At 36.4% G+C, this 288,358-nt stretch overlaps 1 protein-coding gene across 2 annotated transcripts; it reads right to left on the bottom strand.

Moving 5' to 3' along the window:
* Positions 1 to 51,373: 51,373 nt before the first annotated feature.
* ACTR3B (actin related protein 3B) lies at positions 51,374 to 187,432 on the bottom strand. 2 transcript variants are annotated; one of them, XM_007504647.2, is made up of 12 exons: positions 187,097 to 187,432; positions 147,508 to 147,563; positions 124,195 to 124,319; positions 121,117 to 121,227; positions 116,016 to 116,111; positions 114,999 to 115,106; positions 107,966 to 108,109; positions 97,807 to 97,980; positions 92,551 to 92,643; positions 55,141 to 55,266; positions 53,626 to 53,709; positions 51,374 to 52,279 (listed from the first exon to the last, which is right to left on the bottom strand). In XM_007504647.2, the coding sequence occupies exons 1-12, from the start codon at positions 187,138 to 187,140 to the stop codon at positions 52,184 to 52,186; spliced, it is 1,257 nt and encodes a 418-aa protein (XP_007504709.1). In that variant the 5' UTR covers positions 187,141 to 187,432; the 3' UTR covers positions 51,374 to 52,183. The 2 variants fall into 2 exon arrangements, with proteins under 2 accessions (XP_007504709.1, XP_056655926.1); XM_056799948.1 differs by lacking the exon at positions 187,097 to 187,432 and adding an exon at positions 186,958 to 187,089.
* Between the last annotated feature and the right edge of the window lie 100,926 nt (positions 187,433 to 288,358).

The raw sequence follows: 288,358 nt of genomic DNA, 5'->3' as shown, positions 1-288,358 counted from the left end.
ATAAGGAGAGCCAACGAGAAGGCTAGGCAGAGCAGATCAAAGCAGGCTACAGAAATACAAAAACGAGCTAAGATGAGATATCATATATATGTGATCTGACTGCAAAATAAAGAAACCAGATTCCCCAACCCATTTCAAAAAGCACTTACTAAGTAACGAGCAGGTATAGACTCAATATGCACTTGGCACTGGGAGGTACACACATAGAGCCTAAATAAGACAATAAGCTTCCAGCATAGAAGGAGGCATCAAAGGAGCACAGATTTAAAAAGAAGCTGTCTAGCCCAATCTCTGTTCTTCACAGATGAGGAATCTGAGGTCCAGGGAAATCGTTTCTAGCCTAGGGTCACACAGGGATAAACAACAGAGCCAAGATCTGAAGCCACAGCCATCCAGTAAGTTCCAAATTCAATACTCTTTCCAGTAAACCACACTTCTGTGATATAGACATAAGGAGAATCATTTGTGTAAGGAATTTCCCTGGTCAAGCAATTCCCTCCACCAAATTTTCCTGCAATTTCTAATTTTACAGACTTGCCTAGCAGGCAACTTGGTGGCCCAGTGGAGAAAGCGTTGGATATGGAGTCAAGAACATTCATCTTCCTGAGTTCAAAACTGGCCTCAGACACTTGCTGTGTGACTCTAAGCAAGTCACTTACTTAATCCTATTTGCCTCCGTTTCCTTATCTGTAAAAATGGGCTGGAGAAGGAAATGGCAAGCCACTCTGATATCTTTGTAAATAAATCCCCAGAGTCACAAAGTGGGACACAGCTGAAATGACTGAACAAGAGTTGCCTACAGCATTGAGAGATTAAGTGACTTACCCTGCTGGCATAGTCAGTATATGTCAATGGCAGGACTTGAATCCTCCAAAGTTCAGTTACATCCTATTGCCTCTCACAGGATCACATACTGCCATATAGAGTAGGAATGGGGAGCCAAGCAAAGTGAAATCCTAGAGAAGGATCGCTTCTAAGTAAAGGGTGACTTGAGGAGGCTGCCAGTATTTGATGTGACCATGTCACCTCCTTCCCTCCTCTACCAACTTGTATTTTAAGATCCTTCAAAGAAAGGTCTGTTTCCTTCTGTCTTTGTATCCCTGGTATTTAATACAATGAGGAGCCAGCTGTCAAAGAGCACAGAGTGTCAGGCTTGGAGTCAGGAAGACTCATCTTCATGAGTTCAAATATGACCTCAGGCACTTACTTGCTATGTGACCCTGGGCAAGTCACTTAACCATGTTGGCCTCAGTTTCCTCATCTATAAAATGGGCTGGAGAGAGAAATGGCAAACACTCTAGTGTCTTTGCCAAGAAAACCCCAAATGGGGTAACAAAGATTCAGACACAACTGAATGACTGAACATGTTTAGCACAATGTTGGGACCACAGTAAGTTCCTAATACTGCTCATTGATTGATTAATGTTTAAATTGTACTTTGAGATAGAATTCAAGAGGCTGGCTCAGTCATTGAGACAGTGTGTATGCAAAGGCATGGAAGTAGCCAATGTATTATTGTATGGTCGTAGCTTGTATATTTGCTTCCTTTTCTCTTCTACATGTCACTTCTTATGTAGAAGTGTTTCGCTTACTTTTTTGGAACCTAATCCAATTTATCAGCTTTTCTGAACCTAACTCAAATGAAAAGGTTTTTGTTTTTTTTTTTTTCAACTTTCCATGAATACCTGGTGTGACCTACATCTGAGGCAGCTAAAAAATAATAATAATAATTACATAAAATAGTAAAACACTGAGGAAGAAAGAAGGCCTACCTAATTCATTCACAGCCCCAACCAAAGGTTGTACCCAGAGTTGTGCTAAAGCCAATTCCAATGGGAAATTCAGTTGTTAAATTTTTAGTATAATCATTTACACTGAAGAAATTGGCAGTCTATAAATGAGGGCTTTTTTCACTGTTCTGTTGATTTTCTAGACTTAAGAAAGTGATGGGAAAAGCTTTAATAATGCAGAGGAAACATAAGTGTGTTGTGCTCATATATAGATATGGATATTTTCTACTTTTATTTGTATATACATACACACACACAAACACACATATACATAATTTTGAAATGCTAGTTGTTAAACATTTAACAACACATCCTTGGATTCACCTAAGGGCGAATGGCCAAAATACTGGAATGAAAACACAAAAACAATATAGGCCATCTTATAATAAAATAATGAATTCTGTATTACGGAACATTGGTCTGGGTTAAAGTTGTAAAGCAAGGTTTCCTAAAGGAGGTAGGAATTAAGTGCTATTATATGTCCAAGCAGTATGAAAGAGAAAGAAGGGAAGGAGAAGGAAAAGGAAAAGAAGGAAGAAAAGAAGAAAAGGAATGAAGAAGGAGAAGAAAGAAGAGAAACAACTAACATAATGTATTTTTAGGCTTAAGAAGCATTTTACATACATTATTTCATGTGAATCGTATAACATTCCTGAAAAGTAAAAAATACAGGCACTATACTTCACACACAAGGCAACTGAGAGGTTCTGTGTCATACCCATGCTCACACAGTATCAGGGAGAGGATTTAAACTCATCTCTTCATAGTCCAAGCTCAGCACTCTTTCCACAACCCCCATAAGATGTTCCCAATTACTGGATCACTGAGCGCCAATACACAACAGTCCTAGTTCCAAGAACTTGGCAAATAGTTGTGATTAGAGCAGACAGAGGAAGATGGCAGGGAAGGAAGAGGAGAACCAATCCCCAGGGCTGACACCAAGTGAAGCACAATAGCAATGGTAATTGACAGTGCCCAATCAGGGACTCATTATGAGGATCCCAGGAGAACTATAATGCAAGGGTAACTGAGCAGGGGGCTTTTCAGGTCTGAGGACTACTGAAGCAGCTGGGCTCCCTACTGAAAATCCCAGAAACTTGGCTGGGCTACCCATCCCTCAGATTGATTTCCTGGCAAATGTCTTGAATTTCCTCACCTTCAGGCAGTTTTCTGCTGAGAACCTCTTTTTGGAATCCTCTTCCTGCTGTTCAGTTCATCTGGAATAGATGAAAAGTTCCCAATCAATGAGTCTTACAATGTTTTACTACAATGTTACATTCAGCATACAGCACCATCAGCTCAATCCTCTTTACAGTCTCCATACCAATCCCAGGAGAGAGTTATCATTTAGTCTTTTTTAAAACGCTCTTACCTTCTATTATGGTATCAACTCTAAGACAGATGGCCAAAGGCTAGGCAAACCAGGGTTAAGTGACTTGCCCAGGGTTACCTAGATTTGAAAGCAGGTCCTCCAAACTCCAACCCTCATGCACTGTGCTACCTAGCTTAGTTGCCACCTTATCTTGGCTCTCTTGAAGTAAATTGGAAAGCTGATGGACAGAGAAATAATACTCTCTGTCAGTGTTCTGTGGGATTCATAATGAATATCATTCCAGACACCAGACCCCCCCCCCAGTAGAAATTCCTTTGGACTTCATAACCCTGAGGAAGCAGCTTCCACACTATCCTTACAGCATCAATCAGCTGGCCCTAGATTTAGAGCTGGAGTGGACTTTTAGAGCTTTTCTAACCCAACCCATTCATTTTACAGATAAGGAAAATGAGGCCCATTAAGTGAAGTGACTTTCCTAAAGTCAAACAACTAGTAAATGGCAAAGGCAGGATTTGAACTCAAGTCCTTTGATTCTAAATCCAAATTTTATTCCACTATATTGTACTACTTTACTTTGTATGATCCCAAGTCCCTGTTGGTAATGTTAGTAAGCCCAAAAGAAGTTAGTACATGGTTTTACTTAAGCATATGCTGATATACAAAATATGCATCATACCATTTTCAGGCTACAACACCAGTAATGTGTTATATACAGTATATAATATGCATATGCAAAAAAATACTCAGCTTCAAATTCCAAGGCCTCACAGAAACTCCAAATCATTCTTGAGTTAAAATGACTTTGTTATTCCTTTAGCTACTATTCTTTCATTTGCTCCCTCCTCTTTTACCCTCCTATTCCCTTGCTTTCTTTTCCTTTTATTCCTCCTCTTTCATTTTCCCTTTTCTCTAATTCATTTGTTCAAAAAGCATTAAGTCCTACTAGGTACTCTATTTCCTGCGGGGACACAAATATGGCTTTGAACCCTAATAATCAGCCTTCCTCCTAAATTATGAGAATTAGCAAGGGACTCTAAGAATATGCATATTTAGAAACCTCTAAGGAATAGAGCTGCCACTGCCGCCACCACCACCTCCCACCTGATATCCATTATCTCACCCTCTGAATAAGAAAAGGAAACCAGAGAACCACTGAGGTGCTATTGCTAACCTCTAGACTAATGAGGGAAACTCTTCTGTCATGAAAGGATGTACAGCTCTAATGCGGAGCAATCCAAAGCCTATAAGGATTGAGATGAGAGTGTAGTCCCTCATGCAAACAGAAATTCCTTATAATTAAGAAAGGCAAGAGTTCAGCTCCAGAGGAAGGAAAGTTTTAAGTGTGTGGGGAGGATAAACTTGAGCCTTGAGCTCCATGGGAAGAGAAAGCTATAGGCAAGGCAAAGCAATGACTGGACCACTGAAACTGGTCTTCAAAGTAGAAAATTGAGAAGAAACTGACAGTACTGTCCTGAAATACGCTTCTTCCCCTTCCAAGCCCAGACCATGATGGTAGCAGGTACCAGTTTATGTATGCTTTGTCCCCTTTTCAACAGCATAAAACATTCCAGGGTCCTGAAATACTCTTCCTTCACATAGTTTCACCAAAGTGTGCCTTTCCTACCACAGTCCCATTCTAGTCAAACTAGAAAGGAAATTCTTATACTTCCTCTCCACATATTCTTGATATTCTACTGAAAAAAGAGACAAATGTATCCAGAAAGAGCCCCAATTATCCCTAATGGCCAAGGAAGAGATAGAGATGCCAACAGAGTAATGGCGAACTGGAAAATGATCCAATCCAAAGCAGGAGTCACCTGAGGAAATACTCCCTGGGAGAGATTTGTTCAGAACCCAGGCAAAAGAACCACTCAATCTGGAATGTAAGCAATGCTTTGAAAGGCTTAGTGTGGTACTCTGAGTTGCTATAATTCCTTTCTTGTAAAGTAAAAGGTGCTCATGGATTCTTTCTTTTTAGAAAATCTTCATGTGAAAAAGGGAAAGTGAAATCATGAAACTTGGGTTTGAATCCTGGCTTTGCAACTCACTAATTATATGAACTTGGATAAGTTACTTAGCTTGGTGAATCTCAGTATTCTCATCTCAAAATAAGGGTTTAGCAAAGAGCTGATTTCTGAGCTCCTTTTCATTTCTGAATTGATATAGACTTTGTTTCTAAACTTAAAAGTGTCTTGTTAGCCTAATATTATTTAATTTAATTTAATTCTATAATTTTTTTATGAGCAAGAAGTTCTAGGAGCCTCATCCTTATTATGGCCCTGCCTACAACTCTCTCATCCTTGGGTCAATCCATAAGTGATCAGCTCGGAAATTTCTCCTTGTTGAGCTGAATAAAGACACTGAATGACCCTTCACTGGAGAGATAATTAATAAAATAAGGATAATACAGTGGAGGCTTTTGCTTAGAAATAAATGACAACCCCATGAATCGATAATATATATCTTATGGTCAGCGTGCTTACAAATATCTGTCAATGTCAAAGGCTGTCCTAGAGAGAGATTTTCCCAGATACTTGGATGGGAATTTAATCCAAGTATGATGGGTGCAAAGTAAACCCAGCTCCTCACACCAAGGGTAGCTCTGACCCCAAATTTGTGCCAAGAGCTATGACAAGGTCCCTGATCTTAATGACCTTACAAAGCAGTGTTACAAATAATATCCAATGAAATCATCACAAGCAAAAATGGCAAACATTCAGCTTCAAATTATATAACCAAAATTCCCTAAAATATTCTGTTTAGCTTCACTGTTTAGAAAGGGCATCTTTTCTTTCTCTCTCTGCTGCCACTCTCTTCTTTGATCTTAAATTCCCTTTCCTCCCCCTTCGCTCATCTTCCCTATTATGTATGTATGCCACAGAGAACCATGGTGACCTGCAAGTGGTTTTATTCCCATCGAGATATTATAGTGTTTTATTCCTTTTGAGTTCCTGCAGTTGTATGCTACAAGGGTCTTTGTAATGGGTTTTTGCCCAGGGTATTTTTTGCTGAAATAAAAAGCCAGCCATGTGAAAGTCTGCTGATCCCTTGCCTGTTTATGGATCCCAATGCAATACTAACCTTTCACAAGCTCCCAACCCTGATGCTTCCTTCCACTCGACTTTCTATCCTTTCCTTTCCTTCTCTCCTGTCTAGGTTTGAGACATGCTGCTTAGCTAACTAGAATCAATGGAAGTTGCTGTCCCACTTCTAGAACTAGGCAATCGGTTATGGCCCCAGCAGAGAGATCACTGTATTGGCCAGTTGTGGCTCTGCCACTAATTACCTGTGTAGCATTGGATGAGTCGGGGTCCCTCGGGACCCCAGTTATCTCACCTGCCAAATAAAAGCACTGAACTAGGTGGTCTCTTCCAACTGTCAAATGATGTGACATTTGTTCCGTTTCTAACCAATCACGTTACAAGCCTCCTCTCAATCTAACTGCTGCCTGAAGATGATTGATTGGCTTCTGAAGAAGCCTCTGTCCCTTTAACCGGTCAATAGTTCAAGGAAGAAGAATGAAAAGACCTTGCTAAGCTAAGTCTTTTTTTTTTCCTGCCCAGCAACACAGGTTTGTGATTTAAAAGAGAAGCACTAAATCCAAGTGCTTCTAAATCCTAGCTGTTTCCCTTGAAACTAGATGAAAAACATCCCCAACCCAGACTCTCCTGTGCTCAAAACCAAGGGCAGAGCGCCCTCTAGCTTCCTCTCTTATTACCTGTACCAGCCTCGATAAGCGAAAAGCTGGAACTTTGGGGCTGGCCCTCTGGAGAACTCTGGTCCTCCGGAAATCACAAAAGGACAGCAAGAAGACCACCAACTCTCTGCCCCGAACACGTTGGGGGAGTTATAGAATCGCCAACTGTTAAGACTTGGAAGGAATCTTGGAGACCATCTAGTTTAATGAATGATTTGAATTCATTAGTTACAGGTGAGGAAACTGAAGCCAAAAGCAGGTCGTAGGGCTTGCGTGGCGTGTTTTCCCGCAGCAAACCCCATTGCAGGATCCTCCTTCTTGCATACCACGTCCCTGAATCCTTAGACGCTACCCTGGCGACATGAACATTTACCAAGGCGAACTGGGCACCACATACCAAGAGATCTGGGTCATGTGTTTGCCAGACATCGCCCCTAGGTCATTCCATACAACATATTCTTCAGGACCAGTCGGAATTCTTCGCAGGGCAGGCTGTAGATTTGAAGTAGAATGACAAAGTCATAAGATTTAGAGGAGGGGGCAGAAACCAAAAGTCAGCAAGTATACGGGAGAGGCACAGTGTCCAATGAAGAAAGAAATACATTTTTGTAGGGAAAGGAGGGAAAAGATGTTCCCCAGTTTTCACAGGGGCTCCATATAGTTCAGCTCTCTAATTTCAAGATGAGGAAACTAAGGCAGACAGATGAAATGACTTGCCTGAAATCCTACAGCTAAGATGTAACCCTGAGTTCTCAGACTTCAGATCCAGTATTTTTCCACTTCTGCAGTTCTAATAATGTGTATATTTCATTTCTGTTCTTGAGCACTACAAAAGATTAGTGATGCTACATTTTCTTTCTGTGCACATTCCCTGGGATGTTTCAGAAATGTCAGCTTGGGTTCAATAAGTGCGGGAGCCAATTCCCTTAATGCCTCAGATGTATGAATCTGGTCCTGCTGATATACAGTGCTTCAGACCTAGGAAGAATTCCCTTATCTGCCTTTGGCAATAAGCTCTTCTTGCTAGGTCTTCATTACTTCCTAATTGTCCAAATTTATTTGCTTCATTTTTCTTGTTAGAAGACACTTAAAGAATGAATTCCCCATCTTGGGCATTTTAGGGCTGCCATTAATTTTAAAGACCCTCCTCATTTATTAATCACCCTAATTGTTCATCTTAATATGGCTCCTCCACACAGTATGTCACCCCTGGCTCTCCCCATCCTCTGCTGATACTTTCCAAGTCCTTCATGTGTTTTCTCCCTGAGGAATTATTAGAACATTCACCACTAAGATATATGGGATGACTAAAAGGATAAGCTCTCCAAACAAAGAATTGTGGGGACATAAAAAGCATAGGAAGGCCTTTAAAAACATCACAGTAGTTGGGGTGGAGATGACATGTAGTGAGGGAGTCCTTGTGAAATGAAGGAGTTATATCATTACCAAAGGATCCAGAAAATTGCTCCACTCTGCAGCTCCAGCCCACCTTCTTCTCCACTAACCTCTTGGATATTTTCAAAGTCATTGCTAATTTTTTCCTCTTTTGTTTGGGGAGCTTGATCTCTTAACTATCCACTGTCACTGTAATAGCTAGTTGCCTTGAATAACTTATTCTTTTAGTATACGCATCGCAAAGATGGATGAAGAGCCTCACCTTTACCATGAGACTTGGGCTGCTCTGAAACCAGTCTAAAGAAACTTATAATTATCCCTAATGGAACTTATAACCTTATAATAAGCAATTTCTTCATTTACTAAGTGTCTCCTATATGCAAGGCTGGGATTCAAAGACAAACAAAATAATCTCTGCCATCAAGGAACTCATTTTCCACCAAGGGGTTATGGCACTTGTACAAGTATATTCAAAATAGGATAAAGTTATTTCAAGAGGGGGGAGAGAGCAAGTGCCAACATTTGGGAGGATAAATAACAGACTTGGGAAGAAAGTGCTACCTCAGTTCTATTTTGAAGAGAACTGGGGATTTTATGAGGCAAAACTGAATAGGGAGAACACTCCAAATAGAAGGGGACACCTATACAAAGTCATAGAAGTGAGAGACAGCTAGTCATGTGTAAGTAAATGACTTTATGGCCAATTGACTAGAACAGAGATTACAGAAAGGAAAATAATATGAAATAATTCCGGAAAGGTAGGTGAGAGCCAGAGGAGAGGATGTTTTACATAGGAGATTGATAAATTTGCATTCTACCCCAAAGGCAACAGGAAACATTGATGATGTAGTCATATATCTGTTTTAGAAATATCAGTTTGTCAGCTGAGTGGAGGATTGCTCAGAGAAGCAAAACAATGAAGGCAATGAGGCTAATTAGGAGAGGATTTTTTTTAAAAGACCAAGAAATAGGTGGTGAGAGATGTGAATGGAGGAGAAACCACGAGGGACAAGAGAAAAGGGGATGAATGTGAGAGATGAAATCACATCAATAAGATTTAGCAATTGATAGATGACATGAGGAGAAGAAAAGGGAAGAGTCGATAATGACTACAAAGTTGAGAAATTAGGTAAGTGGAAGAATAGTGGTACCATAAAAAAGGAAAGCATGAAAAATGAATAGTTTGGGGGGAAATCGGATGTCTATTCTGAACATATAGAGTCTGAGATACTTATAGGACATCAAAGTGAAGATGGCCATCAGTACTGTTAAGTCAGGCAGCCAGGTGGCTCAGTGGATAGAATGCCAGGCCTGGAGTCAGGAAGACTCAACTTCCCCAGGTCAAATACAGCCTCAGACAACAAATAGCTGTGTGACTCCAAGCAAGTCACTTAATCCTGTTTGCCTCCGTTTTCTCATCTATAAAATGAGCTGGAGAAGGAAATGGCAAACCACTATAGCGTCTTTGCCAACAGAACTCCAAATGGTGTCGTGAAGAGTTGGCTGCAACTAAACAATGACTAAATAATAACAATAATTGTTAAGTAGTGTCAAATGTTCCCTTGGATTATGTCAATATGTCATATTGAGCTACGAATGCAGTGGTCAGCACAGCTACAGCTACAGAAAATTCCTAGGAAGTACTTTATCCTGAAGTACCTCAGTTTATCCTGGAGAGCAATACAAAATAAACAATGCAATCTATACAAGGTAGGCTACAATGCCATAACTTAGGAAACCTGAATTTAATTGTTTTTTATATTGACTTGGCCATGGAACTGAAGTAGAAGATACTCAAGAGGCCTAAAGGAGCTTTGGTGCAAATCTAGTCTGTTCATCTGTCTATTGACAGCCTTCATTTTAGCATTTCTAGTCAGGAGAGTCTTTCCTTCCCTTGTTGCTGATGGGAGAGAAAGGAGGGCAGGGAAAAAAGAGAGAATGAAGGTTGGTATCCTATATGCACTAATAGTTTAATAAGCTGAAACTAATTGATTTTCCATTAAAGGCCAAAAGGCAACAGTTAGAATGGAAATGGCTTCTCTCACTTATAGCCTGTATGCACAATAATGTATAGATGCAATAAGGAAGTTAATTGGTTTTGTGTGGCTGTTGTTGGGACTGCACAGGGGGAAAAAATTACAGAATCCAATTGCTGCCACTAATTAGAATTTCTCCGGAACACCATTGTTAAAATGGATTGCTCATTTCCCCAGTCATTTTCCAGTATTCCTGGTCAAATTTATACACCTCACCTCTCTCCCGTTAGTCTCCTAATATACCCTTCCATCAAGTCGACATAACACATTCAGCCTTAGTGGTATCCACAGATAGCCAGCACAGGCTGACTAATGGTGGGATGCCGGGATGTATTTCTTCATGCACTGGCGCTTCTTGGGAGCCCTAAGCTTTTTTCAAATCTCAAGTCAAGTCTCTCTTTATCAGAGAATGTTTGCAGACCATTCAGTAGCCTCTCTCTGTCCCCTGGACTCTGAAAGTACAGGGTCCCTTGCTTGAGGAAAAACCATTTGGCTACTGACTGAAATGATCATTTAACTTTTTAAGTGTCTGCTCTGTCTCCATGTCTAGACTATTGTCAGTCTATTCATCAGTAAGTATCTAGCAGGTAGATGGTATATTAGATAGAGAGCTGAGTCTAAAAGCAGACTCATCTTCCTGAGTTCAAATCTGGCCTCAGATACTTACTAGCTGTGTGACTCTGGGGAAGTCACCTAACCCTATTTGCCTCAGTTTTCTCATCTGTAAAATGGGCCAAGAAGGAAATGGAAAACCAATCCAGGATCTTTGCCAAAGCAACCCCAAATGGGGTCACAGAGAATCTGACATGACTCTAAAATAACTAAGCAACAAAATCAATTAAGTATCAGATATTTGCTTGGCCCTTCTAGGTACTAAGGATACAAATGAAATAATCCCTTCTATCAAGGGATTGCATTCTTAATATAAAAGCATGTGCAAAATTAGTAAATAAAAATGTACAAAATAAATGCAAGATAATGGGGGAAAGGCATTAGCACTTGGAGGAATCAGGAAAGACCTCATACTGGGAGTGTTGACTTAGCTGAGTTATGAACGAAACTAGGGATCTCAAGATGTGGAGTTGAGGAAGCAGTACATTCAAGGTATGGAAGACCACTTGGGCAAAGGCATGGAGACTAGAGATGGATATTCATATAGTGGACCCAGTAAAAAAGGACAGTTTGCTAGACTGAAGAATATACAAAATATATAATAATATATAATAAAATATATAAATATATATTATTATATATATAACATTATATATATTATAATATATATTAAAAATATATAATAAAATATATAAAAAGGCCAGAAAGGTAGATTGGAACCAAGTTTTGGAGATAAAGACTGTCTAATACAGTGACAGATGGCTTATTGTTTGAGAAGAGAGAAATTAAGCACCCAATACAAGCTAAGAAAAATGTGCTAAGCATTTTGCAAATATGATTTCATTTTCCCCTAACAGCAATTTTGGAAGGTAGGTGCTGTTATTGTCTCCTTTCTACAGATGAGGAAACTGTGATAAAAAGAGGTTCAGTGCCCAGAGTCACCCAACTAGTAATTGTCCAAGTCTGGATTTGAACTCAGGTCTTCCTGACTTTGACCCTAGGGTTTCATCCATTATACCACCAGATGTTTCCAGTAAAGCTTCCTTATGACAGCGTCCATTGTGTGTGTGTGTGTGTGTGTTTAATCTCTCTTTTTTTTCTCCTCAGCAACAAGAAAAAGAGTCTCCCAAATTTAGAAATGCTAAAAGAAAAAAGAAAGGGGAAAAAGGAATGCTAAAATGAAGGCTGTCAATAGGTAGATGAATGGACTAGACTGGACTTTTAATTTATATACACATACAAAGGGCATACAATCCCCCAATTTTATATATGCAAAGGAGATAACTTCATCTATACAAAGAAGATACAGCTTTGTCGATACAATAAATCCATAGGATCATCCTCCTCCTTCAGAGACACTTCTGAAAATCCAGATCTTGACATCAACATAGCTACTGCACTCTCCAATAGGCATTTTCTCCTCTCTATTAGATTACAAGTTACTTGAGGTAAAGAAATATTTCTTTTTGCTCTGTAGTCCCAGTCCTTAGGCACAGTATGTCATGGAATAAGTCCTTATTAAATGTGTTTTATTCATTCATTTATTAGAGCATGTAAATTAACTTGGGTTGGGGAATTATAGTCCCTCTCCTTATGGCTCCTATCAGATTGTTAACATGCAGAGTTATGCGGGATTAAAATGCATTTATAAATATCTTCAATTTTCCCACATGCTGTTGAAGGTAACCAGAACTGGCCCTCTACAAAAGGGTAGGATGGGCAGAACTAGTTTCCTCAGCTTCTTCTTTATACACATTCCTAACTCCCATTTTGTAATTAATATTCCTCTTCTTTCAAACAATATGTCCTCTTGGTCTCTATCCTACTTCTTCAATCACAACTAATAATAATAAAAATAATAATAGCATTCATATAGTACCTTAATGGTTTGTTAAGTGCTTTATCTTTTTGTTATCTCATTTGATCTTTACAACAATCCTGGAAATTAAATACTATTATTATCTCCATATTACAGATGAGGAAATTGAGAGAGCCATTTATACTTGTCAATCAATATATTCCATATTATGATAAACATATATTCTTATCATAATGTTTGCCTTACCTAAGCTTTCTTCCTTTAAACATTTTCTTCTCAAACTTTGAATGAAATGTTTTGTCCCTTTCTTAAAAAATTCTGTGTATCATCAAGAAACTAAAAAGAATGAGATATGAGGAGGAGTTCTAAAATCATATCACCTTACAAGCTGCCTCTACAAATAAATTTTACTTAGCTTCCTCAACTAAAAAATAAGATTGAATTAGATTGTTGCTGAGAATCCTTTCCATTCTATATGTGTAGATGTAAGCTCTTTATCCTAAAGGTTAAACACAAAAAAGGATGGTGAAAGCAAAGCTAACAACATTTGCAAGATCCAAAAGAAAATATATTAATTGGACACAGATTCTGGAAGAGCTCAAAGAGGATTTCAAAAAGCAGTTAAGAGAGACAGAGGAAAAATGGGGAAGAGAAATTAAAGCGATGTAAGAAGAAATGGGTCAAATGAAAAAGGAGGCTCAAAAGCTGATGGAGGAAAATCATTTCTTAAAAATCAGAAGTGGGCAACTAGAAGCTAATAATTTCATGAGATGTCAAGAAGCAATAAAACTAAAGGTTAAACAGAGTTCAGATTTTGCTAAAATTTGCCCTTCAATCTGTCATTGACCCAAATTCAAGTCCTTATTCTGGACCTATTAACCCTACTTCTGGAAAATGAAGTTATTTCTCCTTTGCCTCTTTCTCCTTTCCTTCTCCTTCTCTTCCTCCATTTCTTTCTCTGAGCTATCACACTACACACTTATACTTTAAACAAGGGGTTAGATAAAGAAATAAAAGGAGATGAAGCTCAGATTAGTCCTTCCACTCATTACTGATAGTTCTGGTGAACAAGTTATGGGAGAGGTGGTTCAAACTAAAAATAAGGGGATTTTCCCCATCATCCATGCTTTCTCTGTTTGCATCCCTTAGTGGTTGAACCAGGGGAAATTTGAATATTGGTGACATGGAAAAACATTCTAATTCTGCTTACTGAGATCAGAGGAAAAGAACAATGAGTACCCATCAGAAAAGCTAGAGGTCATACTTTTAAGCAAAGAGGGCTGGTATATGTGAAATGAAGTTTTATGTAGATACATGTAACAGGGGTAAGTCATAAAAAGAAATAGGGAGTGCACATTAAACCAAACCTGCAAGGTACCATCCAAGAAAGGGAGCAAGACTTTTATTACACACAAGTCCTTGAAGTTATTGACACAGAGAAAAGCTTCAGTAAGAAAGGGAAGGAAGGGAGATGAGAAAAGAGAGAGAAAATGAGATTCTGTTATACTCCACATTCAGCCTTATAGAATAAAGTGAAAAATCCCAAGTAATTCATCTAACACATCCAGGGAAAATTTATATAAAAGACTTGTGCAAAGGGAGCATGGGAGAAAATGGCAAAAAAAAGTAATTTGGAAGGTTTATAGAATATACAAAATAAACTTCTAAGTTTTCAGAGTAGGGATAAGCTAAGGTAAGGCTATTATAGCCCTTTTAACTTAATTCAAATATCACCTCCTCTGGGAAGTCTACCCTGAAGTACAACAAGATTCTCTCAAGATAACTCTTCTTCTATGATACATCTATTGCTCCCCTTCGTATCTCATCATTCCACTATGGTCCTTTTCTGCCCTATCTCTTAACCCAAAGTAGAATAAGTCTCCTTGTCTCTATATACTGTCTCTTCTCCCACAGTGTGGTCCTCTTTCCCCAGTTCAACTCTTTAGCAAATGGTGCTTGGTACTTCTTGAAGGATCCAGTTCTTGAGCAGCTGACCCATGGAGCTATTTCTTCCCTGGATCCCAGAATGCCTCCAGCCTTCTGAGTGATTTTTTAGTAACTTTTCCCCAGAGTTCCACACAAATTCTCTCTTCAGGTAGCTCTGGAAGCCTGCTCAAATGAATCCATTTTCTACATCAGATTAGCTCTGGGTGAGTCAGCCCCATTTTCCTCCTCATTCTCCTAGTTCTAGGTGAGCATGTCAGCACCTCCCACAGAGTTTAGAGGCTCAGAAGGGTACTCCCACTCTTTCTCTTTTTGCCTTTGCATCTCCATTTTCTCCTGAGTCTGCTGGGGTAGATTACACAAATCACTCCAGGCTGGTTCTTGGAGGGGGAGAGGGGACAAAGCCAGGGGTTACTGGCAGTAGTTTCTAAAGTAGGCTGCCTGTAACTCACAAGGGAGAAAGATTACTTCTGGCCAAAAGCAAGATGTTTTTGTCTGGACAGTTATCAATAAGAGGCGAGTTTCTATCTGCTGAAAATGCCACGAGGGAACTTTAAAGCACCTTTAAATTTACAGTATAGAGAAAGGAAATTAAAGTAAAAACACAACAACATGTTACAACTTCAAACACACCCTAATTTATCATCTCTCAAGTAACATTGTGTCAGGACACTGAGTGAAGTTTTGAAATGGATTATAATTCATCAAACATTTACCAATGTGACAAGGAAATCACTTTAAAAGACTGATATATATTAATTTTAAGGTCGCCAAGGAATTCAGCTATGTAATTCCTAAATGAAAACTCATGTCAGCAGTCAACCTTTTATGGAGTTTTTTAATTAAAACAGGAGGAAGAAAAGTATTAGAGAGAAAGAGAGAGAGAGAGAGAGAGAGAGAGAGAGAGAGAGAGAGAGAGAGAGAGAGAGAGAAAGGGGAGAGAAGGGAATAGGGCTTAAATACCCCCTCTGTTTAGGCTGGGCCAAAAGGCCCAAGCCCTTAGATAGCTGAGGCAAAGAAAAGAGATCAGTCCCTATCACTCACATGACCAAAATGGAGAAACAGTCTCAGGGGCCTCCACCTCCAGCCTCCTTCAGAGCAAGTTTCTCAGAGCACAACCTCTCAGAGCAAAACCTCTCGAACCACCACTCAGTCCTCAGACCCTGCTATCTTTAAGGAAACCATCTCAGTTCCCTCCCCTCAGTTCTCACATCTACCAATCACTGTCCATGTCTTCCCTGTGCCAATGGTGGCTCTAGCTTAACCCAGGACCGCCCAGAGGTCTGTGGCTTTGCACATGGCTGTTGAAGGTCATATTCTCAAATAATTAAATTTTGATCTATGCTGCAGCCCTTCCTAAATCCTGTTAGGACTGAGTAGGGTGGAGATTGTAAGTTCCAAGACCTGGTTCTGTCATTCCACGTATCTCTATTGTATCAATTCTAAAATCAATCATGACTCAAAGAACTTCCTGTTCTATGCTTAAGCATAGGTCAAAGCCCTTTCCATTGTTCAGCAAAAGGTTTCTGTCCTAAAGTAATCTTAAGTAGGGAGGAGAAGGACCCTCCCATGCCAAGGGGGTTCACATTCCAATAGACTATCAGTAGGAAATTTTTCAAGTATGAAATTTCCCAATGGTGAAATTTCCAACATTTATAAGTCTAAGAAATTTTAAGGTTTACACTAAATAACTATTTCTTGCATAGCACTGTTTTGGTGGCTGGCAATACCGACACAGAAAGGAAACCACGTCTGCCTACAAGAAGCTACTGTCTATGGGAAATCATCATTCTAAGTCATAGCTATACATAGACAAAAGGCAGGAAAGAAGACTTTCAAAATAACAAAATGACTAAAGATTACCTTTAAAAATAAAAATTCACTGGACAGATTAAGGGAAACGGAACACAAGCCTCCCATTTTTATCATTTTAACCAGCCCATCCAGTCCTTAGAAAGTGGTTACAAATTAGGGTTGGAATTAAAATTACTCATTAAAATGTATAAAATTGATAATCAACACCCTTTTATTTATTTATTTTTCTTACACCCTCACCACACAGAAATCCTTATTTCCTCTGAAAGAAACCTTAAGAGCTACTGCTCAAAGTGGTTTAAATCAAAAGTGTCCAACCACAGCCTCTTGGACCACTGGAATCAAATTCAATTGTATTCAGGAAGTATGTACCAAAATAAATAAAAATGCAATAAAGCATAGATAATATCATATTTGAAAATGAAGTCAATATTCTGATTATGAGAAGCCTTTTATATAGCTTAATGGGCTTCAGTTCTATTCAAATGACAACATTGGTTTAAATCATTTCACTGGACTTTTCACTACTCTAATTCCATTATATTCTCTACATTGTCCCTTAAATGATGGGAAGACACTGCTGAATTCTATTGACCTTCGTGGTTTCAGCTCCTGATTGTCTGTCACTGGGACCCATAGTTATGTCTACAAATGATGGAGGGAATGATAACATTTTGATTGTCTAAAAATACCACCAGAATTTAGAGTTCTATTTTTTAGAACTCCACTTTAACTAAATTTGGGACCAGAGTGTATCACCATGTTCCTTTATAAAGAAGACAGGTGGGCTCAGCTCCTTCTTTCCCACACAATTTATTTTTTCCCTCAGCTCTTTTGTCTTTCTATAAAATATTCAGACTATTCTTGACTTTATGACTAATTCCTTCAAATTCTCACCCCAGTGCTGTGACAACCTCACTCAGTGCACATGAAGAAGTCAAGCAAGGACTTTGCTTGCTTTAGTTACAGTCATGCGCCAAATTATGGATCCTCAACTAAGGGACTCTACTATAAACTCTTCAAATACTATTTCAATAGTATTATGTTTCTCTGCCTCTCATCCAAACTGTTCCTATAATACCAACTCCTCCTATCTATGATGGGGGGTGGCAGCTAGACAGAGAAGTGACTAGATGGTGGGACTTGATGTCAAGAACATTTTTGTTCAAATCCTGCCCTCCATACTTAGTAGCTCTGTGACTCTGAGAAAGTCATTTAACCTTGCCTCAACCATACCTCCTCTGTAAAATGGAGATAATATTAAAGGAGACAGAAGATATAAGGTGCTTTGGAAATCTTACATTGATAGAGACTTTAGCTATTATTGGTAAGTAACTTGTAGGGGGTCATATAGCTAGTAAATGTCTGAGGCTAAATTTGAACTCCAGACCCAGCATTCTATCCACTAACTACTAATGTACCTCCTTCTAATATAGGGATTATGAGGTGTTCAGAGAAGTACCTTTGATATGAGGGCTTGCCTAACCCTCTTTTAGGTTGTTTTCCTCATCTGGTGTCCTCCTGCCCCCAGCTCTCACCTGTGGCTCCAAGAAGCGGTAGCATGCACCTGGTCACACTCCTGTGTGACCTTCTTGACAGACAGACAGACAGACTAAATCGGGTTGAGGATAACTGACAGACCTCAACCTGTCAGTGAATTGTGGAGTGTCCTCCCATCCCATGTGAAAATTTCACCTGGTGGAAGGGACAGATGAAACCAATTTATTCCCACAACTTATTGAAAAAGCTGCTGAAGCAGGCACTGTGGAGTGCTTATGGCTTGGTTAGATGTTGTAGAAGCCAAAGTCATCCACTGAATACTGAGTCATTACCTTGGCCTTGGCTTTTGCCTTGCCACTGGACTTTGATTTCTCAGGAAGAGAGTGAGGACAATACTTTCATCCAACTTTGTCTCACTTACATCCAATTTATGCTCAAGGAAAAGACATCACCCATGATGTCATTTTGGTCCTCTTCGAGTATGAAGGACAACCAGCTACATAACTAGGGATTATTATTATTTTTATATTGCTTTGCCTGATGTTTTCCTAGAATCAATGAGTGATGTTAAGCTATATATATGTTTGTTTATATTATTTATTTATTTTATGTTTATTATATATAATTATACATTTTATATTAAATACATATTAATATACATTATAAATATGTATTTAAATGACAAAGTTCTAAAGAGATAATAAATCTGGAAACTTCAACACAAACATGAAGGTTTGGGGTATTCATTTAATGAGGCACGTTTGGAGAAAGAGGGAGAGAGAGAGGGAGAGAGGAAGAGAGGAAGAGAGAAAGAGAGGAAGGAAGGAAGGAAGGAAGGAAGGAAGGAAGGAAGGAAGGAAGGAAGGAAGGAAGGAAGGAAGGAAGGAAGGAAGGAAGGAAGGAAGGAAGGAAGGAAGGAAGGAAGGAAGGAAGGAAGGAAGGAAGGAAGGAAGGAAAGGAGGGAGCCTGGCTTGCTATCCATTGAGCAACCTAGCTGCCCCAAAAGGAAGGATTTTTAATGCATCTACCAATAATAGTTCTTTTTTTAACCCTTACCTTCCTTTTAGAATCTATATTGTGTATTAGTTCTGAGGCAGAAGAACAATAAAGGGTAGGCAAGGGGGGTTAAGTTTCTTGGCCGAGGTCACACAGCTAGGAAATGTCTGAGACCACATCTGAATCCAGTACCTCTAGGCCAGGCTCTTAATTCACTAAATCAACTAGCTGCCCTTCAATAATATTCTTTTGAAAAGTATAACCATCTAGGCTTAAAAAGTAGGCAAACAGTGCTTAGACCCATTATAAGATCCACAGGTACAGGTGACACAAAAATAAAAAATGAAACAGGCTCTCCCCTCAAAAAGTTTATATTCAATTGGAAATTACTCCTTTATAAGTCACAGCTGTGAGGGTAGGAATATGTGTAAAGGAGGACTTTAAAAATAATAGTGGTAAAAGATTACAGATTGTCTTTCAAAAAATCATGGCCCAGGTCCTTAAAGTTTGGGTTTAATAGCACTACTAGGTCTGTATCCCAAAGAAATTTTTAAAAATGGGAAAGGATCTGCTTGTTCAAAAATATTTATAACTGCTCTTTTTGTGGTGGCAAAGAGTTGGATATTAAAGGGGATGTCCCTCAATTGGGGAATGGCTGAACAAATTGTGGCATATGATGGTGGTGGAATACTGTTGTGCTATAAGAAATGATGAACAGGATGGTTTCAGAAAAGCAGGAAAGACCTACATGAACTGATACAGAGTGAAATAAGCAGAATCTGAAGATCATTATACACAGTGACTGCAATATTGTGGAATGATCAAATGTGATAGACTTTGTTACTATCAGCAATACAGTGATCCAGGACAATTCTGAGGGACTATGACAAAGAAGGTTATCCATTGCCAGAGAAAGAGCTGTTGGAGTAGGAATGAAGATGAAAGCATATGATTTTTCACCTGTTAATTTGAATTTATGATTTGGGGTTTGGGTTTTATAAAATTATTCACTTATGAATGAACAATATGGAAATATGTTTTGTGTGATAATACGTGTATAACCCAGACTGAATTGCTTGCCAGCTCTAGAAGCATGGAGGGAAGGAAGAAGGGAGACAATTTGGATCATATAACTTCAAAAACTTATGTGGAAATTTGTTATTACATGTAGTTGGTAAATAAATAATTTTGTGGATTAGAAATTCTCCATTTAGAAAAATAAAATAAAAGTTTGGATTCAAATGGACCGTGTCTGGTCCTGGTGACCTGATACAAAAAGTCAATCTCTCTTTGGCTTACTGACACCACTCAGAGTACTCCAAACTCTAAATATATCCATGTTATTTGAATGTCTAGGCTTCCCACAAATGTGATAGCGAGGTCTCTCACTCCCACACAAGCCCTTAAAGTACTCTAAATAAAAGCTAGACATGAAGCAGCCTTGATTCCACAGGCACAGAGACAGAGAGACAAGAGAGAGGCAGAGACAGACAGACGGAAACAATAAAAAGCAACAACTCACGGAAACCCATGAATAAATAGTGTAACACATTAAATACTTAATAAATTAGATCCCCAAAGAAGGTAAAAATACTTGGGGACACTGCTTATAGTCTTGCAATCTGAGAGTAATTTATAGCAATAGCAGGTTTTCAAAGTCCAGATCTCTTGTCCCTTTCACCCCTCATGGCCATCACTTTATTCCTTAGGCTGCAGAATAATTTTTCAGTGGTGATATTCTTCCCTCTTCCAGAAGCATCTTCTTGGAGGCCAGTATAATGATTAAACTATTCAAACCCAAGAACTCTGTCTTGAGAATTTTCAACTTGAAATTAACCATCTACAAGCTATCCCTCCTCTGCCTATCCCTATCTACAATCCTCCCTCCTCTGCCATTCCCAGATCATCTTAAGCTAGGAAATCCATTCTCAGGATCTTTACACTTAGTAATCCCTACTTCTGTTATGTGCTTCTGTGGGAACTCTGTTGATTCCCTTACTGCCACCACATCTTAGGGAAGGAAAGTTCATTCTCAGAAAATCTAGTCCTCAGAAAAGGAAACAGAAAAGCAGAATGGAGCTGAGAACTCAAGATCCCTGATCTCCCCTCTCAGACTACTTAGGCAAATGTATACAGTTTGGCATATGACTCTCCTGAAAACTCAGCTGTTCTGGTGAGAGGAACAGAGGGAACCCACAAACAGGGAAATCTCTTCAGCCCTTTTCTGCACCACAGAAAAAGATACAGAATACAAAGAATACATCTTAAAGAGAAAGAAAGCACCCATCATATTGCTTTTAAAATACAACAAAAAGAGGAGCAGTTCCTCCAACAACTATCCCTCCCCTTGTCCCTTAGTTGGCAGCCATATTGTAGAAAGTTCCATTCTCATTAAGCCAAGCAGAGATGTTTTCTCTCAGTAAGGCATCAATGCATACATATATCTATCTTCCATTGAGGAAGATACCTAAAGGTCAAACTGAGGAATGAGACTGAAGGCATGGACCTTTCTTTCTTACCTCTCTCTCCACACCCTTCAAATAGAGGTGAAATTTAGCTCAATGGTAACAAGTTCATTCTTCCAAGGGAAAAGAAAGTCAGTGTCTGAATTCAAATTTAAAGATTCCGTTTTCTTTGAGAATTGTTAGAATCATTCATAAAACTAGCTAAAGTTTGAAAGTGGTGGCCCCTAAGTGGTTTATAAAGTCTCTAAAGTATAGATTTTAATTTAGAAGTTAGTCCTTGGAAATTTGCCCAACCTAAAGACCTGACTGTGGGATGTTACACAGGTATTAACATTTTACATCTTACATTTTTCTTAAAGATTGAAATAATTAGTTTTGACTTGAAGAAGAGAGATACTTGGCAACTTGGTCCTGCCCCACCTCTTCTCTTCTCCCAGCACTTAAAAAGAATACTTTAAAAAACCCTTTCTTAGTAGCAGTTCCAAGGCAGAAGAGTGATAAGGATTAGACGACTGGGGTTAAGTGACTTCCCCCAGAGTCATACATCTAGGAAGTAACTGAGACTACATTTGAACCCAGGATCTCCTGTCTCCCAGCCTGGCTCTATCCACTGAGCCACCAAGCTCTCCCAGAATACTTTTCTTCACTGAAATAACTCAGGGAATCGAGAGCTCTAGTTGACTTTTCTAGAGTTAAAATAGAAAATTCTTTATTTCAACCCTTGTAATTTCAGTGCCTTAGTCAACAGAGTCTAGTGAACATAATTGAACCAGTGTTTGTTGATGGCTGAAGATTTTGAAGGGCCTCAGGGTCACTGTTGTGTGAACATCATTTCATTTCACAGTATTATAGATGTAGAAGGTGTTAGAGGTTGGCCTGACTCCCAGACATGCTCAGAAAAAAAGTGATTGATTTTTTTCTTACAAGTCTATATTAGTTTGTTTTCTTGTGTTGTACTCTTTCTCTAGCCCCACCAAAAAAAAAAAAAATATAGAGTATGGAAAACTGATTAATCAGAGTTCTAGTTTATCTAACTATTTCTATGAAATAATCCAAAAATGATTATTGTGGCTTCAAGAAGCTGTAGTATGTGCAGTGCCCATTCTCTCAACAACAACAATGCTTTAATTTCTATAAAACTGTATTGGCAAATGTGCTAAACCAGGTTGAGGATAACTGACATGCCTCTCAACCCCCTCAGTGAGTTAGAGAGCTATCTACTCCAAGCTCATGAAGACTTCCCCTAGTGGAATGAAAGGATGAGAACAATTTGTTCCAAAGCTCATGAAGGTGAATGAAGCAAGCACTGTGGACCTTAGTTAGGCACCAATGATGCCCAAGTTATTCACTGCATCTTGGGCCATTGCTGTTCTGACTTTTGCCTTGCCACTGGACTTGGGTGACTACAAAAGAGAGGTTGATGTCTTTGTGCAACTCTGACTTACTTAAATCTAACTCACTTGCAAATCAAGACAAAACCCTATGATGTCACTGGTCCTCTTCAAAATGAAGGATAAACAACTTAAAATAATATGTTTATTAGTGAGCATTCTGGAGGGGTAGGAGGAGGGAATATGATTCAATGAATTCAGCCTGAATGTGAAGGAGGCATTGAGGAAATTCTGGTATACTCCACTCTGGGTCAATGGCAAATAGAACTCAGGAGAAAATCCAGGTAGATTTTAATGAGGAGCTTCACTCACTTCATGGCCCAAATCATCTGAGAATGAACAAGGTACCACTACCAGTCACTGAGTGAGAGATTACTCCATGACTTAAGGGCAACCCTCCTAAAAGACCTTGCCCTGGCCAAAAGGGTCAGGGAATCACAGCCCACCTCACACATAAGGGACAAAAGAAAGAAGGAATGTACTACCAAGCCATTCCATATCCTGGGCTATATTTTTATGACATCTCTATGATTCCCAGCTCTGACAAATTAAACGTCTGAGACAGTTGCGGTGCTACAATGACTCTTCTTCAATATTAAGGCTATAACTGTACTTTACTCCAACATCTTTTTTCTTTGGCATTTCCCTCCTTTGCTCTAAGAACTCTGATTCAAAGCTTTGCTTCAAGCTTGTCATGCAGTATTGAGGAATAATTTTTCACAAAAGCACAATGAAATAGGGCACCCCAATCACTTCTAATTGCAAAATAATCACCACCCACCGAAGGCCATCTCAAGAAATTTCATTTTGAAAAAAATGGTTTTCATTTGAAGCCATAATCTGATTAGTCCTATCTTGGTGTGAATGATAGTAAGCATGCTCTCCATGACAATTAGAATAACCACAATGTTAAGATTAAAATTTTTGGAAACTGATAGAGGTAGAAATTAGTTTCTCTCTGCAAGGAGTATTATATTTTTAGAGGTTTATTAAAGGTTAAGGATTTAAAGAAAATACAAGTAAGAAAGGCATGTGCTAGGTGGGCCATGAGGCCCACCCAAATTTCACTCACATCATGAGATGTGTCTATTTGCCAGTGGATACAGGAAGAGAAGAGAACCAAAACCCTTTCCAATCAGGTTAAATACCCCTTCTCAATCTCGGCCCAGGTGAGAATTCAGTGATATTACAAAGCATTCTGGGGAAGTGGAGCAAGGACTTCTGGGGATTGAAGTCCTGGATTCAAGTCTCCATTTTTTACATTTCACCATGTGATCATTTTTGGAAAAAAATAATTTTTCCCCAAAAGGATGATGAAAACATAATCAACTTAAAGATTACAATAATGTGAGAATAAGAGAAAAAAAGAACAAAACCAATAATTGCTGGACGCATTTGACAAAAAGCCAGTTAGGGGGCAGTCCTCTTTGGCATGAAAGTATACATACAAATAAATGTTCAATCAACCACACCCAAAGTTCATTCTTGTGCAGCTTGTGATCTGGAGGCTTCTTCATGGTGTCTTCTCCAACAGTTCAGTTTCTGGATTAAGAGAGGTATCATATTTCTTTACCTAAAATTCTTCTCAAAAGGAATTTAAACTTTGTAATTTAAATAATAATATTTTTTACAACAAATGAAGTTTTGCTAGTTTCTGAACAATTGGACTTTCATAGCGGTAACTATGACTTCTATTTCACCACTAACACATTACTTTCCTTGGAATACACAGGGCAATAGTTTTGTGAGGAAAAGCAAATTAAACTCCTCATTTTATAGAATATATTGATCATATGCTCTCCAAAAAAGAAGAAAGTTGTTTAAGTCTTAAGTAACAACATACTGAACCTCAGCTCTATTTGTTGTGGTACAGCCAAAAAAAAAAATCTTTAATTTCTATAATAATTCCCATAATGTCTGGTCCCTGAAGCTCTATACCTCTTTCCCATTATGTATATAAGGATATGGTTTCACTTTTTAGAATTTTATAACTACAAGTGCTACTTTCTTCATTTTAAGGAACATAAATGAATATCATCGTTGCATCTATGGAAAATGTGTCCTGCCTGCCACATGAGTTTATCAATAAATAAAGCTGGAATAGTGTCTTTCAGGATGAATTTATTACTCTGCCCTATCTGCCCCATGAAATCTGAATGACCATTTCACATTTTCCCAGAGGTAGGGGGAAAACACAAGCCCCTCTCTCACTTGAGAGAACAACACACAGTAATTCTCCTGGCACTTACCAGCTAATTGATGTATTTCCCTCAAGTGTTAATTGTCTCTTGCTTTTTGCCTTCACCACTACAGAAAGCTGAAGCCTCCCCTTCTTTGCCCAATAACAACTTTATTTTTTTATATAATAGATAAAGTGAACAGGTGAACACATAACATCACAAGGAAGACCTTCTTTGTCTCTTTTTTTAGCTGATATCATGTAAAACAAGGAATATTCCACTTTTATACTCTCATCCTCATCAACCAGGTACTGCACCCCAAAATCCTGAAGCTTGGATGTGGAAGTGGGAGTAGGAGATGCCACCGTACTTCCTACCCCACCCCCAATCACTATCCTGGAACCCTTGAAAAGGATGGAATATTTCTAACACATGCATGTCAGACATGGGACTTTTCACTAAATGAAAAAAGAAAGCTGGAAATCCATATTTGCCACCAAAATCTAGAGTACTGTCACATTATCTCCTCAATTGATATACATATTTGGAGGCTCAGTTCTAGTCTTATCTTTACTTAATGAATTTCATTTGGGCAAGTCTTTTTCCCCTGCTTGGTATTGTTACAATGGAAATTTAGGGGAAAAGGGAAAGGTTTGTAGGAAGGGAGAACACACAGTTAAATAAATAAGTTTATTAACAAGGAGGGAATGATGGCGAAGGAAAGGGAATAATGGACCAGCTTACTATTAGCCCCAGATACTAAAACCACTATACTTATTTTCTAAGCTTAACCTTGTCTAAACTAAACTAAAGTTAACTAAGGCTAAGTCCAAACAGGGAGCCCAGATTCTCACACAGAGTCCTTGGTGGATTAGGCAGCAGAAATCCAGTTATTAGAGTCCTTAGAAGCTCCAGGGTAGGGAGAAATTCTCTTCCAAAATCACTGTCCCCCAGAATGAAAGGGGAGCTTCTTCTCAACCCTGCCTTGATGTTATTCTAAGGCAGGCAGCTTGAAAGATGGGTTTGTCCAGGAAAAGTCCCAGAGTCATACCTTCAGTCTTGACCTCCAGCTTCAGACTCACATTTGAAAAACTGTTCTTCCAACAGCTTAGAATTCTGACCCAGCCAGCTCTCATACAGAATCCAGGCTTGTCAATCATTCCTTGCTATCCACTTTGCACCTTCCCTTGCTACAGTATGTACACTGGGCTATCTATCACATTATCATTCATTTGAAGAGGCATTCGCCATTCTCTTTCGGTTAAGGTGAGTTACCTAGTTCCCAATGGAAGAGTTCCTTCATCTGAATTGTTTAGCATATATTCTTCTATGGATGTCATCTTTGTTTTCTGTTTTGATACAATTTGAATAAATGGACTTATTTGTTATTGGTATATTTACTATGGAACTGGTATTTGTGGGAAAAGAGTAAAGTTTTAGATCTAGAGTTTGGAGTGACAAAGAGTCAGATAATAACATTATTATCCGAATATCCTTGGGTAATATCTTTAACCACCCTGAGCTTAAATATTTTCACTTGTTCATAGCACCTTCTTGGGAGTACATGATGGAGAAGCTCTTCATAAACACCTCTCCTCGTCTTCCTCAATTCCAGATTGGGCCCAGATATCCCCTCCTGCTTCCATCCTGACATTTAATTGGCTGCTGCTTGGGGCATATACTAAAGTAGCAATCCCCACCTCTCAGGTGTCCCCTTTTCTGATGGCCTCAGGTTCGAAAGCTTTAGGGATGAGTCTGAGCTTTGGAAGACTGGCTCACTCTTCCCTGTGCTGGGCAAATGGAAGCAAATGGCTTCCTAAGCAAGCCTTTGTGTGAGATGAGACAACTCTTGTTTGTCCCTTCTTTCCTTTACATCTTAGGAGATCTTGAAAAGCTACTAGCATCTTCCTCCTTCCTGGGCATTTATGCAAAAGGGTATTCGCTACCAGAGCTGCATGGAGGTAATAGCAAAAGTTAAATCAGCAGAACAAATAGACAATTGGACAGGGAGGGAGAAAGGGTCACTCACCAAGAAAGAAACCAGTGGAAAGAAAAGAGCCTACTTGGAGTTAATTGGGCTGTTCTCCAGGAAGGTAAAAATGGAAAATAGCTAATGAGCAACCTTGTTACAGACCCAGCAAGCCTCCTGAGCTAGCCTCTTATCTGAGTGTGATATTCTATGACCTTTTATTGCTGCACATTCTCTTCCTGTATGAGATTAAATTTTCTGTTCTCTACCTAATTCACATGTGTATTCTGCAAACTATTTTTTTACTCCCCATCTATCCTTCTTGGAGAAGATCCCTTATGCTAGAGCCAAACATAGATTTGTTCTTCCAAAATCTGTGGAGGAATTGAATTGAAACTCTTAGAATCTAGGTAGCCTACTGAAGAGACAGGAATGAATCTAGGATAAACCAAAAGATCAGGTAAAGGATAGGGGTTGGTGAAAGCTGCCAGCTTCTGTGACCTCAGCCTGATGATACTTAGCTAGACACAGTGCAAAGCAAGGGGGTTAGGTAAGATGGTCTCTGACCTCCCATCCATCTTTAGAGTATGAAAATGGTGGTTCCTGAGGTTAAAAAAAAATATTTTGATGGTATATCACTGGAGTTGTCAGAAAGCTTCTGGAGAAAGATCAGTATTAAGAGAGAGAGAGCTAAGGTTTGAATGGACTAGCCTCTGTCCCCCTCTCACCTCTCCTAAGAAAGGCAGTTGTCAATTACTGCACAAGGTATACTGAGGTTCCCTGAGGAAAGGAGTGGTAAAGAGTTGAAGACCGGTCATCCCCTGTCAACTAAATCCAGGGATGGCCCCAGTTCCTCTGGCACAGCCTCAGCAGGGGATGGTCCTGGTGGCTCTCTGTTGATCTTGGATCATGCACCCCTTCAGATACAATCAGGAGGCTGGGCAAATCTGACTGCTGTTTGTAAGATTTCTTGATGAAGCTATAGTTGGATTGCGTGATGGAAAGTGGGGTTTGGTTTCCCTAATATTTTTTACTAATACAGTTTCTCATCTGGGTAGCAAGGTTTCACAGGCCCACACTTCTCCATCCCGTTTCCCAACTAATAAGCCTACAATTAATATATTATTTATCTATCTATGCTATAGAATCAATAAATAATAAATGGGTGCAAGAAGGCTGGAAGGGCAAGAGAGCTGGGCTGTCTCTGGTGAGTCCACTGCCCCCCCACCTTGGGGTTTGAGGGATCTTCTCCTTGGTTGAGGGATGACTGGAGATAGCAAACAGATGACAGGTTTGTGGAAGAACTTGAATGTGGGAACAAGATATTCTCTGGTGGTCCTTGTTGAAATGTTCAGCCCAGGAACAGATCTTACCAGGTCAAAGATTCAGCTCAAAAGGCCAAGAATTCCCTGTAGAACTTTCTCAGGTCAGTTTCCTTTCCCAGAATCTTTTGTTCTCCAACTGATGCTTTCTCTCCCTCAGCCCTGATGCCAAGTTCCAAAAATCCTCTCATTTTCACCTGATCGTTACAAGAGCTATAATCTATGTAAAGACTAAGAAAAACTTAATTATGAAAATATCTAAATATTTGAATTTTGTGATAGTAATATGTTAACTATGATAGGCAGAAGATGAGTGTTTTGCAATTTTAGGGGCCCAGTCTGGAACTAAGGGCAATTCATCAGATCACTTCCAATTTGGGTACCCAGGGCAGTTAAGTGGTAAAGTTTATAAAACATTGAACCTGGAGTCAGGGAAATCTGAGTTCAAGTCTTGCCTCAAACCCTTATTAGCTTATGTCAGTATCCCTGGACAAATCATTTAACCTTGTTTGCCTCAGTTTCCTCATTTGTAAAATAAACTAAAAAATTTAATGGCAAACCACTCCAGTATCTTTGCCAAAAAAAACAACAAAAAAATAAAAAACACATAACAACATTAAATGAGATCACAGAGAATTGGACTAGAATGAAACAATTCAACAGCAAAATAATAATAATAATAATAATAATAATAATAGCACAACTCCAATGCCCAGAATTAGTTATAACCCTAGTATTGCTTTCCACACATATATTGTTTTATTATATTCAAATCACTTCCTTATAAATTATCCCATTTGATATAACAACTCAATGAGGAAGGCAGAGCCATTGTTACTAGCTCCATATAATACAGCAAATTAAGGGTTAGTGAGCTTAAATGATTAGGTAAGTAGGTGTCACAGTAGATAAGAGTGCCAGACCTGGAGTCTTAAAGACCTAAGTACAAGTCCTGTCTCATACTTATTGTGTGACTCCATGGGCAAATCATGTAACCTCTCCCAGCCTCAGTTATATCATCTGTAAAGTGGAGATAATAATAGCACCTATCTCACAAGATTCTTGTGTCAAATGTATTTGATATTACATCTAATATGTAAGAATAAAATAGTATATATAAAAAGCTTGGAAATATTAAAATGTCATATAAATATTAATATTATTTTCATCATCATCATCCAAGTCACAGAGTTAGTACATGGTGGTACAAGACTAGAACTTCTGACTTCTGGTATAACACACTTTCCATAGAACTACATTGTCCCTCAATTTATGAAAGACTAGAGTCCTGCCAATTATAATTCCAGCCCCTCCTCTGGAGTCTGCAATCAGAAGATTCGCCTTCTCATATAATGGAGAGCCTCTCTCAGCTGATCCCAGCCACTGCACAGATTTTAGCCATAGGCGAAAAGGGACAGAGCCTAGGATAGCTCCTTTTCTGAACCCAGATGATGAGCACCCAGAGATGACAAGTCATGATTGAACTTCAGTGTGGCTATTATCAATGTAGTAGGTAAAAAGAAAAATCCCTCCAGGCAGTCCCACTTCATTCTAATTTATTATTCAAGTGTTAAAGTTTAATGAGTCCATTAAAAAAATTAAAATGTGTTTTTCAGCACATAATTGTTTTCTCCCTTCTAAGAAGACTCATGAATCAATAAATACTGTGGCCTAGATGCCCTATTGTGAATTTATCCATGGGCTTCCTGTCTCACTGTTAGCCTCTGTAGAAGGAATATGGGACTTTTAATAATAGGCATAATTAAGAAAAGATCATCAAGAAATAAGGAAAGTTGTAGAAAAAATTATTTTATTCCTGGTATGAATTAAATATGGATGATGAACTTATTTCATTGTTTTTAATCTCTTAGTTGATATTAACCTAACTGGCATCTTGGTTTGTGTTTTCTTCTTGTGTAAATGTAAAATGTAAGAAAGGGAAACTCTAAGCAAGTTCAGTTTATTAACAATGACATGCACAACTGTTAACAAAGTGGATAATTCTGGAATCCTCAGTAAAGCCAGAAAACCTCACAAGAAGGGAGAAAACCCTTTTATTGTTACTCTGGAAAAGAGAGTGTCTGATAGTTGGGGAAAGAACTTTACAATTGGCTACAGCTGGGGAAAGTGGGTTGTCCTTCAGGTGTCACTGATCACACCTTTTGCTGACAATTAAGAAATATTCGTTGCTTTATGGGATTTCTCTGCCTCTTGCAATCTAGGGTAGGAGTCCTGAACCACCAGATCTGATCTCCATCAAGGCAGGAATCCAACCTCCCCTCCTTTCATAAGAGACAAGGGCAAAAGAAATGCCTGAGATGGGAAAAGGACCTTCAGCTAAAGCTGGTCAGTGTTTACAAACAACAAATAGTTGTCCCAGTTTAACAGGTTAGCAAGATTTCCCAGGTGCCAGCTGCATGTGTGATAGCATCATTCCCTTTCAACCACACTATCAAGTCCATTCAGCCTCAGAGAGAGTACAGTCTTGAGCTTAACTGAGGCAAAATTGGGAATAGGGTCACTTAGAATAGAATCAATTATTAAATGATACAGCACGGTTTTAATTTCCTCATTCTTTAGAAAGTATTTCTGCAAATTGGGTTGCAAATGACATTTGGAGCAACATTTGCCTCTGGGAGACCCTGTTTCCAGGGATAATCTACTGTCTGTTCTCATGTTGGGTATTCTCACTCTAATCTCTTCAACCCTTTAGTTAAATCCCTTTAAGTCTGAGCTCAAGTACCACCTCCTTCAAGAAGCCTTCCCTGATCTTCCCTCCATCACACACACACTCATACCTTAATCATATGGTTTTCACACCTATGTTATATATCTCTGCCCAAAATGTTGGACTAGGATGGTCTCACTTTTGTATTGCATCTCAGTACCTAGCATAGAGAATGGCAAAAAGTAGGTATTTAATATATATCTGCTATTAATGGAAGGAATTTGTGAGCTAGGAGGTATATATGGGCAAACTATAACTAATAAAACAAAGGATTATATAATTTCATTCTCTTACACACTGATAATTTTCTAACTGCGGTTATTTTGTTGTTTACTTGTTTTCAGTCATGTCTGACTCTTTGCTACCTCATTTGAGGTTTTCTTGGCAAAGATACTGGAGTTGTTTGTCATTTCCTTCTCACTTTACAGATGAGGAAACTGAGTCAAACAGGGTTGTGTGACTTGCCCATGGTTACACAGTTTATAAGTGTCTGAGACCAGAGTTGAACTCAGGAAGATGAGTTGTTCTGACTCCAAACCTAGCACTCTATCCATTGTGTCACCTAACTTCTAGCATGTTTATCCATATATGTATGTGTGTGTGTTATCAGCCTAAATCTATTGTTAATCTCCTAAAAGTCAGAGATCAGATCTCACTTGTCTTTGCCTCACTCCAGCATTTGGTAGAGTGAATGCTTAATAAATATGTGTGACATGAATGAATACGCTCTAAATGAGTGGTATAATTAATTGAATATAACACTCAGATTACCCTGGGCATTCCCTCTGAAGCAAGGATAGCAGCTCAGTATTGAAAGACTGAGAAGGGTCTCGGGGTGTGAAGCAGAAGTGAGGAGAAGTGGGAACCAGAGATACTGCTGGGAAAGCAAGCCCAGGTAGGAAAAGGAATGGAGTGTTTGTTCACTGATCCCAGGATGTAGTTGTTATCACACTTCTGCCTGTGAGCAGGAAAGTAAAAGTCAAGGGAAAGGGAACCTGATTGGAGAGACAATTGAAGCTATTTTGCCTTTGAATAAGAAAAAAAAAATTCATTTACCTCCAAATCCTTGCCAAGAATAAGATGGAAATAGCAGGTTCAAGGACAAGGGATCATGACCTTGGATCATCACAGGTCCAGATATTAGTCCATGCAATGGAAAAGATAAGGAGTTTCACCTAATGGCAGAACTATTCCTAATAACCACATTCAGGAAAACTGAGTAAAAAAAAGAAAAAGAAAAACTAGTTCAAGGGCAATAGATCTTTCAAAGGCTGGTGCCATCAAAGCTTCTAGGAGGGTGAAGGATGAAAAGTCTAATATCTAATATCAAAAAGAAGACATTTTGGAGAGATGATCCCTACCAGACTCTATCCAAAAGCCAGAACATTAGGACCTTTAGCAGAATTGTTGAACCTTTAATGAGTATGAGTACCCAGAGGGCAAATTCAAATTGTTGGTGAACCCCCAGATTATCAGAGAGATGAGGGAGAAAGTGCTTGCTTTGGGCTGCTGGACAGAGGGATGAGGCATGCAAAAAGTGCCAGCTGGGAAGAGGGGCAACAGAGCAGCTTCCTAGGTGCCAACTGAACACCTTCTGTGTCTTCTCCAGTAAGGACCTATAGTTATTGATATCTCCAAGAAGAATAAAGAGGGTATCTGTAAGATTCTTCTAACCTGGTGGCTAAGTGTCTAGGTACATAGAAAGCCATACCTAAAGATAGGATTCCTAGGTTAAATCTGGCCCTAAACACTCACTTCCTAGCTGTGTGACCCTGGGCAAATCACTTAAACCCCCATTTCCTGGCCCTTATTATCATTCTTCTGCCTATGAATGAATACTTAGTATTGATTCCAAGACAGACGGTAAGGGTTTTTTAAAAAAATCTTTCTAAGGCAATGTGATGATGTCAGTGGAAGAAATCTGTGTAGGACCAGCCAGTGAAGATGTCTTATGAAAGTTGGAAGTCCAGGAGACTGGTAAATGAATCACTAAAAAGATTAAGAATACACATGCCTTTTCTAAACCACGCTTAACTCAGTAAAAATAGACAGAAAACAGACTATCAGAAAAGAAGATTGTAGGAACAAGATAGGGGAAAAAAGGCATAATGTTAGGATAGAAAGGAGAAATCATAGAAAGATTCAAACTTAATTTTCCTTTACATCTGAAAAGATTAGTAGAACCAGCTTTTATTGCTTTATTTTCTACTTTCCCCTCTGTATTTTAAAACCTTGTCCTTTTCCAAATGGTTGTTGCGATGCAGTTTTAGACATTTTATAAGTATGATCCTTTCTCCAGCAAGAATCACATCAATCGACTTTTAAAAGAAAATATTCTCTCTACATGCTGTTTTGCTCTGTACTATTACCATTTTGTAGATTAACCCATGACTTGCTCATAGTGAGTGACTATTTGCAGATTTGTTAAGAATCACCTAATAAGAAAGCACACGCTGAATAGAAAATACCATGTAGTAATTATAAAATATTACCTGGAGAATTAAGTTTCTGAGCAATAAAGGTGAATATGACTAATTGGTATTTTTCTCCAACATGTTTCATCTTAATTAGGACAGAGGACTGTTCTTGCATTTCTGATTGTACTATCATTTTTCCTAGCCCAGTTAGAGAGTATTTAATATATTTGTTCATTAGGTCTTATGTCCACAATAAATTTAGTGTTATGGGCAATCAAAGCATCATTGCATGATATAATTACAGTGCTCTGGATAAGAGTTTCAAAATGTTTTTGCTACGATACACATAGCTTAAATTCCCTCTAATGGCAAAGATTAATAGCATTATAAACTTTTTGGTTATGAGCCACTCACATCTGGGGTGATTTATAATTTGATGACTTTAAAGATCTGACAACAGTTATGAGATTTTTATAAACAGCATTATTTCTAAGAGGGGGTGTCTTCTATTGTATGGAGATAGCCATGAAACCACTCAAAATGATATGTGCAACAAGTTTAATATGATAGTACCCAAGAAATTGTTAGATTTGTGATATACCTAACTGTAATGGTACATGATTCCCCTGGAGAGGTTAGTGAGTCAATTGCATGGAAATTGCCTCATAAGGACTATGGAATCTTCAAACTCCATTTTTCTTTTCACTTGAAAATAATGGTTATACATCCAATTCAACTCACTTCCATGCACATTTATTACCTGCCTGTTAAGCACAAGGATCTACTAAATAGTGACCATGTAAGGGGCAAAAGGTCTTGAATCTCTTTTATTCTACAGTCTTTGAAAGGGATATTCGACTCAATAGACCAGTGATGGCAAACCTTTTAGAACCTTTGAGACACTGTGTGCTATGCCCCACCCCGCCAAAGACCAAATTCACCCTCCTCCCCACTGGCTTCCTTACCCCAGACAGGGGTAGAAGAAAGGGAGATAATGGCTCAGATGCTCCACTCAGGGGAGGGAGTAAGCACTTCCATTGGGCTACTGGGCAGAGGGGTGAGGAAGCATGGTGGAGGTGGGGAAGGGAGCAGCTCTGCCCGAGTCTCTCTGCCTTTCTAGTAACTAACTCTGGCTAGTGACAGTGCACGTGCCCAAAGAGAGGTCTCTGAGTGTCATCATTGGCACTCATGCCATCAGTTCACCATCCCAGCTATAGACAATAGCTGTTTGCTTTGGGCAATTCCCAAGATGTGAACAAAAGGACTATACTTAACTCAGACCCTTAAGCAATAACACCTTAACTAGCACCAACATAATTCTAAGATTTATATGATACAATTTGAAATTATGCACATAAAGTAACTAAAATGTCCAAACCCTTTGAACCAGAAACTCTAGTTCACTAAGGGAACTATCACTTAGAAGAAAGTTCCCACAGGCTTGCTTCAAAGTATTTATAGCAGCACTTTTTGTGATAGCAAAAGAATTGGTAACAAACTTTATACCCTTCAAGTGGGGAATGGCTAAGTAAATTATAGTATATCAATATAATGGAAAGTGACTGGGCTGTAAGAAATGATGTATATAGTGAATACAGAAAAGCATGGAAAAATCTGTATGAACTGATGCAGAATGAAGTAAGTAGAGCCAAGAAAACAATAAACATAGTAACTACAATAATGCAAAGGGAAAGAAAACTGCAAGTCAAAAAAAACCCCAATAAATTTAACAAAATTATAAAGACCACCACAACTCAAAAGAAGAGATAGAATGAGGTAGGAAGCCCAAAGGTGTTACACCTTGCATATGTTTTCACACTTTTTCAATGGTCTGTTCTGATTTTTTTCTTCTCTAAAAAATGCTATTTGTTATAAGATATAACTCCCTGGGAGAGAGGGAGAGAGATACTTAGGACAATTACTATGATGTGGGAAACAAGATGTCAATCAAAATTTATTTTTTTCAAAAGAATGATGTGACAACTGACCATGAAGTTGGTACTACTGAATCACTGTTTTTGGAGCATGAGCTATGCTTTCTAATAGTAGCACCAGCCTTCTCTGAAAAACACAGATTCATAGCATTTAATAAATGAGACCTCTTTAGTTAATCTAAACCCCTATCTTCATAGGAATATCCTCTATAATATTTCCAACAAGTCATCATGCAGAACTTTGCTGAAGATCTCCGGAGAGGGAGATAATTACTGCTTCCTGAGATAGTCCCTGACACTTTGGGATAGCCCTAATTATTAGAAAGTTTATTCTTTATGTAGCAGAAATCTTTCTCTGTGTAACATGCCTGTATTTTGACCCCTTGTTCTGCTCTATGCTCTATTTCCTCTCCTATATGACAACCTCGATAGGACCTCTCTTTTAATGAATTATCCACCCAAATTTTTTTGAAGGAAAAAAACAGTAAATTAAAGAACCAAGGGGCAGTTAGGGGGTTCAGTGGATTTAGAGCCAAGCCTAGAGACAGGAGGTCCTGAGTTCAAATATGGACTCGAACACTTCCTAGCTGTGTGACCCTGGGCACATTACTTAACCCCAATTGTCTAGGACATTTCCTTATTGATTCCAAGGCAAAATGGAAGGATTTTTTAAAAATTAAAGAACCAAAATGCTCTAGTAGATGGAAATATATTCTCCTTAAAAAGAATTGACCAGCCAAAACATTGTATTGTTGAAATAACTATAGATTTCTTTTTTGTGAATTCTTAGCCTTTTTGTGTCATGGACCCCTCTGGTAGTCTGGTAAAGCTATGACTGTTAAATTCATAAAATAAAATATGTAGGATCAAAAAGGAAACCAATTATATTGATATATGGTAATAAAATAACTATTTTTAAGTTTATTGACCCTTGGTTAAGAATGCCTGGGTTTAAAAGACTTTGTTTTCAGATCCTACTTAATCACACATTATATTTTGTGACCTTCAGTAAGTCATTCAACCATTGAAAGTCATATGTCAAATTTTATAACTGATGATCCAGTTTCAAGATCCTCTTTATGATCAATGGCCCAAATTGAGAAGTGGCCAGCTGGTATAAGGAAAGTGTTGCTAATTGGAATGGCACTCCATACAAGTGAAGTAACTAGACAAGATCTCCTTTTTTAAATGTGGATTTTTTAAATTACTGCTATAGCTACTGCACCTGTATATTTAAAAGATTTCTCATTAAAGGACCCAGGTAAGGTTGATGAGAGCAGATGTTCCATAGTCTCTTAATTCAAACCATGAAGTAATGAGTAAAAAGGGAGATGCTGAAGTTTCCAAAACATAGTTCTTCTTTGACTTTTTGCTATTACTTTCTACTGTGAACAGAAATGATAATGATTTTTCTTTGGACCTCGGCAATAAATAATTAATGAAAATTTAGAGTTACAGATGGTGTTTTGGTACTTTGTAGAAAGATGATAATGAATATAATGGACAGCCATTGCAGTTGCTATGCTTTTCTTTTGGCAATTTTTCATTCCTTTCCTGGGCTCATCATCTAAGATAATGGAGAAAATCTAGTCTATTTATTCTGCTATTCATATCACATTTTAGACCATCTTTTTTCATGATAGAATTCCAATGTATTGAAATTTTATTGCATTTATAAATAAAATTCTCAAAAGACAGAGAAATTAGAAATGCTAGTGGCATATATGGTGCTAATTGGATGTATATTTGCATTGTGCTAATCACTGTGGCATCTAGTTGCTATTTTTAAAGAAAACAGACTACTTCATAGAGCTAATAAAAACAAGGATGGCATGTGATATTGTGCTAAATTGTCTTCCTTTTTTAATAGAAACCATCAATTTTCTTTATTTTGATCCCCACTCTAGTGAATTATATGCCTTTGAAATTTCTCAGTAGATACAATGGATTGCTGCCTTTTATGTTAGCAGTTTGAGTGGCTGTCATATTTGGATAATATCAGGATGAAAAGTTACTTAATGTCATTCAGTTTTAATGTATTTTTGGACCTTTCTGTGCCTTTCTATGTCAGAAGTTTGAAGAATACAGTGAATTATCAATTATTCAGGTTCTTTGGATTATTCAGAGACTATTTTCTTGCCGACTTGCCCTTTGATTATTGCATTGCCCATTAGTGTTCCTACAAAAAGATGATAAGAAAAAGCAAAAGGAGATGACCTTTTAAATGTTTTGATTTTTTTTCTCTTCTTAAGGTCTGGGGAGGGGGGAAAAAAGTTTAGTGTAAAAGACTGACTGTGGATTCATCAATCCAATCAGTCTCATGATTGCTGTTTTTTTCCCATGAGCTGGACCTTGAGTCAGGAAGTCCTAAATTCAAATCTGACCTTAGACACTAGCAATATGAACTTGAGCAAGTCAATTAACCTCCCTTGACTTCAGTCTCCTCATCTGTAAATTGGGGATTGTAAGAATAGCTACCTCATGGAATTGTTGTGAATATAAAATGAAGTAATATTTGTAAAGTGCTCTGCAGACCTAAAAGCACTACATAAAGATGGTGGTCCCCTTGACAATTCAGGAGAGAGAACTGGGGTGGGGTAATGACAGATTATGAGTTCTATCTCAGGCAAGTTAAGTTTGGAACATCCTTGGGACATTGAATTCAAAATATATAATAGTTCATGATGCAGAGCTGGAGTTCAAGATTGAATATATGGATCTGGGAAACATCTGCAAAGAGATGAGACCTGAGTCCATAAGTAATCACTAAGTAAGACAATACAGACATGGTGCTGAATATTGTGGATTAAAAAAAAAGTGCAAAAGACAGTCCCTATTCTCAAGGAGCTCACCATCTAAAAGAAGAGATAACAAGCAAACGAAAATGTACGAACGAATAAACGGGAAAATTTTTAAATGGAAGACAGTAGAATGAAGAGGGGTTGGGAAAAGTGTCCTATAAAAGGTAGACTTTTAGACCATACTCAAAAGAAGCCAGAGAAGCAAATAGGTGACAATTAGGGAAAAGAGCATTCCAAGAACAGGGACAGCCAGAGAAAATGCCTTGAGCTGAGAGATGGAGTGTCTTATTAGTAGAACAACCAGGTGGCCAATGTCACTGGATCAAACAGTATATGTCCAGAGAAAACAGGCTGGAGTAATGGAGTAAAAAGACCAGACAGGTAGGGGGCTAGCTTACAGAGGGATTCGATTATCAAACAGAGAAATTTATATTTGATTCTGGAAGCAATAGGTAGCCACTAGCATTTTTAAGGGAATCTACAGGGTCAGACCTCCATTTGAGGAAATTCATTTTAGTGGCTGAATAATGATGGATTGCTGTGAGAAGAGATGAGGCCAGCAGACCCACCAGCAGGATATGGCAATAGTCCTGGTGTGGAGTGATGCACTTGGGTGGTGGCAGTGTCAAAAGAAGAAAGGAGCTGTATATAAGATATGTCACAAAGTTGAAATCATCAAGCCTTTGCAAAAGATTGGATATGAGGATAGGAGATAGTGAGGAGCCAAGAATAATGAAGAACCTGATAATAAAATAACTAATAGAGAATGAACCTGAGGGACCAGGAAGATGATCTTTCCTTGGACAGTAATGGAGAAATTTGAAGAAGGGATGAGTTTAAAGAGAAACTGAAATTTAAATTTAATTTAAGTTTAAAGAGAAAATGAGAGGACAGCTAGGTAACACAGAGGATGCAGTGCCAGACCTGGAGTCAGGAGGACCTGAGTTCAAATGTGACCTCAAACTCTTCCTAGCTGTATAACCCTGGGCAAGTCACTTAATCCCAATTACCTAGCCCTTGATGATTTTCTGCTTTAGAACAAATACTAAGACAGAAAGTGTTTCAATTTTAAAAAATAATAAATTCAATTAAAAGTCAGTAAATACTTGTAGGATCTTTTTAGAAGGTAATTCTATGTTCAAAAAGAGCTTTTGGAAGTGAAGGGTCTCCTTATAGGAAAAAGGAAAAGACAGAGACAGAAATAGATATGATTAGCTGAGATTTGAGATTCTGATTTTGGAGAATGAAGAGAATTTAGAGATCATCCAGAGCAGGTAGGTGACATAGTGGATAGAATACTAGCTGTGGACTAAAGAAGACCTGAGTTAAAATCTGCCTTCAAACATATTAGCTTTCTCTCCATGGAGAAGTTACTTAACTTGCCTCAGTTTCCTCAAATGTAAAATGGGAATAATAGCACCTCTCCCACAAGGGTTGTTATATGGTGCAAATGAGATTACAAGTGCTTCGTATAGTGTCTGGCATACAATAGGTGCTATGTAAGTATTTAATTCTTTTCCCTTTCCTTTCCTTTCCTTCCCTACTGCTATCCATAGATATCCATAGGAGAAAACATGTACACAACTAACTGTTATAGACTTCTGGATAACATGCTACGAGAAATCAAAAGAGGAAGAAATCACTTTCACTTGGAAAATGAGGGTGGGGCAGTTAGGGAAGGAAGTGGCACCAGAGTTAAACAGATGGTTCAGAAATCCAAACCAGATATAGGAACACTGGGAATAAAAGCATTGAGATGAGAAAGAGTGAGATGTGAAGGGGAATGGAGAGTATCCAGTTTGGCTATAGATTACATGAATAGAAATAGTATGGGATAAGGGATATGGAAGTACAGTTGAGCCAAGTTGCTGAGAGACTTGAACTATAATAATATATAATATAATAAATATAATGAACTATAACACTTATGTAACACTTTAAATTTATGACACCCCTTATATACATTACCTTATTTGATCCCCACAAATATTCAATGAGCTAAAATAAACCCTACAGAGTAGTCACTGAATTGTTGAACCTCAATGAAGGAGGTCACATAACATTGACCAAGGGGTCCACTAAAATTTTATATCATCCAATCATACATGAAACAAAGAAAAATCTCAACTGAGTCACAACAACATCACAAGAATCCTTTATTGTTCCCTGATGAACTATCACAGATGTTCCAAAACATCTGTTCTCTCCTCAAGCCCCTCCATACTACAGCTTCTCTTAACCAATGGTTTCACCTTCTACCTTACTGGGGAAAAAATCTAGGGCATTTGCTCTGTATTTCCTCCATAATTCTGCATTCTGTCCTATGTTCCAGTCTCAAAGGAAATTGTGATCCTTACCTTCAGGGTTAGCCAACCCCTCTTCTTTTGTCTTTGATAGTTTCCTCTTTCATATACTCTACATGCTTTCTTTTTTGATCATCTCTATTATCTCTCTCATCCTTTATGTTTCTTTATCAATTTCTTCTTTCTTATGCCTGCAACGCAGGTAGGTCTTTGCCATCCCCTCTGGCCATTGTCTTATATCTAGAAAAAATAATTTATATTTGATGCTTCTGCTTCCTTATTTCTTACTGATATTCAAGCAATCTGGTTTCTAAGTCCACCATTCAAGTAAAATTATTCTTGGCAATGGTACTGATAATCGTGCTAAAGTTAGTCTTTCTCTCGGACCTCATCTTACTTGAACTTTAGATAGCTTTTCATACTACAAACTATAGTCAAATAGAAACCAGAGCTACTAATTAATACTGATGTATTCCTGTAATCACATATTATCATAGATTTTATTTAAATCCTTACCTTCCTTCTTAGAATCAATATCATGTTTTGGTTCTAAGGCAGAAGAGTGATAAGGGCTAGGCAGTGAGGTTTATGTAATTTGCTCAGGGTCAAACAGCTTGGGAGTGTCTGAGGCAGGATCTGAACCCAGGACCACCTTCTGGCTCTCAATCCATCAAACCCCAGAGCTGCCCCCTGGCATTACATTTCAAATATAATGTTTCTGTTGTATTTTTATTTATTTTTTAAAATATTTCCCAATTATTTTTAAAAATGGTTCCACATCAGGTATTTGACAATTCTGCTGTAAACTACTCTCTCCTCTCTGATACTCTTTAACCCTGTGGCTTCCATCCTACCACTATCTCCTGGGTATCTTTCTTACTACTCTCCCATCTTTGTTGAATTATCATCCATCCCCAGCATCTTAAAATAGAGATGTTCCACAAAACCTGACCCAGAACTTTCTCTTTACACTGTCTCATTAGATAATCTCAACTGCTCTCATGGATTCAATTTTCAACTCTGTACAGGTAACTCCTAAATTTATATATATGTCCTTAATCTCTATTAAGAATTCCAGTCCTTCACCATGAATTGCTTGTTGAACATATCTACCAGACATTCCAATACAAATCCAATGTGACCAAAATGGAATTCATCATCTAAGGCACTTAGGTGATGCAGTGGATAGATCACTGGATATACAATTAGAAAGACTTGAGTTCAAATGTAGCATCAAATACTAAGTTATGTGACCCTTGGCAAGACATTTATCCTCTGCCTCAGTTTCCTCAATTGAAAAATTGGGATAATACTAGCACCTGCCCATAGGTTGTTGTGAAGGTCAACTGAGATAATATTTGTAAAGCACTGAGCAAAGTGCTTTATAAATACAATAGGATTTTAATGTCTATTTCTCTCTCCTCTCTCCTCCCTTTTCCCCTAAACCCACCCATTCTCCATATATCCCTCTTTCTATAGAGGGCTCCACCATCTTTCCTTTGGCTCAGATTCACAGTCATGGAAGCATCCTAAAAATCTTTCTTTTCCTCATCTACCATAACCAATCAATTGCCAAGTCTCATCCAGAATACTTCTCCTATCCATTCTTTTCTCTCAACTCACAAATTTACTACTCTAGTTCGGGCATTTGCCATCTCTCACTTGAACAATTATAATAGCTATTTTACTGGTTTCTCTACTCTTCTAATCAATTCTCCACAGTTATCAAAATAATATTGGTTAGGCAGCAATATGACTGTTGCTCCCTTGCTAAAAATTTCCAGGTTCCCTATTATCTCTAGGAAAAGAAAATATATAATTTCCTCAGTATGACGGAGCTTTCAAGAACCTAACTTGAATCTGTCTTTCCAACCTTATTTCACATTGTTGTCCAACTCTTCCTGACCCAAACATACTTGGGTGATTTGTCATTTCCTTCTCTAACTCATTTTACATATGAGGAAACTGAGGCAAAAGGGTTAAGTAAGTTGCCCAGGGTCATACACCTAACATCTGAAGCCAGATTTGAACTCAGAAAGAGGGATTATCCTCACTCCAGGTCCCACACTCTATCCATTATGCCACCTACCACCTTATTTCACATTACTCCTATGTAAGTATTCTATGCTACAACCCAACAGGATAACTATCTCATGAACTTGACATGCCATCTCCCATTTCTATGACTTTCTTTACACAGGCTGGACTATATCCTATGCCTGAAATATACTCCCTTTTTCTTCAAATAACTTCTTTTAAGACTGAGCTCAGATGCTACCTTCTGCTCCAAGCCTTTTATAATATCATAGTTAGTTTTCTCCTGAAAATTATGTTGTATTGACCTATGTCTGTTACTAGGTACATCCCATCAATAGAACACAAGTTCTCAGGGGAGTGGTAAATTCTGTTTTTTGGTTTTGTATCCCTAGTGCTTATTGTTGAGCCTATCAAATAGTAGACAATAAACATTTGCTGAATTAAATTCCCCTTGCAAGGTATAGATTGTCATCCCTTAATAAAAAGGTTGGTGTACTAGAAAAAAAAAACACTGAATTTGGTGTCCAAAGATCTGTATTTCAAATAAGGATTTTGATCTACTATTTCAGTTACCACCAACAAACTATTTAATCTTTCCAGATTTTAGTTTCTCTACCTTTAAAATTTGGGGGTTTGGGGGACTGTCAAGTTCTTAATTTTATTGTCATATTCAACTGAACAAGTGAGATTAGCATCACTGTCAGCTAGGGTACCATAAAATTATTTTTCCCCTTCAATTTTCATCTTCTAAGTAAATGGCATTGAAGATAAATTTTAGTATTGTAAAATATTCCTCAATTAAGTGGAGAGTTATTTAATAGATAAATATTTTTAATGGGGCTTTCTAGAGGTTTTAAATAAGATATGCACTCAATCACTCTCACGTGCCTCTTTGGCACAACCATATTTTTTACAAATGAGATAAGATAGAGAGATCATAAAGAATGAATTAATCAGGAAGAGGCAAGATAGTGAAGTAGCATGGAAAAGTATGAATGAAATCTACACAGCACAACTCTAGCACAAAGATCCAGAAAATATACCAGACCTAGTGTCAATCAGGTAATCTAAGAAAGCAAAACAGTTATATTTCTAGTTCAGTTCTGCATAGGGAAACAGACCATAGCTCTATGGCTATGAGATATGAAATAAAATAGGTAAACTGAGGAAACTGTTTCTTGTTGCAATGACTGTGCTCTGGCTGGATGTGACTGGATAACTGCTAGAGGGGAACCTGAAACTGCTAGATTATAATGGAGGTAGGAATGAGAGATATTGAAAGATGCTAGTACAGGGCTGCCAAATAGGGGAACCGCTCTGGGGAATGCTCTGTGATTTGCCTATTGATTCCAACTGATGGCTGATAGATCAGTATATCTTTCTAACCTCTCCTCTCTTTCACTCCCTCCCTTCTCCAACCCTCTCCTCCCTGCCTCCCTCACCTCCCAGTTCTTCTTGAAGTCTTTGGCTTCTTCCCTCCCCCCTGAGTGAACTATAAAGATACTCTTTTCTTTTCCTTTTTCAAGTCAAGGGGTTTATTGGGATAACAGGATAGGAAACTGAGGTAAGAGGGATGAGGATGTCCCTAATCTAAAATGAGGGAGAATTTGAGGGTTTGAGAAAGTAGTCCAGTCACAAACTGCGACTATAAGACAGAGAGATGGAGGACAACAGCTGTTTAAGATCTTCCTTTTTTCTTCACAAAGCCAGCTAGGTCTCTCAGCTTAACCCCAGAGAGAAAACAAAGTCCAAAGTCTCTCAGTTTCTCCTGGCCAGCTCAACTCTCAGAGAGAGACAAAGTCATCAGTTTCTCAGTTTTTCCTAGCCAACTCAACTGCGAGAGCCAAAGTCAAAGCCCAGTTTTTGCTTCTTCTCCTCTGTGGCCAGAAACTCCCAACTGCCACTCCTGGGAACATTCCATTTGGAACCTTCTTCTTGATTGATAGACAGGTCCCCAGCCTTGGTTCTTGCATCTTGACTTAAAAGTCCTCTCTCTCTCTCTCTCTCTCTCTCTCTCTCTCTCTCTCTCTCTCTCTCTCTCTCTCTCTCTCCTCTCTCTCTCTCTCTCTCTCTCTCTCTCTCTCTCTCTCTCTCTCTCTCTCTCTCTCTCTCTCTCTCTCTCTCTCTCTCTCTCTCTCTCTCTCTCTCTCTCTCTCTCTCTCTCTCTCTCTCTCTCTCTCTCTCTCTCTCTCTCTCTCTCTCTCTCTCTCTCTCTCTCTCTCTCTCTCTCTCTCTCTCTCTCTCTCTCTCCATGCCTCTACCACAGATATGAGGTCTGACCAATGGTGCACAGTAATGTAGCATTAGATCCTGGATCAGCATTGGCAACGTATTGGCACACATGCCCAGCTGGCACTCAGAGACCTGCTCCATTCCCCATCTTCCCAGCAACCAAGGACATTTATACATGCCCCATCCCTCTGTCTAGCCTCCCAAAGCAAACACTTCTTCCCTCAGCTCTCTCTGGTAATGTGGGGGTTGGGGATATCACAGGCAACTTGAATTTGCCCTCTGGGCATTTGAACTCAAAAACCTTCACCAATACTGTCCTAGAGGAACTAAAAGAGGTCTTAATCTGTATATCAGAACAAGAGGAGATATAGACCCAGAAAAACATATAAGGTATCATGTAGCAAAAACAATTGATCTGGAAAAATAGATTGAGGGTAGATAATTTTAAAAGCCCCGGTCTACCAAAAAGTCACAACCAAAAATGTAGAGTCTAGAAATCATAAAATAAAACTGCCCAGATCTCTTGGAAACCTCAAAATGGAAACTCCCAAAGATATTATAGTCAAAAATCCAGATCTTTCCATTCAAAGAAAAAATACCACAAGCAGCTAGAAAGAAAGAATAAAAGTGCAAAGAGCCACTGTTAGAATCACATCTGATTTTTCAGGCACCTCTATAAAGAATCATAGGGTTTGTCATATTCTAGAAGGCAAAAGATATAAGATTTTGGCCAAGAATAGCACCCAACAAAACTGAATATAATCCTACAGGAGAAAAAAAGGGATTATTAATTAATTAGAGGACTTATAAGTATTCCTAATTAAAAGACAAGAGCTATATAGGAACTTTGAAATATATATATATATATATACAGAGTACACAAGAAATTTTTTAAAAATATAAGAAAGTAATCATAAGGGACTAAACAAACTGTTTATAATCTAATAAAAGGAGATATGTCCATAATGAAGTATCTAAGTATTCCCTCAAATTTTTCTCATTATCAAGGATGAAAGAAAGCTTATTAGATGGATGGAATTGAACAGAGGGTGTAGAATTATGTTATATTTTTATTATCTCAAAAGAAGAATGTAAAAGGTGAAGAATAATACACTACAGAGAAGAGGGATAGGGGAAATTATCTCATAATACTGGGGTCTGTAAGTAAAAGTCTATGAAAACAAGGAGGAAAGGATAGAGAAGGCAGTGGTACTTGAACCTGTGAAATGGAAATCACATTAAAAGACTGATATATATATTAATTTAAGGTCGCCAAGGAATTCAGCTATGTAATTCCTAAATGAAAACTCAAGTCATCAGTCAACCTTTTATGGAGTTTTTAATTACTAACAGGAGGAAGAAAGGTATGAGAGAGAGAGAGAGAGAGAGAGAGAGAGAGAGAGAGAGAGAGAGAGAGAGAGAGAGAGAGAGAGAGAAAGGGGAGAGAAGGGAATGGGGCTTAAATACCCCCTCTGCTTAGGTTGGGCCAAAGGCCCAAGGCCTTGGATAGCCGAGGCAAAGAAAAGAGATCAGTCCCTATCACTCATGTGACCAAAATGGAGAAACAGTCTCAGGGCCTCCACTCCAAGCACTAGGCTCCAACAACCACACTCTCCCTCCACACAGGAAGTCCCAGCCTCCTCAGCTCTCCTCTACCTCACTTCCTGTGTCTCCCCTGTGCCAATGGTGGCTCTAGATTAACCCAGGACTGCCCAGAGGTCTGTCCCCTTTGCATATGTCTGTTGAAGGTCATATTCTCAAATAATTAAATCTTGAGCTTTGCTGCAGCCCTTCCTAAATCCTGTTACCCTGAGTAGGGTGGAGATTGTAGTTTCCAAGACCTGATTCTGTCATTCCAAGTATCTCCATTGTTATTGATCAGGAAATAGCCAAATCCCATCCTCTAAAGAATGGTTTGAACAGGGTTGAGTAGTTTTGAAATTCACAAACCTTATTCTCACCTGAACTAGTCAAAAGAAGGAATACACACAAATAAACAGAGAGCTGAGTACAAAAGTATATTTCACTCAACAGGGAAACAGTAGGGAAAGTGAAGGAAAAGTAGAGAAGAGAAAGGATAGATTAAGGGATAAATTAGTATTAAGCAAAACAAATCGAACTAAAGGGAGTGGATTTAAGATGTAATGGTGGGGAGTAGGAAAGAAAACCATTGGGGTGAATGGAATGTTGAGGATAGACAGTTGCATGAGGCAAGAACGACTGTTGGGAACTGAACAAGGACTTCTGGGAATTTCTCCTGAGGGGGAGGTCTTGAGGGCTGAGACACAGAAGGGAGTGGAAGGAGGAGCTATTTCTTGGGGCTATTCAAGACACCTGTGGTGATTTCTGTCACTGACAGAAATCCTAAAATCGAGTATTCCTGTTTAAAACATCACTGGTTCCTGTCAAGAAACCTAATTTCTTCAAAAACATCCATTTCCATGAACTATTGAGATACTGGACTCTAATTGGTGAGCAATGTTCCCTCTCCTCTATCCTACCTCTCCCCTGGGTACGAGAAAACCTTGTACTTCAGTAATTAGTTTTACTTAGAAAGAGATTTAAAGCAACCAGAATGCCTCTAACCTCGACCCTTTGCCACAATCAACAATTAAATCAAACAAGCAGTCAGATAGCAAATTCAATCTTATTTATTTATTTATATCTAGAGAGTAGAGAGTTGGCAGACTCCATCTTGTTGCCAATTTTCAAGAAGACATGAGAGGGAGGCTTGTAAGCACCCCAAAGCAGTGTATATCTGGATTGAGGTCCCACATACCTCTCCTTGTAGAGAAGACTTCCCCACAGCCCTTGAGGGCCTCTATGGCCAACAAGGAGCAAGTCTTCACTGAGGGGAGATCTCCATTTTGTCTCCCTCAAGTAATTCAAGGACTCTGGGAGGGAGTAGTGAGGGAAGCCATTTTCATCAACCTTTTCCTCACTGCCTTCAACCCTCATTTCTCCATCTAAGGATTAGGGGAGGTGTCTCCCCCTTAAAATTACAAAGAGAAGCTTAAAAGAAGGAAGGATAAGAAACTGTTATTAGGCTCTGGGTAAGGAAAAGAATAGAAACAAATTACAACAATCCTAGAGAATTAGTGTTGAGTTTACTCCTCTTTCACCACTCCCTTCATTTTTCCTAAAGTACATGGATAGTATGGTGAGAAATATATATCTAATCTCTCAATTTTGGATGTGAATGGGATAAATTCACCCATAAAATGGAAGAGAATAGGAGAACAGATTAGAAAGAAGAATTCAACCCTGTACTGGCTGCAAGAAACAGATTTGAAACAGAAGGTAAACAAGGATTAAAATAAGGGGCTAGATCAAAATCTATTATGCTTCATCTGAAGTAAAAAACAAACAACTGGTAACAATCACAACCTCATACAAAGCAACAACAAAAATAAACTTGTGAGAAATAAAAAAGGAAACTATATGTTACTGAAAGTTCACAATAGACAATGAATTAATATCAATTCTAAAGATATATGCACCAAATATCATTACACTTAAGTACTTAAAGAAAAATTTTAATGAGTTACAAGAAGAGATATACAGTAAAACTATAATGCTAGGGAAATCTTAGTTCATCCCCTCTCAACACAAGATAAATTTAAATAAAAGAAGAAAAACTGAATAGAATTTTTAAAAAATTGGATATGCCGAAAGAACTCTAGAGATTAAACATATTTCTTAACCATGCATGACACCTTCAAGAAAACTGATCATGTATTATGGAATAAAAACATCACAGACAAATGCAGAAAAGCAGAAATATTAAACATATCTATATGGACCACAATGCAATAAAAATTATATTCAATGCAGGGATGCTGGAGAAAAAAATGTAAAATCAGAGAATGAATAACTTAATACTAAAAATGAAAGGGTCAAAGAACAAATTGTAATCCACAATTCCATTAAAGATGATGACGGCAATGCAACAACATAAGAAAAATTTAGGATTCAGCCAAAGCAATCCTTATGAGAAAAAATGTATCACTAAACACTTTTATCAATAAAATAGAGAAAAAAATGTATCAATTAATTGGACATGCAACTAAAAAAATTGGGAAAAAACAAATCTGACCCCCTCTCAAATAAGCACCAAAACAGAAATCCAGAAAATCAAAGCAGAGATTAATAAAACTGAAAGCAAAAAAAAACAAACCAACAAACAAAAAAAAACCCACTGAATTAATAAATTAAGCTTATCTTCTGCTCTGGAACCAAACAGTTCCAAGGCAAAGAGTAGTAAGGGCAGTAATGGTAAACCTTTTAGAAACTAAGTGCCCAAACTTCAACCTGCACACCTCATGTGACCCTCTCACCTTACCCCAGATAGGGGTGGGAGCAACTGTTCCCATTGAGCTGCTAGGCAGAAGAGGGGGGTGGTATGTGAGGAATGTCCTCAGGAATGAGAGAGGGGAAAGAGAGCAGTCTCCTCCAGCATGCATGCCATAGGTTCGCCAACACTGGGCTAGGCAATGGGGGTTAAGTGACTTGCCCAGGGTCACATAACTAAGAAGTGTCTGGGGCCAGATTTGAGCCTATGATCTCTCATTTCTAAGCCTGTTTCTCAATCCACTGAGCTACCCAGCTGTCCCCAACTTGATTTTATAAAAAGGAAACCAAATAAATGAAAAAAAAATAAATTCAAAACAATGAATAAAAGAAATTAATAAGAATGATTATTACACACTAATAAAATGGACACTCTAAGTGAAATAGGCAAATGTTTTCAAAAATATAAAATTCCTATACTATCTTAAATCTTATACCTTCACCATGTGCTCTATGGCCCAGTGACACTGGCCTCCTAGCGCCTTCTTAGACAAGATACTCAATCTCCAAACTGGGCATTTGCACTGGCTTATCCTCCAAGTCTGCAATGTTCTCCCTCATTATCTCCTCTTCCTTCTGGTTTCCTTAATTTCCATCAAGTTCTAGCTAAAAACCCAACTCTACAGGAAGTCTTTCCCAACCCACCTTAATTATAATACCTTCTCCTTTCTGGTTAATTCAAATTTATCCTGGATATTTAGCTTTTCTATACTTGTTTTTTTGCATGTTGTCACCCTCTTTAAGCTTTGAGCTATTTGAGAACAGAGACTGTCTTTTCCCTTTTTTGGTGTCCCTAGCACTTAACACAATGACTGGAACAAAGATGACACTTGTTAAAGTTTACTGAATGACTGCAAAGTACTTTGGAAAATTCATCTCATTTGATTCCCACAACAATCCTATATAATGTAAGAAACCAGTTCTATGGAAATACTTATAATTAAAGGGGGGGGGGGGATTTCACAAATCCTAGGTTCTGAATCTACAGTCTAGACTTAGGAAGATGATATTTTTCTAGCACTCTGCCTTGATCAGAACACACCTGAAGAATAACATGATTCTGAACATCACATTTTATAGGGGATGTTGATAGATGGAAAAACATCCTGAAGAGGAAGGTAAAGACTATGAAGTCATGGCAAAGGAGAATCGATTTAAGGAATTAGTGATGATCACAGTGAACTGAAGCAAACTTGGAAGAACTATGAGAGCTGTCCTGAAATATCTGAAGGAAACTAGTGAAAATGAGATTAGATTTATTCTGCTTGGTCCCCCACAGGGCATTTGGAGGAACTATGGGTGGAAGTCACACACACAAAAAAATTTAGACTTGAGATCAAGAAAAACTTTATAACATTTGGAGTAATCCAGAGCTAGAATGAGCTCAGTGGGGTCATAATGGACTCTCCCTCTTTGGAGGCTGTCAAGCAAAGGCTGAATGACCACTTGTTAGGGTTACTGTAGATGAAGAATAGTTGGAACTAGATGGACAATGAGTATCCTTTCAACTCAAATTCTGGAATTTATTATTGCAAATCAGTGAACATTTAAGCACATAGAGTTATTATATTGTGAGACAGAAATAAGTCAAGATGTCTCATTTACAGCAATAAGGAATTTGAGAAGGGGCAAGCTATTAAAAGGGAAAGATTATGAACTAATTTTTTAACCTTTCAGTATTTGATGTTGTTGGGATATCTTTGCTGTTTCCAAATAGTATATGTTCTATTTTTCACACTTAAACCACAAGACCAAATTTTTATAAGGAGGAAAATAGCTATCCTATAAGTTATTAACACATCTAATACAGCAAAAAAGAAAAATTAATATAAATTAAATGACAAAATGAAACAAAACCCAAGTCCATGAAGTTATCAAAAGTTTCACAAATTAACATATTAGCACTCTATTTTAAATTATAAGTATATGTAATATATTAATTGTTATTATAGTCAATGTGATTAATTATATATATAAATTGTTAATTACATTAAATTATATTACTAAATTATCAAATGGTTACTAAAATTGTATAATCATAAAACCTTAGCAGTAAAAGGGAACTGAAAGGTCATCTAGACCAAATTCCTACTCAGTGTAAGAACTTCCTCAACAATATCATGGATACATGGTCAAATATTCCTCAATTATGTGGAATTAGCTTTAGAAAACTTACTACTTAACAAAGCAGCCTATTTCATTTTCAGAAAGCTCCATCTACAACTTAGTAAATAAGTCATTAAGATCTCCACATAGATGAATGTGTCTAAAAAAGACGCATCAGTGAACACACACATACACACCACATTTGTAAAGATGTCAACAGCTTTTATTATAATAGTGCAAGGTAGTATTCATCCACCATGGACCAACACCAAAATGTTGTCTTCTAGAAAATAGCTTCAGAAATTTCAAACAAGAAAATGAAAATAAATATCGGTTATAATAGCTCTCATACAACACTGTTAGGTATTTCAATTTCATATTACTTCAAACAAATCAGAACATTCTCTAGCAAATGTGTGGCAAACATTTTTGTCCAATTTTGTCTTTTTGCCCACAAACACACTGGCACATGCCTTATAATGAAAAACTCTTTAGAATAGAACTCCATTACAGCAATATAGACTCGTGCTTATAACTCATCATCCAGTTGTACCAAATACCATAAAATACAAAATGATATGAAATATAAACATCAATTTGTATTGTAATTTTTATTTACAAAAATAGGATGGGGGAGAAAAGGTTTACATCCCCATTTCCTTTCCAGGGGAGACATTTCCATTATCTCATTTTTTCTTCTAACAATTATTTTAAACAATATTTATGCTTTCTTGGAAAGATGATATTTCCCTTTTAACTAGAAGCCCACATTTAGGAAAGGAGGGACTTCTAGGCTTAAAATAGGACATAAAATGGCTTTTCCTTGAAATGATTCTGGATTGTATGTAGAGCTGATGCTTCATCAATTTTGTGATTCAAGCACTCCCAAAGTTCATGGACATAAACATCTGATCATATCACTATTTACAGCAACTTGTATCTTCTCTGGTTTCAAAGGACACTTCTTGACCTATAAGAGACTACCTGAATTACTTTTTCAAAAGGCAAACACTATGACATAACTCCAAAGACAGGATTGTGACGACAAATGCTAGGGCCATATTCTTCATAGTCCTTCTTGGTATGACAAACTTGAAAGAATTCCGGCTAAGAAAAACAAAAATAAGTTAAAACTTTAGACATGTCAAGAAATAAAGTAAATTACTAAATTAATTGGAAATCCATCAAACTATTTGTTCAGTAACAAATTATTCATATTTCTCCATTTCCCCTTATTTTTAAAAAAACTTTTATTTACATACTTATAAATTTAGAGATTACATACATTTTATCACTTGAGCCTCACATTAATCCTGTATGAAACATAGTGTCAAAATTATTCCCATTTTACAGATAAGGAAACTAAAGCTCAGAGAGGGAAAACTATTTGCCTGGGGTCACACAATTTAAGTGGCAGAGCTGGAACTAGAATCCAGTTCTTATAACTCCAAGTATAATTCCACCGCACTGCCTCTTTAGAATTTTTCACTGTATTATTTTTTAACAGCTTCACTACGTGATGGCTAAAAGGAATAGGAAGGGGGGGGGGCAGCTGAGTAGCTCAGTGGATTGAGAGCCAGGCCTAGAAATGGGAGGTCCTAGGTTCAAATCTGGCCTCAGACACTTCCCAACTGTGTGACCCTGGGCAAGTCACTTAACCCCCACTGCCTACCCGGTACCACTCTTCTGCCTTGGAACCAATACAAATTGATTCCAAGATAGAAGGTAAGGGGTTTAATTTTTTAAAAATCAGTTAATTAAGAGGAATGAAGTGTTATTTCTTATTAATGTTAAACTGCACAAATAAAAAAATGAAATGAAATTTAAAAAACGATTTAGTATCTCTTATGGAAATTTTAAGGATATGTTAAATGCCTCTTATGGGCATCCTAATGGGGTTGACAAGAATTTTTTTTCCATTTTTATGGTAGAAGTAATTGAGGTAAGATGTATTTTAACTTTTCTTAAAAATTAAAAAAAGTGATATCTCTTATTTTTATATTACCCTATTTCTAGTGATTTTTCTATAACTAATAAATATTACCACTCTTCTGCCTTGCAACCAATACACAGTACTGATTCCAAGATGGAAGATAAGTGTTTAAAAAAATAAAATTAAAAAACAAAATTAAAAAAATAAAAGGAATAGAAAGGGAATCTATTCTTCTTGATGTTTACAACTTTAAGTAAAAGAGATGACTCATAAAGTGAATGAAAATAACATGAGATTTTCATCATTAATGAATTTCACCTGTGTTTCCCTTATTCCTAATTAGCAAGGATGTCAAAATCTTACTAAGCTAAGATCATTAATAGTACAATATTCACTTTTATGAATTACAAAGCCAATTGTATAAACATTCATGAACATTTTAGCTGTATACTGACAAAATATATGTAAGATCATAAAATTAACACAGAATTTTTAAAAAATATTTTTCAAATATACTTACAGTTGATGCAAGCATGGAACCTCCAAACCATACAGCATAGCGCTGCATATGGTGTGTTATAACTTGAACTTCCACAGGCTTGGGCTAGAAAATAAAATGTTTTATATTTAGTTCAAGCACTATCAATTATTTTTTATTCCAGTGCTCCATTGACACAAGCTACTTCAGTTTCAACAAAAAAAGTCTCGTCCTTTAGACTATGCTTCCTTTTCCCTATTTCAGGATATAAATTTTCCCTTATAAAATAATGTTTCTCACTCAAATCTGTTTTCAAAGTCTTCCTACTGCCTAACATTGAAAGAATCTAAAGGAACTAAGTATATCTTCCTTAGTGTTGTAAACTGAAGCTCTCTCTCCAAAACACCAACCAACTGAAAATGTAAAAAAAAATTGAATCAACTTCTAATTGAATTGAATGGCTGTGTTAAAATCACAGAGAAGGTCACTGAGGAATACTTGCCCCCAAAGTATCAGAAAAAAAATTAAATTCTAAATGTCATTATTGTCTCCTTCCCATGAATGTCAAGAGTTTTTAATTACTGGTAGCATATTATAGGAAAAACATTGATAAGATGGGTACTACCTAGAGGAGGACAACCAGAACAGTTGAAGAGCATCAAGATCATGCCACAGAAAAGTAATTAAGGAAAGGAAATGGAGATGTTTAGCTTGAGGAGACAAAGCTTAATGAGGCTATGATAATTATCTTTAAATATGGGAAGGGATGGCATTGGAAAGAGATATTAGATTGGGTCTGTTTGGCCTCTGATGAAATTAGGGGAAATGGACAGAAGTTACAAAAAAGCAGCTCAGTATTAGAAATTGGGCTTTTGTATCAAGAAAAACTATCTAATCAGAGCTATCCAAAATGGAATGGGCTGCCTTGGGACTTTGCCTGAGGTCTTCAAAGGAAGGCAGTATAAACATTGCTAGGGCTTGCTAGAAAAAGAATTCTTGTTCAGGTGGGACTGAAGTGGATGACCTCTGAGGTCCCTTCTCACTTGGGGAGGGATTCTGTGACATTATCTCCATGTATTCCTTCAGAAGAACATTCCCTCTAATCAAAATCTCAAACAAAGATACTACAATTTTAAGAAGCATAACTTTTTGAGACACATAACTCCCTGATTATTCTAATTCAATGGGAGTATTTTTAAAGGATATTAAAGAACTGTATATTAAGTGAATCTCCTTAGGATACCAGTCATTATCAATACATAACTGCCCTCCAATAAAAAAAAAAGAATTGCTTTCAAATATGGGTCAGTGACAGCATAAAATTATTGTTGCTGCATCACTTTTTATATCACTCTTAACTGCATATGTGGAATATGTTCAGACAACAAATCTCTGAATGCAATTTCAGTGTGGGTAGGAAAATAATAAAGATTTGTTTTTATTTCACACTACTAAGCCAAGATTTTTCAGCTCCGTGTTATAAGGTAAGAGCCACTTCATTTCCAGTGTAGAGGCCACATTCTACTTATTACACACACAATTCTCATTTTGGACTACCTTTATCCTTCCACCACTGAGTTCCTCACTGAGTTTCAATCTTGCATCCACCACTCTTTTCAAATCTCTCTGTAGTCGGCGTCCAAAGTCTCTGAACATTGTGGATCCTCCTGAAAGAACAACATTCTACAGGGCAAAAAGAAAAGAGCAGAAAATGTCTTTTAAAGTAAAATAAATATCTATTGAAACAAATAAAAATTGCTTTAAAATAGCATTATATGCTTTACTCAAAAAAAATTAACAAAGAACCACTTAATTTCCACAGCATACCTTAAAATTCTATAAAAGAATGTTCATTAAACCACAGTTAATGTTACCAAAATAATTCAAACTAGTTTTATGCCCCCAAAATGTATATATTGTTTATCTTCTGAAGCAACAGGGACAAAGTTTCTTGTAGCCAGGAAGAATTAAATTCAAGTCTACCTCTGACACATACTGGCTCTGTGACCATAGATAAGTCACTTAACTTCTCAGTTAACTGTACAAATGGGCAATTTTCCAAAACTATAAGTTGCAAATAATTTGCCAACCTGCACTAACAGAATTTCCTCATCTGGGAATTCTTAGGCCAGTGAAATCATAGGTATATTCTCTTTCTCCAATTTACTTATAATACTTTCTGGCATTCAAATTAGATAAAAATTCCAAGCTGCTCTTCTGAGCCATATTACACATACTTATAATATCTTTATACTATGACACCAAAACAAAACATAGAAATAGGTATGCAAATCTTTGTAGTCATTTAAAAAATGCATGGCTAAATCTTACCTGTTGGTACTTTACATGCTATTTAAAATAATCACTGAAAAATTCTTTTCCCATAGGAAGCAAGAATTATAATCCCCAAAATAACAACATTAAAGTTCAAATCAGATTCAGATAATGGTGTTCTTCCAAAATCCTATGATAGTATATCATGGAACTGATTTTCCAAGTTCTCCACCATTTCTCATTTCATTACTTTTAAGTTCACTATTCCCCTGAAACAGGAGTTAGCTAATACATTTTCCTGAATATAGATAGCTAACAAACTAACTATGCTAAGCATAAAAATGTATAATATGTACAGTGAGTTGCTCTGGTAGTGATGGAGTCTTGTGAAAAATAAAAACAAAACAAAAAGTAGCAATACTATATATGAAATAAAATGTAATGTATAAAGTTATTTGAGCTCTCTTTTGTTGAACTATGTGCTTATCTTGAATATAGTTTTCTTTAAATAGAGATGAGTGCTGGAAAGTTTTAATTTTTAACATATCTTTTTGCCACTGCCTGTTTCTATGGGTTTTTAAAAAGAATATTTATAAAAGAGAAGTACTGACATTTTTTTGGGGAAAAACCCTACAACTGTATGATAGCTCTTCAACTTAAAACTAAACCATGCATGGTCGAGGATTATTCAAAGCTTTCACAGTTTTCAAGGGTTTCCTGAGTGTCTGCAATGTTTCATATTATAATGGAAATAAAACCAGTGCCAGAAAGCATTTTTGTCAAAACACAGAAAACAAATGGAATTAATTTTTATTTGGTAATCAATTTGAGAGAAAAATATGAAATGAAATGAACACATTTGAAAACTTTTTAAAATTTTTAGATATTTCTAAAAATATCTATACTTATATTTTTCTCAAAAACAAATGACTAGAGGAAGGTCAAAAACATTTTTGAGTAAATCTATAAGATAATGAATATATCTTATCAGAGAGATTAAGAAAGATTAGCACTTTAGTTTTTTAAGTGACTTTTTTTGTTTTTACATCCTCTTTACTTTTGAAATATATCCTTCCTCTCTGCCCTTTCCAAAAAGCAATCACTTGAAATAATAAATTTTAGTTTGCAGGTGGGGGTGAAGGGTAGAGTTTAATAAAACTAGCCAAGACCTCAACTTAATCTGATAGTGCATGCAATTTTCTTCACTACTTCTGGAAAGAAGAGAGGGAAGTACATTTTGGTCACTATAATTTCAAAGTATTGTTTCCTTTTGTTATTTCCATTTATACTCTTATTAGATAAAAATAGAGATGATATATATTGTGTTTTTACTTTACTTTGCATCAGTTTGTATGTCTTCCCATGCTTTTCTGTATTATTTACATTCAAAGTATAATAATATTCCATTACACATATGTACCACAATTCGTTAAATCATTCCCTAATCAATGGTCAGTTACTTTTGTTTCTAGTGCTTTGTTATTACAAAAAACAATGCTATAAAATTTTGGGATATTCTGAACCTTTATGTTTATATTTGACATTTGCAGTTAATATGACTAGCAGTGGGATCAACACATCATAGGATATGGACATTTTAGTCTCTTTGTTATTATAATTCCAAAACCAAATTCCAAAATGCACAGGTCAATTGATTGCTCTACCAACATAAATCAATGACTTTTCACAATCCTTTCAATGATGCTATCAGTCCAACCTTCTGGTCTATATGGTCCTATGACAAGAAAATTTGGACAAAGTATAAAAATTGGAACTAAGAATTCTTCCATTAGTATTTTATTCTAGTAGGCTAGCAACAATCAACTTACCTTCCCCATTTTCCCCCACCATCTCAAAGAGAGATGGTAAGAAAATTAAAATTCTGGGAATCTTTGTTTAGAATAGCTCTAATTACCATTTCCTTTCAACTCTTGAAAAGAATATTTTCACAACATAATTGCTTTTGATAGGAAAATTAAGTTAGTATATACCTACTCTCATAATAAAAAGTACCTCAAATTTTTTGACTTTGTAGTTACAAAGTACTTTATATACATCATTTGACCCTCATAATAATTATATAAATAGAGAATAACTATATCCATTCTATATATAAGGGAAGTAAGGTTTAGAGGATTGGATGACTAGTAAAGGAAGGAGCTTATGTTTGAATCTTTCCATTACCATATCTGGTAGTGCTTACTGCATCGTAGCACAACCTATTAAATGGTACCTTACTAATGTGAAATATTAAATGCACCTAAAAAAGGTTATCCTCTTCTCATGGGAAAATTTAAGATGATATTAATCATTAAGAATATCCTGGAGAAACTAGATATTAATATAATGAGATCAACTCTAGGCATGTTTAATTTAGATATTGATAGTACATATTAGTGAATCTAAAAAATCTAAAGCATTAGCAAAATAGGTATTGGAATGTATACGACACAGCACTGAGGAGGCGGCTACATGGTTGAATAGATAGAGAAATGGACCTAATCAGGAAGACCTGAGTTTAAATCTAGCCTCACACATTTACTAGCTTGGGTAACACTCAAGTCACTTAACTTTTGTCACAGTTTCTTCATCCATAAAATGGGGATAACAATAGCACCTCCCTCCCAAGGCTGTTGCAAGAACAGAATGAGATATTTTTAAACTGCTTTCCAAACCTTAAAACACTATATGAATGCTAACGACTAGAAGTAAATATATAATGTAGATTTTGTTTGTAAGAGCTCACTAAGTAAATCCTGATGAGGTCTTGTTGCTTATTTACTATTATCCATTAATTCATAATAATGCTCTCAAAACCGGTACAATGAAACAGCTAATATGTAGCTTGCTAACATAAAAGTTTTTCCTGTTGAAGGCTTGAACAAATCAAACATTTAAATAAGGCTTAGATAAGTGTGACTATATTTACGTTGGGTCCTTAGCACATTGCCCAATCAAAACCAATTCGGTGTTCCTAAAGAGAACATACACAAGGGTCCTTGTATAAAACACCAAAAGAATCTAAAGAGAGAGAAAAGGGGAGAAGGAAAGAAAAAGGGAGGAAGAGATAGAGAGAACGCCAAACCCTATATGAAAACAATTACAAAGCACTTCACACAAATAAAAATGGTTCTTAAAAAAGTAGAGAAATGCCCATGAGTAGGCCAAGCCAATATGATAAAATGACAATTCTAGCTAAATTACTTTCCTTATTTCATATCATACCAATCAAACTACCAAAGAATTATTTTGTACAGCTAGAAAAAAACAAATTTATCTGTAAGAACAAAAAAGATCAAGAACATCAAAGAAATTAATAAAAAAATGTGAAGGAAGGCAGTCTAGTAGTATCAGATTTTAAACAATATCACAAAGTAGAAATCATCAAAACAATATGTTTCTGGCCAAGAAAAACAGTGGTGAATCAGTGGAATTAATTGGATACATAATACGTAGTAGGGAATCACCACAGTAATCTAATGTTTGATAAACCCAAAGGTCCCAGCTTTGGGGGAAAGACCTCACCATCTGACAAAAAATGCTGGAAAAACTGGAAAGTAGATTGGCAGAAACAGTACACAGACCAACATCACACACTGCATACCAAGACAGTTAAAATGGGTAAATAATTCAGATATAAAGGGCAATATCATAAGTAAATTAAGGGAGCATGGAAAAACTTACCTGTCCTATCTATGAATTAGAGAAGAGTTTCTGACCAAACAAGAAATAGAGAGGTTCACAGGAAATAAAAAAGACAAACTGGATTGTAGGAAATTAAAAATCGTTTGTAGAAATAAAAGAAAAGCAGCCAAAATTACAAGAAAGTGGGAAACTGGGATGGGGGAGGGTAAACTTTTAAAGCAATTTTCTCTGATAAAGGCTTCATTTCTCAAATATATAAGGATCTGAACCAAATTTATAAAATAAAAGCAATTGTCCAATTGATAAATGGTCAAAGGATATGAATGGACAATTTTCAGAAGAATTAAAAGTTATCGAGTCATATAAAAATTCTGTAAGTCATTATTGATTAGAGAAATGCATATTTAAACAACTCCAAGGTACCTCTCCACACCTAATAGATTGGTTCACATGACAAAAAAAAGGAAAACAAATGCTGGAGGGGATGTAGAAAAAATGGGTAAACTAAGGCATTGTTGGTGGAGTTGAGAACTGATCTAACCACTCCAGAGAACCATTTGGTACTATGCCCAAAGGATTATAAAGCCATGCATATCCTTTAACCAAGCAATAGCACTACTAGGTCTATATCACAAAGAGATCAAAGAAAAGAGAAAAGGACCTATATGTTCAAAAATACTTATAGAAGCTCTTTTTTGTGAGAGCAAAGAACTGGAAATTGAGGGGATATCTATCAATTGAAGAATAGTCAAACAAGTTTTATACAATCAAAATGGAGTGCTATTGTCCTATACTTTAAAAAATGATGCAGAAGATAGTTTCCAAAAATGCCTAGGAAGACTTATAAGAACTGATATAAAGTAAAATTAGCAGAACCAGGAAAACACTGTACACACTAACATCAATATTGTAACAATAATGAATGGTCAAATATTAAAGAATTAAGTGCTCTGATCAAGATTATCCCAAAGGTCTCATGATGAAAAATGTTATCCAGTAAAAAGAAAGAATTAATGAACTCTGAATGAAGATTGAAGAATACCTTTTTTACTTTATTTTTCTTGAAAATTTTGCAATATGGCTATTATGGAAATATATTTTTTACCTTCTCAATAGGCAGAGGAGCAAAAAGAGAAAGATAATGTGGAACTCAAAAAAATTTTAAATGAATGTTAAAATCAATTAAAATTGTTTGAAAAACATATAGTGACTTTTGAAGTCAGTAAACATTATTAATTTGATTGATAAGAACATATGAATAAAAGAACAGGAATTTCTAAAGTAGGCTCAAATATCTTCTGTTTTGGACCCTCAATAATTATCAAGAATATACCCATTCTTAATTTTTAAATGTCATTAATACAATTTAGTGAACAAAAATTAATAAATCAAAGTATTAATAATTAATATAATTTTGCCTTATGAAATGGGAAAATATTTTAACAAAAGTGATATAACTTCAATTTTAATCAAAATCTAAAAATTAGTTTTTAATAAATAATAGTCAACAAATAGCAACTATAACTAAATTTCACCAAAAAAAAAATGTGAAACTCCTGAGATAAGTAACAGTAGTGGTGATAAAAAGCTCATCAGGCCACAAGGAGATTAGAAACTTCTAAATCAAACTCAGGTTAGTATGGTTATAAACATTATGGAGTAAATAATTCCCCCTAGCCTTAGTTCTAGAGCTAAAATCTGGGAGAGAAAGAAAGGAAATGAAGTCTGAAAAAAGAGCCATAGTCCCTTACCTTGGTAAGTTCTCTAAACTGACAGACTAGAGGTGAAGGTGGTGAGTGTATCATAATATAATGTAGAGTCATACAGTATTTGTACTAATGGAATTCATCCTATATCCAATGCAGAAAATTCTAGATGTTTCCAAAGAACCAACGTATCAAAAAATAAATATATTTCTTCATTGTGGAAAAAATTTGTAATTCAGGTAATAGTAGAGAAGACAGATTAAAACGGTGAGAGACTAGAAGCTGGGATCCTATATATGTGTTATACACACAATGGGTGCGCAATTAATAACTGTTAATGGTCATGACTTTGTGGTGGTTTTTTTCTTCCTCTATTTAAATAATAAGGCATTCATCAGTATCTTCCTTTTGAATTCCTAATATATAATGTTTGCTAGAATCATAGATCTTAATTATTTGAATACGAATATAATAGTTTAAGAAAAAATTGTAATTGATTATATTGTATCATTTATTGTATAATGGATATTTTATTATTTTGTGCATTTGAAAATATAAATTATTAGGTAAATAATAAATCTATTTCTTGGTCCTCAGTTTCTTCATATGTAACAATAAGACAGCTGGATTATATATCTAAGATACATCCAGTTTTCAAATTCCATAGTTAATTCATTTGTTTTCTTTCTTTCCCTCTCTTCCTTGTTTCATCTCTATTTCTGCAGGGAAGGAAATAACCCACAGAGAGATATTGTATCCAGTTTGAAAACTATCCTAAGAAAATGTTTATTTGCTTTTCTTTATAGAAATAATTCAAGATTAAGCAGCATTAGAATAATGAATTAAGTTCTATAGATACAGATTCATCTTAAAAAGTAAAACTACTGCTTTATCTTGAAATACTATTAGTTCATCTTATACTTAGGAGAAAGACCTGGGGAAAATATATTTGCATTTAATTCCATATCTTTCTTTATGGTTATTTTATATACCAAGGGAGAATATATTTTAAAAGCCTTGAGTAAATAAGAAAAAACAGAAACAAACAAGCCTACGAGGAAAAATCTTATAATTATCAAATAACTTTTCCAACAATCACTGAGTATCATAAAATGTAATTTTAGGCACCATTCAAAATGTCTCTTCCTTAATATATGTAGGAGAAAGAATCTTCCTCAGGGACATATAAATGGGTCAGGGGGAGAAGGGGAGAATTACAAACAAACAGGCAAAGTTGATTCTCCCTTTCCTTCATTCCTTCTTATACCTGGTCACTCCTGCTGTTGTTTAACCAAGAATATAGTTAAAAAATTTTTGAGATGAAAAGCATTCTCTCAACCATGTCATTTTTTCATATGAAATTTGATTATATGATGGCAATAACACTACTTGTCATACTAAAAAATTGTTTGGAGTTAGCACATTTGGGAACCTGTTAAGACTTTGGTGTAGATGGCCACTTCATTTAACATTAACATATCAAGAATAGAATTCTGGCATAAAGGAATAAGACTGAAGCCTAAATATTGATGTCCCTTTCTTCTATGTGAACTCAATTTTGGTTTGAAATTAGAAGAAAAAGAGAAAAATCAGAGAAGTTATTTTTAAATTAAGGTGTTGGGAGTAGCAGGCAATTTGAATGCCTAATCAATCAATTAAAAAGTATTCACTAAGTATAAGTATAAGCTAAATAAAGTTCATAAAAATACAAGGTAGTTAAAGATGGAGGACACTAGCAGTTTGTGGCATCAGTTAGGGTTTTATATAATGGTATTTGAGCTGAATCTTGAGAGGAATGATTCCATGAGGTAGAGGTTAAGAGTGAATGCATTCTAGGTATGGGAGATAGCCAATGCAAAACTATAGACATACTAGATGAAGTGTTACATGTGAGAAGCAGAAATGATGCCAGTTTGGCTGGAATGGGAAGTGTGGACTTGGGCATTTTGTATTATAAGACTAGAAAGGCAGGTTGAGTTAGGGTGAATAGGGCTGTAAAATTTAGAGAAGGTTAAATTTTATACTAGAGGAAGTTTAGAGCCAATGTAGTTTACAGAGTGGGGAAGAGGTATGGACAAATCTGCATTTAAGGAAAATTACTTTGGCAGCTATGTGAAGGATGAATTGGATTTGGAAAGGCTTGAGGCAATAAGAACAATCCATCTAAATTTCTGTAAAATTATAATTTTTATTTCATGTTTTTTATTTTGAATATGATTAGAAGTAGCAAGGGTCCAACCTTATCAAGTAGCTTTTTCATTAGTAAACTATTTAATATTCATCATATACTCAAAGAGTTGTGATTGTGTATATGTGTAAAGAAGAGTAAGAAAAGGGAAGTAACAGAGGAAGAATAAGAGGGAGAGAGAAGGGGGAGGGAGGCAGAGGAAAGGAGAGAGAAAGAGAGACAGAGACAGAGGAGATATTTGTTACTGGTGTATCAGTTTACTTAGTAAATTCCCAGGGTTTGAGCCTAAAAAGTTATTGGTCAGGAATGTTGGATTTCATTTGAAGTGTCACAATTTTAAGAAGGTTACCAGGGAACTGTTTTATCCTGGGAAAGAAAATAATAATGGCAATGAGAATGCTATCTCAAAACATTTGAAGTTCTGCATTTGAGAAAGGGATTAGAATTATTCTATATAGCTCTACAAGATAGAAATAAAAACCAATAGATGATAGAAGCTCTGGTCATATTACTCAACTACTCAAAAATCATCAGTGGCTCCTGATTACCAAACCAAATTAAGCTGAATCTCTTTAGTTTCATAGAAGATTCTATAGTGTATGACTGATCACTTTTTTAGCCTTGCCCCACCACATTTATTTTCACATACTTTACACTACAGTCCATCTGGAGTATTCATTAACCTCAAAATATACTCTGTGATTTTTAACTCCACTTAACTCTAATGCTCTTTTTACCACATTTGCTGTCTCCATACCATATTTATTCTCATTGATATTTTTCTTTCCTGTAAGAAAGAGTTTTTAGTAAACAATAAGCCACAGAAGCATATGAAGCCTGTGAGCAAAATTATACAGGTTATCCAAAAAACTTTAGTGGAGTTTTAAGCTATTAAGGTTTAAAACTTTAGCTATTAAAGCTGAAAAGTGAACTAAGGCTCTTAGGACATTCTGCATCATTTTGTCAAAATAACTCTTCCACCAACTGGGTATCATAAAATAATAATTTTTGGAAACACTCAAAATGTCCCCAAACGTATATTTAGGAGACAAAACCCATTTTCCTGCAAGCTAATAAATAAGCAAAATGGTTCCTCCTCTTCTTTCCTGTTCTCTTTCTTATGTAGTTCATTTCTTCTATAATACTGCTTAGTTAGTGTTTAATCTACTTGACCCAAGATAAGACTTTCCTTTAAGGAATGTTTTCATTATTGGGTTATTTCAGGAATTCTAACCTCCATCAAAACACTTGTAAACACCTTAAAATTTCATCACCCTGTTTGAAAAGGCATAATCAAGATCAATGGCAAACAGCTCACACATTTGCTTTTTCTGTGTTTTAATGTTTCATCTATAAAGACTATTCTGGAATTTCAAGAAAAATAATAGCAGTTTTAAAGATTATTTCTATTAAACAATTTATAAACTAGTTTTCATAAAACAAAACAGATGAGGAATAGCCATTGTTCAGAAGATACAATGCATGCAGATAGCTCAGAAATAAGGAGATATTAAATAAGTAACTTGATCCAACTTCAATAGGATAAGAGCACAGAGAGCTCACAGGACCATAGATTTAGACATTAGAGAAAGAAGGGGATTTTGAAAGTCCCCCAATCCAACTTCCTCATTGTACAAATGAAGAAACCGAAGTCCACCAAAGAGAAATAGCTCACCCAGGGTCAGACAGGTTGTAACTAGTGAACCAGACCTTCTGATTCCACCTCCATCTTTCTTTCTACCATACCATACTAACCCTCCAGAATAAACCAAGAGATGCAAAGCTGCATGAATTAGTTCTAGAGACAAAAGTGATATTTCATATACTGAAATTTGTTATTATTAAATGTAAGATTATCATCTTTCCCTATAGCAGCATCAGAGAAGTATTAGCATGTGTGCTGGGCCAACACAAGGAAAGCTGCTCCATTCTCCCTCTTCCCATCACCAAGGGACATTTTTTGCATGCCCCACTCCTCTGTCCAGCTGCCCAAAGCAAGCACTTTCTCCCTCCTCTTTCTGGGGTAATGCGAGGGCACACTGGCAGCTTGAAGTTGCAGTTTGAGCACATGAACTCAAAAATATTTGTCAGCACTGCCCTATAGCATGTACAGTGGCCACATCCTGGTTATGCCATCTCAGGAGAGAGATAGGTGAAAGGAGTTGAAGGTAAATGATGAGTTAAGGGAATTCCAAGCATATGAAGACAACCCCTGCCAGAATAGGTAGATAAGAAGAATTCATCCAATAGCCTTGAAGGCAGCTAAAGCAGATGCTATGGAATGCTTAAGGGCTTGGTCAGACATCAAAGATCCCACAGTCATCCACTGCATCCTGGGTCACCACCAATTGTTGGGACTTTAGTCTTGCCTTTGGACTTCAGTGACTGGAAGAAAGAGTACAGCTCATCATTTAGTATAGTTCTGCCTCACTTAAACCCAATTCACAAACAAGTCAAGACATTACCCTGTGAGGTCATTAGTTCTCTTCAAAAAAAAAAAAGGATAAGTGGAGCCAAGATGGTGGAGTAGAAGCAGGGAATTTTGAAATCACAATGAGAATCCCCTCCAGCCAATTTTAAAATAATGCTACAAAATGACTACAGGAGTGAAAGAACCAACAAAACAGATTAAATCAACTTTCATGCAGAGAACAACTTGAAAGATAGGCAGAGAGTGTCTGGGGCACTGGGGTGAGAGGGGAGCATGGCCAGCAGTAGGCTATACAGCAAGGTAGAAGGAGCAAGCCAATAGCAAGCCCTCCCCACCGCACATCTATCGTTCCAGGTTCTGAACACGGGCCCAAGTCAACATCCAGACCTTGAGATCCTCCCTTAGCCTACAGCTATCCAACCCAAAGCACACCCCTTAAAATTTTAAGCAAACCTGCAGTGAGGTCTGGAGTCTCAGGCTGGGATACTCTATGCTGTTCAGTCTGATCTATGTGAGTCCAGAGAAAGGTCAAGAGTCCCAGCCCGAGTTTGTAGTGAGGATCTGAATCCCAATCTGGGGCAATCAGAAGACCCAGTGCTAGGCCCCTGATCCCCAACAGGGAAAGTTCCCAGGGTGCTGGTTTATGGGAACCTAGTTGGCCCTTCCCAAAGCTCAAGGCAGAGCCCCGGGGCAGGGAAGTCTATTGTGTGCAGTGTGCCTGACCTGATCCAAGTCCAAAATGAGACCAAAAGCCTAAAGCTAAAATTTGAGCCATCAGTAGTCTGAGGGGGTGATTGAATGAGCAGTGAAAGGTGGCTCTCAGAGCTCTCAGCCCACAGGCCATCATACTACCTTGGAAGAACTGAAACTTGAAGAAACCCCAAAATAAGGCTAAGGGTAGCCTCAAAGAAGTACTGAAGTTTAAGAGAGCAAATAAAATAAAAGTGAAAGTCAAGAAAAGGACTAGGAAAATGAACAAACATGGAAAAAAAAAGATAAAACCTAACCATAGAAAAATTTTATGGTGACAAAGAGCAAGACAGACACAGAAGGGAATAGTGAAAACAAAGCAAAGCTCCAGACAAAATAAAGGATGAACAACAACACATCCTACAAAGTGCTGGCACTAATAGTCCTGTCTCATTTTCATTTCTGTCAGAAGTGCTGGACAAAAGATGAGGTACTCATGATTTCATTACTAATCAGACAGAATGCAATCCTGCCTTTGGTCACTCAGTTCTAAATGCCTTTTTAGGGAAAAAAAATTTTTTTCAGTCAAATACTTCCTTTAAGACTTGGGTCAAAACCAACTTTACCATGAAGACTTCCTATCTACACTGTTCTTTTCCAGTTCTTAAGTTCTACAAAATCTACAATCTTCATTAGGACACTGAACTGTGAGTCAATAACAAAAAAAAATTCACTGAAAACTAAATTAATTCTTAAGAGTGCCAGATTTGTAATCAGAATACCTCGGTTCAAATACTAGCTCCATCATTTACTATATAGATGACCCTGAGCAAATCACTTAGCTTCTCTGTGCCTGGGTTTCTTCATCTGTAAAATGAAATTGAACTATTTGGGGGGGGAAGGGGAAGGGAAGCATAAGACTTCATGGAACAAAGCTCTGTAGGAAATAGATCCTCAATAAAAGACATAGCTCAACTGAAGTTTAGCACATCTCACCTTTTCACTCCAAAGCATATGGCCTCAAGCTCTTTCTCCTACAAAATCACTGATGCAAGCATTTTCTGGGAATCTGGGTTAGATGGTTACATATTGACATACTGATTTATCAGCCAATAGAACACTCTATCTAGATTCGATGAGATAAACCAAATCCTTTACACCAAACTTGTAAATCATTTACCTTCACTGTGTAAGTGGAAACTTGTGCAAAATTCCCAGCTTGCTCCCCCCCCCCCCCCACTGCATATAAACATAGGTGTCACCTTCAATAAAGTGCTTCTGGTTGCTATCAATGCTTTTAGCCTTCTGACACTCAATTGTGTCTGTCATTTTCCTTGACACCTTTTGGGAACCTTGAGTATGTCATAGCCTTGACAGAACTAGATGACCTTTAAAGTTTCTTCTACTTCTAAACCAAAGACTTAGATCATTTTACTAAGCAGGAAAAGGATTCCTATCCTAACCAATTTGTGCCTTGCCCCACTCAAATCAGTCAGAGTTCCAGTTTTAAACAAGAAACAAATTTGTGTCATAAGACCACTGAACTCTATTTTTAAAAATATAGTAAAACATCCTCTAAATGGAACCCCCAAAACTGATTTTTTTCACAGTGAAACTATAAGATACTGAAGAAAGGGATATAACCGTTCTACTTCTTTTCTGTCCCTCTCAACAATAAATATATCATTAACTGAATATTTTCAAATATAAAGAAGACAAAGTCTCTTTATTTCTAAGTTTGAAAACTATCAGAATATAACATGAAAAAATAGGGAGTGGGAAGATCCCAACATACTTTATTCTAAAATTAATTACAGCAGTGAGTTAAGTAATTTTCCATCACATAAAATCTGTACAATCAGTAAAATTTTCAGGTCATAGTACTAAATTTCCTCAGCAATTTTATTAAAAAAATATTTTTAGTATTCAGTGTTAATCCATTCCTCTAATAAATCTACTGAAAATTTTGATTTGAGATCAGAATTCAAAGAACTACTTAACCAGTAAAGCATTTTGCCAGAAAGCATTTATTTAACAAGTTATCAAGTTATATAATTAGAAATTCATCCAATTTATTTTTAAGACATTAAATCCACTCTCATTTGTCACATCAAGTTAAAACTACAGATGTACAGACCCTAAAAAGATTCTTCACTTCAATCAAAAGTATATCAAAAAGTAAGCAAATACTTAAACTGAAATATTATACTACTCAAAAATATGAAGTTTATATAAGCTGTAAAATGAAATTTTAAAAAACAATATATGTAAAAGTGCTTTAAAATTATAAAGAACTCAATAAATGTAAAGTAGTATTATTACTGAAATGATCATGGTAATGAATATGAATATTACTATTTCATGTATATTTCATAGTTATTTTGCTTTCAATTTTATCTTGGAACCATGAATGAAATTCTAATCATTACTCTCAGATTGTCATAATAGGAAATTCCCACACAATTTGACATTATTGACATCTTTGAGAAGTAAAGAGATGAAATAAAGACTGTTAAAATTAACTTTGAGATTTATTGCTACAAAATTTGTACAGGTCCATCTGGCAATGGATATTTCAACAGGGTATGATTATGTTGTTCAACACTTTGATGATAAATATATGCTATTTTTCATAAAATTTGATAATACTAATGATTTACCATCAACTCAGCTTACATTTTACAGCTGTTAGATTTATATTGATTTATCCACTCTCTGAAACCTATTTCAAATTCCCCTTTGACCAAAAAAACACACATATGTAAGACAGCTAGTCCATGCAAAGAAAGCAACCAATAGTTATGGAACACAGCAAAGCTTTATAATTCCCATAGGAAGTAACTGTAAGTGTATAACCTTATTTGCTCAGTTTTATAATCACCTAAGCAGATCAGCCAGAGAAATTATAAGTATGTAATGCTGCTCAAAGACCCACAGAAATTTATAGCAGATAGCAACATCTCCAAATTGCCTAATGGAGGCAGGCCAAGATTCTGAATCCAAAAGCACTGGGAAAAGCAGTGGCCTCCTGGCCCTTTGGCTCTGCTTCCAGTCTGGTACCCACATCCAGAGAGGCAACCCGTAGGAACAGTCACCTGATAGTTGCATTTGTAGGTGCCACTTCAGCAACTACAACTACTAAAGACACCTACACTGTACACACACATACACACAAACAAAAGCTTGATACCAAAGGCCTCGGCACTATCAAATGACTCAGCATCAGAAATAGATATGATTTTATCAGTGGAAATTATTTTAAAGATGATGCATTACCATCTGTTTTGCTTCTGTACCTTAAGGTTCATGGGATCTTTCCATTTGACAGGACTTCCTCTAATGTCCCTCCCATTAGAATGGAGCCCCTTGACAGCAGGGACCTTCACTATTTTTCTATTTATATCCACACTGCTTTGTTTATAGTAAATGATTAATAAATGTTCTTTCATCCACCAATTCTCTCTGTCATAGAAGTGTGAATCTTAAAATTTCTCAAACTTGTGAATGTTAAAAATTCTCAGACTCTACCTTAGAACATTTGGTTAAGACCATTCCCCATTTTAAACGATACAGGTACTTGATCAGGAATGTGAGTACTCTAGCATTACTCCACCCATCCTTAAGCATACTTTAGGGGAAGATAAAGTTGTAAACTCTACTGAACAATGAAAAGTACTTAACTCATACTTATAGTGAGGAAAAAGCCCTTAAGCTAAGTCTATTTTTAGATCTAATACAAAAAGGTGCTAAAGGTCAAATTATAAAAGGTCAAATTAATCACTAAAAGGTCAGGCAACTTGCAGACTTACAAGGGACAAGCTTAACAAAAGAGGTGTGAAGTTTTAGTCTACCCAGAGAAGTTGAGAACTAAAGAAGGTTTGAATTAAGAATGGTCACTCCTGTGAAAATGTCTACTGTGATTGGCAGATGTGAAAACTTAGGGGAGGTGACATTGGAGAAAATTCTCTTTAAAAGGAGGCCAGAAGGCCTCTGAATGAAAATGCAGCCTTGGAAGCTGAAGAGGAGCTTCCTGAGCTAAACTGGAGGCTCTATCTGAACACTTAGAGTTTTGCTTGGAAGGATCTTGTGGTGAGTGATTAAAGACTGACTGATCTCTCTTAAGGCCTAAAGCCTAGGCTGGCCTAGGCTTTTTCCTACTATTCCCTCTTACTCTGTTTCTCTCCCTTTCCTTAATTCCTGTATTTGTAATAATTAAAATCTCCATAAAACCCAGCTGACTTGGGTATTTCATATTTGGGAATTTTTCCCATGGCGACCATTTTATTTTTGATTTAACACAAGACACTGTCTTGAAATCATATTTTCGCAGTCACAGTTTAAGGCAACCACTCTTTTGTATGTAACAGAAGGCACTTATCTGTTGAGTCCTATAAAACTTTATCACTCACTTCTGTGTTTTTGAGTATGTGAGAAACCAGAAAATGAACAGAGTAATAAATTTATTAAGTCTTCTACACTATTAGTAATGCTACTACTTACAGAATTCAGATTCAGAACCCTCTACTTATTAGATTACAATAATGAGGAAGAAAAGTATAGAAAAGAACTGAAAGCTGAAGTGCAAAACTAAATACTTCTTTTATTTTTAAACCCTTACCTTCCATCTTGGAGTCAATACTGTGTATTGGCTCCAAGGCAGAAGAGTGGTAAGGGCTAGGCAATGGGGGTCAAGTGACTTGCCCAGGGTCACACAGCTAGGAAGTGTCTGAGGCCAGATTTGAACCTAGGACCTCCCATCTCTAGGCCTGGCTCTCAATCCACTGAGCTACCCAGCTGTCCCCAAAACTAAATACTTCTTAAATAGAGCTAAATCTATCAAGGAAAAAGAAATATATGTAATAAATAAGAGTTCTGTCATATGGTTGAAAATGAACTTTTTATCAGGCCAAGTACCAATGTCAATACCCAAGTTAACCAAGGATCTGAACTGAACCTTGGAAGCAATTTTTAGCAATATGACAATATAAGAACTAATATTCTTATACTAATAATTCCACTAATAAGGCTGTAACTCTAAAGATATTAACAAAAAGGGGGGGACTTGTCTGTACAAAAATATGCATATCTAAGCTAACGAAAAGAATATAATTCAAATGTCTAATGAATGATATATTAGCATTTTTAGCCATTCCTCAACCAAATGGACCATTATACTATAACAAATTTAAAATATTTAAAATATAGAGAAATAGAGAAAGAATTATAAGAAATAATGTAGACTGAAGAAGAAAAAATCAAAACATAAACCTTATGGGTATATAAAATATCAAAAATAAAGTTTTTTAAAGTACAAAAGATTTTAAATATAAAAAAGTTTTTGTTATTTATGTTCTTTAAACTAATATGTTCTTTAAAACTAATATGTTCTTTAAAACTAATATGTTCTTTAAAAATAAACTATACAGGACTTCCGAGTTAACATGGCTGCAACCTAGATGTGAATTGCTTCCTCTCCCCAGCACCAAACGAAATAGACTACCTCAAAAGAACATAAAAATCACCTTTGGAAGAACAGAGGGACTCTCCAGTACCCCACAGAAACGAAGGTACATGGGGCTTGAACATTTCCACACTATAAGGAGGGGGAAAAGCTTACACAAAAATGTGAACTGAGCCACCCCTCCTACCCACCTCCCCTCCACGAAACCAGAGTAAGGTATCAGGGCCCTCACTGGGACAGCGAGTGAATGAGGAGCGTCTCTGTCTGGTGGGGGGGGGAGGGGGCAACCAGGGTCCTTGGGATCTAAAGACTGCGAGGAAACGACCTCTCAGGGAGGTTTCACGGGAAAATCCTGCACTGAGCAAAGGGGCGGCCATGCTGAGAGGCTGCGCTGAGCAAAGGGGCGGCCGTGCTAAGCATAGGGGCCCACACTCTAAGAAACCTCGGAGGCTGGGAAGAACTAGTCTGAGGCAATCTAAATTCACAGAAAACCCACCCATATCACCCAGACCCCAGACCAAAAAGGAAAGGGGAATAAAACCACCAAAGGGATGGCTCACATGGCCCAAAATCAAGCCTCCAGGAAGAAAGGGAAAAAGGTGATTATTGAAAACTTTTATGGCGGGAGTACCCAAGGAAAAGGAGAGAAAGAGGATGAAACCCAAACAAAATCAAAACATGCCTCACAAAATGGAAATTATCCACAAGCTCTGGAAGAACTCAAATTGGAGCTTATCCAAAAGATGGAAACCTTCTGGAAAGAAAAATGTGAGAAAGAGATCAGCAGTCTGATAGACAAGACTTCACAATTGGAGAAAGAGCTGGAAGCATCTAATAGAAGGGCAGACAAAGCTGAAAAGCAAAACCAGTCCCTAACGACCAGAATTAAGCAACTCAAAGAAAGTGAGATCATAAAACAGCAAGAATCAATAAAGCAAACCCAAAAAATTAATGAATTAGAAAAAAAACACAAAATATCTCACTGAAAAGGTCACAGACCTGGAAAACAGAGGAAGAAGAGACAACATGAGAATTATTGGTCTCCCAAAAAACCAGAGATAAACAAAAACCTCAATGCTATACTACAGGAGATTATAGAAGAAAATTGCCCACATGTTCTGGAGCAAGGGGGCAAAATAGAAATAGAAAGGGTTCATAGAACAGCCTCTATACTAAATCCCCAAAAGACAACCCCCAGGAATGTAATCACCAAATTCAAGAGCTTCCCAGAAAAGGAGAAAAATCCAACAAGAAGGCAAGAAGAGGAGCTTCATATATAGGGGAGCTCCCATAAGGATCACACATGACTTAGCGGCTAACACAATAAGAGACCACAAAGCATGGAACACGATATTTAGAAAGGCAAGAGAGCTGGGTCTCCAACCAAGAATCAAATACCCAGCAAAACTGACTATATACTTCCAGAGGAAAGTATGGGCATTCAACAAAATAGAAGATTTCCAAGCATTTGCTAAGAAAAGACCAGAACTTAGTGGAAAATTTGATATCCAAGCACAGAAAGCAAGAGAAACATGAAAAGGTAATTATGAAATAAAGGGAAAAGGAGATAAATCTTATCTTTTTCTTTAAGTCAAACTCTCTTCTATAAGGGCTACATTTACATCAAATTATATATATTAATATGTGGGGAAAAAGTTTTGTGTAACTCTCAAAAATTGTATGCATCATAAGAGTAGTTAGAAGAATCATGCATAGGGAAAGATTGGGGCATTAAGAAGATTTGGGGAAAGGGGGGGGCAAAGAAAGGAAAACAGAGGGACAGAGGGGGGGAAGCGTCGACAATACTAAAATTTACTTCAAGAAATGGGGGGGGGGGACTAAATAGAATAATCTTTCCCATACAAAGATCCACATGGGAAGGAGAGGGGAAGATCTCTCATATAAGAAGGAGAGGAAGAGAGCGTGAAGTGGTATTACTTAAACCTTACTCTCAGTGAAATCAACTCTGAAAGGGAAAAACATCTAGATCCAGTGGGATCCTGAATTCTATCTTATTCGTTAGGGCAAGAAAGAAAGGGAAATTAAGGAGGGGGAGGAGGGAAGGAGTATAAAAAGGGACGGAAGGAGAGGAGGGAGGGGAAGGGAGCATAAAAAGGGAGGGGCTAGAAAGGGAAGCCTACCAAGGGAGAGGACTAGGGGGACTGACCTAAAGTAAATCACTGGTTCAAAAGGATATAGTTACGGAATGTGAATTTTAAAAGTCTCCATCTTGATCTAGCACCCAAAAATTGTGCACACCCACACTACACGGGCATGCGCTAGTCAATGACAAATCAGAAATAACTAACTGCCCACCTGGGCTGTCCTAAGCCAAGCTAGAGCCAACCATTGGATTTGTGAGACACAGGAAGTGAGGTAGGGAACAGCCTCTGAGATTCGCGGAACTTCCTGTGGGGAGAGCTAGAGAGGAGTTGGTGTGAGGAGCTTGGAGAGAGAGGACGCCCGCAGACAGCTTTCCTTCAGATCGGTCACGTGAGTTAAGGACTGATTCTTTCCACCTGGGCCTTTGGGCCTAAAACTCCCCCTGCCTTGGTCAGAAGTTGAGTAGCCTCTTTCCCTTTTCTCTTCTCTCCTTCTCTCCCTAACCTTTTCCCTACTCCCAGTGTGATTAAACCTCCATAAACCTCATTCTGACTTGAGTGTTTCATTTTAGGAATTTCATAAGTAAATTCCTTGGCGGCCATTGTTAAATATTATATAAATCTTGTAGCCACATTTGTAACCATTACTATATTATAACCTTCTCCCAGAAGCCTTAAATTTCCCCATTACAGTTTGGCTAACCACTACGGGAAAAAAGAACCTTATCAGTCTTCTGATCTCCTTACTATCACCTGGGAGAAATCCCACCCCGGCTACCCCCTCTGGCTCTTGGCCCTGCCTTAGTGCTTGGAAGGTTTCTAGAACCTCAATAAATTTCCTGAATTTTCTTGCCTTTTCAACCCACTTATTGCTCACTCCCTCAGTCCTGTTACCAAATACCTTGGCTTAAAGACACAGCTGCCAGAACAGGTGAGTATAAAACACCTTTTCTCTTTTCCCTTTACCCCTTAAGTTAAATTGGGGTCAACAGGATTTTTTTTCCTTCTCCTCTTTGTCTCTCATTTCCATCTCCTTTTACTTTAAGGAGGTGGCTCAGTAGAGAGAGGCAGGCCAGGCTTACCTAATCAACTAAGCAAGGAGGAACCTCAGGAGAAGGAGCTCTTAGGAGCTCCTAGCCCGCAAAAAACAGCTGAATACAGCTAGGGAGCTAACTTAAAACCCATTTTTTTTTCTGTTTCCTGGCCTTTCTAGTCTTAAAAATTTAAGTGGGCTTTGCTCAAGGAAGATAGCACATGGTCATAGCGGCTTTAGCCTGAGGGCCAAAGAAGATTGCTGGGACCCACCCACATACACTTTGTAAAGAAGGAGAATTTACAATACAATAGGCCCTTAGCCTGTATAGGGTTGTAGACTCAGAGCCACCTATTGTAAAAAGAAAAAGCCTGTGGAAAGTTTGCTGCTTTGCCCTGCTCCCCACTTGCTTTGTGAAATTACAAAATATACATATAAAAATGAGTACTATATCCTTTGACAATTATAAGGCAGCTGAAGAAGTAGGGGCATTGAGGAATGAAGGATACCTCCAAATTTTTATATTAATAGGTACTGTCATTTTTGTACTCCTCAATACTATATTTAGAGATGAAAAAATAAAAAAAATTGAGGATAAAATAAAACAAAATGAGGAGAAAATAAAACAAAATGAGGAGAAAATAAAACAAAATGAGGAGGAAATAAAGCAAAATGAGGATAAAATAGAAAATATTGAGGATAAAATAGAAAATGTTGAGGATAAAATAGAAAAAATTGAGGATACAATAGAAAAAATTGAGGATAAAATAGGAAATATTGAGAATAAAATAGAAAAAATTGAGGATAAAATAGGAAATATTGAGAATAAAATAGGAAATATTGAGGATAAAATGGGAAATATGGAAGATAAAATAGGAAAAATTGAGGATAAAATGCAAGCCCAATTAGAAGATCTAAAAAGTTTCTTACAGGATCAATTGACAAACAACCACTCTACCAGAAATAGACCTGTTTCTGAACCTTTGAATGAGGAAATTTCCTTCCCTGAAATAGAGATGGAAAATACCTTTCCTATAGCCAAGTTAACAGACTGCTTCTCTCGTGTAGTGCAAATCTTGTCTGAATTTAATCCCCAAAACCCTTCCCCGGCAATCCCAGATTCTCATGTTCCTTCTCCTACAGAAAACCAAATTCCAATGCAAGAGAGATCTTGTCCCCCTAGAAAAACCTGTCCTTGTCAAACTGACCCACAGGTGCAAAATCCAACTAGAGGCCTGTTTCCTCTAAGAGAAGTACCTGAAATAGGACGAAATGGGGATGTGGTGACTTTAAGACATAGGATACCGTTTACTCCCCAAGAAATAAATGAATTTACACGAAATATTCCCACATATGAACAAGATCCTTTTCTAGTAACAAAAAAGATGGGAGACATATTTTTTCAGTATAATCCGTCTTACAAGGACGTTGAGAGCTTACTCCAGGCTTTTTTAAGTGAACGTGAAAAAAATAAAATAATTGCTCATGTCAACAAAACCAGGGGGCGTAATGCAGCACATTGGCCATCTCAGGATCCCGAATGGGACTATAACAATCCTGAGGATTATCTACAACTATACCGTTGTAGAGAGGCCATCCTCACGTCCATGAAGGAATGTGCGGACAGTACAGATAAGTGGATGGAACTGGAAAAAATTAAGCAAAAGGAAAACGAAACACCCTCCAGATTTATGGACAGAATTATCGAGTTTGGGGACAGATACTTAGATTGGGACTTAACTAAAGAGAGTAGTATAAGACAAGTTAGAAGAATCTTTGTAAACAATTCTTGCAAAGCAATTAAAAATTATTTCAAAACACAATGCCCAAGATGGTCAGATATGGACCTTGAAGAATTGCGAAAAACAGCTATATATGTTTTAAAGGGAAACGAAGAAAAGGAGAAAGAAAATGATGATGACATGGAGGAAATGAAGAAAAAAATGAGATATTTAATAGATAGGATAACTAAATTAGAAAGTGGGCAGGGTAATGAACCAACGACAATTGCCCCTCTCCAGAAATCCAATTATCAATCCATTACTTGCCACTTCTGTGAGAAGAAGGGCCACAAAATGATGGAATGTAGAACCTTTCTTAAGATGTTTGGAAGGAATACACAGTTTAATAATAGTTTTAGAAATAATAACTATAATGAATATAGAAATAAGAACTTTAGAAACCAGAATTATAGAAATAGGAATTGGGAAATTAATGACAATGCTCAAATTGAAGAAAATTTTAATGATAATACTCAACAATATATGAGAAATGGAGCTCGTCCAAAAATTACTCGAGGTACTAATGACTCTCAGAGAGGTGCCCTTCAGGGGGGTGCCCAAGGAATATCCCAAACACAATGATGGTGCCCGGGGGGGGCTAGGGCACAGGAATCAGAGGATACAACCTTTGATTTCCCGGACCCTGATGTCCTACTACCCGTTGTCCCTATCCACTGCCCTCCCCATACTAATGAACCCCATGTTACCTTAAAGGTGGGTAACACCTATTATGATTGTCTATTAGACACCGGAGCTTCCTGGTCTGTATTGAAGAGAAAACCTGATTTACAATGTTATTCTATTGGCTCAGAGAATGTAATGGGAGTATCAGGAATAACCCAAAGAGTTAAAAGACTTCCTCCTAGAATGGTGTCTGTAGGACCCCTAGAGGTACAACACTCTTTCCTTTTGATGCCTGACTCCCCTTTAAATTTGCTGGGGAGGGACCTTCTATGCAAACTCAGAGCCACAATAACCTGCTCCCCAGATGGCTCATTATCATTAGAAGTACCAGAGGAATCTTTAAAATTACTCCCTGTACTTCTCTCGGAAAACCAGGACGCAAAAGAGCCTTCCATTTTTGAAATACCTAAAGATATACCTGAGTCTCTTTGGGCCACATCTTCTTCTGATGTAGGCTTGCTTAAATCTGCTGTTCCTGTGCAGATAAAAACTAAATCTAGCCCACCTCCTTCTATCCCTCAGTATCCCCTCTCAAAGGAGGCAATTGAGGGTATTACACCAGTTATTAACTCATTAATAGAACAGGGAATAATAATCCCTTGCAAATCTGAATACAACACGCCCATCCTACCAATTAAAAAACCAAAAAAAGGGCCCGATGGCAAGCACATCTATAGATTTATACAGGATCTAAGGGCAGTAAATAATCACGTTATAAAGAGACACTCCGTAGTTTCTAACATACATACTATTATTTCATCTATTCCTAGCACAGCTACATACTTTACAGTAGTAGACTTGTGTTCAGCCTTTTTTTCAATACCAATACATGAAAACTCCAGACATATTTTTGCTTTCACCTGGAAGGGCTCACAATATACCTGGTGTCGGCTGCCACAGGGTTATGTCGAAAGTCCGAGCTTATTTGAGCAAATTTTGAGCCAAGACACAGACAATATAACATTTAAAAATAGCAAATTAATCAAATATGTAGATGATCTACTCTTGGCTTCAACAGATGCAAAAACATGTCAAGAAGATAGCAAACACCTTCTTTTGGAATTGCACAAAAGAGGTCATAAGATCTCGAAGGACAAAGTTCAGTGGTGTCTCCCCAAAGTAGAATATTTGGGGTTCATTCTGACAGCTGGTGCCCGCTCTATTTCTCCCAAGCGAATTGAGAATATTCAAAAATTGAGTGCTCCTACCACAAAAAAACAGTTAAGAGCAATTCTGGGAGCAACAGGGTTTTGCAGACAATGGATTCCTTGTTATGGGGAAATTACTAAACCTCTTATAGCACTAACAAGGGATGTAGTCCCTGAACCCCTCAAATTAGAGCCTGAACACCTGTCAGCTCTATCAGAGCTAAAAAAGGCTATCTTATCTGCCCCTGCTCTAGGCATCCCAAATTACAACAAGCCATTTACTTTATATGTACATGAGAGAAGAGGAGTAGCCTCAGGCGTTTTAACTCAGACTTTGGGACCTTCTCAGCGCCCAATTGCCTATTATTCTGCCCAACTAGACCCAGTAGCAGCAGGAGCACCACCATGCCTTAGAGGAGTAGCTGCTACAGCCTTACTAGTAACAAAAACCGTTGATTTAGTATTGGGATGTCCATTAACAATAATGTGCCCACATGAGATTGAAGCATTATTGGTAAAACATAGAACACAGGCATTCTCGGATCAGAGAATTACAAGGTATGAAATAACCTTATTAAATAGTGAAAATATTACCTTGAAACGCTGTTCAACTCTTAACCCTGCCACCTTGCTTCCAGATTTACCTACTTCAGGAGAACCACTACATAACTGTGAAACATTAGTGTCCATGGCAGAAAAGCCTCGAGATAATCTCTTGGACACTCCCTTAGACAATGCAGATCTGATTTTATTTACCGATGGTTCCTCTTTTATGAGGGATGGCATACGTTACACTGGAGCTGCCGTAGTCTCAGAATTTGCCACTGAATGGTCAGCTTCACTACCTTCTAACATTAGCGCTCAAGGAGCAGAGCTCATAGCTCTGAAACATGCCTGTATAATTGCCAAGGATAAAAAGGCAACAATTTATACGGATTCTAGATATGCTTTTGGCATTTGTCACTCAGTCGGAATGCTATGGCTCCAGAGAGGATTTTTAACCTCAGCTGGAAAATCCATAGCTAATGCAGAAATTATTAATGAAGTTCTTTCTGCTCTCAAACTGCCTAAAGCCCTAGCTGTAGTTCATTGCTCTGCCCATACAGGTGGCTCAGACCCTGTCTCTAGAGGAAATGACCGAGCAGATGCCGCTGCAAAACTAGCAGCCATAGAAGGACCTGGATTAATTTTAACATTAACAACCACTGATAATTTAAATTTATCACTCTCCTATAATGAAAAGGAAGTGGAAAAATGGAAACAAAAATTTAAAGCAAAACAAATTAATGGAGTATGGGTGTCATCTGAAGGAAAACCCCTGCTCCCTAGAAGTTTCTATAACCAAATTTGCCAATCTATTCATAAAAATGGTCATTTTGGTACCCAGGGCATCGTGGACTCTGTTAAGAGAGTATGGATAGCCCCTGGTATAACTACCATAGCCTCTAAAGTGTGTTCATCCTGCCCTACCTGCCAGGCATATAACCAACATGCCTTTCGTGGTAAAGCCTTTGGTGGACGTCCTCTGGCTTACACACCTTTTGAGCACCTGCAGATAGATTTTATAACGATGCCAAAGGCTGGACAATATAAATTTTGTTTGGTCATAGTAGACCAACTGACCAGATGGCCGGAAGCATTTCCTACAGCCCGAGCCACAGCAGCTTTTGTTGCTAAGGTGCTTTTAAAAGAAATTATTCCTCGTTTTGGCCTACCAGCACGTATTGACTCCGATAGAGGGAGTCATTTTACCGATTCTGTCTTAAACCAGATATATTCTTGCTTGGGGATAACTCCCAAATTCCATGTTCCATATCATCCCCAGAGTTCAGGCCAAGTTGAGAGGATGAACAAAGAACTTAAAACTATGATTGGAAAATTATGCACTGAGACCCATTTAAAATGGCCTGAAATTCTCCCTTTGGCCCTATTTTATCTTAGAAGCAGGCCTAGAGGAGACTTACATATTTCACCATTTGAGATGCTTTTTGGACATCCGCCTATACAGGCTAAGCCTTTCTCCCCGGCTTATACATCGTTATTAGGGGGAGATACTACTATTGCTTCCTATATACAGGAATTACAGCACAAACTGCGTGAGCTACATGAATCCGGAGCTGCAGTACAAGCTGGACCACTAGACTTCTCCCTTCACGACCTGAACCCAGGAGACAACGTGTATATTAAGAATTTCAAGCGTACTGGAGCAACTGAACCTTCATGGGAAGGACCATTCCAAATATTGTTAACTACTCCAACATCTATAAAGGTTGGAGAAAAGGACTCTTGGATTCACTGTTCTCATGTAAAGAGAGCATCTTCTGTTGAGACTGATTGACTCTATCCTATACATGCATTGGAGATAACTATACATTGACAAGTGGAACTGTTTTTATTCTGCTTTTGACACATTGAATTCCTAAATTTAATTTTTTTCCTTTTTTCCTTTTTTTCTCTTTTCCTTATTTTATTATTATTATTATTTTTACATTATTTTATTTTTTTCCCTTTTTCTCATTTCTATGTACTTAAGGTACATATGATCAATATTAATTTTTATTCTACAATATTAGTTTAAATATATATATACTTGTTGTTATTATTAATACGCACCCAAACAGCTTTAGACTATGGGAACCTGCCATTTATTGATAATTGTTGTGGGACTATGATTAATGTTTATGTCTGATTCTAGATATGAGATCAAACAAGGAGCACAGATATAACCTGGATAATGCCAAAAGAGCTCACAGGTCTAAAAATCAAAAGACCAATCCAGGTAGGATTAATACATTTCTAAGCCAATACTAAGGACTTGAACCTAGTGTGAGACTCGGGGTTGCGACACTTGACAGACGTTAAGATGTAGGCCTTCCCTGTATCCACACTCTTCGTGAAAATACCTACAGACAAGTACCTAAGGTTGGCTACCATCCTGGCTCCATCCATCCCTGAGAACGAAGGTAAAAATCAGACAAGGGGATAACACTTCCCTAGATATAAAATAAAAATCTGGTCCTCTTTTTTCTCTCCTATAGTATGGCAACTTCCTGTAGCCTGGGCTGCAAATGGGGAAGTAAAATATACTGCATTCTGTCCTACAGACTTGTGGGATTAGAAATTACTTAACTGGACCCTAATACAGAGGCCTGTGGAAAAAAAAATTTTTTTTTATTCTTGCTTTCTCAAATTTTGTATACATAGATTTTTTGATTTTGATACTGATTTTGAATTCTTTAATGTAAATATGCATATATAAAGGGTTATATTTTTTTCCCTTAATTTTTTCCCTTTTTCTTCTTTTGATTTTGATTTTATTTTGATATTGTTTTGTTTTTCTTTTGAATTAACTCACACACCCCCACAACTAAAACTTGAATCCTCAGCTGGACTCAGTGTTTTTTCAACACGTTCTTCAGGGGGGATTGTATTTCATCAAATCCAAGATTTAAATTTTGTTCGAGAGAGAAATCTTCAGAGAAGCTTGCTAACTAACTGAATCCAGAGAATGAACTGTTTGCAGAAAGATATCTAAACCTTTTCACTACAGGAAGATCCAGAATGAACCTTGGGGTGTGGTTGATTGAACATTTTTTTGAATGTACAATCTTATGCCAAAGGGGACTGCCCCCTAATTGGCTTTTGTCAATGCGCCCAGCAAAACATTGCTTTGCTGTCTTTCTCTCTCCTCTATTTCCCCATATTTACAACTATTATAATTTTCCTCTTAGTGGGTAGAAAAAATTTTTGTATACACTTATAGTTAGAAATTTTTGGGGTGCAGTATGCTTATGTTTAGTGATCAATTGGGGAGACTAGTCTCCCAATCATCATCAGGGGGGATTGTGAATTTTAAAAGTCTCCATCTTGGTCTAGCACCCAAAAATTGTGCACACCCACACTACACGGGCATGCGCTAGTCAATGACAAATCAGAAATAACTAACTGCCCACCTGGGCTGTCCTAAGCCAAGCTAGAGCCAACCATTGGATTTGTGAGACACAGGAAGTGAGGTAGGGAACAGCCTCTGAGATTCGCGGAACTTCCTGTGGGGAGAGCTAGAGAGGAGTTGGTGTGAGGAGCTTGGAGAGAGAGGACGCCCGCAGACAGCTTTCCTTCAGATCGGTCACGTGAGTTAAGGACTGATTCTTTCCACCTGGGCCTTTGGGCCTAAAACTCCCCCTGCCTTGGTCAGAAGTTGAGTAGCCTCTTTCCCTTTTCTCTTCTCTCCTTCTCTCCCTAACCTTTTCCCTACTCCCAGTGTGATTAAACCTCCATAAACCTCATTCTGACTTGAGTGTTTCATTTTAGGAATTTCATAAGTAAATTCCTTGGCGGCCATTGTTAAATATTATATAAATCTTGTAGCCACATTTGTAACCATTACTATATTATAACCTTCTCCCAGAAGCCTTAAATTTCCCCATTACAGGAAGAAAGGTCAGAACTCGGGGAAGATATCAAAATGCCAGGGAATCCACAAGTGACAATCATAACTTTGAATGTGAATGTGATGAACTCACCCATAAAACGTAGACAAATAGCATATTGGATTAGAACCCCAAACCCTACTATAGGTTGTCTTCAAGAAACACATATGAGGCAGGTTGATACTCACAAGGTTAGAATTAAAGGATGGAGTAAGATCTTTTGGGCCTCAACTGATAGAAAGAAGGCAGGAGTTGCAATCATGATATCTGACAAAGCCAAGGCACAAATACACCTGATCAAAAGGGATAGGGAAGGTAAATATATTCTGTTAAAAAGGGAATATAGACAATGAGGAAATATCACTAATCAACATGTATGCACCAAATGGTATAGCATCCAAATTTCTAATGGAGAAACAAGGAGAATTAAAGGAGGAAATAGACAGTAAAACCACATTAGTGGGAGACTTGAACCAACCACTATCAAATTTAGATAAATCAAACCAAAAAATAAATAAGAAAGAGGTAAAAGAGGTGAACAAAATCTTAGAAAAATTAGAGTTAATAGACATATGGAGAAAAATAAATAGGGACAAAAAGGAATACACCTTCTTCTCAGCACCACATGGCACATTCACAAAAATAGATCATACACTAGGTCACAGAAACATGGCACTCAAATGCAGAAAAGCAGAAATAATAAATGCAACCTTTTCAGATCATAAAGCAATAAAAATATTGATCGGTAAAGGTACATGGAGAGCCAAATCAAAAATTAATTGGAAATTAAATAATATGATACTCCAAAATCAGTTAGTTAGAGAAGAAATCATAGAAATAATAATTTTGTTGAGGAAAATGACAATGGTGAGACATCCTTTCAAACCTTATGGGATGCAGCCAAGGCAGTACTTAGAGGAAAATTCATATCCCTGAGTGCATATATTAACAAATTAGGGAGGGCAATGAATTGGAAATGCAAATCAAAAAACTTGAAAATGAACAAATTAAAAACCCCCAGAAGAAAACCAAACAAGATCCTAAAAATTAAGGGAGAAATTAATAAAATTGAAAGTGATAGAACTATTGCACTAATAAAAAAGACTAGAAGCTGGTACTTTGAAAAAACAGACAAAATAGACAAAGTACTAGTCAATCTAATTTAAAAAAGGAAAGAAGAAAGGCAAATTAACAGCATCAAGAATGAAAAGGGGGACCTCACCTCCAACTAAGAGGAAATTAAGGCAATCATTAAAAATTACTTTGCCCAACTATATGGCAATAAACATGCCAATCTAGGTGATATGGATGAATATTTACAAAAATATAAATTGCCTAGACTAACAGAAGAAGAAATAGATTTCTTAAATAATCCCATATCAGAAAAAGAAATCCAACAGGCCATCAAAGAACTTCCTAAGAAAAAATCCCCAGGGCCTGATGGATTCACCAGCGAATTCTACCAAACATTCAGAGAACAGTTAATCCCAATACTATACAAACTATTTGACATAATAAGCAAAGAGGGAGTTCTACCAAACTCCTTTTATGACATAAGCATGGTACTGATTCCAAAACCAGGGAGGCCAAAAACAGAGAAAGAAAATTATAGACCAATCTCCCTAATGAATATAGATGCAAAAATCTTAAATAGGATACTAGCAAAAAGACTCCAGCAAGTGATCAGAAGGCTCATCCACCATGATCAAGTAGGATTTATACCAGGGATGCAGGGCTGGTTCAATATTAGGAAAACCATCCACATAATTGACCACATCAACAAGCAAACCAACAAAAATCACATGATTATTTCAATAGATGCAGAAAAAGCCTTTGATAAAATACAACACCCATTCCTATTAAAAACACTAGAAAGCATAGGAATAGAAGGGTCATTCCTAAAAATAATAAACAGTATATATCTAAAACCATCAGCTAATATCATCTGCAATGGGAATAAACTAGATGCATTCCCAATAAGATCAGGAGTGAAACAAGGATGCCCATTAACACCTCTACTATTTGACATTGTACTAGAAACACTAGCAGTAGCAATTAGATAAGAAAAAGAAATTGAAGGCAGTAAAATAGGCAAGGAGGAGACCAAGTTATCACTCTTTGCAGATGACATGATGGTCTACTTAAAGAATCCTAGAGATTCAACCAAAAAGCTAATTGAAATAATCAATATGAATCACATAACTTCAGAAAATTTATGTGGAAATTTGTTATTAAAATAAAAAAAAATTTAAATAAAGTATAGGTCTGACCATGCCAACCCCCAAGACATTCAAAAAACCCTTATTACCAGTCTTCTCCTCCCACCTTTCTAATCTTCCTATTCCTTACTTATTTTTACATACTTTGTGATTCAATGGCACTGACTCTTCTTGGTATTTCTCAAACAAGATATCCCACCTTCCCTCTCTATACCTTTTCACTAGCTGTCACTCAGCCAGACTTGGAGAAAGGAGATCCTGAGTTTGAACTCAGACACTTTCTAGCTGTGGGACCCTGGGCTATGGGACCTTGTCACTTAACCCCAATTGTCTAGCCCTTACTGTTTTTCTGCTTTGGAACTGATACTTAGTATTAATCCTTAGAAGGCAAGGGTTTAAAAAAAAAGAAAGGCAGAAGACAATCCCTGCTCTTTAGGAGCTCTCAGTCTAATGGGTTATATGTACAAATACATAAGATGAAATGGAAATAATCAAAAAAGGAAGATATTAAGGAAGACAGGGAAAGATTTCTTGTAGAAGGTAGAATTTTAGCTGGAACTCGAAAGAAGCCAGAGAAGCCAAAAGGCAGGCCCTATGACAAGCTTGGGAAAACAAAGAAAAGCAAAATCATCCCCAACTTCAAGGAGTTTACATGCTAATGGGAGAGATAACATGTAAGTAAATAAGTACCTATGCAATAGTTAGAGCAGATAGAAGGGAACCGTACATAGGAATGTTCAAGTAACTGGGGAAATTGGGAAGGCCACTGGCAGGTTACAATTGAAATGAATGTTGAGGAAGCCAATGATATCAAGGGGAAGGGATGAGGAAGGAAAGCATTCCAGGAACAATGGATAGGCGGTACAAAAGAAAAAGGAGGAATAAAGGTTGGGGTTTAAGGAACAGCAAGTAGGTTGGTTTCATTGGATTATAAAGTGTGGTGAGGAGAATACTAAAAAGGTAGGAATAGCTTAGTTTGTGTATCTGCTATATGAAGATAATATGTGCTAGCATAATCATACTTTTACTTTTCAAGTATAGTGTAAGGGTTAGTGATAGGAGTTTTACAAAAGTGAAGAGAGCAGTTTGATAAAACATAGTTTAATTTGAGAATAAGTACAGATAAAATAGAAAGGAGGAAAGAGATTATTATTCAAATACCCTAATGACTATACCTAAATGCCTAATACTAACTAAAATTTCTAAAACCCTACATCTAACTGTCTTCTGAGGAAAGGTTCTTCTTGCCTGGCCAGACCAGGCCTATCTAACCTACTCTATCTAAAATTGATTTACTAACTATCTATCTTACACTAATAAATCAACAGCTACCATCCACAAGCTCCTTAAATAAGGTTTTATCCTCCAACTGTCAGTTGTAACTGCCAGTAGCAGACCATTCCCTCAGAGACAGACCTTCTCCTCTCTCAAGATCCAAAGGCAAAAGACATAACTGCCAACTGATTCCTTCCTTATCTTCCTCATCTCCTAGGTAACAGAATCTTCAGCTCTGGCCCACTGGCACCTGCCAGTTCAGCTCCACATTTCTGTTCTCTTGCCTCTTAAAGAGACAGAGGGAGAGATTAAGAAAATCCCTTTAACAATAGTTAAATATAATAAGCATTTCTTGAGCTCCTAATATATGCAGAACTATGTACTAAAAGCTGTGGATATAACATAAATAAGATTTACTTTCAGTAAATTTACAATTAGAAGGGGAAAGAAAGTATTTCCTTAATAGGCATAGCCATCTTTTGGGGGAAGGATGAGAAATCTTTGAATGTAATAGTGTAGTAGTGGGGAATGAGAGATGACAAATAGAAGAAATTCAGGGAAATAGGACAATTTTTATGAACTGATAAAATGAAATGATCACAAAAAATAAAACAATATATCCCCATAACTATAACAATGTAAACAAAAAAATCACTAAGAGGAAATTGGGAAAAAATCAGTTACGATCATAGAAGAAAGTGAAAGTCAGCAAGCATTTATTAAGTGCTTACTTTATGCCAAGCAATGTGCAAAGTGCTAGGGATACAAAGAAAAGCAAAGAAAGTTCCCGCTTTAAAGAAGCTCACAGTCTGAGAGGAGAGGCAATGTGCAAACAATATTTGTAAACACACATATACACACAAGAAAGAAACTAGAAATAATCAAGATAAATAAGGAGCTAGCATTAAGAAAGATCCAGAAAGGCTTCCTGTACAAAGTACGATTTTTGGCTGAGACTCGAAGCCAGGAAAATCAAGAGACAGAGATGTTTAGGGACATCTAGATGGCACAGTAAATAGATCACTGGGCCTGGAATTCTGTCTGTCTATCTATCTGTTTATGTGTCTATCTATCTATCTATCTATCTGTCTGTCTGTCTGTCTGTCTATCCATCTTTCTATCTATATATCTCATATATATGTGCCATGCAAATGATAGCTAATTGTTGTTATCATATGAGGAGGGAGAGCATTCTACCTACATGATAAGATATATGGGTGACAGCTAGTGAAAAGGTATGGAAAGGGAAGGTGGGATATCTTGTTTGAGAAATACCAAGAAGGTCATTGAATCACAGAGTATGCAAAAATAATTAAGGTATAAGAAGACTGGAAAGGTAGGAGGAGAGGACAAGTAATGAGGGGTTTTGAATGTCCAGGGGGTGGGAGTGGAGGCATGGTCAGATTTATTCTTCATTTTTAAACTTTATTTTAATAAGTTTCCACATAAATTTTCTGGAGTTATATGATCCATATTGTCTCCCTCTCTCTTCCTCCCTACTCCTGAAGCTGACAAGCAATTCAATCTGGGTTATACATGTATTATTACACAAAGCATATTTCCATATAATTCATAAACCTCAAAATATATGCTCAAAATAAATAAGTGATAAATCATATGTTTTCATCTACATTCCTACTCTAACAGTTCTTTCTCTAGAGGTGAATAGCATTCTTTTTCACCTGAGCCTCTCTGCCCCTGGCCTTTCTTTTTAATCTCCAATGCTTATTAAGACAATTAAGCAGCAGACACTAAAATTTATTGACTGAATGAGTAACTTAAATGTTTGATAAAAATATAGAATATCAGAAATAGAAGTTCCTGTACTCTCTTCTCATATATTTGACATATATTGTCACAAATAACCTTTTAAATAGGCAAAAGTAAAAAAAGAAACAAAAATTTCAGTGTTACTGAATGTGCCTAACTAGGGCTAAAGGAATATGGTCCTATTATCATCTCTGAGAGTTTATGTATGATATTATAATAGTACCAAAATACATTTCATCAAAAGAGCATAATTCCTAAATTCTAAGAGTTATCATGTAACAGAGGAAGATGGCAATATAAACAAAGTAAAATCATCATCTTTTTGATCCCCCATGTTGCATTCTCCCTGCAAAAAAAAAAAAAGTCAAAGTGAAAACTCATGGCCAGGAATGAAAAGATATAAAAGGATAAGAAACTGGCATCTTGGTTATTACATCTACAAATATTTCTGCATAGCCTTTATAATTAGCCAGAAGCAGAATGGTATTGCAGGGAGAATGCTTATTTTGGAATCTAAAGAGTTGGTTTCAAACTCTGGTTCTTCCACTTATCACCTATATAATCAGATCATCTCTAAGGTCCTTTCAAACTCCAAAGGTTAAGAACTAGGAAAATATTCTTAAGAGAATAAAAATGGTTAAAAATGGATTAAGAAGGCTAAAACAATTTAAACTTTGTTCGGTAAAAACAAAGTTTAAATTGTTTTAGCCTTCTCAGTAAAAGACAGAAATCAGCATGAAGCAAACCCAGAACCTAATAAGAGAAAAAGACACTTCTTTGGCTGGAATGTTTTTAAGACTGAGGCAAGAAAAGAGTGGAAAACAAAAATAAAATGGAAGCTGAAGCTGACTAATAGGCAACTGAACTAAGAGAAAAATGCTTACTGATGAAGTGAGCAATGGCATATTTTTTATAAAGTAGCTCTTCCTATCTTATCCAGGCTGAAAGTGTGGTGGCAATTCATGGGCCTGATTCCATTCCTGATAGATTTTTAACCTTCCTCATTTCCAACCTATGTCAATTCATCCCTACTTAACCCAGTGCCTCTCACTCTTACAGTTCACTTATTGGTGCCAGACTTAGAGCAGACACTTAGCATACTACAGTTCAGAATTCACAGGGTCAAACAATATATCACACAGCCTTCCCAGAATCAGAGATTACCAGTGTGGGCTATCCCTGCTCTTCAAAAGGACAAAAATACTCCAATGCTTTACAAATAGAAGGCACATAATATGTATACTTATTGAAATAGACATTCCATGTGATATAATAAGTCCTTATAGGTGATATTAAGATCATTTAAACCCAAGAACAAAACAATGTGTTGTTCTAAATATAGTATTTTAAGGTTTACAAAGTGTCTTACACATATCTCTTAATTCTCACAAAAATCCTGTGGGGTAGATACTAGATGTATTATTGTTCTATTTTTTCAAAGATAAGAGATCTTAAGTTCTGAGAAGTTATAGGACTTCTTCAAAGTCACCCAGCTAATAAGTGTCAAAGATAAAATTCAAACTCAGATCTCCTCTGAAACTTGCATTCTTTCCACTACACCAATGCTTCCAGGTCATGGTGACTTAGAAGAGTGATTAATGTGTAAATATGCCCTCTGTCTGTTGTTTCTCTATTTGTAAAAGTAGAAATAGTATTCCAATAATAGCTACTTCAAATGGGAAACTGAAAGACTAAGTGAGAAAATTTTTGTATCATAACAATCCTTTGTAATAAAAAGCATTACACAAACCCTGATGGATTAATATGGGGGAAAGAAAAGTAATTCAGGGAATATAATAAAATGTAAACTATACTTCCCATTGTTGTTAAGTTTAGTTTTCTAAAGCACTTGATGATTGGTTAGTATAAAAAGAAATTAATATCTAATAAGGTATAAATGCTTAAAGATAATAGGAATTCAAATAATCACTATGATATTAAATATCAGTTTAACATTAGAGATTCCAGTCTTACTTTGATTCTAGATGCCTCAAATCAGTTTGGCAGACACACAGTGCCATCTACCTTCCATTCAGTACAATTATAACTACTCCACAATTATTTTTAAGTTAAAAGATTCATTGAAAGGTCACTCTTTTTTCCCTAACTTTCCCAATGTCCATGTTCATCAACAATTTAGAACATTCAATTAGAACTCAATCAATAACATATTCAAGAATTGGGAAATAGGACATCAAGAAGTACATTGTCAATGGATCAATCAAGTATTCATGTATGTTAAAGTGAAATAAAATGAACTTTACTAAACATGAAGGAAACAAATATAAGAAATACTCCAGAGGTAAAAATAGATAAGATGTTTTCAAGTTTGGGGGACACAAATAAAAAAGTGAAAAAACCTGATAGTACAAAAAATCAAATTATGATTTATTCCCATTGTATCAGATCTAAATTTATTCATATGACTCTCTACTAAATGGCTTTTTTATTAGTTACATGTTATTTCCTATTATGCCAAGAGCTTTCTGCTTTACACAAGGCAAATAAAATAGCATACTATCACAAGTTTACTTTGGGCCTAAAATCTTCTAATCTTTTCTACCTATTTTCAAACCTCAACTTAAAGTTTATCTTTTTTCATGAAGTTTCGTCAGATTTTGTCTACTTAGCTCTAGTTATTCCAACACCACAGAACAGTTCATTATTACATTTCTGTTGTTTAGTCATTTCAGTCATGCCCAACTCTTTGTAACCGAAATTCCTGGGTTTTCTTAGCAAAGATGCTAACATAGTTTTGTCATTTCCTTTTCCAGCTCATTTTATAGATGAGGAATTGAGACAAAAAGGGGTTAAGTGACTTGCCCAGGATCATATAGCTAGTAAGTGTTTAAGGTCACATTTAAGCTCAAGTCTTCCTGATTCTAGACCCAGTGCGCTATCCACTGCACAACCTAACTTTCTATTATTTCATTACAAACCCTCTCTCTCCTAAAAAAAAAAATAAAATCACACTCTTTAATTGTAAGGGTGGGACTCTACTGATTATCAATTCACTTAAAATTGAGCAGTTACTTTTGGTAATGGTGCTTGCCTGAATCAGTCAAACAAAAAGAGTTTAAACAGGGCCTGTACAGCTCCTTGAATCAATTAAAGCCCATGTGTAAGTCACAACCTATTAAATTTATATAAAAGGAAGAAGCTATTTCAGAATGAAATAGAGATTCTATGGATCTGGATTTAAGAGGATAGAGTAAGCATGACCTTTCAGCACACCTTTGAAAAGCTAAAGACAGACTGAACTATAACAGATAAAAGATCTATCAAGGAGAGACATTGCTCTAAAGGCATGTCAGGACAGAAGGCCTAGGCCAGTGATGATGAATCTTTTAGAAACAGAGTGTCATGCCTGCTCCCCCAGAGAACAAGTGCCACACCCTGCCCTCTCCACCTCCCCCCCACCCACCACTGCCCCTTACCCCAGAAAGGGGAGGGAAGGAGCATTCCTATTGGGCTGCTTGGCAGAAGTGCTGGGGAACTGAGACATGCCCTCAGGTACACAGAGAAGAAAAGGGGAAGAGTTCCACCCTGAGTCCCTTTGGCTTTCTAATAATGAATTCTGGCAGGCGACTCCAGGTATGCCTACAGAGAGGGCTCTGCATGCCCTTTTTGGCACCCATTCCATAAGTTTGCCATCTAAGGAAAATTCTTTGAAAAGGCTGGCATTGTTCCCAATTTTCCTAACAGTGCCTGTCTATCCACAGACATTATTATAATATGATCTGCTATTTTATTTCCCAAACATTTTCAGTAAAATCAATCTTTAAAAAGCCAAGACTTAACTAGAAATTTAAAAATATATCAAAAATAGGCAGAGTACAACCTCTATCTAAACCATTATGAATTTTCCTAACTAGGGCTTCAGAGCAATGGTGACTGAACTTATAACTTTCTATCTAAAATAAACTCCCCGAAGCTGCATTAGATGGAAATCCATATAACTCAGAAAACTAAATCACCTCCTGGGCTTAAAACAAGCTAATTATTGTAACCAGTTATTATATAAGTTTAACAATCATAATGATGTGCAGCATTTATATAGGCAAACAACCTAATAATTTTTGCTTTAAATTTTCTACTATAACCAGCACCTTACCCTAGTCAGTTTTTACCTTATAGAGTGGACGACGAACATCGATGGGGCAGTTCTGAATAACTTCATCAACTACATCTGAAATGGACTCCATGAAATCTGGATTAGCAAACTAAAAAAGGCATATAAGAAAGATTACACATTGTTTCAAAAGAAGAGAAAAGAACAAAAAAATTCTCAGGGAAAGTATTGCACAATGATTTATATTAGAAAGCTAAGATGATCAAATTAAGCCTATTACACATGTAATATTACATATGAACAGTATAAATAAGACATTGGCTTCTTCAAAGGATAAAATGTGTGATTTTAGTAAAGAATTAAGAGAGACAGACCAACAATAAATCATGAATAACTAATGTCACCCTAACAAGAGAAATGAAGACATGTAACTAACCTGAATAGCTAATATTTGTTATAATATTTGTGGAATATTAATATTATGAAACAATTAATCATTAAAACTGTATCCAATGACAGACTAGTACAAAACTAGGTTAAGAGGCTAAGGATTTTTTTTTCCTTTTTAGAGAGAAGCATTTTTAAATAGAAAAGCACTAGTATAATCAAGAGAGGCAGCATGCAGCAAAAAATAGAGTGCTGAAAATGGAGTCAAAAAGACCTGAGTTCAAAATATTATCTCAGAAATGTCCTAGTTGTTTGTCCCTAGATAAATCACAACCTCTCTCAGCCTTAGCTTCCTCGTCTGTAAAATGGAGATCAATTAATCAACAAGCCTAGGCCATTCCCCAATTGATAAATGGTCAAGGGACATGAATAGGCAGTTTTCAGAGGAAGAAATCAAAACTATCAATAGTCATATATAAAAATGTTCTAAAACACCCATAGTTAAGAGAAATGCACTTTAAAGTAACTGAGGTGCTGCCTTATGCCTATCAAATTAATTGAAATAACAGAAATGGAAAATAACAAATGCTAGAGAGGATATAGAAAAACAGATATACTAATACTCTGTTACTGGTGCGGCTGTGAATTGGCCCTATGCATAAAAAGCTAGAAAACTGGACATGAACTTTGATCTAGTAATACCACTACTAGCCCAAAGAAATCAAAGACAAATGGAAACAATTTATAGAAAATATATATTTATAGTATCTCTTTTTTTTTGGTGGCAAAGAATTAAAAATTGAGAGGATACCCATCAGTTGGGGAATGGCTGAACAAGTTGTGGTACATGAATGTGATCGAATACTATTATGCTTTATGAAATAATGAAGGGGATGGTTTCAGAAAAATATGGGAAGATTTATATGAATTGACACAAAGTGAAATGAGCATAACTAAAAATAACCTACACAGTAACAGTATTATTGTATGGATAACCAGCTATGAAAGACTTATTAAGTCTGATCAACAAAATGATCTACCACAGTTACAAAGGACTATGTAAAATGCTACGTACCTCCAAATAGAAAACTGAATAACTCATAGTGAAACATATTTTTTCCTTGTCCTCCAACTCCCCCTGACCCATTCCCAAACATGGTTAATGCAGAAATAATGTTTTGCATGACTTCATATGTGTGAAGGGAACTGTATTTCTTGTCTTTTCAATGAGGAGAGAAGGAGATGAAAGGTGGGAGAGAATTCAGAACTAAAAATAAAATAAAACTGAATTTTTTAAAAAATCAATCAACAAGCTTTATTAAATGCCTACTGTGTTCCAGGCACTATACTAAGTCTAGAGAATAGACACTGGAAACACAAAGACAAAAACAAAACACATAATACCCCAAGGTTCTGATTTGGATCTCGTCTTCTTCCCTCTTTAGCTCTTGGTGATCTTATCAGCTCTCATAGATTCAATGCTCATCTTTATGCAGATCATTCCCAAACCTATATATCCAGCATTTATCTCCTCATTCCCATTCCTGAATATCCAACTGCTTCCTAGATATCTCCAAGTAAATGCCTTATAAATATCTCAAACTCAAAATGTTCAAAACCAAACTCATCATCTTTCCCCCTAAAGAAGTAATGGTAAACCTTTTAGAGACAGAGTGCCAGGCTCCAACCCCACCCCCCAGATTGAGTGCCATGCCCACCCATCCAGAGACAGCATGCTGTTCCCCTTTCTTCACTGCTTGCTGAGTATGCCTCACCTCACTCACCCCACACAGGAGAAGAGGAAAGCACTACCATTGGGCTGCTGGACAAAGGGGTGAGGGGTGTGAAAACATCATCAGGCATGGTAGAGAGGGGGAGAGGGTCAGTTTTGCCTGAGTCCCTCTGCCTTTCTAGTAATAAACTCTGGGACTGGGGTTTTGGGGGTAGGCAGTGGGGAGGAAGGGTGACCAAGTGGCCACAGAGAGTGCTCTACATGCCACCTTTGGCACTCATGCCATAGGTTCACCATCACTGCCCTAAACCCATTTTTCCTCCAAACTTTCCTATTTCTGTTAATACCATTTTTCTAGCCATCCAGGTTCCCAATCTAAGAGTAATCTTCAACTCTTCATTTTCTGTCATGACATCCACTGTCAAATTTTATGAATTCTACCTCTCCACTATCTTTCATATTTCTCTACTAACATCATAATGACCCTAGTTTTCTCCTAACTATTTTAGCAGTCTCCTAATTGGGCCCCAGCTTCCAATATGTCCCTTAACTAATAAACTTTCCATACAGCACTCAATTAACAGTCATAAGATGACAGATTTATAATAGGAAAAGAATAGCTTAACAGCTATCAAATTTATCCCCCTCAATTTATAGATTAGGAAAATGAAACCCAGAGAGGTTAAGTGATTTGCCCAAGGTCACAGGGGCAAAGTGACAAGAACTGGAACTCAAACCCAAGTCTTCTTTGAATCCCTTATCTTTACATTGTACCACAGATCTGACCACACCATCATCCTACTCAAGAAGCTTTTGTGGCTTCCAAATATTTCTTAAATAAATACAAAATGTCATTTAAGGTCCTTATTATCTGGTTCCAGACTACTTTTTCACATACTATTCCCAGTCAAGCCTTCTACACCACCTAAACTGGCCTATATATGGTCTTCTCTATATAGCATCCTATCTCTTGCTCTCATGCCTTTACAAAGCCTGCCTCCAATTGGCTGAAATGTTCTTTCTATCACATCCTGGAGACATTTCTGCTCGAAGACTTACAGTGCTGACTGGTAACTATCTCTCCTGGACCACTATTTGAGGCAAACTTCATCCATGGTTCATTGTACCCCCTACTTACATGTTATCTCCTCCACATCCTTACTAACCTATTTTACCACTGCATTTCTTTTCCTTTGCCCTTCCCCACACACTCCACTCTTATAAAAGCATTAATCATGGGAACAGCTGGGTGGCTCAGTGGATTGAGAGCCATGCCTAAAGATGGGAGATCCTGGGTTCAAATCTGACCTCAGACACTTCCCAGCTGTGTGACCCTGGGCAAGTCACTTGGCCCCCATTGCCTAGCCCTTACCACTCTTCTGCCTTAGAATCAATATTGATTCTAAGATGAAAGGTAATGTTTTAAAAAAAAAAGCATTAACCATAATTGTCAAATCTGCCATTGTTCTTACTTAAGGTGTGTGAATATAATCTCCTATTGCCCCATTTACAATCCTTGTCCCTGATTACAATTCTCTTATGTACTGTTATGTACTGTTTCCCCTATTAGAATGTAAGCTGCTTGAGAGCAAGGACTGTCTCTGCTTTTTTGTATTTATATTTCTAATCTTAAATAAATTAGTGGTCCAAGAAGAAATTAAGTGTCAGATATATTGATAAGGGTTCATGACCAAATAAAAGATAAAAAGGATCACAAAAAATAAAACATACAATTCAGATTCTACAAAACTTAAAAGTTTTTTAACAAATAAAACCAATACTAACTTTCCTTCTAGTTAACACTAAAAGATAAACAAGTAAATGGGTAAAATCTTTGTAGTTACTATGATTTAAGTCTCATTTCTAAGACATATTGGGAACTGAGTTAAATTTATAAGAATGAATCACTGATAAATGTTCAAAGGATATGATTAGGTTCTCTGTTCTTTAATAATGCTGACCTACTTGCAGTTCCTTGAACACATCACTACATCTCCCATCTCCACTGAACTTGGCTATCTTCTATGCCTGAAATGCTCTACGTTTTGCCTTGACCTTCAAGTTTTCCTGGCTTGTCTCAAGACTCAACTCAAACCCTATTTTCTGCCAAAGGCCTTCCCTAGTCAGCCCAGATCCTGGTATCTTGCTATCTCAGACTGCTTTCTCTCTATTCTGTATCTTCTTTTATGTACCGATTTATTTACATGTTACTTCCCTCATTAGAATATAAGCTCTTAGAGGGCAGGGACTGTCTTTGCCTTCCTCTGTATCCCCATTACTTAGCACAGTACCTGGTATATGGTAAGCACTTAATAATTACTTGTTGACAGACTGACTTACTGGACAGGAAAGACCCCAAGCAGAAAGTGGTGTTTTAGCTGAGTCTTGGAGGAAACCAGTGATTCCAAGGGGCAGAAGTGAGGAAGTAAAGCATTCCAGACATGGAGGACAGCTCATGCCAAGGCATGGAAACAGGAAATGGAATATCATTTGTGAGGAACAACAAGAAAGCTAGTTTACCTGGATTGAACAGTACATAGAAGTTTGGAATAATGTATAATAAACTACAAAAGGTAGGATGGGGTCAGATTTTCATAACATGGTTTTAAATGCCATACAGAGGAGTTCATATTTGATTTTAGAATATGGAACCACTGGCATTTGAGAAGGAAGGTGGTGACATAATCACTTCACCCTAGAAAAATTACTTTATGGGTGATATCTGACCTGCTTATCTCACAAAATTACTAAGGATCACACAAAATAATATGTGTGAAAGCATTCTGTAAATTGTAAACTGATTCATGTGCAAAATATGCTTTTAAAAAATAATATCATATAGCCTTTTAAGGCTTATTCAGCTTTTACCCAGAAATCCTATAAAGTGAGTACTATTACCCTTATTTTGTAGGTGAAAAGACAGAGACATAGAAAGGTAAACTTGCCAGAGAATACCCAATTTAGTGCTAGTCAGAACCAGGGTATGAATTTCCTGATTCTTAGAGTAATATTTGCCCCAATATCGGGCATACATGTGATTTTTAAGAGATTTCTGCACATATGAGTAAAGCCAATTTACTAGATAACCAATTCTCTACCTTTAAATGCTTTGTTGAAAACTTTTTTTTCACAGTAGGTGGTGCTATTGCTCCAAATAACACAATCTACAGCTCATTCACAAATAAAATTTCTTACCTCTGGATGAAAGAAAATTTCAGGTCCAAGAAACCTTTCATAACCAACATCTATAATGAATTTCTTCTGGTTGATTGCATTGATGCCTGTGTATTGTTTGATCCATTTACGTGCGTCTACATCATACTTAGCAAATTCTTTAACTATGTCAGGGCAGATATAACAGTATTTCTCCTGCACAAAATATGAAGATCACCAGACATTAAGGCTAACTAAAGTGTATCCCCTTAATCAAAAAATACAGTAGCATTATGCAGCAGCCAAATTTCTGACATTGCAACCTATGACTTAAAAAATAAAAGGCTATATTTATTGCCAGCTATTATATAAGAATATTACACAATATCCTTATAAGGAATATGAAGATATTCCTTACAGCAATTTATCCAACAATCTGATATTCAACCAAAAAACCTTCTGATACTACAAAGTATCCTTTTATTTGTAGCTTAACCCACTGCTTTTTGTAACTTCATTATCATCTCAGTTTTAGCTTACTGCCTCTTCCCATTTTGGAATGCTGACATATAATTTTGATACTTCATTTCAAAGTGTTATTTTGGCTAGTCATCCTATTGTTGCCTCACTTTAGCTCCCCATATAGCAAATGTTCAGATAGCTTGATGTCAGTGATTTTTCATGCAGCAGCACAGCAAGTATTTCTTCCATGATGTAGACTGGCTGGAATCCTATGTTTCTTTGTTGGTGATCTTGTCTGTCCAATGTAGTTCACAGAGGGCACTAATCAAATTATGAGAGGTTGGGTATGACATCTACAGCATAGGTATCTGGGCACCGCCACCCCAAACTTTATATAGACTACAATTTCACACTGCCTTCCAAACCCTCTTGGTCTTCTTAAAAGCCATGATGTCTTCTTGATTATGTTTTCCAATTCTCTGTCAAACAGTCTTTGCAATCAGACAACAAATTACTACAGTAACAGAATTTGGTGACAAGTTTAAAGCTCTACATTCTCAGCAAAAAGAATTGGCCATATACTGTTCCTAGGAATAGGCTGATATATGAATTTGGTCATCTTTAGATTTGGAATTAGTACAATTTCATTTAATTTTACAAAGAAGCATCTATAGTGTTTACCATGCCTTCCTGAGTATGTTATGGACCATCAGAAAAACAGAGAGATCTTAAGATCTTGAGGCATCTTAGCTTACTAAATTAAAAACTTTTTTAAAGTTCCTGAATTATAAACTAGTAGAAATATAGCTTCATAGAGGACTAGTTCCATTTTTACTTTTATGTCTTCAGTGTTTGAATCAAGGTAGGCATTTATTAAATGTCTGTTGACTGAAATTAACTGAATCCTGGTGAATTTCTCATAACATTTCAACTACCAAAAGCCAAAATTAAAATGGTACTATTCAAGGATGGGGCTAAAAACTTTACAAAAATGTATCAACCACCTAAATACACATGTATTTATAAGGTATGTTGTAGTGGGGATTCTGTTTTAGTATAGCTTAGACTAGATGACCACTGAAATCCTTTGCAACTCTAAAATTGTGATTCTAATTTCTAGTTCGATGTGATGGTTACATGAAAAACTTTTGGTGATACTATTTTCCCTCTAAAATATTAAATATGAATCATATGTTTGTTTTTTAAAATCCATATCTTTTGTCTTGGAATCAATACTGTATATTGGTTCCAAGGCAGAAGAGCAGTAAGGACTAGGAAATGGGGATTAAGTGACTTGATATGGGTCACACAGCTAGGAAGTATCTGAGGCCAGAATTGAACCCAGGACATCCCATCTCTCAATCCACTGAGCCACTGAGCTGCCCCTTAATCATGTTTTTAAATATTTATTATGTGGCACTCAGAGATGGGTTAAAAGTTGGCTTAATTTACTTTATTTTGCTTCTAAATTTCCCTGATTCCCGTGTTTCAGATATGTATGTTACTTTGGGGGGGGGGTGTCCTCTTTTTTCCTCTATTACAAGATTCAGAAGGTATAAATAAAAATTTAAACTAAAAACAAAACAAAATGTATGTGCTGTCATCCCAGACACATAACCTAGCATATCCACAGTTTCCTCCTCACACCCAAAAAAACAAACCTTCCTAAATGCCAACATTTATAATCTTTCTTAGTCAATTCTTTCTAATCCGAAAATTTTCCCATGGCAAAATCATTGTTCAGTGAGGGTACAGGTGGGAAATTCAAATTAAAGCACAAGAAAGCAAAACTACAGAATGTTTCCTTTAGGCTAAAATGTTTTCTATGGCTTTCTTTTAAACTACTCCCCCTAGTCAAAATTTAAGGCAAATTAATATTTGATCCATATTTTAAAGTAATGGTGAAAATAAAATTCAAATTAAGCTTTATGTAATTACTCTTCAGTAGTAAAATATGGTGAATTTTCTGTTCAGTGTAAATCTGCTGAATCCAACTGGTTTTGTGGCTGATGGAGAACATGTTGACTTAACCACAGAGGATAAGAACTATCTCATTTTCATACTTGTAATCCATCTACTTAAGCACAATGCCTGCCACTTAATTAATAGGATCTTAAAAAGTCAAGCAACAATAATTTATTATGCAGTTTCTATATGCCAGGCATGTTGCTATGCACTATGGCTACAAAGGCAAAAGTCTTTGCTGTCAAAAAGTTAATAAACAAGAGAAACATGAAAACAACTATGTACAAACAAGATAACTATTTGGAGATAACAAAGAAAGGGATGGTAGTGCCCTTAAGAGGAATAAGGAAACGTTTCTTGAAGAAGGTAAAATTTAATTGGGACTTAGAAGGGAGAGAAGAAAAAAGAATTCTGGGCATATGGGATAACCAGGAAAAAAAAAAGTAGTCAAAAGACAGAGGGTCTAGTTTGAGAAATATAAAAGAAGCCAGAGTCACTGGACAGGAGAAAATGGGAAGAGGTGTAGAGTGTAAGAAGACTGGAAAAATAGAAGGGGACTAATTTATGAAGGACTTTGAACACTAAATAGAGAATTTTTAGTTTGTACCTGGAAGTGATACATAGTGACTTGAATATGTTGAATAGAGGGAGTCATATGGTCAGACCTATACTTCAAAAAAACAAATTTGGCAGCTGAGTGAAAGATGGAATGGAGTAGGGAGGGACTTGAGGCAGAGACCAATCAGCAGAAAACTGTAATAGTCTGGACATGATGAGAGTTAAGACCTGCACCTAAGTGATGGCAATGTCAGGAGAGAAGTGGTATATTCACAATAAATGTGAACTAGTTTTGAAAATTGACTGGATATGAAGGGTGGAAGTGAAGAGTCAAGAATAACACCTGGGATGAGAGTGTAGGTAATTGGGAAAATAGTGGGAAGTTCAGAGGGAAAAAAGGAAGATTTGGGGAGAAAGATAATTATTTCAGTTTTGTAAATTTGACTCTGGTTGTGTGCTGAGTTGTCTAAATAGGTGATAATGAAGTTTGTGGGAGCTGAGGAGATCAAAAAGGGAAATAGTATTGAAAGGAAAAATAGAGCCCAGTAGAGTCCTGGCAGATGGGGATATCAACAGTTAGGGAACATGATCTGGTTAAAGATCCAGCAAAGTAATGGGCAGATAAATGGGAAGAGAACCAAGAGTGAACAATACTGTGAAAATCTAGAGAGAAAAGACTATCAGTGAAAAAAGTAGAATTAGCAGTGACAATAGCTACAAAGAAGTCAGAGATAAAGATTTTTAAAGGTCATTAAATTTGGCAATTAAGAGATCATGAGTAACTGAAGAGAGCATTTTTGATTGAATGATGAGGTCAAAAGAATGGAGAGAGAGAAACAAGAAAAGTGGAGGCACTAATCATAGAAAACTTTCTCAAGGAGCTTAGTTATAAAAGAAACAGACATAAGATGATAGCAAGCAGAGATGGACACATCAAACAGTGCATTTTTAAATAGTGGAAACAAGGGGCATGTAGGTGATTCAGTGGATTATTCCAGAGATAAATATATACATTATATTCTCTGCTCTTTGATTTTGGTAATGGTTTTAGTATTTTAAGTTGATTAAATCAAGGAAGGTGACAGGCAATATATGAGTACCCTATTGCCTATTTCAATTAAGCTCTCTACTCCTGATTTACTAAAACCTTCTTCAAGCACTTTAATTTCAAAAAGTGATTCATTATCCTCTAATGTAGAGAATGTAGTTCATTTCTTTCCCCTTCATGTGCTATACCTTCACCTAACATTTTTATGGAAAAAGCATTTTGCTTACTATTTGGCTCTTTTAAAGTCCTGTATTTAAATCTGGCCTCAGACATTTCCTAGCTGTGTGACCCTTTATTAATCCCAATTGCCTAACCCTTTCTGTAATTCTGCCTTGAAATAAATATTTGGTATCAATTCGTTTTTCAAAAATCCATATTTTCTTTCTTAGAAGCAATACTGTATATTGGTTCCAAAGCAGAAGAGTGGGAAGGGGTAGGCAATGGAGATTAAATTATTTCCCCAGAGACATATAGCTAGGAAGTGTCGAAAGCTAGATTTGAACTGAGGACCTTCCCATCTCTAGATCTGGCTCTTAATCCACTGAGCCACCTAGCTGCCCCTCTTAGGGTCAATTCTAAGAAAGAAGATAAAGGAGAGGGAGAGGGAGGGGAAGGGGAAGGGGAAGGGGAAGGGAAGGAAAGAGAAAAAAGAAAAGAAAAAAGAAAAGGGCAAGAAAATGAGCAAATATCAAAAAAATAAACTTAACATAAAAGTAATTTTGATGACAGAGAAAACCAAAACACAAACTCAGAAGAAGAAATAAAGTCAATGCTGGGGCATCCAAAGCCTCAAATCAAAATATGAACTGCTCTCAAGCCCAAAAAAAATTAATGGAGGTGCATAAAAAAAAGGATTTTAAAAATAAAATAGGAGAGACAAAAGAATAATTAGGAAAGAAATGAAAGTATACAGAAAAATCATGAAAAAAGAGCCGATGGCTTGATAAATGAGATACAAAAAATACTGAAGAATTGAATTTCTTAAGAAAACAGAATGGCCAATTGGTAAAAGACGCCCAAAAATCCATTGAAGAGAAAATTTTCTTAAAAAAGAAGAATTGGCCAAATGGAAAAAGATATACAAAAAAAAATGCACTAAAGAGAAGAACTTCTTAAAAGGCAGAGTTAGCCATGGAAAAAGAGGTACACAAATTCACTGAGGAAAAGAACTCTTTACAAAGCAGAATTGGCCAAATGGAAAAGGAGGTACAAGAACTCACTCTAAGAAAATCATGTCTTAAAAATTGGCCTCAGACACTTCTAGCTGTGTGACCCTGGGCAAGTCACTTAATCCCCATTGTCTAGCCCTTACCACTCTTCTGCCTTAGAACCAATACCCTGTATTGATTCTAAGATGGAAGGTAATATTAGGTTTTTAAAAAAGAAAAGAAAATGTTAGAAACTTTATATGTAGTTGGGAGAATTTTTAAATTTTTTTTCTAAAACAAGAGGTGTAAAAAGATTTCCTTATTACAATGAGATCCCAGTTGTGATTATATAACACAAACCTGTAACATAACAGTAACCATAAATTCGTGATTTCTCTCCAGCTTCATTCAGCAACATGAATAAAAGTGAGGGAAGAAGATAGGAAGAGTAATACAAAGCTAAGGCTTGTCAGAGCAAGATCCACCATAGAACAAGGGACTAAGGGATTCAAGATAAGACTATAGTGTAAAAAAAGTTAACTGGTTCACCAAAAAGTAGTTAGGGTAAGAGAAGACAAGGACAATACCCCAGAAAAAAAGCTGAGAGGCCAAGAAACTGAAGTCATGGCAAGGACAAAGAGGAAGGTTTAGAAGGAAAGGTGGAATGATAAGTGTTATTAGATAAGGGAATTTCAGAGTTCATAAACATGGAAGTAGTGCATTTATGGATAATGACTAGTTCAAGGTTGTGATCATATGTGTATAGCTAAGGTGTGGGGAGAAACGTAGGTCATGGTAAAGGAGTAAATTTAGCAAAGACTGGGGGATATTAGTATGAGTAAGTATGAGTAAGTAAAAGTAAGGAGATAAAGACTGTGAGTCAGGCACTGAACTCTCTGAAAGAAAAGGAGGTTGGGGGAAGTATCCTGGAGATAAGTAGACAGCTACCAGAATTTTGATTGGGTGAGGACTATGGATTGAATGAACCTCAAATGAGAGCTTACTGAGTAATGTGCAAAAGGAAAGTCTAGAAGTGGCAGTGGAGAGCAAAGAATATTCCAACTCCATCTCAGCCAGAGAGTTTAGGGTAATAAAAGTGCAACTAGTACTGAAAAGTATCCACAAAGAACGTATGTCATTGGGATGCAGCTGGGTCTCAGAGTGAGCCAGAAGGCATAAAGATTTAAAATTAAAGCAAGTTTATTACACATTGAGTACACACATTTCAGGGAGAAAAATGAAATAGAGTAAGTACCTGGAGTAGGTTACCACTTCCAGTAAGGACAAGAGACTAGGTTGTGGTGAATGACAATAATAGAGCAGGCAAGGAGTAAGGGATGAATTTAAATTATGACAGCTGGGGATTCAAAACCTCTGTGGTAGGGACAGAATGATAAGGTAGAAGTTTGACAATCATTGAGGAATGAGTTCATAAATTATCAGCATCCCTAGATGTTTGGCCTTTGAATGTGATCCTCTCAGGACATCAGGAATTTCAGGTGAAGAGGACAAGGAGGGGAGGCTGATAGAAAGGCATTTCTCCCCATACTCTTGGCAGGAAAGAGACAGTTTTATTGAGTAATTCCCACCCAGAAAGTTAAAAAGGGTTGACTACATGAAGAAAATGCATCTTTCAGTGCTCTCCCAGAAGTCTACAAAGTGTAAAGTATGTGGTTTCTCCACTGTGTGAGCAGTTAGGAGTGGCATCTGCTCTCTGTTTCCCTAAGATCAATACTACTTACATCAATATTGTTCCTTATTATTCCTCTCTTTTCTCATTTCTTTGTTAACTTTAAAATAACCCTTAGCCAAGACCTTCTGAAAAACTATTGCATAATGCTACCAAATATTCTTCTAGAGTCATAAGACTTTAATCTATATCCCAACTCTCTCACCTCTCTATCTGCAGGTGGATAGCATGTTTCATCATGAGTTTTCTGTGGAACTACAATTGATTACCCTGTACTGAGTTACTAAGACTTGCAAGGTTGTTTTTCTTTAAAGCATTGTTTTATATACATTGTTCTCCTGGTTCTACTCACTTCACTTTATATTAGTTCATACTAGTCTCACCAGTATTTCATCATTTCTTTTGCATAATAGTATTCCATTATATATATATATATATATTATGTATATATATATTTCATAGCTTGTTCAGTCATTCATTCAGTTTCCAATTCTTAGCCCCACAAAAAAAGCAGGCATTAGTATTGTAGAAATACATCTATTTTCTTAACCAGCTATGCCAATCACCATGTTACAATGATAATAAAGAGGTTATTTGTACTAAAGCATTTAACAATAAAAAGTTATCTCAACACAACTGGTATGACTTATGAGGGAAATATAATGCAAAGCTAATTATCCAATTATAAAATTTCAAATTTTTAAATGCTAATGTTTCTTTAGTACATCTCTGCTAGGTCAGGAGAATTTCTCCAGTGGTTACCCAAATATATCTCCCACATCATAGCACTCCCTCTGGGCTACCTCCCTCAAGTATGTCTACTACTCCCGGGTTCAACAGTATGGTCCATGGTTCTATTACATAATAACTCATGATACTCCACCTGTATGCATCCATTAGCAAGCAGCCAGAAGATATAATTAGCAAGAAAATATACAAAATGGCATAGTAAGAATAGTAACTACAAAATATTTCCTCTATACAGCTCACATGTACACTGTCCATGGGAAGAATGGCAACGGAGTACCAAAGCAGTGAAGCACAAATGCAGGAATAATAATTAACTCGTGAATCCAGAACTGCAGGTTCTACAAGTACTTCCTCTCCTCAAGATATCCTCTCTGCAGATGAATTCTGGGTCTTCAAGGCTGCCATTCTCTTCAATCCATAGCCAGCCCCCTACTCTTCTGCCAGAGATTCCATTCCAGAAGGCTGCTGCTTGTCTCTCTGGACACTTGCCTGTCTAGAGTGTGTCTGTTCCCTGATGGATAGTCTCTCCTAATAGTCAAGTATTCCCCTGAAAAGCTACATGGTTGATGGAGGTGGTGTCAGAAGAAAGAAAGTCTTTTCTACCACATGTACCACTGCAGGGGTCTCCTCCACAGGTAGTTCCTTATGTTCACTTCCCCAAAACTGCTGAAAAGTCCTGGGGGGTAGGTATTTTTGTTTGTTCAATGAGGTTGTTCCTTTTAATTATTCCATCAAAGAAAGGTTGCACTTGATAAAGTAAATCTTCAGGTGTTCACATTGATACTTCATTTACTCTATTAGCTAATCTTTGCTTTCTGTGACTCCATAAACTTAGGAGGAATTGGAAAGGGTGATTTAAGTCTTTCATACAACATTCCTGACACTTCTCCAGACACTGTACCATACTTCTGTATTCATCTAATTACCTGTCCTTGCTTCCATCTTTTGTGCTTTTCTTTTAAAATCCAAGCTATGTGGTAAATTCTCTGTTCATTCACTTCAATTTCTTCAGAGGATTATTGTTCCCACACTTCTCTGAAACTTTTTTCTCTTTGTAGCATCACAATTTCATTCTTAATTTCTCATCTCTCCTGGACTGGCTAATGTCAGTAAAATTTTACTGATAATTCTATCTATTCTTCCTAACAATCCTTTCAGATCTGTTCTCCTAAAATGTAAGGGTTAGATTAGACTATGCTCAATTTTCTTCGTCTTTATCACAGATTCTAGAGAAAAGTCATCACTTTCCACTCCCATCCCCAGGTTCCCATAATTTCAACCCAAGCAACCACTTCCTCTCTATTTTCTCAGGAACTCTCCTATTTTCATAAAATTTCAGGAATGTAGTTTGAGAAATTTGGGAAATGCTAAATTACATTTACCCTTCTTCACATATAGTATTTCCAATGGCATCTCATGCTTTTTCCCCATAGATGACCCTACTTTTGCTAAAGGTGATCAACAGATAGTAATACAAATTTCTACCTGAGGATTATTTTCTGTAACATCCACCTGTACTTGTATAATTTCATTTCTAGAATTTTTTGAGGGATCAAAACAAAAGGAACAAAAATTTAAAACTAGGATATGCCAAAATGATAAGGTCCCTTTCAGCTTAAGGTTTCTTATTGGCTCCTCCACTTTTGTTATGAGTGCTAAAAATCTTTAAAGAACTTCCTGTACTTTTAAATGAATGAAATTGTTCTTTAAAACTGTTATTTTTAATTTTTTTAAACTGCCTAAAAATATTGCATCTTTAAAAAGCCAGTTAACTCCTCAAATCTGTCTTATTTAACTATATAAAAAAATCAAACACTGAAATGCCAGTTTTCCAGTTAACTGGGTATTTTGTTTAACTGAGAGTTGACCAAAAAACTCTTCAAATCTTTACTATGACTTTCTAAAATGTCTTGAGTCCATATTCCTTGAGTCTCAGTAATAAAACACTATGAACATAATACATTCTATTTTTTTAATTTTGCAATGCCAGCATTGATTCTTTTTGTAGAAGCCTGGGGATTCAACAGGCATACATCAGGGTAGAATATGTACTGACTCCAGAACTATCCTGAAAATAACAATACTATGTTTAACTAAATCCGTGACATTAGCATTTTTTTTTACATTTGCTTCTTTCCTAGGATAGGGAAAAAGGTAGAGCTTAGGATTCAAAACTCAGACATAGTTCAGAGAAGTTTAAGGCTACTAAATAATGCTATTTCTGCTTTATAGAATCTACTAGTAGTACTATTTCTGCTCCACGGTAGTTTAAGCAGCTTTTTGTGGTATAGCCTGGAACCCTAATTATCATTTAAAAATTGTTCCTATGGAAAATATATTCTGAATTTCAAGCAATGGACTGAGAAATAACTTTTGGAATATAAGCCACTCCTCAATTGGGTACTGCTTGCATTTGGTAATATATATATATGTATATATATGTACATACACACACACATATATATACATATATATATTTAAAAGAGGAGAGGTATTACTTAAAAGGAAAAATTATATTCCCCTCCCCCACCAAAAAACCCTCTCTTATCCCCAAACTGACCCATTTTACATTAATTTTACCTTAATGGCTTTTGCTGTCTCCAGTGATTGCTCAGGAGGAATTCCCACCTCCCTCTCCCTTAGGAGCTGTTGAATGAAATATGTAATATCTCTACCTGCAATAGGGATGTGTTTGATGCAGCTTCCAATTACATAACCTTCTGCCTAGGAGGAAAAGAAAAAGAGCTTGGTAAAAATATTACTTTTACAGTTCTTCTACTCACATTTACTTAATCCACAACCATTTAATCAACTCCCACTATTTGCAAAGCATTATGCTGGATGTCTTAAAACTTACCAAAGAGAAATTGCTTTAAAATTAAAACCTCTAAATGTTTCAATAACATGAGAAACTATAAACAATCTTTCACTATGGGCATTAAAGCAAAAACTACATGAAAAATTCCAATACTTACAAGACATGATATCCAGCAAAATACAAGTTTTCTTCCCACTAAAAGAAAAACTGTTCCATTTATAAAATGTTAATCAAATTGGTTTTTTCACTAAAAAATGTAGATTGATGTAGTTGAGAAGCACTGGATTTGGTAAAAATCCTGGGTTCAAGTCTTAACTAAACTCTTGCTACTTACTTAAATGCTCTGAGATTCAGTTTCTTCTGCTATAAAAATAGAATAGCAATACTTAGATTAACTTAGATTACCTAGTTAATAGGTTGTTTCACGAATCAAATGCAATAAGGTATGTATAGAACTTTGTAAATTATAAATCATATAAATATGAGCAATTATTATTAATAACAAAACTGATCATTATCATTCAGTAACAAGCAAAACCCCAAGTACTAGAGAACAATATGTTTTCTATTTAGGGCAACACAAACCAATGTTACTTTAACCAAAAGCTGTCTGGTCTCATACTTACACAGATTCCCTAGCTTTGCCACAATGTAAATTGCGGCATCCACATAAGAAAATAAAGCATGAGAAAAGGGAAGAAACCAAACATTATGCATCAACAAATGTTACTCACTTCTGCATGTAGGAATTCCAATAGTAACCAATGCTGAGCCCAGAAGAACACTAGCACTCGCAGTATTCCAAAATTAGCCTCAGAAATATCAGAAAATGCAAAGGTAGATCTCTCTAACCAGCCTTCCAGATAAACACTCTCTATTTAAAGCATCTCCACATTACTCTAAAGCAGAGGATCTTAACCTAGGATACACCAATAGCAGATATCAGTTAGAACCTATCAATTTTGATGGGTGGAAAAGGCACCTTTATTTTTGCTAACATTTGGTTTCTTTCGCAATCCTATGTATTTTATTGTATGCATTTAAAACTTTATTATGTGTGAAGAGTCAAGATGGCAGAGTGCAAGCTGGGACCCTACTTAATTTTCCCAACATTCCCCTCCTAACAACTTAAAAAAACCCTTACCTTCCATCTTGGAATCAATACTGTGTAATGGTTCCAAGGCAGAAGAGTAGTAAGGGCTAGGCAATGGGGGTCAAATGACTTGCCCAGGGTCACACAGCTGGGAAGTATCTGAGGCCAGATTTGAACCTAGGACCTCCTATCTCTAGGCCTGGCTCTCCATCCACTGAGCTTCCCAGCTGCCCCCTAACAACTTTTAAATAACACCTCAAATCAAATTTTGGAACAGCAGAGCCAACCAAAGGTCACTGGGGGTGGGGGAAATTTATCCTTCCAAAGACACCTTATGAGGTCCACAGGAGAGATCTATAATACTGGGATAGGTAAAGACCTGGTACACAGCAAAAGCAACAGTGGTAGGCCATAATAGCAGTAGCAGCAGATTCCAGGGCTCTCAGCCCAGAGATAGTAAGAATGTTGAACATATAGTCAGAAAAATATTAAAGGAGACTCTGTAATGGCACTAAGTATACCTGGCACTGATTGGCAACTCTACTGCCCACAAGCAATTCCAGGTCACAGTTATAGGGTGAAGAAGATCACGACACTTGCAGCTGCAGAGGAGCATGATAAAGATGAGAACACAGACTAGCAGTACAGTGACCACACCTCTCCCTGGATGTTACAATATTGATAGTACTGAAAGCAGCAACAGGAAAAAGTCTAAAGCTTGAGACAGTGCTTCATCACTCCCAGGTGAACAGAGTCCAACTTTAATATAAAGTTCAAATCAAGAAACAGGCTGAGAAAATAAGCAAACAACAACAAAAAGAATTTTATCATAAAAGGGCTACTAATATGGGAAGGAAGAACAAAACATAAATTTATAAGACCACAATGTTAAAGCAAAGCCTCAAATCAAAACTGCTGATTGGACCCAAGCCAACAAGAATTCCTAGACAAGTTAAAGAAAGAGATGAGTGGTAGAGGAAAAACTTGGGGAAAATGAGAGTGATACAAGAAAATTATGAAAAGAGAAATAACAGTATGGTTAAGAGACACACAAAAACTAAAGAAAATAACATCTTAAAAATAGAATTTTCCTAATAGTAAAAGAAGCACACAATTCACTGAAGAAAAGAACTTCTTAGAAACCAGAATAAGCCAAACAGGAAAGGATATTTTAAGAAGTTTACTGAAGAAATTAACTTCCTAAAAAGCAGAACTGGCCAAATGGGAAAAAAAGAGATGCAAAAGTTCTCTGAAGAAAATAATGTCTTAAAAATTAGAATTGGGCACATAGAAGCTAAATATTTCAAAACACTTTCAGAAATTTAAAAAAAAATCAAAAGAATGAAAAACAGAGGAAAATGTGAACCATCTCACTGGAAAAACAACTAACCTGAAAAATAGATCCAGGAGAGATAATTGAAGAATTACTGGATTCCCTGAAAGTCATAATGGGGAAAAAAAAGAGCCTACAGATCTTGTTTCAAGAAATTATAAAGGAAAAATACCCACTCTATTAGGTCTAAATAAAAACTGAAGGAGTCTACACATCAATTCCTGAAAGGGATCCTAAAATGAAAACTCCCAAGAGTATTATGTCCAAATTTCAGAGTTCTCAGGTCAAGGAGAAAATAGTGCAAGTAGCCACAAAGAAAAATTCAAATATCATGGAGCCACAGTCAGGATCACCCAAGATTTAGCAGAGTCCACATTAAAGGAACAATGGGATGCTAGAAGGCAAAGGAGCTGGGATTACAACCATAAATATCCTACTCAGCAAAACTGATCATAATCAATTCTTCAAGGGGAAAAATAGATATTTAATGAAATAGAGGACGTTCAAGCATTCCTGAGAAAAAGACCAGAACTATGAAAAAGGGTAAGGGAAAGGTATAATGGGAAAATTTTTCTCACACAAAGAAGGGCTTTTATAATGGAAAAGAAAATAGGGAGTTGGTGGGGGAGGCAGTGCTTGAATCTTGAGAATTGATGTACTAAAATATATAGCAATACACACACACACACACACACACACACACACACATATACGCACACACAAAGTTGGGAATAGAAATCTATCTTACCTAACAAAGAAATAGAGGGAAGGGGATAAATGGGGGATAGATATGAGCATGATAAAAAGAAAGGTGGTAGGAAGCAGTGATCAGAAACAAAGGAGACTTTTAAGGAGGACAGAATAAAAAGAGAAAGAAAAGGATAAAGAAAAGGAATAAGATAAGGGAAATACACAGTAATCATAATTGTGAATATAAATGGGATAAACTAAGCCATAAAACAGAAATGGATAGTGGAAAGGATCAGAAATCAGAATCCAACAATATATTGTGTATGAGAGACACATTTGAAAAATAAAGACATATACAGAGTTAAAATAAGGGGCTAGAATTAGGCTCTATTATGCTTCAAATAAAGTTGAAAAACTCAGGGGTAGCAATCATGATCTCAGACAAAATGAAAGCAGAAAAAGAACTAATTAACAGCTACCTCTAAAAGCTATCTCTATTAGAAATGGAACTATAATTAATCAAGGAAGCTACAAATTGCTGAAAGGTATAATAAAGTACTATAAAATCAAAAACTTTTACTTATGTTTCTCTTAAAAAGGCCTCAGTTCTCAAAGCTGAGTCAAGTTTATTTTTTAAAAGTGCCATTCCCCAATTAAGAAATGAACAAAGGACATGAACAGGAAGTTTTCAAGGAAAAAATCAAAGTTATCTATAATCATATGAAAAAATACTCTAAATTACTATCGATTAAAGAAATACAAAGTAAAACAACCCTTGGGTACTACTTCACATCTATCAATAGATGCTGAAGGGAAAAGGGAATATAAGTACATTAAAGAACTACTAATGAAATTGTGAACTAATCCAACCATTAGGGAGAACAACTTGGAGCAATACTCAACTATACCCAAAGGACTATAAAACTGCATATACCCTTTGATTCAGCAACATCATTTCTAGGTCTGTACCCCAAAGAGATTTAAAAAAGGATCTATATGTACAAAAATATTTATAGTAATTCTTTTTGTGGTGGCAAAGAATTGGAAATAGAGGGGATGCTCATCAATTAAAGAAAGGCTAAACAAGTTGTGCCATATGATTGTAATTAAGTATTACTGTGCTACAAGAAAGTAGAAAAATATGGTAAGATTCTTATGCACAGTTAACAGCAATGTTGTAATAATGATCAACCATGAAAAGACTTGGTCATTCTTTTTTTTTTTTAAATCCTTACCTTCCATCTTAGAATCAGTACTGTGTATTGGTTCCAAGGCAGAAGAGTGGTAAGGGCTAGGCAATGGGGGTCAAGTGACTTGCCCAGGGTCACACAGCTGGGAAGTGTCTGAGGCCAGATTTGAACCTAGGACCTCCCATCTCTAGGCTTGGTTCTCAATCCACTGAGCCACCCAACTGTTCCCTAGGTTTGGTAATTCTGATCAATACAGTGATCCAAGAAAATTCCAAAGGACTTCATGGTGAAAAAAAAATGCTATCAACCCCCAAAAAGAAAACTGATGAAATATAAGTATGAACTGAAGTAAAATTTTTCACATTATTTTGTTTGCCTTTTTTGATATGGGTAACATGGAAATATGTTTTGCATGATTTCACATGTACAACTAATATATTGTTTCCCCTCTCAATGTCTGGGGGAGGTGTGAGAGATAGAGAATGTGGAACTCCAAAAATGAAAAGTATATTAAAATAAACAACAAATTCTAACATTTTTTAAAACCTTGTTTTAATATGGGGTTCACAGACTTCACTAGATTGCTGGAGGGGTTCATGACACAGAAAAGGTGAAGAACCAATGCCCTAGACACTCTGAAGACTTGACACTCTCAGGTAAACACTAAATATAAATGATTCCACAGAATGTTAAAGGATACAGAATGTTAACTTTCTGATCTAAAAACTATTAGTTGTCATGTCTATAACACATTAACAAAGAAATATTTAATGGTAATCAATATTAATGGTTATTTATTTACATAAACATGTGACAACAGGACAAAATAATCATGGCTTTTATTTTATTTGAAAAAATTGTTTTACATTTAAGACCTTGGGAGAAAAAAAAGATATAACACTAAATAAAAAATTCACACCCTTTAAAAAAATGTGTATTTTTCTCTTCTCATGAGGAACCCAGAGAAGGAAATAAAGCAGTAGCACTCAATATCCCCAAGTGTTTTCTATCACCTGCCCCTCTTTTGGCTTTAATAATTCTTTGTAGGCATCATAGGTCAAGAAACCAGAAAAACAGCACAAAACTTGAATTGGCAAAATATGTTATCTTTAAATAGGATTGGGGGCTTTTTGATGGATTTTTGAAACTTCATATCCCAAGTCTACTTACTTAAAGGAATATATGACAAAAACCAAAGCAAATCTAACACTAATTTTATAATACCCACCTTGGGCTAATTAGAGTAACTAAAGTCTTGAGGTCAACTACAGGGATTTCTGTTCCAGTATTTAAGGAAAAAATATCTATCAAAACCACTTGTGATCTGATATAGTATTCTATAATTAGGAAAAATTTAATTCTCTTCCATGTTGCACCCTATATCTAAGAATATTTTATAATATTACATATTATATATACAGGGTCAAGTGGCTTTGACTTTTAATTTCATTGTTTTAAGAAACTATCAGTATTTAAACTCCTTCTAACAAAGTAAATCAGAAATTTCTATGCAATTTAGTCTTACAAGAGTGGACTGGAATCACTGGAAAGACTGTAACATGCCCACAGTACCAAAACCACTCTAGGTCATAGGCTATACTTCAACTAGGGTCTTCCTAACTCCAAGACTAGCTCTCTAACCATCATACAATATTGCCTTCCCTTTTGAATAAAAGTCTTTTTTATTTAGTATTAAAGGAGGGAAAAAATGTAAAGAACCAGGATCCAAAGGAGTTTCCATCAATTAGGAAATAGATGAACAAATTTTGTATATGAATGCAATTACTAACTTCTATGAAAGCACAAAAGATGATTTCAAAGAATCCTGGATACTATGTACTGACAGAGTAAAGTGAAAAGAACTAGAACAAAAAATATAAGGACAACAGTATTTTAAAGGGGAAAAAAAACTTGGGAAAATAACTGAAAGATTTTAAGAACTCTACTCAAAGCAAAAATCACCCAGGTTATATAGAAAATCTACAATGAAGCATATTATCCTTGTTTTGACAGAACAGTGATAAGCTAAAGGTACAGGAAGACAAATATAAATTTTTGAACATACCTACTTTACAGATTCATTCTGCTTAACTGTGCTTATGAGTTAAATATGTTTGGGTTTGTTCTTGTTTTTTATTAGAGAGAAGAAACAGAAAGAGTAGAAATAAGTACAGAAGCACACAGATAAGCAGGTCAGTTTTGAAAGTAATGTGTAATTATTATATACACTTATATTTTTTAAAAGGCAAGTGGTATGGAATGGAAATTCAAAATTTCATATACTATCTTCCTTTGTATGTGAAAAATGTTCTTTCCTTGCTGTTAAAGCTCAGAATTTTTTAAAGAGTACAACTATAAATATAAAAGTGTATTTGAAAAATAAAAAACCTTCACTTTTAAGATGTGGTGGATTTTTCCCCAAATTTCTTCTCTACCCCAATCAAAGAATCTGTCTACCAAGAAACTAAACATAAGAATAATATACCTACCACAGGGATGACATGGGTTACTCCATCCCCACTGTCAATGACTATTCCTGTCAAGGTGCGTTCACCAACCTGCCGAGATGTCCATGATGCTGCTAAAGCTAACACTGCCTAAGAAGATGAAAAGGCAGATTATTAGGAGGGAGGAAAAAGCATACTTATCCTGCTTGTTCCCAAGGTAAATCAATAAGTAGTCTCTCCTGTGAAAGTAACACTATCAAAATCTCTTTCCCTTCCTTACCCTTTATTCCTCAAAAACTCAGAAGTTCAAACTTAGTAAATCATATTCTGATCAACTGCATAAGTATTTAAAATCTAAATGGATCCAGTTTATAGTAAATTATTACAAGCTACAGAATTCTATAATTTGTAAAACTTCCTTCACCACATTCTTTACAAGATAAAATTTATACATAAAAATAGCAAACAAGCTACAAAAAAAATATTTTTTTTCCTCATGCTTTACTAGAGAATCAAAGGTAATCAGGGTCTAATGCCCTAAATTTAAATCAGTTTATCTAAAATACATTCAAAAATATATGCCAACTAGAAAAATGGACTAAAATCTGTCCCCTCCCAACATAAACATAAGTTTACCAGGTCTTAGGATCTCCAGGAAATAGCAAAAAGAAAAATTAAGAGCTATAGAGGCTAAACAAACATAGAAAAAAAATTTTGCTAGCATTTTATACCTCTTATAATTACAATGTCTCTAACAGGGGAGAAAAGGAGCACTTTTGCCTTAGTGCCCCAAACTACATATTTTGCTTTCCTGCATTCACTAAGACAGAGTTGGACAAAGAAAGACACAATGCATCAAAGAACAGATCAGCATAGAAAAATGTTCCAATAACTATAGTTTATGGGGCATAGCACATCTCACACTTTTAATGCTTTACTTGGATCCTGATGGACAGAAAGAAAACCTTCTTACAATAACCCTTTGAAATTCACCATATTTACCAGACTACTAGAGAGCTAAGAAGATTTAAGACAATTAACAACACATTTTTTTTTTACCTGAACTGCAATGTAGAGTCCTGGCACATTAAATGACTCAAACATGATTTCTGCAAGGTATTCTCTATTTTCTGGTGTATTCAGTGGAGGTTCTGTCTGTAAAAGAATCACTTTAATAAGCATTGTATCTATTTTCTCTCAAATCTCCTACAATTAATAAAATTTTAGTGCTATAAGAAACTTTAAGGTGAATTCAACATTTTCTCGATATAAATGAGGAAACTGGAATCCAGAGATATTAAAAAGCTTAATTTATTTATTATATAATCAGGGATTATTGTATAGAAACTAGCTTGAAATCCTAAAGTGCTTCCAGTAAATAAAGTTCCTCATTATTAATAGAATTAATTTATTTCCAGATCACGAGAGAGATGTCCAACCTTATTTAAGCTACATTTTAAAAATTAACAGAGGGGTCTGCTAGGTGGCTCAGTGGACTGAGAGCCAAGCACAGAGACAGAAGGTCCTGGTTTCAAATCTGGCCTCAGATACTTCCTATGTGACCCTGGGCAAGTCACTTAACCCTCAATGCATAGCCCTTACCATTCTTCTGCCTTGGAACCAATACATAGTATTGATTCTAAGGTGGAAGGTAAGGGTTTTAAAAAAAAAAAATAAAAGTTAATACAAATCAGTGACCTAAAAATTCTTAGCCAAACATTATTTAACCTTTAAGATTAATTATATACATAAAATGGCAACAAATTCTGACTATAATGCCTGTAAAATTTGCCCTGATATGCTTGGTAAACGCTTCCTATTTAAAAAATAAAGATAGAAAATTTATTTGTAACAATTTAACTATAGGGTTAAGAGTTAGTATAGAAACTTGGATAAAGCTATTTGAATTTGTTCAGATTAGAGATTTAAATGGCACTAGCAGAAAGTTTTTTCCTTAAATGAGGTTTGTTGTAAAAAGCTTCGGCTAAAATTGTGTTTAATGGAAAATGTTACTGTTTAAATGTTGTTCTGGTATATTAGTAGTTATAGATAGAAAGACTTGTGTATTAGTTTAGGATTATAGGAATTGTTGCCAATTGCATTAGAAATAGTTGTCCAACTGTTTTAGTGTTCTGTTAGTTTGCAAGTTGTAACACTGATAGGAAATATTGATGATTGCTACATTGTTTGGAAATGTGCAAAAGTTTTGTTGTGTTAAAACTGTAATCATTTTGTAAACCCTACCCTTACCTTATTTTCCTTCCTGGGGGAATGTCCAAGATTAGGAACAGTTAAGTTAAGATATAGCATAGCATAGTGGGGGGGGTGGTATTGTTTTGGGGGACTAGACTTTAGAATAATATTTAAAGATAAGTATGAGGGTTCACAAAATTGAACACAGGGAGGCTACACTACCTTCCTGGCTGTCTCAAGGTCTCCCCTCCTATTCTTTTCAAAAAAGTCAGACATATAAGAGTGTGTGTGTGTGTGTGTGTGTGTGTGTGTGTGTGTGTGTGTGTGTAAGAGAGAGAGAGAGAGAGAGAGAGAGAGAGAGAGAGAGAGAGAGAGAGAGAGAGAGAGAGAGAGAGAGAGAGAGAGAGAGAGAGAGAGAGAGAGAGAGAGAGAGAGAGAGAGAGAGAGAGAGAGAGAGAGAGAGAGAGAGAGAGAGAGAGAGATTGGTAACAGAAAAAAGTGACAACAGGAATAACTAGAATCCACAAATAACCCTCATTTTTTCTAGCCCCTGATATAGCTTCAGGTGTGATCATTTAAACTCTGATCACCTAACAAAAGGATCTTCTAGAAAAGGAAATGGCAAACCACTCCAGTATCCTTGCCAAGAAAATCCCATGATTAGCTATAGCCCACGGGGTCACAAAGAATCAGATATAACTGAACAAGTGAACAACATAAAAAAACCATTCATCTGAAAATTATTTTAATGAACTGAAAACTTTAAAATAGTCAAAAGTTTGGTATGGCATAGTATCCAGAAATAGGGAGACGAGTGTCTCATGAAGTACTCTGATATTCTAAGCCCCAATTTTATAAAAGCCAGTAATAAGGTACAGATATATATATGTAAAAGACAGTGGTCAGAATGGTGAAGAGTCTCTCTATCTCATGTCATGAGGACCAACTGGCAGAACTTGAGATGTTTAGCCTAGAAAAGAAAAGAAGAAGCTATCTAACAATTTAGTTTGATTTGGTTTTCTGAAAGTCTCAAGCAGAGGGGATCTTGGGCTTAGTTCTGCTGGGTACCAGGAGGAAAATTAATTGAAATAAGTATACTTTATAGAGACACCCTTTCGATTATTGCAAGGAAAAACTTCCTAACAGAGTATTTCTAACATCTAATGAAAGAACTAAAAGTACTTGGAAGGTAGTGAAAGAGAAAACTATATCCAAAAGGAGATAGCTTAATGGAAGGGATCTAGAGGGACTGGAAATGAAGGGGGGGGGACCCAACTAGGAACCTCCCAGGGCCAGTGAAGCACACCCTTGCAATTAAAAAAAAAAGTTTATTGAAGGTAGGGAAACAATAATTAAAGTACTAAATCTACACAACTATAACTCCCCCCACCAATCTATGCTCCCCCTTGTGGGGTTTGCAATTCTGGTCTTCTCAAGCCCTTCTTATTCACTCTCTGATCTTATCTAGACCCCAAAAGCTATCTGACTACCTATACACTACAGATTGTCTTTAAAAGGCTGAGGATGTAGAACTCACAGATGTACTGAGTCCTTACCCAAAGCCTTGTTGACTTCCTAGGTAAACCCAAAATCCCAGGTGATAAAACCCTTGGGTTTACCTTAAAGTTGTTTCTGACAGGTTGATCTCTGTACTTCAGAAAAAGGCAGGTCTCCTCTGACACAGTTCTCCAACCCAGGAATTCCTAATCTTTCCACAAGATTAGTCTTTTCCCAGGGGATGCCAGAGCGAAGATCCTCCTTACCAGCTCAGAGGAAAGTCAGATCAAGAGAGACTGTCAAACCCAGCAAACTCCCAAGATCCTCCTCTTCTTCCAGAATCTTCTCCCAGGGTTTGTGTCTAAATTCTCCTCCTTTCCTCCTAAAAACAATCTGTGCATTTTCCTCTATCCCTTATCACTTATTCTTATAGTAGAGGGTCAAACCTCATAAGAACTCTTCAACAAAGATTGAATGGGCCCTTCTCAGATATGCAATAGAGGTTCAGGTTCAAATGCTGATTGGACTAGATGGCCTGAGGTCCCTTCCAAGTCTTATTAGATTTTTTTTTTATTCTGTAACCATATAGGATGCCAAAGTACTTTGTTTAAAAAGATGTCTTAAGAAATCAGATTGCAAAGGATATAAACAAGCAATTTTCAGATAAAGAAATCAAAGCCACTAATAGGCATATGAAAAAAGTGTTATAAATCACCCTTGATTAGAGAAATGCAAATTAAAACAACACTGAGGTACCACCTCACACCTATCAGATTAGCCAATATGGCAATAAATAAAAGTGATAAATGGTGGAAGGGGTATGGCAAAATTAGGACAATACTTCATTGTTGGTGGAGTTGTGAACTGATCCAACCATTCTGGAGGACAATTTAGAACTATGCCCAAAGACCTATAAAACTGTGTATATTCTTTGATCCTATACCACTGATTACTATCACGGAATATTTATCCCAAAGAGATAATGAAAAAGGGGAAAGGATCTGTTTGTACAAAAATATTTATAGCAGCAATTTTTGTCACAGCAAAGAATTGGAAATTGAGGGGGTGTCCATCAATTGGAGAATGGCTAAAAGAATTATGATACATGTTGGTGATGGAATATTATTGTGTTATATGAAATAATAAACAAGATCATTTCATAAAAAGCTGGAAAGACCTGCAGGAACTAATGCAAAGTGAAATAATTTGAACTGAGAGAACACTGTACACAATAACAGCAATATTGTATGATGATTATATGTGAAAACATGGCAACTCTTCAGCAAGCAATGATCTGGGCCAATCCTGAAAGGCATGGCAGGGAATGCTGTTCACCATCAGAGGAAAAAAAGCTGTTGTAGTTTTCTTTCACATCAGTATATTTATAGTTTTATTTTGGGATTTTGTTTATGTATGAGTATGTTCTTACAACAATGACCAATATGGAAATACATTTTGCATGATAATAAAAATAACTTTTTTTTAAAAATCAGATTATCCATATAGAAAAATCATTGAAAGTAATATTAAGGTACTGCTACTAGTAGCAATGCAACAAGCCAGGACACTCCTGAAGGACTTATGTGAAAAAATGCTAACAACATTGAGAGAAAGAACTATGGGAGTAGAAATGCAAAAGCAAAACATATGACATCACTTATCACATGTATATATGGGTTTGTGATTTGGGGTTTAGGCTTTAAAAAATCAATCTACATCAAAAATGAATAATTTGGACATAGGTGTCAAGTGATAATATTTGTACAACCCAGTGGAATTGCCTGTTGGCTCTGGGAGGGGAGGGAAGAGGGAAGGAAAAGAAAATGAATCATGTAAACATGGAAAAATATTTTAAAATAAATAAATTTTTTTAATTTAAAAATATGTTAAAGATCAAAAACATAAAAAATTAAAATATTTAATAATTTTCAAAAAAGTAACATTAAAGATAAAGATTTATTAGTTATAGCAAAATCACTAGAAATAGGATAATATAAAATCAAGAGGTATCACTTTTTTAATTTTTAAGAAAAGTGAAAATATATCTTACCACAATTTCTTCTACCATAAAAATGGAAAAATTTCTTGTCAACTCCATTAGGATACCCATACGAGGCATTTAACATATCCTTCAAATTTCCATAAAAGATACTAAATAGTTTTTAAATTTTCATTTTTTCATTTGTGCAGTTTATCATTGATAAAAATAACACTTCATTCCCCTTAATTAATTTATTGATTTATTATTAAAACTCTTACCTTCCATCTTGGAATCAATACTGTGTATTGGTTCCAAGGCAGAAGAGTGGTAAGGGCTAGGCAATAGGGATTAAGTGACTTGCCCAGCATCAAACAGCTGGGAAGTGTCTGAGGGCACATTTTAACCTAGGACCTCCCGTCTCTAGGCCTGGCTCTCAATCCACTGAGCTACCTAGGTGCCCCTTTATTTCCCTTAATTTAAAATGCTCACCATTAAAAAATAATGATCTTCAGGTTCAGCTCGAAGGTATTTAAAAATTACTTGTTCCATGAATCTTTCCATGAGATCCCAATCTTCAATTATACCATGTCTTATTGGCCACTGATGAAAGATAAAACAAAAATGAGCTAAATTTCAGTTCATATTATTGAACAATTTGCCAAAATAATTAATAACATAAAAATATATTTTATGATAAAACCAAATGTCTATTTTTTAGGAGTTAAATTTATAAATGAGAATATGTAAAAATTACCAAAAATAACTTAGCTATACAACCCAATTTATTCTACTTATTTCTATATTCCTCCTCACCTGCCCAGTAGTAACATATTTATTTTATACATTGTCGTGATAACAGAGACTACTAACTACATATATATGTACATATGATAAAATAATGACATAACAGACCTGTCTAAAATACAAGTGCTATTTCTGCCTCCCAATATTACTTTTATTATTTTAAAAACTAAGGATGATACTATACTATATAAAGAATAGGATACATACCATTAGTTAATCAACAAGCATTTATTAAACATTTACCATGTACTAAGGAAACAAATAAATTTTAAAAAAGACAAAAACCCAAAACTTGTCCCTAACCTCAAGGAGGTTATTTACTAATAGAAGTGATAACATATATAGAAACAAGAAACATAAGATAAATGTGTAGGAAGATAAACCAATAAACTAAATCCTTGTCAGGCATCTTAGCTTTTTCTAGGACCCACAAATTGAGTGAGATACTGAAAATTTCAAGATGTAATACAAAAAAATAAATACCATTAAAGGATTATGTGATAAAGCCTATGAAAATATAAAGGAAATCAGGATTATCAATCCTAGAAAGAAATCAAATAAGAGAGTTTAAAATGCCCTCAATTAAAGAAAGTGATAATGAATAGACGGTGATAAAAAATATTTTAGTTCCCCATTATAGGACTATCATAGAACAGAAGTTTAAATAAAATGGTCCATTTTAGACCCTGATATTAAAAAAGGGCTTTAATTTATGAAGAATCAATCAAATAGAATTAGTTACAGTATCGCATGTGTAAACCTCAAATTTCCTTAGACTTATAAATGTTGGAAATTTCACCATTGGGATATTTCATACTTGGAAAATTTCTTACTGATAGTCTATTGGAATGGGAACCCCATTGGCATGGGAGGTTCCTTCTCTTCCCTTCTTAAGATTACTTTAGGACAGAAACCCTTTGCTGAACAATGGAAAGGACTTTGACCTATGCTTAAGCATAGAACAGGAATTTCTTTGAGTCTTGATTGATTTTAGAATTGATACAATGGAGATACTTGGAATAAATCTCCACCCTATTCAGTCCTAATAGGATTGAGTAAGGGCTGCAGCCTAGATCAAAATTTAATTATTCAAATCTCTACCCTACTCAGGTTAACAGGATTTAGAAAGGGCTGTAGCAAAGGAGTAAAGATTTAATCATTTGAAAATATGACCTTCAACAGACATGTGCAAAAGCCAGAAACCTCTGGGCGGTCCTGGGTTAAGCTAGAGCCTCCATTGGCACAGGGAAATTGATGAACAGTGATTGGTAGATGGGAGAACTGAGGGAAGATGGAGAGAGTTGGTCGGTGTGGTTCCTGTGGGCTCTGAGAAGGCTTGCTCTGAAGGAAGCTGAAGGTGGGGGCCTCTGAGACTGTTTCTCCATTTTGGACACGTGAGTAATAGGGACGGATCTCTTTTCTTTGCCCCAGCTATCTAAGGGCTTGGGCCTTTTGGCCCAGCCTAAACAGAAGGGGTATTTAAGCCCTATTCCCTTCTCTCCCTTTTTCTCTCTCTCTATCTCTAATTCCTTTCTTACTCCTATTGTAATTAAACTCCAAAAAAGGCTGACGGCTGACTTGAGTTTTTCATTTAGGAATTACATAGCTGATTCCTTGGCGACCTTAAATTGATATATATCAGTCTTTTAAAGTGATTCCCTTGTTACACATGTCACAGATTGCAAAAACAGCATTAGGGAGTTTCCAGGATTTACCATTTTTAAAAGGTATGGGGATGGCAGCAGAAGATGATTTAGGTATAATGTATTATGGAAATTCCAGACTTGTGAAGGGTTATTTGTCAACAAAATTCTCTTGGCAAGAGAGACTTCCTTCTTTGGAGTTACTGAAAAATGTCTAGGGAAGTAATGCCTAAAAACAGAATCAAGATCACTTGCAGCCCTTTTCAAGCCTCTAATACTGTCATCTTGCAATTATTAGCCATCAGCAAGAAAACTGATCAAACTTCAGATCAAAGAGTATGAATATATAAAACACTATCTACTTCATTTGTAGCAAAAATCCTCCAGGGAAAAATATTCCCAACAAAATTTTAACAAGGAAACAATAGTATATAGAAGAAAACTTGGAAATAAATACATTTTTCTGAGAGGTAATTTTGGTTACTTAATTAAGGCATGAACAGTAACAGTATGATATTTCTTCAAAGCATTAGAATGGTGCATCATTTACACACATATAAAAGTATGTATGTATATATATATATCAGCATATATATATACACAGATTATATATATATATATATGTAAATATATATATATGCAAAGAAGTCTTCCAGAAGATACTACTGTAGTTCAACAATAAAGTCTCGGTTTCTTCATCTGTAAAAAGAGAAGACTGAAATAGATGGTCTCTAATACCCTTTCCAGCTATGAAAAAAAAAATGTATCTGCTAGAAGTCCTGGAAGCCTACAGATAAATCCATCATACATAAAACTTCAGTTGTATCTAGTGGGTTTTTTTTTTCAAATAAAACAAATTTCTTTTATTTATTATTATTATTATTAAAATGATCAATGTTTAACTAACCACATAACTGTGATATAACATGCAGAGTATTACTTCATTATTTTATCTTTAAAGTTATTTTCCACAAGAGATATACATATTTTCCAAAACAATTATAAAAAAACATTCAAATTCCCCCATTAGTGTATCAACCATTCTATGTCTCCCTTTCATTAATGCAGTCAAGAATCAATTGCACATCAGAATTAAGCAAGCTCTTCTTATAAATTTTACCTTTGTAGCATATGTAGGTTTATCTATGGCTTCATCTCCTATGAAAAAATCAAGGTCATCTACTCCCCTCAGTACTCTCCTTTGGGCCTGGTCAACTACTTTTGCAGACTCTCTGATAGCAATACCTTAAAACAAAAGCACAAATATTTCCATCATGAACATAATTCACTTAAATGAATGTGGAAATAAAATGCAATTCTTAAATGCACAGTATATTTTCAATACATTCTACTTTAATCAACATTCCTTTGTCTTTGCCTTCCAACCACTCCATCCTTTAAAAGAAAAATCAGTCAGGAAACATGCTATATAAATGGTTCTTGAAAATCATCTGTTATTTTCAGTAGAGTTCAAAGGGACTAATCCATAAAGTTGCTATTAATATCAATAGGAGATGCACAGCTGAATCTCTCATTATTATTTTGCAAACTTAACTTTAAGACAAGTAAATTAAAAGTCCCAAGGTAATAACACCTCAAGCAAGCTGGAAAATAAAAATACAGAATGTAAAGGGTAACCAAAAAGAAAAAATGTTTGAAAATCATCATCAAATATAAATCTGAGCAAGACCAAAGCAGTATAAGTTTTTAGTGATTTCCAAAGAAAAAATTTCATTTTACTTTTTGTTTTTGTTTTATTTAAACCTTTGTAGATTTTAAAATTAATATTATATTTAATTAGATTTATTTTAAAAGCTAGAGTAAAAAGGGCTCTCTCTTCTCTCCCAACCATGGCTGAGTTAGTACCCTTTTTACTCTAGCTTATTTAATAAATCTTATTAAATGTAATACTTGGAGTATTTTAGATATTATTTTTAAAATCTATATTTGGAGACCATGAAGGGATAGAATTCTCAAAAAAAATATTTTTTTAAGCCTTAGAGAAAAGAATTCTGGGAGATGGAGTCCAAATTTTTCTAATTATACACCTTTATATTCCTTATAATCCATCGTAGAATGGATACTAAGTTATCAGTTCCAAGGCAGAAGAGCATTCAGGGCTAGACAATTATAGTAGTAGTCTCTCGGTAACCAAGAATGATGATTGTATTTGTGTGCTTTCATCTGTGATGTAGATGAGTGTGCACAAAGACACTTGTGTGTGAATTGCTAGACAATTAGGACAGGGTTAAATGCCTTGTCCATAGTCACATAGCTAGGAAGTGTCTGAGGCCAAATTTGAACCCAGGACCTCCTGACTCCAGGCCTGGCTCTCTATCAACTGGGCCACCAGCTGCCAGAACCTCAATTTAAAGAGCAGGCCCAAGCCAGCACTGTTTTCTTTTCTCTCCAGGCTGCACTCAAGACTCAGATTTTCTTTATAATGCACTACTCCATGTTCCTTGACCTCTTCTACATAACCATTTTTACCTCCCTTTTAGAATATCGGCATCCCCCCTTTAGAATATAAGCTCCTTGAGAACAGGCACTGTCATTATTTCTGCTCTTATTTTAATTCCTAGCCCTTAAAAGCAAAATGCTTGGCACATAGTATGCAGTGATTAATGAATTTGCTTGTTGATTTTACTTGAACCTATGGATATGTAGAGGTTTCCCACTAAAAGGAAACTGTAACACTGACAAATTAAGGGATACCACTGGCAAGAGGGTTTTAAGCCACCAATGATCCAAAACAAACCACCTAAAAAGTATTGTACTATATAATACATTGTTATTTATAGTTTCATAATGTTATTTGAAATAAACTATTAACCTCATATATATAACAGTATATAATAACACTAAGTTTCATATCTGGTGTAAAACATATTTACTAATCCAGAGCTTAATTTCATCAAAAAATGTTTTTAAAGGATGTATTTCCCTATTAATTCATGAGCATTATTCTTGAAGGATAATTAACTAAAGTCACAAAAGTGATTATTTTAGGCTGAAATATTCATTTCTACACCTATACTGATCTTACTTAAATGTGATCCTAAAATATATTACAGAATTATACTGCCTTTTCAGTATTCATGATAGAATGCAAAAGCATAGACCTGACTATAACATCCCCTTATTGAAAAATCTTCAGTGGTTCCTTGTTGTCTCTAGGAAAAAAAAAAAACACAAATTCTAAATCTAGCACTTAAAACATGCCAATCTACTTCACTCCTTCATTCCTCTCCAGGCTCCACTCCTGACTCTCCAGACTTCTTTTTTCACCACATACCAGCAGTCTTCTCACAAGAAAATCCCTGGTCTCCTGAAGTAACTTCCCCGTTTGGTATATTACAGGCCCTCTTCAAAAACAAAGGTTGAACAACAATATGGTTACTACTGGAACTTCTATTATAAAGGAAGTACCCAGGACAGCCATTTTCACTCCGAGCTTGACTCCTGACTCTATCAACTTTATCTCTATTCCATACCCCAGCCCATTTCAGTGTCTTATGCCTTGCCTTTCCCCATTTGAATGTAAGCTTTTTAAGTGCAGGGATTACACAATTTTTGTGTACTAATGCTTAACATAGATGCCTTGAACATAAGAAACATTTACTAAATACTGACTTGATTCTACTTTGTTTCATGGCTTTATTTCACACTATTTTCCTTCATACACAAAATATCTCAAACAGTACTACCTCTGATTTGATTTCCTCTTATATTCCTTTACCTCCATACCATTTACAGATGATTTCCCATCCCTGGAATAGCCTTCCTTTTCACCTTTGCCTGCTTAAATTCTCTCCTTTTGAGACTCAGCTCAGGTATCACATGCTCTATGATATCTCTCTCTTCATCCCCCAAATCCTAGATAAAAATAGCTCTCTACTAAAATTTTTCAAGAGCATTTGGTCTTTATCATATTTTATTATATGCCTGTTCCAAAAATTCCTTCCCCATATCCCTCCAATTTGTTTGGTAGAAGATAGTAAGGATTTTTAAAAAATATTTAACTCTCAAAAGTGGCATACTGTTGTTGTTGTTACTGAGTATTTTATCAGTCATGTCCTACTCTCCATGACCACATTTGAGGTTTGGTTGGCAAAAATATTGGAGTGATTTGCCATTTCCTTTTCTAGCTAGTTTTACAGATGAAGTATTGAGGCAAACAGAGTTAAATGACTTGCCCACTGTTGTGAAAAGTTAATAAGTATCTGAGGCCAAATTTGAACTCCCTAAAATGAGTCTTCCTGACTCTAGACTCTTCACTCCAAACACTGGACCATCTAGCTGCCTATCTATTATATAGATAATAAATGTTTTAAATTAAATTAAAATTAAAAAAAGTAAAATTAAATTTAAGTTTAAAAAATAAATTAAATTTAAATTAAATTAAATGGGAATACACTTAATTGGTATAAATAAAATGTGTCAAATTACTTTGTAAATTAAGAGCACCTAAATGAAAAAATAATAAACTAATAATTTTAATTCATCATTACTTTAACAGTCAAGTCACTTCTGGTTTCCTATATTCCAGGGTATTTGATTTGTGCTTGTGGATTTGAGGTTTGTTTGTTTGTTTTTCATATTATCCACTATTTACTCTAATCTAAAGATAAAAATAAAAAAAGAGGATTAGCTTTACACTAAAGATAATATCACAAAGGCTGTAATAGTTAAAGGGATTATAGAAGATAGAAGTAGTACAAGGGATAAGGAAGGTATTGTAACAAGGAATGCATGAGTTGAAGAGATAGAGGGAATATGGATTCTGGTGAGGTAAAAGGAGAGAGATACCACCTGCTGAGAGGCTATCTTTGAAAAATAGGGTTCCCGAGAAATATGCCAACTATGATAGCCTGAGGAGATGTCTTCTCTATTGACTGATGTTGAAGATTCCTCAGAGCAGGTAAGCACAGACCCTTCTGAGGGACAAGCCTCCCCCTAGACCAAGGTCACCCAGCAAGGGTTCGATAAGGACAATTTATGGTTGAATGGCTGTCCTTGGGTTCAGTTCCCTCTATGTCCCCCTGAAATGATAGTACTCTTGTCTGACTGCAGTTTATTTAAATAAAGATGAATTTTAATAACAAGTTTGGATTAGGGAAATATCAGGGAAGAGGAAATCAGAATTCCCTAGATTGGGTTTGAGTCTCTCTCAGCTTTTGAGCTGAGGCTAGGCCTCGCAGGCTGGTGGAGGGTTTCTTTTATTCCTGTCTATGATAAGCTATGCTAATTTTCTTAAGTTCAAAGTCTTTAGTAATAGACAGCAAGAGGAAGAAAAAGTTCTGACCTTCAGAGCTGGTTGAACCTGTCTCTTCGAGCTGACACCCCTAAAGATTGGCCTTAAGTTCAAACTGCTCCTCCCCTTGTTCGATGACATGATCACAGGAATCCAGGTAGAGCACACAGTTGGGAAAGATCCAGAAATAGAGGTACTTCTATCCCAAGACAGGGAGAGAGTGCTCCTTCCAGTGCCAGGGCCAGGAAAAAAGAGAGCCACAAGACTAACTGTCACTCTCCAAGTTTCCCTCCCCCCATCAACTGTCATTCTTGTCGATATCTTCTCTCTAACATTCCAACTGTTGTGTGTTCCACCTGAGTGGCAGAAAGTCCAAAACTTGCTTCAGTTTTCCTTTCCACAAGAGTCAGAATTACTAAAATATATTTCTGTTTGTATTCTCTGCTAGCACAAATTACATCTAAAATTTCCTTACCCCAGCAAAATTATACCTCTAATTAAAAGCTTTTACTGCAGACTCCAGGCAGTTCTAGAGTAGTGCTTTGTAAATGTTCTCTATTACTATTATTTGAGCCAAATAAGATGTTAATTGAATTGTACTTTTAACTATGTATGAAACATTATTCTAAAAAAATTTTTCAAGAACAAAAAAAAACCTGCTGAAATAAATATTATCTTAAATTTCTACTAGTTCCCACTTCATCAAGGCTAACTATCCACTTATAAGGAACAAAATTAAGGGGAAATGAAGACTTCCTAAACAAAAATATTTATCTTGAGGTGACAATGAGAATGAGGACTGGGAAGATGGAAAAAAAAAACTAAAAGTTGCCCAGTATAGTGACTATTTCACTATAGACTCTCAAAGTGAAATATTTCCATATCCTTTAAAACTTAAACTTAAGAGCAGGGAGGTAACAAATAAGGAAGAGCTAAGAATATACTAGTAGAATGGGTGGAAAGAGTTAATTCTAGGAATAAAGTAAAAAAATCTGGGCTGGAAAAAAAGGAGTCAGAAATTGACTTGAGGGTATAAAAAATAAGAGTTATTGAATGAAGACAGAATATTCAAAGTTACAAATTATTGGCTAACCATCATTGAGTGAATAAAAATCAAAAGATCTATCTAAACTGGTTGTTCCATTCACTGAAATAGAGAACTTATGACTGACATCAACTAAACAGAACATAAACTCAAACCTCTCAGCTAGGGGACAGTTTGGTAGAGTAGTTATCTCAATAAGTTTTTTCAGAACTATCTTCACTCCAATTTAAAACAAGTTTTTCAGTACATGGCTCCAATTATGAATATTTATTTACAAATTATATACGTACTTTAATACTATAAATTAAAGATTATAATATACATATATGAAATATAAAGTTAGAAAAGATGATAAAAATAGATAAACAATATTTTAAACTTTATTGTATGGAATTTAAAAGTTAATGTGTTCTGTTTTGAATATGGTAAGTTTGAGATGCCTATGGGACATACAACTCAAGATGTCTAGAATTGTAAGGATAATTTTAGTGTTTTGACTTAAAATCTAAATAAGTGGTAACCATGGGAAATTCCCAAATATGAAAATACCCAAGTCAGCTGGGGATTTAGGGAGATTTTAATTATTAAAGAGAGAAGGAATTGAGGGAAGGAGAGAGAGAGAGACAGAAAGAGAGAATTAATTTAAACTGCTCTGGCTCAGGCTGAGCCAAGCAGTAGTTAAAGGCCTAGGCCAAAGTGGCTTCCCTGACCCTAAGGGAGAGGGAGTCAGTCTTATCACTCACCACAAGACCGTCTCCAAAGCAAGCTCCAGTCCTCCACTGAATCTCCTAAACTGAGTTCAGAATCCAACTCCACTCCGAACTCAATTCAGTTCTGCCCTCAATTGCCTGAACTGAATTCTCCTTTTAAAGAAAATTTTCTCTTATGTCACCTCCCCTAAATTTTCACATCTACCAATCACAGTAGATACTTTTTTCCAGGACTTCCCATTCTTAGTTCTCATCTTTGGTTCTCACCTTCTCTGGTTAGATTATATCTTCTGAGTACCTCTTTGTTAAGCTTGCCTTTTGTAAGTTACTTGACCTTTTTGTGATTAATTTAACCTTTACAGGTACTTAACTCCTTTTTGTATTAGATCTAAAAATAGACCTAACTTAAGGTTCTAGCTTCACTATAAGGTTTGAGTTAAGTACCTTCATTGTTCAAACAGGAGTTTACAACTTTTATCTTCCCCAAAAGTATGTCTAATTAGGGAGGAGTGATTTTAAAAGTTCCCAATACATTCCTGATTCTTGTTAGACCAAGTATCTCCATTGTTACAATAAGGGAATAGCTAAACCAAATCTTCTACAGTACAGTCGGAGTAGTTTTTAAGATTTACAATCTCCCCTGATGATCATTGGGAGATGGTCTCCCCATTGATCATTTAACATAAGCATCTTGTAGTCCTAAAGCACTTCTAACTACAGATGTATACAATATTCAATTTTCTAAGAAGAAATTAGAGTAGTTAGGGAGGAATAGAAAAGAAAGAAAACAAAACCAATGTTTTGCTAGGCCCACTGACAGAAAGCCAAATTAGGGGTTAGTCCTCTTGGCATAAAAGTGTACATTTACAATAAATGTTCAATCAAACGTCACTTCAATCAACCACACCCAAAGTTTGTTCTGGATCTTCTTGATATAGTGCGGGTTTTCTGGCATCTTTCTGCAACAGTTCATTTTCTGGATTTAGGAGTTAGCAAGCTTCTTCCTTGAAGATCTTTTCTCAAACAAAAAAATCAAAAATCTTGGATTTTTATTAAAATACAATCCCCCCCCCCCCCGAAGTGGGTGTTAAAAAACATCCAGTTCAGCTTAGGATGCAATGTTGAGTTATGGGGATGTATAAATCCATTATCAAAAGAAGAGAAAAAAAACATAAGGAAAAAATCAAAATAGGCTCTTATTTGGGTTTAATAAATTTCGAATAGGCCTTTGTATAGGTCCAATTTAAAGCAATTTCTATCCCACAAGTCTGTAGGACAGAATGCAGTAATATTTCACTTACCCATTTGCAGCCAAGACTACAGGAAGTTGCTATACTATAAGAAGGAAAAAAAACTAGAATTCTATTTTGATAGGGAAGCATCATTCCCTGGTCTGATTTTTTTGTCATTCTCAGGGATATAGGGAGTCAGGATGATAGTCAAATTTTGTACTTGTATGAGTACTTCAAAAAGAGTGTAGATACAAGGAAGTCCTACGACTTAACATATGTCAAGTGTCACAACCTCAAGTCTCACATTAGTTTTCCCTGTGTGCTCTTTTTGGCGCTATTCAGGCTAAGTCTGTGCTCCTTGTTTTTTATCCCATTTTCTAGAATCAGACACAAACATCAATCACGGTCCCATAACATTTTATCAATAAATGGCAGGTTCCCACAGTTTAAAGCTTTTGGGTATGCATTGATATTATAGCAAGAATATATGTATATATATATGTGAACATATATATATTTAACTTATATTACTGCAGAAAAAATATTAATTGTATGTACCTTTAGTACAAGAAATGAGAAAAAAGGAAAAAATCAAATATTCTAATCAAAATAAACGAAAAGCAATAAAAAATAAGGGAAAAAGAAAAAAATCAGGAATTCAATGTGTTCTCAAAAAACAGCATCCACTTGATAATGGATTATTATCTCCAATCCATGTGATAGGGTACAGTCAATCAGTCTCAACAGAAGATGCTCTCTTCACATGTAAGCAATGAATCCAAGAGTCCTTTTCTCCAGCCTTTATAAATGTTGGAGTAGTTAACAATATTTGGAATGGTCCTTCCCAGGAAGGCTGAGTTGCTCCAGTATGCTTGAAATTCTTAACATACACTTTTTCTCCTGGGTTCAGGTCATGAAGAGAAAAATCTAGTAGTCCAGCTTGTACTGCAGCTCCAGATTCATGGAGTTCATGCAGTTGGTGCTATAATACCTGTATATAGGAAGCAATAGTAGTATGTCCCCCTAAAAGTAATGTATATGCAGGGGAGAAAGGTTTAGGTCTCCTCTAGGCCTGCTTCTAAGATAAAATAGGGCTAGAGGGAGAATTTCAGGCCATTTTAAATGTGTCTCGGTGCATAATTTACCAATCATAGTTTTAAATTCTTTATTCATTCTTTCCTACTATTTGGAGGGGAGACAAAACTGAAAAAGGTAAATTAATATTAAGAAAATCAATAGAGTCTAATAAGAATCACCTTCATTGTATTTGGGATGTTCCTTGGGCACCCCTCTGAAGGGCACCCCCCGAGGGGCATTAACACCTCAAGTATTTTTTGGATGAGCACCATTTTTTATATATTGTTGTTGGGAATTGTGTTGGGTATTATCATTTTCCTCATTTGGAGCACTGACATTATTTTCCCAATTTCTATTTCTATAATTTTGATTTCTAAAATTTTTATTTCTATTATTATAGTTATTTCTATATTTCTATAGTCATTATAGTTATTTCTATAATTTCTAAAATTGTGGTTTCTATGATCATAATCATAGTCATTTCTATAGTTATTATTTCTAAAGCTGTGGTTTCCATTGTCATTATTATAGTTATTTCTATAATTACACTTCTGTACGCTATTGTTGTTAATGATATAGATAGAACCAGAAAAACAATTATATAACAACAACTTTACAAAGACAAACAACTTTGAAACTCTTAAATTTCTGATTAATTTAATGATTAGTCATAATTCCAGAGGACCAATGAGATGAGTCTCAAAATGGAAGTTTCAATGGCATAAAATTGCAATGATTTAGAATATCCTATATCTTAAGACATGGCCAATGTGGCAATTAGTTTTGCTTGACTATGTTTATTTTTTTAAGAATTTTGTTTTTCTTTTTCCTTTTCCAATTTCCATTTTTTGTTTTAATTGGAGTAGAGTGGAAGGATCAGAATAGAGCAATCAAAAAAAGAAAGGAATACCACCAAAACATTTTAAATACATAGAAGATAGCAGAAGGAAGGCCAGAAGAAGTAATCAAAGACAAGCAGGACAGCTTCAGAAGTTACATGATGAATTTATTATACATTTAAAATTAAAAACAAATTTCACATAATAGATTTGCAGTTACATTCTCTTTTTCTGTTCTATCCTCTATTTCTAAGTATAAATTCCCATTTTATTGGATGTTTGTTAAGTTCAAAATTTTTTAAAATATATTAAATTTTTTTAAAGGCAAAGAAATAAAATGATGTAAGGCCAGCTAAATCTTTTAGTTAAACTTTACAAGGTAACTGTAGTCTGGAGAATTTGCTATGATCAAGGATCTATCTTCTTATTATCTGTAGAAATTCAATTTTATCATATTAAAAGGGATTAAGAAGGTAATTGAAATTGATATTGTAACAACCAACCTCACAATAAATTGATTCATAAACTGAAATGCCAATTTATTAACATAGTAGTAGTCTCTCGGTAACCGAGAATGACAATTGTCTTTGTGCATTTTCATCTGTGGTGTACCCTCATATGGCTTTGAAGTCCAAAGACTGAGGTGCAAAGTTTGTGGCACATGGGGCATGGGTGCCAGTTGTTATGGGAGGTGCGGTTGCGACCTGATGTTGGCATTCATGTGCAGCGGCAAGACATTGAGGTCGTTCGTCTTCAGAGGTGGTGGCAGCATGACTGATGTAGATATGCCAGCTGCTTCTGACAGAGGCAGCAAGTTCTAGTTGCTTTGGTGTAATGCCGGCCCACTTCAACTTTGACTTTAGCTGATCCTTTTATCTTTTCTTTGGTCGACCTTGTTTCCTGAGTCCAGCTGACAGTTCACCATAGAATACCTGTCTTGGTATTCACTGTGGGTCCATGCAGATGATGTGTCCAGACCATCGTAGCTGGGTTTTCAGGACCATTACTTCGATGCTGTTGGAGTTGGCTCTGTAGAGGACTTCCTGGTTGGTGATTCAGTCCTGCCATCGGATTCTCATGATTGACCAGAGAGAGCGTTGATAGAATTGCTCCAGCTGTTTCATGTGCTTCCGGTACAGTGTCCATGTCTTGCAACCATACAGGCATGAGCTGAGAACCACTGCGTTATACACTTTGAGCTTCATTGCAGTGCTTACACCGCTGTGTTGGAGGACTTTGGAGTGCAGCTGCCCAAGTGCCTGGCTGGCCTTTTGGATCTTAGCATTGATCTCATGGTCTAGGGACCCATCGTTGGCGATGGTGCTGCCCAGGTACTTGAAAGTGCTGATGTTAGAAAGCTGCTTGCCGATTGTAATGCACGGCTGGTTAGTTGGCCTCCCTGGTGCAGGTTGGAACAGCACCTCTGTTTTGCTGAGGCTGATAGTCAGGCCAAACAGTTTTGTTGCGGTAGAGAACCTGTCCACAATGGTTTGGAGATGATTTTCTTGGTGGGCCATGAGAGCACAGTCATCTGCGAAGAGAACTTCCAAGCTGAGCCTCTCTGTTGTCTTTGTTTTTGCAGTCAGGCAGCGAAGGTCGAATAGTGAGCCATCCAGTAGGTATTTGATGTAGACGCCCAGGTCTAGATCCATCACAGCATGTCGTAATACTTGGATGAAGTATAGGTTGAATAGTACCAAAGCAAGGACACAGCCTTGTTTCACGCCATTGGAGATGTTGAAGCAATTGGAAGTCTCTCCACCAGATAGGACTTCCCCTGTCATGTCGACATGAAAGAGCTGGATCAGTTTGACGAATTTTGCTGGGCAACCGAGCTTGCTAAGGATCACCCACAATGCGTCCCTGTTTACTGTGTCAAACACCTTCGTCAGGTCTATGAAGACAATGTAGAGACTCAGGTTCTGCTCAAGGCATTTTTCATGCATTTGCCTCACCATGAAGACCATGTCGATGGTGCTGCAATCTGGTCAGAAGCCGCATTGTGATTCAGGCAGGTTCTGCTCTGAAACAGATGATAGGAGTCTGTTGAGTACAACACGGGCAAGGATCTTTCCAGCAGTGGAGAGTAGTGAGATGCCTCTGTAGTTGTTGCAGCAGGCTGCTCGTGCGCCTTTGTTCTTGTATAGGGCTACAATGGAGGCATCTCTGAGTTCTTGGGGCATGTCTTCCTCTTCCCATATGCTGGTCAGCACTATGTGGAATGCCTGGAGCGCCTTTCCCTTTAAGACCTTGTACACCTCGGTTGGGATCCCATCTTTACTGGGTGCCTTACCTGTACTCATTTGTATAATGGCTTTTGGGACTTCCTCTATTGAAGGAGGAACATCAAGTTATTCGATGGTGCGGTTTTGGGGGATCTGGTCAAGGGCGCTTTGGTCAACTGAAGAAGGTAGGTTGAGAAGCTGACTGAAGTGTTCTTTCCACCTGTTGCTGATGCCTTTATTATCTTTTATGAGAGTGTCACAGTCAGAGGATAGCAAGGGGGTGGTGGTGGGTTTTAATGGCCCATAGACAGTTTTAAGGGCACTGAAAAATTGTAGTTTTTCGTATCAGCAAAGCGCTGGATTCCTTCTGCCTTTTTTTCCCACTATCGGTCTTGCATCTTCCTAATCTCACACTGCGTCGTAGCTTGGAGAGACTTGAATCTGTTCCTTTTAGGAGCAGAGTTTGGGTTATTTTGCCATTCCATAAAGGCTTTGTTCTTTTTCTTCAACAGGTCTTCAATAGCAGTGTTGTTCTCATCGAACCAGTTCTGGTGGTTGTGTTGTTTGGGGCCTGGGACTGCTTTTGATGTTTCCATCACCGCGTCTCTGAACTGGTTCCATTTCTCGGTTGGGATTCCAGTGAGTGGTCCCTTGACAGACAGCTTGTCATCCAGGCAGGACTGGAATGTTTGCAGATAAAGTGGATCTCTAAGAGGACTCATGTTGCAAGATGTGCAAACTGTCTGGGCGCAATGTTTTGGATGGCAATGCGCAATGCGCACTTGAAGAGTCACTCTAACCAATCAGTGGTCTGTCCAGCATTCAGCTCCTCTCATGGCTCTGGTGATCTGTACATCCTTGATGTCTCACCGGCATACAATGACGTAGTCAATGAGATGCCACTGCTTTGATCATGGGTGCATCCACATTGTTTTATATTTGTTCGCCATTCTGAACACAGTATTCGTGATGGTGAGTTCAAACTCTGAGCATTTGCTGAGTAGCAGTAGGCCGTTGTTGTTCATTTTGCCCATGCCGTGTTTGCCAAGCACTCCTTTCCATCTTTCATGGTCCTGGCCAACGCAGGCGTTGAAGTCTTCCAATAGTATCAGCTTGTCATTTGTGGGCACTGAGTTCAGGACGGCACTCAAATCAGAGTAGAAATGCTTGATGGTCTCCTCTGCTGGTCAGTGTTGGGGCATATGCGCTGATGATTGTGGCATACCAGTCTTTGCTGAGAGGCAAACGGATCTTCATGAGCCTCTCTCTGATGCCCATAGGCAAGTCTGGCAGCTGTTTGAGCATACTGGTCTTGATGGCCAGGCCAACACCATGGATTGTATCTTCATTTGTGGCTCTACCTTTCCAGAAGGTGTATCCAGTGGTGGGTTCGCTGAGTGATCCCTCTTCTGGTAAGCGTGTTTCGCTTAGGGCTGTGATGTCGATGTTATATCGTGCCAGTTCTTTACCAATTAGAGCTATTCTTCTCTCAGGTCTTGGGGTATTCTCTCTATCAAGTAATGTTCTGATGTTCCATGCTCCTAGTAAGAGTTTCTTTGTATTTTGTTTTCTTTGATTTCGACCGCTTAAAGGGATGACCCGCCAGCCGTGGTGTGCTGACCGAGGGTTTATAGGGCAGGCAATATTTGGGACACCTTTTCTAGTCCCCTCCCCTAATTAGGGTGAGCAGTGCTGTCCTAGAGAGGGCTGCTCAGTTGCTGCCGAACATCCCTGCTGCCCTACAGAGCCAAGCGACCACTGGTCTGTGAGCTGCCTACGTGCAGGATCGTGACTACAACTGCCAGTGGTCACATCCACCTGTTGCGTCACCACTCCCCCATCGCCGCAGGTCTTGAAGAGGGTGGATGAGGTTAGTATAGATGAGTGTGCACAAAGATACTTGTGCATGAAGGAGATTTAAGTGGAAAAGTCAATGCAGAGACAGTCCCACTCTCTCGGCATTGGAAGACTGGGTCCAGTGGCACGAAAAGTCATTACACCTGGAGACTTCTTCAACTGCATTGGATGGCCGTGTTGTCTTTTGTGCTCCAACACGGCCTAAGCACTCCACAGTGCTTTGCTGCGTCACCATCTCAGCCGGTGAACCTTCTTATTGGTTTCTTCCATCTGTTCAACCAAAGCAGTCTTCACATGCTGGGTGAGCAAAGCCTTAGTTCACCAGGGGTCTACGACCCAATGGCTACCCTTATACATGCAACATACATTATTAACATACAACAAAGATATATCTACCTAGTTACTGAAACACTAATAACTACTTTACAGAGCACATTTTCCCAGGATAAAGGTAATTATGAAGCCAAATTATTCATCAGATGGTATCATAAGCATGGAATCCGAATAAAGAGAATTAAATAATCATGGAGGATATTTCATTTCTACACTCATATGAATCCATTGAACTATATCTGTGTCCATTGTGGAGCATGGTTTTTTACGGACCAGATAATTTGACTGTATCAGATGAGATGTCTTTCACCTAGATAAGCACTAACAAAATTTTGCTTTTCTACTCTTTTTTTCTACTTTTTTTTTTCATAACCCAGATGACAAAGAGAACTTGAAGACTCTCTTCTCCTCTGAAATATAATATATAATCTTAGGGACCTCCCTTTGGGAGAGTCTAAACCATCAGCAAGTACTAACCCTCTAATAGTTAAGAAATAATGGTGGCCACTCACCCCGCAACATACAAATGTACAATGCTCCCTAGGGTCACAAGTGTTTTTAAGAGACTGGCCTAACTTATATACCACTAGTATTGGTAGCCTAGATCCAAAAACAAAATCAGGACTCCTATTCAAGTCCTCAACATGTAAACTTTATGTCAATTAGAAGTCACAAAACCTTCTCTTTTGATGTATGTTCTAGATTAAATCTTAAGGACTTTAGTAAAAACTTTAAAACTTCAATGTCTGATTCAAACATTCATTCATTAATGTCACAGAAAGATAGGCAAATATCCCATATAAATTCACTGGGATTTCACATTTGCCCCACCAGTAAGTCCTTTTAATCACCATTCTTTGCTAATAACTGTAAACCTCAAATTTTATTGTAAACCTCAAATTTCCTTAGACTTATAAATGTTGGAAATTTGAGGTTTACATAACACAGCCAATACACTCTCAAAAAAGGTAATCATTGCTATTCCCCTGCCTACATATCCCTCCAGATGACCAGATCTGGTCAGTCAACCTGATGTTCTGTCATCTACAGTCTAGACTATAAGAACTCCAGGCAATGCTGACAACACTGGAGCAGAAGCTTCCTACATCTCCCTTATTAAAATGTAAGCTCCTTGAGGGCCAAAGCTACCTAATTTTTATATTTTTACCCCTAGAATTTAACAAAGAATTTGGCACATAGTAAATGCTTAACTTTTTTCATTAATTTCATTTCATTAATTTGTTTATTTCTTCATTTTTTTTGCTACCACTTTGTCCCTGTGAACATCTGAATTATACTCATTTCTAGTTCTCCCCTAGTAAAAATCATTCTTCTTGAAATCAATAATCCTTCAAAGATTGTCTAGTCTGATTCCATGAGCATCTCCCTCTAACAAAAGCTTACCTTTGACAAAAGGCAAGAAAGGGGAAGAAAAAGGGGGTCCCCTTCCCTCATCAGGGAGCTCAAGACAAATTCCATCCTTCATCCTAAGTGTTACTTCCCTCAATGCCAAAATTATAAATATTTTATATTACTTATATTTCAAGTACCTCTATTTATAAACATTTATCTTCAAATCATCCATTACTTACAAAGCAGAATTTTGGTAATCCCTGGGCCATCCAGAGATAACTAATGTTCTCCATTGTGTGGTGGTTCTTGATTGTTTTAATTCAATTCAATCCAATAGACATTAAGGACCTACTAAATGTCAGGCATTAGCTAAGTGTTAGAAGCACTGTGCTAAGCTACTGATTTTATCCCTGAGACAGAAAGATCTATTTGTTGTTGTTTTTCATTCATTTCAGTTACATCAGAATCTTGCTACCCCATTTAGATCAATGATTTTGGCAAAGATATAAGAGTGATGACAGGATTAGGTGACTTGCCCAGGATCACACAGCTGGTAAGGATCTGAGGCCATATTTTAATCCAGGAATATAAATCTTCCTGATTCCATGACCAGGACTCTATCCACCATACCACCTCACTGTCCAGAAAGGTCTACAGGAAATCTTAATTTAGGCCAGTAACCCTCTATCTACTAACTAAAGTAAATAAAAACATAAATATAAAGAAGTCTATACCAAGAGAGAGAAGGAGAAACACAGATCCTTCAATTATTTGAAGTTATCAGTTCACTTCAAGGATAGATGGCCACACTTCCCAGGTCATATAGGTATTTTGAACTGAAATGATAGGAATTTTTAACAAAGACACTAGTTTATTCTACAGATTGCAATCCAGGAACCATGACTATGGGCAACTGGAACAGAAGGGGGGGAAATAGAGAACTCAGTATAACAAAGTACTTATAACAACCTATGAGTCAGATGACTTCCAGGTAATCATGGCTGCAATCTAGACACCACACGCTTCCTCTCCCTGGCACCAAACGAAATAGACTACATCAAAGGAGCATAAAAATCACCTTTGGAGGAACAGAAGGACTCCCCAGTACTCCCCAGTACACCACAGAGGGGAAGGTACATGGGGTTTCAACATTTCCACACTATAATAAGAAGGAGGAAAAGTTTGCACAGAAACATGAACTGAGCTGCCCTTCCCCCCCACACCTCCTCCACCAAACCAGAGTGAGCTACCGGAGCACTCACTGGGACAGCGAGTAAGTGGGAAACATCTCTGTCTGGGGGGCGGGGGGCCACTCCAGGGTCCTTGGGATCTAGGGACTGCCAGCAAAAAACCTCTCAGGGCGGTTTCACGGGAGAACCCGGCACTGAGCAAAGGGAGTCCGCAGAGCTGTACTCAGAGCGGTTGCGCTGAGCATCTGGGCGGAGCTAAACTCCAGGAGCGAACCACGCACTGATTATCTGGGCAGAGCTGAACACCTGGGCATTTTGGCTGTGATCAAGGGCCCAGCACTCTAAGAAACCTCGGAGGCTGAGAAGAACTAGTCTGAGGCAACCTAAATTCACAGAAAACCTGCCCATATCACCCAGACCCCAGACCAAAAAGGAAAGGGGAATAAAACCACCAGAGGGATGGCTCACATGGCCCAAAATCAAGCCTCCAGGAAGAAAGGGAAAAAGGTGACTATTGAAAATTTTATGGTGGAAGTACCCAAGGAAAAGAAGAGAATGAGGAGGAAATCAAAAAAAAAAAAAAAATCAGAACATGCCTCCCAAAATGGAAACTATCAACAAGCTCTGGAAGATCTCAAACTGGAACTAATCCAAAAGATGGAAACCTGGAAAGAAAAATGGGATGAAGAGATCAGCAGTCTGACAGATAAGACTGCTCAATTGGAAAAAGAGCTTGAAGCATCCAATAGAAGGGCAGACAAAGCTGAAAAGCAAAACCAGTCCCTAATGACCAGAATTAAGCAACTCAAAGAAAGTGAGATCATAAAACAGCAAGAATCAATAAAGCAAACCCAAAAAATTAATGAATTAGAAAAAAACATAAAATATCTCACTGAGAAGGTCACAAACTTGGAAAACAGAGCTCCCTCTCTGACAACCTCGGAATTATCGGTATCCCAGAAAAACCAGAGATAAACAATAAACTCAATGTTATTCTACAGGAGATTATAGAAGAAAATTGCCCACATGTTCTGGAGCAAGGGGGCAAAATAGAAATAGAATGGGTTCATAGAACACCCTCTATACTAAATCCCCAAAAGACAACCCCCAGGAATGTAATCACCAAATTCAAGAGCTTCCAAGAAAAGGAGAAAATCCTACAAGAAGCCAAGAAGAGGAGCTTCAGATATAAGGGGGCTCCCATAAGGATCACACATGACTTAGCAGCTAACACACTAAGAGACTGCAAAGCATGGAACACGATATTTAGAAAGGCAAGAGACCTAAGTCACCAACCAAGAAACAACTACCCAGCAAAAGTGACTATATACTTCCAGGGGAAAGTATGGGCATTCGACAAAATAGAAGATTTCCAAGCATTTGCTAAGAAAAGACCAGAACTTAATGGAAAAGTTGATATCCAAGCACAGAAAGCAAGAGAAACATAAAAAGGTAAATATGAAAGAAAGGGAAAAGGAGATAAATCTTATCTTTTTCTTTAAGTCAAACTCTCTTCTATAAGGACTACATTTACATCAAATTATATATATATTAATATGTGGGGGAAATGTTTTGTGTAACTCTCAAAAATTGTATGCATCATAAGAGTAGTTAGAAGAAACATGCATAGGGAAAGATTGGGGCATTAAGAAGATTTGGGGAAAGTGGGGGCAAAGAAAGGAAAAGGGGGGGGAACGTCGATAACACTAAGATTTACTTCAAGAAATAGGGGGGGACTTAATAGAATAATCTTTCCCCTATAAAGATACACATGGGAAGGGGAGTGGAAGAACTCTCATATGAGAAGGAGAGGAAGAGAGCGTGAGGTGGTATTACTTAAACCTTACTCTCAGTGAAATCAAATCTGAGAGGGAAGAACATCTAGATCCAGTGGGATCCTGAATTCTATCTTATCCATTAGGGCAAGAAAGAAAGGAAAATTAAGGAGGGGGAAGAGGGAGGGTGTATAAAAAGGGAGGGAAGGAGAGGGGGAGGGGAAGGAAACATAAAAAGGGAGGGGCTAGAAAGGGAAGCATCTCAAGGGAGGGGACTAGGGGGACTGACCTAAAGTAAATCACTGGTTAAAAAGGAGATAGCTAAAGAAGAAAGGTCAGAACTAGGGGAAGATATCAAAATGCCAGCAAATCCACAAATGACAATCATAACTTTGAACGTGAATGTGATGAACTTACCCATAAAACATAGAAAAATAGCAGATTGGATTAGAACCCAAAACCCTACCATTTGTTGGCTTCAAGAAACACATATGAGGTGGGTTGACACTCACAAGGTTAGAATTAAAGGTTGGACTAAGACCTTTTGGGCCTCAACTGATAGAAAGAAGGCAGGTGTTGCAATCATGATATCTGACAAAGCCAAAGCAAAAACAGACCTGATCAAAAGGGATAGGGAAGGTAAATATATTCTGTTAAAAGGGAGTATAGACAAAGAGGAAATATCACTAATCAACATGTATGCACCAAATGGTATAGCATCCAAATTTTTAATAAACTAGGAGAATTGAAGGAGGAAATAGACAGTAAAACCACATTAGTGGAAGACTTGAACCAAACACTATCAAATTTAGATAAATCAAACCAAAAAATAAACAAGAAAGAGGTAAAAGAGGTGAATGAAATCTTAGAAAAATTAGAATTAAAAGACATATGGAGAAAAATAAATAGGTACAAAAAGGAATACACCTTCCTTTCAGCACCACATGGCACATTCACAAAAATAGATCATACACTAGGTCACAGAAACATGGCACTCAAATGCAGAAAAGCAGAAATAATAAATGCAGCCTTTTCAGATCACAAGGCAATAAAAATATTGATCGGTAAAGGTACATGGAGAGCCAAATCAAAAATTAATTGGAAATTAAATAATATGATACTCCAAAATTGGATAGTTAGAGAAGAAATCATAGAAACAATTAATAATTTCGTTGAAGAAAATGACAACGGCGAGACATCCTTTCAAACCTTATGGGATGCAGCCAAGGCAGTACTTAGAGGAAAATTCATATCCCTGAGTGCATATATTAACAAATTAGGGAGGAAAGAGATTAAGGAATTGGAAATGCAAATCAAAAAAAAAAAAAACTTGAGAACGAACAAATTTAAAATCCCCAGAAGAAAACCAAACTAGAGATCCTAAAAATTAAGGAAGAAATTAATAAAATCGAAAGTGACAGAACTACTGAGCTAATAAACAAGACTAGAAGCTGGTACTTTGAAAAAACAGACAAAATAGACAAAGTATTAGTGAATCTAATTTAAAAAAGGAAAGAAGAAAGGCAAATTAACAGCATCAAGGATGAAAAGGGGGATCTCACCTCCAATGAAGAGGAAATTAAGGCAATCATTAAAAATTACTTTGCCCAATTATATGGCAATAAATACACCAACCTAGGTGATATGGATGAATATTTACAAAAATATAAATTGCCTAGACTAACAGAAGAAGAAATAGATTTCTTAAATAATCCCATATCAGAAAAAGAAATCCAACAGGCCATCAAAGAACTTCCTAAGAAAAAATCCCCAGGGCCTGACGGATTCACCAATGAATTCTATCAAACATTCAGAGAGCAGTTAATCCCAATACTATACAAACTATTTGACATAATAAGCAAAGAGGGAGTTCTACCGAACTCCTTTTATGACACAAACATGGTACTAATTCCAAAGCCAGGCAGGCCAAAAACAGAGAAAGAAAATTATAGACCAATCTCCCTAATGAATATAGATGCAAAAATCTTAAATAGGATACTAGCAAAAAGACTCCAGCAAGTGATTAGAAGGGTCATCCACCATGATCAAGTAGGATTTATACCAGGGATGCAGGGCTGGTTCAATATTAGGAAAACTATCCATATAATTGACCACATCAACAAGCAAACCAACAAGAACCACATGATTATCTCAATAGATGCAGAAAAAGCCTTTGATAAAATACAACACCCATTCCTACTAAAAACACTAGAAAGCATAGGAATAGAAGGGTCATTCCTAAAAATAATAAACAGTATATATCTAAAACCATCAACTAATATCATCTGCAATGGGGATAAACTAAATCCATTCCCATTAAGATCAGGAGTGAAACAAGGATGTCCATTATCACCTCTACTATTTGACATTGTATTAGAAACATTAGCAGTAGCAATTAGAGAAGAAAAAGAAATTGAAGGCATTAAAATAGGCAAGGAGGAGACCAAATTATCACTCTTTGCAGATGACATGATGGTCTACTTAAAGAATCCTAGAGATTCAACCAAAAAGCTAATTGAAATAATCAACAACTTTAGCAAAGTTGCAGGATACAAAATAAACCCACATAAGTCATCAGCATTTCTATATAATTCCAACACAGCTCAGCAGCAAGAATTAGAAAGAGAAATCCCATTCAAAATCACCTTAGACAAAATAAAATACTTAGGAATCTATCTCCCGAGACAAACACAGGAACTATATGAACACAACTACAAAACACTCTCCACACAACTAAAACTAGACTTGAACAATTGGAAGAACATTAACTGCTCATGGGTAGGACGAGCCAATATAATAAAAATGACCATCCTACCCAAACTCATCTATCTATTTAGTGCCATACCCATGGAACTTCCAAAAAAGTTTTTTACTGATTTAGAAAAAACCATAACAAAGTTCATTTGGAAGAACAAAAGATCAAGGATATCCAGGGAAATAATGAAAAAAAAATACAAAGGAAGGGGGCCTTGCAGTCCCAGATATCAGACTATATTATAAAGCAGTGGTCATCAAAACAATTTGGTACTGGCTAAGAGACAGAAAGGAGGATCAGTGGAATAGACTGGGGGCAAGCGACCTCAGCAAGACAGTATATGACAAACCCAAAGATCCCAGCTTTTGGGACAAAAATCCACTATTTCATAAAAACTGCTGGGAAAATTGGAAGACAGTGTGGGAGAGACTAGGAATAGATCAACAGTGTGGGAAAGATTAGGTTTAGATCAACACCTCACACCCTACACCAAGATAAATTCAGAATGGGTGAATGACTTGAACATAAAGAAGGAAACTATAAGAAAATTAGGCAAACACAGAATAGTATACATGTCAGACCTTTGAGAAGGGAAAGACTTCAAAACCAAGCAAGAATTAGAGTTACAAAATGCAAAATAAATAATCTGGAATACATCAAATTAAAAAGGTTTTGTACAAACAAAACCAATGTAACCAAAATCAGAAGGGTAGCAACAAATTGGGAAACAATCTTCATAAAAACCTCTGACAAAGGTTTAATTACTCAAATTTACAAAGAACTAAATCAATGGTACAAAAAATCAAGCCATTCTCCAATTGATAAATGGGCAAGGGACATGAACAGGCAGTTCTCAGCCAAAGAAATCAAAACTATTAATAAGCACATGAAAAAGTGCTCTACATCTCTTATAATCAGAGAGATGCAAATCAAAACAACTCTGAGGTATCACCTCACACCTAGCAGATTGGCTAACATGACAGCTATGGAAAGTAATGAATGCTGGAGGGGATGTGGCAAAGTGGGGACACTAATTCATTGCTGGTGGAGTTGTGAATTGATCCAGCCATTCTGGAGGGCAATTTGGAACTATGCCCAAAGTATGATAATAGACTGTCTGCCCTTTGATCCAGCTATAGCACTGCTGGGTTTGTACCCCAAAGAGATAATAAGGAAAAAGACCTGTACAAGAATATTCATAGCTGCACTCTTTGTGGTGGCCAAAAATTGGAAAACAAGGGGATTCCCATCAATTCGGGGAATGGCTGAACAAATTGTGGTATATGTTGGTGATGGAATACTATTGTGCTCAAAGGAACAATAAAGTAGAGGAATTCCATGGAGACTGGAACAACCTCCAGGAAGTGATGCAGAGTGAAAGGAGCAGAACCAGGAAAACATTGTACACAGAGACTGACACACTGTGGTACAATCGAAGGTGATGGACTTCTCCATTAGTGGCAATGCAATGTCCCTGAGCAATCTGCAGGGATCTAAAAAATACTATCCACAAGCAGAGGATAAACTGTGGGAGTAAAAACACTGATGAAAAGCAACTGCTTGACAAAGGGGTTGAGGGGATATGACTGAGGAGAGACTCTAAATGAACACTCTAATGCAAATACCAACAACAGGGAAATGGGTTTGAATCAAGAACACATGTGATAACCAGTGGAATCATGCGTCGGCTATGGGAGAGGGAAAGGTGGTGGGAGAGGGGGCGGGGAGGAAAAGAAAATGATCTTTGTTTCCAGTGTATAATGTTTGGAAATGACCAAATAAAATAATGTTTAAAATTTAAAAAAATAACCTATGAGTCAGATTCTCAAAGAATCATGAAAAATACCCCCTTTCTAGTGTAAGAATTAAATTTTAATGGTTTAACTAAAATATATGAAGGTCGTAAATAATAGTAGTGGTTGCTGATTCAAAGTATTATTGCTCAACGTTGAAATGACCTTTAGTAGCCTTTATTTACAAAAGAGGTGGAAAGAGTGAAAGTAGAGAAACACAAAAGTGTAGAGATGACATTAGCCTATCTAACCAAATATTGCTCCGGTGCTTGACTCAGACAGGACTTGTTGACCTTCAATCAGAATTAAACTCTCCAGAAGACAGGAAGGGAAAGCCAGGTATCCACTCACCAGAGTTCTCTCAAAGAGGCAGGTCAAGACTCAAGGTGAAGGTGACTCCTGAGGCTGACTTTCTTCCTTAAACCAACTTTCTTCCTTAAGCTGACTTCCTTCTTGAAGTCCAACTCCTTGAAGTCAACTTTCTTCTTGGAGTCAATTTCCCTAGCCCCAGAAATTCAGGGCCTTTTATAGTGTCTTCTTGTCCCTTCCCCTTTTCACAAGGGCCAACCACACCTTCCAAATTGCCCAGCATTGCCCAGGGGCAGTGTTTGTGGGAACCACTTCTCACCTTCTGAAGGGGTGAATACTCATCAAAAGAGTTCACAGATTCCTGGCTGACTGAGGTATGAGTTTTCATTTCCTGGCTGATTGAGTTGAAAGAGTATGAATCCTCTAAGTAGTTTGCAAGTTTCTTCACCTAGCTCAAGCTTTTGTTGATTCAAAATAACCCAAAATAGACAAAGAGAATAAAGGATTCCCTTTCATAAGTGTAAACTCAGAATAGACAAAGGGAACAAGAATTCCCTTTTCCCACGAGCAATGTAAATAATATGAAGGAGAATACAGCATCAATTAATTTACTTGAAATTCAATATATTCAAAACATTTTCAGAAAATATAAACTTCATGAACATAAAATATAAGTTTCTACTTACATGATGGTATAATGAACTGGGGTTCGGTGTTACCTGCATAGCCAAGCTTGGTATACCTACAAATATAAAATAATAGAAATATTTTTAGAAAATATTATTTTCATATTTCTATAGCCCTGAAATCCTAAGACTCAACTTACTGCTATGAAAAGGGAAAGAGATCTCATCATGATTTTTAGATATTAAAGCAATTATAAAAACCAGAAGCATTATTCTACTAATTTTATTCTAACTGAAATTTTCTATTCTATTTCACAAACTTTCTTACTTTTTCTATTAAATGATTCTAGAATAGCCTATCCTGTCTATTATGGCAGCAAGATGGCACAGTGGATAAGAGTACCAGGCCTTGAGTCAGCAAGATTAATCTTTTTAATTCAAATCAGGCTTTATATATTTACTGGCTCATTTAATCTTGTCTCAGTTTCCTCATCTGTTAAATAAGCTGGAGAAGGAATGGCGAACCACTTCAGAAAATCTGCCAAGAAATAGGGTCAAAAAGAGTTGTACATGACTGAAAAAGACTAAACAACAAAATCTAGAATGAGTCCTGTTTCCAGAAATGTTTCTTTATTACCTCACTCATTTCAGAATACATTCAAGTTTCTATCCAGAAACTCCATAAAAGAAACCGCAGGAATCTTAACTAAAATGTTAATATTTTATGTCATATTCCATCAACATTTGTTAACCCCCTCAAAAAAATATATATGTGTATATATATATATGTATACATTTATTTTTTAATGGAACCATCTGCCAGATATAAGAAATGGAAGAGGAAAATAATCAAATGGAAAGACTCATCAGCTGTTCTCTTCTTATTATGACCTCTGTAATTCATAGCAACACATAAAAATTCTAGGCAATGATTTCTCAGTCTTTACTAATGTTTGGAACAGATAAAAAATTTGTCACAGCAGCCATATACACAGCAAACTATAACTAAGTTCTTTTTGCAAGTTATTTCAAAATGTGTTCCACTAAATTCTTAAATATGGCAATAGTATAAGCTATTCTATACATATGATTCTTTAGAAAGTAATATAAGCATTCAGAGCCAATATGGCAGATTAGAGACAACATTATAGTTTAGGTCTCCAAATATTCTCCTCCAAACAACTCTAAAATAACATGCCAAATTGAATTCTGGAGCAGCATAGCCAACAAAAGGTCATAGTGAAACATTTTTCCATTCAAAGACAAATTAATAGATAAGTAGGAGAGGTCTGTGACACCAATATAGGAGGCCAGCCTAGAGTTCACAAGTTGGCCTGTAGTAGGCTTTGAAAGTAGTTCTTCAGTCCAGAGATAGTAAGGGGATGGACCAAAGGGCCAGAAAGGAATTACAAGAAACCTTGAGCAGACACTGGGCACGTAACTGGCAATGTTTGGCAACTCCACCACACTTGTGCAATTATGAATTGTGCTCCAGGTCAGAGAGGAGCACTTATAGTTAGACACAAGAAGAACATTAGCATTTGTGGCTGCAGGGTAACAGGGACTCTTCCTGAGTAAAGATCACAACACAAACCAGAAGAGCAATGATCACACCTCTCCCAAGAAAATACCACCTGGAAAGCACTGAAAATTTGCAGATTCCCAGAACTGGCTCTGAAAAGAGCAACACAAAAAAAGCCCAAAACTTGGTACAGGGCCTTGCCACCCCCCCAGGAGAGCAAAGCCTAACTTTAATATAAAGCTCAAAGTCAAGAGATAGGTTGGAAAAATTAGCAGACAAACAAAAAAGAAAAAAACAGCTTGACTATCAAAAAAAGGTTCAAAGGTTAAAACACAAAATCAAAAAAAGATACTGTGAAAACAGCTCTGAGCAAAGCATTTAAGAAATGCAAATTGTGCACAGACACAACAGAATTCCTGGAAAATGTTCCAAAAAAAAAAGGAAAAACTGATAGATGACAGAGTGGGGAAAGAAATGAGAATGATACAGGAAAATCAGGAAAAGAAAATTAAAAGTTTGGAAAAAGAGGCACAAAAAAAAAACTTAAAAAATAGAACAGGCCAAATGGTAAACAAGGCACAGAAATCTACTGAAGAGAAGAACTTCTTGAAAAGCACAATTGGTCTAATAAAAAAAGATATGCAAAAAAAATCATTAAACAAGAACTCCTTAAAAAGTAGAATAGGAGACATGGAAAAAGATGTATAAAATTTCTGAACTGAACTGAACTGAAAAAAGAACTTCCTAAAAAGAAAAACTGGGTAAATGGGAAAGGAAGTACAAAAAAGCTCACTGAAAATATAACTCCTTAAAAATTAGAATTGGACAAGTGGAAGCTAATAATTCCATGAGATATTTAAAAAAATAAAAACAAAAGAATGAAAAAATATAAAAAATGTGAACTATCTCATTGTAAAAAATAACTAACCTGGAAAATAATTCAGAGAGATCACATAAGAATTATTGAACTACCTGAAAGTCACAATAAAAAAAAGAGCCTTAAAATCAGCTTTCAAGAAAATCTCAAGGAAAACTAGCCAGATTTTCTAGACACAGAGGACAAAATAGAAACAAAAAGAATCCTCTGATCACCTCCTGAAAGAAATCTCAAAATGAAAACTTCCAGGAATATTGTAGCCAACTTCCAGAGCTTTTGGATCAAGCAGAAAATATTGCAAACTTCCAAAAAGAAATCATTAAAATAGTATATAGCCACAGTCAGGATAACGTGAGATTTCATAGTTTCTACATTAAAGGATCAGAGCACTTGAAATATATTCACAAAAATCATCACCATTTATGCATATTACTAACAAAAAACTAGAGAAAGAGTCAGAGAGATTCCATTTGAAATAACTACACAGAATTGCTCCAACCATTCTGGAGGGCAATTTGGAACTATGCACAAAGGGCTTTAAAAGACTCCTTACCCTTTCACCCAGCCATACCACTGCTGGGTTTGTATGCCAAAGAGATAATAAGGGGAAAGACTTCTACAAAAATATTTATAGCTGTGCTCTTTGTGGTGGCAAAAAAACTGAAAATGAGGTGGTGTCCATCAATTGGGGAATGGCTGAACAAATTGTGGTATCTAATGGTGATGGAATATTATTTTGCTGAAAGGAATAATGAACTGGAGGAATTTGGTGTGAACTGGAAAGACCTCCAAGAATTGATGCAGAGCAAAAGGAGCAGAACCAGGAGAACATTATACAGAAACTGATACATTATGGCACAATCAAATGTAATAGACTTTTCTACTAGCAGCAATGCAGTGACCCAGGACAATGCAGAGGAACATATGAGAAAAAATGCTATCCACATCCAGAGAAAGAATTGTGGGAAAAGAAAAACAGATGAAAAGCATATGATTGATCATGTAGTTTGATAGGGATATGATTAGGGTTTTGATGTTAAAAGATCACTCTACTACAAATATGAAACACATGGAAATAAGTTTTGAACAATGATACATTTATAACCCAATGGAATTCCTTGTTAACTCCAGGAGGGGGGAGAAGGGGAAGAGGAATCATGAATCATGTAACTATGGGGAAATATTCTACACTTTTAAAAATAAAAATAAAATAAAATAACTACAGGGTGTATACAATACTTAGGAGTCTACCTACGAAGACATAGGAACTATATGAATACAACTATAAAACACTCTTCTAAAATAAAGGTAGAGGCAGCTAGATGGCTCAGTTGATTGAGAGCCAGGCCTATAGATGGAAGTTTCTGGATTCAAATCTGACCTCAGACACTCCCTGTGTGACCCCAAGCCAGCCGCTTAACCCCACTGCCTATCCCATACCACTATTCTGCCTTGGAACCACAAGATAGTATTGATTCTATTAATGGAAGAGAAGGGAAAGGAAGAGGAGAGAGAGAGAAAAAGAGCTCAGCCATTATAATAAATATAGAAGTAGCACCTAAATTAATTTCCCTATTCAGTGTCATCTCAAACTACTAAAATATTATTTTGCAGAACTTGGACAGAAAAAAAATTAACTCAAAGAACAAAAGTTCAAGAATCTCAAAGGAAATAATAAAAAAAGTGATAGGGGAGTCTCATAGTACCAGATCTCAAACTATACAATAAAACATTACATTACATTTTGATTCTATCATCAGAATCCCATGTATGTTTAAAGAAGCAAAAATGGCACTCAAGAAAACAAAGCAGAAATGTACTTGTTATTTCAGTGCTTGAGGCATCACACTTTTGAAAGCTCTGAAGGACCAATTTTCAAGATATCTTAAAAAGGGGAAGATATCCAAAGAATGGAAAAATTCTACTGTTGCCAAAAAGAGGTGACAAAATGATCATAAATAACTAATGAGTCTATAAGGCTACTTTGCCACATAAATAAACTTTTTTGAGAATCATCTTCATATCTACAATCTTCACTTTGAGGGCATCCTTGGCTATTATATAAGAATATTCTAAAGGAATAGGCAGACTTTCACAAGTGATACTACATAATAGGCCATCATCTATCCCATAACTTGCACATAACAGAATGAAAGATACTGATAAGACTCTCTCATGCTTAGTTTTTTATCTATAAATATGTAACTGAGTAGAGCAATATATATTTTTATGCTTTTTATAAGAAAACTGAAGGCTGAGAGGATAAGTAATTTGCCCAGACACACAGCTAATACATGAGTCAGTATTTAAATACAGTTCTTATTGACTCTAAGGTCTAGCTGCCCCATTTAGCTATATTTTATATGACATTTTTATGACAGATATTACATCACTTCCAAATACCACATTTGTTGGGTTATTCTCCAACTAATGGGCACCCATTCTCCAACTAATGGACACCCATTCTGTTTCCAATTTTTTGTTTCAACAAAAAATTATGCTATGTTTTGTGCATATATAAGACCCTTTTCTCTCTCTCATTTCCTAGTATAAGGGTTAAATGGTAGTTTGACAAAAGTGAGGAAAGCAGCTTAATAAAACACTTGTTTAATTTGAGAAGTAGTACAAATAGAAAATAGAAAATAGGAAAGAAAGATTATTATTATAATACCCTATGGTTATACCTAATTTCTTAATACTATCTAAAATTTCTAAAAAACCTACTCTGTCTTCAAAGACAGGTGCTTCTTGCCTGGCCAGACCAGGCCTATCTAACCTACACTATCTAAAATTGATTCACTAACTACCTATCTTCCTAATTAAACATACATTCATCACTCACTAACTCCTTAAATAAGGTTTTATCAGGGGCAGCTGGGTGGCTCAGTGGATTGAGAGCCAGGCCTAGAGATGGGAGGTCCTAGGTTCAAATCTGACCTCAGACACTGCCCAGCTGTGTGACCCTGGGCAAGTCACTTGACCCCCATTGCCTACCCTTACCACTCTTCTGCCTTGGAGCCAATACACAGTATTGACTCCAAGATGGAAGGTAAGGGTTTTAAATTAAAAAAATAATAATAATAATAAAAATAAGGTTTTATCCTCCAACTGTCAGTAGCAAAACATTCAATAGCAGAGACAGAACTCCTGCTCTTTAAAAATCCAAAGGCAAAAGTCCAACTGCCAACTGATTCCTTCCTTATATATCTCTCGTCGTCTCCCTGGAAACAGAATCTTCAACTCTGGCACACAGATTCCTGTCAGCTCTGCTCCACCTAGAAATCCCCCTCTTCTGCCTCTTAAAGAGATAGAGGGAGAGATTAAGAATATCCCTTTAACACTAGAAATATTTGTTTTCAATGGAAAAATTAGATTTTTAGTAAAACTAACACTTCTATCTGTATCCTCAGCCTTTTTTTCTTTGGTATCACATGCCCCTCTGGCAATTTGGTTAACTTATAGACTCCTCAAAATTATGTTTATTGCCTACAATTGAAGGAAATGCTAAATTCTAACTGGAAGTTAGTGAAAATAACAATGTAACTTTTTCCCTTCCAAATTCACATGACCCTCAAATTAATAACCATTGTTCTAGGACTGTTTAATATCTTCAATACTTTTTCAATATCACTCCTCTCGTGACTTCTTTCCCTCAACCAATTAAATATTCTGATTTCCCCTAAAAAAAAAATTCCTTTGATCTTCTCTAGAGCCAGTGTTTATCCTGCATTGCCAAAACTCTAGCAGTAGCTATTTCCCCAATTCCACTCCCTCTTCATTCACTTCCCAATGAGCCTTAGATGTTATAGCTTTCATCCCTAAGTACTCTACTAAAATTACTATCTCCAAGGTAATTAAGTACTTCCTTATTGCTAAATCTGATGGCATTTTTCTGTACTTCAGTAACGTGACTGTGCTCTGTTATTTTTGCTAATATTCTTTTCTCTCTTGGCTATTGTGGCAATGCACTGTTTTCACACCCTTTACCACCATTCCTTCTTTCTGTCAAGTTAATTCTTCATCAACCTCCCACTCTTTAAATATTTCACTCAAATGACTGTCTTGGACCCTCTTTTTTTCCTGTATATATAAAAACTCCTTCACAGTGATCTCTTCCTTATGGTTTCAATTAATAAATGGAGTTGTCACTACAAAATGTGTACCACCACTTCCAAACACAGTCCAGAAATCAAGTTTCATATTTCCAACTGTCTGCTAGGCATATCTACCTGTATGCCATGCTGGCACCTCAAATTTAATACCTCAATATTGAAGGCAGTTATCTTCTGAAAGAAAAAAACAGCCTCTTCCCCCTCACTTCTCTATTTCTGTGGATGTCATAAATTTATATTTTAAACTCCTCTTTTCTTAATCACCTCACTACATCAAACCCATTGCAAAGTCCATAGATTTTATAGTGAAATGGGAATATCTCATTCTAAAACTTTTTAATTAGTATAGGAAAAGCTCTGGCATTTTTATATATGTATTTCATTTCTAAATTATCATCAATTGTAAATATATTCTTCTTTCCTTTTTCACTCCAAAAATTCAACCTTTGTGATAAATTTAAAAAAAAAAGAAAGAAAAAAAGGATGAGGGATGTAATACATCAAAACTAAACAATAAATCAATTGAATCTAACCATATAGCTGATATCCTACACCAGCAAAGAAAAGCGGGAGAGCAAGCTTAGACATTATAATTTCACAGTATTCTATTTTAGTTTGTTGTTCTTTGTACTATATTTACATTGTTGCAGTCATTGCATATAGTGTTGTCTTGATTATGCTTTTTCCCCTTTATATGTCAATTCATATATTTTCTCATGCTTCTCTGAATTCTTCATATTCTTTTTAGTTTTTACTGCACAGTTATATTCCATTATATAATCCATGTTACCTATATATTACATTTTTACCCACAATATATTCCAATTTGTTGAGCCACTCTCCCAATCAGTTGGCATTTACTTCATTTCCAGTTCTTTGCTACTACACAAAAGGGTTACTATGAATGTGTTGGTATACATGGACCATTTCTTTCTGTTTCTTACCTCTTCCTGGGGCATATCACTAGCAACAGTGAGATCTTTGAGGCAAAAACACAGACATTTAAATTGCTATTGAAACATAATTCCACATTATTTTTTGGAATGATCAGACTAATTCAGAGTTGCAGCAACAGTATAAGTTTGCCAGTCTTTTCATATGCCCACCAATTCCAATGATTTCCATCTTTTATCATGATTGCTTATATGCGAGATATGAGGCAAACCTCAAAGGCATTTTGACTTGCATTTGCCTTGTGATTAGTGATTAGGAAAAATCTTTCATATAGTCATTAATAAGTTTTAAATGTCCTTTGGAAAAGTATGTTCATGTTCTTTATTTACTTCTCCATTGAGAAATACTTCCTGCTCTTGTATGTTAATTCCCTTGGATTGATTGCTTGTATCTGAGATCTTAATCATCAACATTTGATGCTTTTGTTGTTTTTTTTAGTTAATAACTTCTCTTCTATCTTAGTTACCTTGATTACAAAAGCCTTTCAATTTCATGTAGTGAAAATTATATTTCTTTCCCTTTATGATTGCCCTTATTCTTTATTTGGTTAAAAAAAAAACTCTCCCTTATAGAGCAGCTAAGTGACTCAGTATATAGCAAGCCAGGCCTAGAGATAGGAGGTCCTGGGTTCAAATCTAGTCCAAGACACTTCCTAGCTGTGTGACCCTAGGCAAGTAACTTAATCCCAATTGCCCAGCCCTTATGATTATTCTGGTTATAATATTGATTGATGGAATATTTGGTCTTTAAAATTGATTATAAGACAAAAGGTATGGGTTTTTAATTTTTAAAAGTCCCTATATATAGTTGTAAAATGTACCTAATTTGGTTCCCTTCTAATTTATAGAGTTGAATAGACTATTCAAATTGTATAGCTATGTTGAGCTCATGTTGCTATATGACATAAGTTATTATTCAAAACCTAATCTCTGCTAGTTGCCAGGTTTCCCATCAGCTTTGTCCATCACAGGGTTCTTTCCTAAGTACTTTGTATCCTCAGGTTTATTAATGGTGGACTATTGAGTTCTACTATTTAAAGCCTTCTTTATCTAGTCTATTCTACCATCTGTTGTTCAGTCATTTCAGTTGAGTCCCACTCTCTGTAACCCCCATGGATCTCTTCCAGTGGAGCTTTCTAGGCAGAGATACTGGAGTGATTGGCAATTTCCTTCTCCAGCAGGAAACAGATTAAATGACTTGCCCAAGGTCACAAAGATAGGACATTTCTGAGACTAGATTTGAACTCATATTCCTGACTCTAAGACAGCATCAGCAAAGTATTGGCATGTGCACAGAGCCAGCACTTGGGGAGCTGCTCTGTTCCCCCTCTTCCCAGCACCTGAGTATATTTTGCATGCCCTACTTCACTGTTCAGCTGCCCAAAGTGAGCACTTCCTCCCTCTCCTCTTTGGGGTAATGGGGGTGGCTCACAGACAGCTTGAAATTAAAATCTGGGCATGTAAACTTGAAGACCTTCACCAATGCTATTCTAAGCCCAGCACTTTAATCATTGCTCCATCTAGTGTGATCTATTTTTCTATTTTTTTAACTAGTATGAAATAGTTTGAATAATGATAGTTTTATAGTATAATTTGAGGCCTAGAAGTGCTATTCCACATATATCCCTATTTTTTCAAAAATTTTCTTAAAATTATAAACTTTTTGTTGTACTCATTAAATGCCAAGGCCATCTTCTTCCCATTTATGTACCTCTCTTTAATACATAATCTTTGCAGTAAATTTCTCAAATAAAGGTTTCACTTATAAGATATATATAGAACTGAGTCAAATTTATAAGAATTCAAGTCATTCCTCAACTGATAAGTAATCAAAGGACATGAATAGGCAGTTTTCAGAGAAGAAATACAAGTTATCACTAGTCATAAGGAAAAGTGTTCTAAATAATTGTTAATTATAGAAATGCAAATAAAAAACTAAAACCCATTACGTTGGCTAAAATATTTTTTTAAATGGCAAATGCTGAAGCATATGGGAAAACAAGTATATTAAATGTACTATGGTTGAAACTATGAACAAGTTCAACCATTCTGGAAAACAATTTGGAACTATATACAAAAAGCTATAAAACTGTGCATACCCTTTGATTAATCAATTCTGCTACTAGGTTTATATCCCTAAAGAAAGCAAAGAAAGAGGAAAAGGATCCATAAATACAAATTATTTATAGTAGCTCTTTCTTGTAATGGCAAAGAATTAGAAACTAAAGGGAAGTCCATCAATTGGGGAATGGCTGAACAAGTTATAGTATATGAATATAATTAAATATATTTTATACTGCAAGAAATGATGAAGAGGATGGCTTCAATAAAATCAAAGAAGACTTGTATGAACTGAGGCAAAATAAAATGAATAGAACCAGGAGAATAATTTACACAATAACACCAAAATTATAAAGAAAACCAACTAGGAAAGACAACAAATTCTGATCAATCACAAGTTCAAGGGACTCATAATGAAACATGCTATTAAATGAAGGACTCAGATTGAAGACAAGCATATTTTCTTCTTTTTCTTTTCCTTTTTTTTGCTTTAGATACGGCAAATATCAGAATTAATTTTGCATGACTATATTTGTAATGAATTTGATTTTTCTTGCCTTCTTAATGGATAGAAGAGTGGAAGAGAAATAATTCAGAACAAAAAAAAATAAAATTAAAGGTTTTTTTAAAAAAGATAATGCATTGCAACCTACTTGTGCTCACTATTCAAAAGAAAATATATAACCATTCAAGTCAAAAGGATTTTGTTAAGAAGGAGAAAGTACTCTTTAAAAATTGAGTAACAGCTCAAGTAAGAATAGGAAAGCTCCAAAACGTTAAAAGGTTGTATACAAAATGGAAACTTAGAGGGCCAAACAAAAAAAGACAATTATTACTGTGAAGATGGAATTAACTCTTCCCTTGCCTACTTTTAAATTTAATCAAAAAAGTGAATACACCCCTACTTAACCCTAAAGTAGAAGTCTACAAACTACTTACTAAAGGGATTTGCACCTCCATAAGCAACTGTCTACCCTCTGGGTAGTCCTAAGCAAATTTAAAGACTACAATTGGTCCCCTAAAGTGGAGGAAGGAAAAGGAACTGATGCAAAGAAGGGTCTTTAAAAGTGGCTAAAACTTCCTGTCACAAGGTCTTCAAACTCTTTTGAGGCACTGGAGGCTGGTGGAAAACCTTCTTCAGAATGAACCTGGGACTCCTAGCATTTGGTAAGACTGCTCTTAGATAGTCCTCTCTGGACTACAACATGGATGAGTGAAAAACTGACACTTTTCCTGGCTTCTGGAGAAATGAGTTTCTAGAGGAGATCAAATGGTTATTCCCTACCAGATCCTCTGGCTAAACGGCACTCCAACTGAGGGTCCTCAAGTGGAGGGCTAATTAGCCCACCATGAGTTGAGCAAGGCACAGGAGAAACATTTAGGGTGATAAGCTAGCTACACTGTTTACCCTCTTTCACATTTCTCTACTTTACTCTTTCCCTCTATTTTGTAAATAAAGCTGCTAAATAAAAGGTCATTTTGACTTGAGTTATAATATCAACGACCACATTCTCTTATACTTAGTCAAACCATATTAATTTTATCCACTTCATTACAAAACAACAAAATGATTACTTAAAATATTGAGAATAAAAGTTAATAAATGAATCAGTTGTACTTGTGTAATAATCAAAGCATAAGACTGTTAGAAAATGAAAAGATAGTTTGCAGTGAGGAAGTTGTGACTGAAGACATTTTAATTAATAAAGGAACTGATAAATTATTTGATTAATTATAAATATATAAATTATATGATTAATTATAAATACTGACAATTATAAACACTGACTTAAAAGGAGTGACTTTGTTAAGTTTTTCATGTAAGATGTTACATAGATCGGGGTCAAGATGGGTGAAGATTTTGGAAGAGAAAATTTAGGAAGAGAAAATAAATTATTTTCAACAAAAATTCCTAGTCATAACTGATTATATGACTCAATTAGACTGTAATTTCTTGAATAGAGAGTTCATGTCTAGTTTCATCTTTGCATCTCAGTGCCTAACATAAAGCTTTCTAAATATTAGGTACTTGTCTGTATAATTTAATTCAAAAGTTTCTGCTTTTGAAGTACCTACATGTTAAAAATCCAGGGTTTTTTGAAAGACAAATTTGAGGTGACTTTGTATTACAAAAGAATTCAGACATAAGATTACTTTCTGAGACAAGATCTTCTTAGCACATTTAGTATTATTCCATTTTTTAAAAAAACTTAAAAAACTTGTTAGGGACAAAACAATTTTCCCAGTGGGATCTAGATTAAAAAGAAAACTTAATTGCTACTAATTATTTTTTACCTAACCATAGGAATGAAATATTTTCAGAACTGCATTAAAATTAAATAGGTGATCATGTGTTATATACTGGTAAACAATTACATCTACTAAAGAAAAAAGTCCAAAACATTACAATTTTAAGTTAAAGAGACGTTAAGAAACTATTTATTGCTTCAGATTATAAGAAAGCACTCATGAGATTATCTAAAATACTATTACTATTGTGTGAAGCTTTCAAGATTTTTTAAAAAGTATGTTTCCATTACTAAGCCTTTGTTATAAATATTCAAGTGTTTTTTCTATATAAAATCTTTAAACATGTTTGAACCTCCTTTGTAACTATTGTGTTTCAAAAAATATTTTAAGTAATAGTTAAAGTAGTAAATGTTTAGATTACTATTTTCAGGATACAGATTATAATACTATACTTTAATTGCCATGAATGTAAAAATTAAAATTAATATATAATAATTAAAATATTATATTTTATAAGATTTATTAATGATCACTAGAAGTAACAAAATAAAAAGGTAACAAAATAAAACCACGTACCCATGGCTAATCTACCTACTCAAACAGCCCACTCCACCAAAGTTACAACCCAGGAAGCCAAGCTGGCTAGCCACAAAAGACCACCCTATTTGTTTTCCTGTCTACTGTGAATCTTAAAAATTCTTAGACCCTACTTCATAAGACTTGGTTAAGACCATTCCCCATTTTAAACAATTACGGTACTTGATCAGGAATGTGAGAACTCTACTCCACCCATACTTAAGCATACTTTAGGGGAAGATAAAGTTGTAAACTCCTTGCTAACCAATGAAAAGTACTTAACCTATACTTATAGTAAGGCAAAAGACCTTAAGCTGTGCCTATTTTTAGATCTAATACAAAAGGGTGCTAAGTACCTATAAAGGTCAGGCAACTTGTAAACTTACAAGGAGCAAAGAGGTGAGAACTTAGAGATTTTAGTCTACTCAGGTGTGAATTACTCAAAAGTTTAGTCTACTCAGGTGTGAACTAAGAATGGTCTGTCCTTTGGAAAACGTCTACTGTGATTGGTATATGTGAGAACTTAGGGGAGGTGACATAGGAGAAAATTCTCTTTAAAAGGAGATGAGAAGCTGAGAGCAGAGGACTCTCTCAGAGAACCTCTCTCTGGAGATTGAGCTGGCCAAAGCTGAACTGGTGTCTCTCTGAACACTAGAATCTTGCTTGGGACAAATCTTGTGGTGAGTGGATAAAAGACTGACTGATCTCTCTCTTAGGGCTTGGGCTGAGGCTGGCCTAGGCTGGCCTAGGCTGGCCTGGGCTGGCCTACCCCTTTTCTCATTGTTTCCTCTTACTCTCTCTCTTTCATTAATTCCTTAATTTGTATTAATTAAAATCTCCATAAAACCCAGCTGATTTGGGTATATTTCATATTTGGGAATTTTTCCCTGGAGACCACTTTATATTTTGATTTAAAACAAGACACTGTCTTGAAATCATATTTCTGTGGTCACAATTTAAGGCAACAACTCTTTTATCTGTAACAGTTTATGGCAAATACTCTTTTAATTGTTACACTACATATGCATGTAGCGACGGGAAGTCAGTGAGCTCCTGGAAAACGTAGTTCAAAGGCACATGATTTCCAATTATACATTCCCCTCTGAGATCACTTGGAAGACTGGTCTCTCCAACGGATCCTGTAAACATAACCAACTTTTAAATTACAATAATTTGGGGGGAAAAGGAAAAGAGAACAAAACCAATGATTGCTAAGCACATTGACAAAAAGCCAATTAGGGGGCAGTCCCCTTCGGCATAAGAGTATACATATAAAACAAATGCATTCAACCCCACACAGTTCAAATCACCACATCCCAAAGTTCACTCTGGATCTTCTGGTGCAGCATGTAATCTGTGCCGGTATCTTCATGGTGCTTTTTCCAAACGGTTCACTTTCTGGATTTGGAGAGGTAGCAAGTTTCTTATCCTGAAATTACTCTCAAAAAGAATTTAAAGTTTGCATTATAGCATAATAATACATTCCCTCCTGAGGAGGATATTGACAAACACAGGGATCACTCAGGGATGCATGGCTGAGTTATGGGGTATATGAATCAATTGGCAAAGAAAATCAAAAACATCAAAAAAATCTAAAGAAAAAAGAAAAAATAACTTCTGTTTGAAATATAGAATATCAAATTTTTATGTGTAAAAATTCTAAGTAAAAAAAAAAATAAACCTATAACAGGCCCTAGAATCAGGGCCCAATTAAAGTTATTTATGTAATTATGCACTTACCCAATCAGTAGCCAGGACTACAGAAAGTGTGCCACATTATGAAAGACAGAAAAGGGACTAGATTATGGGAGCCAGGAAGGCAGCCAAAGTGAGGTGCTTGATAGAATGTGGGGCTCAGGGAAGACCTGCCTCTGAAATATGTCAAAGCAGCTGCAACCTTGAACCCCAAACAAATTCAAGTCCTCTTGTCCTGGATCAAATTTTTATCAATCCCACTGGGACTGGCTGGTCTCTTTGACCTGTGTGCTCTTTTGGCACTATGTAGGTTAGCTTTGATCTTCTTTGGCACTGGACAGTGGCTCTGTTTTATATTCTCTTTTTCTGGAATCAGACAGAATCATTAAGCAAAGTCCCATTTTTTAAAAACAATCAATGGCATTATTTCTATAGTCTAAAGCTTTGGGGGTTTGCATTGATATTAGGGCAAATATATTTTAAACTTATATTACTGCAAAATCAAAAAAGTTAAAAAAAATCTTCTCAATACTGATGACGTGCTTCAAATACAAAAAAGGAGAGGAAAAAAAATAAAGCTCAAATTCTATATTGCACATGCAAGGAAAAACAATAATAAAAAAGTTTAAAAAATCAAAAATACATGGCTTACAATTAGTGACACATTGTGTCAGTCAAGAAGTAGAATACAAAAGTTCCTCACCAAAAATGAGATCTATTTCCATTTAAACTTGGCCATGATCCATGATGTGAGTTCAAATGATTTTTTTCAAAGTAACAGCTTTATAAAAACAGTAGTATAACAGGTAATGCACATTCAAAGAAATACTAAAATCCCCAAAGTTCACAATAGTCCAGTTAATGACAACAGCAAGCAAACTCACTACTTTGTAGGATTCACATGAGTTACTGTGTGACATTTAAAAAAAAAAACTTAGAAGTTAATGGAAACTTGTCAGAAGTTTTTCAGGTATAGCAAATCTTTCAACTTTGGCTGAGATATTTTTAAGAAAGTCTATTATTGCCATAGTTACAAAATGTGGCAGAGGAGCCCAGAAAAACCACAAAGCTCTGTACTGTTGATGGAAAACCTTTTGTGTCTAAAAAGTCACCAAGAATCTAAATCATTCTGGTGGGAGGGTAGAGTAAGCTAAAGAATTACAAATAGGAGATGCTCCCTCTTGGGAGCCATCCAGGGGTACCACACCTGTATTAAAATGGATAATCTGTGGAAACTATTTCTGGTTGTGGTAAATGATATATTCTCTGGCTTGTGACTAGAGAGCTGCTAAGGGGAACCTTTAGGGATGCCTATTTGTTACAGAGATAGAAGTATTTCTGAGAGATAGATGGAGAGATAGAGAGATGCTGCTAGAGGGGTGCTCTGGGCTGCCTATAGATCCCTATTAATGGCTAATAAATCAAATTATTTCCTATCCTCCACCTTTCACCTCCCAGTTTTCCACCCAAAGCCCTCATGCCACCCTTTCCCCTCCCCCGGTCTTAGTCAGTCACCTTTCTATATAACTCGAAGGTGAACTGTGAGATTTAGAGATGATACTCTTGTTCTCTTTCTCAGGTAAGGAGGTTTATTGGGAAAGATAGGACAGGATAGAAGTTGAAGGTGAGAGGGATAGGGGTGACCCTAATCTCTAAGGGTTTGGGAAATGTCAATCCAGTCCCAGCTGTGACTCAGGGACAATCAGTGAGTTTGGAGGACAAGTATCTTTCTTCCTTTATTCTTTCTTTAGTCAGGTAATCTCTGCTTGAGTAATTCAAGTCCAGACTCTGTCAAAAGCCACAAAGGTCTCTCTCTGCCTAAGTCAGGAAAAGCCAGTCTCTCCCCTTTGGTCAGAAAACCCAAAGAACCCAAATCTCCTCCATTCATCTCTCCTGGCCAGCTCCAACTGACTTTTCTGGGAATGTTCCGTTTGGAATCTTCACCTTGATTGACAGAAAGATCAAGTCCTTTACTTTGGTTTGCATGCTTGGCTTGGCTTGTAAATCTTCTCTTTCTTCATGCCTCTTCCACACACCCTGGGAACAACTCCCCAGGCCCTCTGGAATGAGACTGTTACAAGTCTCATCCATTACATTTTTATAAATGCAGAGGTGAGGATTATAATTGCATTTCACTTCAGCTACTAAATGGACCCTTTACCTCTTATTACAAATAACTCAGAGGCAGGCAAGATGATCAATCAGAGCTTATTGAAAAAAAAAATAACAAGGTATCTAAAAATCATATCTGAAGACCCCTTAAAATCAATTTGAGATATTTAGCTTATAAAGGTTGTATACAAGGTTGACAGAGTCCATCCATCATCTATGTGACAATTAACAAAGACAAAATGGAAGAAAAGATTGTATAAGCAACATGTGACCTTAATGATCACTAAACAAATCTAGCATACCTAAGGAGTTATGGTTTTGCCACTGAAAAGAGTTTGTGCAAGATGACTCTAGGACTCCAGCTATATCTTTGCTTTTACCAGGAAAGGCTCTCATGTTTATGGTGTTGTCTGCCCCAGGGGTACGTGGAAAGTCCCACCCTCTTTGCTCAAATTTTGGCACAGGATACAGATAATATTCAATTTAAACATAGTCGATTGATTAAATATGTAGATGATTTACTCTTGGCTTCACCAAATGCAGGAGCATGCCTAGAGGATAACAAACATCTTCTGTTAGAACTATACAAGAGAGGCCACAAAGTCTTAAAGGCAAAGGTTCAGTGGTGTCTCCCCAAAGTAGAATATTTAGGGTTTGTTTTAACTGCTGGTTCCCATTCTATTTCTCCTAAGCTCATTGAAGATATTCAGAAATTAAGCGCTCCCACTACTAAAAAACAGTTGAGGACAATCTTAGGGGCAACAGAGTTTTGTAGACAATGGATCCCTTGCTATGGGGAAATCACAAAACCCCTTATAGTGCTAACAAAAGACTCAGTCACTGAACCTCTTGGATTGGAATCAGAACACTTGTTAGCACTGTCAGATTTAAAACAAGCTATCTGTCCATGCTCTAGGTAGCCCAAAATATGATAAACCATTCATTTTATATGTGCATAAATAAAAAGGGGTAGCTTCAGTTGTTTTAACTCAAAGTCTAAGACCAGATCAACGTCTGGTTGCTTATAATTCTGCCCAGCTGGACCCAGTAGCTTCAGGAGCACTGTAGCTGCTACAGCTTTATTAGCAACTAAAGTAGCTGACTTGGTATTGGGATGTCCATTAACGATTATGTGCCCACATGAAGTACAGGCATTGTTGCTCAGACATAGGACACAGGCATTCTCTGATCAGAGACTCATGAGATATGGAATAATCTTATTAAACAACAAAAATGTAATTTTAAAACATTGTACAATTCTTAATCCTGCCACCTTGCTTCCTGATTTGCCAGTCTCAGGAGAACCTTTACATGGCTGTGAAACTCTAGTGTCCATGGCTGAAAAGCCTTGAGAGGATCTCCTGGACACTTCTTTAGACATCCAGATCTAGTCTTATTTACTTATGGTTCCTCTTTATGAAGGATGGTATATATGTTACACTGAAGCTGCCATAGTCACAGAATTTGACACTATATGGTCAGCTTGGCTACCCTCAAATTTAAGTGCCAGGGTGTAGAACTGATTGCCCTGAAACATGCCTGTATGCTTTCTATAGGTAAGAAGGCAACAATTTATACTGATTTGAGATAAGCCTTTGGAATTTGTCATGCAATCGGTATGTTATGGCTTTAGATGATTTTTAACCTCAGGTGGAAAAATCATAACAAATGCAGAAATTATTACTGAATTTCTTTCTGCTCTCCAGTTACCTGAGGCCCTATCTGTAGTTCATTGCTTTGCCCATACAGGTGGAATTGATCCTGTCTCTAAGGGAAATGGCCTAGCAGATGCTGCTGCAAAGTTAGCAGCTGTAGAAGGACATGAATTAATTTTGACATAAACAACAAGTGAAGCAGATTTATAATTTTCTTACACTGAAAAGGAAGTGGAAAAATGGAAGCAACAATTTAAGGCAAAACAGATAAATGAAGTATCAGTGTCCTTTGAAGGAAAACCCTTGCTCCCTAAAAGTTTTTATCACCAAATATACCAATCTGCATAAAAATGGTTACTTTGGCACTCAGAGTATTGCGGACTCTTAAGAAGGTATGGATATCCCCTGGTATAACTACTATAGCCTCTAAAGTATATGCATCCTATTCTACTTGCCAGACATATAACCAACATGTTTTCAAGACAAAGCTTTTGGTGGGGGTCCTTTGGCTTACATACCTTTTGAGCATCAACAAATTGACTTTATCACCATGCCTAAAGCTAGACATTACAAAGTTTGCCTGGTTATAGTGGACCAGCTGACCAGATGGCCAGAGGCTTTTCCTAGCCCAAGCCACAGCAACTTTTGTTGCTAGTGTGCTTTTAAGAGAAATTATCCCTCATGTTGGCCTGCCAGCACTAATTGATTCAGACAGGGGAACCCATTTTACTGATTCTGTTTTGTCCCATATTTATTCTTGTCTTGGGATCACTCCCCAATTCCATGTGCCATATAATCCCCAGAGCTCAGGCCAAATTGAGAAAATAAATAGAGAACTTAAGACCATGATTGGAAAATTATGCACTGAGCCTCATTTAAAATGGCCAGATGACGGCATAGATGCAGAGAAATTTCAGACCTCTGAAAACCGTTCCTCACCTATTACAAACTAAATGCTTCCAGGAGACTGAAAATCAAATCTAACAACAAGACAGAGCCAAGGAACCCTCCTGCTGGAGTAAACATAAAAGGTATACCCCCAAAAGCCAGGATACGAGAATACTACAATTTAAGCAGAAGGAAGAAGGAAGGTCCCAGGACCCCTTCCCCACCTACAGAGGTAAGCCTCAAGTGGTAGCTGGAACCTCTGGGAGGGCAAAGGCGCTTGTCTGGAGGGAGTACCTTGTGGGCAAAGCTGTGCCCCATTTCAATGGGGTCCACTCAGCAGCACATGGTATATTCACAAAGATTGACCATGTACTAGGGCATAAAAACATTGCAAACAAGTGCAAAAGAGCAGAAATAATAAATGCAACCTTCTCAGATCACAATACAATGAAAATAATACTTAGTAAGGGTACATGGAGAGGCAAATCAAAAATTAATTTGAAATTAAAGAATACGGTTTTCCAAAATCAGTTAAAAAACAAATTACAGAAACAATTAATAACTTTATAGAAGAAAATGACAATGATGAGATATCCTTTCAAAATCTACAGGATGCAGTCAAAGCAGTACTCAGGGGGAAATTCATATTCATGAGTTCATATATTAACAAATTAGAGAGGGCAGGGGTCAATGAATTGGGCATTGTAAAATAAAAAAACTAGAAAGTGAACAAATTAAAAATCCTCAGATGAAGATTAAATTAGAGATCCTAAAAATCAAAGGAGAAATTAATAAAATTGAAAATCAGAGAACTATTGATTTAATAAGACTAGAAACTGGTACTTTGGAGAAAAAAAAACAAATAAAATAGACAAAGTACTCGTCAATCTAATTTAAAAAAGAAAAGAAGAAAACCAAATTGACAGTATCCAAGATGAAAAGAGAGACCTCGCCTCTAATGAAGAGGAAATTAAGGCAATCATTAAAAATTATTATGCCCAATTATATGGCAATAAATATGGCAATCTAGGTGATATGGATGAATATTTACAAAAATATAAATTGCCTAGATTAACAGAGGAAGAAATAGACTACCTAAACAACCCCATATCAGAAAAAGAAATTGAACAAGACAAATGGATTCACAAATGAATTCTATCAAAAATTCAAAGAACAACTAATCCCAAAATTATACAAATTATACAATATTTGACAGAATAAGCAAAGAAGAAAATTCTTCCAATTTCCTTTTATGACACAAATATGGTACTGATTCCAAAGCAAGGCAGGTCAAAAACAGAGAAAGAAAACTATAGATAGGATACAAGAAAAAAACACTCCAGCAAGTTATCACAAGGGTTATTCACTATGACCAGGTAGGATTCATACCAGGAATACAAGGATGGTTCAATATTACGAAAACCATCCACATAATTGACCATATTAACAAGCAACCCAACAAAAATCATATAATTATCTCAATAGATGCAAAAGCCTTTGACAAAATACAGCACTTATTCCTATTGAAAACACTAGAAATCATAGGAATAGAAGGGTCTTTCCTAAAAATAATAAATAGTATAGATCAGCAAACATCATCTCCAATGGAGACAAACTAGAAGCCTTCCCAATGAGATCAAGAGTGAAACAAGGATGCCCATTATCACCTCTATTATTTAACATTGTACTAGAAACACTAGCTACACTGCAATTAGAGAAGAAAAAGAAATTGAAGGTATTAAAATAGGCAATGAGGAGACCAAGCTATCACTATTTGTAGATGATATGATGGTGTACTTAAAGAACCCCAGAGAATCAACCAAAAAGCTAGTGTAAATAATCAACAACTTTAGCAAAGTTGCAGGATACATAATAAACCCACATAAGTAATCAGCATTTCTATATATCTCCAACACATCTCAGCAGCAAGAATTACAAAGAGAAATTCCATTTAGAATCACCCTAGACAATATAAAATACTTGGGAATCTATCTGCCAAGACAAACACAGGAACTATATGAACACAACTATAAAATACTCTCCACCTAACTAAAACTAGATCTAAACAATTGGGGAAAATATCGACTGCTCATGGGTAGGATGAGTTAACATAATAAAAATGACAATCCTATCAAAATTAATTTACTTATTTAGTGCCATACCCATTGAACTGCCAAAAACTTTTTTACTCCATTAGAAAAAAACCATAACAAAGTTCATTTGGAAGAACAAAAGATCAAGAAATCATGGGGAAAAAAATGCGAAGGAAGGAGGCCTTGCAGTCCCAGATCTCAAACTATGCTATAAAGCAGTGATCACCAAAACAACATGGTACTAGCTAAGAGACAGAAAGGAGGATCAGTGGAATAGACTTGGGGTAAGTGAGCTCAGCAAGACAGTCTAGGATAAGCCAAAAGATCCCAGCTTTTGGGACCAAAACCCACTATTTGATAAAAAAAAAAAAAACTGCTGGGAAAACTGGAAGACAGTATGGGAGAGATTAGGTTTGGATCAACATCTCACACCCTACACCAAGATAAACTCAGAATGGGTGAATGATTTGAATATAAAGAAGTAAACTATAAGCAAATTAGGTGAACACAGAATAGTATATGTATCAGATCTTTGGGAAAGTAAAAACTTTAAAACCAAGCAAGAGCTAGAAAAAAATCACAAAATGTAAAATCAATAATTTTGATTACATCAAATTAAAAAGGTTTTGTACAAACAAGCCAATGCAACCCATGGAAAGGAAAACTAAAGTAAGTTCTGGACTTTCTGCCACTGAGTTGGAGCCAACAGTTGGAATTTTAGAGAGAAGATATTGACAAGACTGACAGTTGGTGGGGGAAGGGGCAACTGGGAGTGTCAGTTGGTCTTGTGATGAGCACTTCCTTCCTGGCCCTGGAACTGGAAGGAGCCTCTCTCCTGGTTTCTGGATAGAAGTGCCTCTATTCCTAAATTTCCCACCTGTGTCCTCTACCTGGATCCCTGTGATCATGATCATCAGACAAAAGGATTTAAAGGAAGCAGTTTGGACTGTAAGGCCGGTCTTTAGGGGCGTCAGACTGAAGAGACAGGCCCAAGCAGCTTTGAAAGTCAGAAGTTTCTACCTCTTGCTGTCTTTGAACTTAAGATGTTGCTAAGACTTTGAATGTAAGAAAAGTAGCACTGATGAGTATAAACAGGAATAACAGAAACCCTCCACCAGTCTGTGAGGCACCCTGGCCTCAGCTAAAAAGCTGAGAGAGACTCAAACCTCATCTAGGGAAATCCCTCTTCCCTGATACCTCCCCAGTCCAAACTTGTTATTAAAATTTATCTTTATTTGAATATCACAGTCAGATAAGAGGACTAACATTTCAGGGGAAATTTAGGGAGTTGAACCTCAGGACAGCCAGTCAACTATAAACAGTCCTTATTGGACCCCTGCTGGGCAACCTTGGGCTGGGAGGAGGCTTGTCCCTCAGGAGGATCCGTTACTTATCTGCTCTGGGGTATCTGCTACATCAATCTATAGAGAAGATGTCCCCTCAGGCTATCATAGGTGGACCATTTCTTGGGAACCCCATTTTTCAAAAATAGCCTCTTGGCAGGAGGCATCTCTCTCCTTTTACCTCACCAACAGCCATATTCCCTCTCTCCCTTCAACTCCTCCATTCCCTGCTACAAAACCTTCTGTATCCCCTGTTCTTCATACCCCATTCATTTTCCCTTTAAATATTACAAACCAAAATTAGAAGGGAAGCAACAGATTGGGAAACAATCTTCATAACAAAAACCTCTGACAAAGGGCTAACTTTTCAAATTTATAAAGAGCTAAACCAATTGTACAAAAAATCAAGCCATTCTCCAATTGATAAATGCGCAAGGGACATGAATAGGCAATTTTCAGTTAAAGAAATCAAAACTATTAATAAGCACATGAAAAAGTGTTCTAAATCTCTTATAATCAGAGAGATGCAAATCAAAACAACTCTAAGGTATCACCTCACACCTAGCAGATTGGCTAACATGACAGCAAAGGAAAGTAATAAATGCTGCAGGGGATGTGGCAAAGTAGGGACATTAATGCATTGCTGGTAGAGTTGTGAATTGATCCAACCACTCTGGAGGGCAATTTGGTACTATACCCAAAGGGCACTAAAAGACTATCTGCCCTTTGATCCAGCCATAGCACTGCTGGGTTTGTACCCCAAAGAGATAATAAGGAAAAAGACTTGTACAAGAATGTTCATAGTTGCGCTTTTTGTGATGGCAAAAAAAAAAATTGGAAAACGAGGGGATTCCCACCAATTGGGGAATGGCTGAACAAATTGTAGTATATGTTAGTGATGGGATACTATTGTGTTCAATGGAATAATCAAGTGGAAGAATCCCATAGGATCTGGAACAACCTCCAGGAATTGATGCAGAGTGAAAGGAGCAGAACCAGGAGAACACTATACACAGAGACTGACACACTGTGGTACAATCGAATGTAATGGACTTCTCCATTAGTGGCAATGCAGTGATCCAGAACAACTTGGGGGGATCTACAAGAAAAAACACTATCCACATTCAGATGAAAAAATGTGGGAGTAGGAACACAAAAGAAAAACAACTGCTTGAAAACATGGGTCAAGGGCGATATGGCTGGGGATGTAGACTCTAAATGAACATCCTAATGCAAACACCAACAACATGGAAATAGGTTCTGATCAAGGACACATGTAATACCCAATGAAATTGCATGTCTGCTGCACAAAGGGTGGGGGAGGGGAGGGAGGAAATAATGTGATTCTTATAACCAAGGAATAATGTTCTAAATTGAGTAAATAAATTAATTTTTAAATAAATAAATAAAAGAAATTAATTAGGATGAAAAAAATAATAAAATATAAATAAATAAAATGGCCTTAAGTTCTCTCCTTAGCTTTGTTTTATCTTCGTAGCCAACCTAGGGGAGATTTATATATCTCATCATTTGAGATGTTTTTTGAACACCCCCCAATGCAAGCTAAGCCTTTTTCTCCTGCATACACATCATTACTATATGGGGACACTTCTATTGCTTCTTATATACATGATTTGCAGGTCAGATTGCAAGAATTCCACAGATCTGGAGCTGTAGTGCAAGCAGGACCTCTAGACTTTTCACTCCAAGACCTACACCCAGGAGACAAAAGTGTACATAAAGAACTTCCAGTGTGCTGAAGTGACTCAGTCTGTCTGGGAAAGTCCATTCCAAGTACTGTTGTCTACTCCTACAGCTATTAAAATTTGAGAGGACTCCTGGATACATTGCTCCCAGGGTAAACGGATACCTTCTGTTGATGTGGACTGATTGTATCTTTTCACATTTGTTGTATTTCCTAATTGTTTTAATGTTTGACTTTGGTTTTGTATTCACATATCAATCTAATCTATCATACTCCATTTTACTATGTCACCCTCAATTACTGCATTTTGGCTATTAGCTATATGTCCTGTTATGCTGTCTTTATTTGTATCCTCCCCCTATGACTGGACTGGTGATAATACCATTATAAAAGTCCATAGACAAGTTGGAAAAACTCTTTTCCGGGGAAATGCTATTGGTTCTCATGGGTGCTGGGTGTGTCACCAGATCCATTGGAGCTCTGTTTTCTTATGGGCAACAATTCCAGTCCACAGTAATGAGACATTACCACAGTTTGCAACACAAGGAGGTAACATTGTCTAAATGACCTTTTGCTCCTTTTCCTTTTGTTAATTGTCCCATTAATGATGCTGAGTGGACCCCATTGAAATGGTTATGACCTATGTCAGTGACTTTTGAAAAATCTGATGAGCTGAAAACCTCAGTTGATTTTAGTGGGTCTTCAGAAGTAATTTTCAGATATCTAGGCACACCACTACCTATGACTGATCACATTCCCATCTTTGACTTGCATGTGTAAGGATGATTTAGGGTTGTGAGCTAATCTAAATTTGATTTTTGGTCACCAGGGGATATCCCAAATAAAATACCCAAGTCAGTTTGGAAACATATTGTGGTTTAATCAATATATAGGGAAGAAATCAAGGAGAAGAGAGAAGGAAAAGGTATAGGATTTCTCCTGCCTGGCCTGTGCCAGGCAAGCCACAAGGTCCTTGAAGATTAGAGGCTTCTCTAAGAGGATAGTGTTTGGAAGGTAAAGGAGAGAAAAATCAGCCTAAATTCCGAGAGATCTCAGGGAAGAGCCTTACCAAACTAGATTACTAGGCTTCCTCCAGTATGGTATATCAAGGAAAACTCACCGCTAAATCCGGACAATAGCAGCCACCATGCCAAGATGCCGACATGCTCAGCAAGCTGCTGCCAGCCACCTCTCCACCATCAAAGAGGCCAGAGAGAAAGTGATGCGAAATATATAGATGGTTTTACATCACTCTCCTGTGTCTCGCATGTACCAATGATATCTTAGGCTTGAGTTGGGACAGCCCAGGGATCTATCAGTTGTTTCTGATTTGTCATTTGCTAGCACATGTCTGTCATAGGTCATCCTCTAAAATACTTAATCCTTAAGTATGGGTGTAGACATTCCTGATTTTCTTAGACTAAGTAGGGTGGAGTAATCTAAAGCTTATATGTGTAAGAAGAGGTAAGGGTCCATTAAGCAGTAGTAAGTACATGGGAGACAAGGCACAGTGCAAACATACTATTGCATTCCCTACCTCCACGTTTATGCTAGAGTACAATTTAAAAATTAAATGGATGGGACATTTAAGTACATGTCTTTTACAGCTATTACAATCTCATCCCAGAGGAGGGAGGATTTCCCATGGGGTTTGGTCACCCCTGGACAGTTCTATATTTGTAACTGCTCAGCTTACTCTACCCTTCCACCAGGATGGTATGGTACTTGCGGTTTAGCCTATGTTATTCCACCTGTATCCTTGCATGATCACAATACTGGCTGGATAGACAAATCAATAGCCAAAGTTCTAGGTTTAGGATGGCATTCTAGACCCAAGAGGTCAAGACCAAATTCAGAAGCCCCTTCATCAGTAGGACAGGGGTTTTTCTGGGCTCTCTTGCCAAATTTTGGAATGATAGCAATGATAGACTCTGTTAGGAATATCTCAGCTGAGGTTGAAAGACTGACTCAAGACACAGCTCAAACCATCTCTCAAACCACTAAAGCCATCTCTTATCTGCAGGAGGAGACTGACTCCTTAGCAAAGACAGTCTTACAAAATCGACTAGCCCTCAACATGCTCACTGCCGCATCGGGAGGTGTTGGTGCATTTATTAATCAGTCTTGATGTTCTTATGTAAATAGGTCTGGAGAACTTGTGACAAATATCCATGAGCTTCAGAAGCTTTTTAATGACACCCAGCAAGTAGCTATAGAGACTCATGTGAATCCTAATGATAGCTGGTGGAACCTCTCATGCTTGCAAGAAACAGGTTTGTTTGCAGTTATCATTAAATGGGCTCTTATAATTTTGGGGATTTGGTTACTTTTTAGAATCTATATTAGTTGTTGTACTATGGTTTTTAAGTTAAGAGTGATATACATTTCATTTTTGAGTGAGCACCTTTTGTGTTGTGCCTCAACTTGGCTAACACATTGTTATATAGAATATGAATGGTAAAATTATAATTTTTAATTAATTTTTTATGTTTTTAATAGCATATTTGATTTTTTTTCTTTCTTTTTTCCTAACCTTGGTGCTATTTGAAGTACATGAGATCAGTATTAATGGGTTTTTTTACTTGGAGGATAAAGTTTACAGTATAAGTTTATAGTATTTGTTTGCCCTAGTAATATGCATACCTAAAAGGCTTTTGACTATGGAAACCTGCCATTTATTGATAAATATTATGGGACTTTGTTTAATGATTATGTATGATTCTAAGAGAAGGGAACAAGAGAGCCACTATACTGTGCCAAGTAGCATGAGGTCAAAACAGACCAAATCCAATCCAGGGAGGATTGTTGAACTTCTATGCCAAGACAAAAGGACTTGAACTTAGTATGCGAATCAAGGTTGTCATGCTTGACATATGTTAACATACAGGACTTCCTTGGACCACACTCCATGTGCAATACTTTGAGTCAAATGCCTAAGATTAGCTATCATCCTGGCTCCCCCTATCTCTGACAGTACAATCAGACCAGGGAATGATTTTTCCCATTTGCTATTGAAACTTAGTCCTTTCTCTCTAATAGTTTGGCAATTTTCTCTAGTCCTGGCTGCAAGTGGGTACAGTACTATATTGCTGCTATTGTCCTACAGGCTTGTGGGACATAAGTCACTTTAATAGAGCCTTACTGTGATTCAAGAACCTGTTACAGGTTTTTTTTAATTTTTTTTACTCAGAATTTTATATACGTAAGATTTTTATTTTTTAACATTTCTGTATTTCTTATTTTTATACAGAATTTCATTATCTTTTTATTTTTATTTGGGTTTTTTTGGGGTGGTTTGTTTTGTTTTTTTCTTTTTACAATTGTTACATATACCTCATAACTCAGTCATATATCCCAGTGTGATTCTGGTGTTGGTCAATACCATCCTGGGGGGGGAGGGGGTGTGTGTAATTATCCTAAAAATCCAAGGTTTAAAATTTTTTGGAGAAATTTCAGAAAAAGAAATTTGCCAACACCCCAAAATCAAGAAAGTGAATCCTTTTGGAGAAGGTGCTGTAAAGATGCCTGAAGAAACTACACACTGAATCAAAAGATCTAGACTGAACTTTGGGATATAATGAACTAAATTGAAGGGGCTGAATATACTTATTCTGAACGTAAACTCTTATGCCAAAGGGGACTGCCCCCTAATTGGCATTTTGTCAATGCGTCTATTAATCAGTTTTTGTATTTTACTCTCATCCATAACTACTGTAACTCCCTCTCAGAAAACTGCAATATTGTATGGACTTTTAGCTAGAAGGTATTTAGAGTTATAAGATAGTTATATTTAAATGATCCATTGGGGAGACAGATCTCCCAAAGGATCACAGGGTGAATTGTGTCAAGGAAGTTTATCCCCTCCCCCTTCTCTGGAGCTTTACCTGTCTATCAAACATTCCTGACATACCACAGTTGTGCAAAGCTTTGCGTCAGTTCTGTACGTCAATAAAGGTCAAGGTTTGGGGCTTCTGAGGGAGAGAATTGAGAGAATCGGGGGATAATGGAGAAGAGGACAGAGGAGGCAGGTGAGGGAAGGAAAGAGATTAGCAGGCTAGGCACCAGGTGGTCAGGTTATTTATAGGAATGTTTGTCTACCCTTCCAATAAACTTTATAAAATATATATCTGGGTAGAAATATTATTTAATTCTTACAAGAATAGTATTGATCAGATTAATATATGAACTTAAAACATCAAAATTAAATCATAAACAAAAAAATCAGCAGAATACAATAAGATACAAAGACTTTCATAAAACAATGGAGTCTGAGAAGGTTTGAAAATTTCACCTCCAGAGTCTTTAAAGTTCCTTCCCTATTCATTTAGGTTCCTTTTGTCACACCTCTGGGATCTCCCATAGTGAAGGAAAACTCTTCATTGAACATAGTGTGGAGAAATCGCAAATTGGATGTATCTTACAGACTGAGCAGGCCTAATGGCAAGGGGTTGCAAGGAGATGAATTTCAACCCTGAATCTCAGGCAAGATAATCACAAGGACCAGTGCAGGAATGGTAGGAAGAAAAAGCATCCTAAAACTGGGAGTTGTTTGAAATAGGCAAGGTACCTCTCTTTCATAGAGTGAGCCATAGTTGCAATTTTACTCCCTGTTTGGAAGAGTAAACTTCCTTCCCCTTCCCCCTTGAGGTAAAATTCTAGGGAGCAGCTTGCTTCCCCTGACATGTGGACAGGGAGCTAGGAAACTAATTATTGCCTATGGGAAACACACCCAGGCTTTTACCAGCTGCCCAGAGAGTGGCTCCAAGGACTCCCAGCTTGTGTGTCTAAAGACACAGCAGCAGCAACCAATAATAACAACAGCAACAGCAGCAGGAGCAGGAGAGAGCAGGATCAGGAAGATCAGGAGGATCAGGAGTGCATGGCTGGGACAACCCGGGAGGCTGGATGGGCAGCAGTAATGCCAGAGACAGCAGTGAGGAACACTGGCTCAGGCAGATAGGCATGAGAAGCAGCTTATCTCTTCTCTGCCAAGATTCCCCAACTAAGTCCCTCAAACTAGTCTGCCTGGGCAGGTCAGCCGGGTTAAAAGTGGGAAAGAAAAAAAAATGGCAGGAGCAGGGCAGGAGCTTTAAAGAGAGTTCAGAGTTCAGGGGAAGAGGGGGGGGGGGCAGGGGTGGATGGAAACATGGCTTTGAAAAATTTATCTAGACTATCTTAAAAAATTGGGAATTCTTTCTCCAATTTCAGTGGGTTACCATTATTGTAAAAATTAAAATTACTGTACAATAATGAAAATATTGTATTATATAAGATTTATTAATAATGACTAGAACCAACAAAATAAAAAAGGTAACAAAATAAAACCACGTGCCCATGGCTAATCTACCTGTTCAAACAGCCCACTCCACCAAAGTCACAACCCAGTAAGCCAAGCCGGCTATCCACAGAAGACCACCCTATTTATTCTCCTGTCTACGTCAGCACATAAGGACAGGAAATCAGTGGGCTCCTGAGAAATGTAGTTTAAAGGCACAAGATTTCCAATTACACAGTTGATAAAGGGAGCTTTCATTTTGATATCAGTATATTTGCAAAAAATTTTCAAAATTCTTATTATAGGACCTACAAAATTTATTCCTTCCAGAAATGAAAATTGTAAAAATACTAAAAATGTATTTAGTATCACACAGGAATGTAGCAAAACTCACTGAGAAAGTTAAAGCAATGCTTTCAAGAGTTACTCTGGAAAAGGGCAGAAACGGTTTCAAATTCCATTATTTGTAAAGTTACCTGCTCTTTACTTTCATTATTTTTGCTACATTTTATTTGTATTTAAATGGTTTAGGCAACCTAAGAACAAGTGTACAATATGCAATAAAAATAAATTGCTTGATATTCATAAAGTCACTGTAAATCAAGTACAGCAGTAAAACAAAAAACCTATGTATTTAACTTTTTTTAGTTTTGCTTTTGTTTTGTTTTGTTTTTGTTTTGTTTGATACTTGCCTAACATGCATGTGCTGTAAAAATAGTTAACAGGAAAATAACTTGAGATGATGGCTAGCTTTGTTCAATGTCTTATGAAATTTTCATGAACAATCCAAGCATCATTGTTAAGTAAGAGTATGTGTATTAAGTTAATGTAAATGTAATAAAAGTTTTATGAATGGGGAAAAAAATAGCATTATTTACAATAGTTTTGTTAGTCCAAGGGAAAGTAAGGGATTAGCAGAAGCAGCAAGAGGGGAATTGTGGGTCATAAAAAAAAAACTAACATATTACAATTAAAAAAAAAAAACCTTACCTTCTGTCTTAGAATCAATACTGTGTATTGGTTCTGAGGCTGAAGAACAGGAAGTGTCTGAGGCCATATTTGAACCTAGGACCTCCCATCTCTAGGCCTGGCTCTCAATCCACTAAGCCACCTAGCTGTCCTTCATACTACAATTTTTAACTAAAAACTAAAACCACAAATGAGAAACCCAATGAAAATATGTAGAGAGAATTTCATTTCGTTGCTGAGATATATCTGTGCTATCACTGGATTTATGTAATTCTTTTGCCAGCACAGACTAAAAACCCACCGAAATTCTCATGAGTTTCTTGTCTGGATATTTCAGTAAATTTTCAACAGAAGATCCATTCAAATGTTCTGAAATACTTCCAGGATTGCTGGAAATGTAATCTTTTGTTTTGTTTTGTAAATATAAACAGTACTAATACAGCAATGAAGCTGTCAGTTTGCTATCTCTTCCTCTGACACACAAATTGGTCTGCTTCCTTTTCTGGTTATATATGTCTTTTTACCTTTTCTTACACAAAAGTCATTAGTAATAATGTACTGTAGCTTTCTTAGAGCCACCTTTACATCTTTCTCTTGAATTTTAGGTCAATCTGAAATTCCTATTTTAACTTAATAAGATTAAGAGCCATCAACTAACAAACATTCAATCTTTTAGCATTTAACTAGGTAGAACCAAATTAAGAAGCAAACAAAATATTTTGTGTCTTACTTTTGGATGTGACTGAAATTATGGTTATAGTAATGTGTATAGAGTTCTAGTTCTGCTGATCTCAGTTTGCATCACTTTATTTCCCTGTATTCCTCATGTCTTATCATTCTTCATTATATTCTATTATTATAACATGATTTAATCTTTTTCTAAATGCTTAATATATTACTTTTATTTTTTCACCATTACAAATAAAATAGCTATGAAAATTGTTGTCTCCACAGATCCTATGCCAGGAGAAATATCCTAACCCTATTCTCCCTTGCAATCTAGGCTAGTTGTGGTTTTTTTAATAGACATCAAATCTATCCTTGAGGATAAACTGGCTCAGGGGACTAGAGGTCTGGGCTGTTGACTTCACTCCTGGGTTATCTAAATTATAAAAATTGGCCACAGGGAGCTCTAGGTATTCTCTGATGGTTGGCTGGCAGTTCTCCATGGTCAGCTCTTAGGTAGAAGAGTTTCATTCAGCTGAATATCCTTATAGAATATACTTCTGCTATGGTTAATTGTTGAATAGGTTGGTATCTTAATCTGTTCTAGAAATGGCTATTGTGAATTTTAGATTTACTCCACCCTGCTTAGTCTTTAGAATTCTAGCAATCAGGAACGTATACACTCCCACTTAAGGATTAACTGTAGGGGAGGATGGCCTGTGACCTGCGTGTGCTAGCAAGTGACAAATCTAAACAATTGACTGACTGACTGACTGACCCCCTGGGCTGTCCTAAGCCAAGTTTAAGCCACCATTGGTGAAACACAGGAAGTGATGTAAAGAACGGCCTTTATATTTATATTTCACGTCACTTCCCGTGAGGGTGGCTTTTGCATCTTTGGTGGCTTTGTGCAGTGGATCTTGACTTGGAAGAGCGTGGCCTGAGAGGCCTGAGAATGCTTCCCTTGACTCATGGCTGGAAGCCAAGCTAGATTTTATCTTCTGGGAAGGCCCCTTGGCTGAGGCCGCTGAACTCCCCCTGGCTCAGGCCAGGCAGAAGCAGATCTTCTACCCTTTTCCCTCTTTCTCCCTCATTCTTAATTTCTTCCTTCTATTGTAATTAAACAACCATAAAATTCTATTCTGACTTGAGTACTTCATTGGGATTTAGAATTTAAATCCCTGGCAACCATTAAATAATATATTCAGTCTCAACCCTAAAATTTACGCTTAACACTATAAACTACAAAGTGACTAACTTGAATCAAGCTCAGATCAGAATATATTCTCCTTTCCTTTATCAAAAAAACAGAAGAAAAAAGAATGGCTATATTTTTAACCTATTTAACCTAATAATTATACTACTCTCGAAAATATTCATGCTTATATATAGTCTCAACAACAAAAAATTCTTTGGATTTTTTAAATTTATCATTTCAAACAGCATCTCAAATGGATTTTTACTTAGAAGGTAATATATAGGTAAGCAGGGGTGGTGATGTAATTTGCTATATATTTAGCCACTCTTCAAATTTTGGACACATAACTTGTTTTGAATTTTTTGCTATTATAAATTAAAAAGCTATGAACATTTTTATGCAGATTAGTAATTCCTGCAACCTTTTTTATTTTTTTATGAGTTCTCAAAATGGAATCAACAGGTCAAAAGGTAAAATGCTTTGTGGTATTGCATATTGCTTTCCAAAATGTTTGTCGCAGTCTATATTTACATCAAAAATTTATTAAATTACTTGTTTCCCTAAAACCCCACAAAAATTGGATTTTATAATTCCTCCTTAATAATTTTTGCTGTGTGCTGTGTGCTAAGGTAGCATCTTAAATTTGTCTTAAATTGCATTCATTTGATTTAGTGTTTGAACATCTTTTTACACTGTTCTTAGCAATTTTTTATGTCTTTCTTCATAAATTGTTAGTGTCTTTCAATTATTGCTCCACCAGGGAATATGTATTATTAGCCTCATAAAGCACTATCATGATATAGTAAAAAGGGCATGATATTTGGACTCATATCCTAGCTCTTCCACTTATCGTCTGTATAAACTTGAATAAGTTACTTAACTTCTCTAGTCCTCAGTTTCTTCATCTGTAAAAAGAAGGATTTGGACTTGATGACCTCTACAATCCGTTCTGGGTCTCAATGTATAAGCCTATGAAATATGCATTCGTTCTTTAAGGATTCTAGCTATCTGACTTTATCTGATATATCTACTCCACATACATTTTCCCAATTATTATCTTCTTTCAATTTTAAATATACTGATTTTTATTATACAAAATCCTTTCATTGTTATAAAATCAAAATTAAATATTGTCCCTAATAATGTCTATTTTTTACTGCTAAAAATGACTAGCTTTTTAATAGTTAAGGAAAAATATATTTATTTTCTTCTATTTTTATGATTAAAATATTTAGACTATATAGTTATTTATGACTCATCTACAATTGCAGGCATTATTTAAAATATTCTGTGAAATATAATTGTGTGGCAAAAGGTAAAAGATGTGACTCAATCCATTTTTTCTTTCTTCAACTATCTATTCTTCCCAAAAGTTTTTTTTTTATTAATGATTATATTACCAGGCTTCTATGCATAGCACTACACTAATGCTTATATATTCTATTACACTAATCGTTTGTTTCTTGAATTCTACTTCTACTAGAAAGCACAATGTACGTTCCCAAGCTTTACCCACCTCTAGACCCAATTGACTCTTATCTACAGCACCTGATCAAGATATATGGAAGCAGCAAGTAGCAATAGGAAGAATAATGGATTTGGAGACAGAAAAGTCAGTTTAAATCCTAAACTCTCTTACTACTAAAGAAAAACGGGAGAACTCAGGCAAATCATTTAGCATCTCAGGGACTCAGCTTTCTCATATATAAAATAAGAGGGTAATTTCTAAAGTTTCTACCAGTTCTTAATCCTACAATCATTACCTTAAAGCCATGTCTCATTGATGTGGAAAATTGTTTTTATTCACTTTTTCTATAACTTGAAATCTTAAATTAATTTCTTCTGAATAATTATGGTTATTATTGAAGAGGAACTTTGTAGCCTTTACAGGGCTTAAAATAGTTTGAAGTCATCTGTGAATAGGAATATTTGGAAAATTTCCCCAATGATAAGGAATTCTCTATTTAAACTCTAAACAGGACATCTTCCTTAACACCAATGAATAGCTTAAGTGTAATGTATCCTGTATGCCTCACTTGATACTACTATTCAGAAGCTCAATAAAGAAAGATAATATTATCTCTATAGCACAGAAGGATAACTTGCATGACACAAGCTTTTACAGTTCTACTTTGTTTTACCTAAAAAAAATTTTAAAGCAACTTAAAACAGAAAAAGCAAGTTCTCATTTTCTACACTTCTGAGTTGTGTGATTGTAGAGATACAGTCTGCTGCAGAAAACACCTTCTAAAACATTTCAAGAATATCCTCAAGCAAAAACCATTTTCATCTGAAGATCTTCACAAGGCAAGGCAAGGCATATGGGTCAATAGCTGTAGCAGAACACCTTTCTGTTGTCCAGGTTGTCAGAAAGAATGAAGTTTTCTTTAAATAACACACAGAGGCTTTGATGTGAAAACAAAACCAAAAGAAATGCTCTAAAGAGGTAGGAAAAATTCTACCTGGCATCTGAAGGATTGATTGAGGGTGAAATGGGGGCACATAGAGGAGGAAAAAGAAGAAAATGACCCAAGATAACTGAAGCTAAGAAACAGACACAAGGTTGTTCTCAAAGAGCTCTAGAGCTGATTCTAGTGAAGAGAAAGTAGTTATTTGCACTCCAAGGAATGAAGATATGGATTCATAGATACTGACCAATAAAAGATTATACAATAAGGGTCAGGTGAAGAGGAGATGAGTAGTAGTGATTGGTGACTCCCAACTTAGAGGGATTAAGGTAGCTATGTGATAGATAAGAAAAGGGAAGTCAGCTACCTTCTTTGAGAAATACATCCATACATAATAGGAAACTTCCCAAGACATGTCAAAGCAAATTACTACTATATATTTCTAATAATTGACATGGCACAATTGATTTTGACAGAAAGAATATATTAAAAATATAGCGTTCGGTAAGAAAGAAGCAGACACCACAGAGGATTTTCATCATTGCTTCAGAAAAGGAAGGAAAATCCCGAAGTTAGCACCCAATTAGGATGATGGGGTATGAGAATGGGATATGATTTTATGGACCATGACTTAAAATACAAGAATGACTAAATTTTATCCAGGGATAGCAGACAAGTAAGACTTCATTGACTTGGTGTCTTATAAATCTAATCAAAAGAAGTTTAACCTAAATGAGGAAAAAAGAGAGGAGACAGAAAACTGTATCTAACAGTCTAAATACCATATAAATCAGGGGTTCTAAACCTGGGATCTATGAACTTTAAAAAAAAATTTTTGATCACTGTTTTTTTATAAAAATTTTTATTTCATTTGTAATTTTATATATTTTCTTTTATGTATTTTAAAACATTATTCTGAGACAAGGTCTATCAACCTCACCAGACAGCCAAAGGGATTCATTACACAAAAACCAATTAAGAAACTATACCATAAATTGTAAAGTAGTTTATATAGGAAGAAAATACAAAAAACACCCATAAGTTCAGAACTAGCAAAATCACAGGAAAACAGTAGGGGGACAAAAAATCCATGGCTTCTTGTACAAAATGTAGATTACATGAAAAATGAACTAAAGATTGATATTTGTATGCCTATACGTTGCCAAAAAGCTACCATTTAGAATTGCTACTTTCCATGCCTTCTGATCTCTAAATCACTTCCAGGACTGAGAAGACAAAAATAGCAGCAGATAAGGAAACAATAAATGTACATAAAACTATTTGTACTCTATCCAAATAGTCTGGTAATAATTTGAAAAGTGTTAAGTCTTCTAATCCATTCCCTCCAGTAATTTAACAGCCTTTTTCTATAATTCCTCTTTAATAGTAACATGTTGATTCTTTAAATCTTCAATGTCAGAAGAATCACTCTGACTGCTGTCAACTCAATATATTTATATAGAACTTGAATGCCTCCCACCAATATGTGCTTTAAGCAAAAAGTAAATAGAATTTAACTCAAATAATTACTGTTCAGAAATGTAATGTAACTTCTTTAATATAATTTTAATGACATGTACCAATCAAGGCCAATAAAAAAAAAGCTTTCCTTGTTTGTATCAATAGATTTTCAAAATAATCATTCAATAATTTGGGGAAATGAAACAAAGAACAACTAGTCAATCTGATGTAGTCCTTAGCACTAGAAGCATTAAAAGACAAATGATACAAAAACTTATAATTTTACTTTGAAATAAAATGTCATCTTATCTCTATTTTCTTTGCTTTACATATTTTTTTTAAAATGCATTATTGCATCTACTCTTTTTGTGTTGGCAAAGAATTGGAAACTAAAGGGATGTCCCTCAGTTGGGGAATGGCTAAACAAACTTTAGTATGATGATAGTGATGGAATACTATTATGCTATTTAAAAAATGATGAACAGGATGATTTCAGAAAAAGCAGGAAAGACGTACATGAACTGATACAGAGTAAAATAAGCACAATCTGAAGATCATTATACACAGAAAAGGCAATATTGTGGAATGATCAAATGTGATAGACTTTGCTACTAAGAGCAATACAGTGATCCAGGACAATTCTGAGGGACTACCTCCAGAGAAAGAATTGTTGGAATAGAAATGCAGGTGAAAACATAGGATTTATTGTTTGTTTTTGTGGCTATATGTTGGGGAGGGTTGATCCTATAAGATTATTTGTTTACAAAAATTAATAATATGTTTTGCATGATAATACATGTATAACCCAGATTGAACTGCTTGTCAGCTCCAGGAGGGAGGAAGGAAGAAGGGATTGAGACAATATGAATCATATGACATTGGAAATTTTAGGTGAAAATTTGTTATTAAAATAAAATGTTTAATTCAAGATATAAATAAAATTTAAATTAATTTTAAAAATAAAATACATTCCATCAACTAACATAGATTGGTCTTTCAAGGTAAGTCTCAAGTTCCTTTTACTGTTGAAGAATTTGTATATTATATGAAAATATTAACATCATATTCTTTTATAGGTTTTTTATGTTAATGGTAGGCTGAAAAGAAAGCTGAGAAATTATTTGAACTCTCTCTAATACATATACCCAAAGTTCTTTGATGTCATTGCTCTCATTCAGCTAGTTGTACTATAATCAACCTATGTAAAGTAGAAGTATTAATATAACTAGTATAGTACTTTAGAACAGTATCTTATTCTTGAACTCAAAGTGTAGAAAACAGTCAAGTTCTGATGCCAAATAAAGTGAAACAAATACAAGGTTCAAATAAAACTCATTAATCCTAGGAAAGTTAATAAAGTTTCAGTCACTTGGGAAATATAATGCAGGATGGGAATTCATAAAACCCCACACTGGTTACAAGAACAGTGTATCTATTTCAAACCTTCTGGGGAAAACTCTGACAACATTATTACTTCTGGGCACTGGAATAATAACTACACCAGAAATAGCTTTATTTATTCCTTAAAATAGTACAGATCACATCTTAATTCTTTTTCTCCAAAACAGCCAGAAGTGAACAGCACAGTTTCAGAATATGAAGCAATTAAATACAAATTATTTCTCTGATGGCAACAAGCATTTCTCCTTCCCCCCACCCCCCAACAAATCATTCTGACCATGTATTTTACCTTTACCAAAAAAATTAGAAGCAGATTCAAGTTAATGTAAAATTAAGACATGAAAAGTCTAAAAGATTTTATTGCTATCTTCCATAAATGGTTTATGATTAAATCAATACAATAAATTCAAAAATAAAAGCAAAGTTCTCAAAAACAGATGCTAAATTTTTATTTTAGAGACCCTTTTTAACATTCTTTAAGCTTTCATTCTGATCTCCATTGAGGAAAACAACACTCCAAGGATAAGTAAAAGAAAGAGGAAGCCAACAATTTCTTCCCAGGAGTTTTAACAGTATTGACCCATGCTTGTGGTTTGCATACTAAATTAACTTCTAAATAAAAACCTACAAAACTCCCAATACATTAGATTTCAGGAATAACTGTTGGAATAAAAAAATACATGAATGTAAAAAATACATAAATTGTTGGAACAGAAAAAAGGCACAAACTAGTTTCATAATCTAAACAAATGATCAAACTGTTGAAAATTTTATAAAAAAATAGTCCCACAAAATTGAAAAGGAACCAAAATCAAATAGAATCAAGGCTGTAATAAATATATTAAAAGGATATTTTGTGACAAAAATGATTAAAAACTTCCTCAAAGTCCTTTAAGTTTAACACCAGACTATTTTGTTACCCGCCCCATTCAAATGCAAGAATTTAAACTAGAATTTTCAAATACTGTGTATATATTTGAATATATATATATATATATATATGAAGGTATAGTGTGTGGAGAGTGAAATAAATCAAGAGGATGAGAATTTACTTTTAATACCTCATCACCATAATCACCTGTCTAAATCAGACTATCTTAGGCAACTAAAAGTAGATGAATTCCTTAGAATTCAAATGAGTTGAATTCCTGTGAATAGAATCTTCTTACCAGTACTATTTTAGGAGAAGTAATCACACTGGAAGTAAAAAACTGTAATCAAGAAAAGAGCTTTCACAAATTAAGCCTTTCCCAAAAATGAGGTATATCATTTTTACTCAATATATTTTAAGGCCCCAAAAAGTGTTTTAAATAAACCTAAGACAGGAACTCTGTAATAACTAACCTTTAAAGTATGTGATTTTAGTACTAGACCAAAATAGGTTTGAGTATACTGTTTTAATATGGTACCAACATGATGAGGTATTGGTGGAGGAAAAAGAGTTGGAAATGGGTTGAAATGTTAATGTCACTAAAAGACTAATGGACAGGAATCATGAAGAAAAATTATAACAGTGGAAAGAATGCTAAATTTGGAGTCAGGATCTACATTCAAATCCCAACTCTGCCACAATTACCTGTGTGACCTTAACTAAGTCACTTCACCTTCCATGTCTTCAACTGCAAAAATGATTATATTAGATGACCTCCAAAAACCCTTTCTGCACTAAATCTATTTAAAGTCCTCTAGTTAGAATAGGTTAGATCATCATACAATCCAAGATGCCTTTGGTAAGAAAGAAGAAGCAGAAACAAGAAGAAAGCCTTAAATGGCATGTGAAAGTATTGAATTTTGAGAGGTATACGGGGAAAATAATTAAGTTCCTGAGTGAAAAGATTTTTAGCCTTCCTCATGTGTTCTGGTATCTGGAAGGTATAGGACTGGGGGATGGGGATATGAATGGACATGGACCTGGGAATGGAGTTGTGAGATAAAGGACAGGAGTTGGAAGATAGAGGTGAGAGTAGGGGTGGCAGAGGTGATGATGAGTAACACAGAGAGGTGAGGATGGGGATAGAAGAGAGGTCGGAGAGGAATGGGATGGGAAGGAGGTGGGGATGGAGTTGGGGGATAAAGTACAGGGGCTAGGGGATGGGGAATGAGGGTGAAGAATGGGAGAGAGGTGAGAATGGGGTCAGGAAGGAGTTGGGAAAGAAAATTGGGATGGGAAGGAGAAGGGGACAAGGGAGATGAGAATAGGAATGGAAAGAGATGGAAATGGAGTGGAGATGAGGATGGAGGTGTGGGTGGAATGAAGAAAGGGATGGGATGGAGGGTCCTTCCCACTCACCTGACGCCTCAGGCTGCGGAGCTGGGGCGAAGGGCAAGGGAAGGGAGGCACCTGGTGATGAGAGTACATCTCGGCGGTGGGACATGGAAGGCGGGGTTAGAGGCGGGGGCGAGGATGGACAAGGACAAGCGGCTCTTACCCGGTGCCACAGTCCACCACGCAGGGAGGCAGGTAGCTCGCCATGCTCGGCAAGCGCTGTCACCACAAGCACCTCACCCCTCAGCCGGGGAGCTGACCCCACGCGCCGGTCCTGCCTCCGCCGGGATTCCCGGAGGGCTCCGGTGGCAAGTAAAGCTTCCCCTCGGCCGACAGCCTCCCCGCCGGCCGCCGGCCTCGGCTAGCTATTCTCTTCTGCCCGCCCCCTTCTCTCCCTTCCCCCCAGGGCCGAGCTCCCCCAGCCACCTAGCGCTGCCACAGGCGACGCCGCACCGGAGCCCGGATGCACCCAGCTCGCGCCGGCACCACGTGATGCCTCGCTCCTCCTCGCACCACCCCTAGCTGCCTGGGGGTGGGGCTCTGCATGAAGCCGCGATGGCCATCTTTATTGAGGTCAGTAGGATGCTTTGCCCTTATTTCTCTCGCTGATTTATTGAATAGGAAGGACGAGAGCTTGAATTGATGAAGAGAGCTTTTGTTTCAAGGTCAGCGTATCAGACATCAAAAAACACTGCCACTTGCCCCTAAAATATGCTGGCTAACAGTCTCCTATGTATTCCTACGTTTAAAACCTCTTTTTTGAAAAGCAGTATGATGTAAGAAGAAATGAAATGAAAGATGCCTAGTTTTGAACCCTGCCTGGAAAGCATGCTAGTTTTATAACCTCCCATCGATAGTGTATATATCTTGAATGGACATAGGTGTTTGCATGTAGTCCCTCCCATTAGAATCTCAGGACCCAGAGAGAAAGACCCCTGTTACTGCCTCTTGGATCTCCAAAGCTTACCCCACTGCTTGGCACACAGTAAGCACTTAACAAAAATATGTCGACCACAGGCAGGGCACTTCATTTCTCAGTGAATAAAAAAATCTAAGATTAAAATTACTCGAATTGCCGATCTGCATCTGAGCAAGGAATTTCTACATTGGAAATTCTCTACATTTATTATAGGACCTAACCCCAACTCCAAAAAAAAAAAAAATATATATATATATATATATAGTATTTTTAAAGTTTTTCTAAAGGAAAAGTAGTGCAGCAAAAATAAAACTAGAAGCAGGAGACATAGGTGAGCCGACATATATCCTGCCAGTTACTAAGTGACTTTTAAGTCACCAATTCAATGTGCTTGGGTTTCCTCACTGTAAAAGAAGGGGCTTAGAGGGGATGATCTCTAAGATTCCCAACAGTTTTGATAGTGAATGCAAATTAAAGAATGAAGTTACCTAGTAAAAAGATGCATGAAATGCAGAGCTTAAGGTCAGAGAGATCAAATTCCACCTGGTACAATAGTTGGGTGCTTGCTTTACCAAGTCACTTAACTGCTATATCCTTTGGAAAATTCTCACACTGAAAGCTTGCCCTAATAGTACAGTTCCTTTGTATATCTATGTAATGTGTGAGGGAGCTTAGTCTGTCAGGAAAGACTAGAGGGCTGCCAAGATCAGCCTTGCCCACTTTATATTTGTTCCAAGTACCATGGAGTATGTAAAGATCCCTATAAGAGTCATCTAGCACCACATGAGTGTTCTGCAGAGAATGAGTGCTCAATTAATATAATAATAATAATAATAATGAAGGGATCTGTAATCACATCCATTTGTGTACCCTCTCCAAAATAGCCTATTATCCAAGGCATCCATCAGCTCATCCATGCCTATCCATTTTATGCAATTTTTGTCCAAGTTCTATAAATCTTATATAGGGGTCCACATAACATTCTAGGGATTGATCTCTTGGTCGTGACATAGCTCAGATACATCACTCTTACTGTTAACTGCTGACCTCCTTTACCAATCTTATCTCTATTTGAATGTGTATTCTATGATACTTTTTGCACACAATCTTTTAGTGGTTATACAGTGTAACCTATTTATTCTCTCTACATATATCTCTCTGATGCTCTTTGGGTGATCCACAAATTTAAGTCCTTGGAAATAAATCATAATATCCCATGAGTCAAATATATATATATATATACACACATATATAAGTACATATGTATATGCATTGTGTTGCATATGTATGTATACATACTTATACTAAATATGTTGCATATAGATACACCATGTATATATATGTTTAGCCCCTAGGTGTCACTCTAGTGCCTGACTATCTGTGTCCTCACTCCTATCCCTCCCAACTAGAAAGGGGCAGTCAAAAGCCTTCTGAACCATCTGGGGCAGGACTTTATTCTTCAGTTCCCTCCTCTCACCCCCTCACTCCATTCTCTTTCTTCCCCCAACCTCGTCTCTGACTGTCATTCTGTATATTTGTATATGTATACACACACACACACACACACACAGATGGATGAAGTAAAATGTTTTGCCTCTGGGATCGACCAAACCTCCTTCTCTTACATTGAACTGTACCTGGTGATTACAACAAATAGAAATGAAAGACAAACTTGTTTGAGGTGAAGACAAAAAAGAAAGCCCCAGGTTCCATTCAATTCTGAGCTTTGAAGTTTAGCTAGGAAATATACAGAATAAAGTGATTCAAAAATATACCCTTAGGTGGTATCCTTGACAATCAAGCCAGAAGCAGGATACTAGTTGATGTATTATGTGAAATAAAAATCACTTCAGAGCTGCCTCCCAATTACATTTTCATAGTAGGATTACATTTACTGTCATATTCAGCAAAACAATAGTATAAACCAATTCTATATATGAATGAATCAAGATTAAGTGGGGAAGGAATATTACACAGTGAAAGGAAATAGAAAACTCTAAAAAAAGAAAAAAATGTCTTAAAAGAAGCCGGAGGGTAACAAAACATAGAAAAATGTCTTCAAATGCCCATCTATTCCTATTCCTACTCCAGTCTGATAGTGACCTATTTGCCTGATAGAGAAGACTGGATTCACTTTAGCATTCTCTAATCTCTCTTCACCTCTGATCACTCAGTACCTCAAATTTTATGCAATGGAAAGATCTCATATTCTGTTGCCCAAACCCTACATTGTTCCAATTGTAAACTCCCTCCTCCCAAGGAACTATCTCATTAGTCTCTGGAAGACTGTAGGTGGGACTATAAAAAACACATGCAGCTTTCTGTTTTAAAAAGAAAATTTTGGAATAAGAGAAAATGTTAATTACCCAAATGCAAGACAAACCATTTTCTTGTGCCTATTCAAATCTAGATCTAGCTTAAGAATGTAAAGATTAAAATTTTTAGTTTCTCTGCTAAAGGTATTATAATTTTTAGAGGTTTGTTAAAAGATTAAGAAATAAAGAAAATACAAAATAAGAAAGCACGTGGCTAGGAGAGCCAAATGGCCCATGTAATTACACTTACACTACATCTTGAGAGAAGCATGTGCTTGGAAGTGGAAGTAGGAAGAGATAGAGTAGGCAAGATATATGTACTGAAAGACCAGTTTTATAGGCTACCTATCCAATTGCCTCTAGTAGCCTAGATGATAGGCATTCTTCATCTCTTTGTTTTTTTCCTGTGTGGATAGTTAGACTGAATTCTTCTGGCTATGAGCCTCACTTGGGAGCTTCTATACCAGGGATTCTTTACCTGGAGTCCATGAATAGATATCAGGGTTAGAATTGGAATAGGGAAAATATCATTTTCTTTCCACAGATCTCTAATTGATATTTAGCATCTCCTTCAACTATTTAAAAACCTTATTTTAAGAAGAGGGCCTTAAGTTTCACCAAACTACCAAAGTGGCCCATGACATAAAAAATGTTTAGAACTCCTGCTCTACAGTATTCTGAGGCTTCTGGAAATCAGCACAATGTCATGTGCAACAGGAGCATCTGGAGTGCCTCACCATCTGAATTATACCATGATAACAGCAAATGCTTTGATGAGTATTATCTGTTTGTAACTTCACTGGTTACCAATGATTATCACTAATTATAATAATTTCCTAATAATAGCAATACTTTAGTATGTTGCTCTATTGCTTTCAAAGTATTCTAAAATCATAAAATTATAAGAGATCTTGGGGATCATGTAGCCCAACCCCATAGCTTTACAAATGAGCCTTACACTGAAGTTGTTATCACTCTTCTGCCTTAGAACCAAGGCAAAAGAAGGTAGGAGGTTTGTTTGTTTGTTTGTTTGTTTGTTTGTTTTTAATGATGGAAGTGCAGGCCTACAGAGGAAAGGTCATAGGTTTAGATCTGTCCTCACATCCTTCCTAGCTGTGTGACCCTAGGCAAATCACTTAACCCCCATTGTCTAGCCCTTATTACTCTTCTGCCTTGGAACCAATATATAGTATTGATTCTAAGGGAGAAAGTAAGGGTTTATTTTTTAAAAATGATGAAATTGAAACTAAAACTTGAACTTGCCATTCTACTCTACTACTCTACCATTATGTTTCTTAATTATTATACAATACTATCTTTATTTGTAAATAATGCTACTTTACCTCCTCTCAATCATAACCATTCCTTTTTTGCACTAACCCTCTATGCTCCTCTAAGTGATAGTCAACTGCTTGTATTGGTTACAGAAATTAAATCAGTTTAAGGGTACTATAATTATGCTGTGCTTGGAGCATTCCAATACGAATATGGCCAATGGGAGAATCTGATACAGGCATTTTCATCTTTAATTGGCAGTGATTTAGGACCAGGAATTCACTGAGCTAGATGGTTAGCATTGCCTTAATAAGGATCTTCCAAAACATAGCAAGAACTATGTCAACAAGTAGGAAAAGTATTGTTTTTCAAATGATCAATCAAGGTCCAAGAAAAGATCTTTTTGTTCAAAAGTATAAAAACCAAAGAATTCAGTCTTTATCCCAGGCAGACCATGTCTCCAGTGATAAGCAAACTGACATCCTGCTATACATTATTCCTAGCTAAGCAATGTCCATGAGAACATCATCTTTGGGAGTGCCTTTACATTGCTAAATAAGTGTACTTGTCACACTTCCCCAATTTTGCTTTTCAGGCTTCTATTAAATGCTTTTTGGGAGGACTCGAACACTAATATACAGCTATGTGACCCTGTACAAGTCACTTAATCACAACTGCCAACCCCTTACAAGACAGAAAGGGTTAAAAAAAATTTTAACAGAAAGTGCCAACTTTTTCTGATATCAGAAAGCTACGAAAGCAGTACACTATATTTAGTATACTGTATAATATACTGGGCAGCTAGGTGGTAAAGTGGATAGAATGCCTGGCCCAAAGACAGTATGTTTCCTCTTTGGGCGTTCAAGTCTGCCCTCAGACACTTAGGAACTGTGGAAGCCTAGGAAAGTGATATAACCCTGTTTGCCACAGTTTCTTATCCATAAAATGAGCTGGATAAGTATCTTCAAGAAAATGTGTATGTTCCAAGAAAACTCCAAATGGGGTCATGCAGAGTCAGACACAACTAAACCAGCTGAACAAATATAGCATACAGTGTACCCCACCTAAGTGAACATTTAAAAAATGCTTTCTCTTTCTTCTTAAAATTTCCAAGGACACTTTATCTGGATCTCTCATACTCTCCTTCCTATTATGTTTATTAGTGTGCAAATATAATATCCTCCTTGGTAGAATGTTAGCTGCTCAAAAGCAGGGACAGGTTCATTTCTAATTTCTATGTTCCTAGTACATTGACTAGAGAAGGCACCTCGCAAAATGTTTGTTGTTGGTTAAGATTTTAGTTAAAATACCTGCTTCCAAAATTGAAAAGTAAAAAACTAGCCTTAGAGATCCTCTTGTCAAATTATATTCAGTACATGAAAAGCCAGTCAATTTCCTTATGTCCATCTGAGCTGGACTAAGAAGGAAGGAGCAATCTAAAGGCAAAGCCCCCTTCAAAAAAAGCTCAGCCACCAGCTCCATGAATCTTAAATCTCAGAGCTGTGAGCAGTATTTTGTCTGTTCTCAGTTGCTATGAGGATGCATGCAAAGCTAAGTGATCTCTAAGGCAACCAAGGTCGACTCATCTAAGAAGTGGCCCTGAGCACCCCATTCTTTTCAAAGCAGTTGGCATCTACTACTGTCAAAGGAGGGCGGAACTGTCACAGGCTACAATGAACTGCGCCAACAGCTCTCAGCAACAGTGAGGGGCAAGGATCCAATGTGCAGGATATTGTCCCATTCAATAACTCCTGAACCTTGTTTAGCGTTGGTTGAAAATCAGAGAGATAATCTAGGCCAAGAGCTACAAGGCAATGAATTGCTGAGAAAAACAAGACTTTGACTGTTACTTGGCCTTCAAGAACATCCTCCATTAAGCTCAAAACTATTCCTTGAGTCCAAGACGTGCTATAAATGCAATTTTCACCTAAAATTAGATAAACTCAGAAAATTATTTCAATGATAATTTCCTGACTGAACACCCCCAATAATGCTGAGTGCTTTGCCAAAGAAAATTCTAAATTTAGCACCTTAAAGTTTACAAATGCTTTCTTTTCCAAAAAACCTGGGAAGTAATCTAAGTGCTATTTTCACTTTTTAACAGATGAGGAAACTGAGATTGCTAAAGGTGAAATCACTTCCCCTAGGGTCACACAGATAGGAAACATTAAAGCTGGAATTCTCAGCTAGGTTCCCAGGCTGGAAATACAGTATTCTTTCTTCCATACTATTATTCCCCTCGGGGGGTTTAATGTCTAAAATAAGGATATCACATAGACAAATAGCAATTATACAAAATATAATATATGGAATTTTTTGTAAATATTTGCCCAGAAGATGGTAAAGCTGTAGTCAAACCAGGCCCTTACACACACAAAAAAAAGTAAGAAATATAATCAAAAGAAAATAATAGGGAGAAGCTAGATAGCACAGTGGATAGAACACCAGGCCTGGAGTTAGGAAGACTTGGCTTAAAATCTGCCTTCACACACTTCCCAGTTAGTTGTGTCATCTTGGGTAGGTCACTTAATCTTGACTGCAAACCTCACTGCTTTTTCATCTTAGAACTAATACTAAGACAGAAGGTAAGAGTTAAAAAAAAAGAAAGAAAAGAAAAAAAATTCCAACAAAGTATAGTGTATCCCTTCCATGTTGCAACTTTTCCCAGAGCAGTCAGTATATTACAGATCAACATGAAAAACTAATGGGAATATTTTCAGAGTTTTACAGAAGCTGCAGAAGACATATAAAGGCCAGCAGATGACACAGAAAAAAAGTTTGGAAACTCAGAAATGTACACTTAACCCAAAATTTACAATAAGGTACTGTAAAAACCCTCATAAAAGAAAAAGAAACAAAAGAATCAGACTTCTTCCAGTAGAGAGGGCCAAAACATTTTACATGGATTTTCCAGATCACAGGGTCTCTGCACTCCTAACTCGAGTTGTAGAAGGAGTTGTAGAAGGAATAATCATAATCCCTGAAGAAAATTAAAAGAAAAAGGAGGGGGAAAACAGATTATCTGATTGGTCCCATATTTTCTCAGATAACACTCTTACATCCTCCCTGGCCTTCAACACAGATTCTGGCTCCTGGCTGGCTATGGTGATTGCTGAATCAAAGAAAATTTAAAACTAACTATATACAATAGAAACAACCAAGAATCCCAGAAGCAGTATGTTGAAGTAGATAAAGGACTATACTTGGAGAGAAGAAGACAGATTTATATCTTAACTTCAAATTCTTATTAGCTGTGTGAACTTGAATAAATCAGTCTTCTTACAACCCAGTTTCCTCATTTATAAAATTGGAATAATAATAATATCTATCTTAAAGAGTTGGGCAGTTAGATAAGGCAGTGAATAGAGTGCTGGGCCTGAAATCAAGAAGATTCATTTATACTAGGCCCCCAAAGTATGTTATCTCCAGAGTGACTACCAATATTTGAGGTTGTGGTGGATATAATTTTTTTTTATTTTATTTTAAATTTTGTATTCTATTTATTATTTTAAATTTTATTGTAAAATTTTTTCCATGGTTAAATGATTCATGTTGTCTCCCTCCCTTCTTCCCTTCCCACCCCCAGAGTTGACAAGCAATTCTCCTGTGTTATACCTATATTATCACTCAAAACCCATTTCCATATTATTCATTTTTGTAATAATCTTTAAAACCAAAGCCCCAAGTCATAAACAAGTGATAAATCATATGTTTTCTTCTGAATTTCTACTCCCACAGTTCTTTCTCTAAATGAAGATAACATTCTTTCTCATAAATCCCTCTGAATTGTCCTGGATCATTGCATTTTAGCAGTAAAGTCAATCACATTTTATCTTCCCACAATGTTTCAGTTACTGTGTACAATGTTCTCCTGGTTCAACTTATTTCACTCCACATCGGTTCATGCAGATCTTTCCAGTTCTTATAGAAATCAATCATTTCTTATAGTATTCCATTATCATCATACATGTGATGGATATAATTCTTGCCCAGCGTTCTCTTAGAAATATGTAATTCTCCTAATAAATACCAGTTGACTCTTTCTATGCTTTAGCATAGCAAGGAAAAAGATTAAAATAGTGAGAAAACTAAAAGAAGAATGGTTAATTCTCTTTATAGGCTGGCTCAGGGGTGCAGATACTGATAAGAATCTGTCTTCTCTAGAGTTATAGAGAGCCAAATAATCTTGGAGGTAGTCCTAATTCCATGTTAGCAAACCTATGGCATGCGTACAGGAGTGTGCCAGAGGGGGCTCCTCTTCTCTCCCTCTCCACATGCACCTGAGGACATTTCTCTCATCACCTGCCTCTCTGTCCAGCAGCCTATTATTATGGAGCACTTCCTTCCTCCCCTGTCTAGGATAAGGCAAAGGGGCTCACATGCCATGTGAGGGTTGCAGTTTGGGCACTCAATCTCTAAAAGGTTCGCCATGACTGCCCTAGTTAATGGTAATCATTCACAATATGTCTGCCATGCTCTCAATAAGGCACCAGTGGACATGTACACCCTCTCCATGGAGGGTTCATAAAATGCCTCCAAATAAAGACTTGTGTTCTAGGAGCTCATTTAATTGATGAAAGAGGTCATCAAATTGATTATCTTGCTCAAACTCTCTTCCATAATCCATTATAGAAATAAGAACAAAGGACTTGGAATTGATGGCTCAAAGAAAATATCAAAGAAATAATAGATAATTATATTAAGAAATAATCTAACAAGATAAAATGTCAAAAATTTCTAGGATGTAGCTAATTAATGGTAATAACATGGGAGAGGGAGGAGGGTAGAGGAAGGGAGAGAACATATACTCTATAGCAACAGTTCTGTTCCTTGTGAACAGAACATGCAACCAGATAAATAGAAGAGTAACATATTTCCACAAACACAAAAATAAAAAATTTAGTAATCAAAGAGATAAATAAATTTTAAAACAAAAAGAACAGAGATGATAAATAAAACTAAAAGTTTTTTTAAGTCTACTCAAAAAGGTAAACCATCTCTTAACTTGATTCAAAAAATAATTAGCAATTTTTTAAAGTAGAAATTTTCCATCAATAGAAATGAACTTTAAAAAATGATCATAATTATGCCCAATTATTTGCCAGCAAAACTGAAAATCTAAAAGAAATAGATAAATATTTATGGGATCATAAAATATCTGGATTTAAAAAACAGGTGAGAAAAAATCTAAACAATGTCAGAAAAAGAAATTGAGCCAGCAATAAGTGAACTCCAGAAGGGAAAGAAAACACCTGGTCCAGATGGATTTATAAATGAATGTATCAAATATTTACAAAACAATTAACCCATATGCTATATGAATCATTCACAAAATTTAAGAAAGAAGACACTTTACCAAACTACAATTGAGAGTAATATGTGTATAATACTCAAATTAGGTGGAGATAAAGCAGAAAGAAAATGATAGGCCAATATCATTAAAGAATATTGATAACAAAAGTATTAAATAAAATATTGAAAAAGAGGCTGAACTAATATATCCAAAGCATTCATAAGAACCCATTTTGATTGATTTTTCCATTAATTCAAGAAAAGTATAAATATAATAAATTATGCCAATGATAAAATATACAGCACCATAAATAACTTATACCAAAATTTTACATTAATAATGCTAAAATATAAAGAAATAAAAGGATATTTCTCTCAATATGATCAAAAGTTATCTATTTAAATTCAAGACATAGCATGATTTGAAAAACAAATTCAGGGTTTTCCCATTAAGATTAAGGAAGCAACAATGTCCATTGTCTACACTATTCTCCAATAGAGTTTTAGAAATTCAGTATTTAGCAATAAGAAAAAGGAGAAAAATTTAGGTAATGAATACAAAGAGGAGGCAAAAATATCTCTTCCCAGATGACATAATGAATTATAAAGAGAGCATCAAAGAGTCAATAAAAATGAAATGAAATAATATTGCCTTCGCAATGTAACAGGTTATAAAATAATAAATTTTTCTTTATTGACAAAATCCAGGAGGAAGAGATAAGCAAAAACTTTATTCAAAATAACTGAAAATACATAAAATAAATCTACCAAAATATACAAAAAAACCTATATAAATATGACTGTGAAACTCCTTATGGAAATAAATGAAAATTCAAACAACTAGAGACATATTCATTGTTCTTAACTGGACCGTGTAAATATAATATAAATAAGTGTGCCAATTAAGTTAATTTATAGATTTAGTGTTAGAGCAAACTATGAAAAAATTATTTTATAGAGCCAAATGAGATAATAATAACCAAATTCATAAGGAGGAATAAAAGACCTGGATTCACAAATGAAATAATTTTAAAATTAGGAGTGAAGAGGGCTTTACAGAACCAGTTCTCAAACTATATAACATAAACCAATAATTATTAATATTATATGGTATTGGAGGTAGCTAGGTGGCTCAATGGAGACAAGATGGTCCTAGGCTCAAATTTGACCACAGATACTTCCTAGTTGTATGACTCTGGTCAAGTCATTTAATACCCATTTCCTTTTAAAAAATGCTTTCAAAACATATGTTACTGGTTAAAATGCAGAAAAGTAGATCAGTGGAATAGACAAGATGAGCAAGATCTAGAAGCAATCAAACATTAATTAGCCCAATATCTCATGAACCCCAGGGGAAGGAACTGCCTATTCAACACAAACCACTAGAAATATTGGGAAATAATTTTGCATATGTTAGGTTTTGGTCAACATTTTGTGTCATTTCCTATAATAAAAGTTCTAATGGATATGTAATCTAAATAGGTCAGGGAAGAAATACCACCTAAGATACTACAATACAAATTGAGTAGAGAAGGAAACGAAGGGATAACACCTATCATAAATAGTTTGCTTGAGCAAGGCATATTGAGACCTACAGATCTGAATTCAATAGCCCAATTTTAGCTATTAAAAAGAATAAGCTCAATGAAGATGGCACTCCCACCTGGTGATTTGCCATGGATCTAAGGGCTGTGAATAATTTTATAAGGAAAAGACACACTGTCACACCATCGCCAAATGATATCATAACCCAAATACCTGCAGAAACTAGGTGGTACACAGTGTTGGACTTGAGCAACACTTACTTTACCATACCGTTGCACACTGATTCTCAAAATATTTTTGCTTTCCATGGGGACAAACTCAGCTGTGCTATACTATATTAGTGCAAGGATGTTGTGAGTCTGCTTCAATATTTTGCCAACTGTTGCAAAGAGATCTAGCCACCATAACTTTCAAACATAGCAGATTAATACACTACGTGGATGATTTGCTGCAAGCATCTCCTGACCCAAAAACATGTTTGGAAGATTCAAAGAAATTATTGATAGAACTTTATAAGAGGGGACATAAAATTTCAAAAAAGAAGATTCGGTGGGTCCTTCCAACAGTGAGATATTTAGGATTTGTCCTGGAGAGGGGCACCAGGAAAATCTCTAATAATAGAATAGCAGACATACAGAAGCTAGGTGTCCCTAGAACTAAGAAAGAATTTAGATCTTTTCTAGGGGTTGCTGGTTTCTCAAGGCAGTACATAGTGGGATCTTCTCATATTTCCAAATGTTTAACTGATTTGACAAAGAAGGACATTAAAGAACCGTTACAATTGAACAAATAACATTTACTTGCTTTGTCTCGGTTGAAAGGAGATATTATCAGCTCCAGCTTTGGGAATACCTTATTATAAGAAAGAATTCCACTTGTATGTCCATGAAGCAAAAGGTATCACTTCTGGAATGCTTGCACAGTATTTTGGGTTAAATCTGAGGGCTATTGCGTTTTACAGTTCTATCCTCAACACGGTTGCACAAGGAATGGTGCATTGCCTCAGGAGCATAGTAGCTACAGCTCTAATAGTCAAGAAGTCATATGATATAGTACTGGGATGTAAATTGCATGTGTATTCTGCACACCCAATTGAAAAACTGTTGTGGTCGCAGAATATGCATTCATTCACCGATGCAAGAATATCCCAGTATGAAGTCATTCTGTTAGGCAATGATAACATCACAATTCATAGATGTGCACCATTGAACCCAGCAACTCTGATTTCTGATTTGCCAATGGGTGGAGAAGTATTGCATGATTGTGATCAAACAGTAGAACTCATGCACAAGCCAAATGAACGCTTTTAAAGATACACCTCTTATAAATCCAGAAATAGAGTTATACACAAATGGATCCTCCTATGTTCGAAGTGGGAGAAAATTCACAGGGGCAGCGGTAGTTGACAGTGACAGAATGCTTTGGCATGCATCACTACCAAGTCATGTCAGCACCCAGGGAGCCGAGCTCAAGGCTCTGCTCATGGCCTTAGAATTAGCTAGAGGGAAAAGAGCTAATATTTTTCTGGATTCGCAATACATTTTCTCCACTGTAAATTGGTCATCATACATATGGAAAAACAGAGGGTATAAAACTTCAGCTGGGAAACCAATTGCATATGGCAACCTAATAGATCATATTATAAGTGCTGTAGACTTTCCTAAAGAGGTGGCCATAATCCATTGTAAGGTACATACTCATGGAAAGTACAGAATATGCCTAGGGAATGACAGAGCAGATATAACATCAAAATATGCTTCAAGGTTCGGACCCCACTGTATGCTAAATTTCTCTCTGATCAAAAAGCATAATCTCACTGAAGTCTACGACGGAGAAGAAATACAGTCATGGAAAGAACAGCTAGGCACTAAAATCGTCAAAAGTGTCTGGATTGCTCAAGGGGGTAAACCTATTCTCCCTAAAAAGCTATATCAACATCTATGCACCGTAATTCATGCAAAGGACATTACGGAGTGCAAGGGATTCTGGATACCATAGGGAGGTATTGGACAGCACCAGGAATAACAACAAATGCCATTAGAACTTTTCAGGCATGTGAAACATGCAGAAGATATAATCAAGGACATTAAAAGAGCATAGCATTGGGAGGCAGACCACTCAGCTATTTGTCTTTCCAGTGTGTTCAAATTGATTATATCAACATGCCTAAAGACAAGGGATACAAATATGCATTGGTGATTGTGGATAGACTGACTAGATGGGTTGAAGCATGTCCATCCAAGAAACATGACACTGTGATAATAGTGAGATTTCTATTAAAGGAGATTATACCTAGACGTGGCATTCCTGATACCATAGATTTGGACAAGGGGTCCCACTTCACTTCCCAGGTTCTACAAGAAATCTACAAGAACTTGAGGATTAAGTGCAACTACTCTTAAAAATATAAATATATATGTACATAATAAGAAGGTTCAATGGCTGAGAGGGCAACGCAGCAAAGCACTGTGGAGTGCTTAGGGCGTGTTGGAGCACAAAAGACAACATGGTCATCCAATGCAGCTGAGGAAGTCTCCAAGTGTAACGACTTTTCGTGCCACTGGACCCAGGCTTCCAACACCGAGAGAGTGGGACTATCTCTGTGCATCAACTTTTCAACTTAAATCTCCTTCACGCACAAGTGTCTTTGTGCACACTCATCTACATCACAGATGAAAGCACACAAAGACAATATTCATCCTCGGTTACTGAGAGACGACTACTACTACTACTACCATTCAGTTTATCGGCCCCAAAGTTCCGGTCAAGTTGAGCGTATGAACAAAGAATTAAAGACACAAATAGGTAAACTCTGTTCAGAAACACACTTAAAATGGACAGATGTTTTGCCTCTTGCTTTGTTCAACATAAGAACCAGGCCTAGGACTAACTTGCATATATCACCATTTGAAATTCTATATGGTCAGCCATATGGCTTGATAGGACAGTAAAGCCACTTTATTTGTCCATGTTAAGAGGGGAATGTGTTCTTCGTGAATATTTAAAACAGATACAATGTAGAATTGAAGAACTAAGGAAACTGGGTTTGCTTGTGCAAAAAAATACCACTAGATTTTTCATTACATAAGATAAAACCAGGTGATAAGGTATATGTCAAGAACTTTAATAGTGAATCTTCTACAGAACCAAGATGGATCAGACCAACAATGGTCATAATGACAACCCCAACATCTATAAAAGTTGATCAAAGAGATCCATGGTTCCATGCTTCACATGTAAAATTGCATCACACCCATAATGTTGAGTAGCCCTAGGACAATAATCGATAGGTATTAACGGTCCTTAATGAAAGCAAAGGAAAGCACACATGAGAGTTCATATCAACAGATAGTACAGAAAAGATAGCATTGCACATGTTAAAATTATAACAAGAAAGCACCCCTGAAGCAAATAACACAGTTTCAAAAAGGAATGCAGCCAATAACACAGACAAAGCTTAGCAGCCATAGAAAAATCTCTATATTATATACAAAGTCTCTGCCAGCCACAATAATAGAACAGAAAGAAACAATGTTATTTCAAATGAATATATAATTCTCTAAATTCTATCTCCAAGAAATAACTACAGTAATCATACAATAAATCTCCTTGTGGAAAAGTCACACATCAAAAAGATTAGGAAAAGCTTCAAATCACTATTCTTAACATAACTCTAAGAACATATGCACAATGCTATACTTTTTATACCCATTCATGATGATGTACATATGCAAATCTTACATGCATGAAGAGGAACACAAGTAAAGCTTACTTACATGCATGAAGAACACATCATGCTTACTCCCATTCATGAAGATAGACACATGTAATGCTTACATACACACATGAAGGATTACTAATGAATTCTGACAAGCATTCATGAAGATTTCAGCTTACTTCCATGCAAATGAAAATTTCAATATTACATACATGCACATGTTAAAAACCTTATACGCATGCATGTTCCGGGTTACGGATTGTTCCTGAGTTTGTTCCTGAACTGAAGAACACAAAACAACAATCAAGACTGAAAGCTGGTGAATGACATGCTGACCAGATGACAAGAGATGAAGGACTAGAGATGAAGACAGAATTATACAATCAACATAAAAGGACATGGAAGGACTTTGAAAGTTTGGACTTTTTATCATGAGGATATGTAAGAATATGTCATACATGCTAGCATCACATATGCATGCACATCCTACATAGAAAAGGAAGATATCTCATGGAATGGGTAAGTATACAACATGCATAGTTGCAACACAAAGTCACACTGATAAAAAAAAATTTCCATGGAAAATCCAGATATTTTTCTTATCTGCAATCATTTGCACAGAAATATAGAACAATATATGAATGTACATATGTAAATTTGTATAGACACAACCTATGTACACATGTAAATACTAATTTGCTAACACGCTAACTATGTTAGGATAGTTTATTAATGCTCTGATGACTAACAATAGTGACAACTTAGTGAATTTGTTCAAGTCTTAGGATGTAGAGACAGACAGAACTACTTAGATATAGAAGTTGTATTGCATTTTAAATGTAGGTTAGCAATTATTAGTGGTAGGATTTTTCTTAGTTGAATTTGTAGACATTAGGAGATAAGATAGTTGCAGATTCAACATGTTATGGAAATTGTTGGAATGGTTTGAAAATTACATGATTTGTTGTTATGTAAAAGCCATGTTCATGTAAATCCCTATTACCTAAACCATTTTCCTATACCCAATCTTAGCAAAGAACTAACTAGGTAGACAAGAATAGCAAAGATAAATTAGGATTTGTTATTTTGGGAGGGTAAAGGAATATTTTAAGATAGTATAAAGGTAAGAATAGATAGCTAGATATATAACTAAGAAGTAAGTATCATTAAAATTTTGCTGGTTTCAAAACTGAAGACAAAAAAGGGAGGGATTGTCAAAGAGGCATGCATGCAAGAGAGAATTTACATGCATGCAAGACAGAAAGCTGAGGTCATCATCTCTCAATCAAAAGGAACATTCCATTTGGAATGTTCCCAGGAAAGGCAGTTGGAGCCAAGCCAGGCTGAACTATGCTGAAGTTACTTCCGACCTAAGCTGAGAGATTTCTGACCTAGGCTGAGAGACTCGTTTGGGCTTCTGGAGTAGGGGGAGAGGCTTTTGAACTAAGTTTTAGCTGCTTGTGGCTGATGGTGAAGATCCCAAAGTTTTTGCTGACTGACTGATATATTTACCTGGATGGTTAAAAGAAGAAAGAAGAAAAATATTTGTCCTCTTATCTCTCTGTCCCTGCTAGTGACCGATTGCCATTTCCCCAATAAAATCCTAACCCTCATTTTAGAGTATAGGGAACTCTATCCCTCTTACCTTATTCTCCATCCTTTCCTGTCTTCCCCAAATAAACCCCTTACTTGAGAAGTCAAGAGAAAAGAGTATTTCCTCTAAATCTCATAGTTCACACTAAGTGACTTGAAGAAGAAGGGGGAGGGAGAGGGAGGAAACCCGGAGGTGAAGGGTGTAGGGTAGGAAAAAAATCTTGATCCATGAATCATCCAGTATTGATCAATAGACACCCTCAGAACTATCTCTCTATCACAATTATCTCTCTATTACAATATACAGTGTTAAGGGTAAAATTATGTGTTGTTGACTGAATATATTATATTAGTGGTTGCCAGGGATTTAAGTTCAATCCCAATAAAATACTCAGTCAGTTTGGGATTTTTATGGTGGTTTAATTACAATAGTAGGAAGAAATTAAGAAGAGAGAAAGGAAAGAGTAAAAAATTTCTCCGGCCTAGCCTAAGCCAAGGGAAGTTCAGAGGCCTCAGCCATGATAGGGATTTCCTAGGAAGATAGTGCTTTTCAGGAGGTCAAGGAAAGTAGGAATCAGCCCTGGTTTACTCTCCAAGGCCGCTCAGGGAAGACGCCTCACCTAAACCACAATACAGAGCCAAAACACACAAGCACACCAAAATGCTGCCCAGAGCTTCCAAAGCCACTGAGAGCTCCCAACACCACCCAGTGAGAGCTCACAAGAAGTGTCGCAAATTATATAGGCAGTTCTTTACATCATTTCCTGTGTCTCACATGTACCAATGGTAGCTTAAACTTGGCTTAGGACAGCCCAGGGGTCAGTCAGTTGTTTCTGATTTGTCACTAGCTAGCACATGTTGGTCACAAGCCATTCTCCTTTACAACAGTCATATTATTTTTTAAAATTAGAATAAAATAGAATAGTTCTCAAATTTTTTGTTGGGGGAGAATTCTTAACCAAACAAGGCAGAGTAAATGACCTTAAAAGATAAAATAAACATTAAAAAACATGTAAAAATAAGATCTATGTTATAAAGATAAAAGGTAAAATTGTCCCTTGGGAGAAAAAAATTTTTGCTTCATTGCAGATAAAAGATTGATATCTAAAATGTATAAATAATAGAACAAATATGTAAGCCACAAAACCATTCCTCCATCAATAAAAGGGAATCAAGGATCAGTTTTTTGAAGAAGTAAAAATAATCAATAGCTATATTTAAATTTTTCCTAATCATTAATAACAAGAGAAATGTAGGTTAAAACAAATCTGAGCCTTTACCTTGCCACCATCAACTTTGGCAAAAATTATAAACAAATAAAACTAGTCCATGTTGGAGAAACTGTGGATAGAAAACATAATACATGATTAGTAGAGCTGCAAGTTGGTCCAACAATACTGAAAAAATTAGAAACTACGACCGAAAAAAATGTGAAGTAGAAGGTACTACAGCTGTAGAATGTTGTATGTACTTTCAGATGAAATCACTATATTGTTATCACTAATTGTTTTACTTAATTATAAGAGACCTTTCATGGGTAATCTATAAATGTCATTTAAAAAAATAAAGCATGGGAATAAAATTTTTAAAAAGAAAAGAATCAATAAACTATTTGTACCCTCCTCTCAGTATCTTACTACTTAACACATATTCCCAAGAAATTAATGACAGGAAAAAAATTCCACATATAACAAAATATTCATAACAACAAATTTTTTGTGGGAGGAAAAACCTGGTCTTGCAATGAGTCAGGATTGACTCAACAGCTTGTTACATATTGTGGTATATGAATGTTATTGCATTGTAGGAAAAGATGAATGGGAAATTCAGAACATGGGAAGACTTTTATGAATTAATACAGAGTAAAGAATGCAGAGAGAGACAGAGGAAACAAAGCCTACGAAAGGAGAGGAATCCAAATTAGCTGCAAAGAATAATACTGGTTCTAGAGTACATGTGATGTGATATTCATCCCTCTTTCAGGATACAGAGTATAATATAAATTGTCCAACTTTTTTTTTCAGTTTCTTTGTTACAAAGGAGAGTTCAACAGTGTTTAGGAGGTGGTAAAAACTATATCTGAAAATGATTGAGATCTTTTTTTTTTTTTGACATCAATAGAATTTAAAGCCTTTTTTGGAGAGGTACCCCCCAAAAAGTAACATGTGAAGTCTAAATTGGAAAGTTGTTACCAATCCAGATTAAACCTTATTTCTTTGGGGGATGGGAAATGTAGTAAAGCTGTATTTGGGATAAAGTCACAAAAAAAGAAAGAAAAGTAGGACACTGAAGCATCTTTTTTTAAATGTACAGAAGAGAACAGAAGGAAGAAACACAAATAAGACAGCTTTAAAAGCTATAGGCTATATTTGTACATTTAAAAAGTAAAGTATCCTGTACATAAAGATCTGCAGTTTCTGTTTTGTTTTTCTGTTATGTAGAGAGAAGTGCCCATTTTATTTGGAACTTAATAAATTTGCAAGAATAGAAAATTTGTTATAATTGGAGGATTTAGAGTACAAATCATTTTAAGGGATGGATAAGAATTCATATATTAATCAAATGGTCAGCAAACATTTATTAAACATCTACTACATGCCAGGAACCAGGAACCATGCTAAATACATTGTGCAGGATGAAAAGGGTAGTGGAAGGTAATATAGCATTAGAGTTGTAGAGAATGGCATGGTCAAAGACAATAACAAAAAAAATGTCTAGGGTCAAAAGATTTTCCTCAATTTTTTTTAAACCCTTTCCTTCTATTTTAGTATCAATTTTAAGGTAGAAGAAGGGTAAGGGCTAGGTAATTGGATTAAATTACTTGCCCAGGATCAAAGAGCTAGGACTCATTTGAGGTCAGATTTGAACCCAGGATTGTCAAGTCTCTAGCCTCACTATCTACCCACTGAGTCACCTTACTGCTTCTTCTACCAGGTTTTAATCTGTGTTTATGGAGATTCCACACCAATAAAATTAGTTCTTGGTAAATTAACGTACATTTTTGCTACAATGTAATATTTTTCCAACAACTGCTATGTAATAATCAGCTGAACTGAATTTTTATTTCAGTTATACAAAAGGTTGTGGACTTGGTTGAGAGAGGCCACTAATCCTAGCATTAGGAATATTTTCCTTTCAGTATTCTAAAATATTCTGGCACAATAACTGCTTAGTTCTATCTATACATCACCTGTTCTGTGTTCTTTGTCCCAATTCATTCTTATCTTGTTTATTAAGCAGCAGGGATCAAAAAAACAAGGGAAGAGCTCATTTTTTCTGTCTGTACTTCTTTATCTGGTCAGTAAATCTTAACTTCTTTGAAATTGTGATAGCCTATTGCTGTTTAATTTTGTAATGCCCTTTCTTTCTTTATTACAAAGTGCTAAATTGGATTTCTTACTTTCTTTCCTTTTAAAAAAATTCTTACTTTTTATCTTAGTAACAACTCTAAAACAGAAGGGCAAGGGCTAGACAAATGGAGAGAAAGACATGCCCAGGGTCACACAGTTAGGAAGGGTCTGAATTCAGGTCTTTCTGACTCCAGGGCTGGTGCTCTATACACTGTGCCACTAAACTATCCCAGCTTTCATTTAAGAAATTTAATGAAGTATAACTAATTTTCTTCTGAAAATTGTTTGAGAATTTCATAACATTGGACCAAGGTTATGCTAGAGCCATCTTGTACTAGCTATTGAGCCAATCATTAAATTGTTAGAATTTTTCAGTCTGGGCATTTATGATTTGGGAATTAGCAAAACACTAACACTCAGAGCTTGATTTATTGTATTATTTATTTTCTAGATTTAAGAAAGTGATGGTGGGGGCAGATGGGTGGTTCAGTGGATTGAGAGTCAGGCCTAGAGGCAGGAGGTACTAGGTTCAAGTCTGGCCTCAGACACTTCCTAGCTGTGTGTCCCTGGGCAAGTCACTTGACTCCCATTGCCTAGCCCTTACCACTCTTCTACCTTGGAGCCAATACACAGTATTGATTCCAAGATGGAAGGTTAAGAGTTTAATAAAAATAAAAATAAATAAAAATTTAAAAAAGAAAGTGATGGAGAAAGTGCTAATAATGCAAATTAAACTTGAAAGTGTTTAAGTTTGTTTTTGTTTTTGTTTTTCTGGAAAGCTACATCTATTAGCATGCCACTGTAACATTCCCTTGAGATAACTAGAGATGTCCAGGAGTACTTCAATAAAAACAGTTATTGGTGTCATATTAATACCCTAGAATTTAAAAGATGAAAAGAGCCATAGAGATTGTGCAGTTGCATTTAGTTCTTTTACAAACTGAAGTATGCTTTTTTGCTTTTGAGATATTTACAATGGATTTTCTGTTTCTACTAGCATATATACTCTACAATTAAATCAGGAGGTTGCTATATATTTTTGGACACTGAGTTGTGCCCAATAAAAATTGAATTCTGTTGCTAAAAGGGAATGAAGTTACTGAGTAATATAGTTAGACTCCATGCAATGTGGACAGAGAATACTGCCCAAAACTAATTGTCAATACTTCCTGTCATTGTGTAATCTCAAAAACAATCAGTTTCAAAGGCTAGAGCTTCCCTGGGGAACCTTCCTAGCTTTCTTGATAGCAATTCCAGAACACTTTTAGGAGTGATAACAGCAGGGATATCACATGATTATGATTGAACGAATGAAGCAAAACTTTGCCATTATAGAACATTTTTACTAAATATCAACAATTCATTCCTTTCTTCCTATAAAAGAAAATAAGCTGAAAGTAACTAAAGAGGTTAGCTAGGTATGGCCTATATACCAAAATTGAATCAATGGTTTGGAAATCTTTGCAGATAAGTGGGAAGACAATATAAAATGCTTGGTACCAACTAAATTTCATAAAACAAGGAGAAAATAAAAATGAGAAATATAAGAAAAAATAACAAGGAGTCAACTGCTCCCTAAAAGTATTTGTACTTTATTTTAAATGCCTCTCTGACTTGTCATTAATAGGTTATAGTATATATTATAGCTGTTAACATTAAACATTTAGTGTTACAATGCCTGACTCAGTATGCTGTATATAGAAGGCATATATAAAATATTGTTTTATTTTATATATTTTATTATCTGCAAAATGTCATCATTTCCATAACAATCACTAAAACATGGAGTAACTTCATTAGATTGAGCATGTCCAAAAAAGTGGGAATTATAGGATTTTAAAATAAGATTGTATAGGAAAAACTGAAGTGAGGACATACTGAACAAAGAGCATTCTGAATTACAAAATCTTATAATTGACTAACTGGAAAATCAAAGCAATAAGCATAACAAGGTAACCATTCTGCTATCAAAGCATTAGATCTTTTCAAGCAAAGAGATCCAGTAGACTATAAAACCAAAGGACAATATCTGCTAAACTAGTAACCAAAGGTGCCAGCTAGGTAGCATAGTGGAAAGAGCACAAGACCTAGAGTAGAGAGGGCCTGAGTTCAAATCTTAACTGATACTTTCTAGCTGTGTGACACTGGGCAAGTCACTTAACTCTGCCAGCCCTTCCCACTCTGTCCTAGATATTAGGACAGAAAGTAAGAGTTTATTTATTATTATAAATTTATTGTTAGAAATAGTATTATATTTAATTAGTATGACACTGAATAAAAAAATTAATTTAGGTAGAATTGTCAGTTTCCTTATATTTGCAGAGCCTACTCATGAGAGTAGTTAATCTTTCTCCAGTTGTTTAAATCTTTCTTTATTTTTGTGAAAAGTGTTTTCTAATGGTGTTCATAGAGCTCCTGGGTGTGTGTTGGCAAGTAAAGTTCAAGTATTTTATATTGTCTACAGTTATTTTGAGTGGAATTTTTCTTTCCATCTTTCCCCCCTGGACTTTATATAGAAATGGAAATGGATTTTTATCTAGAAATGCTGATGATTTATTTTATATGATGCAACTTTGTTGGAGTTGTTCATTATTTCTACAGGATTTTGTTTTAGTTGATTCCTTAGGTTCTCTAGGTGGACCAGCGTATCATCTGCAAAGAGTAATAGTATTGTTCCTTCATTGCCTATTCTTATACTTTCAATTTCTTTTCATTTTCTCATTGCCACATCTAGCATTTCTAGTACAATATTGAATAGTAGTAATGTGTTAAGCTTTTAATGTATAGTTTTGTGCTTCCAGGAACTTCATGTTCCCATCCTGTCCTAAAAAGAAGGTTCCAATACTACAGCTTCTTAATGACTTCTGACTGGGGTAGCAAATGAAAGGGTCTGACTCTCTTGTAAGAACCATCGCTTTCTAAATCATGCCTTTTCTCGGTTTCTTTGTTACTCATTTCTTCTCTCCTGTTCCCTTCTTCCTATCTATGATATCTTAGTTTATTAAGATGCAGAGACCACCTTCTGCCTGTTTTTGTAGTCCCAGCACTAATTGACTGCTATATAATAAGTTCTTAATAAGTGCTTATTGATTGATAGAAAATTCTTTTGTGTACTTGATAGGTCAATCTCCAGTTTTTTTTCTTTTGCATTTTGCCAGTATTTGAAATGAGATGCCCTTTACTAATGCTATTTCTTGTGTTTTTGTTAATATTATATAGAAGTGTGGTTGATTTTTGAGGTTTTTCTTTGTAGCCTACAACTTTGCTGAAGTTATTTTCTCAGGTAGTATCTTTGCTAATTTCCTAGGATTCTCCTATTAACTGCTATATCACCAACACATATAAATAGGTTTATCCCTCTTTACTTAAATAAATGATTTAATTTAAAAAATAGTATTATAAATTTAAATTAATAAAATAATAGCCAAAGTTTTAAACCAAATAATTGTTCACAAATATCCAATGTGACTACTGATCCCACTTTGGTCTTTTCAACTCCATGTGCATTTTTGGTAATAATCATCATCAGTGTCATAACCTTTGAATTATGACTCATATATTATTATAATAATCATCCCAATTAATATAGCACTTACAGTTTATTGAGCACTTTCATCATAACCCTTTAAGGTAGGTATTTGCCTATCTTATTCTAATACTCATTTTTCAGATAAGGAACCTGAGACCCCAAAACTTAAGTGTCTTGCCCGTGGGTAATGACTTAGTAGCTTTTGGAGATAACAATTTGACTCAGGTGTCCTCACATGTCATGGCTCCAGGTTCATTGCTCTTTCCACTCACTATATTACCCAGTATAGGGAGCCTGCATAGTATATTGAAAAGTGCCAGGATCCCAGTGTTTAATTCCCAGCTTTGATATTTTGAGGAATATCACCCTGATCAAATCACTCAATTTTTGTTTATCTCATTTTTCCTGGTTTATAAAATGGAATTAAGACTACTACAATGAACAAGGCTGTTTTGGGGGAAACAACAAATAAATGTGACCTTTTATATTATAGCAATACAGGAAAGTGTAGATATGTGGACCAAACTCCAAATAACCTAAATTCTGAGAAAGTTTTAGTGTCCTTCAAAATCATTAGGGCTATTACCATAAACAAATCAAATAAAGCAAATGACTCCCTCCCCTAATTCAGGACTGTTGCTTTCAGAAATTCATTACTGTGCTTAAAATGTGAGTATTGTAAGTACCTGCTAATGGGATAATTGCCTAGTTTAGTGCCAGTCAGAGACAACTTGAAATTTGTTTAACCAATGGCTCTCTTTTAAAGTGTGTTGACACTTCATTTTGTTTTAAATGGTCCTAAATCAGCAATGAATGGAAATGTCAAGAGGCATCCTTCTGAGAAAGGGAGGATGTTTACCTGAGAAAGGAAAGGATTTAGAAGAAAGAGAAAAGAGTTGCTGGCTGAGGAGAAAGACAATTGAAATGAAGTTGGTGAGTAAGTTAGAGTAGTAATGAAATATTCTTATTAGAATTTGTAATTGCTTTAAAACATATGCAACTTTTGTTCTCTGGGAAAAGAAATACTGCTTATGCTATCAAACAGGGTCACTTTACTAAATGATTTTTGTTTAACTGATTTCCCTTATTAGGGATGGTTTTATGTGAGTAGCAAAATTCTATCAGGAAGTGACTGGTATAAAAAGTAATACTAGTGTAAAGATTAAAATTTAGGAATATGGGGAGACTGAGGCAGGTAGAAATTAGTTCTCTCTGCAAGGAGTATTATATTTTTTAGAGGTTTATTAAGGATTAAGGATTAAAGAAAAGACAGGATAAGCAACACGTGCCTAGGCCAGAGTGGCCTAGACAAAATCATCTCACATCATGGAAGAGTCGCATCTGCTCCAAAACGGAAGTCCAAAGAAGAGAGACCCCAAAAACCTTTGCCACCAGCTTAAATCCTTCCTCGATCTCGGCCCCCCTCAGAATTCCCGTGATATTACAAAGCATTTTGGGGAAGTGGAGCAAAGGCTTGTGGGGATTGTAGTCCTGTATTCAAGTCTATTTTTTACACTAGGCATCAACAAAATTCAAAGAAACAAAAAACCTTTGTTTATGTCTTCACCCCAAAAGATCAGTCCTAAGACCTCTTCTCTTTTTTACATTCTCTCACTTGAAGACCTTTTGAGTTACCATAAATTTAATTATCTTCTCTCTGTAGATGACTTCCAGATTTATGCATTTAAACCTAGTTTTTCCATTGAGTTCCCATCCTACATCACTAACTCCTTATTGGACATTTCCAAATAGCTGTCTATAGAAATCTCAAGTTCAACATTTCTAAAATGGAACTTACTGTCTTTCCCAAAAAAAATTCTAAATTTCACTATATCAATCAAAGATGCCACTATTCCTCCAGTCACCTAGATTTGCAACTTGATTTGTTATCCTACCAATCAGGTCAGTTGCCAAACCTTGTCATTTCTACCTCCACAATGTAACTAGTATCCCTTCTCTCTACTCAAATGACCACCATCTTAGTTCAAACTCATTACTTCTCTTACTATTGCAATAACCTTCTAATTGGTCTTTTTCCTCTCCAATCTATCCTGGATACAGCTGCCAAAGTAATTTTCCTAAGTAACAAATGTGACCATGTCACCTCGAACCCAATAAACTTTAATGACTTCCTATTGCCCCTAGAATAAAATATAAACTCCTGCTTGGCTTTTAAAGCCCTTTACTTCCTATATTCAGCCTGTCTTTCCAGCCTTATTATTACTCTCCTGCCTACTCTATGGCCTAGTAAAACTCAAATTTTTGTTCTTCCTCATACAACTCATTCCATCTCTTATATCCAGAACTTTGTATTGACTGGCCTCTATGTCTAGTATATACTGTTTTCCTCATCTCTGCCTCTTAGAATTCTTTGTTTCCTTTAAAATTCAACTCAAGGGGGAAGGTGGGTGGCTCAGAGGATTGGGAGCCAGGATTAGAGATGGAAGGTTCTAAATTTGAATCTGACCTCCAACACTCCCAAACTGTATGACCCTGGGCAAGTCACTTAACTACTGTTGTGTAGTCCTCACTGTTCTTCTAAGACAGAAGGTAAAGGTTTGATTAAAACAACAACAAAGCTCAACTCAAGCACCACCTTCTGCATGAAACTTTTTCTGATCCCACTCCTCTTGTGCTAGTACCTCCCCTACAAAAAAAAAAAAAACTATATTAATTTTGTACATATTTAGTATTCATTTATATGTGTATAAATTGTTTCCCTCCAAAAAAAATACAAGTTGCTTGAGGGCAGAAACTGTTTCAATTTTGTCTTTGCACATCTGGCATCCAAGATAGTCCCTAACCCATAGTAGTTACTTACTAGATGCATATTGATTGACATTTCCTTGACTCTTCTTTAAAATAAAAAATGTTCTTTGCTTTCTTCCTTGTGGCTATAATGCTCCCTTCTCTTCTCTGTTCTATGACCTTCCCCACAAATTCCCCCTTTATCTTATATCTTCAATCTTTCCCACAAGTTCTTTCTCCTCTGCCTATAAACACAGTCAGGTGTCCTCTGTCCTAAAAAAGCCACACAAAGCAAGTGCCTGTCAACTGGGAATGATTAAAGAAAATGTGATAAATTAATGTCAAGGAATGCAACCACATCATAAGAACTAGTGAATATAAGGATACGTAGCAACATGAAAAGATTTTTATGACCTAAGAGAGCAAAATAAGAGCCAGTGCAATGAACACAGTGACTAGAATCATGTAAATGAAAATAATGCTCACATGCAGGGAGTATCAAAGTCAAATACTCAACAGCATAGATCAAGAGTTGAAAGGAATCTCAGAGGCCCATTATTTACACATAATTAAACCCAGACTCACAGAGGGGGTTAAATGATTTATCAAATATAACACAGGTAATAAGTGGAAATAGAATTTGAACTGAAGTCCTCTGATTCTAAGCACTATTTCCTCTGTACCAAAGAATGTGCTGGTTTAACAACAGATTCTCTGAGAGTTTAGGAGGGGGTGGGTAGAGAATGGACACACAACACCCTTTTTAAGTTTAACTTATATGATTAACATTTTCTTCATCACTTTCCTATGTGTAGACAAAACAATAAATCAAGCCCTATTTGTATTATTTACCTATTTCCAAGATGCAAATGATCACAATGAAAATTTAACAATTTTGGCAAAAATTGTTTGGCAAAAAAAAAACAACAACCCACTATTATTTATTAATATTGTTTGAATCTAACTTTATGTGGCTAGAAAGTGTCTAACCCAGAACTTACAGTAGAGGTCAGGCTGACCTCAGAGATAACTCTAGGGAAGTTTGAAACAGCCTCAAGGAATGTTTGGATCCGCCCAAAACATTTGGGTCAACTCACCCAGATCTTGTTTTGAGTCCACCCAAAGCTAGCGTTTTGGATTCCCCAAAGCTTATGCTTGGGCTTTGCCCAAATTATATTGAACATTTATACTTGCCTACTGTTGTATATCTCAAACTGACATTTTCTGGAAACTGTCTAACTGGCATCAATCAGTTATTTGTCCTTATGCCCTTGCTTGAACTCTATATAATCTAAATCTTCCAAAGGAGCCACACCTTTTTCTGACTCTCCTTTGCCAATAAAATTTGGACAATAAATTTTTTTCTAAAAACATTTTTAGCTTTTGGAGTTTGTTCTCCCTGGACACAACTGGTTCTTATGAGTTGTTAAAGCTTGCTCCAGCACATCCCTTATTATATCACATTCTCTCCTTTAATTGCAATGACAAATAATTTGTTTCTGGAGGAAAGACAGCAGAAAAATTGAGAATTACAGGTGTGTGATGTTGCATTTGCTCTTAGATGAGTATTTTGTATTTTTGTTTTTTGCTCAACTATTCTTTGTTGTAATGGGAGGGGGGGCAGGAGAAATAGTGGGTGATAATAGTGATAATAGTATAAAAGGTACAGATTAAAAGAAAGCCTTTCCTTGACCCTGCTACCTCTTTGAACTATTCTCCCATGTCTCTTTTCCCTCCTACTGCCAAAACTCTTGAAAAAATAATCTCTATTCACTGCCTTTTGGTGTTTTCCAAATCAAGAATATCCTTATTCCTCCATCATTTTTGCCTGTTAAAATCCTACCCATGCTTTGAAAAAATGCAACTCAGTTGCTATTTCCACAGTGAAACTTTCTCTAATCCCTCAAAGGGAAGTAATCTCTACCTATTCTGACTTAAGCACCTTCTTTTCACCTTTCTCAACTTTTTGCTACATTCTATTTTGTAGTGTAATTATAGTTATACATCCCAAACAAGGTTGATGAATTTTTCACCCACAAAGACCCTCAAAGACCATTTATGAAATAATAGAAGGATGTCATCTGCATTGGTGGAGGGAATACTTAACAGGCACAAACTCAGAGATTTTTGAAGAATTATAGTTCATAGAATAACAAGTGGAAAGTTGGAAAGTACATTCTAGGCCATTTGGTACATTCTCCTCAAATTTAAATATAAAGAAACGAAGGCCCAGAAAAGTAATGTCATTTACCCAGTGCTATACAAGTCAGGATTTAAACTCAGGTTCTCTAGACTCCAGATCCAGGACTTTCCACTATACAGATAAATTTTAAAAATCAAGCCTGAAAATGTATCTTCTTAGCTAACAACAATAGCACACACCTGTACCTTTAATATCAGGTATCTTATCTCTATTATTAGATTATAAATTCTTTGAGAACAGGAGTATATTTTATCACCTACCCGGACATCTAATTTGATTCCTTACTTGTAGACACTTGGAGTTATTTAATCTCTATTTGTCTTAGTTCCCTTCAATGTAAAATGAGTGTAATAACAGCATCTACCTGTCAGGGTTGTTGTGAGGTTCAAAAGGTCAATTTCATGGAAGTGGGAGATTTTATGTCAAGTTCAGAGAACACAATGAGAGGTAGGCTGAGGCCAGATCATATAGTCACTCAGTCAATAAACTTTTATTGTGTCTACTCCTCTGTGCTAAGCATTTTGCTAAACCTACAGGTTCTTAATTATCAGGTTTTTTGTTTGTTTTTCTAGTATTTATCTTATTCGGAGGGCCATTGAATGTTATTTAACAGGAGAGGTTACATAGTCAGAACTGGACCTTAGGAGACAAGGGAGGAGAATAAGCCATTTTTAAGCATCCCATGCCAGGCAGTGTACTAAGAGTTTTACAAATATTATCTCATTTGATCTGGGCAATGACCATAAAAGGTAGGTGCTATTATTATTACCATTTCAGCTATACTCCTCAACTTTAAAGATAAAGAAACCATTTTGTGAATATATTTTTATCTCTAACACCTTCCACAATGCTTGGCACATAACAAATATTTGTTTATTTGAATCATTTAAAAAATAAAATAAAATTATGTAAATGACTTGTTTCTAGGTCTCAGTCTTCAAATATATGTTAAAATAACTTTTGAATTATCTGTGAAAATCCTACACTGAAACTGCATTGTTTTGGAATTAACCTTGAGTTCTAGAATGCAAAGTTTTACCATGCTGAAGAAATTTCACATAAAGCCTTAATGATAGACAATGACCACCCATTAGATGATGAATCTTTGGCTGTTGCAATCCAAGTAAATAAAACAATAGAATAACATGCCCTCTTTCCATTTTAAAAATGCAACTAAGAGACATTTTCAGTGTGATGCCAAATTTTGGAGGGGATCAATCAACAAAACAGATCATTCATAAAGTCTCCTGCTGGAGGTGGCTTTAATACCAGAATTCCCTTAGTTCATGGTAAATGTTGGGATCAAAAGAGGCACTCACAAGTAATTGGTCACTTATGAAAAAGGAGGTTTAGTTTGTCCTAACACAGCCAGAACTTGAAACCAGCTTACAATGGCACTTGGCTTCTTCAAATGGAGCTCCCTTTGTCTCCATATGGAACTGTGTCTGGTTATAAGAGGATATGATGAAGAACATGATGACTCATGTGGTTTTCAGAAACACACCAAGTTGAAGGGGCCCCAGTGTGTAGGACTTTTTATTCCCTTGGGTAAACCAGGAAGATGCTTCAGGGAAATAGTCAGATGCTAGGCAATCTTTGTTTCTTTTTTAGGGAAAACTAATCTTTCTCACAGAAAGAAAAGAGGAGTAGGTGAGTAGAATCCATGTTGTAGGGAAATGCTAGTAGATATTATTCCTATTGTAATTCCTGAAATAATATGAAAATATAATATAAAAATGGAACCCTAGCAAGATTTTGATTCACCATTGGTTCCAAGGATAAACCCACATTCAAACAGCCAGTTGTATGTTTTGGTATAAAAAATATAGATTGTTTCATAACCCAAATAGCGTTAAAGTCAGGTTTTTGCAATGATAAAAGATTAAAAAATGTTTGTTGCTTCTTCCTTAGCAAGCATTTGTGTTCCTGTTCACAATTATTGCTTTACCTTATAATTTCCCTGAATATGGAACTTGACTGAGTTCATAGCATATATCCCAGTTCACTGGTTCCTTCTTTGACTAAATACAATACATATGAAAGAGAAGAAATGAACTGATCTTATTCAAGATGGTACTACAGAGGTTGGGTACAGATCCTCCCCTTCAACAGGGAATAAAATGAAAGCTGTGTGTTAGTAGTGGAGTTAGCTTGTACTGAGCCATCCACACTCTCATGAAGTCTGTCTTGTGACTAAAAACACTCATTTGCCAACTTGAGCTATGATTATGTATTGTAACCATGAAGGAGAAGTTTTCTCAAACTAAATACAAGGATAAATTGGCAACCTTGGCCTTATCTGCACTGTCCTTTAAACCACTGAATTAATTGAAGCAGACAATATAAATGACCACTGACAAACCAGATTTTTTTTTTTCTGGCTGCTCTTTCCAAGAGAGTTGCAACACTGCTGGCTATCCAAAAAACAAAGCAAAACTTGTTTTTTTGATGATTAGGAATCACAGAGAGTTGTTTGTTCCTTTTGCATTTCTCAAGTCAGTGCCTTCCTGGCACAGGTTTAGCTCCCACAGTTAGGGGATATCATGAATACAGTCTCACAATTTTAAGTTGGCCACAACTTCTAAATATGATCCAATCTGTCACATTCCCAGGAAGTCTGTGAGTTTTCAGGTAGGATGAATGTTCTAGTGCATATATACATACATACACACATACAAACTCATTCACCTACTCACATTTCTCAATATCCTGACCCTATTTAGAATTCAATAAGCTGAGTAAAAAGATAATTAATAACTAAACTTCTTGCTAAATAGTTGAGTGAAATGTCATTTTTGCTGGGTATCAATAGAAGAAAAGTATCAACAATGATGCACTCAAGCTGGCATGTACTGATTGGCTCAAAAAAGCTAACTATTAAATTTTAAGTGTGAGCCTTTACACCTCAGAAATCAGAAAATTCTATAAATCAGGGCTTGATTTATTGTTTTGATGGTTATATAATTTAAGAAAATTATTAAAGAAGTATTAATAATGCAAAATAAATTTAAGAGTCTATCCAGTATACACCCTCCTTCCCCTCCCCCCCAAGAGCCAACTGTTAAACACTGGCCAACATGAACCTAGCTGTATACCATCATGCCTCTACCTTTGAGCATAATTAAAAATGATATTGGGAGAAGTTTGTTTGTTGTTTTATTTTTAACCTCCACTACCTTTGTAGAAAACTATTAGACATTCATTTCTGCAACACAAACTTTATTTGCATAAAGGAAGTTTTCACAGAATTGGAAAAGTTCCAGGGAAAGAAAGCACTAGTTAATAAAGCATCAATAGAGCTGTTGCCTAGGATCTGTAAAAAATAGACTTGAATCCAGGACTTCAATCCCCAGAAGCCCTTGCTCCACTTCCCCAGAATGCTTTGTAATCTCACCTGGGCAGAGAGCGAGATGGGGTATTTAAACCTGGTTGTGAATAGGCTCAGTCTTTTTTTGGACTTCCGTTTTGAAGCAGACCTGGCTCTTTTCATAATGTAGGTGAGGTTATCTAGGCCCTTGGGCCTAGACACATGCTTTCTTATCCTGTATTTTCTTTAATCCTTAATCTTCAATAAACCTCATAAAAATATAGTACTCCTTGCAGAGAGAAACTAATTTCTATCTTGCCTCAGTTTCCCCTAAAATTTAACTGTTACAGATCATAGGCTAAAAAGGTTAACCTTCCATCAGGAAAAATGAATGAAAGGAGATAGGATCAAAGTCCACAACTGAGTAATGATTTTTATCACACTAACAAATCCTAGAATATTTCACTGAGTAAGAACCTTTGATGAACTAGAAAAGAGAGGACATATTTTTCCTCTATAGCAGTTTTGTTAATTGAAGGTGAACTATAATTCAGAGTAAGGAAGAACTTTGTAACAAATGGACATGACAACAGTGGAATAAGCTGCCTCAAGAAGCAAGGAGTTCTTTGTCATAGGACATATTCAAGCAAAGACAAGACAACCACTTATTAGAAAGTTGTAGAGGAGATTCGTGCTTTGATGTATGAACATGATGGAGTGCTATTGAACTGTAATAAATTAATTTTAAAAAATTTCAAAAAGATACTCTGAGTACAGATTGAAATATATTTTTTTACTTTTTCTCTTTTTTAAAAATATGGCTAATATGGAAATGTTTTGAATGATTTAATGTATAATTAATAACATATTGCTCACATTCTCAATGACTAAGGAAAGGAGGGAAATAATTTGAAACTCAAAATTTGAAAAGAAAAGAATGTTTTTTAAAAGACAATTATGCCTTTACATTTTTTTAAATTTTAAAATGTAAGAAAAGATCTTTTTTAAAAAGATATAAAAATTTGTTTTACTTTACTATACATATTTGTAACATGGAATTTGTTTTTCTTTTCTTTTTCAATGAGATAAAGGATGAGAGAGAGAAGAGATGAGTTTCTGTTCATTTGCAAAAAGAGAGGTAGGAGGAGCTATATAATATTAAATGCACTTTCAGATAAGGTTACTGTATTATTTTTTATTTGATTGTTTTACTTTGTTATAAGAAGCCTCTCAAAATGAAAATAAAATACATTAATAAAACTTTCTTTTTTCTTAAGAAGGAGATTTTTGCTTTGGGCAAGAATTGGACTAAATGACCATCACTAAGGTCCTTTTTGATATTTCATGATTTGAAGTAATTTTTGAAAAATGCAAAGTGAATGCAAACAGTGCAGATAATAGGGGAAGTTAGATTTGCATAAACGATTGTTTTAATATGGAGCCTCAAATAAATGGCCTCATTTGTCTCAAGCTCCCATCCCAGCTCAGCTGGGAACCTCTAAAATCATCTAAACTCAGTTTGAATCTGGTTAAACAGACCAGATAAGTATTATGTATTTTTAAAATAAAACATTTAATTGAGACTAAAACAATTAGCAAAGGAAAAAGGACAGTAGTATTTATATACATAATGCAGAGATAGGGTCAAAACTCCTAGTCAATAGTGGAGGAGACAATCTACTAAAATCAGTTGGGCAGATTTGTTTGAGGACTATCTGGAATTTTATGGCTCTTCATTTCAGCTCTTCTCTCCTTGCTCTGTGGAATCTCAAAAACAGCTAGGACTTCATGGATTTTGGACAAAGTCATGACAATATCAATGCCACATGGCATTGACTTAAAAGTCTCTTTGCCCCATTGGCACAATCAGCCTATGCAAAGAGCGCATATTCATAGGAATCAAAGTCCTAGGCACTTTAAGTAGGCTCAAAAAGTTCTTCTTTTAGACATATTCCTATTACAATAAATATGGGCAATTTTCAAATAATGTTATATAATTTTATCATAAAAACAATAAAACTCATTAACTATCTTTCCTTGAGTTTCTATGATAGATAACTCCAGCAGCTTAGTAGTCATTCACATAGAGAAGCAGCTTGATAATCAATGGTTGTATATCTCAGGGTAGCATGGTTACTTCATAAAGTAACATTCTAAATAACATGGACTGTCCTTTTTCTGACAAAAGGACCAGAAAAGGGGAGGTGGAAGAATAATTTTGCCTTTAGGAAGTACTGTACAATGAAAAGAATATTAAACTAATATTCAAAAACCCCAGTTCAAGCATTGTGTGACTATGGAAATCATGTAATCCCTCTAAGACTTAGTTTCCCAATTTGTAAAATAGGAATAATACCTATTCTACCTTACAGAATTCTTTTGAAGGAAGTGTTTAATTTAATTATTTTAACTTTGTATCTTTAAATAAGTCATTTGAGTGAAGTGTTTCATCTAAAGCAATATAAAATGTAGTTTACAGCCAGATAGCACCATCAAGAGATAGTAGTGTCCTCCAGATGTCGAGGAGGGAAAATAAGAAGCAAGGAAAATCTAATCAATTTCTTTTTGTGATAGTTGTGGACATTAGGAATCGAATGTGTTTTTGTTTACACTCACACATACAAACATACACATATACATATACACATACATATTTATGTACTAAGAACTTTAAATAATTATCTTATTTAATCCTCACAACAACTCTGGAAGGTAAGCACTATCATCTTTCCCATGAACATAACTGAAGAATGGACAATTTTGAAAATTGAAGAAATTGAGGCAGATATAGGTGAAGTGACTTGTCCAGAAAGGAAAGAATTTAAGGTCTAATTTCTCAAATTTATAAGGAGCTAAGTTAATTGTACAAAAAATCAAGCCATTTTCCAATCAACAAATGATCAAGGGACATGAATAGGTACTTTTCAGATAAAGAAATCAAAACTATCAATAAACACATGAAAAAGTGTCCTAAATCTCTTATAATTAGATAAATGCAAATCAAAACAACTCTAAGGTACCACCTCACACCTAGCAGAATGGTCAATATGACAGTAAAAGAAAACAAATGTTGGAGGGGTTGTAGCAAAATTGGGACACTAATATACTACTGTTGGAGTGGTAAATTGATCCAACCATTCTGGAAGACAATTTGTAACTATGCCCAAAAGGGCTTTAAAAGACTCCCTACCCTTTGACCCAGCCATACCTCTGCTGGATTTGTACCCCAAAGAGATAATAAGGAAATTACGTGTACAAAAATATTTATAGCCGCACTGTTTGTGGTGGCAAAAAAAACTGGAAAATGAGGGGGTGTCCATCAATCGGGGAATGGCTGAACAAATTGTGGTATCTGTTGGTGATGGAATACTATTGTGCTAAAAGGAATGATGAACTGGAGGAATTCCATGTGAACTGGAAAGACCTCCAGGAATTGATGCAGAGTGAAAGGAGCAGAACCAGGAGAACATTATACACAGAGACTGATACACTGTGGCACAATAGAATGTAACGGACTTCTCTACTAGCAGCAATGCAATGATCCAGGACAATTTTGAGGGACTTATGAGAAAGAAAGCTATCCACATTCAGAGAAAGAACTGTGGGAACAGAAATGCAGAAGAAAAACATATGATTGATTATGTGGTTCAATGGGGATATGATTGAGGATGTTGACTTTAAACGATCACTATTGAAAATATTAATAATATGGAAATAGATTTGAACAATATACATGTGGAATATACCCAGTGGAATTGCTTGTCAGCTCTGGGAGTGGGGAGGAGAATGGGAAGGGAAAGAACATGAATCTTGTAGCCATGGAAAATATTCTAAATAATTTAATTAACTAATTTTTAAAAAAGAAGTAGCTTTTCTAGAATCACACAGCTAGTAAGATTCTGAGGCAGAATTTGATGTCTGGTCATCTTGATTCCATTTCCAACACTCTATCCAGTACCTTGCCTAACTACCTCTAATTCTTTCTTTAGTAAAAACTGAACCACCTTCTGCCCAACATGACTATTTCCAAGGATCATGGCCAAGCTGCCAGTGTCTGGTTAATGAATTAGGAAAGGTCCAAAAACTGTCACCCTACTCCATTTCCCCTAGTGATTTTTCTTGTAAGAGTATATGCAGCATATGAGAAACTTGGGCAGAAGAAAGTACTGGGGATTTGTAGTCTTAATGTAGAGCATGACTTGGGCTCTGTTCCAAAGCAGTGCAAAATGAGAGCCTCTTCTTCTCCTGCGGCTTATTGTGGGTAGTAAATGCCCACATGATAACAGGCTGTGTAAAAGTGGAAGGAAACAAGCCCTCTTCAAGGGATCCAGAGTGCATATTGGGCTACCTCGATAGCTTTATGTGGAAGCTGCTTCCCAATGTCATGGGGAGAACTCTTCATTTTATTTCAAACACACAACGTTGCTTTCCTTTTCACTTTATTATATATGACCAGTACCCAAGTCATTATGCCCACAGGCTTGCTGCTGTAGTGTAACTGAAGGTAGCTTTACACAGGAGTATAATAAGCATTCACATCAATTGTATGATTTGAAGCATACCAGGAGGAACATCCTCCCCCCTCCTCCAATTTTTTCTGTCTCTGACCTGGTGTGTTCTTTTGGGTTAAGGCAATATTTCCCAGTCATGGAACTTTTACATATACATATTTCCTTCTGTCTACTCACATTGTCACCACCCTACCACAGGCTCTCATCACCTCTCATTTGGGTTGTTACAATAGCTTTATAATTGATTTCAATATCTCAAGTCTAATCTCTGTTCTAATCATCTGGGACTAAAGTGATTTTCCCAAGATACTGTTCTGTCTACCTCACTCCCTCTACTTTAAAAAAGGAAATGGCTCCCTATTACCTCAAGGATAAAATGTGAAATTCTCTGGCATTTATAGCCTTTCACACCTTCCCCCTACTTTCCCACAAGACTTTTCCAGTCAGTTTTTACTTTACTCTTCCCCATTCACTCTGTGATTAAGCTCACTAGCTTATTTGCTGTTAGTCACAAAGCATACTCTGTCTCTCTATCCTGGAATTTGGAATAGCTATCCTTTAAGCTTGGAATACTCTCCCTTCTCACCTCTTCCAAACTTTCTTAGCTTCTTTCAAGACTCAAGTCCAACATTCCACAAAAGTCCCCTCAGATGGTAGTACCATCCTCTCTGAGATTACCTTCCATTTATACTGTATGTCTTCTGTGAATATGGTCAGTGGCAAGTTTTCTCCCCAATTAAAATGTGAAGGCATTGAGGGTCTTTTTGTCTTTCTTGTTTTCCCAGCACTTAATTCAGTGTCTGTCACATAGTACACATTTAATAAATGTTTTCTTACCAAAGAACTTTATAAATGGGAATTCCTTTTGATCCAGTAATACTACTACCAATTCTGAATCCCAAAGAGATCAATAAAAAGGGAAAGGGAGCGATCTGTATGAAAATATTTATAGCAATTCTTTTTGTAATAGTGAATTGGGAGAATGTTCAATTGTGGAATGACTGAAGAAGATGTGGTACATGATTGTATGGGAATATTATTGTCATAAGAAATGGCAAACAGGATAATTTCAGAAAAACCTGGAAAGACTTAAATGAACTGATGCAAAGTAAAGTGAGCAGAAATAGGAGAACATTGTATGTAGAAAAACAGCAATATTTTATGATGAACAACTATGAACATCTTAACTAGTCTCAGGAATATAGTGATCCAAGACAATCCCAATGGACGCATGGTGAGTAATACCATCTGCTTCCAGAGAAAGATGAATTCTGGATGCAGACCAAAGTACTATATTTCACTTTCTTCATTTTTATTTTTGTTTTTTGTTAAAGTTCTCTCACAAAATGACTAATATGGAAAAAATGATCATGCATGTAAAATCTATATCAGATTGCTTACCCTCTCAGTGAAAAGAAGGAAAATGGGAAAGGAAAAGAATTTTGAGCTCAAAATTATTTTTAATGTTAAAAATTGTTTTTTCATGTAATTGGGAAAAAATACAATTTAAAAAATAAATTATTGCTTGCTAAATATATTCTCTGATTCTCTGATGTTCCATGGGTTAGGAATATGAGAAAATTATAATGTTAACACTGTTTTCCCTCTGAAATATCAAATATGAAATTATATACATATAACATACATTTCCCCTAACTCTACCTTCCCCCACCATGGAAAATGATAAGTTGACATTTCTGTTGACCACATAAAAGTTTGGGGTGAGCTAGCTTCCAGCCTTGCATGACTCATCACCGTCTTCTAATTAGACTACTGAGCCAAAAGAACAGATGATTCAGGGGATTTGTTAAAAACAAAAACAAAAACAAAAAAAAAACCTAGCTGAGGCCTCTTTCCTAAAGCCCTCCAGGTGGTAATTTGTGATTCCAGTAAAGGTCAGAGAAAGACAATCCTTCTTTACCACAATATAATTATGACCTTACATGGAGTATATACTTAGTCAGCTAGGTAATCTTGTGCCAGTAATCTTGACAGTCTTTGTCCTTTTGTCTTTGTTCTGATTGTGGGTCACTAAGCAGCAATCTTGAAATGAATATGTCCAGGTAGCAATCCTATAAGTTCCAAAAGGTTAGGAAATCCTTAGAAGTTTGCAAGACATTGACAACAGCATATACTAGAACAATGGTGATATTTACTGTGGTGGCAGTGGATGACAATAGAAGAAGCTCATACATCTGAGAGTTTGTCCCTTACCAAAAGAGAAGCCAGGGGGTTAAAAAAAAAAATAATCAAGATTGGAAGTGGAATAGAGAGTGTAAGGGAGGAGCAAAATCTAAAACTGGCTAATCAGTATCCCCAACAAAGCTGTTTTAGAAGTCTTTATTTAATGAGTCTTGATTAATAGCCTCCAAGTAGACTATCCAGTATTGTAAGTTGTTCCTGAATTCTATTAAAGCACTCTACTTTCAATTTATGGTTATTATTGTTTTCCGTTTGTAGGGTTCCAGGTATAAACAAATCATGAAAGTATTAAAGATGCATTCAATAGCTGAGCAATTATGAACAATATGCTCATGTACCAGACATGGATATGGAAATATTTCTAATATTTCACATACTTGATCCAGATCCTTGAATTGAATTGGAGCTTAAATCTTGTGGTATTCAAAACACTCCCCATGTCCACAGTTGGGAAGACTGGTTAGCAATTTAGCATTTGTATGAGATAAGGCTAGTGTACTGAAGGTCAAATGAACTTCTGGTTTGGGCATTGGCTTTTCCATTGTCTTAGGATACAACTCTTTTATCTTGTCATTGATTACCGATATGATGCTAATTTTTCTGCTATGTCACCAATTTGATTAACCATCCCACATTCCCCATTCCTTGAAACCTCAATAAAGTCCAGTCTGTCTGTCTGTCAAAAAAGCTCTCTCTTACCATCAGAGGAGCAATCAACAGACTGGACACTATGCTGATGAATCCTGAATCTCCATGAGTCTTTTCTTGCTTTATGTCCTCCCTTCCTTAATCTTTACACCCTTCCACCCAAATTCCCTCAGTCCCCAGCTTCCCTTTCAAGTGACCAACCCACATAAGAATATCATGTAACTGCTGGTCAGCTATACTGTTTAGGAATAAACTTCCTGTCCCATACTGAATTCATATTTTGCATTGGATCTCTTTTATTTTCTCCACTTTAGGAAGAAATCTTAGACTTTCAAGAGAAAAAGTAATATGGAATGGTGGCATGGGGGTTTGATGTATGTGAGGAAAGAGAGATTCTTTTCCCAAATTAAAAGTCAGTTTTTCCCATGAATGAACAAAGGACAAACAACAGGGAATAGTACAAGTCAGGAGTACCAAGAGTTTTAGCCAAGTAGTTCCTCTATGTTAAATATATAACAAAAGAAAAAGAAAATCATGAACCTTGGGTTTTTGCTATCTGATGTTATGGGCATGGACCATTCTGGGGTTTGCTTGGCATAAGAAAAGGAAGATCATAGTATCATAGATTTAAAACTAAATGGGACTTTTGATTATAGTTCATCTAGTCCGACCCTCTTATTTCATACTTGAGGAAATTGAGGTTGAGGAATGCCAAGGAAATTACCCAAATTCACATAGACAATAAATGCCAGACTGAGATTTTAACCCAAATCTTCTAAATAAATATCTAACAAAGTTTTCATTGTACTATTTAGAAGGATAATTTAGAAGGCTCTCATGTAAGCAAATACAGACCTTGACCCTGGGGAATAATGAAAGAATGGTTGGTATGAAATAAGATAACTAAAGATATTTTCATTCATAAGTGCTTAACTGAAGTGGTATAGGGGAAAGGCAGGGAATAAGAATTAATTCTTTTCTGGTTCTAAATTCAATTTTATTTTATTTTCATTTCCAAATTCTCTCTTTTTCCTTTCTCCCTTCCTCTACCCCTTTGACTCAACAATTCAATGAAGTCCATACTCTAAAGATAGTGAATTCAGTGCCTGTATCCTGTCACATATATTGTATCTTCTGATTGCTCATTTTGAGATGTTATTTTAAGTTCTGTTTAGTATGTCACTTTAAGTTACTGTGTTTTGAAAATTACCTATATGTGCTATTATGTTGTCTTTATTTGTACCTCCCCATATGACTAGACTAGAGAAGATACCATTATAAAAATACCTTTGAGTTGTTTTGTAACAAAAAAAAAGGTAAGGGTCCATTTAGTAGCTGAAGTGAAGTGTTATTTCACTAATCACCACTTCCACATTTGTAAAAATGTAATGGATAAGACATATAAAGACATGCCCTTTATGGCTGTTACAGTCTCATACCAGAGGAGATGGGAAGGTTTTGATAGAGCATGGTACCCCTGGATGGCTACCAAGAGGGAGCATTTCCCATGAAGCCCAAGTAGCTTCTGGATGATTTTAACTCTTCAGCTTAATCTACCTCCACCAAAATGATCCTTAGTGATGTTTTAGACCCAAAAGGTTTTCTTGAAGTAGTTGCTCTACTACTGTTTTTTATAAAGCTGTTTTCTTAGTGAAAATTAATGTATCCTGAGTTGATCCATGTGTTTGTCAACACCCTCCTTAGAGGGGATTGTAGAATTGTCATAAAATTCTAGTTTTATAAAAGTTAAGAAACTTGCTACCTCCCAGAATCCAAGAAGTGAACTGCTTGGAGAAGGTGCCATGGAGATGCCTGCAGAAACCTCACACTGCACCAAAAGATCAAGAATGACCTTTGGGTTATAGTGAAATTGAACTGTGGGGAATTGTAACACATTTATTTCGTATGTTTATTCTTATGTCAAAGGGGACTGTCCCCCAATTAGCTTTTTGTCAATGTGCCTAGTAATCATTGGTTTTGTTCTCCTTCCCTTTTATCCCCAATTTATTGTAATTTATAAATTGGTTATGTTTATAAGATCCATTGCGTAGTCAAGTCTTCCAAAGTATCTCAGTGGGGTTTGTGAAATTGGAATCTGTTACCCTAAAAACTGTGATCCCCAGAAAAACTACTATCCCTAGCAAAACTATGATTCCCAGCACCCTACTCTCTTCCTGTTGTTATGTGCTAAATTCAGTGGAGTTCCGTCTCTTGGTCTCTTTTCTTCCAGTGGCAGCTTTGGTGGAGCAGGCTTTTTGAGCAGGTAGAAAAACTTCGTTACATAGTTCTGTTTTGTCAGATAATAAATTTTATAAAATTAATACTTGAAGTATTGGACATTAATTTAACTCCTACAGTCCTAACTCTAGTTATGTGATCTGGAGAAGTCACTTTTTACTGACTGTATTCTCTGATTCTCTAGTGTTCCATAGGCTGAGATTATTTTAATGTTAACAATATTTTCCCTCTGGAAAAATAGATATGAAATTATGTATGTATAATGGGGCCTTTCCTTTCTCCTGACTCTATTCCTCTCCACCATGAAGCATGATCAATTAACATTTCTTGTAATCACAAACAAAAAGTTTGGGGTAAGCCAGTTTGGGTGAGGTCCAGAAATCCCAGGTTAATTAACCATCCTTATCTGTAAAATGAAGGAGTAGGATTAATGACCTTTAAGGTCTATCCCATTTCTAACATTCTATAACTGTAAGTGGATAATTGGGAAGGATTATAAATCTGGAGCAGGAAGGAATTTTAGAGAGCATCTATCCATACTCCTTGTTTTATAAATGATGTAAAGACCCAGAGAATTAGAAAGCCTTTGCTTCTGCCCTGCCACAGGTACCTTAGCTTTCAAAACGACCTACTAAAATTTGTTTTCAAAGTAGTGCCTTTGTATAAAATAGGTGTTCAATAAATGTTGGGTTGAATAGAAGCTAATTCATACTAGAATTTTAATAACAGATAAAAGGCATTTGTATTTTCGTAGAATTTTTTTTTTAAGATCACAATGCTTGAATCCAATTTTAGGTTAGTTATCTAGAAAGAAATATGACCAACATTGGACCTGCCTTCACTCAGCTTTATCTCTCTATCTCATTGACTTTCTATTCACTTGCTCACTGAGCCACAACTGCCGGACAAACATCAGGGAACATTCTAGAGGGAAAGGGAAAGAGGTTACAGTGGCCACTTGCTTCCCCTAACTTCTTAGTCACAATCCTGACAAAGAATCACAAAGCAGTCAACAAAAAATTCCCTTCTCAGACATATAAGAACAAGAGTGAGGGACATTCCACAACCTAGCACATGGACCAAGTTGGTAAGGCTTTCTTTGTCTCTCAGTCTAACTTATCAGAAATGTGCTTCCCCTTTACCCCATCTCCTATAATATAAACACAAATCTCAGCATACAAATACAAATAGATGTGTGTGTGTGTGTGTGTGTGTGTGTGTGTGTGTGTTTTCTTTAAATACAAATTAGCTTGCTCAAGAGCACTTTGTTTTGGTAGGCAGATTGGTGTTTTACACCCAACCCTCCAATATCAGGAGTTCCCTATACCAAAAAAAACACAGATGTAGGTTGTTTGTTTGTTTGTTTGTAAGAAGAGTACTCATTTTCTCTAAGAACACAAAGGTTTGCCTAACAAGGTTGACATATATTCTCCATACTCAGAATCTGGTAGCAAGCATTTCTGAGAGAGCTCACGATCTACTTGGGAGATGTATATTCAAAACACTATAATTAGTTAATTTAAGAGTTCTTTTTTCTAATTACTTAGCTGCAATAAAGTTATACTGAGAAATTTGGGATACAAAGTACTAGGTTCAAATACTTCAAATACTTATTGGCTATATGAACATAGACAAGATATGTAACCTCTGTTTTGTTTCCTTATTTGTAAAATGAAGATAATAATACTTGTGATAGAGTTGTTATTGCAGAAGAACACTGTAAATAATATGTATGAAAATTTAAAACTACAACAACCTGTGGAATTCAATTTAAAATGTACTTAGCTGCCTGCTTTGTGCAAAGCATTGAGGGATAGAGAGAGAAGAGGGAAAAAAGATTAATAAGAAACAATTTCCACTATGAGGGAGCTTACAGTCTTCAAAGAATAGACACATAATCAAGTAATTAAAATACATAAGAAAGAGTATTATCATCTTTATATAAATGACTCTCAGATCTTTTTTTCCAAATCTATTTTTTCTTCCGAACTACAAACCAGCATTTCTATCTACTGAACATCACCAGCATGTCATGTTGACAATTAAGAGTCAATATTTCTGGTCAAACAGTCTAAAAGCATTTACCAAGCACCTACTATATGCCAATCACTGTGCTAAGTACTAGGTATACAAAGAGAGGTAAAAACAGCCCCTCATCCTCAGGAAACTCCCATTCTAATGGGGGTGGGGGTGTAGGAGAGAGACAACATATGAATGACTAGGCACAATCAATCTTCAGCATTCTCACATTTAATTTTCTCAACTTCAAGTATTTGTGTGATTTTATTTATAACGTTTTCAGTGTCACATTGGCAACATGAACATTCCTAGCTATGTGTAATAGAGAAAAAAAAAGAGAGGCTTAATGCTTACAAGTTTCTGGGGTGGCTGATATCATTCTAGACATTTCACTGGTCTTATTCATCCTAACACTATAAAGAGCTTTCCTGTATTCATTGCACCAGGCTCCAACCACCTTTTTCCCTCTCACCCAGGAAGTCCCCAGAACTCCTAAGCTATCCTCTACCTCACTTCCTGTCTCTCACATGTGCCAATGGTGGCTCTAGCTTGACCTAGGACCACCCAGAGGTCTGTCCTTTTTGCACATGTCTGTTGAAGGCCATATTCTCAAATAATTAAATCTTGAGTTTTGCTGCAGCCCTTCCTGATCTTGTTACCCTGAGTAGGGTGGAGATTGTAGTTTCCAAGACCTGATTCTGTTATTCCAAGTATTTCTACTGTTATTGATCAGGAAATAGCTAAATCCCATCTTCTAAAGAATGATCTGAATAGGGTTGAGTAATTTTGAAATTCACAATCTCCCCAGAGGCCCAAGGAAGCTAATCTCTCCGATGGGTCTTGTAAACATACTAGCTATGAAATTACAATAGTTAGAGATAAGGGAAAAATAGGAGAGATAGAGAGAGACAGCAAAACCAATGTTTTGCTGGGCACACTGACAAAAGCCAATTAGGGGGCAGTCCCCTTTGGCAAAAGAGTGTACATTCAAAATAAATTCAATCAACCTTCAGTTCAAGCAACCACACCCCAAGGTTCATTCTTGATCTTAATGTAATGTCAGTTTTCTGGCATCTTTTTGCAACAGTTCATTCTCTGGATTTAGGAGTTAGCAAGCTTCTTCCTTGAAGATCTTTCTCAAACAAGCAAAAAAAGCTTTTCAAAATCTTGGATTTTTATTAAAATACAATCCCCCCTGAAGTGGGTGTTAAAAAAATCCAGGTCAGCTCAGGATGCATTGTTGAGTTATGGGGGTGTATGAGTCAGTTATTAAAAGAATTCAAAAACAATAAAAACAAAACAAACAAAAAACAAAAATATATAAAGGGAAAAAATATGGAAGAAAGTTAAACTTTTGGGTGAAAGGGAAGAAAAAAAATTCAAAATCAGAATCAAAATACCAAAATCTATGTATAAAATGTTGAGTAAACAAGAATAACTTCATAATGGGCCCTTGTAAAGGTCCAATTTACAGTAATTTCTATCTCACAAGTCTGTAGGACAGAATGCAGTAATATTTCACTTACCCACTTGCAGCCAAGACTACAGGAAGTTGTTATATTATAATAAGGAAAGGAACTAGAATTTTATTTTGATAGGGAAGAGTCATTCCCTGGTCTGACTTTTTTCATTCTCAAGTATATAGGGAGCCAGCATAATAGTCAAATTTTTGTACTTGTATGAGTACTTCATAAAGAATGTAGATACAAGGAAGTCCTATGACTTAACGTATGTCAAGCATCGCAACCTCAAGTCCACATTGTATTTCCTGTGTGCTCTTTTGGCACTATTCAGGTTAAGTCTGTGCTCCTTGTTTTTATCCCATTTCCTGGAATCAGACACAAACATTAATCATAGTCCCATAACATTTTATCAATAAATGGCAGGTTCCCACAGTTTAAAGCTGTTTGGGTATGTATATTTAAACTTATATTACTGAAGAGAGAGAGAAAAAAAATTTAATTGTATGTACCTTTTGTACAAGAAATGAGGAAAGGGGAAAAAAATTCAAATATTCAAAAGAAAAGCAATAATAAAAAAATAAGGGAAAGAGAAGAAAAAAATCAGGAGTTCAGTGTGTTTTTGAAAAAACAGCATCCACTTGTCAATGGATTATTATCTTCAATGCATGTGATAGGATACAGTCAATCAGTCTCAGCAGAAGATGCTCTCTTTACATGTGAACAATGAATGCAAGAGTCCTTTTCTCCAACCTTTATAGATGTTGGAGTAGTTAACAATATTTGGAATGGTCCTTCCCATAAAGGCTGAGTTGCTCCAGTACGCTGGAAATTTTTAATATACACCTTGTCTCCTGGGTTCAGGTCGTGAAGTGAAAAGTCTAATGGTTTGGCTTGTACTGCAGCTCCAGATTCATGAAGTTCGTGCAGTTTATGCTGTAATTCCTGTATATAGGAAGCAATAGTAATATCTCCCCCTAATAGTGAGGTATATGCCGGGGAGAAAGGCTTAGCCTGTATAGGCAGATGTCCAAAAAGCATCTCAAATGGTGAAATATGTAAGTCTCCTCTAGGCCTGCTTCGAAGATAAAATAGGGCCAGAGGGAGAATTTCAGGCCATTTTAAATGGGTCTCAGTGCATAATTTGCCAATCATAGTTTTAAGTTCTTTATTCATCCTTTCAACTTGGCCTGAGCTCTGGGGATGATATGGAACATGGAATTTGGGAGTTATCCCCAAGCAAGAATATATTTGATTTAAGATAGAATCAGTAAAATGACTTCCTCTATTGGAATCAATACGTGCTGGCAGGCCAAAACAAGGAATAATTTCTTTTAAAAGCACCTTAGCAACAAAAGCCACCGTGTCTCGGGTCAAAGGAAATGCTTCTGGCCATCTGGTCAGTTGATCTACTATGACTAGACAAAAGTTATAATGTCCGGCCTTTGGCATTGTTATGAAATCTATCTGTAGGTGCTCAAAAGGTGTGTAAGCCAGAGGACGCCCACCGAAAGCTTTGCCACGAAAGGCGTGTTGGTTATATGTCTGGCAGGTAGAGCAGGCTGAACACACTTTAGAGGCTATGGTAGTTATACCGGGGGCTATCCATACTCTCTTAACAGAGTCCACGATGCCCTGGGTACCAAAGTGACCATTTTTATGAACAGATTGGCAAATTTGGTGATAGAAACTTCTAGGGAGCAGGGGTTTCCCTTCAGATGATACCCACACTCCATTAATCTGTTTTGCTTTAAATTTTTGTTTCCATTTTTCCACTTCCTTTTCATTATAGGAAAGTGATAAATTTAAATCATCAGTGGTTGTTAATGTTAAAATTAATCCAGGTCCTTCTATGGCTGCTAGCTTTGCAGCGGCATCTGCTTGGTCATTTCTTCTAGAGACAGGATCAGAGCCACTTGTATGGGCAGAGCAATGAACTACAGCTAGGGCTTCAGGCAGTTTGAGAACAGAAAGAACTTCATTAATAATTTCTGCATTAGCTATGGATTTTCCAGCTGAGGTTAAAAACCCTCTCTGGAGCCATAGCATCCCAACTGAGTGACAAATGCCAAAAGCATATCTAGAATCCATATAAATTGTTGCCTTTTTACCCTTGGCAATTATACAGGCATGTTTCAGAGCTATGAGTTCTGCCCCTTGAGCGCTAATATTAGAGGGCAGCGAAGCTGACCACTCAATGGCAAATTCTGTGACTACAGTAGCTCCAGTGTAGCGTATGCCATCTCTCATAAAAGAAGAACCATCAGTAAATAATACCAGATCTGAGTTGTTTAAGGGAGTGTCCAAGAGATCATCTCGAGGCTTTTCTGCCATGGACACTAGTGTTTCACAACTATGTAATGGTTCTCCTGAAGTTGGTGGAAGCAACTCCTGGAAGCAAGGTGGCAGGCTTATGAGTTGAACAGCGCTTCAAGGTAATATTTTCATTTTTAACAAGGTTATTTCATACCTTGTAATTCACTGATCAGAAAATTCCTGTGTTTTATGTCTTAACAACAATGCTTCTACCTCATGTGGGCACCTAATTGTTAATGGGCATCCCAATAAGAGATCAACAGTTTTTGTCACTAGTAAGGCTGTAGTAGCTACTCCTCTAAGACATGGTGGTGCTCCTGATGCTACTGGGTCCAGTTGGGCAGAATAATAGGCAATTGGGTGCTGAGAAGGTCCCGAAGTTCATCAAAAACTCAAATACCCCTACTTAGTACCTTACCATTCACTAAGTATAAGAGTATAAGAGTTCACGAGTCACTTGCTAGAGTGAGTGCCAACTCCAGAGGCTACTGCCCACCTTCTGGGCAGTGCTAGGCAAATTGAAAGACTGCAATTGGTTCCTGTAGAGTGGGGAAGGGACAGGAAGTGATGTGGGAAAAGGACTATAAAAAGTCCTAAACTTCCTGTCCAAGGGATTTCTCCTTGGATCTTCTCCTTTGGACTTCTTTGGAGGAAAGCTCCTTGGGACTTTTGAACTTTGACTTTAACTTGGAGCTTTGGGCCTTTCTATTGGAATTTTCAGCTTTTATTGGATTAAAAAATCCAATGATGAAAAGAATTTTTTTAAAAGTAGAATTGACAAAATGAAAAAGGAAGTTCAAAAGTTCACTGAAGAAAATGATTTCTTGAAAATTAGAATTGGGCAAGTGGAAGCTAATAACTTCATGAGATACCAAGAAACAATAAAATAAACTAAAAATAATGAAAAAATAGAAAGGAAGATGAAGTATTTCATTGAAAAAAAAAACAACCTGGAAAATAGATCTGGAAGAGATAATTTAAGAATTATTGGACTATCTGAAAGTGAAAATAATTTTTTAAGAAGCTTTGCTATCATATTCTAACAAATTACCAAAGAAAACTTCTGATATTTTTGAACAAGAGAATCAAAGAGATTAAAAGAATTTACTAATTACTTCCTGAAAGAAATCCCCAAATGAAAATTCCCTAGAATAGTATAGCCAAATTCCAAGCCCCTAGGCCAAGGAGAAAATACTGCAAGAAACCAGAAAGAAACAATTCAAATATCATGGAACCATAATCAGTTTTACATAGGGCTTAGCAACTTCTACATTAAAGGGCTGGAAGACTTGGAATATAATATTCCAGAAGGCAAAGGAACTAGGTTTAAAACTAAGAATCATCTACCCAGCAAAACTGAGCATATTCTTTCAGGGTAGGGGAATGGTCATTTAATGAAATATAGGGTTTCTAAGCATCCCCAGTGAAAAGATCAGACCTGAACAGAAAATCTGATGTTCAAATACAAAGGCTCACGACATAAGTAAAAAAGTAAACAAGAAAGAAAACTTAAGAGAGTCAATATGGTCAAACTGTTTATATTCCTATATGGGAAGATGATACTTGTAACTATTAAGAATTTTATTATTATTAGGGCAGTTAGACAAAATACATAGACAGAGGGACCAAGAGTAAGTTGACTAAAATAATATGATATAAAAAAAATCAAGGGGTGAAAAATAAGATTGTGGTGAGAAAAAAGGGAAAAGAGAGAATAGGGTAAATTATCTCATCTGAAGAGGCTCAAAAAAATCTATTTCAGTGGAGGAGAGGATTATGGTGGTGACAGGCAATGCTTAAACATTACAGTCATCACAATTGGCTCAGAGAGGGAATAATAACATCCATATTAAGTAGGGTATAGAAACCTATATTACCCTATAGGTAAGTAAACAGAGAATAAGAAAAGGTGGTGGTAAGGTAACGGAAGGGAGAATAAATTAGGGGAGGCAGGGCTTAGAATTAAAACCCTTTAGGGACAGGGTGAAAGGAGAGAGAAAGAACAGGGCAAAATGAGGGTAATAATATAGAGGGGAATAGCTTGTAATTATGTAAATGTGAATGGAATAAACTCACCCATAAAATGGAAGCAGATAACAGAATGGATTAAAAACAGAATCCTATGGTATGTTGTTTACAACAAACACATTTAAAGTAGTGAGACCTACAAAGTAAGGGGTTGGAGCAAAATCTATTATGCTTCAGCTGAAGTAAAAAACTCAGGAGTAACAATCATGATTTCAAACAAAACTAAAGAAAAAAATAGATCTAATGAAGAGATAAGGAAAGAATTTATGTCTTGATAAAAGGTATCATAGACAAAAAAGTAATAATAATACTAAACATATATGCACCAGATGGCATAGCACACAAACTTTTGAAGGAGAAATTAAATGATCTACAAGTCAAAATAGACAAACTCTCAGAACTAGACAAATCTAATCAAAACATTAACAAGAAAGAAGTTAAGGAGGTGAATGGAATTTTAGATTTCTGGAGAAAATTAAATGGGAATATAAAAGAATATACCTTCTCTGTGGTACATGGTACTTATATTCTTTCATATTACTTTTTTTCATAAACTTTTTGTTCCAATAAAACTGTTCCTAGAACTTGATACTCCATCTATAAACCCTATGTATAAACTATCCCCCCATATATTGAATTCACTTTTTGCCTATCGGTTTTTTAGGATTCTCATTACTTATCTCTAGGTCCAGTTCAGGTGTCACTTCCTCCATAGAACCTTTTCTGATGCTCTACCCCTGATTTAGTAATGTATGTTCAAATTATCTTATATTTATTTAGATATATCCATTGTTTATCCTCCCCAAATATAATGTAAGCTCCCTGAGGCTTCAAAATGTTTCGATTTTGTCTTTGTATCATCTCCAGTGGCTAATACATGTGATATTCTAAGCATGTTAACCTTTTTTTTTAAAAATAGGGAAATGAATTAAAAACAAAGTCCTATATCAACTGTAATCATATAAAAAGAAAAATGAATGAGAATGGACAAACATTCCTGATGGACAACTAGATGAAAAACAGTGATGATATTTTATAAAATAATAATTATTGATAATGTAAATAGTTTCTAAAAATATTTATTTTGCAATATTGGTTTTATATATTAAGTAAATAATAATAATAACCATTTATAAAAACACATAAATCATTATTCCAAAAAGGAGACTATCACTTCTGAGTTGGGGAAGCAGGGGCAGGTGGGCAGTAAGGGCAAAACTGCTAAGAGAATCCTATATTTTATCTAACTCTTTTATCTATTCTCAGATTTTACCATGACTTTTTAAGGGATAAATCCCCCACCTATTAAATTACTTCTCCTCCTAGACTTACTAAATACATATAAACCTAATGGTAAAAGATTTAACTGAAACATGAAAAGGAATCAAAGAATGCAAACATTTTCTGTGCCCTTGTGCAAAACAAATCTGTATTTCCTATATTTCCAAGGAAGTTATGATTTCAGTTCCCTTTCTATCTCTTTAATTCCCCAGAATAGCATAGTCTTTGCAACTCTTACTTATTCTTTGTGTTGGAATCTTATAACTACTGAAACAAATGGAAGAATAGATGAAAGCTCAAGCTTCTCTGTAGATATCACCATGATCCAAATAGGATTCTGGGGTTCAGGACATCATTACTGTTTTCTTACTTTGTTATCACTTATCTATCTACCCCAAATGCTTTTCTGCTCCTGTTTGCTTGTTTTACAATACCAGTTTTGAACCTGCTACTTTTTAGAACATCATCACCAATCAGAGTCCTTGATTAGTGACTCTTGGCAGGTGTTCATTTTAGGAAATGAGGTCCTACAGATATAAATTTAATATCTATCATACCACATATTCTTTCTCTGGAGTTGAAGGAACTTAGTCTTAAGGCATTAAACAGTTTATTACCTAGAGCATTACTGCAGGCAGACAAATCATCAAAAGTCATTTCATGTAGCCTATAGCAATAGGAGAATTCACAGCAATTCATATATGGCTAAAACCTCCATTATGATTGCTTTCACTTAAAGAAAGAGAAACAAGAATTTGAGCTCTTGTGCTATATCTGTTAGTTGGATGGGATCATACATTCAGATACATTGCCTTGTAAAATTTATAGCAGATACTTTTTTTTGGATATCAGGAAAAGAGATTGAATGAAATGGGGGAGGAGGAAAACCAGCAAATCTTTGGAAAATGTATGAAAGTGACAGGGAGGGACAGAATCTATGAAAAACATTATTATAGAACTGAAACTATAGTGACATTTTAAGTTTTATCACTCTTTTGTTTTTATACAACAGTAATTTCCTCTTTACTCACTTTTTCCCATTAAACTCCATCTTGTAACAGAGAAAAAACCTTTTAAAAAGCAAACTGATACAGTGACTGCATCTGGAATGTATATCACATTGGACATCCATAGTCTCTACCTTTCTACCAGAGGAGGAAGGTGTGATTCTTTTCCAGTTTCCTAAGAGAAAGACTGGTCACTGCAATTCATCAGAATGCATTAATTACATTAATGTAGTTGTTGCATATAAAATAGTGATAGTAATACTTACCTCACACAATTGGGAAGTTCAAATGAGTTGAGTATGGAAAACTAGTGGCAAACCTTAAAACTTATATAAATGTCAGCTGATATCATTATTATTGCTAAAGATATTCAAGAAAGAAGAGGGCATTTTGGTTTTTTTTTTTTATTGTTTAGTCATGTCCAAAATTTCATGACTCCATTTGGGATTTTCTTGACAAAGATAGCGGAGTCTTTTGCTATTTCCTTCTCCAGCTCATTTATAGATGAGGAACTGAGGCAAACAGTGCTAAATACCTTGCCCAGGGTTACACAGCTAGTGTCTGAGGCCAGATTTGAACTCAAGAAGACTACTCTCCCTGAATCCAGGCCTAGGGCTCTATCCACATTGTCATCTAGCTTCCCCAAGCAGAATTTATCAGCTTTTCAAAGAAGACTAAGCAATCAATATATACTTATTCCACATTACCTGTTGGACTTCTCCATCTGGATGACTCAAAGACATCTGAAACTAAACATGTAACTTTATATTTCTCCCAAATTTCCTTCAAGTATCCCTGATTCTGTAGTTGGTACCATCACCTTCCAGGACTCCAAGTTTTCAAATTCTCTTTCCTCTCCTTTGACTCTGATATTCAGTTTACTGATCCTATCCCCAGCAATGTCTCTCACATCATTCTTCTCTTCATCCAACTTCTAGCTAGAACTTCATCATCTCTCACCTGAACTATGTCATTAGCTAATTGGTCTCTGTATTTCCAGTCTCTCACATTTCTAATCCATCCTCCACATAGCCATTTCTCTACAAATATCCTAAAATGTTACCCTGTCCCCATTTGAAAATCTTTAAGAGATTTTTATCAACTCTGAAATCAAATTCAAACTCAGCCTGGTATTCTAAGATCTTGGCAATGTGAGTCCCATCTACCTTATTTTGCTTTTTATTTACTACCTTTCCCATATAGTATTCTGCAATTAAACTGGCCTGCTGGCTATTTCCTACACAAAGCATTCCAAGTTTTTCCTTCATGCCTTTGAATAAGTGATCCTTCATGTTTTCAAGTCTACCTTAAAGAATACTTAGAGTTCTTCAAAATATAGTTCATGTCACCTTTGGGGAACTTTTCCTGATTTCCCTACTTATCTTCTTTTGCAGTGGTTAACATTCACTCCCTCTTGGAATTACTTTATATTATTTGACATATACTTTTATTTACTTACTCCTATACATGCCATATCCTAGGACAGGAGCTGTGTTGTTTTTATCTTTGCATTCTCAACATCTAGCATAGTTGCTACAGTAATGAATATTTAACAAATATTTACTTTAATTACTGAGTTTCTATTGCATGCAAGACACTGAAAATACTTTCAAATACTGAGCAAACCCTCATAACAGAGCTGCTAGTCCTCTCTGAACACCCCATATACTCCACTATACTGTACCAGCCCCAAAGAGCACCACAATTTCATAGCCTGTTGAATAGGCTAGGGACCACAAAGTCAGAACAGAAATCTCAATGGTATCAGTGTGTACCATTTCTAATGCAATTATACAATGCCAATGGCTTTAGATGACATAAAGAAAAATGAGGTCAAAGGTGTTCAGGACCAATAGGATATAAAATGATAAACTAACAAATAAGATAACATATCTCAAATATAAAATGATTGTTATAAATAAGAAATGTTCTGGTTTTAATAACGCCTTTTGCTTTTTATATTGTTGTCATTTCCTTTTATACATCCACTCCTACAGAACCCAATATTGCAACAAAGAAAAACTGTTAAACATGAACAATCAATATAAAGACACTGCATCTGAAAGGCCATGTAATTGTCTCCACCTGCAAACTTCTGCAGCTCTGCTAAGAAATTAAAGGTATGTTTTTAGGAGATCAAGACTTAATGAATACAAGAAATCAGAATTTGGCAGCATTTTAAGTGTTATTTATTCTTAAAATGTTGTACTATTATTCTGTTTCTGCTTCATCTTCCTCTCTTCCTAGAACTCTTGACATGGATTTTCTAAATTGCTCAGTCATTTCTTCTTATGGCACAATAATATTCAGTTACATTTTTATGCCACAATTTCTTCAATGAATGGGAACCCACTTTGTTTTCAAATTTTGCTTCCACAAAAAATAAGAAATACTATTTATGTTAGTTTAGAGGGGGAAGGATCAGTATGGGCTATAATGGTCAAGACAAACCTGGGCGTAACCATTGGGCATGCTACAACTTCTTAGTCACAGGTGAGAGGTGAATGAAAGGTTGGCACCAGTGGTAGATGAGCAGCACTGAAAAGGGCTCAGAAAACCCTCAAGCCAGAGGTACCAGTCCTCCCTGAACATCCCATACACCTCATTACACTCTGCCAGCCTCAGAGAGCCCCACAATTTGAGTGTTTCAAATCTTATGCATTGAATATGCTAGGGACCAGGAAGCCAGAACAGAAATCTCAGTGGCATCAGTATGTACCAGTTCTAAGGCAATCATACAATGCCACTGGGTGTGATGCCCGTACTTGCTAATGTTTGGCTAAGAACTATGTTTGCCTATTGATTTGTGCTTTAGCATTTTAGAGACCTAAGAAGAAATGACTCATAACACATGATTAGTATCTCAACTGAGATATTAGCTAAAGGAAGTTTACTGTAAGACTAAAAAATGAATACTCCAAGTATTTAAATTTATAGGATTTAATAACAACAAAGTGAGAGAGAAAAGGGATTCCTTCAGCCAAGTGAGCAGAGCAAAGAGCAAGAGACCCACAAGCCTGCCTCACTGGAGCCAAAGCAAAAAACCTGCAGCATGGCTTTCAGCAAATTTATAAACAAACCCATGCCAGGTCCCAAAGGGACACAAGACAAGGGAACCCTGGGAAGAGTAGAGAATGCTAGGAAATGAGGACCCGAGGGTACAAATTTTTAAAACACACATTATCAAATAACTGTAGCTCAGCTCAGAAAAGTTCTGATAAAAACAAGTGACAACATGATGCCTAGGTTTGTTTTCATAATCTCTATCCAGGCAATAGAGTTCTATTAAGAAATCTTAGCTTGATGAAAGCAATGGTATAACCTATAACAGACCATTTATCAGCTCAGGAGGATGGAAGGGAAGAGGGAGAATCTGAATCACAAAATGTCAAAAAATTATTGTAAAACAATTATTTTTCCATGTAATTGAAAAAATAAAAGAGAATTTAAAAAAGGAAATCTTAGCATAGAGAAACAAAATAACAGATCTATGGAAGTCCACCTTATATTAAGTCATAGACAAATAGGCAACTTCTTTCTTTATGAAATAGTCACAGAGAAAGGTCGAGATCCTTCAGAGACAATGCATCGGAATTATCAGCTGCCTGAAGAGGAATTGTGGATGCTGATAGTCAGTTTTGGCACAAGACTGAAGAAGGGTTTGGGAGATGAGAGTGGAGTTAGTGTACCAGGACTATGTGGCCAGTGAAAAGAGGTATTAATGCTTCCAGAAAAACAGGGGAGTTAGTCACTCTTGTAATAAGATGAAACTCACTGAAGGACTATGTGTTTCAGTGCTCCATGTGAGTCAGATTTTACCAATGTAAATATGTTGCTGATATGGATGTTCTTTTTTAAAAGAAGTCTAACAATTACTTGTAATAACAATTTTCCACATATACTTTCTGAAGTTTTAAGATCCAAATTGTCTTTCTCCTTCCCTTCCCTCCCACTTCCTGGAGATGATAAGCAATTTGATCTGGGTTATACATGTATAATCATGCAAAACATATTTCTATATTGTTTGTGGTTGTAAGACAAAACACATAAAACCAAAACCCCAAGTAAACGAAAATGAAAAATTGCATACTTTGATCTACATTCTGACTTCACAGTTCTTTCTCTGGAGGTGGATTGCATTCTTTATGATAAGTATTCTGAATGTACTATTGATGATTGCTTCTACAACATATTCTAGCTTATAGTTTTTGCATATACAATTGTAGTAAATGCTTATGCTGTACTTCTGCATATGACCTACACATTTGATTATTATCTAATAGTCATTTCTCTTATCTATTATCTATAACCATGGTAACATATAATGTGTATCTCTTATTTCTCAGATCTATTATACACAACCATATATTTGGTGATTAGTAGAATTCCCAAGCCCAGTAGCTATGGTAGTCTGACCCGCATGGAAGACTGTTAATTTTTGGATTATCCAAGAACTATGACCATTGGATTTAGTTGAAACTTTTTAGTACAAGAAAACTGAGAAGGAAGGAACTTGCAAGACCAATGCTTAAGCCTTCCCAGTTTACTAGAAAGCATCTCATAATTGGGACTATGGACAAATGTGCCAAAAGTACCCTGCTTGATTTGTTGGGGCTGTCAAATATTTAATTATGGGGAAAGTAAAGTTGAAAGAGGGGGATGATGATTAGGAAACATATTTTCAATTGATTTTCTCCAATCCAATGAACAAAATTATAGAAGTAAAAAGAATTGTATAACAAACCATGAGGTGCTCCAGCCAACTTGAATTTTTTAAGGAACTATACTGATTACCCTTTTATTAGATGTAGAGTTCTTTAATCAAACTTGATGTTAGATAGTAGTGTAAGACTGAGCAGGCTTCTAATGGCCATCTAAAAAGGGAACTAAGGAGGACAGCTGGGTCACTCAGTGGATGGAGAGTCAGACCTAGAGATGGGAGGTCCTAGGTTCAAATCTGACCTCAGACACTTCCCAACTGTGTGACTCTGTGCAAGTCACTTAACCCCCATTGCCTAGCCCTTACCACTGCTGTGGAGCCAATATCTACTCCAAAATGGAAGATAAGGGTTTAAAATAAATAAATTAAATTAAATTAAAAGGGAACTAAGCAAGAGACAACTAAACAAAAGACAACTCTGGGGAATTTAAAATCTATGGGTCAAGAAGAGAACTAGCCCTAGCCATCCAGAGTAGAGTTACAGAAAGAAGCCAAGAAGTAAAGTAGAGCAAAGATATTATGTTCAAGGGGAAATGGCCTGAAGGAAAGAAAGGGCATAAGTCCCATAGTTTAATTCACTAGGGCTATCTATGTATGTTCCCTAAATATGTGTCCCTGCCAGAGTCCACCCAAAAAGCCCTGAAAAGATCTTCCCCCTTTCTTATATTGATGTTCAGGATGTTCACAGATGTTCACAGACTCAAACCCTGGTAACTGTGTGCAACTGTGCAACTGTGCAAAACTGGTGCAACTGTGGTATCTGAAAAATGTTGATGGACCAGGTCAGCAACCCAGGAGGGGGAGGGGATGAACTCCCCTTGACACACATAAAATGAAAGTTTCTTAAGATCAGAGATGGATTCACTTAAAAAAAAAAAACAACAGCTCTTGGTTTGTTTGTTTTTTTAATAGGCAATTTTGATTAAATAATTTGTCCAGGGTAACAAAGCTGAAGTCAAATTTGAACCCAGGGCCTATAAGGATGATTTTAGAAATTATTTTTACAGGCCTACCATCTCCAAGACTGGCTCTCTATCCACTGAGCCACCCACCTGTCCCTTTAGTATAATTTCTGAGACAAAAGAGTGACAAGGTCTAGGCAATAGGGGTTAAGTGATTTGTCCAGAGTTACATAGCTAGGAAGTATCCAATATCAGATTTGAACCCAGATCCACCCAACTCTGGGTCTAGTGCACTATCTACTGTGCTAACTAGCAGCCTCCTTTTTCATTTTCTTTTATCTCTAGCATCTAGTACAATGCTGGGCACATAATTAGCACTTAGCAAACGCCTTTTGATTGAGGGATTGATTCATTCAACTGATAACAGATAACTCCTTCGTGAGAGAATTGAATTCTATCAGGTTACTATAGAGAGTTTATTCTCCAAAAGATTAAATCTTTAATGGTGAGAATTTTAGACATCATGACAGGTTAATAAAGGAAATACTTTGAAAGAGTTCACGCTGTTGGGAGTCATTCAAATCATACCACATAGTCAGTTAACTACATTTTTAAATAAGTCCTAGCTCTGCCACAAACTATCTGTGTAACTTTGGACAAGTTACCTAATATTTTTGTGACTCAGTTTCCTCAAGTATAAAATGAGGATATGATTTAAATGATCCCTAAGTCCCATTTCAATTGCAAAATTCTGTTTTTTTCTGGTATTATATATATAAGGTTTGTATAACAAATATCTGCCATCTGAAAAAAATGTGTCTTCCACAATCTATTGAGTGTATTTATTATTTCTTTGTAGAAAGCAAAGAGGTAAATAGTACATTGGTCTGAATATAGGCAACACTTTTTCTGAAAACCCGGCAAATATAAAATTCAAGTTTGGAAAATAACATTTAATGGTATTTTCCAGTGAATCGATCACTCACATAAAATACACAAATATGTATTAACATTCAAAACACAACTATATAGCAATATATACACACATATCGATAGATACAGATATATTTGTGTAGATTATAGATGTGTATATATGTATCTATATTGTATTATAGTAATGTAAACCTCAAAATTTCTCAGACTTATGAATGTTAGGTGTTTCCCCCATTGGGGAATCTTCTACTTAAAAAAATTCCCTAGCAAATGGTGAGAACTCTACTTGAGTGTGGGGGCTCCTAGCTATGGGAGTGTCCCTGCTCCACCCTACTTAAGACTGCTTTAGGACAGAAAACAGCTTGCTAAACAATGAAAGTACTTTGATCCATGCTTATGGAAGGGACAGGAAGTTCTTTGAGTCATGACTGTTTTAGAATTGATACAATGGGATACTAAGTACCTATAAAGGTGGGGCAACTTGTAAACTACTTAAACCTAAAAGGGTGATAACTTATTCAGAGGTTTTTTTCTTAATGAAATTTGTTGACACAGCAGCATTTTTTTTTCTGACTTACTAAAGAGATTAAAACTACTCAGCTGTGAATTCAAAATGGGTGGTCCTTTAGAAACATCTACAGTGATTGGTAGATGTAAGGACTTAGGGGAGGTGACAGAGGAAATTTTTCCCTTAAAAATAAGAGCTTGGATCTCATTCAGGGATCACGATTTCTAACTCTCATTCTGAAGGAGAGCTCCTTTAGGAGCTCCTCTGAGGGGCTCTGTCCCTCTGGGGTAGGAGCTCTGGAGGCTCTTGAGAGAGGCCCTTTGAAACAATCTCTGGCTGGAAGACTCTTTGAGGAAGGATGCTGGCCTGGTGTTACTAGAATCCTTGTTTAGTCAGACCTTGTGGTGAGTGTTAAAAAACTGACTGATTTCTCTTTTAAGACTCAGGTCTAGGCCATATTGGCTTGAGGCCCTTCATACTTATTCCTTTCTTACTCTCTCTCTCTTTCTTTGATTACTCATTGTATTGTTAATTAAAATCTCTATAAAACCCAATTGACTTGGGTATTTGAATAATTGGGAATATTTCCCTGGCGACCACCTTATATTTGATTTTAAAACCCAAGACACTGTAGTGAAACATATTTCTGCAGTCAAATTTACTCACCCTCTCTTATATCTATCACAATTTATATCTTCCACTATTTTAATCACTACAGTTTAAGACCTCAACCATTTTAAATCTCACAGTAAAAAATAAAAACAAAAACTCTGGCATCAGAGGACCTGGATTCAAATATTGCCTCTGACATTATCTGTGTGACCTTGGGCAAACTACTTCATTTCCTTGGCTTAATAAAATGATGAAGCTGGAATAGATGGTCTCTGAGGGCCCTTCCAATTTTAGATCAGTATATTTATATATATATATATATATATATATGGGTAAAGATCCATTCAAATAATCAATCACTCTCCTCACCCCACCAAAAGTTAACTACTTTAATCAGGTAAGACCATCTCTAGTGAATCAATCCATCAATCACTGGCATTAAAGTAGGTGAAAAGGCAGTCAATTTAGAGAGAGTGAAAACCATTGAATGAAATTAAATGATACCTCACAGGAAGTATATTGAGATTAGCTGAAGAGACTTAGTCACAACCTTTGGGTTTTGAATAAAATAGTAAACTGTTAGAAGCTCAGGTGTTAGAGTGGTGGGTCGGACATAGAAGAGAGAGAGAGTCTAGAAAAGTCCTTGAAAAGGAATCACTTAATGGTCAGAACCAGGAGAACATTGTACACATAAAGTAAAACACTGTGGAATAATCTAATGTAATGGACTTTGCTACTAGGAGCAATGTAACAGTCTAGGACACTCCTGAAGGACTTATGGGAAAGAATGCTAACCACACTGAGAGAAAGAACTCTGGGAGTAGAATCGCAAAAGAAAAATGTAGGGCATCACTTATCACCTGCAATTATGGGTACGTGATTTGGGGTTTAGGCTTTAAAAGATCACTCTATAGCAAAAATGAATAAACAAATAGGTATCAAATGATTACATTTGTACAACCCAGTGAAATTTTTTGTTGGTTCTGGGAGAGAGGAGGGAAGACAAGAGGGAAAGGAAATGAATCATGTAAACATGGGAAAATATTTTAAAAGAAAAATTAAAAGAAAAGGAATTACTTAGGGACAGAAAAGAGCTTCTGTCTATCCCATACATAGCTCTTACATAGACAATGATTTCATGAATCTAGAAAGGTCAGAAGTTTTTGAAAAGCCACTGGAAAAGTAGCAGCTGATCATAATGTCTGCATTTGGGGTCAAGGACAAACAAGATATGCTGAAGAAACACAGTTTCAGGTTCTACAAGTTCTTCAGAAAACTATACTACAGCTAAACTGAACTTCATGAAGACTTCATGAAGGGAGAAGGAACTCACTACTCAGTTGGGAGTTCCCTTTATGCTCTCCCCTTAGAGAGCAGTTACTCTCTAAGCTTGAACCCACTTTCCCTTGGACTCTGTATGTACTTGTGGGAGAGAATGTTCCAAAATTTGAGAGGGAACATTTTTTACTATTCTTATATCTTAGTAAATACCCCCAACTAAAATCTAATTACTCTTGGTTGGTTAATTGTTATCAATTAATAATTTATAGGAGAAACATACTAGTGGGGGGATCATAAGCTCCAAAATTAGAAAGATACCTTATATTTTCAGGGTTACCTCTAAAGGAAGGAGGGAAAATATACCTGTGTCAAGAAATGGTGGCAAAATCTAGAGAATTAAAAACACAGAGGAGTGGAGAATGAATCATGATCTACCAGGGTCCAATCCCCAAATGGCTTTCCTCTAAAGGAACTAGTGGAAGAAAGGAGACAGCATGGAAGAGGGATGTTCCAGGATGAGAAAACCTACATGCTGAGGAAATTTCAAGGGTCAGTCATAGTGGTGAAATTCAGGGAGTCAGAAGCCTGTCTGGGAGGAGAAGGCAGAGTAGTCTGAATTGAACTTAATATGACAATAGGCAAGTATGGGGGTGTTTATTATAATTTTTTTTCTGTACCAATCCAGTTGTCTTCATAAGCCATGGTGTGAATCTTGAAATTTCTTAGACTTGTGAATGTTAAAAAAATTCCCCATTGGGGAATTCTCCATTGGGCCAAATCCCTATTGGGACCGTTCACCATTTGGACAGTGAGAACTCTACTTAGATCAGAAATGTGAAGACCTCTACTCTACCAGTACTTAAGCCTGCTTTAGGGGAAAAAACTCCTTGCTGAACAACGAAAAGTACTTAAACCTATACTTAAGCCATGCCTATTTTTAAGACTAATACAAAAGGTTGATATGTACCTATACAGGTGAGGCAACTTGTGAATTTACAAGGAACAAAGAACTGGGAAACTTACTCAGAGCTTTCCTGGTGTGAATTACTAAAAATCCACACCTTCTTAGGTGTGGACTAAGAATGGTCTGTCCTTTGAAAAAGGTATGATTGGTAGATGTAAGAATTTAGGGGAGGTGACAAAGGAAAATTTCCCTTTATAAGGAAAGGAAAAGCTGAAAAACAGGAACTCTGGAGCTCTCAAAAGACAGTCTCTAAGGAGGTTGTTGAGAGAAGGACAATCTCTAAGGAGGTCTCTCAAGGGAGGCTGACTCTGGCTGGAACTCCATCTGGGGAGACTGTCCCCCTGAATCCTCACTTGAACAGATCTTATGGTGAGTGATTAAGGACTGACTGATCTTTTCTTTTAGGGCTTAGGCCTGGGTTGGCCAGGGCTGCCTGGGCTGGCCTATTCTTTTCTCATTTATTTCCTTTATCTCTCTCTCTCTCTCTTTCTTTGATTCCTCATTGTATTATTAATTAAATTCTTTATAAAACCCAGTTGACTTGGGTATATTCATAATTGGGAATATTTCCCTGGCGACCACCTTATATTTGATTTAAAACAAGACACTGTAGTGAAAACATTTTTTCTGCGGTCACAATTTACTCAACCACTCTTATATCTACTACAATTTATATCTTCCACTATTTTACTCACTACAGTTTAAGACCTCAACCATATTAACTCTTACAGTTTATGGCTCCCACTCTTTTAAATGCCACAATGGATAAGTTTACCTAAATTGCTAAAGGGTAGGCTATTAAGGATATAGAGTAAAAGTTAGTGGAAATTAAGGTATACTTCATTGTATGACTAATTTAGAATAGTTCCTGTCTTGTAAATTTGAATGTTTTAAAAAGAAAGGATGTTAATAAAATTGATTTTCTGGGTTTTTTTAACAGATTGTTTTTTATGATTTGTTATAATATTTTTTCAAGATACTAAAGTAGAATGCTTGTAAATCTTTAGTGTTTTTCTTATTCTATAATACTTCTTTGATTTGTAACTGTAAGCTCTACATTCATCTTTTTTTGAACCTACCTCTGTTTTCCAGGAGTTCTTAAAAATAATAACTAGTGTCCTTCAATCATGTCAGTCACTTAAATCCTCAGCATGGTATTTCCAGGGCAATCCGTAGTTGTCCCCAGGAATCCAATATGCCAGCAGGAAGTATACCCTCCCACAATAAGACTTCTGTAATTCATTTTTACCAGACCTCTCATGGTGTCAACAATAAAACAACCTGCTGAAGGGTCATACAAAGGCTCTTAAGAAACAAATTTTATCGCTTCCACTTAAAGGAACACTAGCAAGGTTCTTAGTTTCCATATTATACACTAGCAGAGAACAGGGGATGCAATAGTTTATATATTCCAACTAGTCCATCCTTTCCTTCTCAAATGCCCTCCTCCAGATGTCCCCTTCTACTTCTTTGGGGCTGCTAAGTGGCTCAGTGGCTAGAGATGGGACTTTATTTTAGACACTCCCTAACTGGGTGACCCTGGACAAGTCACTTAACCTCCACTGCCTAGCCCTTACCACTCTTTCTGCCTTAGAACCAATGTGCAGTATTGATTCTAAGACCAAAAAGAATATATAAAAAGAAAATGAAAGGAAAATAAAAAAGAAAATTTTACACATCTTCAAAGTCTACTTTTCCATGAAACTCTCCATGATTACCCAGCCAAATGTAGCTGTTGACTTCTCTGAAATTCTATAGCTCTTCTGTATACCATCTTTATGGAATTTGTCATGTATTGTATTGTCATAACTTGTATTAGTTAATGAGATACATAAGTATCCTCTTTGCTTCTCTACTTAGTCAGTTTTCTTTGCCAGATCTTAGCCATAACATGCCTACCTGCTATAGGTGGGTCCTAAATCTTTGTCTTCTGCCCTATTCTTTTTTTTCCATATTCTCTCATTTTATGAGTTCAACTGTCATCTCTTTGAAGATAATTTCCATTTCTATATATCCAGCCCCATATTACCAGTTCCCTGATGGACATCTTAAATTGAATATCCTAAAGACTTTCAAACTCAGTATATTCAAAAGGGAACTTATTTTCTTCTCCATACTTCCACCCAAACCCTCCCATGTTTTAAACTTCCCTATTACTGTCCCACCATCCAGGTTTTAAACCTTATTGTCATCCTTGACTCCTCCTGTTCCCTGAGAAGGGTATTTTACTCACCCACATATCCAGTCTTATCATTTCTTTCTCCTGTGAACTTTAAAACTACTCCACCCTACTCAGACCTTACTTTAGAAGATTTGATTTAGCTATTTACTGATTGTAACAATGGAGATACTTGATCAGGAATGTCTTGGGAACTTTACATTGCTCTACCCTACTTAAACCTTACTTTAGGGGAAGATAAAGTTGTAATCTCCTGATTGAACAATGAATGTACTTAGTTCTCACCTTATAGTAAAGCTAGAATGGTAAGCTAAGTCTATTTTTAGATCTTAATACAAAAAACTGTTAAGTAACTATAAAGGTTAAATTAATTTTTTAAAAAAGGTCAAGTAACTAACAGAAGGTGAACTTAACAAAGGAGTGTTAAGTAACTCAAAAATCTAATCAAAGAAGGTGAGAACTAAAAGTATGGGCAGTCTGGAGAAAGCCTTTGATGTGATTGGTAGATGTGAAAATTTAGAGGAAGAGACACAAGGGTGAAAGGGTGAAAGCCAAATATATAGATATTTGGCTCCCTTGCTGTCTCCAAGAAGTCTTGATTGAGAACACCCTCTTTCCCCAGAGAGGTGGATCTGGATGATCATTTCCTGTGAGCAGCCTGGGCGCCAGTTATATCCTGGAACTCAGCCTGGAGGAGCTCACTCAGACAGCTTCCTTGAGATGGTTTCGTGGTGAGTGATAAGACTGACTTCCTTTGGGAGGCCCCTTTGGCCAAGGCCTTTAACTCCTGCCTGACTCAGCAGTTTAAATTAACTCTTTCCTCTCCCTCTCTCTTCTCCTTAATTCCTTCTCTCTATATTAATTAAAATCACCATAATTTTGAGCTGACTTGGGTATTTTATTATTTGGGATAACCCATGGGGACTAATTAATTTAGATTTTCAGTCACAATGCAAAAAATTATCCTTTATACTCCACAATATCTCTATCCCCTTTTTTTCTACCTAACCTCCCTTCTCTACATTCACATCACCACCCTAGTTCAGGGCTTCATCATTTCTTGCTTACACTATTATAATACCTCTTTAATTGGTCTTTCTGACTGAAACTTCTTCCCCAATCCACATAGCTGCAAAAGTGATTTTATTAAAACATCTAGCTAGGTTCCTTCTCCCTTTTCCATAAATGCTCATGGTTCCCTATTACCTCTAGGATCAAATATTAACTCCCTTGTTTGACATTTAAAGTTCTTCACAAGCTCACTCCTTTTTAACTTTCCTATCTTTTCACATTTACACTCCTATATAAATAGACTCCTATGATCCTGCCATACTGGCTTGCTTTCTGTTTCTCACACATGATACACCATCTCCTGTCTGAATATCTTTGCATTGGCTATCCCTTGTCCCTGCAATGCTTTCTCTGTTCCTCTCCAACTCCTGTAAATCCTCATTTCCTTCAAGTCCTCAGGCCTCTCTTTAGAAGGTCTTTCTCAATCTCATCAGATGCTACTTGCTTGTCCTACTTTTTTATTATTATTATTATTATATTTTATTTGATCATTTCCAAGCATTATTCATTAAAGACATAGATCATTTTCTTTCCCCTCCCCCACCCCCATAGCCGACGCGTAAATCCACTGGGCATTACATGTTTTCTTGATTTGAACCCATTGCTATGTTGATAATATTTGCATTAGAGTGTTCATTTAGAGTCTCTCCTCTGTCATGTCCCCTCAACTGCTGTATTCAGGCAGTTGCTTTTCCTCGGTGTTTCCACTCCCATAATTTATCCTTTGCTTATGAATAGTGTTTTTTTCTCCTAGATCCCTGCAAATTGTTCAGGGACATTACACCACCACTAATGGAGAAGTCCATTACGTTCGATTATACCACAGTGTATTAGTCTCTGTGTACAATGTTCTCCTGGTTCTGCTCCTCTCGCTCTGCATCACTTCCTGGAGGTTGTTCCAGTCTCCATGGAACTCCTCCACTTTATTATTCCTTTTAGCACAATAGTATTCCATCACCAACATATACCACAATTTGCTCAGTCATTCCCCAATTGATGGGCATCCCCTCGTTTTCCAGTTTTTGGCCACCACAAAGAGCGCAGCTATGAATATTTTTGTACAAGTCTTTTTGTCCATTATCTCTTTGGGGTACAGACCCAGCAGTGCTATGGCTGGATCAAAGGGTAGATATTCTTTTGTCGTCCTTTGGGCTTGTCCTACTTTTTAAAAATCCTTTAATTCTTTTTTCTATTCATTAATATTTTCTATTAATTTCTATTAATAAATAATCTTATTATTTATTTTTATTTTCAGTTCCAGTTCAGTTCAGTTCTCTCCTTCATTCTTTGCAAAGGCAAGGAATATGATACCAATTTGGCACATGAAGTCGTGCAAAATATATTTCTACATTAACTATGTTGCAAAAAAAAAAGAAAGAAAAATAAGACATTGAAAGAAATATGCTTCAGTGTACACTCACCTTTCATAAGTTCTCTCTCTGAAAATACATATAATTTTTCATCATAAATTCTCTGGAATTGTCTTGGATTATTGTTTTGATTATAATAGCCAAGTTCCATAGTTGATCATCAAAATTATTAATAATTTCTTCTTTTCTATTAGGAAATATCAATATTTCTATTAATAAGCCCTTTTTTTTTCCTTTCTACCTCCCCTACCTCCTCTCCCAAAACATATACACATACACCAAAATATGTTTAGTCAAACAAAATAAATTCCCATACTAGCCAGGTCCAAAAAAGGTATAGCTCATTCTATATTTTTAGTTCATTAGTTCTCTGATACAGAATGAAGTGAGCAGAAAGAGGAGAACAATTTATACAACATTTGTTTATACAATTTATACAAAAACATTATGGGAAGTATGAAAAGATTTAAAAGCCATAAGAACTCTGATCAATGAAATAATCAGTCATGAATCACAGGGAAAAAAGAAGAAGAATGCTATGCATCTCCTGATAATGCCCTCCCTTATAAGACTGGCTGCCATTCAATCTAAATATATCATGTATATCTTTCTTTGTGTATCCATCATCTACCCTCATTAGAATATAAAATTTAGATCAAGATCAGATATCACTTTCAATTTTCCTTTTTCTTTATGTCCCTAGCCCTTAATATAGTGCCTGATACATAGTAAGCACTTAAATGTTTATTGATTGATTCATTAACTGGTTGAAAACCTTTACTAAATTGCAAACTGAAAAAAAGGCAAGCATTGTGTCTCATTCATTTTTAAAATCTCTCCTCTAGTATCATAGGCCATAAGTTATAATAACAGCTTAGAAGGATTGAAGAAAAGCAAGAAAAAAAAGTTTACAGCAAGTTCCTCTGATAAAGGAAAAATCATTTCTCAAATATCTAGGGAACTTAATCAAATTCATAAAAATAAGAGCAATTGTCCAACTGATAAATGGTCAGAACATTTAAGCATACAGTTTTCAGAAGAAGAAATCAAATCCATTAATAGTCATATGAAAAATGCTCTAAATCACTAATAATTAGACAAGTATAAAATAGAACAACTCTTAGATACCACTTCAAACACACCAGATTGGTTAACATGATAGAAAAGGAAAGTAACAAATGCAGGAAGTGATGTGGAAAAACAGATGCACTGTTGATGGTATTGTGAAGTAGTCTAACTATTCTGAAGAACATTTTCTAATTATTATCAAAGAACTAAGACTATACAAACCCTTTCTTTTTATTTTTTAAGCCCTTATTTTCTGTCTTAGAATCAGTACTGTGTATTGGTTCCAAGGTAGAAGAGTGGTAAGGGCTAGGCAGTGGGGGTTAAGTGACTTGCTCAGGGTCCCACAGCTAGGAAGTGTCTGAGGCCAAATTGGAATCCAGGACCTCACATCTCTGGGCCTGGCTCTCCATCCACTAAGCCACCCAGCTACCCCCTATGTATACCCTTTCACCCAGCAATAGCCCTACTAAGTGTGTATCCCAAAGAGATCAAAGAAAAGGGAAAAAGAACCCAAAAATTCAAAAATATTTATTGTGGTAGAAAAATTCTTTTGTGGTAGCAAAGAATCGGAAATTGTGGGGACACCCATTATTTGAGGAAATGGCTGAATAAATTGTGATATATGATTGCGATGGAATACTATTTTGATGAGAGGAACAATGAAGAGAATGGTTTCAGAAAAAGCTGGGAAGACTTATATGAATTTATGCAAAGTAAAGCAAGCAGAACCTGGAGAACATTGTGCACAGTAATAGCAATATTACAAGGATTATCAACTGTCTAAGTCTTAGCTAATATAATCCAAGACAATTCCAAAGGACCCATGGTGAAAAAAAATTTAATCCACTTTCAGAGCGAGAACTGATGAACTCTAAATGCAGACTAAAGCAAGGGCTTTTTGTTTGTTTGTTTGTTTGCTTGCTTGCTTTTTTCTTGCTTGTTTTAGTTTTTGTAAAATGGCTCATATAAAAATAGTTTTTGAGTGACTTCACATGTCAAATAGATATATTTCTTGCCTTCTCAATGAGTAAGGGAGGTAGAGAATTTGGAACTGAATTAAAATAAAAGTAAATATTTATTAATTAGTTAATTAACAAAAATAAATTAAACAAGTATAAGAATAACTAGCATTCACAGAATTGTAATGTCTGCAAAGCCCTTCAAAACTACTATCTCATTTTAATCTAAGAACACTTGGGAGGTACCTTTATTCTCACCTTTTGAATAAACTGAATCAGATAGAAATTAAGTGACTTACCCAGGATCACACAGTAGATATGTTTATGAGACCCAATTTGAACTCTGATCTTGCTGGCTATAAGTCCACTATGTTATGTAACTGCCCTATAATAAATCTCATTCTTTATGTACCTTTGTGACATTTAATACATCTTCTCACATGCCCAAACCATAGTAATTATGTTTGTGAGCATTCGCTCTCTATTCCTTGGTAGTAGTTGTTAGATGGTGCTGTTTTTTTCTTAATTAATTAAACTCAAATACTTCTTAAGGTACTGTGATTTAGTGCTTGAGATACAAAGGTGAAATCTCAGAGTCCTAATGTAAAGATAGAATTAACTCTCCCCTTGTCAATTTTTAGCTAATCAAATCAGGAACTTAAAATACTTCTACTTACCATTAAGTATGAGAGTTCATGAGTCACTTACTAGAGTAAGCACACACCTCCAAAGACTACAGCCTCTGACCCTTGGGCAGTGCTAGGCAAATTGAAAGACTGCCATTGGTTTCTGTGAAGAAGGGGGAATGACAGGAAGTGACATGAAAAATAGAAGCATAAAAAGAAGAGACCAGCATGATCTAGGATTTATTCCTTTCCTGGTATTTGGAGAGATTAGTTCCGAAGATTCCTTTCCTGACTTGAAGGAGACCTTTTACCCAAATCCTGCATCTGAGATTCCTACCTTGGCTTTGGAGGAAGCTGTGTTTGTGGAACCCTGGCTGAAGACACCACCAGGACTTCTGGCTGAGGATTACTGGGAAATCCACATGGAAATAGGGTCTTGGGGAAGCCCCTGCCGCTGAGCTGACTTCACTGGAGATAGCTGGTAGACTTGTTAAGAATCTGTCTCTTTATCTACATTTACACTTTCATTCTTCCCTCCTCTTTGAAAATAAAAGCTACTAAAAGTCATTTTGACTTAAGCTATAATGTTTTAAAATTGGGGACCATAATATTACTTTATAATTCATATTTAGCATACAACCTAAATTGATATCTTACACTAGTCAAGAAGTTTAAAACCTTGGGGGCAGCTAGGTGGCTCAGTGGATTGAGAACCAGACCTAGAAATGGGAGGTCCTAGGTTCAAATCTGGCCTCAGACACTTCCTAGCTGTGTGACCCTGGGCAAGTCACTTGACCCCTATTGCCTAGCCCTTACCACTCTTCTGCCTTGGAACCAATACAGAGTATTGATTCCAAGATGGAAGGTAAGGGTTTAAAAAAAAAGAAGTTTAAAATCTTGTGGAAAGGATTAGACATGTACACACATAACTCTACCTCTGTGTACATGATTGTTTGTGCATATATGACTGAATTTTAGATTTTCTCCATAACAAAACAGGAATGTCTACACCCCTAATTATGGATTAAGTGTTGAGGAGGTATGGCCTATGACAGGCATATGCTAACAAATGACAAATCAGAAACAACTGAAAGACCCCCAGGGCTGTCCTAAGTCAACCTTAAGCTACCATTAGTACATATGAGATGCAGGAAGTGATGTAAAAAACAGTCTATATATTTTGTGTCACTTCCTCTCTCCGGCCTCTATTCTCAAAGAGGTAGCTCTGGCTCTTTTGGCAGAGAGGTGACTGGTGGCAGCATACTGGGCATCTTGGCATCTTGGCATGGCTGCAGCTATTGTCCAGGTTTGGTGGTGAGGATCCTTGATACAATACTGGGAGAAGCTTAGTAGCCTAGTTCATGTGAGGCATCTTCACTGAGGGTTTAGGCTGATACTTTTTTTTTCCTCCTCTAGATTTCCTAAAAATGCCATCTTCGATCCAGGACTTCCAGGTAAACATGGCTGCAATCTAGACACAAATAGCTTCTTCTCCCCCGGCACCAAATTAGACTACCTCAAAAGAGCATAAAAATCATCCTTGGAAGAGCGGAGGGACTCTCCAGTACACCACAGCAATGAAGGTTCATGGGGTTGGAACATTTCCACATTATAAGAAGGAGAAAAAGCTTGCACACAAATGTGAGCTGAGCTACCCCTCCCCCACCCCACCTACAGAACCAGAGTAGGGGCCAGCCGTGCTCACCGGGACAGTGAGTGAATGAGGAACATCTCTCTCTGAGGATCAATGGAATAGACTTGGGGTAGGTGACCTCAGCAAGACAATCTGTGACAAACCCAAAGACCCCAGCTTTTGGGACAAAAATCCACTATTTGACAAAAACTGCTGGGAAAACTGGAAGACAGTGTGGGAGAGATTAGGTTTGGATCAACACCTCATACCAAGATAAACTCAGAATGGGTGAATGACTTGAACATAAAGAAGGAAACTATAAGTAAACTCGGTCATCACAGAATAGTATAGTATACATGTCAGACCTGTGGGAAGAGAAAGACTTTAAAACCAAGCAAGACATAGAGTCACAAAATGTAAAATAAACAATTTTGATTACATCAAATTAAAAAGGTTTTGTACAAACAAAACCAATGTAACCAAAATTAGAAGGGAAGCAACAAACTGGGAAACAATCTTCATAACAAAAACCTTTGACAAAGGTCTAATTGCTCAAATTTATAAAGAGCTAAATCAATTGTACAAAAAATCAAGCCATTCTCCAATTGATAAATGGGCAAGGGATACGAATAGGTAGTTTTCAGCCAAAGAAATCAAAACTATTAATAAGCACATGAAAAAGTGCTCTAAATCTCTGATAATATGAGAGATGCAAATCAAAACAACTCTGAGGTATCACCTCACACCTAGCAGATTGGCTAACATGACAGCAAAAGAAAGTAAGGAATGTTGGAGGGGATGTGGCAAAGTTGGGACATTATTAATTCATTGCTGGTGGAGTTGTGAATTGATCCAACCATTTTGGAGGGCAATTTGGAACTATGCCCAAAGGGCGATAAAAGACTGTCTGCCCTTTGATCCAGCCATAGCACTGCTGGGTCTGTACCCCAAAGAGATAATAAGGAAAAAGACTTGTACAAGAATATTCACAGCTGCACTCTTTGTGGTGGCCAAAAATTGGAAAACGAGGGGATGCACTTCAATTGGAGAATGGCTGAACAAATTGTGGTATATGTTGGTGATGGAATACTATTGTGCTAAAAGGAATAATAAAGTGGAGGAATTCCATGGAGACTGGAACAACCTCCAGGAAGTAATGCAGAGTGAAAGGAGCAGAACCAGGAAAACATTGTACACAGAGACTGATACACTGTGGTACAATCGAACATCATAGACTTCATCTTAGTGACAATGCAATGTCCCTGAACAATTTGCAGGATCAAGGAGAAAAAAACACTACCCTCAAGCAGAGGACAAACAGTGGGAGTAAAAACACCGAGGAAAGGCAACAGCTTGACGACAGGGGTTGAGGGAATATGACTGAGGAGAGACTCTAAATGAACACCTTAATGAAAATACCAACAACATGGAAAAGAGTTTGAACCGAGGATACATGTGATACCCAGAGGAATCATGCATTGCCATTGGGAGGGGTGGTGGAGGGGGGAGAAAAAGAAAATGATCTTTGTTTCTAATGAATAATATTTGAAAATGACCAAATAAAATAATGTTTAAAAGGAAAACAAAAAACAAAAAACACCATCCTCCTAGAAGGCCCCTCATCTCAGAGGAAGCCTCATGGCTGGAAGGTCTCTGAACTCCCCTTGGCTCAGATGAGGCTGGAGAAATCTTATACCCTTTTCCCTCTTTCTTCTTCTTAATTCCTTCCCTTTTTAAAAAAAAATTAAATCACCATAAAATTCCCAAACTGACTTGAGTATTTTTATTGGGATTTGAATTAATCCCTGGCAACCAACTAAATTTATATTTCAGTGAAAAACCCCTAAATTTACCCCCTTACAATGGTAGATATATATAGCAGTCATCTATATGGTGATCAAAATATGACCAACTATCATGTATATATGTTTATATATCAACTGTAACCAGGTGTCACATAGATCATTAAAATACGTTTTTAAATCCCTGTACATATATACACATAATACCATATTGCATGTGTGTATATAATATATATATATCTTAACATATAAATATATAGCTAACTATATAATTATATATACATGTATTTACATTTCTTTTATAGGCATGGGACCTTTAATGGAGCTATCTTTTAATTATCCATGGCAATGGAGATAACATTTTTCAACAGTTTGGGGAATTTTCAACAAGGTCTTCATCTAGCCCTCTCTTTGTAGTTTATTATCTTGTGGTTGCTTGAAGCAATGAGAGGCTAGATGACTTATTTGCACAAGTCTCATAGCTAGTACATATCTGAAGGAGAATTTGAACCCAGCTCTTCTTGACACTGAGACCAGTTCTCTAACCATTATGTCAGTTTTTAACCATGGTCCCAACATGGTCTATGGATTGACTTAAGGGAGTCTATGATAGAGAAAGAAGGCAGCTAAGTGGCTCAGTGGGCAGAGTGCTATGCCTGGAGTCAGGAAGATCTGATTTAAATACAAACCTCATATACTAACTTTGTGATCCTGGGCAACTCACTTAACTTCTGTTTGCCTTGATCTACTTGGAGAAGGAAATGGCAAACCATTCTACTATTTTTGTCAAGAAAACTCCTGATGGGTCATGAAGAATCAGATACAACTGAACAGCAACAATGATGGGAGAGAACTGTATCTTTATTTTCATTAACCTATAACAGAAACTTAGTATTTCCTTCAAATATGAATGTATATAACAAAATATTATTTTGAGGACATCAGAATCCTAAGAGTCCAGGATACAAAAAAAAAAGTTAAGAAAGTTCATATTATGCCATGTTGCCTCTTAGAATGAGAAAAGTAATGCAACAATTTCTATACTTGTGTGTGTCTTTCTATATATTTTAAAATAACTGCCTAGGTCAACTAGTCATATGCCTCTGACAATAGAACGAGAGATAATTTTGAATTGTTTGGGTTTTGTGGGGGAGAGAGACTGGGTGGAGGTTATGTGTGTGGTTTCTCACAAAATCTCTGGCTCAGGCCACAGAAACTCTGGAGATATTACCTGGTTAATTTTACTCTCTGAAAAAATGTGCTTTAGCTCCCCTGTGACCACTCAGGTCAGCATCAGTATTCCCAAAACATGTCATTAGTATTTCCACTAAACCTAATTCTCCTCCTAACTTTTCTGTATTGAGCTCTCCCATTACCAACATTACTATGCTTCCATTTATATGGGTTTGCGATATAGACATGTTGATGGTGAAAATGGAGTTAAAAGGTAGGGAAAAGAAAGAAAAGGAAGGTAGCTGCGGTTCCCCCCTGCTCCCATAGGGAAATTGACCAGGCTTTCCTTTTCTTAGTATAATTATTCTAGAGATTTAAATTAAATCAAGCCAGACCCTAGGGATAGCTAGATGGGTTTATTTAGACTAGAAAAGAAAGGTTTGGGAAAGGCTAAAGAAAATTTGATCTCCAGCAGCTATGCTGGGACCAAAGGTTCTCTCCCAGGAAAAGGTTTCTCCTCCAGAAAAGGCATGAAAACCCCACTCTTCTCTATTCTTTTATACGTTCTCAGACACCTCCCACAAAGGAAGTGGGAGGTGTCTGAGGAAGTTGGGATAGAGAATCCTGGGAGATGTAGTCTCCAGGGTTCAGAGCCATTTTAAAACGCACAGACGTCATCCTCAACTCTTCTTCCTCACCACTACTCCAAATTCAAACAGTTGCCAAATTTTATTGATTCCATGTGCTAATAATCTATCCTATCCAACCCTTTCTCTTTGTTCTCATCACAAACAGATTAGTCTGGGCACTCATTACATCTTACTTGAACTGACCTCCTCAGCCAGTATTCATCTGTTGTTACAGATCAATCTAAACTAGCCCGACTATTGAAAATAAAAATGAGAAATATGTGACAAGATTTGTTTTCAAACTTGTCTTGTAATTGATGGATTGATGTCAGCTAGTGATAGTACTCTAGGTCAATGTCTTAGCTGAATAAATGGAAACTGATGTTATTTTTAGAAGGTTATTTGAATCTCGGGCAAAGTATGTTACATTTATATTTCAATATTTCAAAAGAGCTATGATTTCATTAGTGAAGGGCAGCCCCTCTGCTAATATAGATCACATATCCTCATGCCTTAGTGAACAACTTCATGAATAGCTATGGTGGAAAAAAAAATATCACCCAGTGGCCAACCCTCTAGTGTTGAGCCAAACTTAGACTGGTCCTTGGATTGCTGGTTCTGCACTCAAAACCTTTGGTTGGATCTGCTAGACTTTGTATTCTCCTAAGATATACACCAGGGTTATCGCTAAGCTACATAAGGCTCAGTCCTTTTTTAACGTGGAATAGGAATGAAAAAGAATTGTCATTCACTGCAGTTCAGCTTTTGTTGGTGGATACAAAGAGTGGAAAAACCAGGACCAAATATACTGTATCAATATGAATACAGTAGGACCTCATTATGAACTTGACAGATATGAATTCAGGTATACTCAATTAGCAATTAAAAAATAAGGGCAGAAAAATACATAAAGTAAAAAAATTTTAGTTACAAGCTAAATCCACACCATTCTCTCACAACAGTTCACCCAGTCACATTCATTCTTGCTCTGAGAAACATTAGTGTGAGTCATTACTTTGTTTGCCACCCAACATTAGCTTCTGCATCAATCTTTGTCTGGAGTTCTCACTTGTAACAAGTTGGATCCACATAAGAGCAGTACTAATCTTTGTTTCATGAATGATAGTTATTAATTACTAATTATTGTTATAATGATTAATAATGAATATTAATACTAATAATAATTTTCTTAGTAATAATAGTGAGCAGTGATTCTGTTAGCTTTGATAAGCCTAAGAAAAGTTGTAAAGTGCCTGGGTATGTTTGTATAAAAAGTACCTATGTAAAAGTTAAATTAGTCTCTATTGATAAAAATATTATAGTTTTATGAGGTTTATTAAAGATTATTAGAAATCAAGGAAATAAGAAAATACAAAACAAGAAAAGCGTGTGCCTAGGGCACATTAGCCAATTCACAATTCACTTACTACATCTTGTATGCCACGTAGAGAAACGCATGGGCTTAGAAGCATGTTCTCTCACTCAGGAGAGGACTCAGGTGAGATTATAGGGAATTCTGAGAAGTACCAAGGATTTCTAGGGATTGAAGTCCAGGGTTCAAATCTCCATTTTATACTTATTAAATAATGTGGTTCAATATTACATGTGAATTTCAGTTTACACAAAGGATCTTGGGACATATTAGTCACATAAAGCAAGTATTACTTTTTCCTGACTTGAATGCAAGTAGCATGACTACAGAAGTATAACTGAACCCTATAAACCTTAAAATTTCTTAGACTTATGAATGTTGGAAATTTCCCCATTGGGAAATCTCATACTGGAAAAAATTTCCTACTGATAGTAAGAACTCTATTGGAATGTGAACCCCCTTGGCATGGGAGGATCCTTCTCCTCCTTACCTAAGACTACTTTAGGACAGAAACCTTTTGCTGAACAATGGAAAGGGCTTTGACCTATGCTTAAGCATAGAACAGGAAGTTCTTTGAGTCATGATTGATTTTAGAATTGATACAATAGAGATACTTGGAATGACAGAACCAGGTCTTGAAACTACAATCTCTACCCTACTCAGAGTAAAAGGATTTAGGAAGGGCTGCAGCAAGGATCAAGATTTAATTATTTGAGAATATGACCTTCAACAGACATGTGCAAAGGGGCAGATCTCTGGGCGGTCCTGGGTTAAGCTAGAGCCACCATTGGCACAGGGAAGACAAGGACAGTGATTGGTAGATGTGAGAACTGAGGGGAGGGAACTTAGATGGTTTCCTTAAAGATAGCGGGGTCTGAGGACTGGAGGGTTGAGAGGTTTTGCTCTGAGAGGTTGTGCTCTGAGAAGGCTTGCTCTGAAGGAGGCTGGAGGTGGAGGCCCCTGAGACTGTTTCTCCATTTTGTTCATGTGAGTGATAGGGACTGATCTCTTTTCTTTGCCTCAGCTATCTAAGGGCTTGGGCCTTGTGGCCCAGCCTAAACAGAGGGGGTATTTAAGCCCTATTCCCTTCTCTCCCCTTTCTCTCTCTCTCTCTCTCTCTCTCTCTCTCTCTCTCTCTCTCTCTCTCTCTCTCTCTCTCTGTCTCTCTCTCTCTCTCTCTCTCTCTCTCTCTCTCTCTCTGTCTCTCTCTCTCTCTCTCTCTCTCTCTCTCTCTCCATCTCTAATACCTTTCTTCCTCCTGTTTGTAATTAAAAACTCCATAAAAGGTTGACTGCTGACTTGAGTTTTCATTTAAGAATTACATAGCTGAATTCCTTGGCGACCTTAAATTAATATATATCAGTCTTTTAAAGTGATTTCCTTGTCACAACCCTCAGATCTTTTTCATAACTAAAGATGCTCCAGAAGCAATTAATTTCCTGTTCAGAGTTACTGGACTAGATTTAATCCACACAGGAATGTTATTCTATTTTCCAAAACTAAATCAAAGTGGGGACCTAAGATGGAAATGTTATGGGGGCACAGTTGTCTTTTTCACAGGAATAACTGTTATTCCCTTAATGGTTTCTAAACTCAGATGGTTCTCTGATCACATCAGTTCAGGAGTTTCCTACAATGATGCAAATCATGATCCATTCATGGCTGCCCATCCAGTGTAACTCATCCATATTCTCAAAAAAAAAAATGCCACAAGGGTTCTACCCAATGTATTATAGGTATTCTTTATGTTCTCCCAACATTGAAAGAGTACCAATGGAGCACTCTAGTTATCTAGTTGTCCTCCCTCTCCCTTGCTGCATGCCTGTCATAAAATTCTTTGATGATAATCTTTGTTTCTGTCCTTAAAAGTACCTGTATTAGAAAGATACTGGGGTTGCCTATTTGTAACAGAGAGATACTAGGGGGTTTCTATTGCTCACTAGTAGATGACTAATTGATTAATATTTTTCCTACCCTCCTCCTCCCTCAATACTTCCCTTCACCTCCCACTTCTGAAGCATTTAGCTTTGCCCCTCCCCCCCTCCTTCTCAGAGTGGACTATGAGGTTTAGAGAAAATACTCTTTCTTTCTCAAGTAAAGGGGTTTATTTGGAAAAACAGGGCACATATGGAAGATGAGGTGAGAAGGATGGGGTTATCCCTTGTCTAGAGGGTTAGGAGGATTTTGGGAAATGTCAGTTCTGTCACAGCTGTGACACAAAAGTCTGTCAGGGAGATGGGAAGACACCTGTTTAATCTTCTTTCTTCTTCCTTCAGACTCAAGTCTCAGAGACACCAATATCTTCTTCACCACACTCAGCCACCAGCAAAAGTTTGTTCACAAATTTCTCCCTCAGCTCCAAAGCCACACCGGTTCCTCAGCCTAGGATAGAAGCTAACAGGGGTCCTGTTCAGAGCTTCTTCCCTGTTCAGCCTGGCTTGACTCCAACTGCCTTTCCTAGGAACATTCTATTTGGAATGTTCTTTTATGATTGACAGCTGAGGTCCTCTACTTTATGTTGCATGCTTGGCTTGCCTTGTAAATCCTCTCCTTTACAATTCCTCCTTTTTTTCCCCCTTAATTTTGCAACCAGCAAAATTAAATGATACTTACCTTAGTTATATATCTAACTATCTATTCTTAACTTTATAGTATCTTAAATATTCTTTTACCCTCCCCAAATAACAAAATCCTAACTTATCTTAGCTATTCTGTTTACCTAGATGCTATGCTAAGAGTGGGTATAGGGAAATGGTTTAGGTAATAGGGATTTACATAATAACAAATCATGTAACAATTTTTCAAACTATTCCAACAATTTCCATAACATTCTGAACATGCAACTGTCCTATTTCCTAATATCTATAAATTTAAACAAGAAAATTCCTACCACTAACAAATACTAACATCCAATAACAATGCAATCTAACTTCTATACTTAAGTACTTCTATGTCTGTCTCTACTTTTCTAAGACTTGAACAAATTCACTAAACTGTTGCTATTGTTAGGCATTAGAATATATTAATAAATTATTCTAATAAAATTAGTTTGTTAGTAAATTAGTATCTACATATGTCCATCATTCTAGATTTCTGTGCAAACTCATGAAGATAAGAAATATCTTTATCTGTTTGAATCTTCTACAGAAATTTTTATCAGTGTGTCTTTTTGTCATGCAACTATGCATGTTGTATACTTACCCATTCCATGAGATATCTTCCTAAAGTGTAATTATATGTAGCATGTGCATGCATATATGTGATGTAAGCATGTATGATGCGTTCTTACATATCCTCATGATGAAAAGTTCCAAAATTCCAAAATTCCAACGTCCTTCCATGTCCTTTTATGTTGCTTGTTTAAACTCTTTCTTCATCTCTGGTCAGCATATCACTCTTCTGTATTCTTTCACTTTTGATTGAAGTCTTGTGTTCTTCAAATCAGGATCCACTGGAATAATCAGGAACCAGGAACACACGAGAACAAACATGTATGCAAGAGTGAAATTTATATGTGCATGGAAGTAAGATGAAATCTTCATGAATGTTTGTCAGAATTTATCAATCTTCATTTGTGAAATTAAGCATTACATGTGTACATCTTCATGCATGGGAGTAAGATTTGCATATGTACATCTTCATGCATGCAAGTTCGTCTTCATGCGTGTAAGTAAGTTTTGCATATGTACATCTTCATGAATGGGTGTGTATAAGCATTTCTCAGAATTTTGTTAAGAATATGATTTCAAGTTCTCTAACTCCTGTTTCACTTTTCACTAGGAGATTTATTGTATGTTTACTTTAGTTCTGTATCTTGGAGATAGAATTCAGATATAATGTATTCTCATTTGAAATAACATTGTTTCTGTTCCATTACTATGGTTGGCAGAGAAGTCATATAGAATGTAGATTTACTGTGGCTGCTACTCTTTAAAGGCATATTTCTTTTTGTTTTACTGGCTTTTCTTTCTGGAACTGTACTATTTGCTTCAGGGATGCTTTCCTGTTATCATTTTAACACGTGCAATGCTCTCTTGTCTGTACTCTGGTGGCAAGTATTTTCATGTGCTTTCCTTTGTTTTCATAGGCTTTAATTCACAAGAATTGCTATTCATTTTTTCTTGAGCTATTCGTGTTGCTTCTTATTACTAGGGCTTTTTTTTCCAGATGTCATTTGTATGTATCTTCACTGATGACATGATCATATTGTTGTGTCTAGTGAGGCATCTGAAACTATGACGTAATATCTCCATGGTATACCCACCCTCTCTCCCTTCCCCTCGGTAGAGATTGTTTTAGGATAAAGATTGAGAGATATGGATAACTTCTTTCAGTTCTCATCTATAACTTGCTGTTAAAATCTTTGTTAACAAATTCATCCAATGTGAATCTATGCTTCTCTAGCATTCTAAGTGTTTATGTCTGTCCTAATTATGCAGTTGGAGTTTTCTTCTACAAGGTTAGGAATGTCCTTATTGTTGAATTACTCAGTTCTTCTTTTGATGGAATAACTTATTTTCTATGCTACCTAAGACTAGTCTTCTCATAAGGTTTTGTGTTGTATGTTGCCCTATGGAACTCCAACAAATCTTGGTTTCACTGTTACAGCATGAATGGTACTTGTCATATTTTTGAAGTTAGAGAATAGAAACGAAATGGTGTATCTATCTCTCCTCCTCCAATTCTCTAACATGTTCCTTAACATCCACCTTCCCATTCAAAATCTGTATCTGTACAAGCCATGTAATTAAACTTCTCTATAAACTCATCTTCATCATCAACCCCTAATCTTGCATAAAGTTCTTCCAATGGTATGCAACTTGTTCTGTGCCCAAAAAATATCTCATCATCATAGTCTTGGTGAAATTTTGATTGCACTGGTTTCAGGTATTCAGTCTTCTCACTTGTGTCCCACACATCCCCTCCTTCATCTATCTCTTCATAAAGCTTATAAAATTGGTAAGGCATTTATTCTAAATCATCTTCAGCCATTATTATCATACCTTCTGGTATTCCTTCTGATTCAGTATCTGAATCCGACTCTCTAAATCCAATCACTATATTCTTTGGATTTTTCTCAATGCCATGTACACTTATGTCAGGCTTTGCTAATAACTCTGGCTTTGTGTTTTTATCTAAGTCTATGTCACCAGCTTTTGTCTGTCCCAAATCAGGTTCTGCTTGTTTTCCACTACTAAGCTATAGAACTTCATTTTGAATTGGTAAATTTGATGGTATGGGGATAGCTTCTTCTTGTAGACATTCTATATTGTTATCATTCATAGATCCTACTCTATCACAAGCCTGAGGTTTATGTTTATCTTCACCCTCATTTGACTGTGTAGAGATAGGAATTTTTCCCTCTATGTTGTTATTTTGTTCTGGGAATAAGGTTTGTACCTCTGCATTTCCCCCTGTATCATTAGTAGGATGTGTGCCTTCATTCTGTCCCACAATACATACATATGTTTTTGGTTTTATAGCTAAGGTGTTTATAACCACTAAATCATTGTTCATTTCTTTGCTACCCTCTGCCAGTTGTATGTGTGTCTCAGCTAATTCTTCTTGATTTGATTCATTTCCTATGAAGTCTACATTTGAGGTTGTATTCTCTACTACATTGGAACATGAATCTAAATCATAGCTGTTGCTTTGGCCAGATTCCCCTCTGCCACTTAGAATATCAGCTTCAAGACTGTATCTTGAATTCATGACTGTTTTGTCAGGTACTAAGTCTTCCATTCCATTCCCCTTTTCAAATATAACTGTCATGTCACCTCCATTACTTTGAATAGGATTATTGTTTTCAAAAGTAATTTCAGCTCCATTTTCAGTTAATTTTGTCTTAGCTAAATCATTTATTCTTGGATGGAAAGTTTCAGCTTCTGGATTCAAATGAGATGTTTTTTCTAAGGGCACCTTTGCCATAAGGCTATTTACAGAATTAAGTTAGTTTGATGAATCTGTGAATGGTTTTAAAGCATTGTCATCATTAGCAAATGGTAACCTTTAGGGAATTGAAATTATGTGTCTCTGTATCTGTCACAAACTTCTGCCTGAGTTCTTCACAAACTTCTGACTCTTCCTTTCTAATCCCATTGCCCACTCTACACTGGAAAAAGTTCTCTAAAAATGATTTTATTTCATTGACACTCTTTTCCTGTTTGGTTACTATGCAGCTTTTCTGTAAGTTTCATCTCATTTGCAACTTGTGATGTAATTTCTTTTATTTCTGCATCAATTTCTTTAATCTGTCTCTGCCTTTCTCTTGCTTTATTGCAATAGCTATCACTCACAGATTCACTTTCTTGCACTGACTTTCCACCATTTCCCAACTTTTTTCTACTATTTTTAACTGCAGCCTCATTTTCACTATTTCTTCTATCTCCAAGTGTCACACTATATACCTTAAAGAAAACTGTAATATTTATTGTGAAAGGAAATAGGATTGGAAAAATGGGGATTTTGAGAGGTTTGTATGGGGTATGGAGGAGTTAAGGGGAGAGAGGAAATATGTTTGGAGAGACAAAGGAAGGAGATGCCCCCTGCTGAGAGGAAACAGCAGGGGTCCAATGAGGTCTGTTTGTCTTTGAATGACTGAAACTGAAGTTTAGCTCCCTCTATGACCAGAAATGATAGTCCACGTATCTGACTGTGTATTCAAATAATATAAAGTTTAATAACTAGTTGGTATTAGAGTTTTTTTTTAGCTTCAGACCTGAGGCCAGGCCCCAGAGGCTGGCGAAGGGTTCTCCCACTCCCGTCCACTCTATATCAGTCCAGTTTTGTCTTTTTTAGAATCTTAGCAGTAGACAGAAAGCAAACAAAAACAGGTCTAACCTTCAGAAGAGATTGGTCTTGAATCTTCAGGCTGAACCAAGAAGAGGCACACCACACCAGATTGGGCTGAACAAGTTCCTCTCTCCTCCAACACCAGGAAGCAAGTCCACAAGGCAGGAAGGAAGTGCTAGTCACAAGACCCAACTGCCACTCCCAGTTGGGCCCTTCCCCCACAAACTGTCAGTCTTATTTCCTTTCCACAATCATCCCCTTTTTTTTTGTTGTGACCTTCCCAAAGTCACATATTTATATTATAGTTACCAATTTACTAAATCTACTCTAAGGAAAACTTAGCAGGAAAGTTTGGGTAAGGGTAGTTTTGGGTTTTACAATAAATTCAGTACAATAAATGTTGAACAAAACTATTATAAGGAATTTGAATCTTAATGCTAATACTACTTACTCTACATTAACTAAAACTAATATACTATTTGTAGAAATTACTTACATATAATACAACAATACACATTGTTACACATCATGATGTCAGTCAAATAGAAATATCTATTGATCTTTCTATTTGCCTAAGACCTTATGGAACTAACTATATACATATTTATATTTTGCATAAATACAATTTCAGACACTTGTTTATATAAACAAGGTCTCTCAATATGTCAGTTTGTGATTTTGTATTTTGTGTCTAATAGTGTTGTGTTGAATTAATACTTATCAAGTTTCTTCAGATTTCCACTTCTCATGTTGACTGATGGATCTCTTCTTTCTTCTGTGTTATGTAGTGATGCATGCTATTTCCCTAATATGTGAAATTACTTTTGTTTTATTATTTCAACACTCTCAGTCTTACACATAAGTCTCGTTTTTTTATCTTTCCTCTTCTTATATCAACAAATTTACAAAGTTCAAAGTCTTAGCTGTCCATTTCAGCTTTTTCTCTTTGTTTCTTGTCTCTAGCAGCTTTTCTTGATGCTTTTCCTCTGGGCTGGTTTAAAATCTTTTCCTCTGGGATGCTTTTCCTCTGGGTTGCTTTTCCTCTGGGTTGCCTTTCCTCTGGGATGCTTTTCCTAAACATATCTGAGTACTTAGGTTTGGCCCCAGAGTTTATGGCTTTTTGCATCTCATGCAAATCATTTGCTTGCTTTGAGGACTTTAACTGCAATGTGAACAACACATGGACTTCTTGTATCTAGTTTGTGAATTTTGTGTGTTATTATTAATCTTATGTTTCTTGTTCAAAAAGCAATATTTAATCAAGTGGCCTTTCTTGTGGCAAAAGAAACATTCCCTAGTCTCTCTCTGTACTGGCTTTGCTTTGTAAGTAGGTCTTATGTAACTAGATTTGATATAAGTCTTAACTGTGTTCAATTTCTTGATTTCTTCTATCTCCTTTTCCTTAAGATTTTTCTTTGTCATTTCTAATTTGTCTTTTAGGTCTTGTACTTGTTTACTTTGTTATGAATTACTATCATGTAGGTAAGTTGTTGTCTCATACAGTTCTATCAGGCTGACCGAATCATACTTAGGGAAATAATGCTTGAAGAAAATTTTCAAATGAGGTGTGCATCCCCTTAGAAATTGCCTACGGACATGACTCACAAATTCTTCACTATTAGTTTCTAGACCTAAGATTGATTCTGCCATTTCAGACAATTCAGACAATGTCTGACATGTCAGACATTCAGACGGTCAATGTATGTGGCAGGATGTTCCCCTTTATTCTGCAAGATCTTATCAAACCTAGCCCATGCAATAGGTTTTGAGCAGCATTGCTTTATAGCCTGTAGCAAGTCCTCCCTACATTTCCTTAGGTAGGACATGCTAGTAGGGTTAGCAAAGTTCAGATCTACCCTTTGCTCCACAGTTGGCCAGCTAGTCAGGTTACTATAAGATCTTGTCTTCTCCAGGAATTGTCTCTGTGACAAACACACTGTGGTATCATCGAACGTAATGGACTTCTCCATTAGTGGTGGTGTAATGTCCCTGCACAATCTGCAGGGATCAAGGAGAAAAAAAACACTATCCAAAAGCAGAGGACAAACTGAGGGAATAGAAACACCAAGGAAAAGCAACTGCCTGACTACAATGGCTGAGGGGACATGACAGAGGAAAGACTCGGAGCGAACACTCTGATGCAAATACTAACACCATGGCAATGGGTTCAAGTCAAGAACACATATGATACCAGTGGAATCACACGTCGGCCACGGGGGGGTGGGAGGGAGGAAAAGAAAATGATCTTTGTCTTTAATGAAAAATGCATGGAAATGATCAAATAAAATACTATAAAATTAAAAAAAAAAAAAGGAATTGTCTCTGTTCATGTGGGATGAACAGTTCTGACAGGAGAAACTCAACATCCTCAAAATCAGGATCAAAAATCCTAAAAGCACATTTCAGCTCCTTTTGAGATTTGAAAGGATTTTCTACAAATTTTGGGAAACATCTTTTTATGGATTCAAGTTCCTGTGAGATAAATTGCCTGTGAACCTTAGACTACCAGTTGTTGATGATAGCTTAGTGACTTCCTTTAATGGACAGATTTTCTCAGGTTCACAGTCAGGTTTGTTGTCATTTTCACCTTCATTTTCCTTAGGTACACTATCTACCTGTCCATTGTCCTTGCCAATAACCTGATATAGCCCTTTTATCTTAATGAATTCCTCAAACATGGTCTTAATCATGCTTTCCAGGTTATCAATAGCCAATATCTTTTCTGCCTTAAGGGGAATCACAAATATATCTATCTTCTTTTCTTGGGTCAGAGTCTGAAGGACAGCCATAAAGAGCACATAAACTTGAACCAGGACCTTCCAGAGTATAGGGTCTGTTTGGAATGGCAACTGCAAAACAGACGTAGTTATATTGCCAATGTAATCAATAGAGTCAACGATCATGTGGGCCATTTTACTGTACAATATGTTATAGACCCAGAAACAAGCAATATTAGCTATCACCACAGTTCCAAAAATAACTTGTTTAAACATCTTTTATCTTTTCTACTCTGCCTTTCTAAGGATTGTAGGGGTCAGTAAGTCTTAAGATGCCAATTGTAATAGAAAAGATACTGAGGGGATAGTTGTAATAACTAGATACTCTGGAGATATTTCTAGTTGTAATAAATGGATAATTGAGGTTGACTATTGATCAATATTAGATGGCTAATAGATCAAGATATTTTGCCTACCCTCCACTCTTTACCTCCCTCTTCTTTACATGCCACAATATTGTATGTTGTAACTCACCCCAAAATACCATACATCTCTCTCTTGCCCTAGGTATGTGAATTTTAAAACTACTCCACCCTACTCAGTCTGTACTTTAGAAGATTTGATTTAGCTATTTCCGGATTTGTAACAATGGAAATACTTGGTCTAACAGAATCAGGTCTTAGGAACTCTACATTGCTCCACTCTACTTAGTTTAACAAGGTCAGGAATGTCTGCACCCATACTCAAGGATTAAGTATCTAAGAAGATGGCCTTCAACATACATGTGCAGAAACAGCTGACAGACCCCTGGGCTGTCCTAAGTCAAGCTAAGCTACCATTGGTACAGATGAGATGCAGGAAAGTGACATAAAACCATTTATATAGGGCATTTCACTTCCTCTCTCCACTCTCTTTCCCCGGAGAGGGAGCTCTGGCTGGCAGCGTGCTAAGCGTTCTGACATCTTGGCATGGTGGCAGCTATTTGTCTGGGTTTTGGCAGTGAGTTTTCCCTTGAGCTAATTCAGGTTCAGGAATCTTGGCTGAGCCCTCTTGGAGTTCAGGCTGATGCCTTCCTCCTTTGCTCTCCAAAACCTTACTTTCCTAGAGCCTCTAATCTTCCCCCTGGCACAAGCCAGGCGGGAGAAATCCTATACCCTTTCCTTCTCCCTTCTTCTTAATTTCTTTCCACTATATTAATTAAATCACCATAAATTTCCAGCTGACTTGGGTATTTTTTTTAAATTTGGGATATCCATGGCAACCAAATAATTAATATAGTTTAGGTCACAACGCTAAAATTATCCATTACATGTACGATACTGATTTTTAGTTCTTCTGAGGCAGTGATGTTCCATATCTAAATAGCAAAATGTTAATATTGAAAAAATGGGCCCTAGCTTTTCTGTGGTGGAGTATAAGAGCTTTATAAGTTTCCAGAAGCACTCCAGGCTACTTCCTTTCTTGTCAAATCATCGTCTTCACTGTATGGCTCAGACATATTGTTAGACAAATTCTGTAGAGTTCTCAGTCTAAATGCTTTTCGAAATCTGGAAAATAAACATTCTTCATCTACTTGGTCTTTCCTCTTTGGATAGACAAATAAAACCCCTTTGAGTGATCAATTACAACTCTCTTTCTAGCAGGTTCTGCATTTGTCTTGAGGCTTGTTGCAATCAGTACAATGTCATCTACCTCCAGGAGGAACCTCTGAAGGAACCTGACCATCCAAAGAGCATAAGAAAGATAAGGGCTAGGCAAGAGATGTTAAGTGACTTGTCCAGGGTCACCCAGCTAAGAAGTGTCTGAGGCCACATTTGAACCCAAGTCTGGCACTCTATCCACTGTGATCACCTAGCTGTCTCCTTTCTTCTTACTTTTTACAAAGTCTGGCCTTAGCTCTGAATAGTCTCTGGTCTGACAATACTAAGACAATATTGAGACTCCCATATCAAACAACTCTTTTCTTATCTCTTAAAATGCAATCAATTTTATTTTTGAGGGGCAGATGGGTGGTTCATTGGATTGAGACCCAGGCCCAGAGACAGGAGGTCCTGAGTTCAACTCTGGCCTCAGACACGTCCTGGCTATGTGACCCTCTGCAAGTCACTTAACCCCTATTGCCTAGCCCTTAAAATTCTTCTGCCTTAGAATCAAAATTGATTCTAAGACAGAAGGTAAAGGTTTAAAAAAAATTTTTTTAAATTTTATTTTTGATGGTGTTACAGTATTTGGTGCTTTTCATGTCCAATGACTGCCAGTTCTATTTTTGGAAGAAGCATTCATGATATAGAGGCATGAGTCTTCCATGTAATCTACAAGCCTTTGGTCTTTCGCAATATTTTTTTCCTGCTGAATTGAACTTTCCCATATTTTTTCCAGTCTTCAGCTTTCTTCACCTTTTCCATTGAGATTGCCAAATATCAGATTGCTTATTGATTTAACCTAGAGGATCTTATCAAATTCTTTGTAGAATTTGTCCACCAGTTCATCCTCAGTGACCGAAGTTGTCACCTGAGCTACAGTCATCATAATGACTTCTTACAAATACTTATCATTTCTACTGCAATATCTAATGACCAAATATCCCATGAAATAAGGCATCTTGTAATCTTTGAGTATATAATAAGATCCTCTTTGTTAACTTCCTTTTGTGCCTTTTGATATTAATAAACCTTCAAATAAATTTGAGGCTTAAATTCTGTTCTTTAAAACCTTAAGCCTGACTAAAATAGCATACATTAAAATTTCATGCAAAAATGTGTATATATCCACAAATATATATGCATACATACATGCCATACAAAAATATATGTTTATAAGATGTATGTGTGTTCTTATCTCACTGTTCTCCCAGGTCCCTATTGTAGCCTGGTTTGGGTAAATGAAGAAGCATGCCTGCATGAATAGTTTTGGTTATTCAACTTAGATCTCCATCTAAGTAACCAAGTGGTTCTGTATGATCTGAGGCTTTAGGTTTGGGAGTAGAAGAACTCTGGTGCTTGGATAAGTGAATATGAATGCTTATACATTTTATATGAAGGGAGGATGAGGTCAGAATACTGTTCAACATTTAAAAATAAGGTTTTGCTACTACAGATATGTGTAATAAAGACAGAATTGGAGTTAGGTGGGTGAAGAGCCTAGCATAGTACCTGGCACATAATAGGTACTTAACATATGTTTATTGATTGACTGACTGACTGACTGACTGACTAATCTAAAAAAACCCTGATTCTGCCACAGCTGGGTGGATCAGTGCATTGAGAGCAAGGCTTAAAGATAGAAGGTCTTGGGTTCAAATTTAACCTCTGACACTTTCCAGCTGTGTGACCCTGGGCAAGTCACTTAACCCCCATTGCCTAGCCCTTACCACTCATCTGCCTTGGAACCAATACACAGTATTGATTCCAAAACAGAAGATAAGGGTTTAAAAAAAAATTAAAAATAGAGCCCTGATTCCAATTCAGCCTGTATATGTCATGTTTGTATATATTTGTTTTCATATTGTTTCCCCAATTAGACTGTGAACTGTTTGAGACCAAGAATTGTCTTTGCCTTTTTTTACTTAGCACTTAGCATAGTGTCAGATACAGTAAATGCATAAGAAATGTTTACTGACTAATTGACTTTGTCTCTGTAGTCTGCCATTTGTTCCAGCCCAAATTTATTTGTACCTAAGACAGAGATAACTTATAAAATATTTCAGATCATCTGAACCCCAACTTAAATCTGTGACAAAGTACACTGATTTCTATCCAGATATAACTGGAAAGAATTCATCTTAGCCGGAGTATACTCTGATTAGTTTTTGTTAGGTGACTGCGGTAGTCATAATTTAAGAGCTGTTGACCCGCCCTTCTCAGAGAGAGGTTTTGGCAACTACATCTTATCTCAAGGAGGCTAATATGGTTTGGTTAGATCTGAAGAGATAAGAGAACAGTGAAACAATGTGCATTCCTCACGAGAAACAGGCACCAGAAGAATGCTATGGCCAGGGAGGAGAAAACCCAGCAAGCCCAGCAGAGCTATAAGATCAGCAGAGAGAGCCGACCAACTAAAGAACAGGACTAATGAAAGGATTGTGACACGTCAAAAGATATCAGGCATTCTGTAGTATTAGAGGGGTGAATTTCCCTTCTATCTGTACTTCTCTGGGTTAGCCCCTCATTTGTGATACATGCCAATTCTCATTCTCCTCTGGTAGTAGATGGACAGACAGACAGACAGATAAATGATATAGATATAAAGATATATAGATATGTAGATGATAAAGTAGTTTCTATTTCAATAGAGGGAATATTCTATTACAAATTCATTATTATGCTGTTTTATAAAATAATTTTGTCTTCTGGTTTATTAGGAAAAAAATAAGCATGTCAGCTATCATTCTGAGTGAATGTGTCCCTGGACACAAAATACCCATATACTTTCTCGAACCTTGGACAACAATTTCTGGGGACTCATATATGAGAAGATGTGCTATAGGTGATATGTGTGTGTTATTTATGTATATATAAAGATATATGCACTGCACGTATTTACATTGTATATATTATATATTAATTATTATATTATATTATATATTATATTTGTGTATGCATAAATTGGCTGGAGAATTAGCCTCTGGGTCAGGAAAACCTGGTGCAGTTAGGTGGCACAATAGATAGAGTAGCAGACCTGAAGTTAGGCAGACTCATCTTCCTGAGTTCAAATCAGATCTCAAACACTTGTGACTCTGGGCTAGTTACTTAACCTGGTTGGTCTCAGTTTCCTCATCTATAAAATGAGGTAGAGAAGGATATGGAAAACCATCCCACATGTTCACCAAGAAAACCCCAAATGGTATCACAAAGCATCAGACATTACTGAAAATGGCTGAACAATGAACAAAGAAGGTGTAGATGGACAATTGCCATCAAGTAAGAATGCTTACTAGCTCATCCTATTACATAGAACAGGGTCTTCTGAACAGTGAGAAAACATAGGTTCAAGTCTTGCCTCTCATACATCACTAAATGATTCTGGGCACTACTTGTCAATTCATTTAATCTTTTGATGCCTCAGGTACTCTCAGATTATGAGATGCAGAACAGTTGCTGATCTGCATTGGGAAAGGGGGTCCCTCACCAGGAGTTCCCCCCTGCTCCCACAAAATTGTAGGTCAGGTCAGTTAGAAATTTATATACTAGATATGCATACATAAGGAGAGGGACCGGATCTGTCATTTCACTGATATAAAAAACTCTGTGATGAGGAAATTGTTTCTACTAATACAACTTGACACATTCTAGACAACTTTTAGTCTTAGAAAATTGCCTTGTCCACTTGGAAGCTGGATGACTTGCACAGGATCACTTAATCTCTACATGTAAGAAGCAGGGCTAGAACTTGGCTTTCTACCGAAACATGCTACCTTTACAGTAGCAATTGTGGTGTATGTGTATGTTTTTACACCCAATGGGGCAGTATATGAGAGAGGTTGTCTTAAAGCCAAGGAACTTGGGTTCTAGTCCTGTTTCTCACACATATGGGCTGTGTGACTGGGCAAGTCACTTAATCTCTTATTTCTCTAGGCAGTTTTAAGATTAGAAGTTGCATAGAAGGCACCAAACTGCATTTGTAAATGTGATTTTATTACCAGACAGTTCTGTAATACCAGTGAAATCACAGGTCCAGTCCCTATCCCCATTTCTCTACTCTGTGTGTGTGTATACATGAGTCTGAATGCACGTATGCGTGTGTGTGTATGTGCCTGCATGCATTCATAGATTTAAGCTGCTAATATTCAAGTGTGGATTTTTAAAGTGAAATCCCCCAAATAGTTGTTAAAATAATTCTTATCAGATTTTTATGACCAAAACCAATAAAAAGTATAGGTACAGAAAAAAAAAAGCCCCAATCATTACCATTCTGTTCCTCCATCTGTCTGACTGTACGCATGTACATGACACTAGTGCACGCAGTGCCACACGCTCTAGGCTAACAGTATTTAACATGGTTGCTCTGGAACCCTGAAGTCCGTCTTCTCTTTAGTTGACTCCCTCTGAAGCAACAGCTGGCTGACCTTAGGCAAAACTGCAAATCCCAGAATTGTCTCATCCTAGGTCAGTGAGAGGCTTCAGAAATCATCTGTGTGCCTGCCCTCATTTGGCAGAGGAAGGAATTCAGGTCAAAAGAGACTAGTTGACTTGCCCAAGGAGACATAGCAAGTTAGTGGCATAATCAGTAACAGAGCCCAGTTTTCTGGATTCCCAACCACATCATGCAAAGATATCAATAGCAGATAGTCATTGAGCCCTATAAAGCTTGAAAATAATGAAAAAGGGGTTCTCTTTCCCCCTTTTCATGGGACAAGAGAAGTGATCATTAATAATTGTGCTGAGGCACCTTGTAACATGCTTCCATATCCAGTAACAGCACATTCATGGTTGACCAGTGAATTGCATGCTGGTAAGATGTGTTTATCAAAGCTCTGGTGGTTAGAGTTTGAAATTAGGTAAGAGAGTGGAGGTCCCATGGTAGAAAACTCAGCTTAAGCTACAGGACAAGCAGAAGAATACTAGGCAGGACAAGATATCATTGACTTCAGGATTTTTGAAGCACAATAGGATCTCGTTTATGCAACTAATACATTCCAAGACCCTTCATGTAAGTTGAAAACCATGTGTAATAGTGAATCCCATTATTCAATCAGTATTTCTTATACAAACATACCCAGGCATTTGTTGAGTTTTCTTAGGCTTATCAGAGTTACCAGTCTCTCCACTCGTACTTCAGGCCCATTACTAATAACTAAATAGACTTCATGAAACAAAGTAAAGCACTACTCTGATGCTGACACAACTTTTTAAAAGTGAAAACTCTGGCCAAAGACTGATGAAGGAACTAATATTTGTGCAAAACAATGTAATGACACACTAATGCTTCTCAGAGCATGATTGAGTGAACTGCCATGAGACTTTATGCTGCTTGAAAAAAAATGGCCTAGAATTAAAATTTTTTATTTTACATATTTTTCTGGCTTTATTTTTTTTCAATTGTCAGTTACATATATCTGAATTCATGGGTTTGAGCAAAATTTTTAAATTATTTTTTTATTTTATGAATTTTTCTGGCTTTACTTTTTTGATTGCCATTCACATATATCTGAATTCATGGGTTTGAGTAAAATGAGGCCCTACTGAGGATCAGAATAGTGTTGCAAGGTATCCTGGAAAGAATTCTGTGCTCAGCACAAAAAGATCTAGGTTTGAAACTTGGCTTTCCTAGATATTGCCGATGTGAGCTTGGAGAAATCATTTTCCTTTTCTGGGGCTCAGCTTCCTCATGTGCCACTAGCTGATTTCTAACATTCCTTCTAGCTCTGATCCCTTTGGTTCAGCTGAAGTTGCAGCAGAAGAACCATAGAGTTCAGAGCTAGAAGGAATGTTAGAAGGTTAGTTAGTTAGTTAGTTAGAAGTTAGTCAGAATGAAGATTTGCAGTATGTTTTTTAAGTGATGTATGACTGTTTTTGTGAAATTATTCACATCATTCATTCTTCTTTTTAGAGGGGGTACCACCAAAGTAGAGAAACTGGTCCCCATATTTTACTCCAGGAATTCTGACATGCTCCAATCTAGCCTAGCCACCCACCCACCACCAGTCCCAAGGGTACACCATAATGTAGCCCTAATTAGTATAGATACTAAATAAACTTAACCCTACTGCTGCTTGGAATTCCCAGTTTCAAAGAATCCACTAGCCTCAGTTTCTCCAATAGTAAGAATTCATAAACATATACAACCACACCACATCAATCTTGTTGGAAGATGGTATTTTGGAAACTAATTTCTCTCCTAAATCTAAATTACATACTCACCTGCACCCTGTAGAAGTACAAAGGTCCAATTCTTAAAAATGAGGCCAAAATGCAAAAAGTACCAGACAACAGAGAGAAATGTTATTGTTTCACCTTTATCCACAGGGTTAAGGAACATTTTGGAGAAGAAAACAACTTATTACATCAAATGATGCTTTCTCTAGAATAAGGAGAGGAGCAGAGGGAGGAAATACCTGAGAATTTTAACATAACCAGCCACAATGAAAAAGAAATTTCTACTGTGCTCTACCCTAAAAATTATATATAGATATAGATATAGTAAGGGTTAAATTTAATGGTTGAACAATAATTTTATGAAATAATGTGGTCACCAACATTTATTATATCTGAGTCAGAAATTTATTTACAAATATATACAAATAGAAAAGAAACAATAAAGAAGAGAAATGTAAGGGGGTTAGAGAGGTTATCTGTCCTATCTTAATCCAGGCAGAGATTAATTAGCTTTCAACCAGGAAGGTTAGTAGTGAGTAACCACAAGGCCTCCTCCAAGATGGGAAGCTAGTCTCTCCAGAAACTAGGAAAGGAGTCAGCCTTTCACTCATCCCACAAAGTAGTCCAGGCATCAGAGTCCAGGTTGAAGCCAAGCTCCAAGACTACAGTCTCCAGTGAAGCTCCCTCGAAGACTCTGCAATCAGGAGACGATCTCCACAAGACTGACTAAAGCTGAAGGATTCATGGCTTTTATGGTGCTAGCACTGTCCAGGGGGAAGTGTTTGTGGAAATGTAAAAAATAGCCTCGAATACAGGACTACAATCCCCACAAGCCTTTGCTCCACTTCCCCAGAATGCCTTGTAATCTCACCTGGGCCGAGATCGAGAAGGTATTTTAAGCGGATTCAAAGGCTTTTGAGGGGGGGGGGCTCTTTTTGGACTTCAGTTTTGGAGCAGGTGGTCTCTTGCGTGATGTGAAGTTATTTTGTCTAGGCCTCTGGCCTAGGCACATGTTTCTTACTTGTATATTTTTTAATCTTTAACCTTTAATAAACCTCTAAAAAATATAATACTCCTTGCAGAGAGAAACTAATTTCTACCTGCCTCAGTCTCCCCACCTCCCTTAAAATTTAACTGTTACAGAAACCAGTTCTCACCTTCTGGAGGAATGATCTCTGATCATAGGATTCACAAGTTTCTGGAGTTGTCACCCATTGTAGTAAGTGACTTGGGAACTCAAATTTTTGTTGGTTCAATCCAAAAGTGGACAAAGGAGAGTTAATCTTGTTTTCATAATCTAATGAGTTGCTAAATAGGAGATGAGATACTAAGTAGGGGTAATTAAGTTATTGTTTAACCGAGTGTTAACTCAAAATAGACAAAGGGAATAAAGAATTCCCTTTTACAAGTGTAAACTCAGAAAAGAGAACAAAGAATTCCCTTTCACAATATACATATATATATACATATATTCCTAATTTCTTTCTGCTGATACTTGTTTTTTTATCATTTTGATCTCTGTCTCCTTCACTTTAATATGGATATTTGACTACAACTAGCATAAAATGGACTTTCTTTTCTTTTTTTTTAAACCCTTACTTTCTGTCTTAGAATCAATACTCTGTATTGATCCTAAGGCAGAAGAGCATTAAGGACTAGGCAATGGAGGTTAAGTGACTTGCCCAGGGTCACACAGCTAGGAAGTGCCTGAGGCCAGAGTTGAAGGTAGGACTTCCCATCCCTAGGTCTGGCTGTCAATCCACTGAGCCACCTAGCTGCCCCCTAAGCTGGACTTTCTTACCATTTACCCTATTTATCTCTCTAATATTCAGGAACCCCTGCTGTGTCCAAAGGGGCTAAAGTACTAAATTCACTTCCCTACTAAATCCATTTTTTTTTTTATTAAGTGAGCTCCCTACTATGGTCCCAAGTCTGAAATCTAATTGGATTTGATTCTAAGGGAATCTGGCCTCTAATAAGAGATGTAAGCTCATTCACATTCATCAATCCATTAAACTCTACTTCCCTAGTACTCCAAGGACAAATTATTTAAAATTTAGGTGTAGGGACACATCTGTGGCTTCCCTAAAAGGAAAACTCAATCTATAATACAAATCAGGTATTAGACAATTAATTTCCTACACACAAAACAAATGCTTCAATAAAAAAATACTCACATAAGCACAATGACAATAATACTTAAAACAGGCTTCAGTAACAACATAACTCTAGGTGTCCTTATCTGGAGGCTGATACTTAAAGTTTAACAGAATATAAAGCAATGTTGAAGACTGCTGATCAGGCATTTGGCATATCACCTTCGCTCTGCACAGGTCAAGCAACTCTCACAAAATGTCCAATAGTGAAATAAATTTGACCCAATCCTCTTATCATTAATCATTCTCTCCAATATAGAAGCTTCTCCTACTCCAGTTAGCCAGCTCCACTCATTGGATCCAGGACCTCTAGAATTTAAAAGTTCACCTCTAAGCTTGAACTTGTCCTCTAGGCTAATGTTGGACCACCTAATCAGAAAAGGAAATAGAAGATAGAAAAGGCAACTGAAGCCCAAGTACAAATTCATCTAGTTGAGTCTATGTGGGAGAAGCTGAAGAGAAAATGTATGGCCCATTCCCCTGCTCCTGTACCAGGAGTCTAAAGGCTTTACCACAGAGAAGAGAGGAGGCAAAAGCACCAACCAGAAGCTGCCTCTTTTAGGAGACAAAGTGGTAATGCACCTTATCACTTTCACTGGATAGGAAAGTACCCAAGAAACCTGGTAGACTTTGCCACATCACAACTTTCAGTACTGTATTACCACATCATCAGAAGTAGGCAGTAAGTTTATCATCTCTGACATGTCCACTTGCTAAGTACACAGCCAAGATTGGCTGGAAGTAGACAGGGAATGTTTGCATTTCCTCTATATAACCCACATTATACATCATTCATTGCTTAGTCAAGGTTTTACAAATTAGTAGTAGTTGCACTAGTAGTAGATGCGATAGTAGCAATAGCAGTTATACTAGTAGTAGCAGTAGTATGACCAGGTTGGTCAATGAGCCCAGTCCTTATGAGCAATTATAGCGTGTTCAGATTATGTTCTTTGAGTATATTCTCATCCATTAGCCAAGTGGTAAAAAAAGAAACATCTTTGAGTGGCTACAGAGTAGCTAAGACTGAAGTATAATCAAAAGGCACTAGTTTACTAAAGCCTGTTTCTTTTCATCTGATTCTTTCAAGTCTGGTGGTCTTGCAGAGCGAGACAATCAACGTCCAATGTTGAACGTTACCCTCCCTACCCAAGACCAGTAGGAATATAGCATTTACCCTTTGGTGTTTGCTTTTCCTGTTAGAGACAACAATCTTATACATTTCAAAATGTCAAGACAGTGAGTGTCCAGGAGGTCCAGAAATAGAATCAATGACTGGGCTTGTGGCCAAGCAGTACAGCTCTGAGGATCTGTGGGGAAAGGAGCATCTTTCAAGACTCAGCCCACCTGGTGGTTGAGATAACTCTTTCAGCAGTGATGCTAAGCTTGGTGAGAGCATTGCCGTGTTCAAAGTCAGATTCCACTCCTCCAAAACAGAAATCGTATAAGGGAGAATGTGCCCTAAGTATTAGGAAGGAAATGTTTGGATTTCTGTTCTTTCTGTCTTTGAAGTAAATATCCCCTTTGGAAAAGCTGACGTTTGTTAGTTAGGGCACTCATTAATGGCTACTAAAAGGGATTGGGAAATGAAACACACCAGAAAGTTCTTGACCCAAAGCAGAAAGACATCTGCAACTTCTCAGGGATACCTCTAGAATCCAAAGGGGAGAATGTAGTCAGTCTTACTCTGAGAAAATGAGGTCAGAGCACTCCCTATATTATTATTTAGTAAAAGAGCTCTGATCCTGATTTTCATCACTCTTGTGCTATAGAAATATCATTTTTTTCTCAGTCTATCTCACTTTCCTTATTTGTCAAATAAGGAGACCAATACTTTTCTTTCCCAGCTTACCTTAGCTACTTTATATCACCATCGAGTGACTCTAGTTAGAAAATAAATGTGAAAGTTCCTTGATACACAACTAAGTACTCTCCAATTGCAAGCTGTTATGATTATCAGTGCCCAACCCAGCACTCAGCACATGGAAGGCCTTTATAAATGCTTGTTGAGTGACTGATAATTACTGAGCCAACCAGGCACTCCTGGGTGCCCTATGAGGGAGTGTGTCAGTGCAAAGGGTTATAAAACATGCCTGTGTCACCTCCCCCCAACAATGACACTAGTATCATGTTTCCATTCCTGTTAGATTCTGAAAGAAATTTCCCATGGTTTTGAATTGAATATAGAGTTAGAGCACATGATCAATTTATTTGCCTGGGTAATGAGCCAGAGTGGGTATGATTAACTCAGGGTAAAATAAGACAGCAGCTGAAGAGTGGGTGGAAGGTTATTCTGACTTAACTGGCAGCCCTTTGACTAGCTTACTGAGTAGCATGCTTACCATATGCAGAGGAGCATGTCAATACAGATATGTGCAGAGTGAAGGGTGAGAGCAGCCAAGAGTGTTGAGAATCTCATGGTGGGAATTCGAAGGGGAAGGAGCACCCTGTTCCAAAAGTTCTGTCTGACTCTTGCAAAGATTTGTTTTTTAATTCTCAATTTGACATCTCAAACTAGGCATTTAAGAATACATTTGCTGAATTTGAATTTGAACTTAAATTTCTCTTGATTGTATATGTTTTCTATTCTTATGTGCTTCTGTCATTTCACACTTATTAATTTTTCTAACTTCAGATGCTTTTTAAAATTGAATCTGATGTCTGTGCTAGCTTAAAAGAATGCACTGAATATTTGGTATATGATGGGGATGTTAGGGGAGGGGTAGAATTGGAGAAAAAAGAAGACAAACTGTTTCTTTAGGAGTAGGGTTAAGTTAGTCCTTATATCTACCAGAATTTGGCAAGTTGGGACTGGATGTTGTCATCAATCCATTGTCTTAGTCACGTCTAACTTTTGGTGACCCCATCTGAGGTTTTTGTTGTTTTTTTTTTTTGGCAGAGATACTGAAGTGGTCTGTCATTTCCTTCTCCAGCTTATTTTACAGATGAGGAAACTGAGGCCAGCAGAATTAAGGGACTTGCCCAAGGTCACATAGCTAGTAAGTGTCTGAGTTCACATTTGAACTCAGGTCTTCCTGACTCCAGGGCCAGCCCTCTCTCCACTGAGCCACCTAGATGCCCCAATTTTTACCCCAGATTCTGAGTTTTGGCAGCTAGGTGGTATAGTGGATAGGGTATGAGTCTAGAATCAGGAAGCCCTAGGACTGAATATCTATTTCTTAAAAAAAAACATTTTTTTTTTCCATAGGAAAGAATAAAGTGAAATGAAGACATCAGGACATTTTTAAAGCTTATAGGCTAATACAGATGTTATAAAGGATAGTGTTAGACTTGGAATCAGGAAGACCTAAGTTTAAATCCTGCCTTAGACACATCCTATCTGTGTGAGCCTGGGCAATCTCTCTGCCTCAATTTCTTCAGGTAATCTCTCTGCCTCAATTTCTTCATCTGAAAAATGGGAATTATAATAGCACTTACCTCCCATAACTGAGATTTCTTAGTTACTTGCTGTTTGGGAAAAGCAAAGGCGGATGACCTAAAGAAAAAGAAATGGAATTCAGAAGATTTCAATCCTAGTTGTTCCATTTAACTAGTCAGATAACTTTGGGCAAATCCTTTAATTGTGTCTTTCAACTTCGCAGGGCAGGATGAGGGGGAGCGTTAATAATCAGTCTACTACAGTGTAAGCTTCTTGACAGTCTCAACTGCCTTAGAGTTCTGCCTTTGTTGTGCAGTAGAGCTGATAGATACAGCTTGCTACACATTTGCAGAATTAGCCCTTCTGCTAGAGCTTCTGCCTTACTGTGTGGCCTAGCGTAAATCACTCAATCTCTGCCTCAGTTTCCTCTTTTGTAAATTAGGAATAATACTATTTCCCTAGGTTGTTGTGAGGATCAACTGAGAAAATATTTAAAAAGCATTGAGCACAGAGGACTTTACACCATACACAGTGCAGTAGCACAGTATGTTCCATAAAAATATTAGCTATTATTATTGATAGATGTTCAAATGTTCTGAAAAAGTAAAAAAAAACAATCTTATAACCTATCAGGTGTTACTAATGACTCATGAATCAAGTCACTTATTTTCACTGCCTTAAGATGACAGGCATTTTAAACTCAGTAAATTCTCACTAGAATTAGAACTTTTTATTCCATTGGTGTTCATCTTTTGAAAGTAGAGTCTCTTATTAGGAACTGGAAATGAAGGGGTGGATCATTAATTCCGAACAAGTTGTTTGTATGCAGGCCACTTAAAATCAGAGACTTAATATGTCAACAGAGACTTAATTAACTCAAGGCTGAAGCCCATTGTACAACAACCCCAAAAGGGGGGTGCGGGTGGGAACAAAAGCCTTTTTAGAATCTCCTCCAGCTGAATCTTTTGGAGAGGTGCTGATTGCCAGCAGGAGTAATGGCTATTTAACTGGATGTGATGACATCAGCTTGAGTCACACTGGTATGCAAAACAGGTGAGATCATTTTAAGCTAATCAATTGGGTGGCTAAAGAAAGGTACCATTCACTATTTATTATCTCAATCCTCAAGAAAGAGAACTGGCTTTAGTAAGGAGAGGCTGGGGCATAAAGAAAGTTGAAACCAAATGAGACTGGAATTGGGACACAAAGGTCTTGCTAGCAGCAATCTGTCTCCTTCATATGCTGGCCTAAGGGCGATTTTTCTAGGGGTCATCCAGTGGGACCAAAAAAACAAAGCTTCCAGTTTCAGATGAGGGGAATTTGCCTATAAATGTGGCTTTCCTGTGAGCTGCTAATGCTGGTCTAGGGCCTGGGAATGTTTCTGGAGCTATAAAAAAAAAATTGTGCTAAAAGGTACTTAGTTTTTGCACCCAGAACAATTGCCTAATCAGGTAGCATTGAGAGTAGAATAAGACTTATTTTCTTGTGCTTATTGAATTTAAATTCAGACTACATGCATCCATAAACTTCATTTGGTATCATTAAATATCTATTTATTATCTATACAATATATAATTATATATTATACATAATTATATATTATACATAACATGTATAATATATAATTACATATTTTATCATTGAATATCTGTGTTGTATATGTAATATGATGACAAAATATATAAATGTGAGTGTATTTAATTATGTATATATAAACATAACTCATATAAATGACAAATATATAAATATATGAATATATAGATATATTTACATATAAATATATAAACTAGTAACATAAATGACAAAATATGTAAATATATACATAGATAATATATATAAATATTAACTATCTATCTCATATGGGACTATGTGGCTTACACGGGCATACATTTTAAGTTAGGTAAACTAGTCCGAGGATTTTAAGACTAGCTGATACTTATGGCTTAGCAAAATGTATTCTATACAAACATTTGTTTGGGGGCCTCAGAACAAGCCCATGAGAAAGGCTTTTAGTAAGGTATTGTGTTGTCGTGTCATTTGGTCTCATTTGGCTCTTCTTGACCCCATTTTGGGGTTTTCTTGGCAAAGATACTAGAATAGTTTGATATTTCCTTTTCCAGCTCATTTTACTGATGAGGCAAATAGGGTTAAGTCACTTGTCCAGAGTCCCACAAGCTAGTGTCTGAGGCTGGATTTGAACTCATGTGCATTTGTTTTCCTGGTTCCAAGTCCAATGCACTACCCACTGCACCACCTAATGTAATAGATGTCTTATTAGCCTAATTTTTACAGATGGGGTAGCTGACTGTAGTCCTCAAATTTCCTTAGACTTATAAATGTTGGAAATTTGAGGTTTACACATAGCTAGTAGGCCCCACAGGTGAGATTAAAACACTCTCGCCTGCCTCCAAAATGTGTTCTTTCTATAATATACCACAATATCTTGCATAAAGAGCATCATCAGAATTTTTCAGAAAGGTAATGCCTGAATTTTTTCTGATGCTTAGGATGGTTTCCCTTGGCCAGCTTACAAAAGGCTTCCACCTTTGATGAGTACTCAGAGAATATAGATTCATGTTAGTATGAGCCTAATTAGGAAATTGGTTGGGGGGAAAAAAACATCTTATGCACTAGTGCATTCTGAAGTCCAATAGACATGATTTTTAAAATGTGTTTTTATACATTATGCTTTTTTCCCATATGTGAGAGTAAATAATTGAAATTTTACCACATTGACATTTAAACATGCATTGTGAGAAGAGCAATGAATTGGTTAGTGTGAGATGCAAATGTAGTGAGAATTTTTTCTTTCTTCAGGTAGCAACACCTGAAATTGTTTAGGTCTCCCAGCTCACTGCAGGCTCCCCCTCCCCCCAGATCATATGGGAAGCAACCCCAGGTGTAGCAGAGAAACCAGATAGACACAGAGAAGTTGAAGAGGTAGAGAGAAGACACAAATTTTTGAATGACTAATTAAGTAATCTCTGAGCTACACATGTATGAGAAAAGCCAATCCCCCGGTATATTTATTGATTTCCGGTGCTTGCAACCCCAGAATTTGCTTTTTAAAAAAGATGAAAGCCTTCTCTTTTTGATCGAATTGAGATTTTATCTTGCTCTTCAGTAAAAGAGGCCATTTAGTCTTTTTTTTTCATTTACCATCTGTCTTAGTATCAATTCTAAGATAGAAGAGCAGCAAGGTCTAGGCAATTGGGCTTAAGTGACTTTCCCAGAGTCACATAGCTAGGAAGCATCTGAGGCCAG

Source organism: Monodelphis domestica, chromosome 5 (assembly GCF_027887165.1).
Source record: "Monodelphis domestica isolate mMonDom1 chromosome 5, mMonDom1.pri, whole genome shotgun sequence".
NCBI lineage: Eukaryota > Metazoa > Chordata > Mammalia > Didelphimorphia > Didelphidae > Monodelphis > Monodelphis domestica.
Note: the sequence above shows the minus strand (reverse complement) of the source record. Positions and strands in the feature narration are given on the sequence as shown.

Bases quoted from the DNA above. Each gene is read 5' to 3' on its own strand.
- ACTR3B (XM_007504647.2), bottom strand. From the start codon at position 187,140: ATGGCGAGCTACCTGCCTCCCTGCGTGGTGGACTGTGGCACCGG. The intron at 124,320-147,507 runs GTAAGTAGAAAC...TTTTGTTTTAAG, and splicing joins CCAGTTCATTATACCATCAT to GTATTGCTATCAGAGAGTCT. The intron at 55,267-92,550 runs GTAAAAACTGAC...TTTGCCCTGTAG, and splicing joins TTCGTCGTCCACTCTATAAG to AATGTTGTTCTTTCAGGAGG.